Genomic DNA, 288,358 nt, shown 5'->3' with positions numbered 1-288,358 from the left:
CTACTCCGACGCACCTGTGATCGTACTGGGCGATTTAAACCAGTGCAAATTGGAGACTTTGTTGCCGGGATTTGAACAGTATGTAAAGACTCAAACAAGAAACAACAACATTCTGGATAAGTGCTTTGTAAATGTGTCCAAATGTATGCCACCAATCACCAATCATGTTGTGCACATGATTCCCGTGTACAGGACTAAACTTAAAAAAAGTAAACCAGAAACAAAAATGATCAGAATATGGTCGAATGAAAGTTTAGAACAACTGAAAGCCTGTTTTGATTGGACAAACTGGGACATTTTTGATGAAGGCTCACTGGACGAAAGAACTACAGTGTTAAATGACTATATCAGTTTCTGTGTGGAGCTGAACATACCTACTAAAGAGATTAAAGTCTTTCCAAATAATAAACCATATGTGACTAAAGATATTAAAGAAATGATAAATGTGAGGAAAGTAGCGTTCAAGGATAAAGATATTAAGGTATTTAAACAAACGGAAAGATAATTCAAAATTAAACTAAAGGAAACAAAAGAAGCTCATGAGAAGTGTCTGGAAAAAGCCTTCAAAACTAATAATACTAAAAAGGTTTGGGACATTATGAAAACTATGTCTGGATTGTCATCTTCAAAAAAATCAATTGTAACTGATGATGAACTTAGTTTTGGGAATGAATTAAACACCTTTTTTACCCGGTTTGAACTAATAGGCAAACAAGACAAATTCATAGAAACAACAGATGTAGTTCTAACATCATCAGAGACAATTGTCATTGAGGTTGAAGATGTAAGGAAAATGTTTCAATCAATACAAAAAAAGGCTGTGGGTCCTGATGGTTGTAGTGCAGGCCTTTTAAAAAATTTTGCTCATGAATTAGCACCTGTGTGGCAACCAATATTTCAATCTTCAGTCGACACACATGTTGTTCCTGTGATATGGAAGACTGCATACAAAAAAACAACTACCAAAAATATAATGTCCAAAAAAATTTAAAGACTACAGACCAATAGCTCTTACCTCTGTAATTGTGAAATGTCTAGAGAGACTGTTACTCCATCATTTGGTTATGGTAGTTAATTAGATCCCTGGCAGTTCGCCTATAAGAAAGGCTGTAGTACTGAAGATGCAGTTGCATCTTCTTTAGTGCACATTATCTCAAAAAATTTAGACAAACCCAAAACAATTGTAAGAACTTTGTTTTTGGATTTCTCTTCCGCCTTCAACACAATACAGATTGACAGACTGGTGTTAAAACTTGCACAGCTGGGGGTAAATCCTTATCTGATTTGGTGGTATAGATCATTTCTCACTGATAGAGTTCAGAGAGTCATGGTGAATAAAACCGTGTCGTCTGAAATCATTACAAATGTTGGAGTACCGCAAGGTTGCGTTAGCTCTGCTATAATTTTTACCTTATATACTGATGACTGTAGAACGGATATGTTTAATCAGTATATTCTGAAGTACTCTGATGACACTGTCCTAATATCTGTGTTGAATGACTCGGACAGTTCTGAGGTTCATCAACAAGGTGTAACTAAATTGATAGGGTGGTGTGACAATAATGCCCTTATCATTAATACAAGTAAAACTGAGGAGATTGTATTCGGGTCTACGGCGGATATAACTCCTGTTTCTATTCATAACGAGACAATTAGATTTGTTAAGACCTATAAATATTTGGGAGTAATTATAGACGACATGTTGTCCTGGAAAGATCACATTGATACTATATGTAAAAAAACAAAGCAGAGAATCTATTTTCTTCGCCGTCTTAGGTCATTTGGAGTAAGAAGGCAGATTATTTTGTTGTTCTATAGGTCTGTGATAATGAGCTTACTGCAATACTGCAACTCTATTTGGTATAAAAGTTTATCTGTTGCGCTAAAAAACAAGGTTTTTAATCAATTAAAAATCTGCTCAAAGATAGTAGGTCAGCCGCTTGAGAAGCTTTATGATTCATCCTATTATAAAAAGATGCTTAGGCTTGCTAACAATATAGTCTCGAATCCTACGCATATACTGCATAAAGACTTTGAATTATTACCATCACAACGGAGGTATAGAGTTCCCAAATTTAAGAAAGTGAAGCTGAAAAATAGGATTGCACTGAACAAAAACACCTAATCAGAGATCAAGAGTATTGAGACGGTGTTGCAGATGTATAAATGTTGTATGAAATGTATAATTGTACGTGCTAGAGTGAATGTCAATGTAGAATGTATGTTAAATGTTGTAAACATAAATACTGTTATGCAAGAAACATTTCAGACACAGTCTTACAATAAAGTATAAAGTAAGTAAGTAAAAAGTGGAAAACGTTGTTCAGAAACATACATTTACACAAACTGACCACCGACCGCAACTTTCAGATGCCATCTTTATTTTTTGGCTTAACTGTCACAGAATGGAACGCACAGGATTGTTGGATATCGAAGGCAGCGAAGGATACATCTATGTTGCCTTCAAAAACCGGCCAGATGAAGTCATCTCAGGAGACAGGAAATGAAGCTGACATTGATTTCGGACGTGCCTTGATGCCTTCCTACCTTGGAATGCAACCTCCGAAGTCAGCATTTTTCAGTTTTCGGATGCAGCCTGTGAGTTCCTGACAATCTGTCACAGTCTTCAGCTGGTGTGCCCTGGATGGCGACCAGATGACACTGTTTTTCTGTGAGCACATGGCTTGTGCCTTGTTTGTTTGGTGCCATGTGCTCTCCTGTCTATTGTCTGATCCCGCCCATCTTGTTATGTCATTATTGTTTTAGATGCCCCACCTGTGTCTCCCTCGTTAGGTTCCCTACTTATTCTCCTTGTGTCTGCAATCCTCTGCTGGTTCGTTAATTAATGTTGTGTTCACAGTATCGTTGGATGTTTGTATGTTTGCCTTGCCTGCTGTTTTTTCCCCGTTTTGTTTATATTTTATGATTAATAAATGCTCTTATCTTTCTGCTTTTGAGTCCTCATCTCATCCCTGCTCCCACCCATGACAGAACGAACCAGCCAACAGAGGACTCAGCGGAAGATGGCACACTCAATCTACCAGCCTCCACTATCTGCAGCCCCCTCTACCAACGCATGCTTAAGGTAGCAGCATTGAGTTCCCTCCATCAACAGGGAACTGACGTGAGGGAATTTGCGATGGAGTTCAGGAATGCTGTGGAAGGGCTGGACTACAACGATGCAGCTCTCAAGGACCTTCTGAATAATGCCCTTGATGAGCCTCTCAATTGGGGGAGGATGAAAGGGCTGGATCACCTGACGTTTGTGGGGTTCGTAGACTACCTAGCTCATCAGGGCCACCTTCCAGAATCTCGGCCCAGAATGGCCGCCAGTCCAGCGCCACGGCACAAGATGGCCGCCAGTCCAGAGCCACGGTACAAGATGGCTGTCAGCCCAGCGCCACGGCACAAGATGGCCACTAACCCAGCGCCAATGCCCAAGTTGCCCACCGGCCCAGCACCACAGCACAATATGGTCGCCAGCCCAGCACCACAGCACAAGATGGCCGCCTGTCGTGAGTCATGGCACAAGATGGCTGCTTGTCCAGCGCCGCTGCAAGGGATGGCAGTCACAGCTCACCCTCCGGAGTCGAGTCAGGTTTCAGTCGGCCCTCCGGAGTCGAGTCAGGTTTCAGTCGGCCCTCCGGAGTCGAGTCAGGTTTCAGTCGGCCCTCCGGAGTCGAGTCAGGTTTCAGTCGGCCCTCCAGAGTCGAGTCAGGTTTCAGTCGGCCCTCCAGAGTCGAGTCAGGTTTCAGTCGGCCCTCCAGAGTCGAGTCAGGTTTCAGTCGGCCCTCCAGAGTATAGTCAGGTGCTCATGGACCCTCCGGAGTCAGGGTTAGTCACCGGTGATCTTCAAGGACCGAGTCAAGTCACCGGTGATCTTCAAGGACCGAGTCAAGTCACCGGTGATCTTCAAGGACCGAGTCAAGTCACCGGTGATCTTCAAGGACCGAGTCAAGTCACCGGTGATCTTCAAGGACCGAGTCAAGTCACCGGTGATCTTCAAGGACCGAGTCAAGTCACCGGTGATCTTCAAGGACCGAGTCAAGTCACCGGTGATCTTCAAGGACCGAGTCAAGTCACCAGGGATCTTCATGAACAAATGCAAGTCACCAATAATCTTCATGAGCAGAGTCAAGTCAGCGCCGATCCTCTGGAATCCAGTATAAACGCCATGGGATTACCTGAGTTTTGTCCTCCCGTTGGTCTGACCACACAGCTGTGGTGGTCTTCTGCTCCGCCCTGGGGGGTTTCGGCCTCGACCACAAGGATGTGGTGGTCTTCTGCTCCACCCTGGGGGATTTCCGCCCTGACCACACGGTTGTGGTGGTCTTCTGCTCCGCCCTGGGGGGCTTCGGCCTCGACCACAAGGATATGGTGGTCTTCTGCTCCGCCCTGGGGGGTTTCGGCCTCGACCACAAGGATGTGGTGGTCTTCTGCTCCACCCTGGGGGATTTCCACCCTGACCACACGGTTATGGTGGTCTTCCTCCTATGGACCTGGCCCTCCATCCCTCCCCCTGATCCTCCGCCGGTCCACCTCCCTCCTGGGTTTCTAGTCTGTCTTTCATTCCGTTTCCCTCTGAGAACCTGGCCCTACGTCCCTCTCCCTGATCCACCTCTGTTCCACCTCCCACCGGGATTTCTTTTGTTGGAGCGTCTGGAATCCGCTCCTTAAGGGAGGGGTTATGTCACAGTCTTCAGCTGGTGTGCCCTGGATGGCGACCAGATGACACTGTTTTTCTGTGAGCACATGGCTTGTGCCTTGTTTGTTTGGTGCCATGTGCTCTCCTGTCTATTGTCTGATCCCACCCATCGTGTTATGTCATTATTGTTTTAGATGCCCCACCTGTGTCTCCCTCGTTAGGTTCCCTACTTATTCTCCTTGTGTCTGCAATCCTCTGCTGGTTCGTTAATTAATGTTGTGTTCACAGTATCATTGGATGCTTGTATGCTTGCCTTGTCTGCTTTTTTTTTTTCCCCCTTGGGGTAGTTTTTTGTTGTAGTTTTGTTTATATTTTATGATTAATAAATGCTCTTATCTTCCTGCTTTTGAGTCCTCACCTCATCCCTGCTCCCGACCATGACACAATCATTGCTACGAATGTTTAGACCATGTTTATTATTGCTCTGTTCACAAACAGATTAGTATAATGTGCTAAACACAAAAATGTTTTTTTTTTTTTTTTTTTTTTACAAAATTTTTTAACGATAGTATGAAAGTGTGAGTTTGACTACAAAATCTCTCTCTCTATATATAAATATATATATATATATACATACAGAGGCTCACAGTTTGTTTTTAGTCATCAGATACCTGCACCAGTGATGAATCTGCTGACTTTCACTTGAGTCTCTTCAAACTGTTGTCCTGTGAGAGCACTGTACCAACATCAGATGTTCAGCTACACTGGTATTCTATGGTAAAACAAGCTCCTTGACTGCTGATGATGTTTTTTTTTTCTTGAATCTATGGAAAGAAGCAGGAAACACTTAAGTATCAGGTATTATTTACTTGTTTCACTTGCTGAACAGAATCTGTTTTCAGGAATGACTCAAAGTCTGTTTACATTTCTGTGGTTAAATCTGTGTACAAAATTTGTCTTTGACATTCATTATGTATGTTATGTATATATTCATTTTTTTTATTCTTTTTTTTTTATTATGCAAACATGTATATAATTTTGCTCACATATTACTGAAAAAAAACATTGCCCAATAGTATGTTATAAGTAACTGAAATGTCAGGGCATGTCAAAACATCTCAAGGGCTCCAAAATCATCATAGACCCTAGAGGGTTAATACAGTTTCGGGCAACAGATTCAAATTCAGCATGACTGAACTAGAAGATGTGTAACAGAACTCACATGTGAATCCTGTGGCTGGTGTTGAGGCTATAGGAGCAGCAAACAGAGAGGACACTGGAGGCGTCAGGGACTGACTTTTATCACGCACTACATATAACATACTGTACCTATAGTTTTAAATCTGAAGTTAATAGAGTGGTGGAACTATGATGTCTCTTTGTAGGTGAAAATCCAGCAGAGGGTTAGCATTTTAGCATTTCCAGTTCCAACGTCCCAGGTTTTTTGAATGAGAGTTTGGTTAAATCACCTAAAATAAGTTCCTTGGTTCACCCAAGCTCAATATACTTTATCATTTTGTTCTACGACATAAAACACATCCGTTACACCCAACTCGTGATAAAAAAAAACAAAAAAAAAACATTATGTTTCCTAAAAAGCACGTTATATGGGTTTTTGAAAAATATATATTTTGCAGTTTATAATATAGTTATACTTAAATGAAAACAATCTGCAAAGTTGTTAATCAAAACATAATAAATTTAACATAACATAATAATAAAGTGCATAATAAATAACCTATAAGCCAGCACACCCCATTATGGGACTCACAGCTGAAAGTGCTCTACCTAACTTAAAATTGTAACAGTTCCTTACTTCATTGTATTACTGTAATGGGGAGTCAGAGATGTATGGATCTATTTGCACCACTTTATTTTCAAGAATGGTCAAACAGGCAGAGATCAGAGAACAGCGTCAGGTATGTCAAGGGATATCCAAAATCAGCAACAGAAAAAAGCAGAGATCGGGGCAGGCAGCAGAGAATCACAGTCGATATACACAATCTAAGATCAAACATGGAGTGAACAAACACAGGGAAGAGGCTCGGAAATGCCAGACAGAACTAAAAAAGACTTGGCAATCATTGGGAGTCCGAACACAGTAAATATAGGGGAGTGGTAATGGAAAACACCTGGTGGTAATTAGCCCTAAGCAGGGGATTATGGGAAATGGAGTTGGGAATGGAAATACAAGATGCCAGAGTCCTGAGTGGAGTGCCATCTACTGGAGTTCATGGACACTCCAGCTGACGATCATGACAGTTACACACATAATTTTGGTGTCTTTGGAAAGAAGACCCTTTGGGCTGTACTTTTCAACCAGAGTTGATAATGCTCAAAAATATTAAGTCAAAGTCAAAGTTACCTTTATTTATATAGCGCTTTAAACAAAATACAAGCAACTGAACAACATTCATTAGGAAAACAGTGTGTCAATAATGCAAAATGATAGTCAAAGGCAGTTCATCATTGAATTCAGTTATGTCATCTCTGTTCAGTTAAATAGTGTATGTGCATTTATTTGCAATCAAGTTAATGATATCGCTGTAGATGAAGTGACCCCAACTAAGCAAGCCAGAGGCGACAGCGGCAAGGAACCGAAACTCCATCGCTGACTGAATGGAGAAAAAAACCTTGGGAGAAACCAGGCTCAGTTGGGGGGCCAGTTCTCCTCTGACCAGATGTAACACTAATGAGCTGATGGTATTTCAGCCATCTGTTCCATATTAATGAATCCTGACTCTAACACATTCTGCACTCAAAGACCAGAACGTGAGTAAACAAGGACCTTCGTTTTACATCATCTTCTAACATAATTTTACCATTTGGGGCGCCGCGATCTCGGCAACATCCTGCCGTGGGTGACAGTTATTACACCTATTGAGACTGTCCAGGGATATCCGTGAGCAGCCTCAAAGGAGAAACGAAACACCCACATTCCTAAACACACACACACAAACTTTTCTTTACGCTCTGTTTGTAAGTCCTTAATAATATGTATTTTGAATAGGTTTGTGTATTGCATAAAAATGGTTAATCCTGTTATGCAAGGATTATAAATTGCTGACTTGTAAATGGGAAATGTTTTTGGAATGAATGTTCTCACATAGAATCATGAGTTTTAACGCTGCCCCCCTGACCAGATCATAAAACTTTATGATCCCACTGGGGAAACATTACAGGAAAGATAGCTCTTAGAAAAGAGAATAGTACCCTTTTATTTTCTCAATGTATTCTAAATGTATTGAGTATTACTTTTTGGTGCATTAGATGTTTTCCATAATCAAAAATTGGAGTATCTACAATTTTATTGTGTGTTAATCAAACTTTAAATGTGTTTAATTCTGCATTTGAATGTAACTTCATGTTTCTATCAGTTATATATGTTATTTTTTGGTATCTTTTTAATCGGCATGCTTTGACGGACTCACTTATATAAAGGAAATTAATGAAAAATGTATTAATCTGGAATTACGAACTTCCTAGAATATCACTGCTGAAATCTGATAAGCCAGAACTTATTAGAGTGGGTGTTTCCCCAGAGACAAAGGAACTTTTTCCCGCTTCAGATCACGGACGTTCATTGGTTGAACCATTTCAAGTCATAAGAGTTGACGCAGGAAGTTCCTCGTGCTCTTTCTCTTTCTTAGTGCATCGAAGAACTGACAGAGCAACCATCAAGTCTTAGTGTTCTAGGTTATTACAAGCAGAGTTTTTAGGTCCTATAATTAACACCTCTGTTTTTTCCTGAATTTAGCAGTAAGAAATTATTCGTCATCCAGTTTTTTATTTTGACTATGCATTCCATTAGTTTTTCAAATTGGTGTGTTTCACCGGGCCGCGAAGAAATATAGAGCTGAGTATCATCAGCATAACAGTGAAAGCTAACATCATGTTTCCTGATGATATCTCCCAAGGGTAACATATAAAGCGTGAAGAGTAGCGTCCCTAGTACTGAACCTTGAGGTACTCCATACTGCACTTGTGATCGATATGATACATCTTCATTCACTGCTACGAAATGATGGCAGTCATATAAGTACGATTTAAACCATGCTAATGCACTTCCACTGATGCCAACAAAGTGTTCAAGTCTATGCAAAAGAATGTTGTGGTCAATTGTGTCAAACGCAGCACTAAGATCCAATAACACTAATAGAGAGATACACCCACGATCAGATGATAAGAGCAGATCATTTGTAACTCTAAGGAGAGCAGTCTCAGTACTATGATACGGTCTAAATCCTGACTGGAAATCCTCACATATACCATTTTTCTCTAAGAATGAATATAATTGTGAGGATTCCACCTTTTCTAGTATCTTGGACAGAAAAGGGAGATTCAAGATTGGTCTATAATTAACTAGTTCTTTGGGGTCAAGTTGTGGTTTTTTGATGAGAGGCTTAATAACAGCCAGTTTGAAGGTTTTGGGGACATGTCCTAATAACAATGAGGAATTAATAATAGTCAGAAGAGGACCTATGACTTCTGGAAGCACCTCTTTTAAGAGCTTAGATGGTATAGGGTCTATCATACATGTTGTTGGTTTAGATGATTTAACAATTTATACAATTCTTACTCTCCTATAGTAGAGAATGAGTGGAACTGTTCCTCAGGGGGTCTATAGTGCACTGACTTTGATACTGTAGCTGGCGGCTGAATGATTGCAATTTTATCTCTAATAGTATCGATTTTAGAAGTAAAGTAGTTCATAAAGTGATTACTGCTGTGGTGTTGGGAAATGTCAACACTTGTTGAGGCTTTATTTTTCATTAATTTAGCCACTGTATTGAATAAATACCTGGGGTTATGTTTTTTTCTTCTAAAAGAGAGGAAAAGTAATCAGATCTAGCAGTTTTTAATACTTTTCTGTAGGATATGTTACTTTCCCGCCAAGCAATACCTAATACCTCTAGTTTTGTTTTCCTCCAGCTGTGCTCCATTTTTCGGGCTGCTCTCTTTAGGGTGCAAGTATGCTCATTATACTATGGTGTCAAACTGTTTTCCTTAACCTTCCTTAAGCGTAAAGGAGCAACTGTATTTAAAGTGCTAGAAAAGAGAGAGTCCATAGTTTCTGTTACATCATCAAGTTGTTCTGAGGTTTTGGATATGCTAGGGAATTTGGATACATCAGGAAGATAACTTAAAAAGCTGTATTTTGTGGTAGAAGTGATGGTTCTTCCATACTTGTAACAAGAAGTAGAATTTACAATTTTGGCTATATGAAGTTTGCACAGAACTTAATGATCTGAGATATAATCACTTGGCTGAATAATTTCAACACTATCAACACCAATTCCATGTGACAGTATTGAATCTAGAGTATGGTTTCGATTTCATTATCGACATGGATATAAAAATCACCAACTATTAAAACTTTATCTGCAGCCAGAACTAACTCGGATGTAAAAGAGAGCATCAAGTTAAACCCCCCTGGGGTACAGAACAGAACCATTATCTGCATGCATTATTACAATTCACAATTACATGTGTTGTAACAAACATGGTAGAGAAGCTTCCGATGAAGTAACTGTAAAGAAGAACGAGGTCAGATTGAATACAGATTAGTTGGTGGAGTTGGGGTTGGAGGAGGGAGTTAGTTGAAAGCAGCGATGCGATGGAAGAGGCGCAGAATGGGAATTTAAATAGACCGCTTGTGATAGGTGTTGAGACCGGATTGGAACACGTCAGGAACAGCTGACTGTCAGCTGATGCAAGCGTGACTAACGTAACCTGACTTCGGTCAAGTATATATTTATTACAGTAATACTTCATACAGTTAGGGCCCTATTTTAACGATCTGAAACGCAAGTGTCAAAGCGCGAAGCGCAAGTAACTTTGTGGGCGGGTCTCGGCGCTGTTGCTATTTTCCCGGCAGGATAAATGGCTCTTGCACCCGGCGCAAATCTAAAATGGGTTGGTCTGAAGTAGCTTCATTATTCATAGGTGTGGTTTGGGCGTAACGTGAAATAAACCAATCAGAGCATCATACAACATTCCCTTTAAAAGCAGGTGCGCAAGTTCCATTATGGATTGCTATTATTATGGCGTATTTACCAGGCGCACGCCAGGAGCGGTTCACAGCCTAGGAGACTGATGTTCTTGTAAGAGCAGTGATTTCCGTCATCTGATGTGTTGATCTTTTTTTAGTGCAACAATTTATGATTTGCAAAAATAACTGTTGCATCTGTGTAGATTACATAAGCAAAGTGTATGCGCGTTGTGCACGCTATACATTATGGTCAAGCATGCGCCCCTAAAATAGCATAATGAACAACGCGCAACGCGCCACTGACTTTAGACTAGGTTTTTTCTGGTCAGTGGCGCAATTGTTTAATGGAACAGCAAAATAGCACCAGGGATTGTCTGCGCCGGAACAGCCTCCTTTCTTGCGCTGAACCGCCCAGGGAGCGCAAGTTCATTCACTAGTTTAGCAACATGCTTCTGTGGAGGGAAAAGCGTGCTTTGCCCGGGTGCAAAATAGGAATGACACATGTGTCGGTGTACAAAGTCAATTGCGCTGGGTGCAAGATAGGGCCCTTAGTGTTGGCGGTATGGTTATGTTCTGGGGCAACAATCCATACCTCTGTCCATGCAGCCAGAGCAAGTTAAACCATATGCCAAACTCCCCAACACAACTGATGCAATGTGAATGGCCGGCAATGGAAATGTTGCTTAATACTGTATTTATGGGGGAAGCGTCACCCCGACTCAAAAAAGAGCATACAAAGGATTGCTTAAGCTGCTTATGCAAATATTAGATGTAAAGGGGGAAGCATACACCCCTAACAGCAGCATTAGTCTAATACGATGGCAGTTTGTATTTATCTAATTAAGTGTATAACATGCTCTAAATTACAATAAGGGGGAAGCGTACACCCCTAGCAACAGCAGCAACAGTCTAGTATGACGGCAGTAAACACGTTGAGGGGGAAGCATCACCCCGAGTTGAGCAGGTATCACAAATACTTAAAGAAGAGCGTGATTTGTAAAGGAGGAATCATACGACGGCTTTAAACTTAATGTAGAATTGGGTGGCAGTCTGGCAGGGGAAGCATACACCCTGCGGGAATACTTCAAATGACTGTCGCAATAGTATTCAGAAAAGGTATGACAAGAAATATACTCCAACAATTAGAAGAGAGGAGAAAAAAACAAAATACAACATTTCGTATCGAAGAGAACCTTATTAGATTAAGACCGATGCCATGGATTTTTGAGCATCTAAAATGTCTTTAAGTCCAGGACGTACATAACGTTTGTATGCGGAAGAAGATCATCTTCCGATCACTTTAATGGTGTTGATCGCTGTGACAGAAGCCGCTGATGTAGCTGCTCCGATGCGAAAGGAGTGGGTGGTGTAGTGCTCTGGTGAGAGGCCGCATGCATGGCAGACCAGATGGAGACGAGCGGCAAACCAGGATCTGGACATAGCTTTTTTCTCCTCCGTGGCGAATAAAGGTTCGTCATGATGAGCATGGGGGCGAAAGCTCATATACCGGGACATAGAATGAAAAGGGCAAAAAAGCGTGTTAGTACGAGCAACAACAACTGAAATACCTTTAGATTCCAGGTCAGACTTGTAATGCTTAAGGAAAATGTAAAAATATAAATCATCAAAAGTGATACCAGACACCGTGAGATCATAAGAGGGATCGAAATTATTATTGCGTGTAGTGAATTCACCAATTCTCAGAAAACCATGAAAAGCACACAGAAAAACAGCTTCTAGAAGAGAATCCAGGTAAGGACTAAAGCACCCTTGTCTCAGTTTACCAACCAGTTTTTTTAAAAGATGGAAGATGAGAGGAAGGCGTTTATCTTTGGTTTTTGGCGCTTCTTTTTTAATGCCATCTAGGAGCATAGAATGGATGGATGCCCCATACAGACTGCAGGCGGAGGGATCCAAGCATCTTAGATGAAACTGAATCCATGAGACCTGACTTTTAATGGAGGAGGGCTGCAATTTTTGTGTCAAATAACAATGCATTATATATGAACATACCGTAGCAATGTTAACAGGTAAGACAGGAACTGAGAAGGTGGAGCAAAAGGAGGAAAATCGAATCCAAGCAGAGTCGTACACTTTTAATGTAGACTTGGCTAGACTTGATCTCATGAACATGGAAGCTGCGGAGATATAAAACTGCAGAGCGGCGTTTAGTTGAGAACAGTCAGGGCGAATGCTGGGCAAGGCAGGCTCGAAGGAGTGGCATCTGGGCAAATGGTCTTGAACTCCTGAAATTTGAAACGAGACAGGCAATCAGCTATTTTGTTATCGAGACCAGGTAAGTGGGCAGCGCGGATCATAAAAAACTACTGGTAATGCATATCCACATAAGACCGCTCAAAAATGTATTAATAAATGGAACGGAGGAGCGCCCTTTTTTGATAATGTGGTATCGTTTCCGCATTATCGCAGAAAACTAGAATTTGTTTTCTGGACCACTGATTGCCCGCGTCGACAATTCTTTAGGCCAAGCACTAGCGAACCAGTGATTATTAAAAAACCCTCCGAATCCGATAGAAGGAGCGGCATCAGTAAAGAATTTGAGGTCAACAGAAGTCTCTATTAAATCGTTATAAAAAAAGACATTCCGTTCCACCCTTCACATAGAAGAGAACAAAAATGCAGCTCGGATTTGCAGCCTGGATCTAATTTGATAGACTCTTGCAATTTCTCTACTGTTTTTGGTACATCAATTAGTCTGGAAACGAAAGAACGACCTTGTGGAATGATGTGCATCGCGAAATTTAAATGCCCTAATAAGGAGAGAAGTTATTTCTTAGTGATGGAATCTCTTTTCAAAACATCTATCAAAGCTTCCCTGATACGATCAAGTTTATCAAGAGGTAAGGAAGCTTGCATGAGATTGCTGTCTAGAGTAATACCGAGGAATTTGATTATATTTAATAGCCCTGCAGTCTTTTCTTCTGAGAGAGGTATGCCTAGTTGGTTAAAGGTTTCTTTTAGAATATTAATACATCGGTCAGGTTTAGAGTTTGGAAAGTCCATGACCAAAAAGTCATCTAACAAATGAAGCACGAAGGGCAGCTTGCGATCGTTTAAGAGAATCCAACAGAGTGCTTCCGATAAGGTATCGAAAATACGAGGGCTGCTGCGACAGCTGAACGTAAGGCTAACAGAGAAAAAAAAAAAAGAAAAAAAATTTTTCAACAATGTCGGCTTTGCCCAGCCAAGCGCCCTTACCAGCTGTTTTAATAAACTGAATAGCATTATCAACTGAAGCATAAAACAAAGAAGAATTAGGGAGAGGAATCAATCTGTTGATACTTGGTACAAGAACACTGTCATGGGGGGCTGACAGATCTATTATTAAACGTTTCTTACCTGAATATTTCCTTGTGGCTACGCCTAAGGGGTTAATACGAAAAATAGGAAAAGGGGGGATATGGAAGGGACCAATCAAATATCCTGTCTCTGACGCTCTTGCCAAAAGAATATATACTACTTCAGGCTCTTTTAGAGCTGACTGGAGATTACTGCAAATGAAAGATGTTTTGGGAGGAGCGTTAAACCTGCGAAGAATCCTTGAATAAGTCCAGTAATTAAATAATGCACAAAACAGCGGTTTGGATGCATTTTCAAAGCTTTGTCAAGTTCTGGAACATTGACAGGTGTAGAAGGCTTTATTTTCTCTTTTTTGACATTCTTCGAGGACACACGGACTTGGGATGTCCGTCTCCGTAATAAATGCAAGCATGGATGAATTTACAATTAGGAAACCTGCACACATTTTCGTTAAAGTTATAACACATGGGAGTATGAATCGCTGGGGTAACCTTTTCTGCAATTTCGTCTTTACGAATGAAAGCACAAGCAGCTGGGGGAAAAAAGGGGGATTAGTGGAACGGGAGCAGTGCCTATGTTTGGCAGTGGCTTTCCTGGGACATGATGAGTTGAAGTTGAAGGGGTCGCGGGTGTTTTTGAGCAGGTTTCCAGGAAGAATTGGAAGAGTTCTTCGTGGTTGATTCCTAGAGGTGGCTGGATGTTATGACTGTACAGCATCATGATGATTTTTTCAGCATGCCATTCTGCTATAAGCGGAAGAGGTGATTTATTGGCCAGTCGCGAACTCCTGCGTACAGTTGGAGGATTATCTGTATCAAAATTTTCGCTGACATTTTTTAGTAAAAGCAGAATGAGAATTTAAATAGACCGCTTGTGATAGGTGTTGAGACCAGATTGGAACATGTCAGGAACAGCTGACTGTCAGCTGATGCAAGCGTGACTAACGTAACCTGACTGAACTAGCGCGATGCTCGATTTTCGTAGAAAAGGATCTGATGTTCAGTAAGCCAAGCTTTATCAATTGTTTATCCATACTGCATTTGTTTTTTATTTGGTGAACCTCAATTAAATTGTTAACCTTTAACTTGGTTTGGACGTTTTTTTGTATTTTCTAGTTCAGGGAACAGTCTCTATAGTGTGATATCTAGGTGAAAGAGTCTCTATGTGCTGAGAATTAACTGACCTCTGTGACGGGAGGCAGCTAGCAGACGGTCGGTTTAGCCAGTCTGTCTGCTTCCTGACCTGGGCCCCAGTTAGTCAAGTATAAACACTAAGACTATGTGCTATATTTCTAGACAGAAGAGCAGCACCACCCCAGGAGGGATAAAGACCATCTCTTTTAAACAGGTCAGGTCTGCCCCAAAAGCTCGTCCAATTGTCTATGAAACCTATGTTATTCTCATTAAAATGTATAGACACAGAAGTGCCTTTTTAATTGTTTTTATTTGATATAAAAATACATGAAATCAGTCCTGGAACAATCTAGAAAAGAAATTGGTTGAAAGTCAAATGTCTCATGAGTTTATATTTCAAATGGAGATACAATGAATGTTCTACAAACTATTTCAGTCATTAAACGTACAACTGCATAGTTTTTTTTTTAATTATAAAACACTAGACAGAAACTTAGACATCATATAAGTGATTTATTTGAGCACTAGAAAAATACAATAAGAATAATTTGAGTAAGAAAAAAAGGTTTGTATTCCAATTACAGAACATCCTGAGACACATATATAAAACTGTTGAAAAATAAAACAAAAAAGAAAAAGGTGGTCGCTAAGTTCCGCCTCCATCAGATGACAGGTGCATCAGAGCGTGCATCATGAGCCATAATTAGAGAGAGTTAGAATTCAAATAAATAATCTTCTGTCACAATATCTGGTCTCTGTTTCCCTGGGTCTCCACTAGTGGTCTCACTTCCCCATAGGCACCTCACCACAGGCACTACAATTGCCACAAAGCCTTGTCCCTTCATCACAGTAATTGCACTCCTGTTAATTGCACGCAGGTGTCTTCACTTGATAGTCATTATGCCTATATTAATTGGTCTGTTTGTTTTCATGAAGTCCTTACTTTCTGTCACCCAGTTTCCTCGCGTTCCTAGTTTCTAGTTTCTATTACTGTTCCTGTTCCTATCCCTGTTTGTTTGTTTTTGATTGATTTTTGGTTTTGACCCCCTGCTTGTTGGATTCTGATTTGGATTACCCATTAAAATCTCACTGCTTTTGGATCTCTCGTCTCCTGTGTTCCTGTGTTCCCGATCGTAACATCTTCAGCCTTTCTTTCACTTTTTTTTGGTGGATCCTCTCATTCTGTTTGTGACACTGTGCACTACAAACCAAGTAAATACAAAAATGCAGTCTGCACACTGAAAAATACTGCTCCATACAAAAGTGTATTTAATTATTTACAAGGCAACGTTTCGACCCTCAGGTCTTCATCAGGCACAATCTCAATAAGTGAGGAACACCTTTAAATACATAACAGGTGCTCACCTTAATTAGACTTCCTCACTTAGAAGTCATGTGACAGAAACAAATCATGTGACCGAAACAAATCATATGAGAAACACTCAAAAAACAACATCAAGTAACTTGAAAATCATATAACAAACACTCAAAATGCAGCATCAAATAACTTGGGGAAAAAAAAAAAAAACATATGAAAATATTTATAGAAATGGCTTGATATCAAAATCCAAAAAATAGAAAAGGTAACTAAACCATCAAGAGGTGGAGACTATGAGAAGAAATTATTACAGAGAGAATGTTTTTGGATTTATTCTCTAAATACTTTGTCACCATTAGGGTTGAATGAGGATTTTGATATCAAGCCATTTCTATAAATATTTTCATGTTTTTTTTTTTTTTCCCAAGTTATTTGATGCTGCATTTTGAGTGTTTGTTATATGATTTTCAAGTTACTTGATGTTGTTTTTTGAGTGTTTCTCATATGATTTGTTTCGGTCACATGATTTGTTTCTGTCACATGACTTCTAAGTGAGGAAGTCTAATTAAGGTGAGCACCTGTTATGTATTTAAAGGTGTTCCTCACTTATTGAGATTGTGCCTGATGAAGACCTGAGGGTCGAAACGTTGCCTTGTAAATAATTAAATACACTTTTGTATGGAGCAGTATTTTTCAGTGTGCAGACTGCATTTTTGTATTTATTGATTGCATATCCAGTTGTCTTGCACCTGGCCCAAATTTGGGTTCATGTGATGTGCACACCACTTCTGTGTGTTCTGACACTACAAACCAAGTCACAGTTTCTGAGTGTGAATTATTCCATAACAGACACAAACAATACTGTCCCTGAAGAACTGAAACGTAAACAAAGGAATTATCATCCATATTACAAAGTTATTGCTGCGTTGGACTAAATGTGCTCCATGAGATTTCATTCAGTGGACCAATACCTTCCTAACTAAACTGGGATTTACAGGTGTGGATATGTTTATGACACATTATTACGACATATAGTATGTACTACATTTTCATTCTTCATGTTTTGATGTGTACTGCTTATACTAATGTAAATACATTCTTTATAAGCTTTCCATTGAAAAACAGTGATCTGTCGTCGATGCTTGAGGCTTAGACCTTTATAGTGATATATAGTTTGTCAAGATTAAATTTGTCCCATTTCATTTAATCTATTCATAAATATTTACACGTGTGAACACGGGGTGTTGGGGATGCCCGCATCAGGGTACAGGCTAAGAGGTTAACCCGGCCCCTCTCAGCGTCCTTAGGACAGCCCATAGCTGTGCCATATGACACTGCCAATCCAGACTGTAAATGATGATGTCCTCTACATAGGCAGTGGCTTAGGCAGTTTTCAGGCGGTGGATTTTGTCCATGAGCTGCTGAAAAATGTCCGGGGGCCCCAAACAACCCGAAAGTAAGGGTAACAAATTGGTGTTATCCAAACAGCATTACAAAGGCTTTTTTTTTTCATGGGATAAGGGTGATAAGGGGATCTGCCAATATCGTTTGGTTAAGTCCAGAGTCGAATAAAAACGAGCTGTCCCCAGCCGATCAAGCAATTTGTCAACCCGTGGCATTGGACAGGCATCGAATTTTGACACTGCATTAACTTTGCATTAACTTTTTCGATATTCCACACAGAATCGAACAGAGCTGTCCATTTTAGGAACCAAAACTATCAGGCTTACCCAATCACTGTGGAATTCTTCTACTACCCGCACCTCTAACATCACCCCTAATTCAGCCTGAACCACTTTCTTTTGTGTTCAGGCAACTGATACAGCTGGCTACGTATAACCATGTCCAGCTCAATCTCAATATGTCGATGAGATCCATCAGACCGGGCAGGGGCGAGAATACTTCCGCAAACTCGGCTTGCAATTTTGCTACATTGGTGAGCTGGGAGGCTGAGAGGTGATATTCCCCTGGTGCCATAGTGAGGTATTGGATTTTAGTGTTCACCTCTGATCTGAGATCTTCCTCTTCACTTACTGCCGTCGCCAGCATCACCAGTTCCACCTCGCTCCATTTTTTAAGTAGGTTCAGAGGGGGGTTTTGATGTGCCCCACTCCGGTCAGATCGAATTACCTCATAATTGAAATCTTCCACCCGCCGTGTGTCCTCAAAGGGTCTTTGCCACTTGGCGAGTAATTTTGAGCTAGAGGTTGGGAACAATACAAGTACTTTATCTCCCAGTGTAAAATCACGTAATCTGGTTACCCCGATTATACAGCCAGCTCTGCTTGTCCTGGGCCTGTAACAAATTCTCCATAGAGAGCTGCCCCAAAGTGAGGAGTTTTGTTCTCAGGTCCAGCACATGCTGAATTTTATTTATGCTATGCAAAGTTCCCTCCTTCCAAGCCTCTCTCAGGACGCCCCATGGGGCTGGTGACAGTAAAGTAGCTCAGAAGGGGAAAACCCCGTGGGAGAATAACCTGTGGAGGCTTGCGGGACCTCGCACACAGCGAATAAGAGGGTTTCCAGCCATTTATCCAAATTTTGGGCGTCTTCATGAATTAACTTTTGAATCATGGTCTTTAATGAGCAATTAAATCGTTCCACCTGTCCGTTTGTTTGTGGGGGATAGATGTTGGTGCGGGCTGATTTAAAGCCCAATCATTCATAAAGTTTGCGTATTGTACATGACAAAAATGCGTGCCTTGATCAGTGAGAATCTCTTTCGGTATATTGTTTTGTCTGAGCGTCATGGGTCACACGATGCAACATATCTTTTACAAAAGCAAAATTAAATTAAATTAAATTAAATTAAATTTATGCCTTTAGCAGACGCTTTTATCCAAAGCGACTTGCAGTGCATTCAGGCTATCAATTTTTACATATCATGTGTTCCCGGGGAATCGAACCCCCAACCTTGCGCTTGCTTGCTTGCTAGCGCAGTGCTCTACCAGTTGAGCTACAGGAACACTAAAATTGGGATACAAAGGGGGCCGTGCAGGCCATCAATGGAGCAGACTTGTTCAAACGCGTTTTTGAGCTTCTCATTGCGAGACTGCTCCAGGGGAATATCATCACGCTCCTTGAGGATTAGCTTCTCGGCAGTGCTCGGTTCCTCTGGCACAGAATCGTTCAGTTACAGTTCTGCCTCTTCCGGCTGCACGGACACCTCCCCTCCCTGCTTTTCTTTTCTCATAGAGACATCCACACAAAAATACATCAATAAATGACTAAAAGCTGGCCAACTGGTCCCCAAAATTAGTGGATGCCTGAGGTGTGGGCTAACTGCAACCACCACTTTATGCTTCTGCCGCCAAAACTGGATAGCTAGGAGCATCAAAGGATACACAACATCCTCGTGTACTCTCCACACCAAAACCACACAGCTATTATCCAATGCGTCCGGCTGAACAAGGATTTGATGGATCGAGTTTTGGTTACATCCACCAGATCCCAATACGTACTCCCCTTAATACTCAGAGGTATTTGGTACATACCAATTACAAACATTTGAGGAAATACAATTTCAGAATTCAGACTCATGGCTCACTCGCCCACACCATAGAACGACTGGTTCACATTTTTTCCATATAAGCATTTATCCGTCACACAGGAGGTTTCTCCATTTCGCCTACCAGGGCACATGTTACGAATTCACAGTTCTGCCGTTTGGGCTCAGTCTTAGCTCCCAGTGTTTCTGTCTGTGTGCGGAGGCGGGCTTAGCACCCATGAGAATGTCAGGTCTGAGGATTCTGACATACATAGACGATTGGCTCATCATAGCCGAATCGAAGGAGAAAGTGTTGCAGGACACCTGCCGTGTGCTCATGCACATCACATCTCTTGGGTTCAGAGTGAATGTGAGCAAGAGCAATTTTACACCCAGTCAGAATGTCATTTTCCTGGGTTTCGAGTTGAACTCTGTCTCAATGCGAGCACGTCTCTCTCAAGAGAGACAAAATATTCAGTGAGGGGGAGAAAGTACAATATCGCACATGCCTCAGGCTGCAGGGTCTTATGGCTTCTTATGACTCCTGAGAATGAGGGCGTTCATGAAATGGGTTTTGTTACTACATTTCAGCCCGACGCGCAATCTTTGCCGCTCTGTAATAGTGATGCGCGCCTGCTCGGCAACCATTGCGCCACTGGGAGAGCTCAGACTTTTATTAACAGGGAACCCCTCTGGGGATGGTTATGATGTTGGAAGTTGTGACGACAGCTGCATCCTTAACAGGCTGGGGCACCACCCAGGAGGGCAGAGCGGTGAACGGTCTGTGGCGGAGCAGACCACGTTCAGCGCACATAAATTATTTAGAGCTTATGGCAGTATGGAAAGCTCTGAATCATTTTCTGCCTCGCCTGCAGGGACATCATATGCTCGTATGCTGCAAAATCAGGGCGGCATGCGCTCGTTGAAACTTCACGCTTTAGCTTACAAGCTTTTGGTGTGGAGCAGACAGGTTTTCCTCTTGTTACGCGCGACTAATGTTCCGGGCCTTCTAAACAGAGGCGCGGATCTTCTATTGAGGGGAAACACATCTACGGAGATTGATGCCTTCACCCGCTGATAGTGGACATGTTATGGATGTGATATGGACAGGCAACCGTAGATCTATTTGCCTCGCGTGAAAACTACCATTGTCCTATGTTCTTCTCGCTAAAGGACGTGTATGTGCCCCTTGGGGTAGATGCACTGGCCCACCCCTGGTCCAGAGTGCTGTTGTATGCCTTTCCTCCCCTGTGCCTGATAATTCCAACACTGGCCAGGGTGAGAGAGCAGGGCCTGTCTATCATTCTGATAGCACCCAGGTGGCCCAAAGCACCATGACTGGTGGAGATAATCCCTCTCTATATGCCGAGCCGTGGCACCTCCCCCCTACACGGACCTATTGTCCCAAGGGAAGGGGGAGATTTTTCTTTGGGCTTGGCCCGTGAGAGGACGAACCTAAGCGCACTGGGGCTTTCAACGCATGTGATTGCTACTATACAGAATGCCAGGGTGGTTTCTACACAATCTTTGTATGGCAGTAAGTGGCAAGTGTTCGAAGGGTGGTGCGATGAGCATGGTCTCACATCTTATCAATGCTCAGTGCCTGATATTTTGTGTTATTCACCCAAGACCTCTTGGAAAAAGGTAGGTCTTTTTCCACAATTAAAGTCTACTTCGCTGTTCGTGCTTTACGGACACACATGAACAGGACCAGTGCTTCCCGGAAGAGTGACCAGTTCTTTATTTCATGGGCACCCCCTCATGGAGGGATTCCTATTTCTAAGCAACGTCTCTCACATTGGTTTGTGAATGCTATAGCTTTGACTTATGAATCAAAGGGAATGCAGCCACCAGGGGACATCAGAGCTCATTCCACGAGGGACATTGCCACCTCTTGGGCTTTGTTTAAGGGAGTGTCATTGCAGGACATGTGCTCCGCTGCCAGTTGGGCTTCTCCTCATACTTTTGTGTGTTATTACTGGCTGGATGTCACCAGTACCTCGGTAGCACATTCGGTTTTAGGGGTGGGGTCCTCTTAGCCCTTCCCTGCAACCCAGTTGGAAGTGATGAATGAGTGAATGGGCCGGCTGGCCATGCACATTCCTGTCACTAAGCATGTTTTTCCATTCCTTTTCTGGATGTATCTATATGCACAATGGTTATCATGTGTGTTTTGCTAACATGTTTCATGTGCTGCATGTGCACAGCAGTCATGTGTGTGCATCAGTATTGCAGGTTCATGAGTATGGGACATGTCAGGCACCGCCTCCCTGGGGCGGTCCATGTCTCTCCCATAGGCGGATCTCGAACATGAGATGATGAAAGAGAACAATAGGTTACTGTTGAGAGATCCACCAGCTTTGCCCCGCTTGCCGCATGAGAAGCGATTATACTTACTGGAAAATAGCAGCACTGCAGCCGTTATATATCCCTAGGTACAAGGGCGGGGCCTTACCTGGCATTGGCTGCGCGCTTCTGTCTATCTTCCCAGACTTGGTGCATTTGGATGCTTCTGCAGAGGTCAGGTACGGATGCCCTTCCCATAGGTGGACCTCTCCACTCGATTGTTTCAGAGAACCAGGGTTATGACAGTAACCTATTGGTAACTCTTTAAACATGTTTTATAAATAGAAACTATTGCAAATCATTTTATATTCCTTCATCCCGCACACACACTAGTCTCTTTCCACTCACACTCACCTATCAAGAGTTTTCCCGCTCCACAGCCTGTTGCGTTGGGTCCTTTAAAAAATGTATACTTTTATTCAGCAATAAAGATGCATTCAATGGATCAAAATATAAGTTTCAACAAAAATATGAATGCTGTTTCTTTTGACACAAAATTATTCTTGAATGCAAACCAGATATTAGAATGATTTCTGAAGAATCATGTGACACTGAAGACTGGATTAATGATGCATTGAAATGACAACATTTGAAAATATTACACTAGAAAATTTTTATTTTAAATTGTAATAATATTTAAAATACAATATGTAAAACTTTAGATTGGGGAAGATATATTCAATATTAAGGTCCTTTCGAATGGGAACTCACTCTACATTTGAGCTAGACACTTTAGGGTAATGCCTCCTATTATGTTGCCGACTCAGGACTATAGATAAACACTTTTATCTATTACATATAGAGCAAAACGCACATGTTGTTTTCTTGGTTCACTGCTTCTTCAACTGCTTTATTCAATACAGACATCAACCAATAATAGAACACTGATGCCCCCTAATGGTTCAGTCTTTATATAACAACATTTAGCTGCATACATAACACCTCCAGCATGACTGATGCCTGAAGCACATGTTAAAACACAACAATATTATAACCTTTCTTTTCCACGCACCATTTCACTTTCTGAGCTGTTTGGCACATCCATTGAGAGAGACAGTGGTGAAAGACATTCCATGTCAGTCCAAATCCAAACCCTCTGAGGGTCTGAGGACTGGGGACAGAGCCAGAAGGTGAGTGTCACCACTCAAGCTCTTCCCTCAACAAGAAGTATGTTTCAGAAGAGACACGATGCGAAAAGAGAGGAGAAAGATCTTAGGGAAGTGATTCAGGATTAGTTAGCTAATCAGTCTAGAACTGCTCAGGAGGAACAACATCTCTCCTCCAGGTTTCTGAAATTATACCACCTGAAGATGGCAATATCAAGTGATAGCAGCTAGCACTCATATGCAAGACTTTAAGGATTGAGTCTGTGTCTTATCTTTGGACTGCCTGGTAATTTTTTTGTCAGACAAAAGAGGAAGACGTATTGTTTCATACTCTTTCATACTCACAGTCACGCTGGTAGTGAGGTCATGTACTCGTTAGCCAATAAAATTGTTGTATTTTGACATGCTTCAGACACCAGTCACATACTGTCTCATTCCTATTCTCAGAGAACTGTGTTTACACTTGTAACCTGGGATATTTCCCTCAATAAACTCCTTATTTGCAGTTTATCGATTGTAAGGCAGTTGTTGTAGTATTAATGTTGAGGTACTGGGTAGGTTTAAGGCATCAATAATATGGTAATGCATTAATTTGTGCTTCATAAGTATATAGTTCATAAGTAACAGCCAATATGCCAGTAATATGCATGCTAATAAGCAACTGCGCAATAGTGAAGTGTTCCCTAAAGTTTTACCATATAATATTATTTTTTCCAATATTTTATTTTTCCAAAATAAATCAGACCTAACTGTCTTTTATTAAAATGTTTAACCATACACACACATTTTGGATTTCATGAGAGCTACACTTTCCAAAAAAGTTGAGACAGGTAGGCTGGAAAAGTTAAATGTACATATAAGGAACAGTTGGAGGACCAATTTGCAACTTATTAGGTCAATTGGCAACATGATTGGGTATAAAAAGAGCCTCTCAGAGTGGCAGTGTCTATCAGAAGTCAAGATGGGCAGAGGATCACCAATTCCCTCAAGGCTGCAGCGACAAATAGTGGAGCAATATCAGAAAGGTGTTACTCAGAGAAAAATTTATGAAGTTTTCATCATCTACAGTGCATAATATCATCCAAAGATTCAGAGAATCTGGAACAATCTCTGTGTGTAAGGGTCAAGGCCGGAAAACCATACTGGATGCTTGTGATCTTTGGACTCTTAGACAGCACTGCATCACATACAGGAATGCTACTGTAATGGAAATCACAACATGGGCTCAGGAATACTTCCAGAAAACATTGTCGGTGAACACAATCCACCATGCAATTTGCTGTTGCCGGCTAAAACTCTATAAGTCAAAAAAGAAGCCTTATCTAAATATAATCCAGAAGCCCAGGGGTTTTTTTCTGGGCCATAGCTCATTTAAAATGGACCGTGGAAAAGTTATTTTGGGAAAACTGGGACGCCAGTTGTTATCAGTGCTCAGTTCAGAAGCCTGCATCTCTGATGGTATGGGGTTGCATGAGTGCGTGTGGCATGGGCAGCTTACACATCTGGAAAGGCACCATTAATGCTGAAAGGTATATCCAAGTTCTAGAACAACATATGCTCCCATCCAGACGTTGTCTCTTTCATTGAATACCTTGCATTTTCCAACATGACAATGCCAGACCACATACTGCATCAATTTCAACATCATAGAAAACATTTGGATCGTAAAGAGGAAGATGTGACAAAGAAGACCTAAGACAGTTGAGCAACTAGAAGCCTGTAGAAAAGAATGGGACAACATTCCTATTCCTAACTTGAGAAACTTGTCTCCTCAGTCCCCAGACGTTTGCAGACTGTTATAAAAAGAAGAGGGGATGCCACACAGTGGTAAACATGGCCTTCTCCCAACTTTAATAAAAATAAAGTATACTCAGTTCGCTATTATAAACATACCATTAAAATGATCAATGTCTGTAATTTGCACTAATCAGATTTCAGGTATTTGCTTAGTAAACTAGTAAATTGTTTCATTTGCCACCATTAAAGCTTTGGGCAGCACAAAACACCATTCATGGAGAAAGAAATTAAAGAGAAAAGAAGACATGCTGAAGCTGAAATACTAAGCAAAGTTGTATTTTCTGTTTTATTTGTATGATGTTTTCCAGTTTCATTCCCAGCAACACAGTCCCTTATCATCAACCAATGGTAACAGGTGTGACACTGACCAAACATGATGACCTTCCTCTGCGTCAGGTTTATTTGTAATCTTCGTATTGAACAAACAGTTTGGAATGGTTAATGCTTAAAGCTTTAAAAGGCATTTTCTGAGGAGTGTATTCTTTTAAATACAAAAACATAGATCATGCATAGTTCATTCTGTTCAGATGTCTCTTGTACGTAGAAAAGAGTATACATATACATAAGACAAATAGTACACTGAGATTTAACTACGGAATGTTTCTGGTTAATTTTATAACATAAAATGTGAGGAGAATAAGCGGTCCAACTCAATGATTCAAACACAATCATCAATCTGCACAGATGCAATACTGCATCTAGTAAGGCCAGTCGTGACTCTAAATGTCCAAAGCTGTCAAACTGTTGAAACTACACCTATCACTCATACATACAGTACATCCTTTATCAATTAAGTAAATAGAGTATTGCAAAGCTACGTCTGACATGGTTTTGATCCAGACATGGGCAGAGAAGATTCAGTCATTATGCATTATTCAAAGATATAATTTGGTATTAATTTGTCCCTTTTTTCAGATGGAATCGTAATTGGTTTGGTCTAATAGAACCAACCCTTCCTTTCCTAAAACTTCAAGCCCATTAAACATTGTAGCCCTGCCAAACTTAAACATGATTCTTTAACATCTGTTGGCAATTTATTTTACTGTGGTTGAAATAAATTTACTGAACCAGAAGCCTTTCAACCAGCAAAATGGCTTTTGGGTAGGACATCGGCGTCTGATTGACCTCAGGGGCCCGTTTTACGCCCTCTTCATCCCTCTGCCCATTAGACATGCAAACACGGTCATCACCATCTTGGGTTTGACCTCCACTAGATCGTCAGGCAGGGCATACACACGAGCGCCGATCTTCCTGGCCATGGATACAGCGTACCTGCAAGAGACAGACAGAAATAAGCTTGCTATAACAGGAAATATTACAAAGACTTTAGAAATTCTCTCTTCAGTGATTCTGAAAATTTCTGGATTTTTTTCTGAACTTTGTGCACTATAAACATATTCTGCTTGCTGCTTAATAACACACACAGCATTAAGTAAGTATCTAAACTTGCATAAAGTTTCATGCATGAAGTTAATACAAACGCAATCATGGGATATGCAGGATTTAATTGCACAAATCATGCACTAATCTTAATGCTTTATACGTTATAGAATGAACACTCTATTGAAATCTTACTTTGCATTGTCCAGTTTTTCTTCGTCGCTAAGGCTTCCTGTCTTCACGAGGTCGTAGTTGACGCAGCCGGGCTGGATGGCATCAATCAGGTCCAACACCGCCAGACTGGAGCTGATCTCTTTGTCCTGCAGTCCAGAACATTACACTTACTTCTGATATCCACCCAACACATACAGCTACATCAATACAGGGCTGCTGTAGGAATATATAATATGTTTGCGTGTGTGTGGAAGCAGATAAATGAAGGCTGGTGCACCTTGAAACTGGATATTTTGGTTGGTTTTCCTGCTCCTGACAAAGTCTTATTAACCCAGCTGACGATGGTGTCATCGTTGACCTTCTGTCCGTCGCCCAGGCCCTCGAGTACATTTAGAGTATATCTGGAGAAACACAGCACCAAGACTCATCAGAATCAGTTTACTAAAAGATAAACTCTTCAAGCTTTATGTTCATATGAGAACAAATTTAATACAAATAAATTAACTAATAAACTGGACTTAAATGTTGTTGTTTTTTAATTGATAATTTGAATTCTGGTACGTCTGCATTTAAATCACATGTGAATTTGACAGTATTTGCGTTAAAAGACTTACAATAAGGTTCATTTCTTTAACACTGGTTAATAGATTTTAATGGATCAAATGGTTTGAATGATAGTGTATGCAGACTGTTGTACCTCCTCATGAGCTGCCAGACCAGGGCGAGAGTGAGCGTTGGGTTCCCATCATTCAAGTCTTGCCCCCCGATGCCCACCAGTGAGAAATTAGCTTTGGTCTTGCCCATTTCCACAGCGTAGTTACAGTTCTCCAGCTGGACACACAGAAACACACACATACTTGCTTTATCCAATCAGAAAACTAGCTGATTAGAAGTGCTCTGTCTGTCAATCATTCTGCATATTTGTGTCCACCGAGAGCAGGGTTTGGAGAAAGGACAATGGCTACCTTTTTCATGTTGGCCCCTAGTTTAGGATATGGAGGCTTGTTGACTTTGTTCCAGTCGACAGGAACCTTGATCTTCTCATAAAGCTGCAGGATGACCAGAGCATCCTGAAGATCACTGGAAAGAGCCGAAACATTCATTGACATTGACATCTCATTTCATTTACAGTTACAGTGTTACACTTGACATGCATTTGATTTAACTATCAGCCTGATTAGGGCTTCATCGAACAGATAAAGACAGGAAGGTATGAAAGTGTGTGATTTACGCGTATAAGTGATTGACACGAGGATTGACACCCAGAGAATTCATCCAGTTTCTGAAAGTCCTCTCCTCTCTGGTCTCTCCTGCAGAAAACAAGTGAAGCAGGAGTTAATCGCTGTCCACCAACACAGGACTTACACCACAGAGAACACATCGGCCGTGACACATAAGTTACTGAAACTCCTTCAGGGCCTCATTCATCTGCTAGTGATCTGTTACGAAACAAAACAGCTCTTCATGTTTTGTTCATGTCAGCTCAGATCCATTAAATAATAAAGAAAACGGATACTACATTGATTTTAATAATGCATTAGAAAGTGTTGAAATTAACATTAACTAAATATGAAATGTTTTAGGAGTGTTTATAATTGTTGTAAACTGGCATTAGCAAATAGAAACGTATCGTTATCTGTTACCAGCATTTCTTGACGATCTTAAGTGACAGATTGAAATTAAACATTTGATTACTTTATTTATACCCACTGAGAGAGACAATACACATATCACAATGCACAATACATAACCTTCATGATATATAATAAAGAAGAAAATGACATCACATGATCCTGTTCATGTGGTTTAAAAGAAAATTACATTTAAACTCAATTTTTCTAAACAAATCAGATTGTAGAAATACATTTAACACTGACAATCTCAAATTTAACATTATTTTATTCCTAGCCCTAACCCTAACTCAAGAAGTGGACATTGCAAAAACTGTTAATTTCAGGGAAATACAGGCAATGTGAAGTAAACGGAAAAACAGGCAGCCCAAAATATGTGTGTGACATTATTTTATGTGTTCTCTTAATGGGTTAAATATGATATTTAGGAAGACAATTGTTAAAACAACTACAACCCCGAATGACCCGATTGCCATCTATATAAACGAGGGTTAGGTCTGACGGCTTGTTTTTGTGTTTCGTATCACAAGAGGGCACAACCTTCACCAAAAGGACGTAAACTGTTCAGCCCTCAGGAAATGAGAATCTCTTTCTGATGACATGCTTCACCAGTTTCCATAAATCCTTTAGGTCTCTTCTGTGATGCCATCCGGTATATTTTTTAGAAGTAAGTGTTTGGAAGAAATGCCACCCATTTTCATTACGTGTCATTACGTGGCACATGTAATTAGCAAATGCTAAAATGGGGAGATGAGACAGGAAAGAACAACAATGATGAGCAATCACCCACCCTCCAGAAGTCCCCAGTTGATGTCCTGATTCTCGGGTCTGGTCAGCGCTGGGTACTTGTTGAGGAGATTGGCCACAAAGGCCATGTTGAGTTTGGGGTTTCCAGACAAGACATCATTAGACGTGACGAACTGTCTGCATCCCAGCCTGTCAGCCTGCAGCAGCATACACTCGGCTCTCTTCAGGTCATCTTCCTCCTGCAGAACACACACCAGCGCCAGATAAAACACACTGCATTCAGCTGTTGGCAAATAACTAATATCCCCCTCTCTGCTTCAGTGAGACAGATTTGCTTAAGCCACAGATGCAAATCATTCTCCTTTTCTGTCCCATGGGTCAGTGAGAAAACAAGAGACAGCACAAATCAAATATAAACACTACTATGAGAAATTACACATACAATAAAAGTACTTGAACATAACTTCAGTCAGATTCATTTGGTAGCTACACGACCTTCAGAATCAGTTACACGTGTAATAGTGCAGAACCCTTATCAAAATGATGTCATGTACATTACGGCCTTGTGCCAAACCCTAGTGAGCTGCCTACCTAGGCTGCATTTTTAGGACTTCTAAATTAAGCAATTACAAGAAGACAAGCTATAAAAGCTGTGACGCCTCCCTAAAAAAAAAAACACTTTTCCCTGCATTGTTTGTTGCTTTAAATAAATATTTTGGAAAGGATGTGTTCCTTGAAAAAAAAACTGTTAAAAAGTTTGGGGTCAGTTTTTTTTTAATATAAATTAATGCATGCAGTTCTTTTAAAAATGTCTATTTATCAAAGAATCCCTGAAAATTATGCATCACCGTGTATCCAAAAATATGAAGCAGTCATAAGTGTTTTTCAACACCGATAATAATCCGCATATTAGAAAGATTTCCAAAGGATCACGTTACACCAAAGACTAGAGTAATGATGCTAAAACTTAACAGGAACAAATTAGATTTTAATATATATATAAATATATATATATATATATATATATATATAAAGTAAAAGTTCCTTTAAATTGTAATAATATTTCATTAAAAAATATTGTATTTTTTATCAAATAAATGCAAAAAAAATCTATTTTTAAAGAAATCTAAAAGAGATTTCTTTAAAAAAAAAGATTAATAAACCTTACCAACCCTAATCGGTTGAATGCTAGTGTACAGGTATATACATGTCAACATTGTATACTGTCAAAAGAATTATATTATATTATATATATATATATATATATATATATATATATATATATATATATATATATATATTTTTTTTTTTTTTTTTTTTTTTTTTTTTTGGTGAAGTAGAGAACAAAATGAGATGGTTCACTAGTTTGAAACAGAATGTAAGAACAGGGGTTCTGCACACACTAACTCAACACGACGGCGGCAGAGAGCTGAAACAGTGGGTGATGTTGATGATGAAATGACCCTGACTGTGTCCCAGCGCTACAGCAGCTGCTCTTCTCATTCAGCACACAGTCAATACCAGCTGCTCCAGTCAGCGCGTGGGGTTAAATACACTCACATGAGTCTCCCAGCACTCACACATCAGTCCTCTGTCTGTTTACACACTCCTATTGTCCACAATTAAACCAGTGAAAGACTTGAATCATGGCATACTGGGGGTGGAATGTGGCATCCGCAGTATTGTGACTGCCACAGGACACAGACTCGAACACAGTGTGCAATAAACAGTGGCTTTCTACTGGAATTCACTGTCGTCAAAACATATTCTGCTTAGAACTGATAGTTTTTTTATGAGATTATGAGAATCAATCCCAGGTTTTCATACACTTTCATCCTCTCATGCCAAGTTTAGACCCTCAGAGAAACACTTGTATTGAACTGCTGGTACTTGACAGCTGCCCTCCAGAAAGCAGGAAGCTCCCAGTCAGAGGCTTTCTCATCACACATCTGACTTACAATGAGCTGCTACAGTGACTGAAGCTTTGATATTCTGATACAAACCTTCCTCCTCCACTGAGAGCAGCTCACGAATGCCTTATAAGATCATTATGTTTTTGGGCTGGTTTATGACAGAAACGTATGGAGAACTATGTGCATTTTAAAAGTGCATAATGTGAACTCACGTTGAAGCCTGACATGTCAATGTCAATACGATCTTCTCCCTCCTTCAGACCCTTCGGTGCGATCTGGTTGAGCAGGTGGAAATAAGCCCTCGAGTCCTGCAAGAGCGGGAAGAGAAGAAAAAAAATCTTTCAATGAGCGTATTGTAATGCTGCCTTCAAGTCCTGTCTGTAGGATTGTATTTAGGAGCAGAAAGCACATGAAAATGTAGTGCCATAATTACTAGAGACTATGCTACCGCAATCAACAGAATGTTTACAATGTTTACTTATTTTTGTGTTAAAAGCTGAAATTAAACATTTATTGACTGTCAAAGACTTCAAAATCATCAAGTTTGTCATTTAAAAAATACTCTAAACACACACACACACACACAAACAAACAAACACAAACACACACACGCACACACACACACACACACACACACACACACACACACACACACACAATGTGTGTTCATCCCATAGGTGTAATGGTTTTTATAATGTACAAACTGTATATTATATTGCCCTACCCCAACCCTACACCTAACCCTAACCCTCACAGGAAACATTTTTACTTTCTCAAAAAAAAAAAAAAAAACTCATTCTGTATGATTAATAAGCGTTTTGAAAAATGGAGAAATGGGTTATGTCCTCATAAGTCACCCTCTCCTTGTAATACCGGTTTCATACCCATGTCATTATACAGTGTGTCCTGATATGTCACAAAAACAAGAGCACACACACACACACACATGCGCACACACACAAACACACACATGCGCACACACACAATCACACACACACACACACACACACACACAGAGCAGTGGGCATCATTTATGCTCTCAAAAATAAGGTTTGCATATGTGCCTTTTGTTAAGCATCACATTAGATACACAAATTTATAGCTCATTTGCAGTGATAATATTGAGCTCACACACACGGAGGAATATTATCCCTTTCATTTTAGACCCAGACGGATCATCTGTAAAACAGTATAGCAGGCTACTTATATAAAATGCATAAAAACATGAGCTGTCACGGTTTATGACAGAAAGCATGTAGTAGATTGTGTGCCACCGGTTTTTCAGCTAAGTTTTGATCATGTTGATCATTTAGAGGCATTAGATATTTATAAGCAGGTTTTATGGGGTAAAATAATCATTTCATTAAGTGATATTAAACATATTTAGGTTTTCATTGTGAAAATTACAATTCTAAAAATTTCTGAACCGTTGTTGACGAATAATGCAAACAATTCTATGAGGCAACAGGCTTTTGCAAATACAGCACTGTAACAGTCCAATGCATCCATTTTATCTTCATCAAAATAACAAAGGACTTGAAGGCAGCAGAATAGATTTACACTGTGCGTTATTTTTAGATGAGACACAATCCAGAAGATTGTGTAAAAAAAATCAGAAACAAACAATCATGCAAGAATTCCTAATAACATGAATTTGGTAGATTTGAATGAACAATCAAACGACAACAAAAATGTATACTGTAACCGATCTACACTACATTTGGAAAAGTACCTTTACACAGTTACACAAAAATCTGTTAACTGCAGCGTAGAGGGAGATAGAGACAGATATTAGTTAAATCATTCAGTAGAGATCAGAGTTCAGTAGAGTCTTTTATCACCGGATGAGTTAAGAGGGCAATCACGTAACAGCACAGGTCACATATCTTTTATTAGATACTAAATGACCCCTCGCATGTTCTTCAAAATTCATGGTATGCCAGAGCATTTGAAAGTCAAAGTAATTGCCCTTTCACTCTGGCTTTCACCTTTATGAAACAGAAAATGGAGTTAGCTGTTATGCAAATTCTAATTTGGATAAATTTGGCAACATGACTCCATTCATTTGAGGCTGAGAATCATTTCACCTTTAAAGGAAAGCTAAAGTAAATCTCATCTAACCATTAGATCTTCAAGAGATTTAAAAAGTGCAAAACGTCTGCATAATCCTTTCTATTTTCCATTTTGTTCTTTTTTGCAGGCATATGTAATTTAATATACTGTAGTAGTACAATATATTTAATTTAAAGTCTCTCTTAAACTTTCAAAAAGACAATTCACAATGCTAGGGTGTTGATATGCTGATGTTGTGGTGTTCTGAAGTCAAAAGAGTCCACCAACTCTCTATATATAACTGAATTTGAATAGGAAAATAATAGAATGGCTCTTCTCAATAAGCCAAGCCTCTCTTTGTGGCTGCGTCTGAAAGCCTGAGGACTCGCTGCCTTATCAGGCAATAACTTTGGAGGCTGCGTTTGTGCACGAACGTAGCTACCTCATGAAACTGATTTCAGAAGGGCGTCTGAGGACGTGTAACAGTTTAATGATCTACAACCAAATTACTGCAATACTAATTTCTTGATAGAAATTACATCAAAAGTGGATAAAGTTTATAAAAAAGCTACATTTACACAAACTGACCAACACAGTATCACAGAATCGAACACACAGGATTATGGGATTTGAAAAAAAGCAGCAAAAATCGATCAGATAAAGACATCTCCCGAGATAGGAAGTGAAACGAACAGTAGATTAGGGTGTGCCTTAATACCTTTCTACCTCGCAATGCATCTTTAAAGGCAGCATTTTTCAGCTTTCAGACACAATCCATATGTGTCCCTCTTTAAACACGACTGGTTCAGATCATGAACCATTCAAGGAACCATGAGTCCCCATGAGATCAACTAGGACCAGAATTAAGTACTACTGCTGTTTAATACAAATTTAATTATGAGCAACACTCATAATGATTGTCTTAATGAACAACACTAGAAACTACTTTATCTGGGACTGTTTAACCACTATTGCACTTATTGGCAAATACTATTCAAAACAACAGGACTGTAACAGAAATATTAACTAAAATTTGACCATGAAAGTGATTTGTGTTGTCAGGAGCTCCATTTTCAGTTACATGTGCTTTCAACAGAAACATTATGAACATTATCATCCATACATGACAATAATGCATCTGTACAGAATAATATGTTATTTCAATAAGCAGGAAATCAATTGTATATCAATTATCATGATAAAAGAATAAAAGCCGTCATATGGGAGTGGTCCTATGCCTTTAAAACTTCACTGTAGGATCTCAGATCAACAGTTTTTGTTTCTTACAACTAAATTAATATAAAAAGATATACTGGACTACCACTACAAATCTCATGGTTGATACCCTCATGACAACAGTAGTAGAGACAGAGATCTGATACTTTATTAGCATACAAACACACAATTAGAGCACAGTAAACGGACACATCAAGACTGACCTTTATATCATGGCTGAAGTTGTTGATCTTGCTCCAGCCGGCATTCTCCAGATGGAAGTTGACCCAGCGAAGCAACAGTTCCTCTGGAGACAGTTTCATCAGATCCTCTAGTGTCTCTCCATCCATCAACAATGCTGCCAGAGCTGAAAAAAGACCATGTATATCAGTTAACCAGAATGCTGTGAAGCAAATGATTTAAAGGTGTATTAACTTTTGCCAAACAGTTACATACAGGATTTAGGAATTCCCTGAACTCTGATCTTTTCTCAATTCCTGTTGTGTTTCAGAAAGCCAATTCACTTAATTTCAAACTGACCAGGATCTTTCCAAAACCTCAAAATGCACCACAACTCATCAGCTCTTTTAAACATCTCTGTCAGAATTGTATCGTTTGTTTACTGTAGTGTTAATACCTATCACATTCATGTAAGTAAACCCATGACTTAAAACTCACTACATTAGCAGAAAATTAAAGGCCATCTTAAATTTTCTTGTTCATGTTTTTTTTTTCTTTCACAGATCAAACATTGGAGTACCTCAAGGTTCGGTGTTGGGTCCCTTTCCTTTTTATCATTTACACAATGTTTCTGGTACCAACCGTCCAGTCACATGGATTTTCCTGCTACTGCTACACTAAGGTTATAAAGATCTACCAGGTTCTTGCATGTATCTCAGCTTGGCTGGCAAACTTTGGCCTGGATGAAGGAACACCCCCTAGCTATTCACTAATCACTGTTTAGCAAGGCCAATTAATAACAACACAATTTTAGACTAGATTACTGCTATGTTCTTCTAGCTATTCTCCCTGCTTACACACACACACACACACCTCTACAAATGATTCAGAACATATTTTTGTATTTTTAACCCAATGAGAACCCAGAAGACAGTGCATTTTTCCCACTTTTACTGACGGTTTATGCCTGCAGTTCAAGGCACTGATGCTTGTGTACAGAAATATTACTGGATCAAAAAATGTTAAGCGAAGGCAATTATATTATTTGTTTATAAACTGTCATCCCAGTCCTGCTTTTTGACTAATAATTTTTGTCAGTGTGTCGGATGAAAAGCAATTTGATGTAATAATATAAATATCTCTAGACAACTCTCTCTCCAGGACTGTAAACTCCCTTAATTTCAATTTGGGAGAAAACAGTCCAGTAATGAGGTCAGATATAAGAGGTCAAGTCTGCCATGACCATCAATTCATTCATTTGGGTTAATATTTAACTTCTTTAAAAGAGACTGTTTATCTGTTTGTCAGAATTCCTGGATGTTGTCATCAGCCATGACAATGCAAGCTTTATTTGGACAAGATGTGCAACCGTGTTTGTGCAACAGAGGCACATACCCTCATTTCTGCTGAGCTCAATGTCAGCAAATAGACCAATTTTGATGATCTGCCACAGCAGGCCCAAAACCAGATGAGGTTTGCCTTCTCGAAGGTCCAGAGCCCCGATGTTGACCACATGACAGCCAATGGCAGAGGCCGAGTTAAGAGCCAGGTTAAGATTCTCCTGCGAGACAGAAGCAATGATCTCTGTTGGGCTCAAACCTCTCTCCAACATATATTTGATTTAATACATTTGAGGAATAAAGTATTAAAATCATGGAAATGTTCCAGAGTCATATTTTAAAAATAAATACATAAATAAATAAACTTAACAAAACCAAACCTGTGTTGTGAATGGTGTTAGTTTCTTCTTGTTGATGGTCCTCTCATCAATAGTATCAGTTACTGACAGGTTGATCATTTTACTAAAAAAAAAAGCAAAGGAACATGCATTTAGGTGGTTTCTTAAACAATATAAAATAATAAAAGGAGTGTGTCTGACTTACCACAGCACAATACCATCACCGACAGCCTTGAAGAGATCCTCTGTATTGGGATTTATGGGCAACACATGTTGACAGTCAGGGTCTTGTTCCAGTGCTTTGTTGATCCAGTTCACGAAAGCAAACCTCTCCTCCTCTGGACAAGGACACAGAGAACAAGATCACATCACAAACAAAACCAAAAACAAAAGGACAGTGAGATTTTAGACCTGGTATTACCATATAATTGTTTGAAGTACCTTGCAGTAGCATGTAGATTTCAAGACACAAATATGTCAAATCCACACAAGGACACATTATTACCATCTGAAACCATTACTTTATCTTGTACACTCCAAGCCAGTGGGAAGTGTGGTGCAATGTAATCATATCGAAAGGAAGCAGTGTTTAGTTTGTTCCAGTGAAAGCGAGGTGTTTTACCTGAGAAGGAGTGCTGTGTGCCTGCACTGGAGAGCTCAGACGTGCCGCCGATGGCCAAGATCCCCTCCTTCCTGTTGATGGCCTTCCGGAAGCTCTTTGCGATGTCACTGCTCTTCAGCTCTTGAAAGATCTGTGCAGACACAAGGGACCATGATATTAATGATAAAATAATTCTCAAATGCTCAGACACATGATCCAGTAACTGTACAGCACCAAAAGATGCAACTATTATCTACGACTTGGAACTACTTGCTTGATAAAACAACAAAAAATTATATAAAATGTTCTCCTTGATATCTTTAATAAGATACACTTTATTTGGATGGTCCAGTTTAGACATTCAGCCAAGTATCTTTGCAACATCTTTATGTTTCAACTAACTCTCATTAGAGTACTAGTTGACTGTTAGGTTAGGCATGTATTTGCAAAGCCATTTATGGTCAGAATAGTGTCTGTTGTGGGGCCATCAAAAAAAAGAAAAAAAAGAAACAATAATAAATTAAACCTTTTATTATGTCAAATCTGTTCATTGACGCCATACTATATTGTGAATATAGTCACTGCACAATGTGTCTGATAGCATCTTTTAGCATGGGACTTTAGTCTTGTGTACCTTGTAGCTTAAAAACTATCAACTAAAAAATACACTAATGCACATGTGATCAAACACACACAAGGCCTTTGAAACTAAACAGATGCACATATTTTCTGACATGTGGCATGTGTGGGTAGTTAAAGCATGAGTGTCAGTGCCAAGAGGAACATCTAGTGAACGGAGGACGCTAGCAGCTGCTCATAACCTCCTTGCAGCAGCGCAAACAAACCCAGGGTCGTTCAACATGACACTCTATTTACAGGAAGCATCAACAGTCTCTGGTTATCAACAATTACTGACTGCAAAAGTGCTATAAACCTGAATCTATGTACATTGTTGGTCAAAAGGAATTTGGTTTGGAATAATTAAGATTTTTTTAATTGATTTTAAAACAAGTCTCTTGTGCTCACCAAGACTGTAATCATCCTAATATGACGATTGGCTGCTCAATAAATATTTTTAAAATTAAAAGATGTAAAAAACAAAAAAAAATATTTTTTTTTACAATAATAATAAATGTATACTTTCATTCAGGAAAGGACAGTAAAGACATTTATAATGCTACAAAAAGATTTTCTACTTCAAGTAAATGCTTTGTTCACTAAAAAAATCTTGAAAAAAAAAACGTATTAATAATAATAATAAATGTTTATGCATGAGAGATTTTGGTAATATTTCAGTAGGCTATAGGGACCTATTCTCACTATTAACTAGTTGTTTATTGGCATGCATATTATTAAAATATTGGCTGTTTATTTGTACTTATAAAGCACATATTCATATTCTACATCCCTAATCCTACTCAGTACCTAAACTTAACAACTACTGTAACTATTAATAAGCAGAACATTTGGAGTTTATTGAAGCAAAAGTCATAGTTAATGGTTTGTCAATACTGAGAATTGGTCCTTAAAATTAAATGTGACCAATATTTATATAAAAAAACAAATCATAGTTATTCCAAATTGTTGACCATTAGCTTTAGATTTAGGGGATTTCTGAACTTTTGTATGATCTGATCATTTAGAAAATTTGTAGCACAAGTTCTGTTCAACTTACTTACACATGTTGAAGCATCATGTCTGTGGCACGTGAGTTCCAAAATTTTAATAAAAAGTATTATTATTTTTATTTTCAGCATTCTTTGAGTAACTTTAATTACTAAAAATGATGCAATGGCAAAATGCCATCTGGAATCAGCACTGAAACTCTAATCTCAATGTACAATGTATTGTCTACTTATGCTGAAAGATAATGCTGATTATGCAAATCAGGGATTTAAAGATGACATGGAGCTTTCTGAAGAATTCGTTGATTTTCAAATTCAGATTCAACTAAACAACCTCAAATACCACCTCTTGGCTTTAATCCTTCAACTTTTGAATGATTGTTTCGAACCTTTTCTAAAAGATGTAACTTGCATTCACCCATTAAAGTCTCACACGTGTACAGCACAATATCTGAACAGTACTGTATATGTGATCAAGTAAATGTTTTTTCCTTTTTTTTTCTATCTTACAACGATGAAATTTGATTTGCAAATTAAAATTGTCAAAGTGTTGACTCACTGGGCTACATTTTATTATCCAAAGTATTACAAGGAAAATTTGGAGGAAAGAAAAAGTGATTTATGTGTGTAGCAAGTATTTCGTACACTGTAAAATATTTCCTGTAGAAATTACAGTAACTTACTGGCAGCAGTTTGCCAGTAACTTACTGTAAATTAAACTTACAGTAAAAATACTGTATTCATATTTACAGTACCATTTAACTTGCTGTAAATGTATTTGCAGTAATATATTTTTTTACTGTAAAACACAATTATGTTTTTTTCTCCTTTTATATATTTTAATACAATAAAATATTACTTTACACTGTGAAATTTACTGTAATTGGTTCACTTTTATGTATTGTAAAACTTTACAAATTATTGTATTTCAACAGGTCTCATGTCTCAGTAGTAAAAACTATAAAAAGAAACAAAAGACTGTTTAACTTCTTTTATTGGTTTAACAGTTAAATTGTAATACTTGAAATAACATTTTAATATTCTTGCAGATTGTACTTTCAGTTTTCCAAAAACTTGAATACATTTCATTTATACATAAAAGTTTCATATTAAGAGCATTTTAAAACAACAGACATGAACAGATTCAGTCATAAGAACAATCTTAAAAATTTACAAATTCAGAAAACTCCTGTGTAGAATGTATTTGCTCTTAGTAGCTTATAGTTTTGCCAGCTGAAATCCAGAAACTCCTTAAAGGGATAGTTCACCCAAAAATCTGAATTAGGTCATTAATAACTTACCCTCATGTCGTTCCAAACCCGTGAGACTTCCGTTTATCTTCAGAACACAGTTTAAGATATTTTAGATTTAGTCCGAGAGCTCTCAGAGTTCCATCATCAAAGTAGTCCATGTGGCATCACAGGGTCGGTTAGAATTTTTTGAAGCGTCGAAAATACATTTTGGTCCAAAAATAGCAAAAACTACGACTTTATTCAGCATTGTCTTCTCTTCCGGGTCTGTTGTGAGAGAGAGTTCAAAACAAAGCAGTTTGTGATATCTGGTTCATGAATCATTCGATGTAACCGGATCTTTTTGAACCAGTTCACCAAATCAAATTGAATCGTTTTATACTGTTCGCGTCTCCAATACGCATTAATTCACAAATTACTTAAGCTGTTAACTTTTTTAATGTGGCTGACTCGTGAACGAGTCAGTATTTTGTTCGTTATCTGGCTCAGCTCGGTGTTCATCTTCAGTTCTCTCCTCACAGCAGTTCAGTCAGTGTACTTTTTGAGTAAATGAATTACTCCGGGATATTGGTTTGTTTGAACTCAGAAGTGTCAGCCACATTAAAAAAAGTTAACAGTTTAAGTAATTTGTGGATTAATGCGTATTGGAGATGCGAACCGTTTAAAATGATTCAGTTCGATTTGGTGAACTGGTTCAAAAGGATCCAATTACATGGAGTGATTCGTTCGCGAACCAGATATCACAAACTGCTTTGTTTTGAACTCTCTCTCACAACAGACACGGAAGAGAAGACAATGCTGAATAAAGTCGTAGTCTTTGCTATTTTTGGACCAAAACGTATTTTCGATGCTTCAAAAAATTCTAACTGACCCTCTGATGTCACATGGACTACTTTGATGATGTGTTTCTTACCTTTCTGGACATGGACAGCAGACCGAACACACAGCTTCAATGGAGGGACAGAGGAGATAAATGGAGGTCTCACGGGTTTGGAACGACATGAGGGTGAGTTATTAATGGGTGAATAAATTTTTTGGGTGAACTATCCCTTTAATGAAGGAGGATACATGAGGGTTCAGACCAGAGTTCTTCCTTTGCACCATCTTCCCACTTCTTCTGATGACGTGGAACTTTGAGGAGCACTTGCTGTTGTCAGGGTTAACATTTAACCTTTACATAACAGAAAAAAAAGTTAGATCATTTGATGTGAAAAATGTCTAACAAAACAACCAAATACTTACAACACAACCAAATACAGAAATGCACTGCAAATGGCACAGAACACAACGGAAATATTTCCAGGGGACCCAATATGTGACGAACCCGGATGGAGCATGTTTAGTACTCAACGTCTACTTTTATTTTCTTGCAAAAAATACAGAGATTACATATTTATGACATACAACTTTATATACAATATAAAAAATGTAAAAAGAACATGAGGGTGAGATATTAATCTATACATTAGTAACATTGTAAAAAAAATTGTAATGTTATGTTTAAATAAGTTTCATAGGTAAGAAATGTAAGGTAATGTAGGATCCAAAGATGAAACAGCTACTTTTAAAGTTGAGACACACACAGATAAATAAAGCATATTACGAAAACTTTTTTTGTATAAAATGTATTTATTTGCAACAGTTATGTTAACAGCAAAAATAAGACATTTATGTCCTAAGTACAGCTATTAAGCTGATAGACATGCTGCTTTGTCACGAGAACATCCCAGGTTAAAATAATGAGGAAATTACGTTGCCTAAATCCGAAATCGCCCCCTTAACACTCATTCACTCATTTCTACATTAGTCCACTAATACGGTTCACTTGAAGCTGTGAATGAAAACGAGTGAGTATATTCGGACAGCCGTTGATCGCGCATTGGATGTACACAGTCGGGTTTGTCACTTACTGGGGTCCCCTGAAAACATTTCCATTATGTTCTGTGCCATTTGCGGCGCATTTTCGCGAACGAGATTATGTTATTCTCCCGATGCTGATGTACAGAACAAATGTTACATTTGAAGTAGACATATTTTTCTCTTGGTTGTTTAGTTTCCTTAACTTTATGTGTTTGCGGTAACGTTAAATGTGAGACTGAGGGGCGGAGAGGCTTTGAAAAGTGTATGAGCATTCAGGAACTGCACACGAAAACCTTAAATTCGCCGTGTTTTTATGCCCTTTGGCATGATTAATAGACGCCAGTGTTTGCACACGCACGAACATTGCGGGTTTTACTCTAGCACTACAAGCATGACGTGCATTTATATGGGGTAATCAGTTAACAGCAAGCGATAATAGCGGGAAAAAATCCGACTGACTTTAAGCTAAATCCACGAAAGCTTTGTTGTTCGGCTAACAGTTCACATGAACACTCACCAGCTCCTGGAGTGGGGTCAAACCCAAGGCAGAGACCCGTTAATGTCCATATTTTGACGGTGAAACGTTCAGAAAAGGGAAAGAAAGGAAAGAAATATGAATGTTTGCACAGTGTCACCACAACTCTCTCTAGCTCTCTTCACAGCATATTGAGCATAAATGTGAGGTGACTGCGCGCCGTTCAGTGGCAGCGTTTTTTTATTTATATTTTTGTTTTAGTTAAACCAAAGATATAATATATTTAAAGTAAAAGAAGTAATATTTGTACCCACCTTTGCATCTGACTGGTTCTTTTCGCATCTGTGTGTCTTGTTTTCTTCTTTCTCCAAGTGGGAAATTAAACTTGATCTGTGATTGGTCAGGTTTCGCGCTCATTTTTTCTTTACTGTATTTAGATTTACAGTAAATTAAAAATACTGTAATTTAGTGTCGCCAAGAGGGTATTCCCCAAAATGTAACTTTAAAATACAGTAATATGCTGTATAACTGTCCTACAGTAAAATACAGTTCATTTTACAGTTAAATACTGTTGAATTTACAGACATTTCTAACAGTGTACAGTTTGGATGTTTATGTAGATATACATCCTGTATGTAGAAGGCACATATATAATTGCTTTTGGATATTAATAATGTACATGTCCCGCATCACAGAACGGTTTGCAGAGACTTACAGACACAAACTCATCGAAGCTGATCTTCTTGTCCTTGTCTTTGTCCCCCTCGTCCATCAGTTTCTGGATGATCTCTCGGACTTTGTACCCAGGCAGGGGCAGATTGGCCTCTTTGAACAGGTCGTGGAGCTCATGGTCACAGATGAAGCCATTGCCGTTCAAATCTATGGAGAAAAGTGGAAATTATTTGTTTAGTGTCAACATCTTGCATCTTTCCAACAAGCACAAAACATTTTGGTTGCAAATTTGGCTTACGTTGCAGTTCAACAGATTAAACATTTTAAGAAACCTCTACTACAAAGAAAAAAAATCAATTTAAATGGTACATGAGTAAAAATGATCAGCAACAAACTCTGAGAAAACCTGTAATTTGCTGTATATATGCATGCAAAATAAAACATTAAGGAAATGTGAAAATAATGAGCAATATATCATTTTAATACAAAAACAAATTAATATATACACTTGAAACACTGCAAAAATAATATGTTTTGTTCATAATTTATGCTTATGAATAAAACACAGGCCACATTTTAATGAGTGATGGTTCAAGTGGAACACATTTACATTGAACATTACTGAGCTTTAAGCAATGCATTCTGGTATTATTCACAAAAGAGACCAAACACGGCCTCAGATTCTGGCCAGAACAAGGTATCTTGTTATTTGTTAAGTATGTGGAAGCACAGAAAGCCTGTTTTGCCAAAAGCTGGTGGCAGGGGGCAGGCCACTTGGTTTGAAACAGAGCTGTTCAGGATGCATTTAACAAATGCTATCTGCAATACTTAAACTGATTGAACAACAGTAAAATAATCATCAGGAACTGTGAGCCACTGGGGTTTCTCTAGGATGTGCATTATAACATTATGACATTGGCAACAGTTTAGGCCTCAATTTTCTCCCCAGTCTGCCTAAGAAATCAAATAAATGGCGAAATGCTGTCTGAAGCACATTCTTGTCAAGGATACTGAAAAACATCCAAATTCCACAAACTTTAAAACCCAGATATTTAAGATCAAAAACCGCACTATACTCTTAAATCCACTGGTTTCTGTGAATCTACTGACACATCATTTTAATTCTGTATGGATACGCTATACAACAGGCCTACTCAGTGGCTAATATTGATATTCCAGGCATTTAGAAACAACATTAACACAATTCACTTCTGAAGTACAAGAAAAGCTCATGTGATGTTCATGAGCATCAGCCAGCATTGAATAGATACACTGTCATGCTTGGATGAAAGAACAATTTAAAGACACTTGATACCGTAATATCGCTTATTTTGCCATCTCATTAAGCATAATATGAAAAATACTCATAGTACTTGCACATTCATTGCTAATGAATAAATGAAAACAATTACTTGTTAAAAACAATAACTTGTTAAAAGACACCTTAATGGGCAGCATGCCCAGTAGTGATTAGAATGGACAAAACTGAATACTCACCGACTCTCACAAAGGCATCCTGCAACTCCTCCAGCTCTTCTTTGGATATCTTTCCTGCCATCTCCTAAACACCTGAAGCTCAAAGTCGAATAAAGTGTGTCCTTCTGTAGAGAAAGGGACAAAAACTTTATTGTCTGAACCTCCGAGCTGTAGGAAATGAATGCTGGCGACTGTCTTCTGAGAGAGAAACCTGGAAGAGGGATTTCACAGTAAGAAGATAAGACATGCAAATGACATGCAAACGTCTATCAGGCAGGCTACAGAGTAGACTATATTTGGGCAAAATGTATGTTTGAGAGGGCGTGCCAAGGCTGGTCCTTTTGAGAGCAACCTCACCATAATGCACGTAACGCAGTGACGTGATTCTTTGCCATGACAAAGATTGAAAGACAACTACATCTATTTAAAGTCCTCTTTGTGTTTAGTCAGCTGTAGAGATGACTGCGAACCGAGGCTAGTAAAAGCCTGGCAGAGAGTAACAAATCCAGCTATTGCACAGTGAAAATTGTAGAAGAGAAGCTGAAATAGATCAACTAAAAGAAAGAGACTAATCCACAGCCTGCATGTGTTTTTCTTTGAAAGATCAAAGTGTTTCTTTTATCATGAGATATGAAGATGCCGTGCGACCTGAAATGTCCTACAGTCAGTCTCCTTTTGTTTAATTGTGAAATTGACAACTACACTGTTAAAAAATAAAGCTTCCGAACAAGATTTTTTGCAACAAAGTCATAGAAGGACAATTTAGGTTCAGATAAGTACCTTTCAGTAACCAATTCCTAAAATAAAATAAAAAACATTTTAAACTTACGTTTGAGCTATACAGAACCTTTTGTGCAATGGATAAGATTTTGTGTATTTTTTTTATAGTATAGCATAAATTGTATCACTCCAACACACAATGAGCATACAATAAACACTACACACTAAAACCAAGGTAAATATTTGTACAGGATATCTCAATATTTAATAGAGTCCATTTAATTGCAGTATTATGGCACTGGCCCAACATGTCAGTGAGTGGAAATGAACCCATTATGGTGAAAAACGTTTGAATCAAGGCCACAATAAAATCAAAACTGTTGAGCGGAGTCCAGCGACAGCCACTGAACCGAGAAGAGATGCAGCGACTCAGTCATGCACCGCTAAACAAACTGACCTAAGATCTGCTCTTACATGCAGCAAACACAGCACTGCAGCACTAGAAGCTGCCCAAGATGCATCTTCCTGTTCCTTACAAGTCGTCATGATGAATCAGGACACACCTGTGATGCATGTCTACATCTTCATTCCCAAAGTTGCCACTCCAGCTTGTTTAAAAAAAAAAAACTTTGTCATTAATGGGTCAATCCTTCCCACCACACCCCATGGGACAGCATGTAATGGACTTCTAAAAATACTCCAAAATAAGGTGATGCCAACGTTACATAATGTTTAAACTGTTTATTGTGTAAATAACCCTCAAAGAAAGCACCAGACTAAGGCTATTGTCTGAACATCTACATTTGATGTTATCCTTCAGTCATTCACAAAAGCCAACATGAAAACTTCACTGGAATTTTTTTGAAAATGACAAAAACAAACGGGGCCAATTCTACACCCTTGTGGCATCCCTTTCCTTGAGACATACATTCAATGAATCATCAGTTGAAATAAATTCTTCCACAATTCATGCTTTAATAAGTTTCTACACAATTCAAGTATAGATGTAGTCTAATTTGACTAAGCTTTGTTTACTGACCTCACGGGACTGAATCATGCACAAATCTAAGCAACCAGAGAATCCTGTCTAGTCACTAGTTTTCAGTGTCTCTAAGGACTGCAAACACTGCATGATGGATTAAAGTCAAAACCATTATGCAGTGTTAAATAACAAAGCAAAAGAAAACCGCCAAACTGCTTTCTCTGGGTTTAAATTCAAAAAAAGAAACCTGCCCATGTGCGTTAACACACAAAATGGATTTACCAGTCTGATGAGATGCAAAAAAAACACTTTAAACACTTAAAACAACCGCCCCTTTACCCATAAGCTGCTTTTTTTTTTACTCCAAACTGGAAACTGATGCTACAAATCTGAACCCTAACAAGAGAGAGCTTTTACAGATGCTGTGCCATTAGCAGTGCAGCTGGGAAAGAGACAGACACAGAGATAATGAGAAAAAAGAGAAACATAGAGACAAACCGTCCCGACGTGAGCTGAGAATGGAGCTGTGGGCACCAGCGGTCGCAGCAGTCCTCTCTCCTCACCCTTCAAGGCTAATCTGAAACTCCAGCATTCCTGTCTGTCTCACAAAGACCTACGGCAGCAAGTCATAACACTTCCTGACGGGCTATGGGAGTAGCGGTCGATATGTGAGGGAGGCAGGCACAGACGGAGAAAGAGGGGGAGGGAAAGCGTGCATGCTTTTCTTTTTTCTTTACTACCAACACTTACATCCCAGATGTACTGAGTAAACAAAATAAAGTCGCAAGAGAAAAGGGGTGGGGAAAAGCTCAATGCATCTCTTTAAATTGGCATACCATCACTCGTCTTCAAACATCCTATTGCTTTAAAAAGTCGCTACTGGAGAGGAAAAATAACACATTGGACAGACATATGCTGAATCAAATGAAACTCCACTGAATCACTGGGAAACACATGCTGAACATGTGATATATTTGCATGTTCAAGCAGAAAGAAAGTTCAAATAAACAGATGTGCTTTTACATAGTTAAAAATACACAGTGTCAGCGCAAAAACTGCCACCGTTAGGCTACAAAAATAAATCTTACATTCTTTAATATCCTCCATATCTAAACTAATTTAAAGGCCGTCTGAGCTGGTATATGTAACAAAGACTCAGAAATGGGCCACATGACAAATAACAGCACATTCCCAAAGACGGCCCTTAAATGAGGGCATGAAGACCTCAAAACACATACATACTGCTTCAGTATCAAATCAAATCAAATTTGGTGTCCGCGTCATAATTTTATTTCTTCACCTAAAGCACAAGATGTTGGCAAACTGCAAATTGGTTACAAAAGGCTCAGGGTTTTAACACACTGCCACCCAAGTTAAAAGAGCCGACCTTCACATTTTTTGGGCACTAGATATGACTCCTTTTTGCCCATTTCCTGTAATCTAAACTCTTTAAGAAAAGCAATGGCACAACTCTCATAACCTGGATTTTGGCAAGTTGCATGACAACACAAACGGAAGTTGATTAACATATGAATGATCACATTTAAATATTAGTGTTCAGCAGAAACTTGGCCACACCTTGATGAACTATACTGTGTTTCATATGCAATGAGGTTAGCCAATCTCATTTACATATAATGATCGATACAATACACTCACTGTTAGGCATGCAATCTACATTTTTGCAAAACTCCAGAAACATATCTATACAAACAACTGACTTCAGTCTCCAGCTGAAATGAATACTAGTGGCAGTAAAAACTTCCCAACAACTTTGATTCTGAAGCTTAGTTTATCATAGTGCATGATTTGTAAAATAATAAAGAATTGCATCTGCTTCACATATCTAGCTCTGTAAGTATGTTTTTTCTGAAGTAAACTTGCTCAGTAACTCTTACCTAGTATATTGCTGCGGTCCATGAAACACGAGTCATGATAAAAGAGCTCAAATACTTGTCATAGCAAACTAAAATGTCATCACTGCATCTGCATGTGTTTTCTCACTTTTACCTTTGTGAACACTATTGGTTAGGTCTAGGGTCGGGTTTAGTGTAAGTGGCAAGTAAGTAGCATCAACCTTTTAGCACATTCACCGGATACTTACAACACCCAGTGTAATAAAACACCAGCAAACTGTCAAACTAAATCATCATGTTTGTAATGTTGTTTAATAACAATGGTTGCACATAAATTGCACAATTAACCCAAAGTATTTTTTGGTGCAAGAATACTTGATTAATACGGTTTAAAAAATGAAAGGTCTTACAGGAGCTTTGCACACATTGCATACATTACAAACATTTCTAGATAGAAGTGAAAGGTTGTTTTCATTCGGTCTAAATGTGTTACCAGACCACTGAAGAATTTTATGAGATTTGGACATTCCTGAAGTTTTCAGGTTGCAGCACAACACAACACATCACCTGTTAAACAAGTCAGATCTTGAACATCAGGAACATTCGATTTTAAGAGGCAGAATTACAGTGGAGAAATACACTTCAACGTGATCCGCAGAGATCACAGTTTGGTCGCTTCTTTAAACTCCACAACTGCAAAATTGGCAAACCAGATGTAAAAGCACTCTCATCTCTGTTGTTCACAAAAATAGCTGAAACTGAGCATCTTGATGCCTGAGGAAAACCATGTGGAGTGTGAACGAGCTGAACAAAGCCTACTTCAGTGAAGACAGGTGTTCACTTACAGGTCCTTTTGTAAACTCAATCTGAACTGCACACTGGACATTAACTGAGAAGAGAGAGATATGATTTTATATTCTGTATGGAAACCAAGGAATAACAGGAATAACTTGAAACAAGGCTCAGCTGTCAAGAACATGTCCGGTTCATATTTTAACCAAAAAGAAAGAAAGGACAAATTTAAGCCATTTATTAAAATAAATTTAGTAAGCATAAAATAATAATATTTACATTAAGTATTAATTCAAAATTCGTATTTGAATTAATTTGTTTGTAGTTGTATTTATTCCATACCTAACCTAATTATTTTTGTAATTTTCTGTAATGATTTTAAAAAGGAAAAAATAAGATTCATAAGAAAATAATGACAACTACTAATTATTACTGATAAAAACAAGTGAATCCATTGTGTAAATTTTCTTTTTTCTTGGGGTGAAATATGACCTGGACATTTTCCATGAAGCAGCAATATAAACAACTTAAGCAGGAACTCATCTCAGATAAAATCAGTACAAGTGGAGGAACTGAAAATGGCACAGTAAACCGGACACTACAAGCAAACATGTTCAATCCTAATGGCTCTGTGTAACACAATTTTTCAACCAGACCCATTCAAAATATCACATTTTTTATAAGTGATGAAATCAACCAACAGAGTGATATGAAGTTTACTGTTTCTAAACTTGATGAAGAACCTTGATAAACTCTGGCCCTCTGCAGTACCTTTAGAGCAATCCAAATGGGATTCAGAGTCGGACAATACATTTGGAGAAGGAATAGCTGTAGATTGTTGATATGACCCTTTCCCACCATTCAGTTAAAAAAAATAACCGAAACAATGAGGAAAATATAGGAACATGAGGTCCAGCCAAGAGAAGAGCAACAATATTCACAACGTTCAGATTCAAAAAAAAAGGCCATTTGAGGTGAATGTAGGTTTGAATGGTCAGATTCAAACCAGGAGTGTTTAGTCTACAGCCTCCACTGGTTTATCACAGATCATAAAGCATGAATAAACCAATGAAGTGCTACAAAACCACATGAAAAAGACCAACTACCCATCTGAAAATGTTGTCATATCATACCATTAACCTTTGTGACTGTCTTCTATGGAACACAATTTTATCAAAGATGTTTGACAGAATGTTCAAGCTGCTGTGAATGGACTTTCCAAGCACAAAATATGACTAAAAGCATCATTCTTCTTTGAGGTCTATTCTAACAGTAACTTCGATCTACAGCAGAATCTGCTACAACTGGTTTTCAATGGATCGATCAGAGTTTGTTTTAAAGAGATCTTGCTCTTACTCAACTGATTTCTGACAGAATAAACAGGCAGCTCTGTGAGACGCAACCAACTAAAGTACAGTATTGAAGCAAGCAGTCTTTATTTCATATGGAGTCATTTGTTTCTACAGGCAGCTGCATTAACATCATTCTGATACTGAGGGCTGTGCAGATAATGAACGGCACACTCAGGCTATTAACAAAGTTTTTCTGCAGTTCTCATTCTACACTAACACTTTCACAATGTGCAAATTTCTACTGGCCAGGGGTCCCGTCCACACCAGGTAGCAGAGCGCGTTGAGGTTGACCGCCCTTCCACGCCCACTTTGTCAGGCAGCCGGCGTGCAGAACCCATCTAACATTGAAGAGTTGGTTGAGGCCATCAAGCTGGCAGAGGCCGCCAGACAGCGGGAGGCCTTTTCAGCCTGTTAGCCCCGCCGGGAACTGCCCAAAATGGAGGACAACCAAGAAGCCCTGATGGCACCCCGTGTTGCTTGCTTCAGACAGCCCCAAGGATGGGGAGTCACCCCCTGAGATTTAACTTCTACTTGGATCTCTACCAGCAGGTGACTGGGGCTGGGGCCTTCGCCAAGGAGCCACACGAGGACGACTGCTTAAAACACTGCTGGGCTCAAGTGAGAGTCGCGGAAGGGAAGGCACTCCAGCCAGCACCCCACCCAACTCCTCACTTTGTGGTGAAAAATGGCCTGCTTTACTGTGTCGCACAGTGTAGGGGGGAGGAAAATACCCTGTTGGATGTCCCACGCACCAAGACGGAAGCGGTGATGGAGTTAGCCCACGCACGCCCTATGGCAAGCCACCTGGGGGCCCAGAACACAATCCAGCGCTTCTGCGACCATTTCCAATGGCTGGGCCTGGAGGCTGAAGTCAAGCGTTTCTGTCTGGCCTGCCCAACCTGCCAATTGACGTCACCGTGCTCCCCTCCCCCCAGCTTGCTGATACCACTGCCCATCATTAAGTTGCCCTTCGAGCGGATCAGGGTGGATCTGGTAGGGATAGGATCTGCTGTATAGCTGTATATTGGCATCCCTTCCTAGATACTGACTGACCAGGTCACCCCATTTATGTCCCGGATAATGGCTGACCTTTGCAAGCTCCTGAAGGTCCAACAGCTCCGCACCACGGTGTACAACCCCCAGGCCGATGGGCTGGTAGAGCAGTTCAATCAAACCCTCAAACAAATGTTACATCGAGTGGCTGCCGAAGACAAGTGGAACTGGGACAAGATGGTGCCCTATGTACTCTTCAGTATCCGGGAGGTCCCTCAAGCATCCACTGGCTTCACCACGTTTGAACTCATCCTAGCCCGACAGCCCCGCGGCCTGCTTTACATTGCCAGAGAGGCCTAAGAGCAACAACCGGCAGAACACCAAACCACAGTAGAACATGTGCAGGAGATGCAAGAGCACGTGAGTTCCAGCGAGAAGACCACGTTATGGTCCTAGTCCCCATGGCTGCCTGCAAATTTCTGGACACCTGGCATGGGTCATACACCATCACGGAGAAGGTCGGCCCCATCACATACCGTGTGCGGCAGCCAGGAAGAAGAAAAGAGGACCAGCTGTATTATGTGAATCTCCTGAAGCGCTGAATTGGGACTGGGCCCGAGCTCTCTGCCTTCGCCAACTCACCTCCTGTGGTTGTCGACATGGACCCTCAACTCTTGGCCACCCAAAAGTCGGAGCTGCAACACCTGGTCAGTCAGTTTTCTGATGTGTTCTCCCCCCCAGCCTGGGTGAACCCACGTTCTGAAGCACGACATTCGCACACCACCTGGGGTCATCGTCCGACGGTGGCCTTATCGTGTCCCGGAGGTTTGGCGACACGCCACCGGGGAAGAGGTACAGTATATGTTGGGGTTAAGGGTCATCGAACCATCATGCAGCCTATGTTCAAGCCCCATTGTCATGGTTCCAAAGCCCAACGGCAACTTTCGCTTGTGTAACGACTTCCGCTGCCTAAATGAAGTCTCCAAGTTCGACGGCTACCAGATGCCCCAGGTCGACGAGCTGCTGGATCGCCTGAGAAGGGCTCATTTCATCTTGACCCTAGGCCTCACCAAGGGTTACTGGCAGGTCTCCCTAACCAAGGACGGCCTTCTCAACCCCAAGTGGCCATTGGGAGTACCGGGTCCTTCCCTTCGGCCTGCACGGGGCCCCAGCCACCTTCCAGCGCCTAATGGACACCTCCTGCGGCCGCACCAGGGTCCATTTGCCGCCCTCCCCCAATCTCCCTGCTTCTCCACAGGAACAGGACGATGCTTGGGGGGGATTGACACGTGTCCCGAGCTCTCATCAGCGTTGCCCTGGAAAATGAGCAGTCACACCTGCTGATCACGGGGTGAGCGGCCATACCTGCGTCCCATCAGGCACTGGCTTTATAAACCTGGCAAACGAACACAGAGGCGAGAGATGTCTCCAAAAGACTCGGCTAACCCTAACTTCTATTGTTTCCCACAGAGAGCAGTGTGTGACCACCAGCCTCTCCACGAAGGGACTCATACAGCACAGTGCGCAAAACGAGAGGAGAGAGAGAAAGAAGCCGAGTACCAAAACGCCTCACATTACCCCTTTTCCCCCAACACCTCACTGTCACAGTGGCCTTCTTTGGATGGCAACAACAATTTACATTGTCACTAGAACATTTAATAACGATTTTATTCTATTTTTCAAAGTGTAATACAGGTCTCTTATGCATTGTAAGAATGCACAAAAACAGAAAAAGACAATGGTCATTTTCTGACAAAAAATGAAGTGACATTCAGCCAACTATAATGATCCATACTTAGAATTCGTGCTCTGCATTTAACCCATCCAAAGTGCACACACACTGTGAACACACACTCAGAGCAGTGGGCAGCCATTTATGCTGCGGCGCCCGGGGGGCAGTTGGGGGTTCGATGCCTTGCTCAAGGACACCTAAGTCGTGGTATTGAATTGTGTTGAATTACTTTAACCCTTCAACACAGAAAATGTAATTTTATCACAGCACACAGAGTCCTATTTTTGGCAGTGCAGTTGCATGTCAAGGCTAAAAGTTTGTTGACTTTTATGAGGGAAAATGTGGCAGAACTGGGGTGGAACCATCTGGACTTCCCAAAAGTCATAACACTGAGCCCAGGAGATAATGACAGAGGACAATTAAATAGTGTTTTCATAATAATTTAGGACTATGAGTTATAGGAGCAGTAGAGGAGACAGTACAGCAGTAATTGTTTCCTGTAATAGATGACAATCACTCAAAATAAGCAAGTTTCATCCAGTGTAATCTAGTCAAATGCTTGGAGGTCATGAGCAAACAGCCTCCCACAGACATTGTTGAGGTGTTTTGTCCTGACATCACTTTAACCTCAACATTGACATCGAAAAACCAGGAACTGCTTGAAACCGATAACATGCTCTTGTAAACAGGCTATAAGTGACACTTCCAGCTGAATAATGAAGGAAGAATGTGAGCACAGCATGAACAGCACTTCAAGGACAGAGTCAGAAAACACTGGCTTAGTTATGATCAGGAATGCAGACAGATTCACCTTCCTGGACGAATAAAACAATGAAAGAGATTCTCTGGGATGGCCACACATCAACCCCAGCAATGCTTCGGTTAAGGACTCACAACTACAAATCACATACATCTTTACTTCAGCACAGACTGGCGGTGTGTTCCTTAACATTCATATAATGCACATTAAATGAAAGTATGGCCATTTTTATTACATTAATTTACAGTGGTACATTATCATCAGATTAATCTGATCTTACTAGTGCGTTCAAATCATGTTAGGAAGATTGTATGTAATGTCATTCACAAAGTCATAAATACAGGTGAATCTAAACTTTCTTGAAGCCTTGAGTTTTTGAGTTAGCGATGTGTCAGTGTGTGAAAACGGACACAATTAGATAAAATTAATTACTTTTTTCCCCCTATTTAAAATAGACTAGATAAGCTTGTTCAAAGTAAGGTTGCAAAGGGACAGAGAATTTCCAGAAACTTTCAAGAATTAATAAAAAATAGCACTGTACAGTTATGACAGAATATATAATACCACCTTAAATCTTTCATTCCTAAACTGAATAAAAATGTATAAACACCCCTGATGCACATTCTTTAGTCATCAATCTTGCAAAAATTTTGACACACTGAATACACATCAATGTGAACTTCCAAGAATGGTTTAAGCAAACAATACACGTGACTCTCTATATGCATAGGGATGCATTATTCAAAGTGTGTGCAGAATGCAAATTTTCTACACTAATAAGAATGAAAGTAAAAAATCCATCCATCAAAGTATGCAGTAATTGTTAGAGTTAAGTGTGGAAATGCAATGTGTTCAATATGACGTTTGAACATCAATTATATTATTAAATTGGACAAAACTGTGAAAGTTTTAAATAAATTACATACTGCACAGTATCACACTGTATACTTAGAAGTATGCAGTATATACATAAACACATTTTATATGCATTTTCCTTCAAAATTGCAGTGGTTCAATTAAATAAGCCATTAAGTAAATATGAATACTACAATTGATATCAGAGGGCAACCCTCAACAATTAGGGTACAGCCAATACAGCTTTCCCAGCATGTACTGCGTGTGCTGCATACTGTTCTGTACCACAAGTAGTATTCTACTCAAAAAAAAAAAAAAAAAAAAAAAAAAAAAAAAAAAAAAACAACGATACATAAGTTCACAAGTTCACATAAAATAAAAGCATTCATACATGTTTCCGACTGCAAATAATCCAAAGTCCAGCGTCTCTCTCAAAACTCAAAACTCAACTCAAAAAAAAAAACCTGATGAGTTTTTACTCAACCAAAATATCAGGATATCTAAATGCAAATGTAAACTAACACTTCTTAATGCAGTGATGGAATAAATCATTGTCAACTTCTAATCACACTGGGGAGGATGTTTGTTACTCCTTATGTATAAATGTTCGACATAATTAAAATATAAATTAGAACCAAACGCCTCATTGTTTGTATACAGACAATTTGGAAAGCCAAAAGTCCTTTGTATAGTTGAATAACTTACTGTTGTGTGTCCGTGTTTGTTGCCCTGCTGGCGTTTCTCCCTCAGTAGTGTGTCACTGTGTCACTGCTCCCGCTCTAGACAGCGAGATCTGCAGCAGACCGAGCACTGCTGGAAAGTAACTAGATACATGTGACTCAATTACACAGTTTAATTCAAAATTATTTTAATTGTAATCAGTTACAGTTACTGAGAGAAAAAATAATATTGTGAAAATGTTAATGATTACAAATGACGTTATCGCACACATACTACAGATTTAATTGATTTCTTTCCCAAATTGCATTGACTGCTATAAAATATGATAGCTACACCAGTGTTAGGAGTTAAGGACACAGAATGCTTATTTCATAACTGTTTTATTTTCGGTTTGGGTAATGCAATTTGTTTTTAAGATTAACTATGCAAATATTTGATAAAAAAAAAAATAGTCATATGCATTTAAAAGCTTGGTTTGATTATTGACAGATGAGGGTAAACATTAGCAACAAGCAATAGTTAAAAAAAAAAAAAATAAATAAATAAATAAAAGGACCTCCTAAATGCATCACATACAATCTAATCACAAAAATCTTAACACTGAGAGCATAAATCACTGTTTCATGATGCAGGAAAATTAAAACCATTCTAAATATTTTAAACATTCATTGAAGTTGAAACTGAAAAATAAAAACAAATTAATAAAAAATTTATCATATTTTATTTCAGCTAGTAACCAAGGCAACATTTCCAATTTTGCTTTAGTTTAAATTGAAGTAATAAAACGACTAAAGCTAAAGCCTTCCTAGGGTATATTGTCTCATCCGAGGGAATACGTATGGATCCTGACAAACTTAAGGCTCTGATAGATTGGCCATCTCCAGATTCCCGTAAGGCCCTACAGCGGTTTCTGGGGTTTTCAATTTTTTATGACGTTTCATTCGTAATTTCAGCCAACTAGTCTCACCTCTGACGGCCTAGACCTCCCCCAGTACTCCGTTTAGGTGGTCAGATGCAGCCGAGACTGCATTTACCAAACTCAAGAGCGGCTTTGTTTCGACTCCCATCCTTTTAGCCCCTGATCCCACACGGCAGTTCGTGGTGGAGGTCGACGCATCAGAGGTGGGGGTAGGAGCAGTTCTTTCCCAACATGCTGCCTCGGACGATAAGCTGCATCCCTGCCCGTTTTTCTCTCATCGTTTATCTCCTGCTGAACGCAATTATGACATTGGTAACAGAGAATTCTTGGCTGTCAAATTAGCTTTAGAGGAGTGGCATCACTGGTTGGAAGGGTCAGGGGTACCTTTCATTGTTTGGACTGATCACAAGAATTTAGAGTACATTAGAACTGCCAAAAGACTCAATTCCAGGCAGGCTCGGTGGGAACTTTTTTCGCTCGTTTTGATTTTACTCTGTCGTACCGCCCGGATTCCAAAAATGTCAAACCCGATTCTTTATCACATCTTTTTGATCCTTCCGCCTGCCTGGTGACTCCTGAGGGTATTTTACCTGAGAAAATAGTCGTCACAGCACTCGTATGCACTGCTCTAACGTTGCTTGTCATCCAGAGATAAGCCGAACCAAGGGTTTAGTTAAACAACGATTCTGGTGGCCACTTATGGCTCGAGACGTCCACGATTTTGTTTTGGCTTGCTCAGTTTGCGCAAGTGGTAAGTCGTCTAACTGGCCTCCTGATGGGCTTCTTCAACCGCTGTCTGTCCCTTCGAGACCCTGGTCACATATCGCACTAGATTTTGTTACCGCCATCTAATAGCATGACAGTCGTTTTGACCATAGTGGACCGGTTCTCAAAGGCGGCACATTTCATTCCCTTGCCCAAATTACCTACAGCCAAGGAGACAGCGGTCACTGTCCTAAATCACGTCTTTCAGTTACATGGCCTCCCAGTAGACGTGGTTTCTGACAGGGGATCCCAATTCATATCCAAATTTCGGAAAGAATTTTGTAAATTGCTAGGAGCAACGGTTAGTCTGTCTTCGGGTTATCATCCCCAGAGTAACGGGCAGTCTGAGCGAGCCAACCAAGATTTAAAGAGAACATTGCAATGTTTGGTCTCCAAGAATCCTTCTTCTTGGAGCCAACAACTCTCTATGGTGGAGTACGCTTACAATTCATTTCCAGTGTCAGCCACGGGCCTCTCTCCATTTCAGTGCAGCTTAGGTTACCAGCCACCAGCTTTTCCAAGTCTGGAATCTGAAGTTGTGGTCCCCTCCGCTCACACATTTATCCAGAGGTGCCAACACACCTGGACCAGAGCCCGCGAGACTCTACTCCGGATGAGGGAGCGCACTAAGGCCAAGGCCGATCGCCACCGATCAAAGCCTCCCGTTTACGTCGTGGATAAAAAGTGTGGCTTTCTACTAAAAATATTCCTCTCCATTCCGTTTCTAACATATTAGCTCCCAAATTTATTGGCCCATTTACTGTCACCAAGATCATTAGTCTGGTGCCAGTCCGCCTCATAACTACCTCCAGCGTACAGGAGAATACATCCCGCCTTCCATGTGTCCAAAATTAAACCTGTGTTTTATTTACGTATTAATCCACCTACCCCGGTTCCCCCGCCGCCGTGTCTCGTAGATGGGGAACCGACTTATTCGGTTAATCGTATTCTGGACTCGAGACAGAGGGGACAAGGATTCCAGTACTTGGTGGACTGAGAAGGTTACAATCCAGAGGAGAGGAGTTGGATACCTACTAGGGACATACTGGATCACTCCCTTATTGGTGATTACAATCAGCAGGTAGGCCTTTCTGGGAACTCCAGGAGGCGTTCTTAGATGGGGGGGGGTGTTCTGTCACTGATCTCTGGGTGTCAGCACTGATTAGTTTGTGGGCATCTCCATTAATAGTCATCAGCAACAGCTGTCACTCATTACTCATCCCTATATATTGGCCTGTCTAGCATCTTGTGTTTGTGAGAGCGTTGTTTCATGTTTCTGACCTATGCCTTGCTTTCTTGTGTGTTTCTGCGTTGGATGTTTGTGTCTCCCCGGAAACCCATCCACTCTACGCAACCAACCACCAAGCAACACCACTTACCTTCGGCTCGCTTCCCTGCAGTACCTGTGTCACCCTCTCCTGCTGCCAACTCTCCTCCGCCTTTCCGGATTCGTCACTCATCGCCACCATCTTGGGCTGTGCATTCCTCCCAGCGTCATTTGTGTATCAGTTTTGTATTGTATCCTTGTCTTCATTAAATTACATTAATCTTGCACTTGCTTCCTGCCACTCCTTCACCCAGTCGTTACAGTTTTTACCCTGTCCTTGTTCCTGAGTTTCCTTTACGGTCATTTTCCTGTTCTTGTTGATTTGATTGATTATTCTATGCACCTGTTTTGTTTTTTGTCCTGTTTATATGAGTTCCTGTTTGTTCCCTCATTCCTTGTCTGGTCAGCTTGGTTACTCATTGTTTGGTTTTTCTCCTGAGTTGTTCTCAGCCCAGAAATGCCAGGCTCTTAAAAGTCAGCATTTAAGCTGGCCGGCCGTTTCTCACTAATGTTAATGGGCAGCTCAGCAGACAAGCCCTCCAGCCCCACCACTGTCAAGTCCACCGGTCGTGGCTCCCACAAGCCCTCTGTATGATCCAAAGTCAAGCCAGCCGGATACTCCTGAGTCAAGCCCATCGGCCGTTCTTAAGTAGGCCCATAGGCTGCCCAAGAGCTCACTCCAGTGTCGGCTCCTGATCTCCGTTGAGCCCAGGGAGGGCTTCTGATTCTCTATTAATGTTAATGTCAGTGTTGTGGACTTGTTTTTCTGTGTTTTACCCGTCCTTGTTCCAAAGTTTACTTTTATGGTGATTCCTTGTCTGGTCAACTCTGTTACTCGTTGTTTGATTTTTCTCCTGAGTTGTATGTACCCTGTGTTTTCAGTATTAAACTCTATTCTAGTGAATTTTAAGACTCCTGCATTCTCCCTTGCCACAACATATGCAGAGCATTTCCTTGTGGAACTCTATGAATGGCATCATGTGGTTGTTGCTTTGAAAAGCATGAAGAAAAAAAAAAACATAACCAAATAAGCTGGGTGAGAAACCATCGAGTTGCTGAGCATATGAAGGGCATGGACACAAGTTTTGGCATTGACATAAATTTTTGTTTTGCAAAGTTTGCTGCTTTGGTATTTATAGATAATTTTTCCATATGTTTCTATGGTATACTAAAAAACAGTTATAAAGGTTTTAAAGGATTTTATTGGCATAATAAGTATTTACAGTGTTGACTCTTCTCCTATATAACCCCTGCAGTCGGCTCTGGTATTCTGGATTAGTTTCTGGGCAAAACCCTGACCGATGCCGATCCATTCTTGCCTTATTCTCAGAGCTGATCACAATTTGTGGGCTTATGATTTTCCACTCGCCTTTTTAGGACTGACCACAGGTTCTCTATGGGATTGAGAGAAGCATGGCCACAGATCCAAAATTTCAATTTAATGATAATGATTCTTTATCACTTGGATCATCAACAATTGCTCATGGATCTTTAGAATAAGTTGGTCTTTCAGAACGTTTTGCATCTCAGTATGCTTCACTGTTGACACATCACAGGACTCATGGTAGCGTTCACATTTTCTTTTCTGAACAATTGATTTCCCAGATGTCTCAAACATTCGGAAGGAAACTTCATCAGAGAAAATAACTTTGGACCAGTCTTCTGCAGACCAATCCTTGTACTTCCTTCAAAAACCTTGACGTTTTTCTTGGAAAGAAGTAGCTTCTTTGGTTCCCTTCTTGACACCAGGCTGTTGTCCAGAAGTCCTGGCTTCACTGTGCCTGCAAATGCTCTCCACCAACCTGCTGCCGTTCCTGAGCAAGTGGGCGTCCTGAAGACTTCTTCATTGCAGTCAAACCTCTCTCCTTAAAGTTCTTGATGATCTGGTAAATGGTCCTTTCAGGTGCAATATTCTTTGTAGCAATTTTCCTGCATGTGAGGCCATTTTGATGCAGTCATGGGGGCTGCACGTGTTTCTTTGGAGGTTACCATTGCTAACAAGAACACAGTAATTGGAAGCCCCTTTTCCCACCTTTTATCGCAATCAGTCTGCACTCACAGTCTAATTAGTATGATAGTGATTTTACTTGATTAGTACTCATTCACACTTTCTCATGTGTTGCTGATATGATTAGTCAGTTAATTTTAATCCAATGTTTAACACTCTGTCAAATGTTGCCAGTGAAATCATCCACAATGTCGACTTTTTATCATAGCAGCGTGTGTGGCTGTTAGTCAGCTGTGGCTGTTTTCATGAAATGAGTGACAGAGAATAGCAGATGTACCAGACGCCAAAAGGAAGAATAAATTGAGACACCTGACCTGTGAGTAAACTTTTAATAAACTTTCCTTTACAAAGTTTTTCTAGTGCATAGTGTGCTCATATATATTGTATATATTAGGGCTGTAAGTTTAAAATGTTAACTTAATTATTTAGTTATGAAAAAATAACACAATTAAAATGTCATATCATGTATAATGTTGGTCAAAAACACATACACAAAGGTCTACATTTCAGTCCCTCTATATATTAAAATGGTTATATGTAATTAATGTAATCTTACACTGTAGTACATGAACAGTGTTGATCCGGGATGTTGTCATTGCGTTGTAATGACCGTTAGATTGCCACGGTCTGTCACAGAAAAGTTTGGAAAGCATAAAAGATCCAAATGCGGTTTATAAGTCCCTAAATAAAGATGAAAAACAAATAATAATAAAAAAATAAAAAACAGAGCATAAACACTGGCAAGAAGAATTTCACAAACATACAATCAATACAAACAAAGAAACAGAAGCAATACCGCAGCAACAACAGACTAGGTGAGCATGGTATATACAGGTGTTGGTCATATAATTAGAATATCATCAAAAAGTTGTTTTATTTCACTAATTCCATTCAAAAAGTGAAACTTGTTTATTATATTCATTCATTACACACAGACAGACTGATTCAGTATCTCAGAAAATTAGAATATTGTAAAAAGGTTCAATATTGAAGACACTTGGTGCCACACTCTAATCAGCTAATTAACTCAAAACACCTGCAAAGTCTTTAAATGGTCTCTCAGTCTAGTTTTGTAGGCTACACAATCATGGGGAAGACTGCTGATTTGACAGTTGTCCATAAGACGACCATTGACACCTTGCACAAATAGGGCAAGACACAAAAGGTCATTGCAAAAGAGGCTGGCTGTTCACAGAGCTCTGTGTCCAAGCACATTAATAGAGAGGCGAAGGGAAGGAAAAGATGTGGTTGAAAAAAAAGTGTATAAGCAATAGGGATAACAGCAACCCAGAGAGGATTGTGAAACAAAACCCATTCTAAAATGTGGGGGAGATTCACAAAGAGTGGACTGCAGCTGGAGTCAGTGCTTCAAGAACCACTACACACAGACGTATGCAAGACATGGGTTTCAGCTTCGCATTCCTTGTGTCAAGCCACTCTTGAACAACAGACAGCGTCAGAAGCGTCTCGCCTCAAAAAGGACTGGACTTCTGCTGAGTGGTCCACAGTTATGTTCTCTGATGAAAGTAAATTTTGCATTTCCTTTGGAAATCAAGGTCCCAAAGTCTGGAGGAAGAGAGGAGAGGCACACAATCCACGTTGCTTGAGGTCCAGTGTAAAGTTTCCACAGTTCGTGATGGTTTGGTCTGCCATGTCATCTGCTGGTGTTGGTCTACTGTGTTTTCTGAGGTCCAAGGTCAATGCAGCCATATGGTATCCCTGTTCTTAATTGGCCAGCAAACTCGTCTGACGACCTTAACCCCATAAAAAATCTATGGGGTATTGTGAAGAGGAAGATGCGATATGCCAGACCCAAGAATGCAGAAGAGCTGAAGGCCACTATCAGAGAAACCTGGGCTCTCATAACACCTGAGCAGTGCCACAGACTGATCGACTCCATGCCACGCCGCATAGCTGCGGTAATTCAGGCAAAAGGAGCCCCAACTAAGTATTGAGAGCTGTACATGCTTATACTTTTCATTTTTATACTTTTCAGTTGGCCAAGATTTCTAAAAATCCATTGATTCATTGATTCATTCATTGATTCACCATTGATTCAAAGGCTCATTCATAAAGAGAGCCATTTACTTAATTCCTGAATGAATCAGCGGTTTAAACTGAATGAATGAATGACTCATAAAGACATTTACCAACACCTGCCACCAGTTTTTGTTTCTTATTTAGAGTATAATTTAATTACAAAATAATAAAAACAAAAACGTTCACCCCCCCACAAATACAATAAAATGTATTTTTACATTCAAATTTATTTTGCGATTAATTCATTTAAAACATAATGTAATTAATCACTCTATCACATACCTTGTCAGTGTCATGTGCTTGCATAGCTCTTTGTTGTGATAATCAGTAAAGTGTGTTCAAGTGCTAGCAAAAGACAGACTGACTTGCTGCCTTAGGCAATGACTTTGCAGGCAGCGTTTTTGCATGAAGGCACATCAGGAAATTGATTTTGGACAGGCTTCTGAGGCAGCGTAACTGTTTAATGATTTACAACAAAAAGAGAAAATTACTATAATACAAATTTCTCACTAGAAATAACATTGTCATAAATATATATTTAAACACAAACTGACCACCTAACTTAACTTTCAAATCAAATTTTTTTTTAGCTCAACCGTCATGGAATTGAACGCACAGGGTGGTGGGATATCAAAGGCAGCGAAGGATACATCTATGCTGCTTTCAAAATTTTATTAGAAGAAGGTACCTCTGGAGACAGGAAGTAAAGCAGCATTTGGATTCGGATGTGCCTTGCAGCCTTCCTGCCTTGGAATGCTACCTCCAAAGGCAGCATTTTAGAGCTTTTGGACATAGCCAGTGTAATGAAATACTCTTTGAGAGAAGCAGTCAATCAGTGGAAGTTAAGCAGATCATAAGTGTATTTATTTCTTGTCTCATTAGAGTCTACCGCAGTTGTCATTGTTGGGAAACACTTGTTTTGTTTACCATGTTGAGACGTGCTGAAGTTGTGTTTGGTCTTGTACTCTATCACATATAATACCTTGTCAGCGTCGAGTGCATTAAAGTGTGTTCAGCTGAATTTAATTTCTGTTTTGTCAAACGTGCATAAAAAAGGCTAGCATACTGTGGCAGTGGACGCAGCAGCCCTCATGTGAAGACCAAATAGTTTAAAGATCATCGATTCTACTGTGTGACTCCACTGTGCAAGGGACATAAGAATTGCTTTTGATTTGTCCTCTTTTCTACACATTGCTTCACTTCTGTTTCAGTTTTAATGACCAACTCTTACTATGTGTCAACCCCAAGGACCACAAGATAACTTCTTGGATGAATTAGATGTGCTGCTCTCAACCTTACCTGAGAATGGTACTCACCTAGCTATGCTTGAATACTTCAAAATCGACCTAGTTAAACTTCAGTCTGCAGACTTCCACACTCTGCTTGCTTCTTTTGTTCACAAGTGAGTTTTAACTTGGTATACTCACAAATCAGGCAACCAACTGGACCTTAATTACACAAGACACTTCTCCACTGATCATGTTCTGGTTACTCCGCTGCACACCTCAGATCACTTCCTTCTCACTCTTAACCTCAACATGGTCCCTGACACATCACTTACCCGTCCACATGTCATCTTTTGACACTCACTCTCATCCTCTCGGCTATCATCTATGGTTTCATCTTTGCTTCCTCCCCCTAAACAATTGGCATTATCTTGATGTTAACAGTTCCACTGATACATTCTGCTCCACTCTTACATCCTTTTTAGACACAGTCTGCCCCTTGTCTTCCAGGCCAGCTATACCACCCCCTTGTCAACAACATTGCTCTAAGCTCACGGCTGCTGAAAGGGTGTGGCGCAAAAAAAAAAAAAAATATCCTACTGACCTTAATATGTATCAGTCACTCCTCTGTTCCTTCTCTGCTTATGTTTCCACTAAGTCCTAAGACTGGTAAGAGCAGATTGCAAATCTTCAATACTTATCTTGCTGTATCTGTCTACTGCTTTTGACATGGTTAACCACCATATCCTCCTGTCAACCCTATTGACAAAGGACATCGCAGGAACCGCACTCCAATTGTCTCAGAAAGTTCCTTCAATGAATCTTGGAGAGGTGAAGTGTCCAAGTCACAATATCTAATTACTGGGGGGCTCAGTTCTTGGCCCACTTGTCTTCTCTGTCTACGTGAAATCACTAGGTTCTGTCATTCAGAAACATGGCTTTTCATATAACTACTATGCGGATGGCCCTCAACTCTATCTTTCATTCCATCCTGATGATCCGACGGTAGCTATTTGCATCTCAGTTTGTCTAACAGACATTTCTTTGCTGAATGAAGGACCATCACTTTCAACTCAACCTTGCCAAGACAGAACTGCTTGTGGTTCCATCAAACCAATCGTTTAATCATAATTTCAACATCAAGTTAGGCACATCAACCATAACTCCTTCAAAAACAGACAGAAGCCTTGGAGTTATGATGATTGATGATCAGCTGACTTCCTCAGACCACATTGCTAAAACTGTCCGATCCTGCAGATTTGCTTTATTTAACATCAAGAAGATCAAGCCCTTTCTTTCAGAACATGCTGCACAACTCCTTGTTCAAGCTCTTGTTCCGTCCAGGCTGGACTATTGCAATGCTCTCTTGGCAGGTCTTCCAGTCAGTTCTATCAAACTTCACAATTAATCCAGAACCCAGCAGCAAGATAAATTTTTTATGATCCGAAAGGAATGCATGTCACACCTCTGTTTATCAATTTGCACTGGCTACTAATAGCTGCTCGCATAAAATTCAAGGCATTAATGTTTGGCTACAAAACCACCACTGGCTCTGCACCCCTTTACCTAAAGTCATTACTTCAGACTTATGTGCCCCCTAGAAGCTTTCGTTCTGCAAGTGAATATTGCTTTATTGTGCCATCCCCAAGAAGCACAAAATCACTTTTACAGACTTTTAAATTAAATGTCCCCTCCTGGTGGAATGACCTGTCCAACTCAAACCTCAAGTCCTCAGCCATCTTCAAGAATCGGCTTAAAACACATCTCTTCCATCTTTATTTGACCCTCTAACTCTAGCACTCTCTTTCTAATTCTATTAAAACAAACAAATAAACAAACAAACATCTGCACTCTATTCATTTACTGCTTGTTTTCAAACCCTAATCTTTTTGTATTCTATCCATTTGTTCTCTTTTTGTTTATTATACAATTAACAAAAGCAACAAAAAAGGGCATCTAACACTAGCTTGTTCTATTGTTTTTTCTATTGTGTTTTCTTTTTATTTATTATATGATTTATAAAAACCTTGCTACACGTACTGGGTTAAGCTAATTGAGGCTTGTTATAGCATTTGCATATTATTGCTCTTTTGTTGGTTTTGATTGCTTCCATTGTCCTCATTTGTAAGTCGGTTTGGATAAAAATGTCTGCTAAATGATTAAATGTAAATTAGATTACAAATTTTAATCGACTAACAGCCCTAATACACATTTAAGAGGTTGAATTGGCCCTTACAAAACCCATAAAACTATTGCTGGAACTACTTGCAATGGAAGGAATATGCTGGAACACTGAAAATGAAAGACTGGCCCACTCAAAGTCCGGACTTCAACCCTTTCGAACAAATTTAGGGGTTTTTGAAGAATAAAATGGACAGATCTATTGTACATTCAAAGGAAAGCCTTTGGCTTGAGTTGCAGAAGGCATGGGATAACATTAGTGTTGAAGTTATCAATATTGACACTATGTCAGAGAGATGTGCTGCTAAAATTGATGTAAAAGGTGGACATACAGAAAAAAATTTCAATTAAAAGTGGATAAAAACAGTACAGACTCACTTAATTTGTTGTGCTCAGAGCAACCATTCATATTTCATGAATATTATGAAATTAAATCATATTTTGGAGGCAAAACAAGTCAATGTTTTCAAATCTGTCAGGTGTTCTAACAATTTTGGCCACCACTGTATATAAAATATTTATTTTATGTAATGTTTCCTTTTCCCCCCTTTTTATTTGCAATTTACAAAAAATACCAAAATGCGATATTGCCTAATTGTCAGTGAACTATGGCTCTGTGTATTGAATGCCACTCAATCTGAAAGCAGGTGATGGTGATTTACTACTAATCACAGGACCAGCTTTACTGATGAGATGTGCATGACAATCGTATGCGATTAATTGCACAGCTCTAGTTTATGATGTTGCTGCAAGACTAACGAGAACCCTGAAGCTGATCTAGACAGGTGGTGCTGGGGAGGAGGAGGGCTGTAGACAGAGCGCAGACTGGAAAATTGCTTATAACTTACATAAAAAAATAATGGTATTTAACTGTTTTTAAAGAACATGATATGTATGTCTTAAAGGGATAGTTCATCTAAAAATGAATATTCTGTCATTAATTACTAATTAATTACCCTCATATCGGTCCAAACCCTTAAGACCTTTGGTCATCTTCGGAACACAAATTAAGATTTGCCCGAGTTACCATCTTCCACCATTAACGAGTACCACGACGCAAATTAAAAATCAAATATATCTTCAATTATGTTCTGTGGAATGGGTTTCAAAATGGAACATACACACTGGTAAAACAAATAAATAAATAAATTGTTTAGTCTGAACGCACTATAAGCCACTTTTGATAAAAGGGTCTGCTTAATGCATAAATGGAAATGGAATGACATGAGGGTGAGTAATCAATGACAGAAGTTTGGGGGGAACTATCCCTTTAACTTGTAAACTGTTTGTGGAAAGTGACAATAAGTGAATGGTTTCCAAAAGCTGGAAGTTTTCAGCTTTTCATTTGTTTTAAATGGGTTAATGTGGTTTGAAGATGACGTAATATCTTGTAAAAGTATATAAAAACATGTTCAAACAGCTCAAAATGTTATAAACAGCTTTGGAAAACAGTTGTTGAAATCACAGAAATTCCTGATCCTGTTGTATTAAATAAAATGTATTTTTTGAAATATGGAATTGAGGTGTAAATTATCAACCTTTATTGGCATGATCATATTTTTGTGTGACGGGGCACATAGTGCCATAAACTATTAGTGACAGGTTTTATAGTTTAAGCTCTCAAGTGCATCAAGAACTTCATGAGAAACTATGACTGAGCCTGCAATCATAACTCACAAATGACAGTAAATTTTACATGCAATTCTCCCACTTTAAAGAATTTACTAGACAAAGAAGCATAATTTAAATATGACTGCCACATTTGCAATACCATCTTCCTCCAGGAGAGGATTCTTGACATGCTGAGATATTTGTTTATTCAATGCACTAGATGATGGTCTTTCTCTTTAAGATATGACACATAATCAAGTGATGTGTTCCCACTCTAATGGCTCCAAATAGTGTTAGGAATCTCTGTTAAAGTTCACTTCACAAAAATATCCCCTTTTTGGTGGACATGACTATAAGTAACAACTAGCAGTAATTATAGTATTAGTAGAAACCCCACCTGAGGTGAATTAAGTACATGTTTAAATGTTTATTGTATTAAACATTTGTGAAGTACTTAGGTCTGGTGCAGTGACTGGTGGACAAATGTTCCTCTTCACTTCCTGTGAAGAGAGATACTGATGCACACTAGGCCATTATTATCTTTAGTAGTGTTATTGTATGTAAATGAGCTGGTATTATTCTGTTTTGTGTGTGATGATTTTGATCTTTTACATTTTAGGTTGCATTTTTTAAAATCTGGAAAAGGTCAACAGATGAAAATTAGCCAATAAGGCTAACTCTGGTTTATTTATGGTATCTGTCTGTTGATTAATGAGCATAGGTCTTGGTGTAATAGATCTGCTACGCTGCTGTGGAAAAGCAAGTACTGAGACATCCACAGACATGCTGCTGTGCATATAACATGAAATAACCCCCATAGATAGCGTACCTGAAACTACCCCATAGTAGATCTATACAGGTGGAGCTGGGGAAGGTGGAGCACTTCTAAAGCGTACTGCGACTGCTACCGCAAGCACTAGCCAAGCATTTGAATGCTTTGCAGCAAGCTCATTGGCCGCATATGTGAAAAGAAACCAACTGCACCGTGTGACTTATAAAGTGATTATATAAGATTTAAAATCAGCAAAAACATCAAACAACAATCATACTCTAGCATTCATTATGCTTTCAACTAAAATCAGACCAAACAGCTGTGTTTTTAGATTGTCAGACTTCATTGAAAAATAGATTGTTGTGAGTGGTGCTTATCTTTAATGGTATAAAAACAGTATATTGACACCATTATTAGATATACTTTCTTGATTAATCCGAATTTCATTTGCCTCGAGTTGGTAGCCCTAATTATATTATCGAATGCACTGATATTAACAAATTTTCTTATTTTTACACAAATAGTAATTTTCCTTCCAGAAGAAAGACTAAAACCCATACAAGTCAAAGTTGAGCTTTCATCTCAGCCCTAGCAAGAGGCTTCTTACAGGAGAGATGTATTCTTTCTTTGAGGAAAGGCAGACTTGACTGGCATCTTACTACAAAGCTGACATGCCCAATCAGGGTGTAGTTCCTTATTCAGTCAAATCTCATTTACTTTGACTCTCAAAATGGGTAACATGAAGCGGATCTAACAAGAACTGGATCAAAAGTGGCTGATTTGGTTTTGTGGTCTTCGCAGAGACTTATAAACTGTGGTGAGCTGTTATGTCTTTTGACCCATGCACCAGTTAAACCGTGGATCATCAAAAACAGAAAAGTCTCTAGTCAGCCACATAACTAAAAAGTGTATTGAGGCACATGGTTTTTACAACAATATGTATGGTGGGATGCCTGTAGACAACACAAAACAGAGACAGGGAGGCGAGGGTGTGACGCTGCGTTTCATTCAAACTGAGCAGGATCTGTTTTTATCTTTAAATCATGCTTCTTTTATACCCAGTGTCCTGTGTGCCTCCTCCCTCATTCGACAGGTGTCCTAAAGGGAGAGTTTACAGCAAGACCTGATTTTCAGGATATCAAATGCCTTTAATCACGCTGGAGTTGTGTGAGTATGTTATTTCATTTGTGCGGTTTGTGTGGGTCATCTGTTGTACAGTTGGATTGATGAATTCTCCTGCTAGTGGTTTGACTCCAGTGTTGTAAACAGATCTGCTAAAAGCGTTTGCAGCATATTTCCCTCCTCACAAATGTCCTGACACGATTCTCTGCCTTCCGAACAAACACCAAACAAGACATTTCATTTGTGGCTAAAGGAAAGGCTGGAAGAGATTATGTCATACAGGAAGAGTTCTCATAAAATGTTACCTTAAAAAGAGTTTTTGCTGCACAACTCAACAATGAGTTTTAACGCCGCCCCAAACCCTGAGGGCTTGTTTCACACAACAGGAGAGAGCTGGACAGCCTCGGACTCAGACACCTGAGAGACTCTCTATACAGTATATCTTGTCTTTAACATTGAGTTTATTGTTTGAATTTTTTTTTTACCTATTAGATTAGAAAAGACTTTATTTATATTCCGTATGTAATAAACAACAGGAAGTGCATTGTGTCAAAGTTTTCTTTAAGCTGTGGTTTAAATTTAATGAAAAGCTAATGATTGATAACTTCACAGAAAATGTCAAATTAAAATAATTAAAAAACATCCAAATTAAATAGAACATTTACTAAATTAAATATCTGTTTACCTGCATGACAAGTCACCAGCATCAGAGAACCATGAGCAGGCAAATGAGATACTTAATTATTAAAATATTTAAAGTCTCATAGGTACTTAAGGTGCTACAGAGGTACTTGGGAGTGCCTGCAGTTCCCGGAAATACAAAAGTCATAGTAACGCATTATTAAATAACCCACTGCATGAATGATAATTAAATTTGCAATGTTGAAACACTTCTTAAAACTGAGATGATTTTAGATGCAGTGGTCAAATGCTGTTTAGCCTTTTAATTTTCTGTGTAATTATATCCACTTGACTAGTGACTGATCTCTGTGTGAAAGTCCACAAAACTGGGCGACTTTCTGAGTGCATACAAGGAACATTTAACAGATGAAAAAGAGGAATAAAGGAGAATCAATAAATTATTGATAATTTATTGTTACTGTATGATTAATATGTCATCACTGTCATCCATAAAAAGTAACTGTAGTCTGATTATAAAATGCTATATTTAATCTAATTTCAAGTACTTAATTTTTGGAGTCGGATTACATGATCCAGATTACATGTTATCAGTTACTACCCAGCTCTGCTCATGATCGAGACTGGTTTTCGGCTTCAAAATCATATATGTGACAATCTACTTCTGTATAGGTATATAAATAATAATAATAAACAATAATGAAATACAAAGATACTAATAATGAATGCATGGACTCTCTGGACCCGGCCAGCATCCCTGTGAGGAACAATGTGTGCCCTCAGCACGGGAAACACCCGCTGCTCACTACCTAGAGCACTCAAGGTTGTCCTTATATGGAGTTAAAGTCAACGTCTCGCCTGATTGGCTCTTTGACATCTAAGAACATGTAGATTTGCAGCAGCAAATTACCTGAGCGCATCTGTTAAAACATGTAAATCAAAGAGGACAACACAATGAGAGAGCATTGTTCTAGTTGTGTAATCTTACAGTAACCAGCTCTGATAGATGACAAGACAAAAACAAGGAAAGATTGGGGATGGCTAAGAATGTAAGCAATCAAACAATAAAAAATGCATTGATTGCTAAATAAAACGTAAGTTGCTTGGTTGAATCAAGAAGTGTGGTTGGGGAAAGCGGAAAATTAAATAAATAGATAAATAAATCAGAAAGGTAATTTGCTGTTTTATGACTCATCGTTTCTTAAGTGTCAGTCAATATAGTGATGTTCAGAGACACAGTGCTGCCCCTTACTGGACAGACTATGAAAACGCCATAAAAACATTTATATTGGATGCACTTTTGCAAATCCAGAGAGACTTGCAAAAATGAGGTAGAATCACATGAGACGATCAGAAGATGTGCTAGAAATGAAGTGCTACTGCGATGTGAAACAGTAAACACTACATAATATACTACAGAAGAACACACATACAAATTGTAATGTGTTACATGTTACATGCAAATAGATCAGTCTTCCATTCTGCTCCTGTCTGCTGAAACGGGAAGCCACGCCCTCAGGACGAGCCGATGCTGCTCGGACCAATCAGATGCTCTACTACAGGACTGTTTTGATCACGTGGACTGGGACGTGTTCCGCGAAGCGTCTGGTGACGACATAATAGATATGGGATTATTTTTTTTTTTTTTTTTTTTTTTTTTTTTTTTATTCAGTTCCATCACACAAATGATTAACGTGAACAGAAAAACATTGCACATCTCAAAGCATGCAAAATAACTGCGGCAACAACAAAAATTACAATTGAATACAAACGTACATATAAACAAAGACCAATTAAAATAAGAATACAAAAAAAGATACAAATTAAATAAATAAAAAATAAAAACTGCATTAGGGCAATTACATAAATTTGAAAAGCTTTAGAATTTGTATTGTTTTTAAAAGCTTCTTGTTTTGTGATCTTATATTAGAAAGGGTTTCAAAATATATTTTAAGATCAGTGTTACAAAATGTAATATATGATGGTTTCTTTTGAAATACTTTTGACTTATGAATATAAAACTTTGCTAAGATAATTAACAGATTAATAATATACATATGTTTATCAGAAATAGATGGGTTTTGATAACAAAGTAAAATATCGTGAGGTTCTAAATTAAGGACTTTGTTTATTTTTATTTTTTTTTGTTATGTCTATTTTAAAGTCAACCCAAAAAGAAATAGACCAAGGGCAATAGAAGAATAAATGTTCAATATCCTCAACAGATGCATTACAAAAGGTACACTTATCACAAACACTATGAATATATCTGCTAACAACTGCATTTACAGGATAACATTTGTGAATAATTTTACTTTATTAGAAATTACATATTTATATGGCAGCATCCAAATGTTGCGCCAAGATATACAGTGAGGTTTAAGCCATTTTGATTTACATGGAGGACTGGATCCAACATTAAGGGAGTTTCTTATAAAACTATTATTAAAACGCTTGTCAAAAATAGAGAGACCATTTACAAAAAGTTGGAGATTTTGTTGGCTTGTATTATTGATATTAACATCAGAGGATTTGGTTAAAATTAGTATGCCATTAGCAATAGCCTTGATTACTTTGTTAAATTCTTTTTCACTTACAAAAAAGCCATTGTGGCGAGTGGGGCGGGGCCGAGAGGCGTGGGAACGAGGAGTGAGGCCGGGTGTATTGATAGGAGATGAGCTACACCTGCGCCCCACCGCCGGTATCGAGTCCCACGTAGGAGATGGAAGGATATAAAACTGGAGCAACTATAGTGAAGGACGAGAGAGGACCAGGCCTGGGACATTATTTTATGTGTTTGCTTTTTATTTATGCTGTTTTGTATTTATTTTTGAATTATTAAAGTGTTATTGATTGTGCGCCGGTTCCCGCCTCCTTCTTCCCAATGTATATGGAGTTTTAATATCATGACAGCCATATCTTGTAATAAAATTAGGATAAGTGTAAAAGTGCCCATTATTGTCAATAAGCTGGTTTACAATTAATATGTTATGTCGAACCCAATTCTCCATATATAATGACTTGTTACTATGAGTGATATTACCATTGTTCCATATAAAACACCTACTAGGAGAAAAATGATGTTTGTACAAAAGTGACCAGTAAAGCAATGCTTGTTTGTGATAATTGGCCAAGGCAATGGGGAGTTTACCAGTTATATAAGGGCACTGCAGCAAAAAATTTAAACCCCCAAGTTTTTCAAATAAATAATATGGGACAATGTTGAAAATACTTGTCTGATTTTTTAAAAAGTTTTTAAGCCAGTTAATTTTGGTTGAAAATTGTAAAATTAAGAACATTTAACCCACCATCAGATAGTTTATTATTAAGGACACTTTTTTTTTACTTTATGAGGCTTGTTTCTCCAGATGAAATTAAAGAGAATTTTATCCATTTGTGAGCATATAACCTTTGGGGCATTAAGTGAAGACAGGAGGTATGCTGCTCTCGAAAGACCTTCTGCTTTACTTAATACAATTCTTCCCTGAATAGAAAGATCTCTTGCCAACCATGAATTATACCTCTTTTGCATTTTTTCGATAACGGGTATAAAGATTGAGTTGACCATTGCATAAGTATTTAAAGAGATTTTGATACCCAAATAGTTTACCATGCTCTTAACAGGAATATTACATACAGTGGATAAGTTGTTATTTTTGAGCTGTAGGATCTCACATTTAGATAGATTTAAATTCAATCCAGAGAATTTTGAAAAATTATCAATGATATTCAAAGCCAGAGGTACCTCAGAACTGTCACTAAGAAAAACTGTTGTGTCATCAGCAAGTTGCGATATTTTGATTTGTCTTTCATTAACTGTAATACCTTTGAAGGGATGTTGATTTATCATATTACTAGCTACAAGCAAGAAAAGGAATGCAGAAATGGGACAACCCTGTCGGATACCTCGGTTTATTTCAAATCTAGGAGATGTTCCATTGGCAAGTTTAATAGAACTATTGCTACCACAGTACATAGTTCTTACACTTTTTATGAAATATTGTCCAAAACCAAAGAATTTTAACGAATCAAAAATAAATGTATGGCTTACAGTATCAAAAGCTTTTCTAAAATCGAGAAAAAGTATTAAAGGGTCTCCATTTAATAAATTACTATAATGCACTAAATCAATAACTAAACGAATATTAGAGGAAATGTGACGACCTTTCATGAATCCACACTGAGTTTCATCAATAATCTCATTTAATGAATTTTTCATACGTTTTGCAAAAATGGATGCCATTATCTTATAATCATTGTTTAATAATGAGATAGGACGCCAATTTTCTAATAAAAGGATATCTTTTTGATGCTTAGGGATCAAGGTGATAACACCTTGTTTAAGTGATGTAGTTAAGGATTCCTTGTCGATGGCCTCTTCATATACTGCTAACAGGAATTTAGATATATCATTTATAAAAACTTTATAAAATTCTGATGTAAGCCCATCATTTCCAGGGGATTTGTTGTTTTTAAGAGCTTTTATACAAAATTCTATTTCATTTAGAGAAAGGTCTTGAGAACACTCGGTTTTACTTTCTAAAGACAATGTTTTTGGACTTATAATTGTTTTAAAAAGAATTGCATTGTCTTGATCCTCTCCTAAAGAATAAATATCTGTGTAATATTTAGAGACAAATTCAGAAATCATGCCTTGGTCCTCAGTAACAGTACTGTTAATTTTTAATTTTTTTTAAGTTTATTTCTGCATTCCTTTTCTCAAGACTAAACAAGTATTTGCTGTTTCTTTCACCTTCTTCCATCCATTTCCTTCTAGATCTTACAAAGGCGCCTCTGGCTTTTTCTTGATAAATAGAGTCTAATTCTTTCTGTAAATTTTCTAAATCATCAATATTTGATGGGTGGGTAGGTGACTGAGTTAAATTTGAAATCTCTTTTATTATGTCTTGAATACGTGTTCTTTTTTTCATGGCCAACTTTTTCCCAAATTGAATGCTAAATTTTCTTATTTCAAACTTTAGCAGTTCGCAAACTGTGCCATATTCCTTTCTGATTTGTGCCTGTGTCCAGTATTTATTTATTAATGTTTGGATATGCTCCACATAATCTTGATGGTGCAAAAAGGAATTATTTAATTTCCAATAGCCTGCATTTCTACAATTACTTTGGACAACTTCAAATTTAATGTTTAAAGTTAAGACTCTGTGATCAGTGAGAATAGCAGGGGATATTTTAGTTTGCAAAACATTTTGTTCTAATTCTGAGGAAATTAGCCAAAAGTCAATTCTCGATTGCTGAGTCATTTGCTCATTGCTCCATGTAAATTGTCTAACAAAGGGATTTCTATATCTCCATATGTCTATGAGAGCTAAATTATTGCAAAAATTCTGGAGGTTGTTATTTTTATTAAAGACTCTTGGGGGGAATCTATCTAGAGCATTGTCATGAACCACATTAAAATCTCCACCAATAATTACCTTTGCCTTTGGAAATTTAGTTGAGAGAATATTTACATTTTCTTCTATAGTGTCCAACAGATTTTGATTCAGAACACAAGAATTATATCCAAATATGTTGCATAATATAAACATATTACTGCCAATTTCAATAACTAAAATTACCCAATGACCTTTGACATCACACTGGTTATAAAGAATTGCCCCTCTAAATTTGCCTTTCAAAGTGATCACACCAGCTGAATGGTTAGTTCCATGTGTTAACCAGAGCTCATCACCCCACTGGTTCTTCCAAAACAAAACGTCTTCTGCACTTGAGTGGGATTCTTGTAAAAAAATAAAATCTGCTTTCATTTCTTTGCAAAACAAAAATATCGCTTTTCTTTTTACAATATCTCAGATATGGGATTATTTTCCCACCAAATGTATTGCAGTCACAGATCGAAAATAATGCGCATAAATAAAATATTTAAAAACACGTGTAAAATAATAACGCACAAAACTGAAAAACAAATGCAATTTTTTAAAATAACACACAGTGCAGTCATGGATTACACAAATCTGAAACATGAATTCAACATTTTCCAAATCGCAAACAAAATCAGGTTTCCTGCTCATATGTAATTTTTTTGTGTGCTTGTGGTCTTTTCCCCTTTGCTGTTGTTTCCACGTTCTGCACTTGCATTTCTAAAAGTTGCAGTTTGAGTTTCATGTAAATCAGGGCAGGCCTCAGCGTCACCATTGGCCGCAAATTCTAGATTGACAGCTGCGCCTCTAGCCAATCAGTTCAAAGGGGACATGAAGTCACTCCAATGCGACTCTTGGCTGCTGTGGCAGGTGTGTGAAGATGGATAACCAGCGTCAGCAGACAAATCCCAGATGATCTCAGGTAATAAGCCATAATATTTTGTTAGTGGGTGACAGAAACATTCCCTTTGTGTATTATGTTATTTTCTGCAAGCACTGTGTAGTCCGATATCTAGCCTGTTGTCTTGTTAGTTTGGTTTATTTACCAATACTTTATATTTTAGGCAGTTGGGCTGCACGATAAATCACACGCGATATTTAATTTATCTTGTCAGTAAAGCTGGTTATGTAATCAGCAGTAAATCTCCATCACCCGCGCGCTTTCACAAGGAGCAGCACTGGTGTTTGACTTGAAGCAGCTGCACAGAATGATCACTGTATGACATTAAAGTACAGCACGAGTGATCCGAATGCATTGGATCCGTGTGCTCTCTTATTAATCTCTCTCGCGATACTTTGATGTCCTACAGTAATAATTCTGTGCAGCTGCTTCAAGTTGAACATTAATGCTGCTCCTTTTGAAAGTGCGCAGGTGATTGAGATTTACCGCTGTTTACACAACCAGCTTTACTGACACAATGCGCATTAAATATCACATAAAGGGAATGTTTCTGTCACCCTAACAAAATATTTAAAGGGGGTGAAATGCTATTTCATGCATACTGAGTTTTTTACACCGTTAAAGAGTTGGATTCCCATGCTAAACATGGACAAAGTTTCAAAAATTAAGTTCTACGTTTGAAGGTGTATTTTTGTTTTCTTCCGGTTTGTCACAAGTTTCGGAAAGTTTTTTTCGAGTATGGCTCTGTGTGACGTTAGATGGAGCGGAATTTCCTTATATGGGTCCTGAGGCACCTCTGCCGGAAGAGCGCGCGCTCCCGTATAGCACAGCACTGAGAGCACAACAGACTTCACTGATCAGAGCGAGAGCGTCGCCAAATGTCACAAAAGAAGTGTGTTTTTGGTTGCCAGGGCAAGAAAACCCTGTACAGATTACCAAAAGAGAAACAGCATTAAGGGACCAGTGGATGGAGTTTATTTTTACAGAGCATCAACGGAGTTGTGCAAGTGTTTGTGTTTGTTCCCTGCATTTCGAAGATGCTTGTTTTACAAACAAGGCCCAGTTTGACGCCGGATTTGCACATCGTTTATTTCTTAAGGATAAATATGTGCTGACCAACTGGCCCCCATCTTCACACAGATCTTCAACATATCATTGGAGCTGTGTGAAGTTCCCTGCTGCTTCAAATCCTCTACCATCATTCCGGTTCCCAAAAATCCCAAAATCACTGGGCTTAGCAACTACAGTCCTGCCACTCTCACATCTGTGGTCATGAAGTCACTTGAGAGACTGCTCTTGGCCTACCTGAAGTACATCACTGGAATCTTGCTGGATCCTCTACAGTTTGCCTACAGATAAAACAGGTCTGTGCATTACATCCTGCAACAACTTGGCAGATCTGGGAACTACGCAAGGATGCTATTTGTGGACTTCAGTTCAGCCTTTAATACCATCATGCCTGACCTTCTCTCAGGCAAACTCATAGAGCTCTCCGTGCCCACCTCCATCTGTCAGTGGATCACCAGCTTCCTGACAGACAGCCAGAAGCTAGTGAGGCTGGGCAAACACACATTCAGGACCATCACCATCACTGGCACACCCCAGGGATGTGTTCTCTCTCCAGTGCTCTTCAAAGGACCCCTCTGTAAAGCTCCTGAAGTTCACAGATGACACTACAGTTATCGGCCTCATTAAGGACAGAGATGAGTCTGCTAACAGACAGAAGGTTGAGCAGCAGTGTGGTGTGGTCTTAACAACCTGGAGCTGAACATGCTGTGGAGATGATAGTGGACATCAGGAGAAACCCCCCTGCACTCCCCCCACTCACCAACATGAACAGCACTGTGACTGCAGTAATTCAGGTTCCTGGGCACCACCATTTCTCAGAACCTGAAGTGGGACAATCACATAGACTCCATTGCAAAAAAGGCCCAGCAGAGGTTGAACTTCCTTTGCCAGCTGAGGAAATTCAACTGCTGAAACAGTTCTACTCTGCCATCAGTCTGTCCTGTGTTCATTTATAACTGTATGGTTTGGTTCAGTTACCCAATCAGATATCAAGAGACTACAGCAGACAGTCAGGACTGCTTAAAGGATTACTGGTGCCCCTCTGCCCAGCCTCCAACTTCTTTACATCTCCAGAGTGAGGAAAAGGGCTAAAAAATAACTTTGGACCCCTCACACCCAGCCAACTATCTCTTCAAACTGCTGCCTTCTGGTAGGCACTTCACAGTACTGCCCACCAGAACAACCAGGCACGAAAACTTTGGATGATATTATGCACTGTAGATGATGAAAACTTCATAAATTTTTCTCTGAGTAACACCTTTCTGATATTGCTCCACTATTTTTCGCCGCAGCATTGGGGGAATTGGTGATCCTCTGCCCATCTTGACTTCTGATAGACACTGCCACTCTGAGAGGCTCTTTTTATACCCAATCATGTTCCCAACTGACCTAATAAGTTGCAAATTGGTCTTCCAGCTGTTCCTTATATGTACATTTAACTTTTCCAGCCTCTTATTGTTACCTGTCCCAACTTTTTTTGGAATGTGTAGCTCTCATGAAACCCAAAATGAGCCAATATTTGTCATGACATTTCAAAATGTCTCACTTTCAAAATTTGATGTTATCTATATTCTATTGTGAATAAAATACATTAGATTTGTTTATTAGTTTATTAGATTTGTAAATTATTCCATTCCTTTTTTTACTCACAAATACAGTTTCCCAACTTTTTTGGATTCGAGTTTGTACCTGTACTTTTATCTAAACAATACAATTATTTTCCTATACTTCAATTTCTGTATATATAGTACATCATTTAATGTTTTGTTTTGTTTTTTATGTGTTGTACTTTCTTTTACACTGGAAGCTAATTGTCAAGTCAAATTTCTTGTGTGTGAAAACATACCTGGTAATAAATATCTTCTTCTGAAGTTGAGACTATGGCATTGTGGGATACAGCTCCCTCTCGAGTTTTCACAAGACATCACAGAGACATTTCTCCATTATGGGAACGCCTTCCCTTCCAACCTTTCCTGAAGTCGTATTGGCTCACGCCAGTCCAAATGAACGGCCAATTGTCACAAAGTCTGCAAATACTGATGCATTCGAGAGATGGTATAAAATGCTGTGCATGTGACAATTACATCAGAATCTCCACCTTCACTTTGCTGAACAACCTAAGAATATGGCTAATAAACTATTTACAGTGCCTTGCAGATGTATTTATAACCCTTAATTTTTTCACATTTTGTTTTGTTGCTGCCTTATGTTAAACTGCTTTAAATTAGTTTTTCCCCACATTAATCTACACAGTCGTTAACGCCCTATGAAATGATGTTCTACTATGTCATATAGCCATTCACAGTCTGTAGTGACAGGTGCAGATGCCGCCACCCACATACCCTGTGGTATTTTCTGACATAGTAAACTTGCTCAGTGTTTAAAACCAGGCCAAAGCTATGAGCCATGTAATGCCGAGTAGCTCTTTGCACCAGAAGACCACAAGATCAAGGTCTTCTTTGGCGCACGGCTCATTGCAGTGCAGGGACACCAGGCTCCCAGCTGCTACACGACCACTGCTGTACCTCGCCAGGAGCCATATATGTGGAGGGAAGTGTAAAGGGACCTGGGAAGAGGTGCCACAGCAAGTGGAGGAGCCAGTGCTGTGACTCCCACCCACCGTCAGCTGCCAAGGCATCTTCCTGACAGCCCGGAGAGGAGGGTAGAGTGCACGATCGGCCCAGCTCCAAAGAACTGCAAGCGGTCTCAAAAGTTTTGAAATTTATGTTTGATGAGAGCGTGAAAATTCAAAAATTCATACATTTGCACAAAAGAGCTCTTTCCTCCTCACTCACTCACTGTAGTGCTGCTTGCCCCCACCTGCTTGCCCCGTCACAAAGGTTATGACCGCGTATCACTCACCAGTGCATCCAAAGACCGAGCCCCTATGTCAGTTCCTGAGCCCATGCAAAACTATTCTGGGAATTTCGTGCTGGTTACTCATTGTGATAGAATTTGGGTACCCCTTTCAAATCAGACGCAGACCACCCTGCTTCAACAGCATGGTGTAGTCTCTAACATTTCCTTGAAATGCCCTGGTTCTGAGACAAAAGAGACTGCTCGAAAAAGGATCAATAGAATGAGTCTATGAGCAGGTTTTACAGTCGCCATATTGTGTTGCCTAAGAGAGATGGAGGACTCCACCTGATTCTAGATCCCAGGCCCATCAACATAGCGCACTGCAAGTGTATGTTCAGGATGATAACACTCAAACAGACCCTGGCACCAATTCAGACCATGGACTGGTTGTGTCCATTAATTTAAAAGATGCATACTTTTATCGCAGACGCTTTCAAGGGCACAACATACTAGTACTCTGTTCTCCCATTTGGGCTGGCTTTGGCCTCGCACACTTTCTCAAAGTGCATAGATGCAGCTCTTGCCACTGGGATGCGCATTCTCAATTATTTCTATGACTGGCGGATCTTAGCTCAGTCATGGGACAAACTATACCCAGCCATATAGACAAACTGCTTCTTAGTTTTTGGGGCTATATGTAAATGTGCATAAGAGCATTCTTGCCCCCAGTCAGGCTATGAAGAATTGTGTGCTTTGACTCATTGGAAATGTGCGCTTGGCGGCCATTGCATTTTGTCTTCCCTGCACCATTTCAGATTGGGCAGCTCTGTTCTCTTTAAGGAATTTCAGAGGCTGCTGAGACTCATGGCAGTGTATGTAATCTGAGTTTACTACACATGCGCCTGCTACAGTTATGGCTGAAATCTTGAGTCACTTGTTGGACGACGTGCATCGAAGTCTCCAGGCAGCTGCATAGAAGCTCTGAGAAAGATCTCTTAAGCCATAACTTTACCCTGGGCTTGGTGACATCATGTGTAGTGGTCACAATGGACGCATTGCACTGGCCAGCAGCCACGATGTATGTTTTCCTCCGATCAAGATAACACAGCTGGTATTATGCAAGATAAGGGAGGATAAGCTGATAAGGATACACTTAATGCCCCGAACTGGCCGAACCAGCCTTGATTCCCGGACCAGACAAAGCTGGTGGCGCTTCCTAGGCAACATCAGGAAAGACCTACTGTCTCAAGTGAGCGGCCTGATGTAGCACCCCAACCCGGAGTGATGGAGCCTTCATGTGTGGCTGCTTCAGGGATATCAGAGGAGCTGACCACCCTGCATTCTCATGTGCTTGAAATGCTCTCAGAGGCACGAGTGCCCTCCATTAAACATTGTATGCTCTACAATGGGGAGTGTTCGTGTTCATGTCGACCCAGCTGCTTGCTCCCTGTCGGATGTACTGCATTTTCTACAGTACAGGCTGGATAGTGGATGTCTACCATCAGCACTAAAAAAAAAGATCTTTGTGGCTGCTTTTGCCTTGTTTTGTTCCCCTTGGCCGGGCAATCAATCGGTAGGCACACCCTGGTGGTGAGTTTACCCATCACCTCATAACTCCAGTTCCCTTAGAGCGGGAACGAGACATCACAGAGGTCGCAGTGTTCAATGCTCAACCAGCTAAGTGGCGTTCAGGATCAGATTCTGACTTGATTGTCACGTGCACAATATTTTATTCTGCCTCTCGAGCAGAAGTATTTATATAGGAATATTTGCATGCGATTTGAATACTTCTTCGAAAATTGGCCAGTCATCAGTCATCATTTGCCAGACTGTCATGAGCAAACAGGACTTCAGTGAAGGTTGGAACAGAAGGATAACTCCCCAAAATGGAGAAATGTCTCCGTGATGTCTCGTTCCTGCTCTCAGGGAACCAAGGTTACAATAGCAACCGGAGACGTTTTCTACTGGGATGTTGTGGCATGTACCAGCTCTCAGAGATTGTGCACAATAAACTTAAGAAAGAATTGTATAGTAGATATAGCAATGCTGCTAAATCACTAGTTAGCATTATACAATGCTCCAAACAAAGCCATGAACCAACGATTACTTTGTGCACCTAATATTATTAAGCTGTTTCACTTTGGAGAATCCAGCTGACAGAATGAAAAGACTGACTGAAAGAGCAGTCAAAAGAAATACAATGCAGCAAGGAATCAAGGCACTTTTAATGGCAGAAATCATCACCTGAGGCAGTGCAAACACCCCACATTCACCTGAGCTTTCCTTCCATTTCCTACTGAACCTCATACTCATACCTCAGAAGCTACACCGGCTTCGATTTGACTTTGGACACTTGATATGCATATTTATGAGGTAGAATTAAAAACACCTTGCTTGCTTTTGTTCATCTTCCAAATCCATGCATTTTACTGAACCAAATTCAATATAAAACTGATGAGCTAAAAAACAATTTGCAAGTGATGCCATACAGTGTATCCGCTTCAGTTTATCTTCTGTCCACCTTTCCTTGCACTAAAGCAGTGGTTCTCAATCCTGTCCTGGAGTATCCCCAGCCCTGCACATTTTGTATGTCATCTATCACACTCGACTCAACTCATAAGCTCATTAGTGGATACTGCGAGACCAGAAGTGGGTGTGTCAGATAGAGGGAGACATACTGGGGTACTTAATGGATCTGTTTGAAAACCACTGCACTAGACCACTCAGGGAGAGAAATCCAACAAACTAACATTTTCATTAAAACCTTTAAAATGTAATCTATAATATATAAAAGAAAACGAGCAAAAAGGCACATACAGGCTCAAGCAGAACTTTACCAAATCAATCTCTCATTTTAAACATTTAGGCACTTTGTGCATTAATATTTGCCACGGTTCCTCCGAGGGTCTTCGTTTAACCGAACAGGAAGCTGCACAAAAAGAAAAGGCAATGTCAGTATAACCATCATATGGATATGAATAAATCCTTAAATTAACATTCATAAATGTGCAAACACACACACGTTTGTTTTTGTGTAAAGTGTGTTCATCCCATAGGTGTAATGGTTTTTATAATGTACAAACTGTATATTCTATGGCCCTTCACCAACCCTACACCTAACCCTCACAGGAAACTTTGTGCATTTTTACTTTCTCAAAAAAACTCATTCTGTATGATTTATAAGTGTTTTGAAAAATGGGGACATGGGTTATGTCCTCATAAGTCTCCCTCTCCTTGTAATACCTGTGTCATACCCATGTCATTATACAGAGTTGTGTCCTGATATGTCACAAAAACAAGAGCACACACACACACACACACATGCACACATGCACGCACGCAAACACACACACACACACACACACACAGAGAGCCATTCGAATGTTTATGATTTTGTTAAGATTTGTAATGTTTTTTTTAAAGATGTTTCTTATGCTCATTCAGGCTGCTTTTATTTAAACAAAAGCATATTTGTGAAATATAACTGCAATTTAAAATCATGACTTCAGTGTCACGCGATCCTTCGGAAATCATTCTAATAAGATTAAAAGCAAATACCAAGAGATTCTCAAATGAATTTTACTCGTTATATAAGCTGTACTTTGCATACAAATGCATTACAGAAGCATTTTCATTAGTGCTCTCAGACTTTTTGACCTTTGCATTCATATTTCTGTCCATTTATTAGACCTCACCTGTAAGGATATCCATGATATTTGGCCCTAAAGATGGAGAGCAGCCAACTGAAGAAGAGCACCACCAGCCCGATTCCTGCTACACACATGACTGCAGAGAAACAAGACACAATCAACCCTGTTCTGATCCCTCAAGCGTTCATAAAGAGCACAGGCTGATGACAGCATACTTTTCCTCTTCCCGATGTCCAGGTCAGAGGTCGCGGCTTCGTGAAGCAGCACCATTCCTAAAGTTACCGCAGCATCTGAAGCAGAGCTCAGGAACACATGAACTAGACTAAAACCACAGCATGTAACTGCAATCACGCAGTGCAACTGATCTGAGTGCAACGAAGGATACTGAAGAGAAGAACAATGTGAGTCTCTGCCACAAACTGAGCCTGACTGCTGCCGTGGATGTAACTCTGAAATCAGAAAACACATGTTTCTGTGGGCTGAACAAATGAAAACGTACAATCGAGGCAATGCAGTGGCATTATTCAATCAAAACAGTGGTCGTTTATTGACAAGTCTTGAAGGAGACATAACACCAAAACCGAGCATTTTTCTGAATGAGAGTGGGAAGTGCAGATGTTTGACAGCAAAAACATTAACATTACTGGTTAAACTCAAGGAACATGAAAAGAAGAAAAAGGCATGTTGCATGGCATGCAATATCGCGAAAAAAAAAAAAAAAGTTGCCTGGCAAAATGGCTGAAAATGTTGCCCCATGTATGATTAGCGTCTGGGTCTAACTCACCACTTGGCCAGTGTTTGGGTTCTTGTGAGCGTATGGAGGTCCTCTGATGTGGTTCCACATTTGACCCGAAGTCATGATCAAAACAAAACTCTAGATCCAGAGAGACAGACAGAGAAAGGTGTTCATGTTAACCAGATCTGTTCTGAAGAAATGCCTGCCCATGCTAACTTCTCTATGTTAGTAGGGAGAATGAGAATGGTTGTGAATGCACTGATATGCATGTGTTCATTTGTTATGAAGACAATGGTAGGTGTGAATAAGGAACAATGATCAAGGACTCTAGAAATGAATTGGGTTTCTATTGTATTGTCATTTTCATCTGGCAAAAATTTTTCATTTCCATTTTATTCGAATATGCTAAATATTTTTTGCATCATGTTTGTCAGTTTAAATGCATGCCAGCTTTTGTGGCTATCTCTATAACCAAAGCCATTCTGGAGTTATTATTTATCCTAAACACTCAAAGCTAAATTTGTCCTCGCTTGATTAAAAACTGGTAACACTTTGATGAGCAGTTCTCACGATTAACTAGTTATTTATAAGCATGCATATTACTATCTTATTGGCTGTTTATTAGCACATATACAGCACATACGAATGCATTATTTTGCATGACCATATTCTAGATCCCAAACCTAAACTTAATAACTACCTTAACACCTATTAATAATAATAGAGCTGTGCAATTAATCGCATGTGATTGTCATTCGCATCCATTCAGTAAAGAACCGGCTTTCCTGACGAGATGCAAATCACAATCGCTTGCCATTAATTGCACAGCTCTAATTAATAAGCAGCAAATTAGGAGTTTATGGCAATACAAGTTATTATTTAAAACTGTGAATATGTCCCCAAATTAAAATGCGACCTTAAAACCTTTACAAGGGCGTCAACAGAAGAAGGAACTCATGTTTGTGTTATAAAACACAGATGCCCACCAGTGCAGAGAAGGCCCAGACGTTCTTGTTGAACAGGAACTCCAGGTTGTTTCGTCGTAAGTAAGCCAGACTGCCGATGAAGGCCAGCAGCAGACCCAGCAGCAGCGGCCCGGCGTAGTTCGGAGGCCTGATGACCCGGATCTGAAGGACACACACAGACAGACAGCACGTTAAAGACTGGAGTGAGCGTTCAGCTCAGATCCTCAGTGTGTCTGCACTGGACTCACATGAACATCTGTCCGGTCGGCCACCCATCGAGCCAGCTGTTCGGCCGCAAACCCCCGCACCTGCAGCTCGTATGTGTCCGCTGTCTTCGGTTTGCCTTTGGCCGGGAAGTTGATGAACGTCGGAGCCGAGTTCATGTTAAGCTGAAGAAGGCATGCGCAAAATGAAGTTACTGGACTTAATAATGTAATAACATGCTTTGCTTACCAAACAACTTGACATTACATAATTGCAGACTATTGAATATTTTTATCAGCTCCTTTCAGATATGGATATGACCAGTGTTGTGGAAAGTTACATTTAAAAGTCATGCATTACAATATTGCGTTACTCCCCAAAAAAAGTAACTTATTGCATAAATTTGTTACTTTTTATATTCCACATCTGGGTCGTGCTTGCTTGTTCGTTTTTAATTTAAAAAAAAAAAAAACTATATTTTCTGCAAATGTTATATTTTTCTTTTACATAAAAAGTTGTTTATAATGTTTTACTTTGAATTATAATCACATTGTGGAAATAAAAAGGGTTGCACATACTGGTTCATGTTTTAATTTGTACATGAAACAACATTTGCAACCCTTTTTGGAGCCAAGTACAAAGGGAAAATAGATTTCAGTAGTTACCATCTGAAATACATCTGAGCCTTCATCAAAATCCACCGTTGCAAAGAAGATCCTGTTAGTAAACGCACTCGAATAACGCCAGGAGTTGGCAAGGATCTGGTACTCTTCATCTGCCTGTCTGAACACAACAGTAAACGACACTAAATTTGTGTTATATACCAACGCGGATGAAATGTCAAGTATATTTAACACCATTGATTCAGTGCAGAAATTATGACTAATTTTAGTTCCCCAAACATTCTCCTCATCTGCAAAAAACTCCATCCTGAAGTCACTCCTTGAGTCAATGTCTCGGTCTCAAAAGCCAGATTTTATGCACAGTTAAAGTCTTGTAGGCTTCCAACAACAGCAATGTGCATGCACTTCACCTCCAGATTATCGTACAGTGTCTTTTTCGGTTTGTAAAGTGTGTTTGTGATCTTACAGTCGATACTTGACCTCTACACCACGTCTGTCCTGTTCAGATCCAAGATTTTGTCTAAATTCTATGTATTTATTTATTTATTCACTCTTTAATGCCATTCCAGCATCAATGCTATTTTCATGATGATCTCTGAATAAATTATACAAGGTTTACACTTAACAAAAGGTTCTGAAAGATAAGACTAAAACTCTAAAATACATTCTGGTGATACATTTCTAAATAAACCAGATAAAACCATTGTCTATTTACCATTAATAACAGTACATGCTAAAAAAAAAAACATGTTTCACATGTTATTGTAGTTCAGCGAGGATGGTGTTCACTAGGTTTGGTTAATAACGAGAGTGAGCGTGTTCTCTCTCACTTGCAGACTGCACACTGTCTCTGAGGCTGCAGTGCTGTGAACATGATGATGACCGAGTAGTTTCGTGGAGGGGCTCGGACCAGCCTCCTGAACTTCTCTCCGTTCAGCCGGATCACTGCACGCATACTGGTCCACTCCATCATCTGACTGACCTTCTCTGACAGCAGGGTCTGCGCGCACACACACACACACACACACACACACACACACACGCACACACACACATATATAAACACAGGCCAAGTGTGTCAGATCAGAATACACTGAGAAAAACCCAAATCAATCATTAATTTTAAGTGATTTATAGATGGAACACAGGGTTTTAAACATGCAAAAAATAATACGTAATTTAACTGTTAATCCCTTGTTGTTGTGAGACAGAGCGAAGCTATCATAAGCTGTAGGATGATTTGAGTAAACAGTGAACTCTGTGTGTATGAGGGAGGAAAACAATTCAGATCCACTGACCTCTTTCTTTTTCTGTCCATCTGATGGCGTGCCGTATAAACTAACAGCGAGGAAAGCTATTATTAAAAGTTTGTAATACATGTCTGAAGCAGCCGCTGCGCCCACGACAGAATGAACTCCTGTCCGTTTCCTATTGGTGGTGCGATGCGATACGGAAGAGCAGGTAAAATAAAAGTCTCAAGCCATAAAACAAAAGCAGTTCGTATTTACAAAATAAAAGCCCTATGCTGGCACTGACTATTATATAAGCTCATCCATTCAGCTTTCACATGTAATTTCTTTGTGTTTTTTTTTTCAAAAAAAAAAAGTGACCTTTATGACTGGTTTCGTGATCCGGGGTCACAAATGTATTTTATTTATTTGTGAACTCTTCTCCCTTAAAGACGATTATGTGTTTTCCTGCTGGGTGCGAATAACGATTCACCGTGTTTAATGTTTCATTAAACATGATAATAATTTACAGTTAATGCTCGCGGATACAACTCTGTCTGTACAATCAACAGACACAACTGAAATATGAAAACAATGCATATCGTCATTTCAGAATTTATAAATTTTTTTTTGGGGGGGGGGGGTCAATAGCTTAACAATTAATGACATGGAGACGTTAAATGAATTGGAAATGAAATTAAATGAAGAGACTTATTACATTAAATTAAAAAACTCCTGCATCCCGAGATGCACTGACGCGCGTGTGCGCGCGAGCTTTTGTGCTAAACATCCGGTGAGTGAATGTGCGCGAGGAGGAAGATGGCGACGCTGATCCTCCCGTCTGACTGGATAAAAAACTGGGACAAATATGGCAAAAATGAGCTGTGAGTAAGAGTTTGGTAATCAGGTGGCAAGTGGAGATGAAAATAAAGATATATCTGTTTTATTTGGGCTGTATCACCGCGGGTGATCGTTCTCCTCATTGTGAATGTCCTCAGCTAACGTCAGTGCGCGTTAAAGACTCGTTACTCAAAGTTCAATAAAATAACCAACACATCTACATATATCACTAACCATATAAAGAATATAAAGTCTGTATTTTCTGTTCCTGAATGTGTAAGACACTTTATCCGATACTTAAGTACTATTCATGAATATAATGTCAGTGTGCTAATAGTTAGCAATGTTAGCATTAGCATGTGTCTACTTATCAGTGTGTAACATAGTGTTTAATTTGTGTTTCATGCTGATAAATGTGATCTGATACACCCTGAGCAGAGCTGGAGTCAGTATTATGGGGTGTTATGAGGTTGTGTGTAGTGTAAGGTGTAGATGTAACGTCAGTTGTGCTAAAGAGTTCACTTTTATAAGCGCCCTTCAGATTTCATGAGATCTCGCTCGAGTCTGAAACGAACTGATCTGCCCTGACGTTACCCAGAGAGCGCTTCTGAATACTACAGTCTCGGAGCACACGGGGCGGTCTGATTATGGACTGATAGCAAGCTGCCTGTCCGCTCGAGCAGACCGCATTTTGAACAGGTGTGATGAAGCGGATGCCAGTGCATGCTACACCTAGTGGTTTTCTAGACGAGGCATCTTGTTTCAACACTGCTTTTGCATGCAGCATTCTTAAAATCCAGGGAGCTGTCACGTGCAGGTCTGTCTTGTTAGGCAGCTTACTAGAGATTTGAGCATTGCCTGATTGATATTCACCTGCACCTGTCTTTAACAGGTAGTTTGACTTTGACCCATGCAGGTTTTCATGAAACTGATGAGATGTTTGCAGGATATTCAGCTGATAATGAAGTGTTAATAATAACCTGTGTCATAAGGAGTGTGTTAAAGTTGTTCAGCATCATCATACTGAGGTGATTGTGGTGCTGGATTAGACAAACAAACAAACTTTAAATGTGTAGTGAGTAATAAGCTATACATTTTTGATCTGTCATGCCCAAAAACTATTAGACCTCATTCACTGTTAATCCAATGCAAATCAAACTTTACTGTTTTTGATTACGTGCTTATTGATAACTGGAATTCTCTTTCTAGCCGTTGACTTGTTTGTCTTTTCTGTTTCCAGTTTCCAGTTTTTCCAGGACCTCGCAGGGAAACCCAGCAATCCTCAGGTTGTTAAAGGTGAGCTCACGTCATCACTTTTAATCTTCTGGGGCTTGTGATGGTGTTTGTAGATAGGGATGCTCCGAAATGAAAATTATTGGCTGAAACAGAAAATGCCTTTTTAATGAGCTCAATTTTAATGTGACTTAATAAAAAAAAAAAACCTCTACAAACACCTTCTCTTTACTGAAAGTAACACAATATAATAGGACAGAATTTATATTAACATTAGTAACACATTTAAAAAAGGTTTATAAGTTAAATACTTTAGTTAACATGATGTTAATTTACTATTAAAATCATCATTTGTGCTTGTTAACAGTTCATGCATTCAGAATTAACATAAACTAATAACTGTAGTCTCATTGACTAACATTAGGAAAGATGAATAAATACTGTAATAAATGTATTGTTCATGGTAGTTAATAAGCTACATTAACTAGTCTATTATAAAGTGTTACCTTAATATTAAATAGCAATATATTATGTTTATGCTGAAAACCAAAAATGCCATTTTCGGCAGCCAAGATTTCAGTGCATCCTTAGTTGTATACATGAATGCTATTTGTGCAGATTATAAATTATAATGCACAAAATTATGCTTTTCATGTAAATCAGAATTTAAAAGTACATTAAGATGTAAGCAATAGCACATCCTTGTTCATGTAAACCATAGAAATGACAGGAAATCTCAGAAGTAAGCCAGCAGTGATGCATGTTTCTGTGAGTCTGTCCGTCCTGTCTAATATTTTCATCTCTTCTCTTGATAATCCAAAGCGACTGACACTGGTTGTAAAGGGTCAGAAGAAGAACAAGTTTTTAATATTCCACATGAGCAATATTTACAACATTTATGTTTGTATTTTTAGTGTTAGCAATAAATGCCAACTGTGCTGTAATTACTGTACTGCTCATAAGATTGGCTTTTTATTCAAGATGTTAGTATTATCTATTTATTGACATTCTTCTTAGATTTTTTCACTTGTTTCCTGCCGTGATTGATAATTTCACGGTAGCTGGAATAGCCCTAATTTATAAACGGTTAACCAATCATCCATTATCCTTTGTGTGTTGTAGATCTGCAGACAGGCCTGTACGAGCTCTGCTGGCATGTAATCCAGGGCAGTCTGAAGGTGGATGTGGCTGCCAGTGTCCTGACTGATGTAATGGTGAGTGCTGACCCCGTCTCATAACGTTAGCCCACCCCCCTGCTCTGAGACCACTAGGATCGACTGTCTGGGTTTGTGTCACACGTGATGTGACGGAGACTGTTCTCTGTGTTACTCGCATGGTTTACTCCTCTTAATAGTTAATACAAATACTGTCATCGTTTACATGTTATCATACTTCATATTAATCCTGTGTGATTCACTTAACCATAAACTCATTCTGGACGCTTTTCACTGTGATAAAGTGAATGTGGATGGAGACACTCAAGCTCCAAAATCATCAAGTCTATTAATCTAGTCAAACAAACCCAAGCTGCTTTTTGAGGGAACATTAGTTAATGGAAAGCCACCGGCTTCTAACCCTAACATCTCCTCTGATTCACCTAACACATGATCTAAACAGAAACGTCTCTGCATTACTGATTTCTGTGAAGTCCGATTATTGACTCCGACTCTGACTGGTTGAGTTTCTTTGCTCTTGAGTCTGCTGTCACACGAGTGCTTCTGATGGGTCAGAAGTGTCCCAGCGCCTCACACACTAATGCAAACACCTTGTGAAGTTCTGCCAGGGCTCTCCTGTCCCAGCACCCTCAGGAAGTCTGTGGAGTTTGCAGTCCCGTGTGTATCTCCGTTAACGTTCGAATCAGACGTCACGCGTGTTCTCTGGTTTGATCTACGCAGCGTGGACACAGATTGCTTTGCTGCTGCCGCTGGGACATCTCATCCAGCCGAAGTGTACCGGTGATTGATCACCAGCTTCTGCTTCTGTGTACTGTCCACCGTCCTCCAGTGAACTGGAAAAGAGACCATCAAATTCGGTGGAATTGAAATGCTGTAGAAGTTTGTGCAATGTGCCATTAAAAGCAATTGTGTTTGTCTTTCAGGAGCTGCGGGACGATATGGCTTCTGTTTTAGCTGATGTGTTCTGTATATTAGGTAAGCCCTGCCGTATGTTTACTCATGCTCACGCTGATGAAGGAGAGCCTGATGTGTTACCTGCATGAGTGAACCTGCTTATTAAACTGAAAAATGGCCGTCTGACAGATGTTTGCTGCTGAATTTAGTCTTACTGAACTCTGCTCTTCATTAGTCAGACACCGTGTGATTGATTTAAATGTTCATGTAATGTCACATGGAGATAGCACAGCTCTTGAAACCTACAGAAAACACACGGGAGTTTGTTACCGATAAATGAATTGTGAGGACCAGATGAAATGAGGATAATCAAATCATCGTTGGTTTAGAAATTATGTTTTACATTTCTTTTATAAACTCTTTGCATTATCATAAATCTTCTTTTAAAAGTGCAACTATTTAAATGTCATTTTCTTCCAAATGATCTTAATGATTTTTTTCATGCAAACACGCAGTTTTGATGTTTTTGTTCATTCTGACGGCACCCATTCGCCACAGTCACTACTACTGAAAATATCCTTTACAATGATAAAATCCACTTACAGCTAACCACCAACTAGTGTGAAGTTGATATTGCTGGCCTTTAAAAAAAAATAAAATAAAAATAAAGATCAACAGGAGTTATGTAAAAAATAAAAAAACATTTATTCTGATCTTTTGATGTTCCTTTTCCACTGTGCTTTCTCTCACTGTATCTTTGCATTTATTTTAAAGTGCAGTTGTATTATAATAACGTTTCTTTCTTAATAATTTTAGTAACAATGATGATGATACTTCTATTATTATATTAATAAATGTATTATTATATAAAACGACTAATGGGCCTAAGGAGTCCCAGACAAAAGAGTTTTGACTAAAAAAGAAAAAAAGACAGCTTTCTTGTAGCCCTCATAAACACTGCAGAGAAACCCCACCGAACAGGTTTGTTGGGTTTTGTTGGATCAGTGTGTTCCCAGTGTGTCTTCACCCAACTGAACCTCATTCAGCGGTTGTGTGTGTGTGTGTGTGTTCAGTGTGAACATGAGTGAACATGAGTTACTTTCATAATCTTCTAAATCCAACTATACCCGACTCGTGTGTGTGTGTGTCTTTACAAAAAACCTTCAGTAGACAAAAACAATTTGTGAGCGTTGAAGATGCCATGTGATCTGAAACCTTTATGCATCCGCATGCCGTTGTGAAGACTAAGACCATCCCTCACATCCTCGGTGACATCTGTGTGAAATTGAAGAAGGCATCTACCCTGACGAAGAGCAATTGGATTCATTTCTCCTTACAAAGCTTATTTAACGGCCTGTCTACAAGAACAGTGTGTGCTTTCAAATAATTGCTGTAACCATTCATTAAAATGGCAGTAGATGTACGTAACACCTCAAGAATTGATTTCTACGTTATGTATGTCTGACTTCATGTGTAATTGATGATCTTGCAGATATCGAGACGGGCTGTTTGGAGGAGAAACACAAGCGAGATCATTTCACCCAGCTGGTCGGAGCCTGTTTGGTGAGTAGAGCAGCGTGACCACTGTGTGGCAGTGATGCACTTCCAGACGCGTCTCTCCTGCTACAGCACACACTGCAGATGACCAAATGGGTGGTTTTTGCGAGCACACAGAAGTGGGTGGCCGTTCCCCTGACTCTGAAGATTAGCAGCGTTAGAGTATTGAGTGGCCCAAATTCTGTCCTCCAGTGAAAAATGAAATTGTAGCCACAAAGGGCCGCTCACCTCCCCTGATCGAACCTCCAGCGAGGTGCTGGAATTAAACAAGACCCTTTCACTTCGGCTGTGGGTTTTTGAGCTAGGCCTCAAACCGGAGCACGATTCGCATCTTCGTCGTGGCAGAACACGAGGTGTTTGTGATGGCAGTCGAGGTGACTCATGAAGACCTGCAGTGCTCCTGCTCTCCTCTTTTCATCTAAACCACTGTACGGCTGATTCGTATGCAAATACACACTTGTTATACAGTGTTATTAGTGTCTTATGTAAGTGTAGCTGAAGGCCATTGAGGTCGGATGTGGGCAGTGCTTCGCTGATGGATGCTGAGATGATATTCAAGCATTTTGATGATTATAATTCTGGTTTTAAGCCCCTGATAGATGTAGCTCAAACTGCAGTGATGGGGAAGAGTGTCTAATTAAAGGCGTTGTTTTCAGGTCTGTGTTCCTGACGGTATGCTGAAGGAGAGATTGGATCCAGAAACGCTGGAGTCTCTGGGGCTGATCAAACAGGCTCAGCAGTTCAACCAGAAGATTGTCAAAATCAAGACCAAACTATTGTAAGTCACATTTCCACCTTAAATTGGATCGATTGCATCTTTCCCTGTGAATACATACAGATCTTGCCTACCTGGACAGCATTCTCTCTTAAACCAGTGTGTGGTTTACAGTCAGTCGAGGTGTTTGTAGGTATCAGAGCACCGTGTAATCAATCCACGGTACTTGCTTGGTTAAAACCGTTTTCCAGCATTATTTCAGTATTTAACAGTGGAGTTCCTGGTGAAAAACTACATTACCCATAATTCAGCAAAGAAATATCCTCCAATTATGGAATCAGATTAAGCAAATCACACCAGAAGAACTCTTTCGCACTGCAAATGAGATCATAAAGCTCTCAAGCTTCATCAGTGTTTGTGCTGTGAATCTTCATTTGCCTCAAGATTCGATTATGATTCAGTGGTTAATGAACTGATTATAAAACAATTATATTGTCCTCCAATATATTTATTTAGTATTCTGTCATTTAAAAAAGGTGAATGACCAACAGTGGATTAACAACAAGAAGAAATCACTGACTAACGTATTAATTACATGAAGATAGATTCTTATTAAAGCTGCTTAAGTTATTCAGTCAGTAGCAGTGAATTGGGCAGGTTGAATGGGTTTCTTGGTCTTCTGTTGTTGGGGTTAATATTAATTACATAGACAGCAGCAGGTTTATTAGATTATACCCTAATGCATGGACCCTATGATGCACATCTGGTTTACGTTCACTTTAGACATAACTGACTACACTTAGGGGATCTCTTGGCACGACAGATATTTTGATATAACTGCATGTGTATTTGACTGTTCGAGTGAACTGAATTCAGGATCTCGTGTTTTCTGAGAGACTCTTTCTGTGCGAGGCTTTAGTCAGCACCGGTGTCCCACTGACTTCCTCTTTTCCCATCACTCACGGCCCACACCTTTTCTCTTTCATGCATCTTTTCGTAAAAAATGAAATGTGCTCAAATATCTGTTTTTAATGACGTTCGATACATTCTGAAGCACCGGCTGCTTCTCTCCTCCTGCCATGTTTCTCTCTGTGAACATCAGATACAAGTGCTGAGCTTCCAAAGGACATGTGTAATTCTTTATTAATGTTTCATAAAAGTACTGTTTCAAATAAAACCGTGTTAAAGCAGGAGCTGCTGCACTCTATAGCCAGTCTTGTCTTTTCAGCAAATCATACTATTTAAGAACTATAAAATCCTATAAAATGTTATGAAATGTTTTACTGTTAACAGAAGAATGAAGTTTCTAACCTCAGTGCAGGACCTTGACAAATATCAATATTTGATAACATAAAGATACAAATGGCACAGTGTTTTGGTTGATTTGATCAGTATCTAATGTAATTCACTTTTGAACAAAGTATTTTCTCCTCAACTGAAACCCTGTTGGAGACTGCTCAGAGCTATAATTGGGATTGAATAATAACAGAAGTAATGCTATTGTAATAGAAATATAAACATCTGTCCACAAAGATGTTGAAAATGATGTGCATGTGAGTCATTGTGAAAGTTCACTGGACTCTATACTTCAATAAAACAGAAACGAGACGGTGAGAAACACTGTATATCGGAGGAAAATGAGTATTGAAACAGTTTCAATTATTCTGAATCAATGTAAAATGGATATTTGAGGTCACTAATATCTAAACGTGAGGGAGAACAGCATGGCTATTTTTAATGGCAAACTGACTTGTGACTTCTTTAGTGTGCGATCATTTGCATCTGAAGCGCAGAGGTTGACCTCGCTGGGTATAAAACACCTCGAGTTCATTGTTTTTCTCTTTCAGACACGGGTCGCTGCTTTCTGCACGTTCAGAGATTGTTGTGAATCTATAAGATGTCCCCAGCCTCATTTAGCTGTAAATGAAAAGCATAGCACTGAACTCCCATGATGAGGATTAATTTCACGCCTTCGTGTAGGTCTTTCTTAATGAGTTTGATCAAGATTACAGAGCAGTATGGCCTGAAAGCCCCTGTTACGTGCCACCCAGCAGTCCTTTCATTAACATGAGGTGTTCGTACTCGACCAGCAGACCTCAGCTCTCATGATGTACTGCATTAGTTTCAGATGACTGCATGAAGTTATTTTCTGCTGTAACCTTCCGTCTTTCACTCTGTAGTTACAAACAGCAGAAGTTCAATTTGTTGCGCGAGGAGAATGAAGGCTACGCTAAGCTGATCACGGAGCTTGGGCAGGATCTGTCGGGGAATCTCAGCAGCCACCTCGTCCTGGAGAACATCAAGTCATTAATCGGTACAGTACGCACTGCATCACCCGTCCTAATGACTCGTGAGCTCAGATACATCTAATATTGCTGTTCAGTTCCAGACGTGATATGATGAATAGTGGGAGGATGATTAGTAACAGTAGATGAGTGTACACATATATATATATATATATATATATATATATATATATATATATATATATATATATATATATATATATATATATATATATATATATATATATACATACATACATACATAAATATTCTAACTTAAAGGGTAAGTTCACCCAATAATCAGAATTATGTCATTAATGACTATGATATATGGAAACAGTGGTATCTAGCCACCCCTAATAAAGAACATATGTGTAATAAATGATATAGTGTGATACAGTGAGCCAAATACAGCACTTTATGATCACTTGAGTGAGCTCGAACCAGCTGCCGTGTGAGAGACCATCACTGAGATCATGAGCTGATGCAGTCCATGTTCTGTCCTCAGGATGCTTCAATCTGGACCCAAACCGTGTGCTGGACATCATCTTGGAGGTGTACGAGTGTCGCTCTGAACACGATGAGTTCTTCATCCCTCTTATCAAGTCCTACATGTGCGAGCACCAGACCCTCTGCCACATGCTGGGCTTCAAGTTCAAGTTTCACCAGGTACGCTCCATCGAATAGCATTGTGTATGGTTCCTACATGCAGATCCACACTATGAAAGACACCGTAGTGTTGCACGATATACTGGTACTGAAAAAGTATAACGATACCCTGCTTCTAAAAAGGGTATGATTCTGCATTTTACTAGTAATCGTACTTTAAGAACGCACTTTCAGAGCTGTAAAACACACGGAGGAATAGAAAAGTAGACGTGTCTGATTAATATGTTTAATGTAACCCTTAAAATACAATCTAGTAAGATGGAATTTGAAAATGGAAAATAGAATATGGGGAAAAATAAACCAGATTTCAATCATATAAACACATTTCAATTTCACAAAGAAATATGAAATAATGCCTGAGAAATAATAAAAGGACAGCTTGAATCAAAATTTTGTATTTTTTTTAATTAGAAAATCGTATTGTGAATCAGAATCATGAATCGGATCGCACCATGTGTTGAGTGAATTGTTACATCCCTAGTACTGAGCATTAACAAACAATCGCACACGTTTCTGTGAAGTTTTGTCTTTCATAGTTTCATTAATGTAACCAATGTGAAGTCTGAAAGGTGCCATATAATGCACAAATACAATATTTTAAATTGTTCTTTGAGTGTGTACGCAAAGTTTTATCAAAAAATACCCCAAAGAAAATTTTTTGTATTACTTTCTTGAAATTGCACTTTTAGGGCATAAGCCAAAACGCTCTGTTTATGTGTATGTCCCCTTTAAATATAAATGAGGTGTTGCTTCCGTCTCCCTTCCAGTGTTGCAAAGACTTGGGTGTTACTTTAACACTGTTTCCGCGGCTTGCTTTTCATGTCCGCGGGAGGGTTTTTGTTGTGAAATTGTTGTGTGTTGTGATGCTTACTTAGTCAGTAGTCTGGATGTTTGCGCACATAGCATTCAATCCATCTTTCAGAAGCAATCTTTGCACAATTCCAGCGCTGAACTGACTCTTGTATGTGAGGTAGTTGATCTGGTGTAAAATGTTAGCACAAAGTATAGGACTTTTTCCTTTTTTTCTGGCCATTTCCTTCGAAAATGAAATGTAACCACTGTGTCCTCAGAGTCTCTATGGAGACTCCCATGTTTGTTTGTGCATCCCAACACACAACTCTTTTAATGGCTCTTTGGCACTGACATTGTACCTCCAGCAGCTACAGCAAGAGAACAGTAATGATGGACCGCTGCTGCTCATTCAGGGCTGTGTATATGCTAATAGAACAGACAGCGTCACAAATGGGCGGGGCTTTCACCAACTATGTCATCAGAGTCATGTGGAGAGATGTTTTTATGTGTTTATGATGTTTTGGAATTATTAGATAATGAGTGAGTGGATTTTTGCCATTCTATGCTTGTTGTTTCCACACACTGCAGTCACACAACTGTGTTTAAGCGCCTTATAAAAGTGATTTTTGCATTCTGTGGCACCTTTAATTTTCTTATGCATAAAAATCAATAAAATAATTCATAAATGGTTGTGTAAAATGACAGTAATGGTTTTTGTAATATTGCAGCCTTACCCTTTAAAGACTTAAAAATAATTTTAGATAAATGATACATTTGTGCATTAATGTTGTTGTGTAATTTTAGAGTAATTAAACATGCCAGCTTATGTTCCACCTTTGCAGTGTACAGATGGCTAACATTTTATTGGTATCAGTCTGCAGTATTCTGATTGAAGTAATTGGCTAATTTGGAGTATTTTATAAGAAGACAACACTGATACATTTAACACCGTCATTATCCAAAAAAAAAATAAATAAAAAAACTGGAAATCACTCCAGGGGACAAATATTACCTCTTTTTGAAATTGAATTTCCGACCCTCACGTATACTGTAAATGTTGAGTTTCAGGTTAGGCATGTTCGGTTTTACAACACAGCCAGTGCTGGGCAAAATTTCAGAAATATCTCCAGTCATTGTTTCTGAACATTTGTCATTGCAGTGAAGAGTACATCAGTTGGCATGGCAACTGTTCTGATAACTCTCTTTAGTTTTAGTTTATGTTATTGTGCAGTAATATTCACTGACTCATACAAGATGACTGCTGTCAAGCATCTTTTTCTGTCATAACTTTTTTTTTCCCCCGATGAACAAAAGTATTAGGAATCTGCTGCGGTCAAATGCTCAAAAGGAATAGGACAGGAATCGTTTGCACATAGTGAACATTACATTGTGCAGCTGGGTTTGTTCGTTCGTTGTCTGTAATCATGTTCATCTGGTGTTTTCTCTTTTTCTCACAGGAGCCTAATGGAGAAACGCCATCATCTCTGTACCACATCGCTGCAGCTCTTCTTCAACACAACCTCATCGCTCTTGAAGATCTCTACGTTCATGTAAGTGGAAGAGTCATGTCTGGAGCAGTAGTGTACCGAACCATGCAGTGTCAACCCCGTTACCTTTCTTAAACAGTTACATTTAATATAATCACTATATACAAGTCAAATCCCTTCAAAGTGTACAATATTTTGATTTTGTGAACTTGACTATTACCTAGCATTTAGCTATTTGTTTAAAGTTGTTTTGACTTGTGGGTAACAGGGGTGACAGATTAGGTTTGACCCTGTTTTTAAAGTTTGTCTGTTTAAAGTTCAAACATTTTAAAGGTTGCCCTTGGTATACCATTATTGAGCTAATGCCTATATCATTCAGTGGCGTATGAGTTTTAATTAAACTATATTATTTATCTAGTAACGCTTGTGTCAGTAACAGGGTTGACAAAAATAACAAAACATGAGTTCGAAAAATAGTTATAAAATAATGAATTAGATGGCCTGAGGTGGCAAAATACAATTTGTTGTCATTTTAAGATTATATATATAAAAAATAATAATAATAATTGATTGAACTTGTTTGGAAAAGGCACTGATTTCATTATGAATCCTTTCCTTAAAACAAAACACTAAAAAGGTTAAGAGAGTGTCGTCAGCTTCCTGGACTATTGCAGGAGTTTTCCAAAGTGCAGGATGTTGTTTGCCTGCTTTAACTCTCACAATTTGAATAAGTTCAATTTTTCATGCTGCTAAGCTGGCCAAGGGCAACACATACACTGTAACAGCAGTGGGAGTCATAACTGCATTCAAATGCTCGAGTAAATTACCGTCTGGTGATGATTGACAGTGATGACCATAGCAACAGACAGAACAAAAAGTCTTAATAGAACTTAGATTTAAAGGAATAGTTCATCCATAAAGTAACATTTGTAGTTTATCCAATATGTAGGTGACGCTTATTCTTCAGCAGAGGAGGATCTTGAGCTGAAACTGTTGTTAATTATAATGTAGTTATTATAATTTTAACCTCTTCAGCATAACTAATATGTGACTTAGTTTAAATTTACAAAACCTAGACTAAACATTAAAGAATAACTAAATAGACCAACACAGCACAGGTCAGACTGACTAAATCATGTGTCTGTACACAGCTCCTCCCGTTAGATTCCAGCATCGTGGAAGAGCACAAGAGAGAGATCCTGGAGGCCAAACAGATCGCCCGTAAACTCACCATGGTGCTCGTGCCCTCCGAAAAGACAGAGGACAAGGAGAAGGAAAAGGAGAAGGAAGAGGAAAAGAATGAGAAGGTAACTTATTTTTGCTGTAGCGTGTTCATTAAATGAAAACTGAAGCACCAGAAAGAAATGTTAAAAATTACTGTTCGTTGGTGCTATTAAAGGAATAGTTCACCCACAAATAATCATGTTATTCTGAACTAGATACCGACTGATATGTTTTTTTTTGGGGCCAATACTGATATTAAGGAGTAAAAAAAAAAAAAAAGCAGATACCGATATATCGGCCGATATTCTTTGTGTATATTATAGTACAGTGCCAGTCAAAAGTTTGGACACTTTCCCATTCATGTGTCTAAACATTTGACTGGTACTATATACACTCACCTAAAGGATTATTAGGAACACCTGTTCAACTTCTCATTAATGCAATTATCTAATCAACCAATCACATGGCAGTTGCTTCAATGCATTTAGGAGTGTGGTCCTGGTCAAGACAATCTCCTGAACTCCAAACTGAATGTCAGAATGGGAAAGAAAGGTGATTTAAGCAATTTTGAGCGTGGAATGGTTGTTGGTGCCAGACGGGCCGGTCTGAGTATTTCACAATCTGCTCAGTTACTGGGATTTTCACGCACAACCATTTCTAGGGTTTACAAAGAATGGTGTGAAAAGGGAAAAACATCCAGTATGCAGCAGTCCTGTGTAGGGCTGTCACTTTTGTGAAAAAAGGATTTTCGATTTTTTAGACATAAGTGTTCATTGAATCGATTGTAAATAATGTTATTAAAATTCAAATCGGAGGCATAGTCGGAGGCATAATGTTCTCAGTTTACAAAACTTACACTTGCAGAAGAGCATAGAATAGTTTTATGATGTAATAGTATAAATGCATGTAAATGTCAGGGTTACATATATGGCTTTTGCTGGGCTGATCAGATGCTTGATTACAGCAGAGCATGTAAAGACACTTAGCATTGCACTGCGTCTGACATCGTCTGATTCACAAAATGCACTTCCATATGCAGAGATAAGCTGCAGTTTAGCCACGCTGTTTACTAAGTTGATGGTTTAAATTAAACCATCAGTGCACACTTGAAGAATTTGCATACAGAATGCACACAGGGCTTGAAAATCCTGAGGAATAGCAGCTGTAGACATTAATTTTAATTAAAATCAATCTTACTTCAGTTAATTATTAGTAAGTACTTTACACGCTTAAATGCAACCTTATTGAACATAAAACTTTTCAAAACTCTTCGTCTTTCAGTGTACAGTCTCAATAAATAATTATGAATATGTGAGGCTGGATGACATCTAGTTGTCACACTGAAGCATTTTTAATTCTGTATGGTCTGGAATATCAGAAGTACCAGTACAAAGTTTATATTAAATATACATGCAAATGATAGCCGTCTGTTGAGCAATGACTGCTTTTGATTGTGTGCATCTCTATACATCTTCCAGTGTAGATGCAGCCAACAGACTTTTCTTTAAACCAAACGGCAGTGTTAATAACAAAGATACACTTTCTTTTTTAATGTCGGTTTACTTTACATAAAACAGACCATTGTTTAATTGAATCTTACCGTTTCGCTAATAAAGGAGTGTGTCCAATAGTCATGTCAAGTCACCTTTATTTATGTAGCGCTTTTAACAATATAGATTGTAAACGTTCAACTAAACAGCATTAAATAGGAAGAAAGTGTGTCAATAAAGCAAAAAGGCAGATCATCATTGAATTCAGTGATGTCATCATCCAGCTAAGTTCAGTTAAATAGTGTCTGTGCATTTATTTGCAATCAAGTCAACGATATCGCTGTAGATGAAGTGACCCCAACTAAGCAAGCCAGAGGAGACAGCGGCAAGGAACCGAAACTCCATCGGTGACAGAATGGAGAAAAAAACCTTGGGAGAAACCAGGCTCAGTTGGGGGGCCAGGTCTCCTCTGACCAGACGAAACCAGTAGTTCAATTCCAGGCTGCAGCAAAGTCAGATTGTGCAGAAGAATCATCTGTTTCCTGTGGTCTTGTCCTGGTGCTCCTCTGAGACAAGGTCTCTACAGGGGATCTGTATCTGGGGCTCTAGTTGTCCTGGTCTCCATCCAATAGCTTATTGCTGTGTTACTGAATAAAGGCAAATTGAAATAAAAATGACTAAGTATATATTTATTCCTAATGAATCCGAGGACTGTCCCCTTGTGTCTTAATGTACCTAAATAAAACTGTTTAGACCAAAACATGGCATTTTGTGTCAGGGACATCACTTTAGCAGAGATTACAAGAAAGACAAGTTTCAAACCAGGATTATAATAAAGGCAAAGAACGCATTGTGCATATAGTTTCATGTAGTGTCATGCTTTGACGGATAGATTTTACTGTGTATCGTGGTTCAATGAGCGACTCACGTATGACATAAAATGTCAGATTAAGAAAAACAAAATCACAAATTCATCAAAATAGTTGTTGCAGCCAAGTTTAAAGTTTTTTACCTCTGACTGAATACATGAAAATCCAGATTTTAGAGCTGTTGTTGTGGCTTTGTATTAGTGTGACTTGTAAGCTGTATAAAACACAGATGGTGTGTGTGTGTGTGTGTGTGTGTGTGTCATCTGTCTCTGAAGATAAGAATCCCCTCAGACTCCTCACAGGAAGAGATAATGAACAGAGGAGCGTGTAATGATGGCGTATGTGGAGGTGTGTCCTCCGCTCCTCTAATCTGTCTCTCCTCTCATGTCAGCCTCCTGATAACCAGAAGCTGGGGCTGCTGGAGGCGCTGCTGAGGATCGGTGACTGGCAGCACGCTCAGAGCATCATGGATCAGATGCCAGCTTTCTACGCCACCTCCCACAAGGCCATCGCCGTGGCACTGTGCCAGCTGCTGCACCTGATCGTGGAGCCGCTCTACCGCAGGTACACCATTCAGACGCACACGCTCCTTGGCCTATAACTGAGCTTGGTGCTGGTTTACGTACGTTCACGCTCAGTGAATCGGTTCTCAGAACAATGCACACCTGACTCACTCACTGAATCGCTGATTTTTTTATTTTTTATGTTGGATTAGAAATGAACAGGGGATCATTAAAGGTGCTGTATATAGGATTGACACCGAGTGGTTGAACTAGGTTTTGCAGTCCAAATTCAAAATATTGGAGCAGCTTTTTTTTTTTTTTTTTCCACCTGGCCCCTCTTCCTCTGAAAATGTGCATTCAAGGCCAGAATATCTAAGGAGATTTTTACATAAACATAACATGTTTCTTAAATATAGTTGCAATCAAAATAACTCAACCCCTCAGAGACTGCAGTACTTTACAAATACAAGCTTTTCTGAAGATCCAGGATAAAAGTTTTTATCTATAACAGTTCACCGGCATATTAATATATACCTAATGTAATGTTTTTGAGTTATAAGACTTTTTAATAATACTGCTATGTCATAATTATTCAACCCCTATTCAACATTGCTGTTTTTAAATCACTTATTTGCATGGTGGGGAATAAAACAGTCTCAAAACACAATTAAGCCTTTAGAAACTCTATTAAAAACAGTATTAGATTGAGCCGTTACACATACAGTTAGCCCATGCATGTGTTGAAGTTGAGTAGCAAAAATGTCAACAGAAATCTCACAAAAGCTAAAGAGAATAAATATTGTATTACTTTAGAAAGACTAAGGCTATATGAAGATTTCCAAGGCATTGAAAGTTCCTAGAGACACCGTTCTCAGTCTTATTTCTTAGCTTAAAGTGTGTTTTACCAGAAAATCTTTGAGGTTGTGGAAGAAAAAGCACAATATCATAAAATGTTTAATCAGAGCAACTGAGAAAAATTCTCAAATGTACAGCCAAAGACTTGCAAGATGACCCGATGAAAGGAGGAAAACCATTTCAAAGCAGTGTGTAAGAAGAACGCTAGACAAGTATTGCCTTTATGTTGAGACATCTTGCAGAATACCACTCTTGATCAAGAAGAACTAGATCAAATTCATTTGTGAAGACTTGTGGAGCTCTGGAGGAATGTTTCCTGAAGTGATGTGACCAAACTGGAACTTCTTGGACCCATGGATCAGCGATCTTTAAAGTGTCAGGCCATTTTGACAAGAATTGTGATTCCTTTGGTGAAAGACTGAAGCTGATGATCAGCCCCAGGCTTAATTCTCATTGCAAATATCTGGTTGAATTTGAAGAGAGCAGTGGCAATGTGAAAACAGTGATCCAGAAGCTCTTTCAGGCGAGGAATGGGCCAAAACTGTAGTAGAGAAGTGACCGAAGCTTCTAAACACTTACAGACAGCGTTTATTGGTGATTTTAAAGAATAAAAGATTCTGCACATAGGGGGTTGAAAAATTTTGAACATGAATGTTTAGAGCCAATTCGAATTTCATCATGATTCATCAATGTTCCATTCTCAGAATCACTCAAAAGTGTATTAAACTTTCTCTGATACTTTACTGATGCCTTTGTTGAACTGGTAAACTTCATAAAATGTTGTTCTCAGCAACAAAATGTCTTGCAGGTCAAGGGGGTTGAATAATTTTGATTGCAACTGTATCTGCAAACATGTTATGGTATTTGTATTCTTAAATAGTCAAAAACTTACATACAGCACCTTAAAGGGCCCTATAAACACAGTATTGAAAATGCGTACCAATGGATTGTCAAGAAGTTAATGTGCATTTCAAAACTTTAAACAATTAGGATATCAAGTATTTTCTCTGAATATTAATCTAATTATATATAACAAAAATTGACATCCCTAATCACCACCCCTTAATCTGCAAGTTTCCACCCACATGCCACCATTGTGTTTTTGCCACAACGGTGTACCAACGCCATAGTGAAAGTCCAAGCAAATCATGCTAACTGTTCTGTCTTTAGCTGCACAGACGAGAGTCCCAGCCTCAGAGGAGACGAGAGCAGTGGATTTATTGATTCATTTACTGCTGCCGACACACAGATCTAATATAAACGTGATTTCTTTCCCAGCTGTTTTTCTAACTTGTGTGTGTATTTGACAGTTTAAGGGCAATAAGACATGAAAGAAACCCTAGTTTAGTACTCATACCTTTGATAGTTGCTGTCTGTGTGTGCTCAGAAAACCCTATATCAGAAGTTTAGACTAAAATGGTTTAAAACGCATGATTTCAGCATGTTAGACATGATGATAAAAACAAGCTGTAAAAGCACTGCACTAGTCCAGAAAAGGGGTTGGGGAACAGCAGCTCATTTGCATGTAAAGAGACATGCACAAAAACAGCTGTGTAGAACACCGACACCTTCTGAGGACATTATATTAAAAGAGCATAGTTGGTCTCCTTTAAATAGTGGTTTTTAAAATCATTTTACTGTTTAATAGCTTACCATGAGCATTTCTCTTTTCTCTCATACGTTATTTTTTTTCTTCATTAATGTACACACAGCACCCCATACTGACAGAAAAACACAGAATTATTGACATTTTTGCACATTTACTAAATACGGCAAATAATAAAAGTCGATCAGGACACCGTCTGCATGAGACGTGCCTTGAGCTGTTACTAGATCCAGCGCTGGGACAGAAGACACGAGAGAAATTCAGACAACAGAGCGGTGTGTCCTGTGTTTTTAGGGCTGCAGTCCCCAAAGGTGCCAAAGGAAGTTTGACGATGCCTCTGTGGAGCAAACATGCACTGCGTCCAGCCGAAAGCTTTGGCGATCTCTCCAGGGGCGTCTTCACCATGCTGTGCTACCTGGGCCCTCACCTGTCCCACGACCCCGTCCTGTTTGCCAAGGTCGTGCGACTGGGCAAGAGTTTCATGAAAGAGGTGAGGACTGACACGAGAGTTGGCTATTATATATCTGAGCAAACCCTTAAGAGCTAGCCTAATAGAAGCCATGATACAACAAGCTAGCTAATAACGCTGTACAGGACAAGCAGTCTGGAGGATGTTTTCAACTCTGTAAGACGGAGAGCTGATTCAGCACTTCAGGCTGCTGGAGATTCTGCCTTCATAACCAGATCCAGTGTATTACAGTATTGTCCTTGTGTATTTTTGGGGAGGCAGAGAATGTAAGTGTGAGTCAGAGGAAGATGAGGTGTTTATATCAGGGCTGTATTAGCTCTTTGGTTCATTTTAATGTATTCTGTGTGTGTTCTTATTGTTGGTTAGCCTTCTTTCATCAATGTGTGTGTGTCTCTCTTTCAGTACCAAAGTGAAAGCAGGCAAGACACCAAGGACAAAATGGTGAGTCACGGAAAGCCCTGAGTGGGAGTGTAGAGTTGTAAGAACAGGTTTCTGGCTTTTTTTTTTTTGTATTTGACATGTTTCTCACCCAATTAAACAGTTAATTTAAATCTAAAAGCTTCTTCCAAACAAACAATCCGTTAACCTTTTTAACATGGAGCAGCTACTAGCTTTATTCAGAGTAATTGTATTTGAGTATATGATTTAAAGCTATAGATCTTTCCCAGCGAGTGGAGATATGTGTATCTAGACGACTCTGGCAGTGCAGCTGTGTTCGTCTGGATGTGTATGATGTTATCTGTGTCTCCGCAGGACTCTCTGCTGAGCTGTTTTCTCAGTATTGCTGATCAGGTGTTGTTGCCGTCTCTCTCGCTCATGGAGTGTAACGCCTGCATGTCTGAGGAGCTCTGGGGCTTCTTCAAACTCTTCCCCTACCAGCACAGGTACCGTCAGCTCCTCTCTTTCTCTTAACATATAGTTCTTTCTGCTTTTACATGAGCAAAAATAAATGATGCAGATCTTATGTAGCTCCGCCCCTTTTCAGCACGGCTTGTCTTCTGGTTTGTATTATTATTATTATTCTTGTGCTAAGGCTGTTTTTTTAAAGTCAAAGTATTTTTTATGGGTTCCATATTGATTAGGCGGCCTCGGCCTGTGATTGAAGCATGCATTTACTGCACAGAAGATATTATGAAGAAAGTGGACAACCAAACAGTTTTGTCCCCATTGATTTCCTTTAGTTCTTAGGCATAGTGCATTTTGTTTGGTTGCACACATTCTTCAAAATATCTTTCGTGTTCTGCAGAAGAAAGAGACTCGTACATCTGTACTCCATAATTGTGAGCTGTTTCTTTAAGAGCTGCTGGTGTGGGTTTGTACTTCAAGGCTAGTGTACAAAAAAAAAATCATAACCTTGTACAAGAATTTAAAACGTGGACACAATATTTCTGGACTGGTTTATGTTTGAATGAAGTCAAAGGAGGCTTTCAGCACTGTTGTATCTGTTGGTAACTGTGATTGGGGATGTGTGACATTATCACGGGAATCATTATCTCAAATGATTGTTGTGTGTGATCATGTACCAGCTGAAGAATATGAGGCTGTTTTTACTGTCTAAGTCTATTCCCTCATGATATTCCCCCGTATACATATCTAAACGCTGTCAGGATGCCCTGATGAACGTGATGTATGTTTTCATCACCTCTCTCGTGGTCTGTGTGTTGTGTGATTAGGTATCGCCTCTATGGGCAGTGGAAGAATGAGACGTACGGCCATCATCCACTCCTGGTGAAGATCAAGGCTCAGACGGTAGACCGAGCCAAATACATCATGAAGTAAGTTTACTTCAGTTTTTAGTGGACTGTCATGATTAATCAGTCTTCATCAAATAAAAGGCAACGGTAAAGCTGGGTTTCTGTAGTTTTTCATTCACCTACAGGACTGATTATTTTCGTTTTTAAGAAAGAAATGGTATGTTTTTGTACATATAAATACACACACACAACAAAAAAACAAATAAACACTGTTCTTTTGAACTTCATCAGTAAAAATCCTGACAATAGTTTTTTTTTTTATCAGCTGCAGTCCGTAATTTGTTCCTCTTTGTCGCCACCTCTGTTTGAAAACCTGGAATTGCAGTTCCTTGCAGAATTATATTGCATGCGTGGGTTGTGATCCCGCGCGGATGAATCTGTTGTGAGGTGAATGTGTGTCAGTCACTGTATTTAGTAATCTCAGACTCCCGTCTACGTATTAATGGCCGTTCACACCGAGAACGATAACTATGAAGATAACTGTATTGGCGTCCACCCCAGCAAACGATATTGTCTGTTTATTGTAAGAGCAGGTGTGTCCGCCGCTTTAAATTCTCAAGCTCATTACCGCAGGATTGATTCTGATTGGCTGTCAATGTTTTTATCATTCGTGATTAGAACGATGTAGTTTCTCTGTGTCTTTATCGTTACAGCTGTGGTGTGGACTGTGCTATTCTCTAATATTGAGAACGATTTTTAGAACAAGATCTTTATCGTTATCTTTATAGTTATGGTGCTTGGTGTGAACGGGGCTTTAGAATATATGACCCAGATAAGATTTTCACCTTATTCTGTCATCCACGCTCTGCCACGCTTTGTTCTGACCGACTGAGGAAAAAAGCATTACAATAAACCGTGCCACAAATAGTGACTTAATCTAACGATCGATTACCTCATATCGCACAAAAACCCTGAAAATTATTATTATTGTTATAATTTATTCTCAAATTATTCATGTTAACGACATCATCATCGCATGACTATGAGTATAGTGTGTATTAGCGTGTAGATTTCAGTTTCTGTACAGTTTAATCTCTAATTGTCACATCATTCGAACCCCATATTAAGAAATTATTTTAACCTCAATGCTCAATTATTGATTTTGACTTTTATATTGACTTTTCAACCCAAAATTTTTGCACGGCAGCTTTAATGATCAGAAATGCTTTATTTCTTTATTTTTGGCAGCACATCAGCTTATTAGAATGATTTGTGGAAGATCATGTGACACTGAAGTCACTGAAGTGTAATATTTCAGATTAATACTCTTTTGACTGAATGCGCCTGTGTGAGCGGTGAACTGTAGTTTAGGTGCTGTTCCATTTATTTCCTCCATATTGCATTGTATTATGAGGAGCTGAACCAAAGCAGTGTTTTAGTGTAAAAGGTGTTTAGTTTAGAAGTAAACAGTCAAAGGTACAAGACTCGTACCCTGTAACCCATTCCTTCAAGCACTGCAAATGTGATTGTTACTAGTAAACTAGTTATTTTTTTAATGCATTTTCTTATTTCTCTAAAGCCCCGATCACACCAAGAACAATAACTATAAAGATAACTCTGCACAAAAAATGTCTGCTGCTTTATCAGAAAGAAATGATGAAAAAGCCCCATGAAGTAGTCCAGAATAACTCATGGGCTGTACTTTAAGTTTTATGATGACTTGGTGCGATTACTGAAACTCTTGCCCCTTCAGCTGTCCATTATATTAAAACTAGCACCAGTTTCTCCTTTTGTGTTCGAAACTAGAAAATCATACAGGTTTATAAGGTGAGGAACTAACTCACTGAGGAAAGTGCTGAAAACCCTGTTTCTATGGTAGCAGCTCTTATTGGTGGTGGTTCTCCTCAAAGAATTATGGGTAGTGTAGTTTAATTTCTTCAGATAAAGATAGCTTTAATGTTTTAATTCTAGCTATGAAATCTGATATGTTTTTGATTTTTTGACAGGAACATACGCATCCACTTAAATGATCCATTTTTATAATTGCAGTTTGTTAAATTGAGTGTTTTTAACTCCAGCACTTAGGCATGGTGCAGATTTGGGATGTTAGATCAGTGCAAGTTTAAAGGCAGTTCTCCTTGAAGCAGGTTTGTGTTGCCCTGTGCCTGTGTGCATATAGATGAGCTCTTTGAAAGGGCTTGCAGAATTGCTGCATCAGATTCTTTGCTTTCTTTTCAAGCGTGTTGAATAAATGATGATATTTTGGCAGATAATTGGATGGAGAGGGAGCGAGTTGAGGCTAAAGCCGTCAGAAGTGTTCAGGGAGAGCGAGGGAAGCTCTAGGTCGCCTGTCAGACGGCTCGAGTCGAGTCCTCGTGTGTGTCAGACTGCTCTCTAACGTTTCGTCTCTCTCTCTGGATGCTGTTTGTAGCTTTGTGCTTTCCAAGTGGTGAATTTCTAGATGAATATGACCCGACTAAGGTTACAACATTTCAATCTGTTTTTCTTTACACATATATGTGTCCCTGGAGCACAGAAGCAGTGTTGAGTCTCCGGGGTGTATTTGTAGAAATAGCCCAACATACATTGTATGGGTCAAAATAATCAATTTTTCTTTTAAGCCAAAAATCATTAGGATATTAAGTAAAGATCACGTTCCATCAATATATTTAGTAAACTTCCTACTGCAAATATATCAAAACTTAATTATTTGATTAATAATATGCATTAAGAACCTCATTTGGATAACTTTAAAGATGATTTTACCAATATATAATTTATTTTGCATTTATTTTTTTTCAAATAGTTGTATCTTGGCCAAATATTGTGCGATCTTAATAAAGCATTCATCAATGGAAAGCATATTTATTCAGTTTTCAGATGATGTGTAAATCTCCATTTTGAAAAAAATGAAACTTTTATGCTCCAAGGTTAAAAATATTTAATTTTATCCAACATGCTAGTTTGCTTTTCATCACGCTTTTTTTTTTTTATGGTTTGTCTTAATTTTTCCTGGTTGGTTTGCTGTTAATGGGTGTTGTAGCCAGAGGCTGCAGAAATCTGAAGGACATCACGTCGAGGGCAGAGTCGTGTGAAGGAAATGAGTATTTGTTGAGCTCGTGTGAGGATGCAGCCTTGAATGTGAACAAAAGAGGCTCTATCTGGTCAGATTTAGAAACACAACTGTGCCATGTTTATCCAAAACATGTTTTTAACAATGTCAAACATCTGATGTCGTAATAAATGTTGAAGTTTAAATCCATTTATTATCCTCATTTAATTTAATTTATATTGAATTTTTTTAAATAATTTAAATATTAAAAGAAAATCTTTATTAAACTACAAAACATTTTTAAGCATGAACCTTGAATGTATTAAATGAAAGCATTAATTTTGAAATTGAAATGCTTTAAGCAGTCTTTTACTCCGTTTGACCCATTGGAAGCCATTATTTGCATGCATTATTTTGCGGTCGGTGGCCTTATGTGACTGTGTGTGTGCTGTGAGGCGAGCTGTCAGACATCGGCGGAGGCGCAGGTGGTGTGTTCGACTGCAGTGCTGCTGCGGAGGCAGAAACACGGAGGAGTAGCGCTTCATTCAGCATCAGCAGGACGAGCGGAGGAGCTGGAGAGAGCTCTTCTTCTGAGCATCTCTGCCGTTTGATTATCACTGATGACACACTAATGCACAGATGCGTTTTGACATTTCAGATGTCCTGTCTGCTTAATCCTTTAAGACATGACTGACTTTTAGATGAATATCATTCACATAACCACTGCATATACGTACAGCCTCATGCCACGAGTGCCCTTTCAGAGTGAACACACAAAGTGCACATGAGCAGTTGAAAGCAGTTTTGCATATCTAATAATAATAATCTAATTGCATTCCAGAAAGCATTAATGATGTCTTCATAGAACATTTGGAAAAGAAAAGGCTGATATAATAGTAAAATCGCACACTGGAACATTGAGCAAATTAAGCCTGTGATTGTCCTTGTAATTTGCCTCAATATTTTCGAACTTAATGTAATATTAGATTCTTGTTCAAGCGTTTTGTGTAATTGGCAGCAACTATATTACTGCTTCCTTTAGTGCATAAAAGTTTTCATAAATTCTGAGCTTAGTTTTTACTGCATTCGCAGAATCATTTAAGAGAGAATTGAGTTGCCTCAAACCTTTTTTTTTCACCCTTTTTTCATGACTTCAATTGGTGTGCCAAAAGTGTGTTTAAAAAAAAAAAACAATTTAGGGATTGCTAGTGTCCCATTGTTCATGTGAGCTTTATAAGGCTTCTGGGTATCAGACTATGTCATTAGAGCTTGCCCATTGTGCTCTGAAGGTTAAGCAAACCAATTAGACCACCTGATGTGACGTGGGGAATGCTCAGGATCACACACACACACACACACACATGCAGTTCCCTTATTAAGAGCAATGACGCTGTCATGGCTCAGCAGTCAGTAGCTCCTGTCGGCTCACCAGCTCGAATGGAAACTCCACAATGCCAGCGCTGGCTCTGTGCCCTCCTGCAGTGTGTGTGTGTGTATGTGTGTGTTTCCCCAGCTACTTTATTAATTGACTTTTTAATTGGCCCTTTTGTGCCACACTTCAGACAAAGCAGCTCTGCTAGTCTGTGAGAAAACACGGCCCCCCGTGCTCACAATTAATGGCGTTACAAAGAACTGCCCGAGAGGCGCTGCGCTTCACATGACAGTCCATCATGCGCCTGCTGGCATGTGTGATAAGAAATCAGTGCAGAGGCATGAAGACTCATAAAACACCAGCGAGACGGGACATAGACAGCTGTCCATTCTCACAGATCGAGGAGACACCTCATGCTGCGGTCCTTGGGAGGCCATGTTAACATGTAGTCGACAGTGAGTTTGTCATTGGATATTTGATATTTAAAACCATTTGAACAATGTTTCCAGCAAAAAAAAAAAAAAAAAAATGGCATGATCATGTGACTTCAGCATCACCACCATTACAATTACAATTACATATTGTATTTTTGTTTTATGTACGTAATCATTAAAGGGGTCATCGGATGCCCATTTTCCACAAGTTGATATGATTCTTAGGGATCTTAATAGAAAGTCTATAACATAGGTTGGTTAAAAATTTTGCAATGGCAGTGTAAAACAACACCCTCTTTACCCTGTCAAAAACAGCTCTGTTTACAGTGAACCATTTCGTGCTTGGCCATTTAAATGCTAATTAGCTCTACTGACCCCACCCCTCTCTTCTGTGGGGTGATTTTAAAATGTGGATGTAAAAAACAAAAAACACTGGGTGGATTTTTGTCATTAGTGGGTGGATGTACTACAATTGGTGTTTACAACACTGCCGACACACATTTCAGTTCGAACAACGTTAAACTGAATTTATTTCATCTGATGTCTGCTTTAAAAATTAAAAAAACTGAACACCTCAGATCTGAGATCAGTTAAAACACACTCAACGGTCAACCATTGCAATTTTGAAATGATCCAGAAACCAAAGTTCAAAGCAGTATGACCAAACTACGCATTGTTTGCTGAAATCACGTGACTTGGCAAGTTTGCGCCGAACCACAGATTCGAAACAAAAATTCATAAAGCTTTCAAAGCTTCATGCTCTGACATTTTTGCTCTTTTAGCACCTACACACTTTTTTTGTACCAGTGGCCATGATTATTGGCATATTTCAGCCAAACATTGTCTGTAGTAGTAAGTATAGCCAATTCACAAGCCCGTTTTAGTCACTGCTGAGTGTAAGTGTTATTAATTGTAGGCTTTGGTGCGTCTGTTTTCACCATCTCTCTGGCTGTTTTTTCCCCAGGCGACTGACTAAGGAGAACGTGAAGCCCTCAGGAAGGCAGATTGGAAAGTTGAGCCACAGTAACCCCACCATTCTCTTTGATTATGTGAGTATTTTATTGCTTGTGACGGCCATAATGGTCCGCTAGACTAATGACATGCTTTTACAGGGCTACTTTATAATCTGCAGTGTGCCATCAATTTTCATTGCTCCAGAGATTAAAAAGCACATATATAAACTCAGACCAGTGGCCTAATGCCCAACATCAGAACGAGAGCATGAACACAAGGCTAAATTTAGGCTTTATTAGTCAGCGGGCTAACGGTAATCACATTCATCTCCATCGAATGTAAGAAATTCATGACTGGGCCGACCGAGGCGGATAGATATTCATGGTTGCCAGAATGTTTTCATCAGGATGCTGTGTTCGTTCTGAAGAAGTGGTGCTGTCACCGTTCATGCTGTGCATGTCTTCAGCAAGGAGAGACTCCACGGGTTTTGCTCTCGTGTACAGAGAAGAAAAGACTTGGAAGTGGCTGACGTTGGCAAGGCTTTGAATTCATTAGCATTTCTGAAAAATTCAGAAGATTCAGTCGTGAAGTAAAAGACGGAGATGCGCTATGATGAAGGCTGTGTTATTCAGGTGCTGGCACTTTTCTTAGAGAGAGAGAGCGAGGGAGAGAGAGAGAGAGAGAGAGAGAGAGAGAGGGAGGGAGGGAGGGAGGGAGAGGGAGAGGGAGAGGGGGAGAGAGAGAGAGAGAGAGGCCACTGACTGATGCTGCTGCCTCTGAACTGACAAACACTCGCCACAGTACATCATCAAATCAAAATTGATTGTTTGCTAGAATGAAGTCCCTGGTCTAATTGAGCAATGTATTATTCTACATGACCAGGGAAATAGAATTAGTGGTGTTTGCAAGACAAGTTTAGCGATTGATTGATATTGACCAGTATTGATCGCAGTAGCGATATTATATTTTTAGATAATTTTTCTGTTGGCTTTTGCATTATTTGGCCTATAGTGTACAGTTTATGACTCTCACATTTTCTTGTTCATGACAGTTTCTTTAAATCTTGAAGCCTAAAGCCAAGCATCAGATGTAAAAAGCTAAACATAGGCTACAGGGATCTACAGTGCTCACCTTTCATTCGCATTTGTCTTTGGGACATCAGAATAAAAAATAAAATAAAAAAAATACTAATTTGTGTCTGGGTTTTTCAAAGAATGTATCTCTGAGAACTTTTTTTTTGCATGTACAGTCAATTCTTGAATATAAATTACACAGCATAGGTTTTCTTTCTCTCATTGGATCCAATATTACAAAATTTATTTCCAATTAAGAAAAAAAAATGCTTTAATTGTGGTAAAACTGATCATACTATTATACACAAATAGTAGCAATCACAATCAGGTCCATTGCTGCAAACAAATAAAATCACGTCTTGCTCCGTTTGCAATTTCTCTTGATGCATTACCAACATTTCGTTTGACGTCTTTTAAAGCACAAAATGGACTGGAATAACACATGTGGAATAAAAATAAAAGTGTACGTCCCGTGTTGCTCGGTTAATGAATCTACTCTTTTCTTTCAGATCCTGTCTCAGATCCAGTGGTACGATAACCTCATAACTCCAGTGGTGGACTCTCTCAAATACCTCACGTCCCTCAACTATGATGTGCTGGCCTGTATCCTTTCAGACGGCTGTTATAATTACACTCCCACTGTATAATAATCTTCCCCCTCCGCTAATAACAGCTCTCCCGGGAACTTGCTGATCTCCTCCAAACTTCCGTAATGTGTGCGTGATTAAAATAGCATGTAATCGCTCACCTTGACTTCATCATCATCGTGAAACTGACAGCTGTGTGTGTTTAAAATGAGGGAGAAAAGTGTGCATTTCTGCAGTTTGGGAAGCAGTGGAGGAAAATGGACTATTCATTTTCTTTTGAACATGCCAAAACAATGTCTGGCCGTATGAGTAATAGTCTGAAGAGCGTCTGCGTGTGTGTTATCTTTAAAGAGCGAGACGTGGTGCGTTTGAGCCCTTGACCGTGTGGGCAGATTGCATTATTGAAGCTTTAGCCAACCCAGAGAAAGAGAAGATGAAGCACGATGACACCACCATTTCATCATGGCTGCAGAGTGAGTGCCACGTTTCCTCTAAAACGCCGAGATGCCGAATAAATTGAACTTCTGCCTGAACGTTAAATGTCATTTGTTGAAATGGTTTGACCCTGCTGCTAGAGTGTGTCCGGAAAGCAATTTGGAGCACAAATGCGTGACATTCTTGACTTGCCCTCGTACGAATACTAATGTTCGTTCTTATGATAATGTTTTGCTTTTGTCATCACGTCTTTCTCTAGGTCTCGCTAGTTTGTGTGGATCGGTTTTCAGGAAATATCCCATCGAGTTAGCTGGTCTTCTGCAGTATGTGACCAACCAGCTGAAAGCTGGAAAGAGGTACGCTTACATGTTTGCTGTGCTTCGGCCCTGGTCTGCTCTTCAAAGAGACTCTGCGCTTTATTAAAACTGCTATTACTATACAAAATCATCTGCTTAAAACATGAACAGCCATCGCAAAAACAGATCATCCAAGTAAAGATGCACAGTATCAAGCATATGCAAACTTTGGAATGAGGTCCTGCATTTTTTCATACTTATATATTGTCTAAAAAAGCCCAAAGTGTCGTGATGTAATATATTACGCACCCCTACTCTCCATTCTCCTGGCTGTTTGTGTTGTTTTGAACTTGTTGCGATATACTCATGCAGACCTATCTATATTTAAAAGATTGTTAACAAAAAACCTTGCAAAACATGCTTTTGCCAATTAATTAGAGTATAATAGTTTCAGTGGAGTAGATTAGTGTAAATTCAATGGCGTATGACCTGTGCTCTAAAAGAAAAGTGACATTTCCAAACCCAAGTTAATTTGAACATTATTTTTAATGCTGCTGCTGTTTTTCAAAACACACTTAAAGTACGGGAAGGCGTTCAGGACTTCGTTTTTTAAAGGACTTCTACAATATTTTGAACATTTAAGTATTTAACTCCTTCATTCCAAGTGTTCAGTACCCTGGACACATTCATTTTTTGATTTTCTTAACAAATGCCGAATATACTGAAAGTTAAGATTAGCATTTTATAAAGCAGTGTTGAAATGTGCTGTATTTGCAACACTTGGTTCCCAATGCCCAGTATATTTAATATACAGTAATTAACAATTAAAATGATGCATTTCTCTGGAATGAAGAGGTTAATCCCAGCGCTTGTCTGAGAGAGCGGTGTATTTCTCTACACGGCTGTATGTGTTAATAAGGTGTGGGTTATCCTTCAGCACTCCAGAGAGACGTGTGTAGGCAGGCAGTGAAAGCCCTCGCTGACAGACGGAGAGTCGACTAGCACTTACTCAGAGATCTGGATTGAGCTTCATACACGTACAGGTTTACAGGCCGTGGATGCATGTTCGAGAATGGATCAGACAATGATGTTTCCAGTGGGGGGTTGATTTCTCATTAAGTACCTCATTTTCTCTGAATGTAAAAAAATAAAACCAGGAAGTTTAATTGTTCAAAATTAGCAAAGCAAAGTAGTGTCAATTTTGGTAGCTTCTGAACCAAAAAAAAGGCTACTGTCATGCATCACGGACCAAAATATACCCGGATCCAATGTCTTCACACTAGAGCTGGATCCACCGGTCCATATTTGAGGAGGTTCGCTAACATAAAGGAAGCACAGCTCTGTTCAGTTTCCTTTATCCAGTGTCACGGAGCGTGCAGAACTCCCCAAGAGCAGCTTTGGTTTTTATCAAGGTCTTTAATCATTCATGTGTTTGATGATGTGCCAGTTTTGACCTGCTGATCCTGAAGGAGGTGGTGCAGAAGATGGCAGGGATCGAGATCACGGATGAAATGACTGTGGAGCAGCTGGAGGCCATGACGGGTGGAGAGCAGCTCAAAGCAGAGGTACATAGCCATCGATTAGCAAACACAGCGTTCGTTTACACGCTTGAGCCATGTTTGGGAACGTGTAGATGTCACCGCAACAGATTTGGGCTGCGGCAGCGTTTCAGATGTCGAATCCTAGAAGTGTGCTTGTGCTGCTATTACAAATGGATTTGATGTTTTATCCAAGGTAGAACCATGATTATTTTGGTCAGTATTGTAATCATGATTATGAGTGCGCCATATGAACAAAATGTATATTTTCTGTTAATAAGTTTGCCATGAAAAATGGCACAATTCTCAACACAACACCACAGCAGAGCACATGGGTAACTAATATCAGTAAAAAGTCCTCTAAATTATTGAAAATAATTGAACTGTCAGTATTAAAAAAAAAGCAAAGTACAGATGCAAAAGAATACAGATTAAACAAACTGCTGTGGCTGCATTGTCTTCACTAGAAGAATGAAATGGCTTCAGAATTCTGTTTTCTTCAGTGAACTTGTGTTTGTTTTCTTTTTTGGAGGGGTTTGTGATGCATAAATCAAGGCCCCTGTAATGAGAGCGAGCTAGAGTTCATGTGTTACACTATTAATCTGCACACCAGCACTACTTAGCAGGTCAAACATGTACCAAGATGCATTGCAGATGGTGTTTGCCTCCACAGTGCTTCCTTCAAAACGCCAAGGCAATTAAAGTGCGACCTCATGGGACAGTAGGTGTTCATAATGAATCAAGTCAGCAGTTTCTTGTGCGTAAGTGAAGAAACTCCTGAGTCCAGTCTGCGCAGCTGGGCATGACTTCTGACTTGAGAACGTTCCTCTCATCTTGTGCACATTACCTCAGTGTAAAGAGACATGTTTGATTGGGAGTGTTTCTGTTCATTTCTGATTGTTTGTGTGTGTAGGGTGGCTACTTTGGACAGATCAGGAACACTAAGAAGTCGTCTCAGCGCCTGAAGGACGCTCTTCTGGACCACGAGCTGGCGTTACCGCTGTGTCTCCTGATGGCCCAGCAGAGGAACGGGGTGGTCTTCTCTGAGGGGGGAGAGAAGCACCTTAAACTCGTGGGGAAGCTGTACGATCAGGTATAACCAACTGAAACCAAGATGACTGCGATCCATGCGTTTCTAAAAAGAGTAGAAGTGCTAATTAAACACGACAAGCAGCGGAGCTCATGCAGTGGAGCCGAGAATACATTTCTTCAAGTTTGATGCTTGCTGCTTTTCAGTCTAGTTAAACTGATGCCATGATAGAGACAGACAGTCAGACTTTAGGGTTCCTGGAGGGGATGTTCAGGAAGAAACGGCATATACAATTGCACATTTCAAAAAGGTAAAGGCTGCCAATTAGGAAAGATCCGCCTTTTAGATGAGAAAATGTGTTAATGATGTTAATGACTCACACATCATGGAGTAGAAGTTCTTCAACACCGCATAACCCCTCATCAGTGTCTTTCTCTCATCAATGCCATTCGACAGCCTGCTGAAGTCACAGACTGTTAACCCTTAAGTGCATGCATGTTTCAGCTATCATTATTGTGTATTCCTGGATCTATCTAACACGAGTGGATTTCTAACTGCTACAACTCTCCTAATAACAATTACAAAATAATCAAAGATGGCATAATTCCTCAGTACATCCGGCATCTGGCTCATATTCATGATCTCAACCATATTCTCAAAACAAGTGTTTTCAACATCTTCAAAATGTAATATTTTGATTGGAATTGGCCATGAAGAGCACTGGGAGAAATTCTGCTGATTTAGTGATCGTTTTGGCCAGCTGCCTCACTCATTTCCATTCATTTATTCACTTATTACTTTATATTATTGCCTGACTGGTGCACCAAAGTGATTTCTCAATTCAGCAATTCAATATTAAATTGATAAATCATGAAATTAGTTTTGCTGTGAAACCATTTTGGACATGGAGACTCATATGTAATGTTATACACAAGTTACTTTGCAATTCTGAGAGAAATTGCAAATTTGTGAGAGAGAAAAGGCTGTGATTAGCTTTATTTTGTTTATAATTTTCTTGATTTTTATTATTCTGTGGCAGATACAGGCTTCCATACCTTTGCATCATTATTGACATCAAACTTGGAGCAACATGTCCCAATTGGCATATTTGGTAATCAATCAGTGAATATACATTTACATTTTTGTATTTTCTGTGCAAAAAGACTGCCGTTTCCCAACGCAAACCAAACTGAATGATTGAGTTTTAGAAACTTTTCACGGTTGTCAGTATCGCAGTTGGGAGTGAAAGTGGCCCGTATCAGCCATGGAAAGACTCACGTCGAGAGTTGTACAGAACTTCTGTGATTTTCAGCCGCCCACATGCACTGGCAGTTTGCTTTTCATGTTCAGCAGCTGCGCAGCTCAATTACTCACTGGGTAATCCAATTGACTGTTTCCTCTCTCCCCCCATGTTCTCTAGACATGTCGCAATTCACAGCAGATGGTGCTAAAAACTAACATCATCAGCTCCATTCTGTGTGGGACTGCGAAATGATGCCGCCGGTCGATCCTTTTTGCTTTTTATTTTTTTTCATCTTTTTCCTCTCAATGTCTCAAATTAGAGCCTTTAGCAAATAATTCCCTCTCATGATGCCAAATTGTCTAAATAATTGCTCATGGTGTGAAAGAGAAACACGCTTTTTCCTGACATCAGTGGGGAAGCTTTTAATTATTAATTTTGGCTTTTTTTTTTTTTAAGTCACTTTGCAGGAAGTTGTGCAGTGCTCATTACAATCAGCAGAAATGTGTGGGGCTCCTGTGCCCGGCTATCACCGCCTCTGATGCACCACAGAGATTGATTGACTCATCTCACAGACTAAATATGCATTCAGCATGATTGCATGATTTATGCATAAGCACCCTGAAAAATATTAGAATAACTTAATAATTTGTATAAATTTGCCTTATTTTGCATGTTTAATACATTTTTTGCCATACTTGACACTTAATGTATCCTAGTGTTTTATGTTTACAGTGATTTGAACAAACTCCAGATCCCGAAACTCAAAGGGATAGTTCACCCCCCAAAAATGTGATGTTTATCTGCTCACCCCCAGGGTATCCCAGATGTAGGTGACTGTTTCTTCAGTAGAAAACAAAGATGTTTAACTCGAACCGTTAGAGTCTGTCAGTCATATAATAGAAGTGAATGGTAATAACAGATTTGAGAGTCAACAAAACATCATCATCTTGGTTTATGGTGGATGGCAGACTTATAAGTGCACTACCTAGCTCTCAAATGGACCATTGACACTCTATCTACAGTCTCAATTAGGAATGGTCCATTTGAGAGATAGCTAGTGCACTTATAAGTCTGCAATCCACCGTAAAGCAACAAGACGACTCATGCGCTGGCTGTTGAGAATGTGCTCAGGACAGTTCGGACATTGCAGTGAATCAGAAGTAAAGAAACGAGATAAATACTCTTGTGTTTCTTCTACAGACCTATCGTTTTGAGTCTTTATTCATCAGTGTATCATCACGAACCACAGGGTTTGATTTGGTTTTGTGTATTTGACTCTCAATGCTGTGATTCCCATTTACTTCCATTATGTGTCTGACAGACTGCAATGGTTTGAGTTAAAAATCTTTGTGTTATTCTGAAAAACAAAAAAAACAAAGTCTCCTACTGTCTTGAATGCCCGAGGGGTAAGCAGATAAACATAACATTTTCATTTTTGGGTGAATTATCCCTTTAAATTGTCCTGCATCATTTTTGCTATGGACATGAATGGTTCCTCAAGTCAAGTGGCTTGCTGAAGAGAGGTGATCAGACTTCTCACCTAACCGAGGACTCAGAATATCTTAGTCTTGTAGGGTTGGGAATCGAAGATTTGCTAATTATCCCAATTTCAGATGCTGTGATTTACATGGCCTCTGATGTATTCTCCAGACAATGGGTCTTTGCTCTCATTGGGCAATATTTTGTGTCCTACCAGTTGTTTTTGTAGAGAACTGTCCAAAATCTTTGACTATAGATGATGTGTGTGTGGCTTTCCTGCGGTCTGAGTTGATGTCAAAAGCAGTAGTCGTATGTGCTCTAGCTAGATAATGCAAATACAATTTAAGTGAAGATGATTTCTTTTGGGAGAATATGTGTCACTACATTTCCCCACCACATAAACAAACTTCTAAAGATGCTGGGACAGCTAATTTTCTTTCTCCTACTAACTATGACTCAAAGCAACTCATGCATTTCATTAATTTTGTCTCAGAATGAGAGGTGGAAATGTTGTGAGTGTGACATGTGACAGCGAGTCCCCCAGGCGGTGTTTTGGCAATCTGAGCTGATTCGAGTCTTGAAAATTAGCCAAACCAATCTCATCTTCCTTTGGTGTCCAGTTTTGTTGTTAGCACACTCTGGACACAGTATTTTTTGCACAGGTTTAGAGAGGTACCATCTCTTCCAGTCTGTTGGATCTGTTTATGAGAATGCACTGCTAGATTGTTGTTATCCTTGCACGCCTAGATTTAGGAGTTGAGACAAAGTGTACAGCATGTTCTGATCACCCATTTAGGTCACTGATCACTCATTTTTTCCCCATAATAATTGGTCAGAGGTTGTCTTAATGAGGTGCTTTTGGTCAGATTAAAAACATACTCTGTAACGGTGCATGTCTGGTTAGGAAACAATCCGACTCGGGCTGACTGACCAAGCTGTATCATAATTCATAATGGGAAATGTGTTGTGTAAAAAGCAGCAGTGGCTGAGCACATTAGTATCAGTTGAAAACCAAAGAGCGCCTAGAAATGCCATTAATCTTCTCTGAGATGCGGTCCTGCCTTGCAGGGAAGCTAGTGCACAAAGCTAACTTGTTAATTCATCTTGATGGATGGCACTGTGAGCGTAATCCTGGAACATAAACCGGTGCTCTCTGATCAATGAGAGGACAGTTTACTTATATGTGACTTGCATAAATACATTTTGCAACTGTTTAAACAGCAGTTTCTAAACGGCACAAATGATCTGCAGGTCTGAAAATATACTTAGACAGGAAGAGGCTGATGGCATGTAAAAAAGTTAACCTTGGTTAAGGGCTGGGTGTACAGATTGACTTAATGAATCTTGATAATGATTCTTAAAAGCCCAAGATTGATAGTGTGTTTTTTTTTTTTTTTTTTTTTTTTTTTTTTTTTTTTTCACCGAATGAAAATTAAATGGAGTTCGGCTGAAAATAGAAACAAGCTCTTTCGGTGTTTGGCTGAATAAGTGAAAACAGAATAAATTGTACCGAACGATGACGTGACGTGATCAAATAGCAACCAGTGCAGAGTGAGAGAACACTCTTTATATTGCAGAATGTCAGCACAGCACTGTGAAAGCATTTAAAGCTGTCAGAGAAAGACGCAAGAATCATTACAAGCACTGACAGCAAGAGACTGTTTAGCACTGCATCACATGTCTTCGATGAGAAGAGGAAGGGGTGATTGTTGCTGTATGATGATTGAAATCCTGAAAAGGCCTTAAACAGTTAGTAAGTGTGATGCGATCTGGGAAAACCTGTTGGATGTCGCCCCGGGACATTTTCAGGAAATTCTGAAAATTGGTTGTATGTAAAAACAAATTCAAAATTAGGCTTTCATGAAATTATTATTCTAACTTATTGTAATAAGTTATATAAAACTATGCCCTCACACACAGGCAGTAGTCTGCTGGAGGAATCTAAGGGAACACTAGAGAGCGGTGAGATGGTTTCCCAGGGTTAGCCATGCTAGTCTGCAAACCTCGCTGGCGTCTCCTTCCATCTGGCTTGCGGGTCTCTTTGGTGGATGATGATGTTGTAATAGTAAAGCTGGGGTTGATGTTGGAGGCACCGGGTTGGTTGTTGCAGTGGGAGGAGAGATGGTGTCTTCTGGATCTTTCGTTTGCTCCGGCTTCTTTCTCGATTTTCGCCTCTTAAAACAGGAAATGGCCTCTCTCTAGTTTTGCCATGGCTTTCTTGATAGATTCCTCCACTTTTTCAAATTTAAAATCCAAAACACTTCACAGTTAAGATTACTTTGAACAGAGTCTTTAAAATCCTTATCCAATTTCAAAACAATGTTTTTAAGAGCAACCATGTCAGCATGAAGCTGTAGACTTTCTTCTCAACACAGCGTTAAAATCTTTAAACATTCCCCGTGTGGGCCACCGTATGTAAAGATCAGCCTTTTTGGAAGATGTTAACTTCTGTTAAAAAGTGGTCAGATCATACTTCGTGAGAGCTTTGAGTGTTTATAAGATGAGACGTGCAACAATGTTAAAAGTGAAAATCATTATGTATTTACAATATTCACAAGAGAATTAAAAGAGAGCAACGACTGTGTTTGTTTGACATTCTGCCTCCTTTATGATGTCCATTTCCTATTTCCTAGTGTCACATAGTAAAGACTGTCTTTCTCTCATGTTAAGAACAGTTAACCTATCAAAATAAAGCACGTAACGCATGTAGTAAAGGTGGATCAATGCATATTTCCCGCCAGTCCTGTATAAACTACGAAATGCAATTTTTTATTTTTTTTTATTCGTCTCAGCCTGCTCAATCTTGATGTCAGTGCCCTAATTTTTTTTTATAATGGACTATTTCACATCCAGAGATGAAGGATCAGATGATGTTACTAAAGAAGGGCAGTCCAATGACAATCTGTTAACGCAAAGGTGCGCTGCGACGCTTTTCACGTTTATGGACAAAAATGATCATGGACACAAATAAACTGCAGAAAGTAATGCTTTCTAATACACTCATGCATTGCATGTTTTCTGACAGCGCTGTGAGCTCGCGACGGATCTGCTTTGTTAACCAGGTTAAAAGTCCAAAGAGTGGGGAAAATCTGCACTGAACCAGTGTTACTTATCAGTTGGGCAGTCACATTTTTATGATTTTTTTGCAATGCATGTTACAATGCACTACGTGCAACAGATTTGTAATGAGACTCATTTATAAATCTGCTGTTGTCAACATAAAGAAGCATTGAGGCCTTCCTGGGCGTTTCAGCCAAAATAAGAGTTGAGAAAAAGAAAGAACTCCATCAACATTCATAAACGTTACTAGTGTAATTGTACTGTTGTTCTGTAAAATAAAATAAAAAGAAAATACTAATGATGATAATTACAACAGCTCCAGTAATCCATTTATTATAACATTCAAACACAGTGTTAAGATTGGGATCTGTAATATTTTCTAATGTTTTAAAAGAACCATATTCGGCTTTCGGCCCAGTGTTTAATTCCTATTTATTTCCTGCTCTATTTGACTCTGACATATTGTGCACTCTCCAGTCTGAAACTCAGACAATATTGTTGTTCATTAGGTGTCTTTAACGTTGTCTGGTAGTAAAGCAGCTGTCCGGGAACATTAGTGGAGTTGACCCAGTGGTCCGGCCGTACTTCTTTCCCCTCCACCAGTCTCCTCTGGAATCTCTCCCCAGTGTCTCGCTCCCACTAAATTGCTTTACTGTGCATCCCATCGATTCTGATGGAGAGCCTGTGATGAATGGCTTTAATAAAGCGAGGTGCAGTTCCCCAAATAAATGTGCGACATGAGGATTTATTAAGAGCATCTGCATTTGGCTGGGACAGAAGCGTGGACCAGAGGGAGAGACTTTTAATGATGAATGTGTCTCTTTCTGCTTCCTCCCCAAAGTGTCACGACACTCTCGTACAGTTTGGTGGCTTCTTGGCGTCTAACCTCAGCACAGAAGACTACATCAAAAGGGTGCCGTCAATCGATGTCCTCTGCAACCAGTTCCACACGCCACACGATGCTGCTTTCTTCCTCTCTCGGCCCATGTATGCCCATCAGATTCTGGTGAGTGTTCACAACGAACTCTTTCACACCCTATTGCAGCAGTTCATATGTACCAACACAAATGTTCGGCACCAAAATTTCAGTTTCCAGTCCAGTTTGCATTTAAATGTGGTCCAGTTTTGCTAATGCAAAAAAATAAAATAATAAAAATACAAATGTGTACGAGCTGAAATGACAATGCAGAATCACTCTGATAATAGGGGGCCATATAGAAAACCACTAATACCCCAGTGACATATTTTCATTTCTGACACCCGAAAAGAAAGTCAGACAGTATGTATTTTCTTTTTAGATTTGTTTTATTTGATCTATTGTTTAGAGCGTACGAGAGGGCCAGTTCCAGGTTATTCCTCTGCTGTTCACTGATGCATAACAGAATAGTTCATTTGTAAGCACCAGTTGTAATTTATGTAATAGCGGTGGCTATGACCATGTTAACAAAAACTTCAAAGAAATCTAAGAGAGTGGAGTAAATGTTTTTCAAATTGATGGCGTGTGAATGTTTTCAGTCTGAACCGATGCATTCATAGCTGTTCATTCAAATTAAAGGCCTAATGTCACCTAGTGGAATTCTTTTTAAACAACCTTTGCAAACACACATTACATTACGGCTTACACCTTTAAGATCGCTTTTATTGTTGCAATGTCTTACAATCTCAGTTGAAACCCAATCATTCCATTCAAATCTACAGACTTGCCAGTTTTCACCCTTGTTTCACCCCCTTGTCTGTCTCTGCGTATTTTGGCAAGTCTTCACATTTTGGCTTGTACTTATGTAACGGAAATCTTCACACCAAGCATTTGTGTTGGTGGGAACAGGGCTTAACACTTGCGTTGAATCTGAAAGTTTGATGTTAGCATGTTTGATAAGCTGATGGTTTAATAATTCAAGCACAGGAGTACCTTGAACAAAATCATGCATGACCTTGGATGAGTTTTGACAGTGCATTTTGGGATTGTTTTATTTGCAAATGGACTGCAGTACTGACTTAAAACTATCCGAACTGAACAGATCTAAAAAGCTTGATTAGTGCAAAAAAAAATAACATTTAAAGCAGTAATAGTATTTAATAGTGGTTGAAATTGTGAAGCATCCAGTAATGCAATATTACCACATTGCTTTAATAAAATTCTTGCATTACTGTGAACTTTGATTTATTTGTTGTATTTGGCGGTATTATAACCTCTATATGATACTGCTTGCCTAATGAATATTTCATACAGAGCTCATTGTGTTCCCCTCAACACTAGACCCCTGCTTCCAGCTCTCCAGGGCATCTCTCTCTTCACCTCCGCCTCTAGTTCTCTTGCAGGCCTCTGCGTACGCTCTTCTTCAGGCTGTTTGTTGTGCTTGAGTGAGTTATAAAGCTTGCCTGCTGTCTCTGTCTTCCCATCAGTCCAAGTACGACGAGTTGAAGAAGGCAGAGAAGGGCAACCGGCAGCAGCAGAAGGTCCATAAGTACATCGCGGCCTGCGAGCAGATCATGGCCCCGGTGCACGAGGCTGTCGTGTCTCTTCACTTGCCCAAAGTGTGGGATGACCTTCGACCTCAGTTCTACGCCACCTTCTGGTCCCTCACCATGTACGACCTGGCGGTGCCGCACAACGCCTACGACCGCGAGGTCAACAAGCTGAAGATGCAGATCAAGGCCATCGATGAAAACACAGAGATGGTGAGAAAACTCAGTCGGTGTATATTGTTGGTCAAAATGAATCAAGCAGTCGTATTTAGAGTCCATTTCTCACTATTAACTAGTTTATTAGCATGTCTATTATTAACATATTGGCTGTTTATCACTACTTTATTATGCATGACAATATTTTACATCCCTAATCCTACTCAATACCTAAACTGCCTTACTATTAATAAGCAGCAAATTAGGAGTTTGGGCCGAAGTCGTAGTTAATGCTTTGGTAATAGCGAGAAATAGACCTTAAAATAAAGTGCGAAACGGTTTCAAATACTTGAAGCCTGCTTGCATTTGATTTTTAAACTGTGTTCAGTAGCACATTTGACTAATATTAAATCAGCCTCTGAAAGGTTATAATTGTAGTGGCAGTTTATATTTGCTGGAATAATGATTCTGCTGTGAAGCTCAAGTTTGTCATAATTAACAGCCCATGAAAGCATCTGCTCTCTGTGTAAAGTATTGCAGTCACATGACCCCATGCTCTGCTAGAGTACATTTAGTTGCACATCATAATAATAGTTTTAAAGCCTCTCTTCATGGACAGTGCTGCCAGCCGCATATCAGAGGTTTTAGCTCCATATCCTAACCATGGGGAATTTGATCATGTTTCATCCCTAGCACATATCAACTTTCACTTTCAGCACTGACCTCGATCTCGAAGCTCATCCATAATATAAACTTGATTTTTCATGAGGCTGTTGGTTTTACAGATGTCACTGCTAAATACTCATGCGGGAATCATTGCAGTCACACAGACTCTTCTGCAGTTGTTCATGAAATGCTCTTCTCTATTGCAGCCTCTGAACAAAAAGAAGAAAGAGAAGGAGCGCTGCACAGCGCTGCAGGACAAGCTGCAGGAAGAGGAGAAGAAGCAGCTGGAGCATGTTCAGAGAGTCCTGCACCGTCTCAAACTGGAGAAAGACAACTGGCTGCTCGCCAGTGAGTCCTCCGATCACTCTCTCACAGTCTCTCCGCTGCGCCTCTCTCACAGTCTCTCCGCTGCGCCTCTCTCACTCTCTCACAGTCTCTCCGCTGCGCCTCTCTCACTCTCTCACAGTCTCTCCGCTGCGCCTCTCTCACTCTCTCACACTCTCTCCGCTGCACCTCTCTCACTCTCTCACAGTCTCTCCGCTGCGCCTCTCTCACTCTCTCACAGTCTCTCCGCTGCGCCTCTCTCACTCTCTCACAGTCTCTCCGCTGCGCCTCTCTCACTCTCTCACAGTCTCTCCGCTGCGCCTCTCTCACTCTCTCACACTCTCTCCGCTGCGCCTCTCTCACTCTCTCACAGTCTCTCCGCTGCGCCTCTCTCACTCTCTCACAGTCTCTCCGCTGCGCCTCTCTCACTCTCTCACACTCTCTCCGCTGCGCCTCTCTCACTCTCTCACAGTCTCTCCGCTGCGCCTCTCTCACTCTCTCACAGTCTCTCCGCTGCGCCTCTCTCACTCTCTCACAGTCTCTCCGCTGCGCCTCTCTCACTCTCTCACAGTCTCTCCGCTGCGCCTCTCTCACTCTCTCACAGTCTCTCCGCTGCGCCTCTCTCACTCTCTCACAGTCTCTCCGCTGCGCCTCTCACTCTCTCACAGTCTCTCCGCTGCGCCTCTCTCACTCTCTCACAGTCTCTCCGCTGCACCTCTCTCACTCTCTCACAGTCTCTCCGCTGCGCCTCTCTCACTCTCTCACAGTCTCTCCGCTGCGCCTCTCTCACTCTCTCACAGTCTCTCCGCTGCACCTCTCTCACTCTCTCACAGTCTCTCCGCTGCGCCTCTCTCACTCTCTCACAGTCTCTCCGCTGCGCCTCTCACTCTCTCACACTCTCTCTGCTGCGTCTCTCTCACTCTCTCACAGTCTCTCCGCTGCGCCTCTCTCACTCTCTCACAGTCTCTCCGCTGCGCCTCTCTCACTCTCTCACAGTCTCTCCGCTGCGCCTCTCTCACTCTCTCACAGTCTCTCCGCTGCACCTCTCTCACTCTCTCACAGTCTCTCCGCTGCGCCTCTCTCACTCTCTCACAGTCTCTCCGCTGCGCCTCTCTCACTCTCTCACAGTCTCTCCGCTGCGCCTCTCTCACTCTCTCACAGTCTCTCCGCTGCGCCTCTCTCACTCTCTCACAGTCTCTCCGCTGCACCTCTCTCACTCTCTCACAGTCTCTCCGCTGCACCTCTCTCACTCTCTCACAGTCTCTCCGCTGCGCCTCTCTCACTCTCTCACAGTCTCTCCGCTGCGCCTCTCTCACTCTCTCACAGTCTCTCCGCTGCGCCTCTCTCACTCTCTCACAGTCTCTCCGCTGCGCCTCTCACTCTCTCACACTCTCTCTGCTGCGTCTCTCTCACTCTCTCACAGTCTCTCCGCTGCGCCTCTCTCACTCTCTCACAGTCTCTCCGCTGCGCCTCTCACAGTCTCTCCGCTGCGCCTCTCTCACTCTCTCACAGTCTCTCCGCTGCGCCTCTCTCACGCTCGTATTCCCTCTCTTCACAGAATCCACTAAGAATGAAACCATCACCAAGTTCCTGCAGCTCTGTATCTTCCCCCGCTGCGTCTTCTCAGCCATCGATGCCGTTTACTGCGCTCGCTTCGTGGAGCTGGTGCACCAGCAGAAGACGCCCAACTTCTGCACCCTGCTCTGCTACGACCGAGTGAGTCCACTGCACCATGACAGACACGCTCAACAAACGGGCTCTCCCTTGAGAACCATCATCCCATGTTCCTTTCAGTGTGAAGTGAAATACATACAAATTAACTGGTGTAAATTAGATGCTTTCTACAGTGTAAGAACACAAAATGAATTCAAGTCCATTTTCTAAATTTTACACATTTGATATTTGATTGCAAGCAAAAATATCAACCGTTCAACCCTGTTACCCAAATTAGTTCTGTTACCTCAAATGTATATTTAAATGTAAAATTTGGTTGTAAATAATTATAAAAAACATATTACAGATTATTTAGTCGCTGTTGGGTGGCAGCATAATTTAGGCTCAAATTATGTAAAAATGAGGTATTTTAATTTGTTTGGAAGCTTTATTCAATTTGTTCATAATGATAATTAATAAAAAAAAGAAAAATAAATAATTGTGCTCCGATGATGTCCCAGATCTCATTGAAAGTAAAAAGTAGCACAAAGACATTTAGTTGGGCCTCCTGACAGCTGATATTAAACTAACCCTTTGTTGATGTGATTTGATGAAGGAGTTTTAGTCTCTCTGCTGGAGAGTGTTATGGCAGGTCTGTTAATGGGTGGTTTGCCTTTGGCTCCAGTCAGAGAGCTCCACGCTTCTCTAGGGCTCTGTGTGTTAATGTGTTGCTCTCTTCTGCTTGTATCTGAATGTTTGAAGTGGGGTCTGTGTTTAACGGCAGCACGACTCGTCCTCTCTCCGCGCTCATCTAGGTGTTCTCTGATATCATCTACACGGTGGCGAGCTGCACAGAGAACGAGTCGCGCCGCTACGGCCGCTTCCTGTGCTGCATGCTGGAGACGGTGACGCGGTGGCACAGCGACAGAGCCGTCTATGAGAAGGTACGCTGTAGACTGGTTCACTTCCTGTCACTGCTGTCTCTAGCGTGTCCTAGTCACCACTAGATTGGTATCTGTGAAAACCAGTTGGCAGCGCGTCCCTTCCCTGAAGGATCAGAGTGTTTAAATGTTCGTCAGGAGTGAACTGATCCTCAACGCTTATTCTTTTTTTTGTACAATAGACTTTTATTAGATAACCAGATAAAATCGTTTCTGTCTGTATATTTTGGGGTTTTGGGTTAAACGTGCTGGTGTGATCTGTTTTCTTGTCTGTTTCTGGGTCCCTCACTAGGAATGTGGCAATTATCCTGGGTTCCTGACTATTTTCCGAGCCAGTGGTTTTGACGGAGGGAACAAAGCCGATCAGCTGGACTATGAGAATTTCCGGCATGTTGCCCACAAGTGGCATTACAAGTTGACTAAAGTTAGTACTGTGCTCTTCAGACAATTCAAACATGTATCATGTTGTAGAGCTGATTGATTAAAAATTATTAAAAATCTGAAGATTTCCTGATAATTAAAAGAGATATTACCTCCCAAATGATCATTTATGACGTTGAGAACTTACAAAAAAGAACTTTTCGAAATAAATATTTAACTTAAACTTTGCATACTTAATGTGTGTATTAATGTGTTTAAAGAAAAAAAAAGATTAAGAAATGTAATTAATACTCTTAACAACTGTGAATAGGTGGTGGTCTCAATGAGAGAGATACTCAGTCATTCATTCAAATAAACCGCAGTGGATTTGCCTGCAGTTCTTTGAATGAGTCACTGAATCATTGGCTAACCGAGGATCCGCTCAGTAATGAAACAATGCTGTGTTGCTTGCAGATGCTCCACAGACAAACTGTTCTCTTTTGTGAAATTGAGCAAATAATTGATAATTATTGTCTAAAATTCAGCATTATATTCTCTCAATTCTTTGATGCAATTGCTCAATTATAAAGATCACATTCCCAATTGTGGAGATATTCTATAATAGTCGTTGTCCTGCATCATGTTCATCTGCGTACAGTGGGGTCTGTTACAATGACATCACTTCCTCCAAATCAGAGCAACTAAGCAGCCAAAGTTGTTTAATGCATTTACAAATTGTAACTAAATCTGAATTCAACATGTTAAGGCGTGTTTTTGACAAATTTCTTTATTTTTGCATCATTTTTTAAATGATAATGTTTAAGCGTTCTAGCCATGGCTTAGCGGTTTGCTTTGTGCCTTGATTTTTAGAGTCATATGTGGAATACATGTGCGCTACTACACAATCTCTGAGCCTCATTTAATCTGATTAGTTAACAATATTCCTGGCGTTTTTGATCGCTTATGTAAGGCTTTGTGTTTGGTATAATCACCCACAGAAGAATCTCCTCTTCTCCCCTCAGGCGTCGGTTCACTGTCTGGAGACGGGCGAGTACACCCACATCCGTAACATCCTGATCGTGCTCACCAAGATCCTGCCCTGGTACCCCAAGGTGCTGAACCTGGGCCAGGCTCTGGAGTGCCGCGTTCACAAGATCTGCCAGGAGGAGAAAGAGAAGAGGCCCGATCTCTATGCGTTAGCCATGGGGTAAACTGAGCCGAGAGCCGGCTGGCCTCAGCATTTCAAGTGCTTTCACCACACTGGGTCAGAGGGTCACTGTCAGGAGACTGGCTGGTGGTAGTGTAGTGCTTGCTTTCTCTTCAGATGTAGGGAATTTTCACTGGCTGCATTTCTGAAGGTGTGTTGTTATATCTGCTGGCGTTATGAGGATGAACTATATGCCACAAGGTTAGGAAATGTTGCCAACAACTCGTTTCTGAATCACGGTTTGGTTCAAACCTTGGCCAATTGTTTTACTCAACAGCAAATAAAAGTAGCAATTTTATTAGATCCTCCCCAAATTTGTGATGTTTAATCAGTTGGTTTGCCAAACTATTTACTTGTGACTCATCTAAATTAGATCAAACCCAAATTTGTGATGGTTGATCATCTTTGCAAGGCTTTTATGTAAAAGAACTGAAATGCGCTTCAATTATTTCTTGCGACCCAGCTACTCATAGGGAGTTTGGTCACTTACAGTCCAGTCATTTGTTTAACTCTGTTTTCAAGCAAGACCTTGAGGAAGTTGCTGGTGAATTCTTGAATCTTGGCACAAAAGAGAAAATATATCATACACACATTTTTGGCACATCATAGAGCTGGGTCTACATGAAGAATCACGGGTTCTGCTTCTATGACTTTATTAATTGTCTGCAATATTTGCCCGGTGGATATTTATCCTGAAAGCATTTTAATTTAAGCCTCCACAAGCTTTTATGTGTGCGGTTGCCAGATGTCAAGAGTTTAAATCTCCCCCAATCAGAGCTTTTCTCTTAAATCGATACAATTTCTGCCGAGTGCTTCACTTAATCTTCCCATTCCCATTCCTCTCTTACACAACAGAAGCTGAAACACCTGCATTTAGCCGCTTCTATTGGGATATTCTGCTCAAATGAAAGTGTAATTCTTTCACAGGGTTGTTTACACTGTTTGCACCAACTAAATCTGCAATTAAATCATGCAAGTTGACATTCTCTCGGTTTGTGCTTCTGTGAAAGTGCAGTAAATCCCGAGAAATGAAGAAAAATTAAATGAAATGAGAATAATCGTGAATATTTTTGAGCAGAATAATCATAATGGACAGTCCAACCATTGTCATGCAGCCCATGTGTGATTTGGTTACTCTCTTCATATATTTACTCGGCCTTAAAGTGCTTTTCCTGAATGTACCAGTAGGGGTGCTGTGACCAAATAAATCCACTCTGCCTTACAATGTGCATGTGTAAGTAGGCTTAAAACATTACAGAATAATTACAGAAATAAATCATGAATGAGGGAAGTCCCCCTCCGCCAACCATCAGCTGTTCCTTAACCGTCAGTTGGCAGAGGTTAGCCACATTAAGGCAGATTTATTCGTTGCTCTTTTCTGCCGTGGGATCGATGAAATTTGCCGGACGGGTGCTGTTGAAGACGGTCAGCAGTGGCTGGTCATCTCAGGCGCATGTGAAGGGTTGTGAGAGTTTGTTGTGAGGTTGTTTGTGGAGGAGACTTGAAGACGTGATTCAGTGCAGTCATTCCATCCGAGACGTCAAGAGTAGGTTTGGCCTCTTAAAGAGCCTCTTCATTGCTGCTTGATGAACACATTCCATTCAGCTACTGGTCTTTGCCGGCTGGAAGGCTTCTGTTGTGTCCTGATAAGGTGATCTTATCAGTTTTGCTTCATTAGTGACGAGGACTCGATCATGCCCCACTGATTCCCAAGAGCAGCCGCCGCTCTCCTGAATGACACAGCAGATCTGAGACCAAACCTGAACATCTCTAGACATGGCTACGTTTAAGGCAGTTTCCTAAAATAGAAGGGACTCGTTTCAAATTCAGCAGGACACGCATTCTCATATGAAACACACTTGACTGTCAACTGATTCTAGTACAGTTTGCGGATAGCTTTTTGCTAAGCTAATGGCATGAAACCTTTAAAGATTTCTTTTATTAACCTTTAGTAATCCACATTTACTGTCTGCATCTTTAAATGAGATTGTTAGAAGCTTACTGCTTATCTTTTGGACTAGACATCACATTGAGATATACTGCTGTTCATAGTTTTGGCCAGTAAGCTTTTATTATGTTATTAATACTTTTAGTAATGACACATTGTGTTGATCACGTGTTACGGTAGATATTTGAACATTTGTTCCATAACAAAAGAAATCTGTTCTCAAGAAGAACCAAAAAGAAAAGCACTTTTTGCACAAAAATATCGGACACCACAGCTGTTTTAACATTGATAATAATAATCAGGAATGTTTCTTGATCATGTGACACTGAAAATTAAGATTTGATCACTGGAATCAGATGCATCTTAAAATGTACAGTATTGTTCAAAATAATAGCAGTACAATGTGACTAACCAGAATAATCAAGGTTTTTCGTATATTTTTTTATTGCTACGTGGCAAACAAGTTACCAGTAGGTTTAGTAGATTCTCAGAAAACAAATGAGACCCAGCATTCATGATATGCACGCTCTTAAGGCTGTGCAATTGGGCAATTAGTTGAATTAGTTGAAAGGGATGTGTTCAAAAAAATAGCAGTGTGGCATTCAATCACTGAGGTCATCAATTTTGTGAAGAAACAGGTGTGAATCAGGTGGCCCCTATTTAAGGATGAAGCCAACACTTGTTGAACATGCATTTGAAAGCTGAGGAAAATGGGTCGTTCAAGACATTGTTCAGAAGAACAGCGTACTTTGATTAAAAAGTTGATTAGAGAGGGGAAAACCTATAAAGAGGTGCAAAAAAATGATAGGCTGTTCAGCTAAAATGATCTCCAATGCCTTAAAATGGAGAGCAAAACCAGAGAGACGTGGAAGAAAACGGAAGACAACCATCAAAATGGATAGAAGAATAACCAGAATGGCAAAGGCTCAGCCAATGATCACCTCCAGGATGATCAAAGACAGTCTGGAGTTACCTGTAAGTACTGTGACAGTTAGAAGACGTCTGTGTGAAGCTAATCTATTTTCAAGAATCCCCCGCAAAGTCCCTCTGTTAAAAAAAAGGCATGTGCAGAAGAGGTTACAATTTGCCAAAGAACACATCAACTGGCCTAAAGAGAAATGGAGGAACATTTTGTGGACTGATGAGAGTAAAATTGTTCTTTTTGGGTCCAAGGGCCACAGGCAGTTTGTGAGACGACCCCCAAACTCTGAATTCAAGCCACAGTACACAGTGAAGACAGTGAAGCATGGAGGTGCAAGAATCATGATATGGGCATGTTTCTCCTACTATGGTGTTGGGCCTATTTATCGCATACCAGGGATCATGGATCAGTTTGCATATGTTAAAATACTTGAAGAGGTCATGTTGCCCTATGCTAAAGAGGACATGCCCTTGAAATGGTTGTTTCAACAAGACAATGACCCAAAACACACTAGTAAACGTGCAAAGTCTTGGTTCCAAACCAACAAAATGAATGTTATGGAGTGGCCAGCCCAATCTCCAGACCTTAATCCAATTGAGAACTTGTGGGGTGATACCAAAAATGCTGTTTCTGAAGCAAAACCAAGAAATGTGAATGAATTGTGGAATGTTGTTAAAGAATCATGGAGTGGAATAACAGCTGAGAGGTGCCGCAAGTTGGTTGACTCCATGCCACACAGATGTCAAGCAGTTTTAAAAAAATGTGGTCATACAACTAAATATTAGTTTAGTGATTCACAGGATTGCTAAATCCCCCCCAAAAAAATGTTTGTACAAAATAGTTTTGAGTTTGTACAGTCAAAGGTAGACACTGCTATTTTTTTGAACACACCCCTTTCAACTAATTGCCCAATTGCACAGCCTTAAGAGCGTGCATATCATGAATGCTGGGTCTTGTTTGTTTTCTGAGAATCTACTGAACCTACTGGTAACTTGTTTGCCACGTAGCAATAAAAAATATACTAAAAACCTTGATTATTCTGGTTAGTCACATTGTACTGCTATTATTTTGAACAATACTGTATTTGAATGAAAGTTATTTATAGTTGTAAAAAAAGAAAAATAATAATGCTCAGAACTTTTTTTTTTTTTTTTTAAATACAATGTTGTTGAGCATAAGTCTTTTCAAAAACTAAAACTTACTGACCACAAACTTTTGAGCAGAAGTGTATTTTGGATTAAAATAATGTTTAGTTTTAGTTCGAGCAGCTCGAGTGGTTTAGAGACAATCTGCATGTCATGGGCTTGTAAATGGATTGGATGTCCAATCATAATGAGGAACGGATTTCTTTCTAAATTGGCGTCTTCTGTTGCAGAATTGGTAATAACTGTTGACGTGTAATTGTTGCGTTCATGCCACCAGTGGGATTTCTCAGCACACCTCGGGTTATTAGGCAGACGTGGGCCCTGTTCTTTGTGTTTCTCTGTAGACTCTTGGAATCAACAAGAAATGAGAGAGAGAAATCAGACCTTGTGTTCAGCCTCTCAAAAGCATACCGATCTAGTTACGTTATTATTGTGGCCTCGGCGAACACAACCCCTCTCGAGGATTTCTTGTTGAATCCATCCTTTCCTGAGTGATTTTAAGCATTGCTCTTTGTGTTACCATCTGCCGTGATTTTAACCGTGTGTGTGACTTGCAGCTACTCTGGCCAATTGAAAGGCAGGAAAGTGCACATGGTGCCAGAAAATGAGTTCCACCATAAGGAGCAGCCAGTGCGCAGCGCCACGCCTGGCACTCTGCAGAACGGACCGGGCAACACGGGCAAGCCTGCGGTCACCGCCAACACCAGCGCTGGCAAAGCCGAGGAGGGCGCCGTCGAGGACTCAGGTGACGCTATTTGAATAATTGTCCTGTTTTCCTCTGCGAAGCTTCAGGAATTGATTTGGTAGCATCTGGACTTGTTTATCCATTTATTGAGAGCATCTTGACAATCATTTAAAATTAAAAATGAAATGACGCTATAGAGTACAACACCCTGAGGGAGTTAATTGCAATTACTGTGTGAATTGGGGTAAAACTACAGAGGGCATTAGAACAGAAAAGGCTCGCACAGAACAAGTACACCAGCAGGATTGATCAGAAGAGCTGTGCAGGACATGTGACTCCAGACTCCTCAGGATGGACTCGGTCCGCTCCACAACGAGGCCTTCGCTTACCTCACGGGATTGCACTAAAAATGTTCATTTCGAGTCTACTGAATTTCAGTGACTTGATTGCATCATGAATATCACAGAATGAGCTGTCACACATATACAACGAGTGTCCTCGTGACCAAGCTTATGCTTGCAGAACTTGGAGTTTAAGTTGTTTGGAAAAGGGAAAAAATCACACTACTGTTCAGAATTATTGTTGTGCTTAACACGACTGGATTGATTTGGTCAAAAATAGTCACAACCTTAATCTCAATAATAATATTATTAATAATAAGAAAAGTTACCAATGTAAAGTGTTTTTTTCGGTAACACTTTAGTATAGGGAGCATTTGTCACCATTAAATAGTTGCTTATTAGCATGCATGTTATTAACATATTAGCTGTTTATTGGCACTTACAAAGCACATATTATACATCTCTAATCCTAGCCAACACCTAAACTTAACTATTAATAAGCAGTAGGAGTTTGAGGCAGAAGTTGTAGTTAATGGTGAGAATTGGACTTTAAAGTATGACCATGTTTTCTACATGAATCTGTTCAAATGTAATTGATTTCTGTGATGTGCAGCTGAATCTTTAGCATCATTACTCCAGTCTTCAGTGTCACATGATCCTTCAAAAGTCATTCTAATGTGCTGATTTGCTGCTCAAGAAACATTTTTGATTATCATCAATGTTGAAAACTTGCTGCTGCTTCGTATTTTTGGAACTGTGACACTTTATTTTTCTGGTATTTTTGAATAAAAAGTTCAAAAGAACAGCATTTACAGTATATAAAAACCTCGTAACATTAGAAATGTATTTTCTTCCATTTTTGATCGGTTAAAAGAAAAAGCATCCTGGCTCAAACGTTTGAACACTTTTAGGAAAGGCTTGAGTTAAGTCACACCTGGATTTGTTGGAAGCAGTGTAACAACCTTTTAGAAGGGAAACCACTGTGTTTGCACTGAAATGGGAATCCACATACAGCTCAATACCCAAGTGACAGCACCTCGATTGTGAAACATGGTGTTGCTAAGAGTTCTTGATGCATTTCAGCAGCTGCTCGCTGCAAGATACTGTGAAGAGGTCGAATCCCCATCATCAGTTCAGTTCTGCCTCCTATTAGAAGCTGTGATGTGAATTTACTAAAGTACTAACAAAGTGCTGTTTAAAAATACAAAAGTCTTATCTTTTGAAGTGAAACCGTTTCCAATCGAATGAGCTAATATGTTAGCACGAGACTTTAGATGCGACTATTGTGCCACTTCTTTTTTTTTTTAAGCCCCCCCAAATCTCATCTCGTTTTTCCGGTGTGTTTTAAATAATTCACTTTCTGTGAAACACAATCTGTGTTTCATTCACTTTTAATGAGCTTTCAATGGCACATGAAGGATGCTTGCAAATTCCCAGCATGCTTAATAGCTTTATATATTTAAATCAAGAGCAAATGTCATAACTCCTTCACTGCGGCACTGAACAGAGGAGCTTTGGCTTTATTCCACTTTATCAGGACGTTCTGTCATGCTACAGTTTGTCTCGTTTGGTAGGTATGGACACAGTATTTGTGTGACGTCCGTGTCGGCTTGGTCTATTTGCAGATAAATCCAAGGACAAATCTCAGGCGGTTCAGAAAACTGCCAGCAAAAACAGCACCACAGCCAATAAAGTGAACAGCAGCAACGGAAGCAGCACGCCAAACAGGTACTGCACCCGCACACGCTCAGAATGATGTACTGCTCTCATCTCTTATATAATCTCATTAAAAGTTGAAGCCCCGGGGTGAGAAAGTTTAGCAGGGGCTTATTATTTCAAACTACTCGCCAAATAAATCAATCCTTTATCAAAGTCTACCTTCCTTATGAACTGTGTAATCAAATTGAACAGTGTTCCAGGCAAGAATCCTCTTACAATTCTATTAAACTGAGCAATTGCAGAGAGAAATGTCTTGAAAGGAACCATCTCTGAAAGGCATGGCTGTTACAACACACAATTGCACGATGGCCCATCAAATTGGCTGTGTAAAACATAATTTGGAAAGAAATACTTCAATGGGAGACTGGCAAAGAAAGGTCCCCATTAATTTCCATTCAGGAATTGTGAATGGAATGAGATTGTAATGGATTTCTATGGGTTTTAACGTGGTTTGGTGGGGTCAGGGAAAGTGGCGTAGTCAGGAATATGTAATTCACCTGAGATGAGAGGACAGAGGGGTCACGATGTGCTCTGTTTTAATAATGAATGACACAGTCAGGAGAATTCAGCCTGAGAAAACAGAGACGAATATAAATGCTTTTTGGTTTGAACGATCATATTAGCTTTCAGAAGTTTACATGCTTTCCTTTCACCTCATTTTTGCATGTGTGCAGTAGCCTGGTTTCATTTTGACTAGGTGATATGGTTTGAGCGAACTGTAAGGCATAAAAATGTTTTTTTTTTCTTTTTAGTAAAGGATCAGAATAAGGAGGTGATTAATCTTAAGAAAATGCTACTAGTCAAGCTCAGTTCGTCAAATATTTCATTAGCTCTTGATTTTTAATTCTTCATATATTCTTATCTGTAGATGTTCAGTGTTTTTTACAGCCCAAATTAGAATATAAACCATACAATTTGTGTGATTTTCTACTAGCAAAAGTTAACAACATAAATCTATTTGAATAAATAACACATTTTAGGGGAAATTTTGGTGTGTTTGATAAATTTGTTTCCCTTAAAATTAAATTAAAGAAAAGTACTTGATTGTTTCCCAAAATAGTTTGGTTTGTACGTTGTGTTAAAATGGAGAAATCTAAATGATTAATCTGTCTTCCTGATATGAATTTAAAGAAATATACTAAATATTAATTTAATTAATTCAAAAGTCAATTTTTCCAAAAAAATAAATGAATAAATAAGCTCTTTCTTTACTTTAGTATTTTAATAGACAGAAAACAGAGAAATAATTAAATCAAACTTATCATATTGTGTTTTTAATGCATATAAGACTAAGGTGAAACAGGCCAAACTCAATTTGGGAAGTCTTGTATGCAGATATTTTGCCCTAAAGCTACTGAATACATTTCACTCCATTAATTTTACATTAGATAAGCGTTTATCTAACATAACTCTCTCCCCAAAGAACGCCTCGACTTTAAGCATTTGTAGCTTTAAAATAAAAAGTCAACAGAGACCAATCTGTACTATCCGTGATGTTTTATGAGATCTGAAATGGTGTTATAATACATTTTATCAGTGGTGTCAATCCAGAACGTCTCCAACTTATCAAAGCTATTCTGTATCTCCGAATAAAAGCCAAAAATCACATTTCAGCAGACTTCATTTGATCCCTGATCTCTCAACAGCACTAAAGGGAGTAAAGAGAAGGAAGATAAAGAGAAGACCACAAAAGAGAAAAAGGAGAAGAAAGACAAGAACCCAGGAAGCACTCCAGAGGCCAAGGCAGGAGGGAAGGACAAACAGAAGGAGGAGAAGCCCACTGACAGCAAGGAGAAGACGCCCAAGGCTGACAAGGACAAGAGGAAGGATGACAAGAAGGAAGAGAAGAGCAAGATCGATGGGAAATCCGCCGAAAAAGAGTGGTCCAAGGAGCGCGATGTGTCCAACGACAGCAAGACTAAGGAAGGCAGCAAAGTGGAGAAGAGCGCTGGGACGGGAAGCATGAAGTCCCTCGTGCCCAGATCCGAAGGAGTCGAGTCTGAACGGGGTAAGATGGGCCTGGTGCTGTTCCCTTAAATATGCTTCACTGCACTTCTTTGATGTTGTTTGGACTTTAAGAACAGTGCATAAAAGAATGTATTAATGCTAAAAGGAAAGTTCAGAGCATAGAATCCACTAGACATGTTGTTTTTCAATGAAAGGTTTCTTGGATTTAGTTAACCTGCAAATTAAAGGGATACTCCACCCCGAAATGAAAATGTTGTCATTAATCACTTATACCCGTGTCGTTCCAAACCCGCAAAAGCTTGGTTTGTCTTCGGAACACAATTTAAGATATTTTGGATGAAAACAGGGAGGCTTGTGACTGTCCCATAAACTGGCAAGTAAAATAACACTTTCAAGTACCAGAAAAGAATGAAAAAAATCATCGGAATAGTCCATATGCCATCAGTAGTTCTATCGTAACGTTGTGAAGCGACAATACTTATTGTACGAAAAAAATGTCTTTTAAACCAATTTGTTTCCTCTGTGTCACTCCACATCAGCGTAGCGCCATTTTGGAGAATCTGAGCAGTACTCAAGCAGCTTGTGTGCCACAAGGATACTTTTTCTACATATATTCACACTGTGGTTTGAAAGAAAACAGCACATCCTGTGTCGTGGTTGACACAGAAGAGCGTATGCTACCTGCATTTTGGGGTGGAATATCCTTTTAAAGTTACTCACCGTATTTCTGCAAACACAATATCAAAAGCATTTCTTGTAGCTAATCCTCATATTTCTTCTCTCAGCAGAGCAAAAAAGACGAAAACTTGATACACACTCGTCACCATCGCACTCCTCTGCAGTTAAGGTTAGTATGGCCTGAGGAGAGCTGTGCACTTCTTTCCTGTTGTCCCCACCTGTCGGAGATCACGTGTTTCCCAAACCTTCCTCGTCCCTCCGCGACACCCGTTGGAGTTTGAGAGGAGGCCTCTGGAGCCCAGCCGTTGTAGGAGAGCAGTGGGGGGAATTTGGCATCTAATGGACTATTTTTGGGAGAAATATTTTTCAATAGATGTCAAATTTTTTAAAATGTGTTTCCAAGGACTTGCCAAAAATGGCATTCAGTGCTAGCACATGCTTTGTTTTTGCTCACTTTTACACGATAAGAGAATCTACCCAAGTGCCTCACAAGTTTTGTTCCTTTTCGTATGCTGTACTTTTTGTAAGATTGTAAACCTAGATATTTATTTTTGTAAATCCCCCTGCCCTTTTTTCGAATCATAACACATTACATTCTGAGAAAGCAAAAAGTAAGAAGTTAATACGTTTTTGTTTTTTAAACTAAACATCGAGACAAGAGAATGTTTCTGCCGGAAAAAAAATCCTGAAGAAGTCAGATCTGTGACTCCTGGAGGAGCTGGAATATTTCTGCTTGTTTTCCTGCATCACCGTTCGGGGATCCCAGACAAGAATATGCTCGACTTTTTTCATCTATCCTGTTTTTTTCCGCTGTGGAAGGGGAGAGTTTCCCAGACATCCCTGCGACTAGCAGACGGCTCCATCAGCATCCAGAGAAACCCGCGTCACCAGCAATTACGACATAAAGAGAAAGGCAACCAGGGAAAGCGTGTGGGCATGGCCTTCCCAGAGGGATCTGTCTGTCCGTGACCAGGAATCTTGTTGCAATTGTCTATAAGCGAGACCTCATGCCAAAGTGTACATGACCTCTTCATTAATGAATCCTAGATGAGTTTAGCTTGTTTTATCATCTTCATGAACTCCCTTAGTGCTTTTACAGTATGTTTGCTTTATCTTAGACCAAAGATACGAGTTAAGACAGAGCAGTGACGTTCTCCAGGCACATGTAGGTTGAGAGAATCTAGTGCAGACTAATGTTAGGCTCCGATAGACCAGTCTCTTCGTCTCTAACCATGTGAAAGTTCTAGTCTTTGAAGGTCTTTATGGGGATGTGTTGATTGACGGCCAGCCTCCCCCAGCCTTTCTCCTGCTGTGTGCCATCCTCTCCAGCTCATCTGTCATCTCCATTCATTCCTACAGGACAATCTCAACGACTTCAAGGACTCTGCATCAAAGGTTTGGACCTTTTTCAATCCTTAACTCTGATGGTGTCTCCAAACCTAGTGAACTGCCCACCTAGACCATTCAAACAGTCATTACAAATGCCCTGTTTGCCTCTAGAGCCGTGTTTCCACCGAAATTACCTCAAACAATTGTACCAGGAACTATTTTCCCAATACAAAGTACGCCGTAAAGTTTCAGACTTGCATACTCTTTGCGAGTGTGAGCTCCTGCGGATGGACGACACAAGTCTGTTAGTTCGTCAAACAGCAGCGTACTTGATAGTCAATCAGCTCGCCTTGGCTACTGCAATTTTCTGCACTGTATTTTTCAATGAAACGAAATACTATATCAAACAGTATTTTCATTTTAACATATTAATAGATTAATTGAATAAAGACCAAAGATTTCCTGTCAGATGTACCCAAAACTAATTATATTTTGTTTAAAGGGGGGTGAAATGCTATTTAATGCATACTGAGTTTTTTACACTGTTAAAAGAGTTGGATTCCCATGCTAAACATGGACAAAGTAAAAAAAAATTAAGTTGTACGGTTTGTCACAAGTTTCGGAAAGTTTTTTTCAAGTATGGCTCTGTGTGACGTTAGATGGAGCGGAATTTCCTTATATGGGTCCTGAGGCACTTCTGCCGGAAGAGCGCGCGCTCCCGTATAGCAGAGCAGAGAGAGCAGAGACATTCACTGATCAGAGCGAGAGCGTCGCGAAATGTCACAAAAGAAGTGTGTTTTTGGTTGCCAAGGCAAGACAACCCTGCACAGATTACCAAAAGAGAAACAGCATTAAGGGACCAGTGGATGGAGTTTATTTTTACAGAGCATCAACGGAGTTGTGCAAGTGTTTGTGTTTGTTCCCTGCATTTCGAAGATCTGATTCTGGATCATAAATATATGGCTGAATCTGACTGTAAGCCATGCTGTTTTGGATGTGTTTTTCCTCACGGTAATGTAACAGCTTCCAAACGCTCTCAACGCAAAAGCCTACTCGCGCTCGTGATTCTTTAGCTCCGCCCACACATCACGCCGCCAGTCACTCGGGTTTTTCCGGGAAAAATCGGTACAGACTATCTTTCTCTTATGAATATGATAAAACTAAAGACTTTTTGGAGTTATGAAGGATGCAGTACTACTCTATAGGTACTCAAGATTAACAGAATATTGAGTGAAAACGAGCATTTCACCCCCCCCCTTTAACCACTAAAGAGACATCCGAGCCAGCGGCAAAATTCAGAAGGACGATCTGAGTTGAGACTGCCCTCGTCGGTAAAGCACTGAGCTCCAGCTGATCATGTGGAGCTGATTGTCTCTGAAATCAATGAAACACATTTTTAAATACACACTCTTTATAAATAAACCTACATAAACTACATTCTCTCCTGAAATAATTTAAAAACTACACTTCATGACACAGTAACCGTAATATTTAGAAAATTATCCGAATTGTGGTTGAAATCACAATCCTGTGTAAATTCAACCAATCAGAATGCTCAGCGCTCAGGTACCACCCCCAAAAGTTCTGTACCTTTGTAAAAATACCAACTCGCCAGGAGGGACTTTCAGAGGGGAAATTTTTTACCCAGAACTTTATTTGGATACTGGTTCCTGCGGTGGAAACGCAGCGAGTCCCAGCCCAAAGTCCCTAGTTCCTGGGTAAAGTTCCAGCGGTGGAAACATGGCTTAGGTAAGCAGAATTGGTTCCAACCAATGCCTAAAAATGTCCATGTAGGTAGTGTTTGTCCAAAATGCATCTATGATGGCCGAATATGCAGTATAGTTGGATATCTCGAGTTTGAACATTTTAAACCATAATATGAGAGTCACAAATGCAATGGGCTGCATTTGTTTGAACTCCCCAAGCACCCTTGATGGTGCACTAATGGGGTCCTATGATATCTGTGAAATGGATTTTACTGTATATCAGAATTTGGCAAAATGTGTTAATCAAATTGGGATATATACTAGTGTCTGAATGTTAAAGCACAAAAATACTGCTTTTGAAATATGAAATCTGCTTGTTCTCTGCAGTTTAGTTTTTTATTCATACTCAAGCACACATGAAACTTGTGGTGTCATCACTATATGAGAATATAAACTTCGAGCATCTCTGAGAATCAGTTCTCTAGCATTTCATTTGATGAAACAATCATCAGATTTACACGGAAAGAAAATTCAAATTGGACTTTTATTGTTAATATTTGAATAAATCAAATTGTTTTATTAATCCAGTTGATTAGTTATTATTGTGATTTATTATCATTGAGTATCAACTGTAACTGATCCATTATTAGCAAACTCATAATTAGGTAAAAAATCTAATATAATTTGGGGGGATAAAACTGATTCACTAAGTTGTTGTCTTAGTAGGCAGTATACTTTCTTACGTTCCAAGTGATCACAGAAATGCCATCTAAGTAGGCAGCAATTGCTTGGGCGTTCCAAACCCACTCGTGATGCCCAAGAATACTGTCTATGTAGGCAGCATTCCTTCAAACGGATGCCCAGTAATGCTGCGTGGGTAGGCAGCTCACTAGCCTTTGAGATACTCCCAATATTTATCTTGTCTCATTGCAGAAACTTTCTTCACGCTGTATGTCATGAAGGCATCTGTAGACTATAAAGCACATTTTGCACCTCATTCCAGGTGTGGAGTCTTTAAAAAGTCCCCTTTCCCTTCAAAAGATGGCAGAATATCCCTGAAACAAGCATCCCTCTCCTCCTCTGCCAGGACATTTCATATTCTGCTAATGTAATTTCAACCCAACAATATCCTCCATTCTTCATGTGGCTATACTCTACTTGGGCTCCTCGCTGTCTGATTGGACTCTGGTCCTCTATTCACCACTCCCAGTCTCTTTTAAAACTGGCAGGGAGATAAGTGTTTTGCAGTTTGGTCACTGAAGGATGTTTGAAAATATGCTGATGGTGCCACCTGAAAAAAGCAATACAGCTGAATTTTGAGCAGCCTGTTATTTTCTTCTCTCCGTCTCTCTCTGAAGGCCTGCTGTCAGAGTATTCCCTCACATTAACTGCAGCATCATCCAGAGACCTCATAGATGCATCTAGCATCAGTTTTTCTTGAACCAGCAGGGTTTGGTCTAGCTGGAGTTGGTTGGGTCTTGTAGGATATTGTGTCAGCTGTGTTGAGTTCTTGTAATTCAGCTGTTCTGTTGTTGAAGTGGTTTTGGACATGCAATTAATTCTGCTGTCTTTCATTCTCAGAGAGTTTGTTGTTGGAATACATGCCCAATTCCCTGGTTTACCAATTTAAAACAGTGCTTTATGAGGTTGTGACAGCAAGTGTCTTCAACACATCAGAGTCATGGGGTTGGCACCAAAACCTATAGTCAATAGCAATACCAGTGGGATTTTACAAGTATTCTAGTGGTCGACCGATATATTTCCATGGCCGATATATCGGCTGATATTTGGTATATTTCAAATGTCTGCATTGACCAGTAAGTGTTTCTGCTTGGCTGATGTGTTGGTGGCGGGACTTTTATTTTGACTGAGCGGCAGTGCCTGAGCACACACTGCTCACACTCTTAGACCTGCTGACCTGTACACATTTTAACCTCAAATTACGCTGGTACGATTTCTCACTATAAAGTACGGAAACATCTCCTGTCCACGCGCAGTATTCAAAACAAGCAACAAAAAAAAGATGAAGAGGTCAACCAACCAGTTTTTTTTTTTTTTTTTTGACATTATAAATAATTTCTGCATTTTATTTCTCTCCTAATCCAACCAGTAGGTGTTCTTTTAAAATGTACTTATATTATTTATGGTTAAGGTCCGTTTTGTGGTTGTCGCTTGAGATGGAAATATGCATAATTCATTTGACTCATACTATGCATGGCTATGGATTCACTTTTTTTTTTGTTAAGGATGGTTAACTTAATCCATAACCTAATTAAACAACGAATCGGCGGGACAAAATGTTCTTATGTGTGCCCATCCCCCAAGCCCAGTGACCTTTTTATGCTTATAACCATAAAGTTAGAAATATGCAATTAATGTAGACCTGCCAAATGCTTTTTGTGTAGCAGTTACAGTACGCATTTTGACCTCAAAGTACGTTGGTATGATTTGTCACTTTAAACGAAGCAAAAATCTAGTGACGCCTCTGTCCCAGTATTAAAAAAAAACAACAGAAAAAGATAAGAGTTCAACCAATCAGAGCGTTTTTTGTTTGTTTTGCATTTAAATAATTTCTGCGATTTATTTCTCTCCTAGTAGTTTATGGTTTCAGTTTAAAGCGGCTCGCACTCGCCCCGTCAGAAGCTCTGACAGAAAGGCACGTGTAAGCCTAACAGAGACGCACTGTTTAACATGTTTGAGATGTGCTTTTATCTTTAATGCATAACTTACATTTCACAGGTATAAACTCCATCTGTAAATATTAAAACAGACATGGAATTATTTCCATTTTGCCGTCTGCTTTGCGATTCTCCGCTAAAATCCACAGACTTCATTTAGAACGATTTAATGAAATAGGAGCGCAATAACTGAAATATTTGTAGTTGCACAATAAATGTGACGTGTAGAATTTTAAACCTGCAAGTGCATTTGTATGGTAGCACTAACTGTAAAGTGTAATGGGGTAATCCAAATAGCCTTTTTACTCAATCAGTCATCATATCATTTTCATTTTTAGTTTAGTAACTTCTACTTTAAAAGGATTCTTTTTGTTTTTAGTGTGCAATGTTACATTGTTAGAATAAAATGTGATTTTTAACCCTCTTTTTCGCATAATAAATGCCTACATGCTTACATTCGCTTCATTTAATTCAAATACAAAATACAGAGATGTATAGGATACCGTATACTCGGATTAGCCAAAATATACAGGGATATTAATTTTTGCTCTTATCATCCAGCCTTATAGAGAAGTGTGCTGTATTTTTCTGTCTAATAATCAGAACGTTTCATTATTAAATATTTGTGAAAAATACTTTGTCATTTAAAGTGCAAGTATGTTTATTTTACACACTTATTATTTTTTTTTTATCCATTGTCAAATGATTTCAAATTTCTTCATTAAAAATAAATAATAATAATAGATTATATCAGCTATCGACCACCCTGCTTTACAAGATATCGGCATCGGCTGTCAAATAAAAAAGCAATACCGGCGACCACTAAAGTATTCATACCAGTTTTGGCTTTTAAACATAAGACTTCAGTAATTGCAATAATTGTAATCAGTCAATACATTAAAGAAGGAAAGAAGGATTGGAACAAATAATTAATAACAGAACCAAATACAGATGGCATATGCTGCTGGAAGTTTCAAGTCAAGTGATCTATCAGAAGTTGAAAATAAAGTGCTTTTATTATCTGGTTCACAAACCAATTTATTCACAAATCAGACTGAATCCGTAAGATCTGAAAAATCACTACTCAATCTTTGAAGGAGGTTTAGAGGCTTCAATGAACTGGTGAAGAGCAGCTGAGCAGACTTGAAGTGAACGCTCGGGTCATTTGAAGAACAATCGTTGACTGCTTCTGCTCATTTCTCCACCAGTATTTCTTGCTCTGTTGGATCTCTCCCACGTTTATCAGCAGAGCATCTTTGGATCAGTAGGAGAGTCTGAAATGGCAGCTTTCCAAACAACACCAACCACATGCCATTCTGCTGTTATACACCACACAAGAATCATATTTATTCTTGTGCTCTTTCTATATATCTATATATATACCTTTTTATAGTGTGCTTTTATGCACATATTGTCACTTCGTGTACAGTACTTTTTTTATTGACTTGAAGTTACTTTATTCTGTATGTGTCAGTTCCAGCTGGAACATGAATGTGTAGCTAATGATCAAACAGCTTTAACATTTTCCTGCAGTGCTATTTTTATTTATTTTAAATGAACCTCTTCAGTGAGCATGAGTTGTGCAGTGCTGAACATGATGTGGGCAGTTCATTTACTGTGTCCCATGTGTCTAAGATAAAATTAGACCGTGTATATACCTGGTTCCACCTGAAAATACATCTTCATTAATTTGCACAGAAAATCTTTTTGACAGGCAGTTTTTTTATGTATTATTATTTTTAATAATCTTGTTGCTGCTGTCTTATCCCATGAAGAAATTTTGGGCATAGTACACAATGCCTACAAGTAAGGATTAGTTTGATAAGTAATCTATTGATTATTAAAACATACATTTTTATTTTAAAATTTTTATGTAGCATATTAATTAAATTTAAATTTCATTATTTTAATGTCAGTTTAATTTATTTATTAATGTAAACACTTTTTGTGAAGACGCGCTCCCTCTTTTTGAAGATTCCCGAGAACGCTTTGCTCATCAGTAGCTCACATTCGTTCTGGTCATTTTCTCTCTGGGACATGGATGTTATCAGTTTATCTTGCTTGCATAAGCTTCATTCTCTTGTGATTCAAACACTTTCCACATGTTGTTCTCCGAAAGAATGGCTTAGCTTTGCAAAAGAAAGGTGTCATCCTTTTTCTGAAGATTTAGCATTGTGCTGTTTTGTAAGAGTATTGCTCAGAGCTTGTTTGAAGAGGTCAGCTGTTTGTTGGTTGATTGTGAATCACGGCCCTTAAGGGTTTTTCATATGAAGCGTATCAGTGTTTCCCAATGCACTGAAGCATTACTCTGATGCCACATTACATACATAGGAGCTGCGCAATGAATCGTATTGTAATCATGATCACCATTTCTGCATCCCTCGATTTATTAAGCATAATCGCTGATTACACGCAATATTTGTTTTTTAAATCCTAAAAATTTTTGTTTAATTTGGCATTATAAGATTGTACGTACATTGGTAAAAAACAAGGTTTAATGGTTTCAGTTTCCACGTTTCAAGAGTTTAAATTCCCCAATCAGAGCTTTTTTTCTGCCCAGTGGTTTACTTAATCTTCCCAAACTGGCACCCATCTGCCTTGCTCTCTCTAGTTTAGCGATCTCTGTTCAGATATTCTGCTCAAATAAAAGTATAGAGCAGTCAGTCTGTCTGCAGTTTGCTGTGACTAAATCTGTGCTTATCAACCCAGTGAAGTCGCTCTTTTGTAACACTTCACCTGGAGGTTTGACGCTTGTTTGGAGGTGCGTTGAAGCCCCGGTGCGAGGCACATGAAGGGCTGCAGATACGAGTTCAGCAGGAGCCTTGAGCTTTTAATAGAGCGCTTGGACTTCCTGTGGGTGTGTCTGATAGCATCGTGAGGTGTGAAGGCTCATGGGAAGGCGAGTGCGACTCTAATGGGGCGTGCTAATGAAGTGGCAGCGGGCTGCTCTCATCCTGTGAGGCGTTAACCCTCTCTCATCTCTCCATCCAATCCTCAGCACCATCCTAACCACAGCACAGTCCTGTCCAAGAGCAAAGAGAAGGACGACGAGAAGAAAGAGTCTGACAAATCCAGGGACCGCTCCAAAGAGAGGGAGAAGAAGGAAGAGCGGAAGGACCGGAAACGAGTAAGTGGCTGCGTTCGTGTTTAGAAAAGGAATTGGGCATTGGGTGAAACTCTTGAATGCCTGCTGAAAGGTGAAAAGTCAAGGCATCTTGCGTCATGTTGATTCCCGCCGTTTCTTCATCTAGGACTACTTGAACAGTGAGCGCGAGATGAGCCAGGAAGCCAAGCGCCGCAAAGATGAAAATGGAATGAGTGAGTCGATAATGCCTATCTTTTAAATTTGTTTTGCCCGCTGCCGAGAGCGGGAGAGGCGAGCCAGCCAAGTAGAAAGCTCTCTTTCTCTGCGGCGGAGGCAATCAGAAAGCCCTCCCCGCGGCGCCACGGCTCTGGTGTTATCTGCCTCACATGACTGCGCTCGCTCTCTCCACACAGACTCCTCCAGACACAGCAAGAGCTCCAGCCCCTCCGAATCACCACACTCCAACGACAAGGACAAGGACAGCAGCAAGCGCTCCAAGGACAAGAGCGATCCGGCCAAACCTGAGAAGACCTCTGGAGGCAAAAAGGTTACACCTCCGTCACTCATTCCTTAGTTTAGATGACAAACAAACTCTAGCCTTCAGCTGGACCTGTGTTAGACGTGAATCTAAAATGTGAATATTCATATTGAATGTATGAAATCTCAACTTTAATAACACCGCTCATAAGTATCTCCGATTTCAAGGACAGATTCTTGTTTTATTCTATTTAAATCCATTTTGTTTGAAACTTTGAAAGTAAATGTGTGTATATAATGGATGTATTTTCCGTTTGTCGTTTTGGACATCAATTAAAATGTACTCAACAAAAAAATGAACTACAGAAACCAAACTAAACTCTTAAAACAGCCACCGCACCAATTAAACGGTAAGTGTGGATCCAGCGTGACACCAGTGCTCTTGTGTTTCAGGAATCCAGGCACGACAAAGAGAAATCAGAAAAGAAGAGAGACAGCACTGGCGCTAAAGAAGAGAAGAAACAATATCCTTTGAGGTCTTAAACACCAACGGCTGCGTGTAGAGAAATCAGCTTTACACAAACTCTGCTCACTGCTGCAGCAAATCAACACAGTTTTTTTCTTAACATTCATCACCCATAAATCAGAGAAACACAGATAGTGCATGCTGACACTCAAGGTGAGCGTTAATGCAGAGGAAGTGCTTGAAAGACTCATTTTTGTTTATTACTCCTTTCTTAAGACTCAAGAAATGGGTCAGTGAATTTGAGAGAGCGTTTAATTGAGTGTAATTGATTTGCAATGTGCTTTTGGCTAATGCAGGAGTTTCCTCTTCTGCTGCAGGACTCTTCATCCCAGCTCTCTCAAGCGTGTCCTCGTCTTCATCCCTTCTCCTGTCACCGTCTGGAGAGACGACTCCCTCGCACACCCGCATCCAAACTTCTGTTGTTTTGCCTGCTTGTATTTTAATCTGCCATTTTTATTGTGATATTTTCAGTACTTCACTGAAAGTTTGTTTCCTTTAAATATTTAGCACAATGTGCTTCTCGCATCACAAACAGATTCAGGTTAAATTGGTGTCGCTCTCCAATGCTTGCGTTTTTATGACCTCGCTTATTACCTTCTTTTCCGTTTTCTTCGTTTCTTTACTTTACACAATAAGAAAACTCTAGTTTCCTGAATACTAGCTTAGTTTTTTTTTTTTTTTTAATTGACACGTGATATTTCGACTAGGTGTTTGAAGCCGTATAAATGCTCTAATTTGTATATTATGTATACAGAAATAAAATGGTTCAATGTAATAAGACATTTCCTGTTACTTTCATTTCAAATGTACGCCTCCGGGTTTCCTTAGTGTGTTCAATCACGTTTTTAAATGATTTGTATAAAGAATGGCAAGCTGGGTTTCTCCGTAAATAAGTGGACTGAAAAGGAAACAATTCATGACTTTCTAAAGTGCTTCATGGAGTTTTTATCTGGCAGAATCTACAAAGTGTATGCTTTTTTCTAAATAAAATAGTTTTCTTAGTGTACCACGTCTCTTGTGTTGGTTTTTATTTGAAGCTTTGGGATTTTGCATAACCGAGTACCAGAATTTATTGCACCACTTTGCAAAGGTTCCTCTCGAGTTATCACTGGTGAAGATAGATATCAGTGCTCCTCTGAGCAAATATTTTATCAGATGCAGAAGACACATTTATCAGATCGACATTTACAGAAAACATGAAAAGTATTTGGACACGGGTCTCTGCGTGCCATTGTGTCAGGTACAAAATATGAATCTGCTTGCACCTGCAACAAATGATGCTAGAGCTTTCGGAGCATTTATAACTAGACATTTGTCAAGTTTGAATTTAGAATGAATGATATTGACATTTATGTAGAGTAGTTCAGTTTTATCTAAATGTCAGGTGTATCTGAAGTAGTCTGCATGATTATGACCAGTGATCAGGAAAGGGAACACTACTTATTTACCATGGTAAATTAATATGTATTTGGCATTGTATCTGTATATAATCTATATCTGTAGATCACCATTGTGTCCCGTCAGCTGTAGTTATCTAAAGTCCATAATATTAAATGATTATGCTGAAATTTAGCATGGCTCAATTGTCTAAATGTATATGGAAACATTTTAAAGAGACCAGGTCAATTTTGTTAAAATACAAATATCTGTATTATCTAACACCATTTTGAATTAAAAACAAAATCATTTAAGAAACAAAAATGAAGCTGTTCTTTTCTGAGGGAAGTCACTGCTAAATGCCGTGGATTTAATCGTGAGTTCAAACTCTTTTCCAGGTCTATTACGAAGATTGTCATAATTACGCTCTATTATCTAGAGACTATTATCCAACATGAAATGAGCTTGTTTTAACACATCAGAGATGGCACAGGCTCTTCGTGACTTTGATCTGACTGCGGAATTTTTAATTCATTCCAGAAAAAAAAAAAGTTTAATTCAATAACCAGAAGACAACATTTCCTTCATGAAAAAAAAAAAAAAAAAAAAAAAACTTGTTGTTTTTCTCAGTTTGTACATGTGGTGTTGACTCCATTTATCAATATATTACAATGTTTCCCCAAAGGAGAAGCTCCTCTGTTGACTCTGTCAGGACTGTGTTGGTACAGAGTGTCATTCTTTAAGAAGCAGATGCTTTCTTTGTGTTCCACCTCATCTCCGCACTAATGCATTGGTGGTTTGAGGATCACTGATTGATAGTGTGCATTAAAAAAAAAGCCCCCACACATGCTTCAATACATTTTTTTTGTTTGTTTTTATTTACAAAATGTATTAAAATTCTTTGTACAAGGCCTCGCTATGGGGGCTCGGGGAACGACAGCCGCGCATGCACCTCTTACATCACGTCCTCTGGGCTGAAGTGCAGTTTTACAGGTCGAGATACGAAAGCTGAAACCCACTTTCTACCGACCTTCTAGAAACTAATGGAAGTCGCAGGGCTTTACTTGGCAATCACAAGTTTTCGCATGCAGATAGAAAATTTGGGAATTCAGTCACTCGCTTGGGAATTCTTCACTAGAAATGTACACATCTGTTTTCCACTTTTGGAGTCTTTTAAAAGCTTTTCGTTATAAAACTATCTGTCCATGGTCACGGGATGGGCCGCATCCTCGGTCCCGTGGAGTCACAGTTGGTTTTCCTTCTCTCCAACACAAAAATGTCACAGCAAATGTAAATGTGCTAGCTTCCCGTTAGCTCCTTTTATAAATCTATTGTAAATGTTATTAATCCTAGACTCGTTTGCTAAATAATTCACCAAACACTAATAATGCTTGTCAAATAAAACTAAACCTCAAAGCTCGACTTGTGCGAATTATATTCGGAAAACCGTGAGGTAATCAAATACTACATCGTAAAAGCCATGTCCTTTTGTGAGTTGCGGTTTATCTACAATAATGTGATTGATTTATAGCTTCAGTTTCTTGTACAGTATGCTGTGATAACTACAAAATCTTGGAAGTTTGTCTGTAAGTACGTGTGTAAGAGTGTGAGTGAATTAATCAAACCGTGTGGCGGTTTTTGGTTTCTTGAAGCTCACGCACGAGACGTGAAACACCATTATTGAAGGTCAAATGGGGTTTATAGCTTCTGAACTTCTGAGAAATATAGATCAGACAAAAGAAAAGCACACGATATACTGACAAGATCCTGATCTGGAATTGAAACGATCCATAATCTGATAAATGAATACACCGATTGAACGAGTGTGAAAGCAAATTTACAGTATTACAAGCGTTCGCTCGACCACCGGGTCCAACAAAGTCCAGAGAAGACGTCTCGAGTCAGATCGGCTCAATCGGTGTGCTAAGATCGCAAGTGATGGCTTTATTTCTCACTGTCCATGGAGTTCTTATTTCACAGATATGATGATGATGATGATGGTGATGATGGCATTCCGTGGGTTTTATGTGATTGGAGCGATGCGATGCTTCTGCCGTGAGTTTGCATCAGTGTGATACTCTGAATATTCCATAAGGCACTGAAGAAATCGATTCCAATTCTGGCGGCGGTCCGTGCGGGCCGTGGTCTTGTGTGAGCGTGCCGTGTCGGCTGGAGATGATGTGTATGGAGAGAGTGGGCGACCCCTGCTGAAGATCCAGCCGTGTCTGTGAGGTGTCACACCACGCTGCCTGTCTGCCGCTCTGCACACACACACACACACACACACACACACACACACACACACACTCATCAGAGAGTACCGAGCAGTGGGAAAACTGTTTGTTTCTACCTTGTGTTATCATCTATCCTCTGATCTGTTCAGCTGCTGTGATAAATCATTAAACATTTTAAATGCAACATGTTTAGAGGAACATTCAGCAATAGTGTAAGTGAAAAATCGATAATGCATTTGTTTTATATATTACAACACATCCGAAAACACATCCTGGTCATATTTCACACCAGAATCTAAAGAGAGAAATGTTCTGCATAGAAGAAATGGAAGAAAGCACCTCACACAATTCTCATTACTTTGAGCTGAAAATATTAAAGTATACAATACTGTTATGAATTCCGGGATCAGTTAATTATTATTATATATATTTTTAGATACTTTTATTCAGTAGAAATACACTGTTAAAACATGACAATAATGACTTCCATAAATGTTGTTCTTTTGAATTTCTATTCATCAAAGAAAAAACTGTATCATGGTTTCTACAAAGTACAACTGTTTTCAAAAGTGATAATAAAAGGGAAAAAGGTGTTAACTGAGCACCAAAATCAACAAATTGGAAATATGAAGTAGTATTTGAATAATGGCTGCTGAAAATGTTTACTTTGCTTCACAGGAATAAATGGCATTTTAAAATGCATTCAAATAATAATAATAATAATAAAACAGTTCATTGTAATATTGTAATATGTTATCAACTTTTTTTTTCTTCTGTATATTTGATCAAATAAATGTAGCATTTGTAAGTATAAGATACTTTGACTAGTATGCATTCACATTTATTTCAAGCATTTTATTCCCCCTGGATTTATAAATATAAAACAAAACCAATCATTTTGTCTGGACAAGATGAATTCAAGTGCTTCTGAAAATAATGGCACAATACAAAACACATTAGTAGCTCTGAAATCTGCTTTGCATTCCAAATACAGTTTGTCTTTCTCTTGGTTTAAGAGTGAAATATGACCAAGATTTGTTTCACAGAGATGAATGTGAAGAAAAAAAGTGTCCAAATAATTCAATACTTTAGAGGACAGTGATAACATGCCTGTTTCTGTCCCATCTCTCATATCATTTTTTTTCCCAAATGATACACATGTAATACATGGATATCTCAGAGTATTTTCTGCCAAAGTACAAATATTAACAGAAAGTGTTTCGTAGCGCAGTCTAACTGATGCAACCATCTGAAAACAAGCCAACGTTTGGAAAAAAAAAATCAGCCGGAACGCTGCTGCACTTCTCCATTGATTCGATTATCTGGAATTAATGACAAACACAATCTCCGGCTTTGATTCACACACACACACACACACACACAAACACACACAGAGAGTCAGTGTAGAGGCATTACCGTTAGATCTTAACGCTCTCTGTTCCGTACACGTTGTATCCTTCTCGATACGTGGCAAAGTTTTGGGTGTTGGCTGGTGGGGCTGGCTTAAAGTTTTGGGCGTTCTTTTCGAGTTTCAACCGTTTGGCTTCTGCACGTGACTTGTAACAGAACTCTATCAAAGCCACCATCATGGCCAGCCCTAGTCCACCAACCAGAATATAGAAGACGCCAGCAACATTGCTCAGGCTCAGTGCACTTGTCTTGTCCTAAGAGAAGCGAGGGACATAGTTAGTATATCTTGCAGTGGCAATCCTGACACAAAACACACTATCCTGTACAACTCCTCACATGTTCTATCAAGCAGGACTACTGGCTATAAATGACATTTCTACCGCTAGCAGAGGAATCTAGATTCCACTGGAGAGAAAATATCCATCTATGTCTACAGTTCTAGCTCAATGTCATTTAAAGACAAATGAGTCAATTAGGACCATAACTGGTGAATGTAGATGGTTTCTCTAACCTGATCTTCTCATTGGCTTCTTCATGTATCTGAGGAAGCTGGTCAGTTACATACAGGTCAGACCTCTAACTTAATAACCTTACTGCCTTTCCATCCTTTAACCTTCAAATTCATATTTTGACATATTTTCTACACCAGAGTACTGAATTTAAGAACCATTCTGCTGCAGTTTACCCCCCAAACTTGTCCATTAAAAATTTGTCCATTAGTATTACACTATTTGCCGCTTATATGGAGCTCGTTTTACACAGCCAGGGTTTAACTGTTGCAGTTTTACTCTTCAGTGCTGTCTATTGCTACAAATTAACCATCGCCTTTGCGTTATAAACAAGATTAGTCAACCTCTGCTCGTCTAATGAAACTTGCGCTGAAACGGTTTGTCACGATGAGAAAAGACTTTTGCGGTTAACATCACAGAAGGTTCGATAAATGAACGGTCCTTTTTTGTTACGTCAAAGACAAATAAGTAACAACACTAATACATCAAATTTTAAATTGGAAGTTTGGTGAGTAAGAACTGTAGCATAATGGTTATTGAGTCAAGTGAAAATAAGCAAGAAAGACAATTGGTATACAAATAAGAATCTAAGTCTTTATCAATTTGCACGTTAAACTAATTCCCCATTCGATTTATCATTACGGTTTTATTTGAGGGCATTCATTGGAAGAACTACAAGAATAAACAACAACAGAAAGATATGTCTCAAAAGTGATCATTGGGAACGATGGGGAATCGTGCAAAACTCTAGGCCACGCGTCCTTATTGTTTCCTTATGTGTGGCCGCAAGTTATTAATTCTACTATAATACATGAGTTAAATCAAGATATGGACTATTGGTCTGTTCCTTGCATATGAACAATATGTCAAAATGCACTTTTTGGAATCAGTACAAAAGACCTGCAGCGACTGACCTTACTTCCCGAGTCCTTGGTTCCACATTCACCCTTATCGTACCACCATTTGTTTTTCAGCTTGGCTAAGATGCCTTGTTCACTGAGTTTCAATACTGCAAGGTTTACAGGAGTTCTTCACGTGGGAAATAACATAAATAACATTATATTATGTTATTTTATGTTATTCAAGTCTTAACTACTTCATACTTTACAAAGCGATAAAGCAGGGCTCCTGGCCATAATCAACACACATGTGGCAGGCATTCTGACTAGTACCTTCCATTCACCATGGCTAAGCTAGTGTGCCAGGACCTACCCGTATCGCTTTGAGTAATCGGCATACACTGTTAAGAGAAGAACAGGCAGGTTTCTGCGTAGCTATAAAAGCAGAGAAGCGTCTTGGTTAATTTGAGCATCTGAGAATGTGGATGTCCACTGGAACCCTCGACTGACTGACAGACCAACGAAAATTACCAGTAGTATTTTGCTCAGGCTGAGGAGAGCTGGTGTTAGGACTCAGGCGGAGAGTACAAAGAAACCAAACAGGCAAACACACATAAACAAGACCGTACACAGATGAGTCAAAGCATTTGGTAAGTAAAACACTGTTACCTGGGTGCTGGAGTTAACTGAACCGGTGACTAGTCGCGCTATGTAAAAGGGTAGTGTCGCTAAACGGTAGCTAAATGACGTTAGCATTAGCGGCTAATAAAACAGTGACTCTGCTGTGATCTACTTGTGATCAACGATTGATGTGGTGGCCATTTTGAGTAATACTCTTCAATTATATACAGTTAATGCAATGTTATTCATTAAAGTCAACATGAAATTAACATATTTTCATAATATACATGCATGCCTTATTGCTCAAGACTCTTCAAAAGAAGCAATACTGCACAATACTCCAAAGAAAAATATAATCTGTTCAATTCAAAATTGCACTGCTGACTGCTGTTTTCTTTACTAGCAACTGCTATGCAATCAGTTCTTGTTAACACAAATAGTCGAAGAATGAAGAATATTACATTTACCTGCAAGTCAAATGGGTTGTGATTATCATTCCATGTTGACGTTAAGTCTTTTGCTAGAAAACGCAATTTTTCTAAAATGCAATGTAAACCTCTAAAATTGAATTTTGTTTTGTTTTTACTATAATAGAAAGCCGTGCCATCACTCGTCTAGACATAATTAGTCGCGTAAATGTTCTTTACATTTCTCATGGCTGCTGCTGATTTAGCTATGTGGTCCTAACATTTCTTTTAGCTTGGGGAGAGACATTGATTAACAATGTAATTATCCTCGGAGCGTTTGGAGCGACTGAAGTGGGAAACCTATCAGCAGCGAGGATGGCAGCAGGCTGCCAGGGGCCGAGAGGAGAACGGGTTGTGTGACTCATGATGTCTGTTTGTCGCAGGTGGCTTAATGTGGATTTCTGTCCTGTTTTTCTCTCCTTTTGTTGTGTTTTTCCACAGCTGGCTGGGTCCTCGCTGCATTAGATCATTAGAGCTAGCCCATCCACTGCATGTCGACTAATGGGGGCTTCAAATCACTGCAAACTGCAAAAACAGAGAGCTGGAACAAAGAAGGTGATTATGAAAGCTCACATAACCTTTCACCTTCATCCGCAGGCAGGGGGCACAATGCTTTTGTTTGTCCTGAAAAACCCGCTCCCTAACAACTAGTACAGATGTTATTAGAGAGGCCCCATTTTCAGGAAATATGAAACTATGTAAAAAACAAAACAATTAAAGTCAACATGAAATCAAAACTGGCCTTATGTTCTGGCTGAATACACATTTGTTGTTCGTTAGTGTATGGTATTCTTAAAAAAAGGTCATCTTTGATCAAAATATAATGACTTGCTCCTCCTCAGAAACAGCTTTTGCTTTTGAGTTGTCACCAAGGCTATACTAGCTATGTGGAAATTTTTATGCCTTTTTCAAACCCAGGCTCATTGGGAAAATATACTTTGGCAACTTTTTATGATTACATTGCTTCTTGCAGTTCTGCGACACTTTAAAACATGTTCAGTTTTATCCAAAACAGATGAGCATGAGTCTAGCAATGCTTACGGCTGATGTAAGTATCAGAAATGAAATGTCTGCTGAATGGCGCGAAACGATTAAAGTTCATTCGCGTTTGTGATTAATGAAGCACTTACACTAAACCTGAACCTAAACCTAACCAATAGTCTTAACTGATACTGAATTAGTTTATGACTTACACACTTTTTTTCCACCGATGTCATAACTTAGTATTGTACATGAAAATAAGTCTCCCCCATGATAATAATTTGTGTGAAAATGAATAAAAGTTGGTGTTATATTGCTAGTTTTAATTTCAGCTGGAAACCGCAGTGAACTGTATGTATAGGTACATTTTTAGGAGCATGTCTTTTTAATATGCTTGGATTGTCTTTTTCTGTTCTGGGTGATGTAACATTTCTAAAATCTTAGTACGGATTAGTCTATGCTGTAATCTAATATAAAAATTATAATAGCAAAAATTGCGAATACTTTCCATCAGTGTTTTCTAATCGATCATTCAACAACAATCCTTACAAAATTACAGAACATTTCGGAATGCCATTTCATGTTGACTTTAAATCGAATGAAAAATCTTCTCCAAAAACTAGATTAAACAACCTAAAATCTAGTTTATTTTAAGTGGAGAAAAAGCTAGCATTTACAATCCTAAATGTTATGCAAATGCAGACTGAAGTATTATGGTGGAGTGCGAGAAATGTCAGTTAAATTGAAATGCTTTTAGTGGTTTCATAAATCCTTTCCCATGTCGAGAAAACGGATGCTCTGTATTGCATTTATTATACAAACTACATCTGTGCTCTACTTTGGAAAATTTTAAGGTCCTGAAAATGAGGCTTTTAACACTGTAGACTTTTAAGTCTGGGACACACATGAAAAAGCACAGTTAGCCCCATCAGTTGTTGTCCCCATTTTAGCTATTATTCTCAAAACAAACAACAAGAACAGTTCCATATAAAAAAAAGTGATTTTGCCCTTCTGTATGATGTGAATTGACCTGGAAAGTCTAAGGATAGCACATCAGTTAATCTTCACTTCCACATGAGTACAAAATAAGGGCTGGACTGGGCCCAGCACGTCCCACATATGCCCTGCTGTGTGGGTTAACATCAGACAAATAGGCAGGATCAAATGAAGTGAAGGATTTCTGATCCTGTGCTCAGATTGGTGTGGAGATGGGAAGGCTCATGTATGTTGACTATTCTTAGCCACTCGAGCTTCAGATCATATCAGAGTTAGTGTCAGTGTTTTACCAGTCTGTTATCGGACATTTTACCAGTCTGTTATTGGACTCTGGTCTGATTGGCGGGACTTCACACGCTTCTACTTTAACTTCAGGAATAAATGGTGGAAAGTTGTTGCTATTCTATCAGAGGAAAGGAAAACTAACTAGGAAGACTGGGTGATTGCCCGTGGACAGCTGCCTAGCAGAAGCAAAGCGAGAAGGCAATCTCGAATCTCTCTTTACTGTCTGCCAGGCGGATGCTTTCTCCTATTCCTAAAACACGAACACTTTACCAGTCTCAGAGCTAATATCGCTAATGAACTAACGTAGCTCCAGCTGCTAACCAAAAAGCATCGCTAATGTGTGTGAATGCTACGCTAAAGTGAAGAGTGTTAAAAACAAAACAGTCTTCTCCTCAGTAGGACAAAATCATACTGGTCATTTTCTCTCCTCCGTTAGCCAAGTCAGGGTTCTGGTTTAGCTCTCAGATAATGTGGGGTCACTGAAAGGATGCATGATTTTTTTGTAGGTTGTTTTTGGCTCGGTTCAGGGATAACAGGCTTGCCGATTACTCTGCACTATGGTACCCGATTTCGGTGACATTGAGGCTGACCTTGGAGTCACCTCCCCCGCTGCCGCACTCTCCCTTGTCGTACCACCATTTGTTTTTCAATTTGTCCAACAGGCCTTGCTCATTCAGTTTTAAAACTGCCAGGTTAACAGCATTTCTTGAAACAATAAAACATAACTTGTAAGAAAATGCACAAGTCTGTGAGCAATCTACTGCATTAGCATAGTAGTAGTAATGGTAACGTTACTTAATATGGTGAGCTACTACTACTGAGAGTCAATTATAGCAGTAATCAGAATGGTTGAAAGAGCACAATTTGGTTAAGAATTTCACGAATATGAAGGTAAGAGACGCTCAGAGCAAAGAAAGTGTTAAATATTCAAGGTGGCATGGAGGGTTACGCTGTTTCAAACTGAAGTGTGCGGGATGGGGACATTGTCATTGAGAAGAAAAGTAACAACAACAAACATCATGCAATTAACATTCGTCACAAGTGACAGCGCAGCTTTTACAGGCTAAATTGAAAAACCGTTGAACTGTTAAATTAAAAGTGACAACACGACAGTCAGGAAGGACAGTCACACGAGACATGAGAGAAAGATCGAAGGACAAAAAAGACAGCAGAGAGATGGGAAGAGACGCAGACGCACACTCACACACACGCACACGCACACGCACACACACACGCATACACACATGTGAAATGGTTTCTTAAATTAGCCACAGATAAGTCTCGAAATGATACAAATCTGGAAAAGAAGACAAACATTTAAAGAAGAGAGAATTGATCAGAAGCATCATTGTGAATCAAATAACATTCATAATGCATTATACCTTTACCTCTTTGTCAGAATGGGGGATTGGGGGAGGGAGAGGGGGGGGGTGTAAATGACAACACAGGACATCAGGGTAGGTGGAATACTATAACAACATGGAGAATATTGTTATATTATTCCACCCACCTTAATGCTGAGCCTTTGGGGGTGGCCACACCATAGCCCTTAGAGTCCAGATTGCCGCCCACTTTCATGGTGTCGCAGGGCTTCCTCTGCTCAATGTATTCGTTCATGGTGGATTCGAGAAGAAAGGCGAATTTGCCCTTCGACTTTCGTACCCGTGCCACCCCGTCGGGCGTGGTCTTGGCGAAGACGGAAGGCTCGGCCGATTTCATGTACGACCACATTTTTTCATACACTGCTATTTTTGAACGCTGTGCAAAGGAGACAAGAAAACAGACAAACAGCCGTATATAGTTATTCATGAATTCACAAAGATTGCATTTACACATCACGTCTTATGTAACTTAAAGGGGTCATCGAATTCTCATTTTCCACAAGATGATATCATTCTTTAGGGTAAATGACAACTGCTATGTTCATTATTACATCCTACAACAGAACACCTTAGTCACTTAGTAGTCATTCTTGTCTTCATCTGCTCCAGTGGTGAAACAATGGTGGACTGATGACAGTCACTCAGGGGGCGGGTCTAAGGTAAGAAGCCAGTCCAGTCTGTACTGAAACACCAGTCAATCAAACTATCGTGGGAGCCACTGCACTGGCTCCCTATCAAACATTGTATAGATTTTAAAATCTAGCTTATTACTTACAAAGCCCAGAATGGTTTAGCACCTCAGTATTTGAATGAGGTCTTGTTACATAATAATCATCTACGTCCACTATGTTCTCAAAACTCAGCCAATTTGATAATACCTAGAATATCAAAATCAACTGCGGGGGGCAGATCCTTTTCCTATTTGGCGCCTAAACTCTGGAATAACCTACCTAACATTGTTCGGGAGGCATACACACTCTTGCAGTTTAAATCTAGATTAAAGACCCATCTCTTTAACCTGGCATACACATAACATACTAATATGCTTTTAATATCCAAATCCGTTAAATGATTGTTAGGCTGCATTAATTAGGTAAACCGGAACCAGGAACACTTCTCATAACACTCGATGTATTTGCTACATCATTAGAAGAAAGGCATCTACGCTAATATTAGTCTGTTTCTCTCTTATTCTGAGGTCACTGTAGCCACGAGATCCAGTCTGTATCCAGATCAGAGGGTCACTGCAGTCGTCCGGATCCAGTACGTATCCAGACCAGATGGTGGATCAGCACCTAGAAAGGACCTCTACAGCCCTGAAAGACAGCGGAGACCAGGACAACTAGAGCCCAGATACAGATCCCCTGTAAATACCTTGTCTCAGAGGAGCACCAGGACAAGACCACAGGAAACAGATGATTCTTCTGCACAATCTGACTTTGCTGCAGCCTGGAATTGAACTACTGGTTTCGTCTGGTCAGAGGAGAACTGGCCCCAACTGAGCCTGGTTTCTCCCAAGGTTTTTTCTCCATTCTGTCACCGATGGAGTTTCGGTTCCTTGCCGCTGTCGCCTCTGGCTTGCTTAGTTGGGGTCACTTCATCTACAGCGATATCATTGACTTGATTGCAAATAAATGCACAGACACTATTTAACTGAACAGAGATGACATCACTGAATTCAATGATGAACTGCCTTTAACTATCATTTTGCATTATTGACACACTGTTTTCCTAATGAATGTTATTCCGTTGCTTTGACGCAATGTATTTTGTTTAAAGCACCATATAAATAAAGGTGACTTCACTTGACTTAAAAAAAAAAAAAAAAAAAAAAAAAAAACACTGGTTGGATTTTTATCATTACAGGGAGGTTGTGTACACACACTGCCAACACACATTTCAGTTCAAACTGCTTGTAAAAGTGAATTTGCATCCGATGACCGCTTTAAACATAGATAATAAGCACCAAAATGATACAGAATTACAGAAATCGTGTATTTAGTTCACAATTAGACTGAAGAGTATGCAAAACACAGAGCAGTAGATTATTTCTACCACTGTTCAATGCTTTATTCACCAGGGTTGGGAAAGTTAATTTTAACTAGCTAGAATCCATGACACCATTCTCCAAATGACTCATGGAGACGACAAGCATCATGCATTACTTTTAAAATTAATACATTACAATATTGCACTATTTAACAATAATAATAAAAAAAAAAGTTAAATGAGTGGGTATTTAACTATAGTTCTCTAATGTGAAAACAGGTGGGTGTCTATGTACTACATCCAGCAAAAAAAAATAAAAAAAATAAAAAAATATAATAATAATAATACAAAAAACAAATAAAAATATTAAAATCACTGACCAAATGTCTCCCTGAGGCTTACAGAAACATATGTTTGTTTTATATTTGATATTTCCTAACTAACACTCTCTGCCAGCCATAACTGATTATGCTCACTTACTAGTCCACTCTTTTTTTTCTGAAACAAACTGTCAGTTATATTTAAATAAAAAATTAAAAAGTAGTTTAATTTGGAGGCAAAAACCTCCTGGGCAGTGCTCTGATATACAGTACAGCTGCCGATTCCATTCCTGATCTCTGGGCTATGTGTTCCCATCCAGTGAAGACATAAAGAGTCAAAAATATAACTTAAAAATAGCTTAGTAGCAATCAAACAGAGGTGTCTGTTTTCAAAGTAGTAGAGTTTCAAATAGTCAGTGCTGAACTGAAGGTACACAAACTGCAGAATTATTTAATGTATCAAGGGGAACATGAATAATGACAACATATGTCAACTGCATCAGCAAAAGTCACAGTGGTTTGCTTCCAGAACACCAAGATGAACAGATGGACACTTTATAGGATTGTTGCTAAATGACACAATAATAGAGCCTTAAAGATCACCTAAGAACCAAAGAAGTTTATGGCAGGGCTGTTATTCAGAAAGCACTTGTGTTCAGACATGAGGAAACACACATCTGGTGAATGGAGAAGCAAATCTGGCAGCTGAAAGAAAATTGTCCAATGGCACTTCTTACATCTGGACTGGTTTATGTTTGAATGAAGTCAAAGGAGGCTTTCAGCACTGTTGTATCTGTTGGTAACTGTCAAATGTGATTGGGGATGTGTGAAATTATCACTATCATTATATCAAATGATTTTTGTGTGTGATCATATACCAGCTGAAGAATATGAAGCTGTTTTTACTGCTGCGCTGTATATTACATGTCTATTCCCTCATGATATTCCCATATTCCCCCAAACACACTACACTATATAATAAAGGCTACAATGGCCTTCTTCATCATTAGGTATAATCACTGAACTCTTATGTCACAGGGCTGCATGGCTGACGAATGCATTCAACACTACCATTTTAGAAAGGGTAGAAAAGATCCAAACTAGGGAGTCAAATTTACGGGACGCTCAAATTTACAGACACTAATTTGTAATCAAGCATCTTCAGTTATTTGTATTTGTTCTGTACAAAATAGACTATTTTGAATTCAGTTTGAGTCAAATTCAGGTCATAGCCGGGAACTCCAATGACATGAAAATATACTGGGTTTTTGTTATACAAGTGCTGTTAACTGTGAATCACGATGACAACTAAACACAAAGCCCACGGCGTCCAGATTACTGTTTCTATTAATAATGGATACATCACTATCCGTAATTAAAGTGCTATCAAGTGAAACTGCATGAAAAGCGGTTTTACTGCATCAAGGTCGATAAACAACTCCATTAACATTAACATACTTCGAAAAATGTTATATACGGTGCTACTGACAGAGAATAGCTGACCACTCGGTATTTAGATCACTAATAACACATTTTACTATTAACACAATAAATACTGTATGAGTAGGATATCAATAGTGGTCATCTATGAAACATTAATGAAGACCATACTTCACTCATTGCAAGTTCAAAGTCAAGTCAAAGATGATTTTAACATTAATGCGTGACAAAACTATTGCTGCATCCCAACCATCTATTCTAACAGTATTCAAGATGATAATTATTGCTCCTTAAATCATAGTACACTGAAAATAGTGTGTCAAAGGTGCGGGATGTGTCCCAGAAGTATATACCGTCCCATGGGTGTTATCTAAGCTGAATATAGTATATTATCTTTTTTTGTTATTTATTTATTTTTATATATATTTACCACAGAAGTACCACTGTATTCATTGATGTCCCTTGAGTACACCTCAGTATATATATATATTTAAGAGTACTTATTATGAAAATAATGTACTGTATACTGTACTTGTGCAAACCAAATGTAGTGTTTTGAGACACTTGCATGTCATTTGAAATTAAATGAAAATGTATTATAGTTTAAATTGATATGAAATTAAATTAGTTGAACTGAAGAGCACTACAAAGGTTTTAAGTAAACCTTTACATATAATTTCATTATTCTGTTGTCTTTGAAATATGGTTAATGTGTACTGAAAAGCATTTATGGTAAAAACATTTATTACAAAAACTTGACATATGTATTGTATTAAAATATATTTTCTATTATTACACATTTGTTTACACATATTTGTAATTACACACAGCAACATATATATATATATATATATATATATATATATATATATATATATATATATATATATATATATATATATATATATAGTATATTTTCATAGAAATAATATATTTAAATATATATTTATGTTAAATGTAATATGAAATAACACTAGAGTTCAATTTAAACTCAAGTACATGTGAAAAAAAAATGCTTCACAGGATACAAACTCACATGGTCAAGCCCAAACTCTACTACCTCAACTATAATGGGAAGCATTTAAGCCTCCCTTCGAGGCGAGACAATCCTACAATACCAATTTGGGTCAAAAGAGAGTTGTTGCTCTGAAAGCGTCTTCATTCTACTTCAATATGTCACTTCAGCTATTGAAGATGTGAGAATAACAACTGAGATAAAGGAGTAGAGACAGGACGACTTCACAAGTGACGTGAAGTGGAAAGCTGAACCGTTCTCTCTTCCCTTCAGTTTTGTCAAGCATTACCGGAGCCTACATTGTGCTGAGCTAGGGGTCATATCATTCAGCTCGCAAAATGAAAGAGTCACTGCACCGCAGACATGCAGCCTGGCAAATAAACTTCACATTAGAGTAGCTTCGAATGGAAAAGAAAGTGTTTACCGCTGCTCTTGCTCTACGAGGCCATGAGAGGTGAGGAGCAATGCTTCTGAAGACTGTTAGCTCACGATCGAGAAGACAGGTAGATTTTAGAGAGCAGAATTAAACAGCTCTCAGCATGACGGCACAAGCTGCTGCTAGAGTCTGTCACACATGCCACTGATGGGAGAAGATGCTCAACAGTTTGAGGATCTTTTTTAGTACTTCAAAAAGCTTGAAGCCTTTCGGCTCTATAAGGTTCTTGGGTTGGTTATACTGTAATTGTATGCTTCTGTAGATCAGTGGTTCTCTGCCATGTTCAGTATAAATGGCTGCCCACTGCTCCAGGTGTGTGTTCACAGTGTGTGTGTGTGTTCACTGCTGTGTGTGTGCACTTTAGATGGGTTAAATGCAGAGCACGAATTTCGAGTATGGGTCACCATACTTGGCTGTATATCACAACACTTTAACCTTCACCATCGGCTACAAGATACTTTCATATAAATGCATTGTACTCTTTAATTTGCGCCATAATTTGGGTTTCATATAGCTCAGTTGGTAGAGCGTTGGGTTATACGACGATCATGTGATCATGGGTTTGACCCCAGAGAACGCAAGAGGTCATAAAATGTACATGCATTGTAAATCACGTGTTTGCATGATGTCTGTGAGGTTAGGTTTAGGGACGGAGTTAGGGGTGGTCATTCATACGAATTGCTGTGAGATCGGGTTGGAACATGTAAAAAGTCAATAAAAATTAGATGTAAATAAACACGCATTTTGATTGGTAATGACAGTCATTCGTCATTTCATGACGACAGAATCAATACAACACTGTCATTATTTTTGCGCTTGATAGAGGGCACTAAACTTTAAAACCTAAATATAGGTTGAAATAAGGTGCTTGAACAAATGACCCATAGGGTGGTTATTTGTTGGAGGACAGTCTGCTTTAATCAGTGCATTAATCGATATACAGTATAGCTGTACAGTCCTGAGTAAACATTTTCCACACATTGCAGGCTGCTTTCATCATCCCCGTCTCTCAGTCTGTCCTCATATCTCTGTCCTCGCCACAGAGCTTATTATGGTGCTGTTCACATCCACCTCCTATCAACCGCACCATCTCACTCTCCACTAAAGCTTTACCTCTGAATCATTCGCTCTCCAGACAGAACATATCTCTCCTCACTGCCCGTTGCTTTTCTGCAGTAGCCTATACTGCTCGAGTTGTTACTCTCCGGCAAGCTTTACTCCAAAAAGTATGTGTGAATGTCATTGCATTAGATAACAATCTATCAAAAAACATCTGCTTGGAGTTATTTTATTCAATAACTCACAACTGTAAGACATATGTGCTTCCCTAGAGTTTTTGCCCGGAGGTCCTGAAGGTTGCTTTTCATTTCCCAGCCAGGCATACTGTTCTGTATAATGTATAAGGTTTAGTGTCCTGTGAAAATGTTTTCATGCTTTGGGGAAACATGCTGGATTCAGCTTGAAGAGTTATGCATGATATATAGGTTTGGATTAGAAATAGTGTATGTGCTGTGAGACTTTCAATATTCATTTAGCATTCAATTGTTGTAATATGTATAAAAGTTTAAAGCATTTGAAAGGAAACATTGCATGACTAACCGCGCTCTGGAACGGACAGACCACACGGAAAGGTCAAGCTACAGACTGCTGTATTTTTTAATGAGCGGTTTTAAACTCACTAGCTCAGGCAAACACACGAACAAATCTGAGCAAGCCAGCTCTGACCAGACTCAACCTGATAATAACTCATGCCCGATTAAAATGAAGCGGCAGAGGTGAAAATGAGAAATATAAGCAGAGGCAGATGCAGAAACAGAGATGGTGTTGACAAAACACCATTATATGCAATATTGCACATCCTAAAGGAATGCTACAGAGATTGTGCTTGCTGCTGACAGCATGTAAAACATAAATCATTTATGTATGAACAATGTATTAGTTAATATTTTAGAAAGACTTTCTGTTACTACAGTTAATGTTTAATAAAGCTAGGGTTAAAGCACTTAATTAATGGCAATATAATACTCTTTGTGACTAGTAACTAGTTATTCTTAAAAATGATGTACATCTCCTTTACTAATGATATACAGTAAATTATGTAACTTAACTGAAAGCATGTACATAACTTTTTACATGTGAGCTAATTTAACAATAATGCATTGATTACAGATAATCAATAAAGGTCTGACTTTTTGTTTATAGTCTATTAAAGGAGCAGCTCACTTCCAGAATAAACATTTCCCAAAAATGTACTCACCCTATCTCTTTCTTTCTTCAGTTGAAAAGAAATCCAAGTTTTTTGAGGAAATCATTCCAGGATTTTCCACAAATGCTCGTCTTGCACTAGCTCTGCGATGAACATACATGTCTTCACGTATTTCGTTATCACATTAGAAAGGTAACAAGTGGTTAGTTCTTCATCTGTGCATTTTGGTTCAAAACGGTACAGTAGAGAAAAAAATTGTTTTATCTTTTATTTTTTGTAAAGAGTGTTAGACTTTCTTTGCTAGTTCGCTCTGTAAACACTGGATCGATACATCCGTCAAAGTCACGTATGCGTAATTACGTAATGTTTAATGTTGAGCATCTGTGGTTAAAGTATATACATTTGTATTTTCCTTAGATAATGACCATTCATCTCTCTTCATAAGAGCCTTATTCCTTGGCTGGGAATGTGTAGAGCTCTTTGAAGTTGCACTGAAACTTCAATTTATACCTTCAACCCGCTGAGCACCATTGAAGTCCACTTCAATCTTGGGATGATTTCTTTTCCACTGAAGAAAAGAAAGACATGAACATCTTGGATGACATGAGGGTGAATTTTTCATTCTGGAATTGAACTACTTTAATATATTAGCAACTACGACTGATAAACTGTATCATAAAGTGCTACCAAGTCTCAACCGTAATACAACGGAGCCAAAAATGTCTCGGCAGTATACTTCTTTGTCGGTATGTCCTTAGAAAATCAATGATCTAAATACCTAAATTAATAGCATGTGACAAAGAATCATCTCTTTCACACAGTTTGTTCAACAGATGAAACCAGAGTGGAACAGTAGCAGTATTGCAGCTGTATTTCACAAGTATAAAACTACTGTAGTCAACTAAAGCTGTAGTTGTGTGCATATGAACGCCTGCAGTGTTTAATGGAGCGAGTGAGAGAATCAGCTGCTGTTCTTTACCTGAGAAACAGATGTGAGCACCTTGAGGAGATATTGATCAAGGATTACCTGTTATCCACCTTCACATAACACCGCCTGCACTCTTTCAATAAAACTGTTTGAGTTTCAGAGGAGAACAAATATATATCAATGTCAGACAAATCATCTCCATTGTCAGTAGGACAGATCGAATGGCACTGGGCTGTTTGAGATTTTAACAAACTCTCCTTTGCTCTGAAACCTGTCAGTGAAGAATAGCATGATTGTTCAGTGCAGGAATAACCTGAGCCAACTCTCGCAGTCATTACAGATTCCTCAGGGCCAGAGGAACAGTGATAGTTTTAAATATATATAAAGATTTTATGCAGCAAATCTCCTTTTTAATAAATGCAATATTCCATCTTTTCAAGTAGACAGTTCTCTGTTAAATTTGACCTGACTGTCCTTTTTTCCCATAAGATAAACCTGTAAAAGTTTAACCTAACCCTAACCCTAAACCTAACCCTAACAAACAAATCATTTCATTGATTCAAATGTACTAAGACAGATAACATTATATATTACATAAACATACAAAATTTTACATATTATCACAGGTGAAGAATTTCATTTATTTTATTATTATTCTTATTATTATAAGGTAGCATTTTAAGGACTAATTTTCACTGACTATTTTGCCTCAACAAACTAATTTGGTAAATTAATATGTTAGTGGTTTGGTTTAGATATGAGGTGGGATTAAATGATCATGCAGAGTAAGGCATTAATATGTGCTGCAGAATTACTTATAAACAGTTAATATGCTAGTAATATGCATTTTAATAAGAAACTAGTTAATAGTGAGAACTGCTAAATACTGACACAATGTGCAGTTGGTTCTCTGAGTACAAAGCCAAACACATTATACAAATACATTATAGACTAACAACTTTTAATATTTATTTCTAAATGTTACGTAAACTAAGCAAATAAATTAAGTAAATATATGCATATATGGGAAGGAAATAATAAACTTGGGGTTTGTGTCAAAGATGATGACATATGTCTTGTTCCATGTTGTGGATGATTTGAAACATCCAGCTGTTTTCTGCCATATGGCTCTAATTAAACTGGAATGTGTTTCCTGAAAACAGATCTAAAATAGAGCTTGAATCTCCATTAATCAGGATTTTCCCCCCTGTCAAACCTCAAGGCTTTTAATTAATAGCAGTTCACACATGTCATTGGAAATCTGAAAGCTGTAGAGTGTAACTAGGACACTCATTATATGGAATATCTGAGATCCCCAAACCCCTCGCTTGTCGACTTGCAAACCTTTAATGACATCAAACGCATGCCGCCATGCAAACCTGCAGCTGACAGGGCAATAAACATACCTCCTAACGGATGTGTGTGTAGAGCGAGCACTTTTTTAAGTATTACAGAAACATGCAGATAGCTCATTTCAGCCCTAATTGCGATGTCCGCCTCGATGTGCTCATGTAATGTATTGCTTGCTTTATTCTAAATATCTTTCAAGTGCACTATTTGACCCTCTGGGCCGCTTTTCATTACGCATAATTTGCAAACCCAGGTAAAGCAACTAATTAAGATTTTTTTTGAGCCGACCTCTATGGCCATATGTGGGATTTGGTTGGGCTACAGAGACTTTGCCTCCCTTCGCTCTGACAGCTCAGGCTAACTAACTCGAGGTTGTTCACAGCACCTACAGCAATCATCTCCATCGACTTAATGACTGCTTCATCAAAAAGGGCTGTATAGCGCAGACACGAATGACTGTTTCAGCTAAAAGAAAGGCATTTCTCTAACAAGCAGGTGTGGGAATGGAGCGAGTGCAGCTCTTGGCAGAGCTAATGTTTCTTTTTGTTTGTTCTCCAACAACAAGCTCCAAGTGTACCCTGATGTAATGAATTCCCATGCTGATCCAGGCTTAACTGGTGAAGGTGGTTGGCTAAAGTAGTACTGCAAGCTACTCTAGCAAAGAAACTTAGAAATCAAAGCACCAGCATGCAAAATGGAACATGGATGAACATCAGTTAATCAAATAAGCATTTTACAGTTATGAAGATGATTTTACAACCCAGATTCACTAAAAAACATGCTTCTGGTGAAATTTCTGCACATTTTGTGACACTTTCAAGTCAAGTCACCTATATTTATATAGCAAACACTGTACAGCTTTACTTGAATAAAAAAATCATCCAAAACAGAACAATGTTAATGGTAGCACTTTATTTTACAGTCCTGTTCCCCATGTACATACTATGTACTTATTACAGTAATTACAATAACTATGTAATAACTAGGTACTAACCCTGAACCTACCCCTAAACCTAACCGTACCCCATGTAGCTACCTTGTATTACCAGAACTTTCTTAGATAAATACACTGTAAATATACTATAAGTACATGTTAGTACACGTACTGTAAAATAAAGTGCAACCATGTTAATGTTAGAAAGCAATGCTAACAAAAGTGAGAAAGAAGCACATTTCCTGCAGCAGCTTTAAACTTTAGATTGTTTCTGCATTGCTTTTTAGTAGTAATTCATTTAGTGCCATTGACAAACACTACATTTCTCCGGCATTATGTCAACAATTATATTTTATGTAGAACTTTTTCATATGTAGAAATTAGTTCACTCTCGCTGATTAGTTTGAAGTGGTTTTTCACAGCATAAAATAGTAACAAGACCCAAATGAGTGTTGGGTGAAGTAGATACTGACCCGCAATCAACTAAAACAAAGCCTGCAAATCTATCCCCATCTCTCGGCAATGAAGAAGGTCTTTAAGTTCAACACCAACATGTTCAACTTGTTTATGAATCTTCAATTGAACTCTTGAACTTGTGGATCATATTTTCCAACAGAAAGCACACACAGCACATAAAGTCCCCATTATATATATATATATACACACACATATATATAGGTTATTAGTATCAATGTTAGTCTTAAAGTAAGCTAGTGTGCACTAAAACAATGACAAAATTCACATTTGTAAGCTATATGTATAATGTACAGTCTATCTACCACCAATGTTGATGATTTCATTCTGCACATCAGATTTTACGTCCAATCAAATGCTCTCTAGAATCTGAAGCATCCTACCCCATACACTGTGAAAGACACTACAGCTGCAGATGAAATTGGTTACTTCTTTGCATATTTCTTATATGTTATAATGCAAATGGCACACGGTGCACTATGTAGGGGATAGGGAGCGATTTGGACATTTAAACACTTTCCTTGGGGGTGAATGAAGTCTGATTTCACAGTGAGCTCCAGAATCATGTCAACGCTGAATAACGAGGCACCTCAGTCGCACTACAAATAAATCTTTTGTTTGTAAATTGTACTTACGCTATGTGTCTTTGAATAGTTGTCATTTGAATTATTTCATCGAATGCTATGACATTTAGAAATGTTAAATGCGGACTAAGTGGACTAAGGGCCACTGCAAAACAAACGCATAAATAATAATTAAATGAAATAAATGTTTGATAAAGACCGAGGCACTACAAACAGCCGTGTGAACCTTTCTTCTCCGAGTTCTTTGTGATTACTGAAAATGAAAAACGCAACAAGTTTAACTAAAGGACCGATTCTGACTTGAAAGCGTGAACACCCATTGAAGCTTGATGCATTTGATTTCAGCTGATTTCAACTGAAGATCAATGCAGAAATGTTACTCTCTCAAGCGCTAGGAGACTCACCCTAAAGAACTCTTTGGTTGATCCTGAGTCCAAGGTCCCGTATGCGATCTCTGTTTGTTTGGCTAGATCTTCAGCGCTCTCTATGGGAGAGACCATCCTCTCTACGGTGAGGAAAGCAGCCAGGTTAGCCGTGTAGGACGAGATTATGATGAGGGTGAAGAACCACCAGACGCCTCCCACTATTCTGCCCGATAAGGACCTGATGCACAAATACACAAATACTGCCATTCAGGCTTGAAAACATTAAATCTGCTGTATCAAATAATCAGGCACTGCTTTTTTTTTTTTTGTTTACCCACTTGAACACATGACTTGCATCCTGAGCTTCCATTTAGCCACATAGACAAGCAATTTTCGGCAATATTCACACACATATATATTGAGTTAGTGTCTAATTTCTGATCTCGCAGAAGTTTGAGTCACATTAGCTCAAAGCTTATTTTCCAGCTGCGCATTTATTGACTGTTGCCTAGACAATATATTAGCATAATCAAATAACATATGGGATCAATGATTGTATTCTGTCCTCTAAAGTGTTTTTGCCTTGGGCTGAATGTAAGGCGGTTTGCCCTTCTGTACACTACGTGCTCTGTCAACCATGCGGCTTTGTGAAATATATGTACAGAGTGCAAATAACAAGTAGAAACTCTTATGGACTTAAGAAATATAATGATTACATTTTAGATTAACATGGGTTTTTAATAACATGGACCCATTTGAAATATATCCAATCCACAGTGTACCAGGCCAAATGCTATTTATAATTTTTCCATATGTGGGTTTAAATTGTTCAGTCATTTTCAATATGGCCTCAGACTAGATTGCTATATGATAAACTGATGAACATTACTGGTAACACTTTACTTAAAGCCTTTATATATAATGCATTATAAAAGCTAGTTTTAATGCATTAATTATGCCTTGTAGTAAACCTCATAATCACTGTGTGATGTCATTAATAACTGTAACCACAATTGTAATATATTATACTACTTCACTGTCACACCTTTAGAAAGATCAATGCATTAAAACACATGACAAACAAACATTCAAATAATGTCATGCATTTTAATTTTCCTTTTATTAAAATATATAATGCATTACAATTATGCATAATACATTCTAAACAAAGACTTTAAGTAAAAAGTTACCAAAGTATTTATGGATATATGATAAATTGATATATGTTATGATAAATGAACATTTAATCCTTTCATTTTATTGTATTATTTGTGTTATTTTTTTTTTAATGCACAATTGTCAGCCAGCACAGGGGAATATGAGAGATTAATATTGCAAAAATGATCTATGACAGCGAGCTGCACAATGAAGTCATTATTAATCAACTTCCAGCTGTTAAATGGAGGAACAATGTGAACAATCCTACATCTCCATCACAGATGCCCAGGAAGTGCTGCAGCAGGACTTCTCAAACAATAACTGAATCAGGTAAATGAGAAATACATAAAGAGAGTGAAATGAGAATATGTTGATCAGCTAATCCTTTACAAAAGAGCAAATTAAAACTAGAGCTGTGTCGGCATTATCTTTCTTACGTGAAAAACTGGCATTACCATCCAGACTAGAGCTGTGATGTATTTAATGTGCTTGTCAGCAGCGCTGGGGAGATTTACTTACAAAAACTGTAGTTAGTAACGTAATCCATTACATTACAGATTGCAGGTAATATAATTGGACTACTTTTTGATTACTTTTAGATTTATTTTAACCTAACCATTTTATCAAATTGATTGAAATATGATAATCTAACCATACTGAGATAAAAATAATATTACAATTAAAATAATATTTTAAAAAAAAAATTTCAACAATCAAAACAAATCACTTAATAAAAATCATAGAATATTATACCTATTTATCTGTGTCATGTGACCATGTGAATAATATGTTAATATGAATATATATTTTACTGTAGTCTGATTACAATTGTTTTAAATTGCAATATAATCTAAATAAGTACTTAATTTTTGGATCCTGATTATATAATACAGATTACATGTAATCAATTTCATTACGACCCAGCACTGCTTGACTGTAACGTTACATTTAAAAAATGTAAAATGAATGACTAATGAATTCCCCCCTTTTTTCCCCCAAATTTTTACAGTGTTTTTATTTTTTATTTTTATTGATGGACAAGAAATTCATAGATTATACTCTGATCTGAGGCCATATTGAAAATCTGAAATGGTTTCCAGTTATACAGGTATCTGCTCTAAGGAACACAGTGTATCTAAACCAGTGATAAATTGTCATCTACTGTATGCATGCAAACCCACATATGGACTCTTTATGGCCATAAAGTGACCCAGCGACGAGGCACCAACCTTGGTGAGATATCACAGCCCTGCTGCATGAAGGCCCCTAGAGAGAACCACAGGCTGTTAAAAATCCCAAAGTCATTAGGCGGGTCTGGAGGGGTCTGGGGGTCTTTGGCTTCATCAGTCTCATCCAGGTGCCACTCGTAGGGACTGAAGCGGCTCACGAGGAACAGCACCACGCTGACGCCGATGTAGGCGAAAACGATACACATCCAGATCTCATATGCCAGAGGGTCCAGGAAGGAGAACACACCCGGCTTGGACTTCTGAGGTTTCTTGATCATAATGGAGATGCCCAAACTCATGAAGGGCTTGGAAAAGTCAATGACTTCCTCTCGCACTAGCGTGATTGTTAATGGTGCGACGGCTATATCTGCTCTCTGGAAACAGGGACATGAACCAAACGTGTTAGTGCTGAACAAGCACCAGTACAATAAACATGCACTGCTAAATGACTGACAGATGTTAGCAAGGCATTTGTTCATCACAAAGAAGTTTTGGCACGTTTAGATGCACGTTTACTTTAAGCTCTCAGCGTCTTTTAGGTAACATTTTTTGAACATTGAACTTTATTACACCTGAAATCATGAATCAGGATGGTTTGAAACATTGTTTTTGTAAAGCTTGCTATATGAACAAAATAATAATAATCATAATAATAATACAAAAAATTGACATAATTGAAAAGGACTAATGGTCTTGCAGTCAGAAATGACTACCATAGTAAATGCATGAAAAAAGTAACTATGCCTGAAAATACTCTCTGTATAAATAGGGCTAATAGTGCCCTAGTAACATTGTAATATTTTCTTTTTTTTTTATCTCCAATCAGATGGCACTAGTCTACCTTCCATGCATTGGACTTTAAATACAAATTTGTACAAATGATTTCGACTCTAAATTATTTTTTGTAGGTAATCAGATGTTTTCCATGAAGCATTTTGAACCTGGAACTTTCCATTCCCATTTGGACGAATCAATCAGATCAATTCGTCACAGAGAATTACATCTAGAGCTCAAAGAGGGTCATTTAGTGTTTTCTCAGGCCTCGGTGTCAGTGTTAATTTCGTTGACGAAGACTATGACGAAAAATATTCGTCAACTAACCTTTTTCACGGACGAAAACTAAATAAAAACTAAATAAAAAGTCAGATATGATGACGAAAAACGTGACGAAATATAACTGACACTTTAGTCAACGAATAAAAATGAGACGAAAATATATGGGAGGGACGAATGGAGAAGAGATCCAATCAGAGTGAATCTTTGAGGGTAGGTTGATCTATGCAGAAGCTGACGAGCCATTTTAAAAAGCCGCGGCAAATGCAAGCGCAACAGCTAAACAAAGCAGCAGTTACACAGAAAAGAGAACAAAGATGAGTTTGCAGAAATTCGCACAGTTTCGAGGACGTTTTTATAACAGTTTAGTTGTTTACACAGGGAACTACACTGCAACCTTTTGAAATGCCTTTGCGACCCAAATTTTTATGGGGTCGTAAATGTATCACTGATTATTTTTGTACCTACTTATGTGTAATGCTATGTTTTAATATGAGCATTTATTAAAACAGAAATGTGTATTTTAAGAATACGTTTTATAACATGCTCCGAGCATTCAACACACACTGAATCGAGCTCTCCTTCAGGACGTTTGCGTCCTCCTGCACCTGAATGAACAAATACAAATCGCATTTTAAATAAACATAAGAAAAAGAGCGAAAAGTGAAAGAGCTCAATTCAGCAGCGCTGTGTTCTGCTGTTCAGGGAGCAAGCAGAGACGCGTCTCAAAGTCTTCTTGCACCGACAACAAATACATACTAAATATGTCGAAATAGCCGTCTTGGAAAGTGTGTTCGAAAAAGTCTGTAGTTATGTCTTCAGTGAAAGTAAAGAGTTGGAAAGAAATCGGATGCCTATCTTTATAATGGATGCATTTGTCTCTTAAAGTGACCGCGCCTAATTTACTAGCTCTGCTGTCAGTGTCTTTACTGTATGAAAATGAAAGTAAATCACTCACTGCTCTTGATTGAATTACTTTGTAGTTTTAACAAGAATTTATCCAAAGTCAATCCAAAAATCAGATAGAATAGATTATATTGTTTTACTAGTGACTAAAAAAAAAAAAAAAACATTATTAGGGACCTGAGCATGTTTTGCTTAAGTGTTTCTTTCTTTAATTGCTAATGCAACCTTTTCACACCACAGACTGAACCAAATTAACCATTGCGTCAGACATTATCAAGATGAATTTGTTGTTCTGACACAGTTTAACCCTGAGTTATTGTCATATTTTATTACCAATTTCTAAACTACAGCAAATAAACTGTGATATTGTAAGAAACGTTGAAGGTGTCTGAATACATTTTGGTTTGATTGTGTATTTTATTTTACAGTGAAGACTATGCAGTGCTATTTTAAATGAACAAAAACAAACTTTAAAAAAATGTAAACTTTGTGTAAATAGCACAAATAAAGAAATAGAATGAACATACAAATATAATATAGGTGGTTGTCTATTTCAATAATACTGTACTTCATCTTGAAAGAATGTCATATGCATTGCATATCATTCAGGACGAATGCATATCTTTTTCAGAGAGCATGTATATTTTTCATTGAGAGCAGGCCTTATGTTTATTTTATAAATAAAATTCCATAACAGACTGATGGAAACATTTAGTCAAGTCAACTAAGTTGACTTTGTTATACTAAAAAAAAAACTAGACTAAGACTAAAAGACTAAAGACTAGACTAAGACTAAAACTCTTATGATATTTAGTCGACTAAAACTAGACTAAGACTAAAACATTTCAGATGACTAAAATGTGACTAAAACTAAATGGTGTGTTATTCAAAAGACTAAGACTAAGACTAAATCCGAATTTGCTGTCAAAATTAACACTGCTCGGTGTGGGGAAGGAAGCTAGAAAGAGGACATTCACAGAGGCAGAACTTTCTCTGCCTCAGAGAAGCACATGCGAGGCGTAACAGAAAAGGCTTTTTGGCTGTGTAGCACAGAAGTGACAGCTGAGCGTTCGCTTGACTAGATTGCAGGAGTCTTGCTAATTCCTGTGACCCCTACGCCGCTGCATCAGCCGACAAACAGAGTGTAATCGCAACGAGCAGGAGACTTTGTTGGAAAATGTTTTTTAAATGCTTCCCTTCTCATGCTTCACATAGTGTTGCTGTGGGAGCTGCAGATATGAGGCACAGCTGCTTCCCACTTCCCATAATCCTCAGAGGCACTCTAGCATGAGTGTATAGTAAAGAGGCAGTGAAAGATTTTATCTCACATGTGTCCTCAGCCAGGAGGACATTAGTTATGCAATCAGGAAGTGTAAGGTCATGGCAACTCTGCAGGTGAACGCTGGTTATAAAAGCCTGTACAAATATAAATATCCTTTTATCTCGTGGTTGTAGTGAATGGAACTTCGGTGTACTGTCTCAATAAATCATATAATCATTTGCATATAAATAGCTAATTAAGAGTCTACCAGAAGTGATTTATCAGCCAGGAAGAAATACGCCTCAAAACTCTCAGCGTCTCCTGCGTGCTGGATAAATACTTGCATGTGATCTTTTTAAGCTCTGAAATTATCTACGTACTGCACAAATGCGCTCAGGTAAAATCCAATTGATAAGAAATGTGGTTGATAAACTGTGAAAGGAAAAAAAAAGTGAGATTAAATAACATTGCCACTTAGATGTCATTTAGACAATTCCAGAGGAATCACATTTATGTTTTTATCTGCTTCTGGCTAGTAGCGAAAAAACTAATCTATGAAAACCTTAGCGTTATAAAAGCAGAGAAACTCACTCATTGTTTAGACAGAGCTGTCACTACTGTCTGTAAACTTCAACAGATGACATAGGTGGATAATATGATTATAATAGTATTACATGATTACAGTATCAATCAGTGTTATTCTGAAAGTTTAGCTTCCTAAGATACAAGCTACTCATAATTTAAAGTCAAGATGTACTTTTGAATATGGTATTAAGAAAATGCTACATTGGTGCTATTCAAGAGTGCATTTGTAAAAAATAATAATAATAATATATTTTTTATATACAGTACAGACCAAAAGTTTGGAAACATTACTATTTTCAATGTTTTTGAAAGAAGTTTCTTCTGCTCATCAAGCCTGCATTTATTTGATCAAAAATACAGAAAAAAATGAAATATTGTAATATATTATTACAATTTAAAATAATTGTTTTTAAATGTATACTTTTAAATGATCATTTATTTCTGTGATGCAAAGCTGAATTTTTAGGATCATTATCACATGATCCTTTAGAAATCATTTTAATATGATGATTCATTATCAAAGTTGGAAACAGTTCTGACGCTTAATATTTTTTCTGAACATGTGATACTTTTTTAGGATACTTTGATGAATACAAAGTAAAGAAAAAAAAGCTATGTTTTTAAAATATAAATATTTAGTAATAACAATATACTCTACTGGTCAGTCATTTGGGGTCAGTAATTTTTTTCTTTCTTATTTTTAAATAAAATCAATACTTTTATTCAGCAAGGATGTGTTAAATTGATAAAAAGTGTTATTAAAATATATATTATTATAATTTGTATTTTATTTTGAATAAATGCAGTTCTTTTTAACCTTTTATTGATCAAGTATATTAGACAGCAGAACTGTTTCCAACACTCATAATAAATCAGAATATTAGAATGATTTCTAAATGATCATGTGATCGACTGATGTTACATGTGACACTGAAGGCTGGAGGAATGATGCTGAAAATTCAGCTTTGCATCACAGGAATAAATTATTTTTTAAAAGTATATTCAAATAGAAAACTATTATTTTAAGCTGTGATAATATTTCACAATATTACTGTTTTTCAGTATTTTTGATCAAATAAATGATGAGCAGAAGAAACTTCTTTCAAAAACATTAAAAATAGTAATGTTTCCAAACTTTTGGTCTGTACTATAACTATCAGATTCAATCTTTTTCCATTGAGAGAAATCTTTGCCAGAATTACTGAGGATCTCAGATAGGCTGAGTGTTAAATTTCAACTCAAAATTAGTAATAAAAACATGCTATATAATGAAGAACAGCATTTAACTAAATATAACTATAACTAACTATGACTATAAACAAGGCGACTTAAATTGTTGTAACGACTTATTTTAAACAATCAAAATAAAAAATATATGTATTTATCAGAAGGTCAAACGTGGCTCATGTTTGTCCTTACTGTCTGACCACTATTATTTTCAATGGTTCAATGATGGTGAGTTTTTTTCTTCCTCTTTTTATCTCCACATGCATTATTCCACCCCCACCCCCAATTTTGAGAATAATCTGAGTATCATTCCCAACGTTAGCACATCAAAATCAGCCAATCTATCTGGCTGATGGTAAGGAAATTGAACAGATGAGGTAGCCTAACCCTCATGCATTTTGTATATGGTCCTTCTTCTTGAATGTCGGCTCAGGGAATTGGAAGTGATTTCACTGGGTTTTCCTCCATTTATAGCAGGGGAGCGCTTTGACAAATGCAAAAATGGCGGGTTGCCTGGGCGCACTGTGAAAAGTGCCTTTGAGATCCAACAGCATAGTGATGAATTAAAGCAGTGCATGCTGGGAAGGAGCATGTTTAAAACACAGTCTTGCCACCAGCACTGTCTGGCTGCAGTTATAGTTGAACGACACCCAGACATTTCCAGTCAATTTCCCCACGCTCTTTCCCATGAACAAAAGACATAAAGGCAATTCACGTCTTCCAAACCCTCATTTGACAGCAATTTCTCTTTATATAGTTTATGCAAGGTTCATGAATAAAACAGACTACTGCAGAAGGAAAGGTTAGAGTTTCTCTGGAAGAGTTTGAAACGAATCCAATACTCACCCCATAGACTAGTTCACCCACCATCCCATTCCAAGTCTTGGTTTCAGGGTCACGGGCGCCATATTTTCCGTCCATGACTATGGACAGTCTGTACTTAATCCCAACATGTTTGGCAATCTCAGAAGCTAAATCGACACAGTAGCCTTCATACTTGTCATTGCCTTCCAGATGCATGTGGTTTTTCTTGAACATCACATATGGTGCTTCCTGTTAATCAAACACATGCTCATTTATTACCATCTTTGCTCATTGCTTTCATTGTCCGGTGTCACAGGCACCAGAGCCCACCGACAGTTTATCAGTCACAGACATGCAGGCATGCTGGGATATCATGACTGTGCATTCACACCCACCCATTCTCTCACACACATAATCCACCAAACTGGAACACACACAAGAGGAACAACTGAAGCAGCAGACGGGGGATTGCAGGACATTGATCCACATGTGGCCACAGTCAGACCAAACTGGTAATTTCTAAGACCCTCTTTACACCTAACATTACCATCAATCTCAGGTGATCCAATCACAGGTTGCCAACTGAGACAAATTGTTGTCGACACCTGAAGTACAGTCTGACAGTTAAAGTCTGGATCTCATGCTCTTGGTCTTGAGACCTCAAGATATCACATGATATCACATTCTTTCATGTCTTAAGCTCAAGACACACAATTTTCGGCTGTCCCAGATGAACGATTGGCACTGTGTAACAATCGTGGCAGTTTCTGTGATCATGGCTCTTAAATGGTCATCCTTTGTCGTACAGTGAAAGAGGTTCAAAGATGTCCATTGTCACGGTCTTGCGACCAAATATTTCCTGCGATCATTTTATCAGAAATTCAGTATGCTCATTGCACAGTGTGTTTGCAGCCTCATTACTGGCCAGTAAAAAAGTGATGAAATAAATGCGACATGGCGCTAAAACATTAAACTGCTTAACTCAATTTCTTAAGTGCTTTAAATGGTTAGAAAGGCATTATATAAATGCAAGTAACTATTATTATTCATTACTATGCATTCCTCTTTGGCTCCCCTCAGTTTTTTTTTATATACATAAATAATATAATTGCTAAAATGTGATTCATCATGCTTTTTGTTTACCACTAGCACATGCTGATGATATTTTTTTTCTTCTTTAGTAGCATGCATCGTAGTCTACGAGTCAATAGGTGGTAATCATCATACAGTCTAAGCATGTCATACCCAAGTTTATAATGCTGCAATAAATTCATTATTGGTTCTTGGTGTGGCTATGGGCCACTGTCCTGAAAAGCTCCATCCCAAAATCAGAATTGTAGCTGAAAGATCTAACCCAGAAGTGGACAATCCTGTTCCTAGAGATCTGCCTTTCTGCGGAGCTCATTTCCAGCCCTGCTTCAGCACACCATGTCATAATTATCAAGTGTTCCTGATTATAATAATAATGTAGTAATAATAATAAGCTGGTTCAGGTGTGTTTGATCAGGAAGGTAGATCTCAAGGAAGAGGAGTGGACACCCTTGATCTAACCTATGTCTTCAGCATTACCTGGAAATTGCAGCCAGGCAGGTTTGATCAGGGATGGCATTAAACTCTGCAGGACAGTGACCATCAAGGTGTGCGTTTCCCTGGTCAACGTTGTTACCAATAGAGTATAGTGGAACTAATGACCATAGTTATCTAACGATAAATTTGAGAAACACACCCCAGGATAATTGTTTTGGGTCTGGGTCTTGGATCTTGGTCTAGATCTGGGCTCTGGTATTAGTCTGGATCAAGGTTTTGAAGGGCCTTGGAATTAACGAGCTTCTTAAGTAACCACGTGTGATTCATCACAAACATCACTGTAGCACTGTGAGTGGCTGCCATATGCATTTCCCATTAGCACCTCTGATGACTGCGTCATCTCTGGACTCTGTTTGCCTATATTTAGCACTATCCTCTTGGGATCATAACACTGGAGATGGATGATATCAGGTGTAAACAGGGAATGAGATCATTAAGCAACATTGGAGACTATGTAGGTAGACAAAGTAGGTTTGATTCTGCTTCTCTTTCTCTCTCTCTCTCTCTCTCTCTCTCTCACACACACACCCACCCACACACACACACACACGGCCGTGGTGCAATATCCCAGGGGTCTGAAATGCACTGGCAGTTGAGGGTGAGAGGTGAGGTAGGCAAGAACGTATGAAGTGAGAAGGAATCCGATTCATGAAGTAAATGGCAGTGACTGCAGGAGAATCAATGTGTTGATTCTGTTCAGACACATTCAAGCACGTTGCATCTATTTGCGACAGAAGCCTTCATCATTCCAACAGAAAGAACACTGAACATACTGTAGCCTTGCTAAAAAGACCAGCTTATACCAGCATACATTTTGGTCTGGTTTATGCTGGGTTTTGATGGATAGGTGTCTACTGCTGTTTTGGTCTAGCTGTTGGACCATCACAGGTCAACTAGCATGACCGTTTTAGTGAAATTGGCTGATTTACAGGTTTAGGGAACACCAGTAGCATACCAGCGTGCCATGCTGGGGACCAGCATCCAAAAACGCAATATATGGTCTTTTCAGTAGGGAAAAAAAACAAAGCAAAACATTAAAAAAATAAAATAAACAAAAACCCATTTTTAGGATCCAAACTCAAAAGCACTTTGTCGACAAACAGAATTGAACTTTGCGCAAGCTGGTTTTATCCTCCCTTTCGCCCCCCCTATTTCAAACATTGCAGCAGAGGCTTGCTTTTTTAAGCACATCATTATTACCAAACAATATGGCTTCTCACAGAGAGAATGCATCCCATTAGAGTCAGAGACAATTAGGGTGCCAGTGGGTTAGCAATGGTTTGTTTGTTCTGTGCTGAATGTATCCTCTCACCTCATCCTTTTGTGCAATTGTTTTCCTCCTGAATCCCTCTGATAGAATAACGGACAGCTGCTGGTTTAATTGCTCACATTCAAGTCATTTGAAAGACTGACCTTGGTTTTTGGTGAAACAAAACAATTACGAGCGATTGCTGTTTTACACGGGATGATGTCGTGAGCATTGATTTGAATTCCTCAGAGATGCGTGTTGGCTTTGCCAGTTGGAGGCGGATGCTAAAGCTAATGTCATTAACGGCAGGAGATGAAGTGATATGTTAGCACTGAACAGTCCTCCGGTCAATGTAAAGTGGATCTGTGCAGGGGCCTCATACCTGGCCTCGCTCAAATACACTTTAACTTTGCTGGGGACAAACCATCGAACCCTTTGTTGTTGTGGTAAGCGTTAGCTTGCTGTTGTAGCTCATGTGTCATTGACCATTTACTTGATGAGTGGAAACAAGTCTTACCTACATATGCATTGTATGTCTACTTTGATGATGTCAATGTAAAACCATCATACCTAATGCCGTTATTGTGATGTCACTGCTACGACAGGCCACTGATATATGGAAAATCAAAATGCTTTGACACCCACACGGATACAGTTGAAACACTCATGCGTCACGTTTCCTCGTGTTCGACTGTTTCAACGTGTAATGAGTGGATGGAAAGCAACACAAAAGAAATGTACTTCTACCCGCCCAGGACAGAATGTATCAATCTAGGAGTCAACACCATGACCCTGATGGGCAGAATATGCGACACGTTTAAAATGTCATGGAGCGTGTACCATAATAGTAGTGACCACAATTGTTCGGTTTTCCACTGAGGAATCGTTGGTGTACTGCTGATCCATTATATTAACAAAGCGCTCAAACTCGTTCCAGTATCCGATCTGCAAAGGAAAAATATTTGCATTATTATCAAACAGCAGACATTTTTACTGCATTAACGCTAACTAACCCCCCCCCCCCCATCCCTTCTGTTCGGCTAAGGAGGCTGTTGTGGATGTGTACTCTCATAAGACTGTGTTCATTAAAAAAGTATTAGGTCTCCGTGCTTCGGCTGTTATTGCCTGGAGTTAAACAAAAAAGGCAAATTCTTGGCTGACATTTGTTAATATATATATATATATATATATATATATATATATATATATATATATATATATATATATATATATATATATATATATATATATATATATATATATATAAATGCTTATGGTGGAATTTTCAGGCATGCAAAAGCTGAAAGTTACTCTTGGATGTAATTCTGCTCAACAAAAACTAAACTTGGTTAGGTTTTAATGATTTACTACATTCTGTTTTCACAAGAGTGCGCTGTATGTTTCCTCCTTGCTATATGTTGGAGTTGTTTAGCGGCTGAGTGACATGTGTCAGAACAGTTAGCAATAGCACTAGCCACTAGGGAATCATTGAGGTGACATTGCAGAGAGGTCCAACACAGTCTTGTACATCACTTCTGACAGCCACTGTCAATGCACTTCTCCTTACCGACACTGACCCCATCTAACCTTAGGCTAATCTACTCTCATCCGTGGCGATTGTTGCTGGAATGCTATGTTACAAAGGGCAGTTTCTATTAGCTCACAAGAAGACTGATGCATACTGGTTATGTTCATTCAAGCTGCTGTAAGTGGTAGGTAGTAAACTTTTTTAAACGGGGATGGCGGTTTTAAAGATGAATACAGTTTGATGAGCACAGTTTTATTTTCTGTGATATATTTCTTATTGAAATTAGAAGTTAAGACATATTAAAGGTCTTGTCCAGCTACTACTTTTTGCGACCAATTAAGGCAAGATCCTATTCAAACATTGCACTATTGTGAATTCTTCCTTCCTTCCTTCCTTCATCCCTTCCTCCCTATCTATCACCATCTCTTCAGTAACACTTACATACAGCAGACTTCGCAGTTTTCATTTCTATCTATATTCTGAAGGTTTTTACAGATGGTTTGCTCATATATCATTTGCTTGATTTATATAACATTTTATTGCTATGGTGAAAATGTTTTTATTTTTCTGGCTGTTGTCAGTGTTATTTTGATTTATGGAGTGATAAAAATAGATCCAAAATCCTCTCTTTAAATACATTTAGCATACACATCATACACGGTAAGTACACAAAATGAAATAAGAATTCTGAGCCATGTATGCATACTAGTGCATTTTTAAGTAGATAATGCTTAATTTACATTACTTCTAAACAAAATGTACATTTGATAATTAAATGGGGAGGTTTTTATTCAATTTACCTGTGATTTCTTGACTTAATTGTTGCTACAGCAAGTCAATTGCAAGATTAGTCACCAATATTGTTGGTCTATTTTCTCTATTGAGAATAACTATACATTTTAAATGTGTGTGTACAGTATGTGTTTTTTTTTTTACCCCTTCAGACTTAGGTAGAATACCATATACATATTGAAATTTATCCTGGTTTGGGTTCATACACTGAATTTACAAAGCTCACCCAAAAAAATGGACAAATTTACTGACGACTTACTTTTCTTGGGCCCCCTGTTTTCATTTCATAAACATCAATAGTGTAGTTTGATCTGCGGCCAAAGCTGTCAAACTGGATATTGCCAGTCATCCCTTGCACCTGGACCTGCCAGAAACAAAGAAACCAGCAAAATAACAATGATGTATGGCATTTAAGAATACACTCGGATGTGTCAGAGTAGAGCATATGAATCATACGGAGGCATAAATCATTTCAAAGTGCTCACTCTGACAATCTGAATCACACATTGAGAGATTACAAATGGTTATTGTCATTTTCATACAAGCTTAAGCACTCAGAATCTTGCATGAGCAAAAGAAAAGATAGATGTTTTACCATTTTGAGAGCTCGTTCAATGTCGATGCCTTGGCTCCAAGGGACCGCAGGGTTAGCCAGGCAATCGCCTGCACTGCCTCGCCTGGACACGTCTACTCGCTGGCGTCGCAGGTATCGAAAAGCCTCCGCAATGACCAGGATAGCATCATAAGACAGTGCTGAAGTGTACTGTGCACAACAACCATTAAGCACCTCACATTAACAGTTATTTGTTAGAGCAGTTTAAAATAAGCAAACACATTATCTGTAAGTAAACATTTCGAAGAGGGTTAAAATAAGCTGCCCTCTTCCAGGTCTACAAGCGCATGTTGATGTACATAATGAAGGATAATTGTGATGCATTACTGCATGTAATCATAGCTGGCAAATGCAACAAAAGACGACACACTTCAGGGATGTAGCCTGTGCATTGTTTCTTGCTATGTAAAGAGTGTTAACAAGGTTTGTAATTACAGAGATATGTAAAATGTTTAGTTTATGTGAGACTCTACAGGGTTTTGCTGCTATTGTTGTTCATGGGTGTAACCTGTAATTACATCCCATTTCAACCAAGAAAAGAGAATGAGCTGGCATCTGCTAATTTGCCATGAGATGCGCTATTGTATTGTTTTGTATTTCTTCAAACGACTGTACTGAGGAATGTAGCGACTAAAATATAACAAAGGTAACATCAAAGGAGATATTGTGCATTTACATTCTCAATTCAAAATGCCTTTTGATGCCTTCATTAAAAAAGACTTGGACAATGTGTCTGGCTGCAAGTGCAAAATTAATGAAAAATAAAATGTTGTCTTTTAAAATAAGGAGTCTATTGTGTGAAATATACTTAATTTTTATAGAAACAATGTCACAGTGCAAAATATGTACTGGGCTTCTAAAAGCAAAATATAATTAAAATGTTCCCTTGATTTTTTTGGACATTTTACAACATTCGGGTGTTTTTAAACCTGCTTGCCTGTTCAATGAGAGTGTGGTAATTTCTTACCCACCCATCCACTAACTAAAAGCTTAATTAAAACAGCATTTAAAATCTATTCATCTCATGATCATTGTTTAATTAGATGTCAGTTAAGCCCCAGTTTTAATAGCACCTTGGACTGAATGTCAGTATATCGACCGTTGCAAGGAAGGATAATAGAGAAAATGGGCAAAGAAGAAAATGTCAAAGATCAGAAGAGGAAGAAGAGACACCAAAGATGGATGGATGTTTATAAGTAGTTTCAGACCTTCAGCGGAGTGTTTCTAGCTTCAGGAAACTCTCTTTCATCTAGACGGTCCCATCTCTGGAGAAACTGTTGAACAACTGTGTTTTCAGGATTGATAATCTGGAAGCCACTAATGTTTGCTCCGCCCAGAAAGACCTTGTCCAAGCTGATGTTGGTAAAGCCCTGAGGAAAGAGATCATGGAAAAGAAGCAAGCTTAGCATCCATGAGATGTTGAAAACATAACAACCACCATGTGAAAATGGATTCAAAACAATGTTTGTGCTTCAAAACCTAAAAGGGGAAAATCACCTTGTGGTATATTGAAATTAGTATTGTATAAGGTTGTTAAATTGGTAGAACCATGATAAAACCAATATTTTAAATTCAAATATATTACTTTAGGATTAAAAAAATGACACTTGTGTATCAATAGTGTGTAGAAATATATAAAAGTATTTGTTACTACATTTTATTACATTTTGTTGAACATCATATAAAAATGACCAAAAACAGTCATGTATACATATATTACACTTTGTTGCATGTTTTGTAGTGGATGAGTATCTTTTAATCTTCTTGAACATTGTTATTTGTCTTTGAATTGCCTTTATTTCTGAAAATGTCTCTCATTTAGTTAAGAGTACAGAGGTGCTGAAACTTACCAGATTGGCAATAACATAATGGTAGCCCCGACTGTTCTTTCCGAGTGCCACAACCTACAGGAAAGAGAATCAATAACAGTTTACAATCCATGTAAGAAGAGCGCAGGGGCCTTATAACCTCCCTCAGGTGAGCTTCTCTCTCCATTTACACTGTCTTAACTGACAAAGGCGCTCAACGCTGATGGATGTTTCCACATGCAGCGGCTGACAGTCTTTGATGTGGCTTGCTACTGTACGCTGGCCAACAGGAATACACATAGACAAACCTCTACATGTCTCTGACTTCCTACGCATGCACAAAGGGTGTCGCTGCTGGGTGCCGGTGTCTGACCCGATCTGACCCTGCAACCTTCACCTCAGACCCCTTTCAACCGTGGCCATAAGTGAAGCGTACAAACAATGTTCACTTCATGGTCATAATTTTGCTGTTTATGATCCTGGGTGATGTGTCCTCATGATTCATTTTGAACCCCAAGGTAAGTTCTAACATGAGACACATGTTTTGTGCAGGGTGAACACATATGCACTTAAAAGACAGATTTTTAAGTGATAGTAATGCTCACTTCCAAATGAATGTTATTCTATGTCACTATCGATGAAAATATCATTAGAGTATAAGTATATTGTTGGGTTAGGGTACTCTAAATAGGGTACTAATACTCTATTGGCTGCTAGCTGACATGAAATGACTTATACTCTAGGTAGTAGAATGTCCATGGAACCATGCAAATAATGTGTTAACAAAAAGCCCTTTTTACAAATGTTTCTCATTCATTCTGTATTAGTAAGATATGGCAACTTTTGTACAAATTAAAAAATAATAACAATAATTTTGCCACCTTTTTCCATCTATTAAAAATGTTGCTCAGGGGAAGAATGACTGCTTGTGAATGCTGGTCAGTGTTGACAGCAACAATACTGCAAATTCATATCATGCTATGAAATGGATGTAATATAATAGTGTACCTGAAGTGAAGATCATGAAGGAAAGTGCATGGAGAAAGCAGTAATGAGCAATGAGCAATAAGTTGAGCGATTGCACCATTCTAGACAGTGTCATGATTCTGCCCTCGTGTCCTTGATTTTTCCTAGTCTTGAGGCAGGATCATGACAGACCCGTGTTTTGTGTACAAGCGCATGGCCTTGTCTTTGGGCCATGTGCTTGTGTTGTCTCGTTCCCTTGCCCCGCCCCCCTTGTTATCCTAGTCGTGTCGTGATTGTCCTATCTGTAACACCTGTCGTGTCTTAATTGTTCCCCCTATTTAGATCTCCTAGTGTGCTCTGTCCTGCGTCGGTTCATTGTGTTTCTCAGATGTGTTCTACTTATGTGATCGTGTGTGAGATTGTGCTGTACCCTCTGAAGTCCTTGTATTACCGTGAGTGTTTGTAGTTAGTGTCAAGAGTTTGTTTGTCTTATCAATCCTGCCCTGTTAAGTTGTTTAGTTCCTGCCCTAGCTGTTGTTTCCCCCTCGTGGGTTTTGTTTTCCCCTTTTTGTAATAAACCCTTTGTTTGAGAATCCCTGTCTGCACCTGAGTTCCTCCCTTGCCAAAACCGTGACAGACAGAACACATGCTTACCAAAAATTGACCTCTTGTCACACCATTTACTAAACCCTCATTTCTTCCTAAAGGAGTAGACAGTGACTAGGCACTGTCAAGTCCAAAAGACAACAAAAAGCACCATGAACAGAACAAATATTTATTTAACAGTCTAGGGTTATACATTTTTTTGATAGTCCACATTAAAGATTTGACTAACTATAAGTAACAGCAACTACATACCAACAAGTAGACATTAAAATGTTATTATTAGTATACTGTCTGCTTAATATCCGCTCACAGTTTATTTTGATGCTCCGCCAACACACGTTCAACTGACTAAGCATCTCTGAAAGTACTGTATGTCAATTTATTTTACCAACCCTAACCCTAAGGGTCTACTGATACTCTAATGAGAGTTGCAAATGTATTACAGTTCAGTAGTGATTTGCTCATTCAGGACATTCAGTTAGTTGACATGTACAGGTAGTTGCAGAGTTATAGTTAATAGAATGTTTAAAGTGGAATAGAAATAATGTGTTACCCAGTGATAAATGGATTACAGCTCACTCATTTGGAATACTTGCAGTACTTTTAGAGAACCTTTTTTGTTCGTTCCAGTAAATTATTTCTGATATGAACATTTTACAGTATATCATCCATGTCCTTTCTTATTCCACAGAAAAGACAACCTCCGATCCAACATAAGGGTGAGATGATAATGACAGTGTTTTTCATTTTTGGCCAACCTTTAACACTTCCCCCAAAAACATGAAAGACTGTAATCTAATGATATCTTATCTTCTCTGATGCTCTTTTGCCATAATGCCCTTGACTTTTGGATCCACCGAAGGCTTTCGGAGCCAGTGAGGTTATCAGTCCTGTCCCACAAACAAATACTGCTACAGGCTCCTCACACCTGAGCGAGAACGGGCGAAGAACAGAGATCACGACTGAACTTCACAGCCTGCGGGCCAGCAGGACCACTCTACAACCTTGATGTGGACACAGCCAGGGTCTAATGACACGATTTCATTCACAGGGTCCAGGCCGAGACCTGACGCACACATGGCACAGAACACTAGCACTAACAGAAGACATGATAGAATTTACATTTGAAGTGAATCAGTCCTTGAAATTTTCTAAAAAAAATTTTTGAGAAAAACAAACAAACATACAAACAAAAAAACAGCATAAGCTGGTCAAGTACGTTTTGAAGCATGCCAACTGGTCCTGATCTGGTTAAAAATTGATCATTAGCTCACCAACAGTTGGGTATGTTGAGAAGATGTTGTTTTTTTGTTTTTGTTTTTTCACTGCAAGGGCAAAAAACATTGTATGGACATACTATAGAGATGCCATAGTTATTGTTTACAGCTGCTCGTGAAGCCTCAGGAGATAAAACCTGATTATGGTAATAGCCAAACATTTCAAACACACACTTTATACGTCTGACCAATCACAACAGACTGGGCTGGAGCAGACAGAGTTGGGTGTTTATAGAGACAGGAGCTAAAACAAGAGTGTTACAGGCAGGGGTTGAAAAGACATGCTGCTGCAGTGTATAGAATTATAAAAATAAAGTCCTTTCTGATCTGTAAATCATCTAAATGTATTCTAGCCCAGAAATAAAATTATGAACTTGTAATTAAACATAATATGGGCACTTTAAATGACAATATTCAACAACTCCACTATGAAACAAAAATATATTGCAGTATATTGGAAAATATCATGTAATATATTAGGCATATATTCTTATATATGGGATTTAATATATATATATTTTTCAATATATTGCAATATATTGAAAGCTGCAAACATTTGTATATTTTGCAATATATTATATAATATATGTATCATCAATATATTATTAAATGTATTCAAATATATAATATATTAGAAAATAAAAAGGGAAAATAATATATTACAATATATCACAATATATTTTAAGAAATATATTGGTAAATATATTTTCCTTTCGTAAGGGCTGTAACATTTGACAGCAGCAGATAACTGAAATCCCAGCATCTAACATAGACAGATGAAGGTGGGCTGATTTCTGAGAGGCATTATGGGGCTGGATTACAGTTAATGTGAAGTAAATACCCGAGGATTCCTGTGTTCATTTTGTAATCTTCCGACCCCCGCTGGCACATTGATCCCACCTCGAGCTCTGTCACCTTTGTGTTGGCCAGCCAGAAAGAGATTTGGTGTCCTTGAGGGTAGTTTTCACCCCGTTGTGACGGGCAAAGACAGACCAGAGTGACCCTGTGCTCGCCCACAGACATAACCTATTCACACGGGTCTGACAGAGAGAGCCCAGCACATGAGCCCAAGTGAAAGCAATCGCAAAGCATTCAATCCAGAGGTTCAATAAAACCAGACATCAGACTGCTGGGTCATTACAGCTCAGGCGTGACCTTTAGCTAAAACACGCAGAGCTGGGATTTGGACTTGAGCGCAATAACTGCAAAATCCTTTTGATTGTTTTAGGAAAATGATGTTTAATGGCATAGCAGGGACTATATAATTGCTCTTCCTTGCAGTGAGCAGTTAGGGTTTCATTTCTTGGGGGCTGATGAAGAAAATGATATTGGATAGTACCATAGAAGTAAACAAAACTGAATAATAAATAATAATAATAATAAGAATAATTAAAACTAGATTTGCATTTTCCAGAGGAAATATCTGTGCCTGCAAGGCAGCAAAAGAGTGTTCAAATGTTAGGTAAAATATAGTGTTCGAGAGAGAAATGGAGAGAGGCTGATAGTAACATGCTAAATTAATAACTAAAGAATGTAAGAAAGAAAATATAAATCACAATAATTCAATATGTAAATCAATTTAAAAAAGGAAGACCAAAAGTCAGGTCAAGCCACCTTTATTTATATAGTGCTACTGTATATAAAGAACTGAAGAACACCAATTAGGAAAACTGTGTTAATAATACAAAATAACAGTTAAAGGCAGTTCATCATTGAATTCAGTGATGTCATCATGCAGCTCAGTTAGCTCATCTAGTTGTCCTGGTCTCCTCTAATTAAAAATTATTACGTATCCAGACCAGATGGTGGATCAGCACCTAGAAAGGACCTCTTCCAGTACTGTAGAGGTCCTTTCTAGGTGCTGATCCAGAAAAAGAGAGCAACAGACTAATATTAGCGTAGATGCCATTCTTCTAATGATGTAGCAAATACATCAGGTGTTATGGGAACTGTCCCCGGTTCCGGTTTACCTTATTAATGCAGCCTAAAAAATGATAACAGATTTGGATATAAGAAGTGTATTAGTGTGTTATGTGTAAGCCAGGTTAAAGAGATGGGTCTTTAATCTAGATTTGAACTTCAAGAGTGTGTCTGCCTCCCGAACAATGTTAGGTAGGATATTCCAGAATTTAGGCGCCAAATAGGAAAAGGATCTGCCGCCCACGGTTGACTTCGATATTCTAGGTATTATCAAGTTGCCAGAGTTTTGAGAATGCAACAGAAATGGGGGATTATAATGTAGCAAGAGCTTGTTCTTTGCAAATACTACATATGACATCATCAGTGTTTATTAGAATTTGAATGCTCCACATTCTATACAGCATGTAATGTAATTTTAGAGAGATTTACAAACTTTATAGGAAACATTTTTTTTTGTTATTATTTTGTATTACACTTATCATTTAGTAGCAATATTTTGCTGTACTTTAGTATATCAAAACTAGTGACTTTTTTAATTTAATTGTAAAATTTGAATGATTTCTCAAAAAAAAAAAAAAAAAAGATTCTATAATTTTGATTCCAGGTGTGTCTTGTTCTTCCCTAATTATCTTGTGTTTAAAAGCATCAGTCATTTCAGTTTCGTCCCCTTGGAATTATAAGGTTCTCAAAACATTTACATTATGTGATAGATTTTTTTTTAAATGTTGTATACGTTGTGGGATTTTAATTTAAAAAACAATAAGGTTCTATCTACACAGTCGAATGGAATGCAAAAACTTTGATGCTCAATATCTCAAAACTACTTGGAATGCAGATAGAACCTTATAATTCCAAGGGCACAATTTGTGTTTGTCATTTCTGAACATCTTTCCATGAGTTCCTTTATCTCCTGCGTTCCCCTTGTTATTGGATTATTAAAGACTGTGATATTCAAGAACTCATCGTTTCCTCGTGCCATGCTGTATTAAGTGAATTGTGACACAAGAACTGACCTAAATACAGTTTATTGCGTTTCCCCTCTGTTTTGTTTTAGTTTTCTCTGAGTCACCTTTGTGGAGTGGATACTGGTGAGAAATGGATCTCCGTTCCACGGGCTGATCGCCAGTGCCACTCCTAAACCAGAGCTCAGCACCCCATGTCCCCACGGAATGGAGCATACCGATGATGGAGAGCCATTTCATACAGCGATCCGTGAGCCAGAACAAAGCCAAGCGACTGAGCAGAGGATCGCCCCAGAAGTTGAGCCCAACCCATCAGCCCGGATGCAAGACCCGGCTACAGAGCCCACCATGAGGAAGAAAGCTGCGGATGGTTTGAGCAGTGTGAGTGTTGTCTCTGCTGGTCCCGTCCAGCCCTCCTTCATCCTTGGTTCCCTCGTTCAGCCATGAGGGGTCTTCCGATCCTTCAGTGCCCACTCCTCAAAAGTGCCCTCCAGTGCCTTTGAAAATGCCCGGCCTCCCACCCGCCAGCCCACCATCATCAGGACTTTCCTCTACCAGTGTCGATGGGGTCGGAGGATCCCTCACCTCCACCTCCAGCCTCCGAGGCCTGGACTCTGCCTCGGCTCGTAGACCCAGTGGCTCCACGTTGGCCCCTAGCTCACTAACCTCCACCGTCACCTGTCAATCCACCAACTCCACCGGGCTCGGGCGTCAACCCAATAATGCCACTGGACTCCTCTCCTCTGGCTGTGCCACATCACTCCATATCACCGGCTCCGTTGGGCTCCTTCCTCCTGCTAGATCCACCTTGGTCCTCGTTTGCTCTGGCTCCGTAGCGCCTTGGGCTCCCCCTCCACCTGCTCCGCCACCATTGGTCAGCCCCCTGGAGTCTGCAGCCATCCCTCCTGCATGGCTCCTCCCACCATGGGCTCCAACGTGGGCCACTGTTATGGCTGTGGCCTGGGTCCTGCTGTCCTTCTCCTGCTCCAGGTCCCTCCTGTCGCCTCCCTGGCTCCTCCCTCATTTGTCACCCCCTGGTCTCTGTCTGCCGGCCTCCTCCTTGGTGTCCATTCTCCTCCTGAGCCTCCTTCCTAGTTCCCACCCATTCCCCTCCCCATGTTTTTTCTACTGTGCGAGGACACACCTTTAGGACGAGGAGTTATGTCAGGGATATGGACCTCCCTGTGTGTGTTTTTGCTCCCTGTGACCAAGTTTCTTCCTCATATTTATTGTGTTTGGGTTAGGGTTAGGTATTTGATTCCAGGTGTGTCCCAATAATCCTATGTTTATAAGCCCCAAAGACTGTGATATTCAAAAACTCCTTGGTTCCTTGTGCCTTGCCGTCCTAAGTGAATTGTAGCAATGCCTATATCTGAAGAAGAAAAAATAAATAAAAATAAATGATGACATACCTAAGGCTACAAAACAAAGTTTGAATGAAGTCTGTATATTATGCAGTTGAAGCTAAATTAATTATGGAACATTGTGGAGAAGAATAATAAAATAGAGAACATTCACTGCAGTGTTGAGCTGTAACTAAACAACTAGCAATGCATAGGAAAAAAATATAACTATGTATAAGAACAATTAAAATATATGATTCTGAATGCAAAGTGGGTTTAAACTGTCATGTGCAGGCCTTATCTTCACTCACAGCATGAGTGCAGCTCGGGTAACAAAAAAGCTGCAGCATCATCAATTCCTCCTCCAACACTTACCTCATGGCACGACCAATCAATAAGCGTTCTTCAAAACTCATTGAGGGCTGAGGCTGGGGGAGGACAAATTGCCCCAAACGCTTTCCAAAAGCTCTCTAGAACACTCAGTTATCTTCATTTTTGCTCCCTCAGGCTAGCTTTTATGTGGGCAGGCCAGAAGCTCGAGAGATCCCGGGGGGATACATTCTAATTAACTGGCAGAGGCATCTGTACCTCTCCTGTCCTCTCAGCTGCTTTGAATTCAGACCTCTGTGAGCTGAGCAGGTCTGGCTCTTTTCCAAAAGACAAACTAAATACACTAGCCTATGCAATTGGATTTGAATTCATGTATAACTTGTCTGAAACATTAGACACCTTTAATATTGTTTTTTACTCAAATCACCATTGGAACATCGGACTGATCCAATGGAAAGCATAATCCTAAATACATTTAAGTGGTTTACTAAAAAGCCACATGTACAGTAAAACCTCCCAAATCATAATGATTTAAATCCATTATACCATCAATAAAATGAATATGCATACACTACTATCCCAGTAAGCATCTCATAGAAATGCATGAAGTTTGAATGATCTAAATAACATTTTTCTTTTTTCTAGGGCCGGGACTCGATTAAAAAAATTTATCTAATTAATTAGAGGCTTTGTAATTAATTAATCAAAATTAATCGCATTTTAATCACATATAAATATTTGATCTGAGAACAGTGCGAAGTAATTTTTTTTCACATGGATTTATAGTATACCATTGAATAATGACTGAATACATAAGCTTAAGCAACAAAATATTGTTTATTTTTGTTCAACCAAGTCTAGCAGACCAGTGCAATTTTTGCCATGAAGTGTAGCAATAGCATATTTAGAAACAATTTAGAAATAGTACATTTCAAAAATTCAGGAAGCTTATAGGTGCTGGAACCTTCTGTAAAGTGTTTTTTAAGTAAAACACAATACTGTCAATCACATTCAGAACATTGGAAACCCTGACTATTAGAAAACATCTCTCTGTTGCTTCAGAGGCCATAAAATACTAAGTCCAACTCTCAATAACCTTGGCCAAAACAATAAAGAGTTCAACATAAACTGTTGCACCAACAAAATAATACATAGTTCAACATAAAGTGTAAAGTCCACGCAAGCTGCTATATGTTTTGCGTTGAGGTGATACTTGAGGTTCGATCATGTGCTGCGGTGATATGCGAACGCTAGCTGGTGCTTCAGTATAATCGGTCCGCCGAAACTCATCCAGTGAGAAACGTTCCGCAGTGCAAAAATAAGTTATTAAAAATGTGGCAAATTTAATTTTAATCTAAGAAAGTGAAATGATGTTGACCTGAAGTATTTGATGGGAGCAAAAAAGAAGGAGTTGACACGATGAGAGGCAGAACTATTGATAGCGGTTACCAACCACCACTGTTTACATAGTAGAAAGCCCTCTGTCTGAGGTAATAATTGTTGATAGTAAAAAAAGAAAAAAAAAATATATATATATATATTTATATACAGTATATATATATATATATATATATATATATATATATATATATATATATATATATATATATATATATATATATAAAAAGAAGAGCAGTCTTAAAAGTGGACCATTAGCACTAATAGCTGCCTTTTCAATACCAATCTGGCTTTTCATCTAAGACATATGCTTCAAAATCCACCCAAAACAACTGTGACCCATCTAAAATCATAAAGTTTGCATTTTAACAATCTCTCCATATCCACTTTTTCCTCCTACAAGTTTGTAGAGTGAGATCTTGAGCTGAAAAATCAATCCTGCTTTGGGGTCTCTGATCATTGCCCACCCCCAGTTGACCTGAAAGATGCCCGAGCCAATGGATTCTGTTTTTTTTTTGTTAAACTCAGCAACATCACTATGGTGGCCATCTGTCTGATTTTATGTTGCACAAAAAATGTGTTCATCTACTAAAACAGCCTTGAGCCAGATGCCCATTTGTCCTGTCACTCTTTTATATTTTAACCAAACTTATATCATTAATAAATAAGTGCATGCATTTTAAATAGGGTGACCATATGCGCCTTCATACGGGACACGTCCCAGCCAGGATTTTAATAATGCCTAAAACATCCAGAGCAGTTTGACCAATAACATGCAGGTATTGTACATAATCGACCAATCGTGGGGCTGTGTGTTAGAAGATGAGATCTAGAATGAACAATAGAAGCGGTGCAAATATGCGCTGTGCACAAATCCCAAAAAAACAAAGTGTGCCACAATGCTTCAAGTCAAACGAACGAACAGACACGAGAAAGCGATTCAAAGCATAAGGAGCCGTCTGCTCTGCTCTTTATAGCTATCATGAATGTGACACAACGATCAACCTGCATAGTGCAAATAACCAAAACCTGGATATTTTAGGCAATATTAAAATCCTGACTGGGACGTGTCCCCTATGAATGGCCCATATGGTCACCCTAATTTTAAAATATGCTACATTTAAAGTAATATTAAGTGACTTACATTTGGACAAATTTTCAGTATGATTGTTTAGAAAAATTCAGTGACCTATTATGTTTTTTTCTACAATTATTAATGAGATTTTTTTTAATTTTTTTTTTATTTTTAGTCTTGTATGGAAGCATATGGGTAGCATTATTCAATTTGGGATGTAATATGCAAAATGACAATGCAATATGTAAAATGGCAATGCATTTCTGTATTTACATTTACATTTTCCAATACATTTGTGCAACGTTTGGTGCAAAATGAAAATGAAAATTAAATTACATAATTTTCATTTGCCATTTACTACACCAGTTTTAAAATGTAAAATGAATATTAATTTTAACGCTTTATAAGTTGCAAAATTAAAATGAAAATGTATTACAGAAATGATTAGATATGTCTAACATGTTAAAGCAAAAACTGTGGCAAAATGATCATTTAAATGCTATTTTTCTTAATTGCATTAACACTCACAGTCAAGACACTTACGATTGCATTTTCATTCGGTGTCCCGCAATGAATGTAGCAAAACTCAATGTGCACATTGAAAATGCATTCCGAGCCGATCACGTGTCCCCGCCCTCGCGCCACGTCAATCATTGTGTGAACAAGGCGGGGCTTACAGACGGTCAGAGACTCAAGTCTCAAGAAGAGGATTCAATCAAGTGAGACAACATGGACAAGACAGTTGGTCCGTGTATGTTTTGATCATTTCGGTTTATGGCTTCAATATTTCATTCGGACTTGTGGGCGGAGCTGAAACGCTGCTTTCATCTGATTGGTAGAATCGGATCGGTTTTCATCTGACAGCCTTCAGCTGAAATGTCTGAAACTACACTCACTGTTAATTAGCATAATATTTGAATCAGATATAGCTGGGCACATAATTCGTGCTGCTGAGACCTGCAAATTATTTCTAGGTTGTAGTATTGTATGAATATTGTCCCACTGATAAAAACAGTGCAAATAGTTCTGTCCCTTTGGATAACAGTAAAGTGGAAATAAATATAGTTAAATTTATGAAATAAAATTAAATAGGATTTTTTGGGAAGGTAAGTCTGGCCAGTTATACAAGCAACACGAGTCGGACGAGTCTAAAGATATGAGCTGAATTGGGTGAAACATTAAAGTTCTAGTCTGTGTCAATTACTCTCATAATAAATAATAATAATAATGTTAACTGTGTTTTTCGGTATAAGTTGCATCAGTCCAAAAATACGTCATGACGAGGAAAAAAACATATATAAGTCGCACTGGACTATATGTCACATTTATTCAAGACCAAGAGAAAACATTACCGACTACAGCCGCGAGAGGGCGCTCTGGGGTAGGCTACAGGAGCACTGAGCAGCATTGAGCTAATTTTACTATTTTTATTTAGAAATGTAACTATATTCATTTTTACAATTATTTATTAATGTCACACACACACACATACCTAGTGCCTTATGACTTAAAAGATGAGAGTGGTAAATGTTACAGACATGGAACTGTTCAGTCTATTATTGATTTTAATTTCCACTTCACTGTTATCCAAAGGGACAGAACTATTTGCACTGTATTTATCAGTGGGACAATATTCATACAATACTACAACCTAGAACTAATTTGCAGGTCTCAGCAGCACGAATTATGTGCCCAGCTACATCTGATTCAAATATTATGCTAATTAACAGTGAGCGTAGTTTCAGACATTTCAGTGCTTCACTCGCACTGACTCTTATTCTGTCTGAAAGAATGAAAAGACAGAGCTGAAGGCTGTCAGATGAAAACCGATCCGATTCGACCAATCAGATGAAAGCAGCATTTCAGCTCCGCCCACAAGTGCGAATGAAATATTGAAGCCATAAACCGAAATGATCAAAACATACACGGACCAACTGTCTTGTCCATGTTGTCTCACTTGATTGAATCCTCTTCTTGAGATTTGAGTCTCTGACCTTCTGTAAGCCCCGCCTTGTTCACACAATGATTGACGTGGCGCGAGGGCGGGGACACGTGATCGGCTCGGAATGCATTTTCAATGTGCACATTGAGTTTTGCTACATTCATTGCGGGACACCGAATGAAAATGCAATCGTAAGTGTCTTGACTGTGAGTGTTAATGCAATTAAGAAAAATAGCATTTAAATGATCATTTTGCCACAGTTTTTGCTTTAACATGTTAGACATATCTAATCATTTCTGTAATACATTTTAATTTTGCAACTTATAAAGCGTTAAAATTAATATTCATTTTACATATTAAAACTGGTGTAGTAAATGGCAAATGAAAATTATGTAATTTAATTTTCATTTTCATTTTGCACCAAACGTTGCACAAATGTATTGGAAAATGTAAATGTAAATACAGAAATGCATTGCCATTTTACATATTGCATTGTCATTTTGCATATTACATCCCAAATTGAATAATGCTACCCATATGCTTCCATAGGTCTTGTACGTTTTTGATGAGAAATGACAATGGCCATGTTTTTATTACTTTGGTACAGGTAGGTATTGTGGCAGTTCAGACTTCAAATGCCCAATGAGTGTCACTAAAATGTCAATACTTTGTTGTTTTGAAAATAACAATACCCCCTACACCAAACCCAACCCTAAACCTACCCATAAGTGCTTACGATAGAAGCTTACAAATCAAATATGTTATATGTTAACATATTTGATTTGTAAAAAAATATGGTTAAAATGTATTTGCTTGTGCAACCGTGTTTTTTTAACATGAGTTTGAGCTGTTTTGTTGAACAGTAGTTTCAAGTCATAAACATGCACTTTCAATGAGCCTTGGGAGGCAAAAGTCTAATAATATTTTCATCTAAAGAAAATATAGACTTCATGATGCTACAGGGTCATTCCTTTCTTAATGTTTATACAGTTGTTCTTCGTCATGTCTAAGCTCAATGTACATGATGTTCTGTGTTATATTTGTTCTTCCCATATTCATGTCTCTGTGGTTGAAGAAAGAATTACAGCTGGTTAATTCAGCAGCTGCAACTTGAGCGTATTTGACTATCAAAACTAGAAAAAGGAGTGTGTGGATTACTGTTAGTGTATTTTTAATTAGGATTTCGGATTACCCTCTTTACTATGTTGACTGCTGGATGTTCCTGAATCCTGTTTCATTCCGTCTCACTCTGTTTGCCTCTTGCGGTACAACTCGAACCCCCTAATCCCATTAGATTGTTAAAGTGACACGTTAAACGCTCTCCAGAGCCTCTGAGCTTTTAAGAGATTTTAAGGCCACAGTCTTTAGGATTTACCTCAGATGACTCCAGCATTGTTTTATTTTGAGTCATACTTTTTTCAGCTTGCTTCTGTTTGCACGGCTAAAGGGATTGCTCTCTTATAAATGAATTCTATCATACCATGAGGGTGAGAAAATTATTTTGCATGAACTTTCCCTTTAAGTTTGATATTAGCCATTATAAACTGACCTTCATGCAACATTCAACCCTGAAACGTCTTTTTGAAACAAGGTTGGCACAAAACCATTTCTTAATGAGTCATGTATGATGATGATTTTCTTTACATTTTAATGTGTGATTTATTATAAGTCAGACCAAACAAGTCAGCCACTGCATAGATTTTGCATGCATGATTTTGTTATTTATACAGTGTGTATATATATATATATATATATATATATATATATATATATATATATATATATATATATATATATATATATATATATATATATGTCTTCTTTTTTTTTTCAATGTTGTAAATAAATATTGGAGTATATTTTACTAGAAAATACTTCCTTAGCTTCTTCTAAAATTACATTTTTCAGCCCATTGTTTATTCATTCAATTTTTTACCAGATAAAGCTTTTCATTTGAAATTTGTTTCATTGACTGTATCAAAGATTATAGGACATTCACGAATAATAAAAAAATTAAATAAAATTAAATTAAATTAATAAAAATGAGGTCAATGAGTGGGAATAAGTGACAGACTAATGTATTTACTAAACCATTTACTTGAATACTGGACAATTCCAGCTCATTGCTGATAACCGTTCCCCATTGATCAAATATCAGAGTTTATGACGGCTAAGCTACAGATAATGCTTAGATATTTTAATTGAACAATTTTGTTGAATGAACCTTTTCTATCAATTTAGAAATATAGTTGTATTTTATTTTATGTACTTTAAGGATTTTTTTTTTATTATATCTATTTTATTATGATTTTGTATCTATATTTCCCATTTGGCCCTTTATTGTATATGGATTTTTGCCAGACATATCACCTCATTGCACAGACTGAATGAATTCAAAGGTACATCTCCATCTCTGAAGGGACCTGTTCTTTATGCTTCATGGTGGCAGATCTAGCAAGGCTTCAGTGAAGAACAGGCTCTCAACGCATTTTAATATTTTTCCTCCTACACTCCAGACACATCCTGGCTCTCTAGTGCTGCACATTGTATCTCAGAGGTAGTCCCAGATGTCATTTAGTCATCCCATCATATCCCCTAAATTAAGATGGACAGGTTGATGTCTTTAACTTCAGCGCAGAAAGCCCAGGTTGAACCAATGCCCCAACAAAAACACTCATCGAACAATATGCACATCCATATGCATTCATTACAGAGACACATCCGAATCCTCTTGGCGACTGCATCAAATCCTTCATAAAGCAGATATTGGCATTTTGTACCATTTTGCTGCGCTATTTACCATATTCACACATGACACTTGAAATGTCACTCTGCTTCTGACAGGCCGTCATGCTCTCACAGAGTAATATGACATCTCGAGTGTTAAACCCCAGATCACAAGCTAGTTTTCCTCTTGAAAAGGCACAAACCCCTCTGCACTCCCAATGCAAGGGCACTTGCTTATAAATTATTGCGATGGGTTGACATACTCAGTATAGCAGGGCAGTAAAAGCTGTCACCATTGCTCTTCGTGAAGCTTAACTCAGCTGTTGAAACCCTCTGGAGGCCGGCTCCCATTCGCAGTTTGTGCTGGAGATCACAAAATGCAGATGGATTATGGTGAGCAGAACTCTATAGCGCGGTTCTGCTGTCTTGCTGCAGGTCTCTGAAGGGCCACAGTCCAGAAACTTATCTCGGCTATCAGTGTCAGCAGGGCCGGGGAGATTAGTTCAGTTAGATCCAGTTTAGCCAATACATGATGAGGTCGGAAAAGGGATTAAAACATGTGTTCCCAAGGGCAATAACATAAGATTTCTGCTGTAATTTTCTTAATTCCTCTCCTGCCTGCTCGTTTTCACCCTTAAACTGCTGTACCATTTAGTAAAGTTACAGCCAGAGGCAAAGGCAAGGTACAAATATTTCACTGACTTATTGAAAAGACATAGATTTAAGTTTAAGGGCCAAATTGTGAATAAATGCACATTACACTGTAGAGGGTTGTTTAATTGATTTTTGTAGGCCAAAATCAAGCAATGAGCATTTTAGCACTGAAATCGAGTCAAGGTCTGTAGTGAACACAAGCTCAAGATATTTTCATGTTTTAATCGACATGGCAATTTATGTAAGAAAGTTTGGTCACAATTTAGTTTGGGAACCAGTTCTTACTATTAACTATTAACTAATTACGAATACTGATACTAATATCTGCTTTATAAGCACTAGTAAACAGCCGACATGCTAGTAATATTCATACTAATAAACAACAAGTGAGAACTGGTACTTAAATGAAAGTGTGCTTGTTTTTTATGAATCAGGACCAGTGAGATTTAATTTTGTAAAACAAAACAAAAAACAAAAACAAACAAAATCTCATTTGATCATTTACTCACTTTCAAGTTGTTCCAATTTTATGGAAGTCAATAGGGACTAGCAACAGTTTGGTTACTCACATTTTTCTAAATATCTTCTCATATTTAATTTTAGCACTTTTTAAAATACTATTTTGCAATACACTTTTACACTAGCATCAATACAAGCATATGCTGTAAAGTTATGATTCATCTCAAAGCTGGCTGTTGTGGTTTGAGGCTTAGAGCTCTATTGAAAGATTTTACTGAAATCACTATGGAGAAAATGAATGGGGAAATAATCTCAAGAACCCAGGCTGCAGAAAAAATCTGGTAGTTACTGTTGCACTCTATTGATTTGTAGCAGTCTTTAAAAATAAAATTACAGCAATGACAACATCATTTGCCAGAGTACTGCTGGCCGTGATAAATTAATGCTTAATATATATTATGGATCAAAATAAAATTAAACGTAGAACAGATTAAAAAAATCAAGCAGAACAAAAGATTCAATGAGGAGGTATTGTGCTACTGGAGCTAATACATTTAAATTAGTGCTAACGAGCACATTCCAGTTCAGGGGCTGATTACCCTTCACAGACAGACATCAAAGAGCCGCGGCAATCTATTAGAGACCAGAGAGAAGAGGACAGTAGTGCTCCAATATCTGCTCACACATTCAGTTTAATTGTACGCTCAGAGAACCCATCTACAGCTCTGTCAGGTCATCCATGTGGAAACGACACGGTAGACTGATGGACTTCAGGAATATGAATAAATCAGGGACTGGATTCTCGCTAAACGAACAAGTCTTCAGATGCAGGGCATTATGGGTAGGGAAGAGACATCAAACCAGCCAGACTGCCAGAAAAGCTAAAAAACAGGCAGGGGGTAAATGCAGACTTTACCTGCTCCAAGATGACATTGATTCTGTCCACTTCACAGTCGATGAGGTAGCGCTTCTCCTGTCTCCTGTCCATTTCTTCAATGATGCGCCGGAACTCCTGGGGGTCCGTGATGCTGCCCACCGACCGCGCTGTAACTTGCCAGTTATTTGCCACCGCAGCCTCCATAATGGCTTGAAGAATGGAAAATCCTGACAGGAAAACAATCATTTTTGCGTTAGCTCACACTCCAGAGCTTCATAGGTGTTGACATGCTGTCACATAAAATATATTCAGCGTGCGTCTTCAATTTCCCACAAATGAAGTATTATGTATATGCACAAAGAGTATTAATGTGACTTTGTCATTTTGGATTAGATCTCTAGGTTGAAAAACAACTGTGCCAAGTAAAACATATCTGCAATGCAACTTGAGGTGAATATAAAATGATTGAATCATCCCAGATGCTGATTGGTCGATACAGAATTCCGGCCATGTTGAAATGTTCATACAGTAACATCTATGAAATTAAAACTAAAAAGAGTAACATCAAATTTTTTTGGTTTAAAAAATGTCCTGAAAAAAATGCTGAAGTATATATACTGTAATACATTCATTCATACAAACAAAACAAATATTTATAAGTTAGATTAGGAAGAAGTAGCTCATTAATTGCATTATAAACATCATATATATAGAGGAAATTACTGATTAGTTTGTTTACAAATAAAAAATAAAAAATTTAAAATGTGTCCTTAAATAATAAATGAATAAAATAGTTGTATTAAATGTTGTTTGTATTTTTAATATGCATAATTATTACAATTTAAAAACATCATTCAGATATGAAAGATCATGTATAATAGCTCCCCTGGGTTTTTAAATAAATCATATTCAGATTTCCTCCATAATGAGCAGTGAGTTGATAGACTGAAAGTTCTAATTTGGTTTGCACGTGGTTTGCTAAAAGGATTAACTTGGTTCCTGTATAATGACCAGAAATTATATCTATCTATTATATCTATCTATCTATCTATCTATCTATCTATCTATCTATCTATCTATCTATCTATCTATATATATATATATATATATATATATATATATATATATATATATATATATATACATACATATATATGTTTATATATGTTTATATATGTTTTGCAAAGACCCACTGTACTTTGGAGTAGAACATTCTGACAGTGTTTTTTCCAGATATAAACATGCATTTAAAAAATGCAGATTTTTAAAGGTGATAACCAGAGTAATTCACTGCGGATTATGCAAATGCATTCATTCAGGGCCGAGATCACGTGACACCGCCCCTCGAAAGCCTTATCACAGGCGGTGAACACAGACACGAATGCAACAAAGTCAACATTTTTGGGCAACTCTTCTGTACTGCAGATTGCTTGAACTTCTCTTTGCACTTCCTCTATTCAGGCTTTGCACGGCTCAATTGCTCTGCCCGGCCCAGGTGGCATGAAAAGCCTTGTGTCTGCTCTCCCAGCATGCAGCTGCCATCACACTGCTCCCCACCGCATTAAATGACTTTTCTGAAAAACGCTGCGCAAATGGTTTAAACATTTTTTTTAAATAAAATCTGCACTATACGACCCGTCTACACCAGAAGAGCGTGCCGTGTCAGCCATCACAGGATGGCTCCGAATGAATGGATGTGATGTTCAGCACGTCTGGCTTCCTCATCCGCACAATGTGTCCAGTTCATAATATATGAGGCGCTGTATGCATGTTTGCTCAGAGCAATCTCCAGATAGAGCTACTTTTTCTGTGAATTGATGTTGAATTAAAAAATAAGAATTATGGTTTGTGATGCACAATATTTGCATGCACTCCCTAGCTCTCTGACGGGAGAATGAACTTGAGAAATGGGTTCTCAGCATGTTTTTTTTTTAACCTGTACACTATGGTAGGGAGTACTCAGTTCAGTTTAATTCATTTACAGTCAACATGATGTATGTCTATGGAAGAGACTTTAATATAAACTAAAATGGCTGTGTTTTATCCTGATTTTTTCATTCAGTCTTAAAGCCATGAGTATTCTGCTATCCAGAATATTCTAGACAGATATTTCAAGCCATGGACCATAACATAATGCTCCTATATATATGTTAGCATTTTCATTTAAAAAATGTATTAATACCATTTATTGTAATTTATTTCTTGATATTATTTACTGGTAAAATCTATGGCAGTCAATTGGATAAAATAATTGTGATTGATATCCCGTATATGGAGAGCAAAATGAAACAGTAATACTATTAATAACGAGTTAAAAACTATTTATATATTATATATTTCCATCTGCTGAATGTAGACTTTTCCATTTTCCATGTGTATGCAAAACCTTTACAATTATGAAAGTAAATCAAGGAATTATTGAATTGTTGGACTTCAAATCATTAGGGGTTGAGGCATCAAAAGTAACCAAGCAACTAGCTGTTTATATATATATAGAGTGTTCCTGTAGCTCAACTGGTAGAGCACTGAGCTAGCAAGCACAAGGTTGGGGGTTTGATTCCCCGGGAACACATGATATGTAAAAATTGATAGCTTGAATGCACTGTAAGTCGCTTTGGATAAAAGTGTCTGCTAAATGCATAAATTTAATTATATATATAGAGAGAGAGAACGAGAGTACTTCTTTTGAGCCACTTAAAGCACTGCTCTGGATCACAAAAGCAGTCATAAGTAGAACAGGTATATTTTTAGCAAAAGCCAAAAATACATAGTACAATCAAATTTATACATTTTTCTTTTATGCCAAAAATCATTAGGGTATTACATAAAGTTCATGTTTCATAAAGACATTTAGTAAATTTCATTACCTATATTGTCAAAACTTATTTTTTTTATTAGTAATGTGCATTGCTAAGAACTTAATTTGGACAAAGTTATAAGCCATTTTCTCAGTATTTAGAGTTTTTTTTTTTTTTTTTTGCACACTCAGATTCCAGATTTTCCAATAGTTGTCTCTCGGCCAAATAATGTCCTATCCTAACAAACCATAAGTCAATGGAGAGCTTATTTATTCAGATGAAAATAAATCTCAATTTTGAAAATAATAAATCTGGTTTTGTGCTACAGGGTCACAAAAAAGACACTGAAAAGCAAAAAATCAACAAAACATTTCCTACATTTCTTGATTTGAGAAACTATACAGGACCATCAACAAACACAACATACATTTTAAACGGGTTACACAGAGGACAAACACAGAGTACCATCATCCATGCAGTTCTGCGATGAGGAGAAGTGTGAGCGCATGTCACAACACAGAGGGACAGAGCCCTGCGGACAAAACACAGAAGTGCATCTGCATCTAAAGGACAAGGAGCACGCGCTCAAGGACAGTCAAATGAAGATTTTAGACAGTGAGCACAGAGCGTCTCAGAGAGAAGTTAAGGAGGCCATTAATGCTTCTCACTATACAGTACCTATGATAATCTCTCAGTTAATCTCATGATTCCAGCATTAATAAGCTGCTATTTATTATCTTCACATGACTTTTGCTAGATGAGGTCCCTAAATATGAAGAGATCACCGATCATCAGATCCCAGCTGATGAAGCCACTTAGTGAGTAGTGAAGGTCCATGTATGTAAGTTACACCACACTTACTCTATGAAATAATTGTTAAAAATCAGATATTCATGAAATATTATATTATATAACTTTGATTATTATTATATTTTATTATTGTATTTATTTAAAGTTGTCAGCATAATGTTTTTGCATTACTCCAATCTCACATGATCCTTAGAAATCATTCTAATATGCTGAGACTTGCTGCTCAAGAAACATTTCGGATTGTTTTTAATTTTGGTTGAAAATGATTGTGTTGCTTAATTAAGTATGGAAGTGATTTCTTTTCTTTAGTAATCCTTGATAAACTGAGTTTATTGAGAAAAACAGCATTTATTTGGAATAGAAACTTTATATGAGTACAAAATATTTTAAATGGCTGTACTGTCACTTTTGATCAGTTTAACGTTCTTGATGAATAAAGTATCTATTTATAAAAAATAAAAATAAAAAATACTGATATCACAGACATTTTGAGCACTATTGTATATAAAGAAGTATGCTTCACTGCTTGTTATTCATTTAAAATAAACAATAAATGTAAATATATATATTAATATTATATATATATATATATATATATATATATATATATATATATATATATATATGTATATATTTTTTTTAGGCATGGAGTTTACCTGACCTGCAAACAACTGGTCACCTGTTATTTCTATTCAAGTGCAACATGGTCAGATCAAGTGAGATTTCAGAAAACTCCTGAAGAGTTGTTAAAGCTCACTAGACTGCACAGAGTTACAGGATGATTTCAAAAATGTCCGATTACAAGGGAATTAAATTCTACTGTTATTCCTCTGAGGAGATCTCCAACGATCAGTGCTGGAATAACATTAAATCCCCAAAGAAACAACAAATGACCCTTGGGAATTTTTTTTTACATTTTTTATTTATTTATTTGATTGATGATGTCTTTGTTAATGTGTTACTATGAGTGCTGTTCATAGGTTTAGACAACAAAGGTTAAAAAATAAATATAAGTATATATATAAATATTTATATATAATATAATTATATTCAATTACATCAAATGTAAGCTTTTTAGTGTATAAAGGTAAAATACTGTTAATATTAATCCCAGTATACTGTAAGAAAAAAAAATAATGCTAACTTTATGGATTATTTTAATCCTAAAACACTATACAAAACAAATCAATAGAGAAAATGCCTTCACAAGTATACAGTACACTGGCCCCTCTTTACATTTTAGTGTACATGTGATATTTTATATGTTTAATGAATAGGACTTCCTTGCTAGTTTGACAGTCAAATGAAAGTCAGATTATAAATTAGGTACTGCAGCATTCCTACTGAAAACCAGACAACTGTCACAGCACTATACATCATTTATTGTGAACAGCATGATTAATCGAGGTGCTATCTCTCATTGGCCGCCAGACAGAATTCGAATGGGTGCAACAGAATTCATTGAAGATTCATCAAAAGATCCCATGCCCGTCTGGATCCGCATTTGTATGGAAATTAAGAGATTAAATCTGACTAAACATTCTCCAAAGAATTAGACAAGTTTTACATCCACTTCTTCAAAGTCAGCACAAAAGTTTTCCACAGACATCAAAACCCAAGACGGACAAACTGTGGAAGAAGCGCAGAACTCTGACAAGCCTGACAAAGCTGTCTGCACCCATAAACAGACACCCGGCTGAGCTATCTGTGCCACTTATCAATACACATAATGGCTTTCTCACTCTTTTAGCTGTTTTTGACAGTTAATTAGAGTGGCAAAGTTAATTGACTTTGAGACTGAATTGGAATGATTCTATGACTTGCCTGCTGCATTTGCATATGCATCCTGTAGTGAGTCATTGCCAAAAAAAAAAAAGAAAAAAAAAAGCCCTGTCTCTGCCAACGGTAATTTACAGCAGACGGGCCCTCTAACCTTGCCAGTCACCATCTAGGACATTAGCGGACCAGAAAAACCCTGCATCTGCTTGAGCGTAACAGGCTGTGCTGATATCCTTGGCACAGCCATTGTGTTTTATTGATATCTCCGTGACCCCTGTGTGGACCCCCATAAATTGCATTCGCTTCTTTAGGTAAATAAGCCACAGCTGGGTGGGATTGCAGCTAAAGTCATACTGGATGGAACATAAATTCTGACGACAAGATTTCTGTATTGTGATTATAAATTTTTGCTTGCTGAAATGTGGGCGGTGTGGGTCATTTCTGATTGCACTGCTAAGTGCTAATCATCACTTTGAGCCTGCTGAATTTGAACATGCTGTAAAACCCTGAGCACTGGTGAGCGTACGGTCCTACAGATGCCTGCCTGATTATTTGCAGGCTGTGAGGACTGAAATGTCTCTATTTGAGGCACTCTGTCAGGGGCTCGTCTGCTTTCTCTCCAAACATTCACTCAGGGGTTGGCATCACATTTTGATAATGTGGTTCCCCTCATTCATATATTGAACTCAAAACTACTCTGACACTCATGTCCAACAAGCATGAGCAGGTTTCTAATGAAATGGAAAACAATCTAGGAGATCTGTCATTGGTGTCTGATGGACCTTCAAGATCTCAAGGATGTCTCAAACTGCCCTGATTTTTCAAGATACCAAATCATTTAAATGTAAAAATGATTTCTTATTATGTACTTCCAAGAAAAAAAAAGAAAAGAAAAAAAAGTGAAATATGACATTCATCTTACAAAACAATAAATCCTGAATGATTATTATTATTAATAATATTTGCAACTGTCTTTCTAATGTGTGATTAATGATACAGATTGTAGGACCTGCCACTAGAGGGCGCACTACCAAAACAATAACAATCGCGTGGTTTGATGACGCTAAGAAGGAGCTTGGAATGATGGGATTTGTTGTCTTTGCTGACGGCCATCAATGAGACGGAAAGATAAATCATGGATTTAACGCAAGTTCAACGATTTGCGCGAGTAGATTACATACAAAGTCAATACAAAGACGCGATCAGACTATGGATCAGATGTGCCCTCGCGCAGGTCTAGAGACGCGATGCCCGGTGTTCGGCGTGTATGCCCCATAATACTAATCTTGTCAAACGTTATAATAGCATACGTTTTCTGTAAAGATATGAATCAAAACAACTCACCTGTCGAGTAAAACACAAGTGAGATTGTTATCTCTTTCTAGTTGAAGTTTGACACAAAGCTATTTCCGCATTTTTACAAACACTGTTGTCATGTGGTTTCTAAGTCAGTAAAGGCGGTAATAAAGGGTAACTAACGTCATTGACAGGCGACTACACTGCCCAATGTCACTGTTTAGAATGGTATTTTCTCATGATTTACAAGTAGTTGAAAACATTAGAGATATTGTCAGTAATAAGCTGGACAAAATATATAACACTAGCCTAGTGGTTTTTGGATATTTTACTGCAAATATCTGCAAAATTGTAACTTTAACGTGTAATGTGTGTTATTTTTAGCAATAAACATCGAATACACATTTAAAAAAATACAATTACATGGGGAACAGGGTTGGAATTTGTATTAAAGTTTGCAGTTTGTATTAAGTTGTCACTCAGGGGCTTACAAGCTTGGGGCCAAATAATGGTTTTACAATCTTGCTTGATAATCTTATTATGGGTTTAGGAAAAATAGTAACAGTGAATAACAGACAGATAGACTGAAAGACAGACAGATCTCTAATCCAACCCAATACGTGTACTTAACAACTACCTTACTAACTATTATTTAGCAGCAAACTAGGATTTTGAGGCTAGAGCCATAATTAATGGTTTGTTAATAGCATAAAGCATGTTTTTTCCATTTTTTCAATAGTGTAGTGTTGCTTGTAACTACAGAGTTTCCACAGTCAAATGTAGCCATTTCTAGTCATTTACCAGGCAATTAAACAATTAAAAGCACTTTAAAAGCAATTTGTAAATGTCAGAATTCAGTTCAGTCTATGTAAGAATTATTTACATTCATTTTATTTATTATTATTATTTTATGAGAAAATTTTACTGAAAATCATGAATAAAGCTTTTCCAAGTAAGCAACTGTAACCAAAGGTAGAAGAGTTTTGCGAAGGGTTAATTGTCTAATTTTTAATTTCTCCCCAGAAGACAAATCTGAAACAAAGTTGAACCTTAAACCACATTTGAGAGCTCCATTGTGTCTTGTGAGCTGTGAGTTTTCCTTTCTTGGTTTGTTGGTTTGATGTCTTCTATGCTTATTGACTGGAATCTCTGGCTGTGTAATGTTGTCTCACTTTAGGATGGATGCAGTTCACTCAGACGCAGAAATCCGAGTGCAGGAATCATGCAGCAAGTAAGCGTCCTTTCGGCTGTACTCTTAACCAGATCTTAACAGGATGAAGTTTGAAGCATTACACATGGAGGCTTAGCTGTAATTGAATTTAGCTGTTTCTAATCTCCTCTCTGCTCCTGTGCTCCTCACGGTGGCTAATTGAAACGCCACGGCCAGTTTGGGCCGCGTTTGGGATGCGAGCTGTGACGGCTGTGCCACCTCCGGAGCGCCATTTGAGCAGGGTTGCTAAGCATCCTCTCTGTGACGGGGTTAGAGCTCCGAGACAACTGAGAGATCTCACTCCCTGCTCTGAAAGAATGATGATGAAGTCAATAATTGCTCCAGGCTAAAGATATGACTGAACTCATAGGCTATGGTGATGAAAGAGCTAGTTTTAATGATCTCATTTCCTGTTTGGTCAAACTTGCATACTACAGATTAAAATTTTGAATAAAATAAATGATAACAAAAGACCCTTAGACTTAAGGTCCATTCACAATCATAATGTACATTTAAAAATGAAATGACAACATCATTTTTTAAAGTGCATTTTTTTTATGCTTGTCCAGTCAAAAATCATGGTTAATGCACTTCTCACAGTAAAAAAGAAACATAAAAAAATAAAAATAAAAATACATATCAAGGAGAATTATATTTGGTAATATATAACAAAAGTATTTCACTATATATACAGTATAACACCTGCAAAGGCCTTTAAATGGTCTCTCAGTCTAGTTCTGTAGGCTACACAATCATGGCGAAGACTGCTGACTAAACAGTTGTCCAAAAGATGACCATTGACACCTTTCACAAAGAGGGCAAGACACAAAACGTCATCGCAAATAAGGCTGGCTGTTCACAGAGCTCTGTGTCCAAGCACATTAATAGAGAGGAGAAAGGGACGGTAGAAAAGATGTGGTAGAAAAAAGTGTACAAGCAATAGAGATAACCACACCCTGGAGAGGATTGTGAAACAAAACCCGTTCAAAAATGTGGGGGAGATTCACAAAGAGTGGACTGCAGCTGGAGTCAGTGCTTCAAGAACCACTACACACAGACGTATGCAAGACATGGGTTTCAGCTTCGCATTCCTTGTGTCAAGCCACTCTTGAACAACAGACAGCGTCAGAAGCGTCTAAAGACAAAAAGGACTGGACTGCTGCCGAGTGGTCCAAAGTTATGTTCTCTGATGAAAGTAAATTTTGCATTTCCTTTGGAAATCAGGGTCCAAGAGTCTGGAGGAAGAGAGGAGAGGCACACAATCCATGTTGCTTGAGCTCCAGTGTAAAGTTTCCACAGTCAGTGATGGTTTGGAGTGCCATGTCATCTGCTGGTGTTGGTCCACTGTGTTTTCTGAGGTCCAAGGTCAATGCAGCCGTATATCAGGAAGTGTTAGAGCACTTCATGCTTCCTGCTGCTAACCAACTTTATGGAGATGCAGATTTCATTTTCCAACAGGACTTGGCACCTGCAAGTTATAGTTATGTTGTGGACTTATTAGTGGTGCAGAAATGACAGCTAATAGGAATAATTCAACCTTAATTGTTTGTGTTTTTTTAATTATTATTATTAATTTTGTTTAATTTTGTCATTAAACATTAATCATTTAATGTTGCTCTGAATAAAAGCATCTGTGAATTTATATATGTTAACATCTACCATTGTCTGCAGCTGAATCACCTCTGAAATGAAGAGAATCCACCATGATAAGAGCACTGCAGATGAGCGCTGGACTTTATATTGCAACACTATGGAAAATTCCTGAATTTTCCCCAGAAATCTCATCAGACTCGTGAGAGAGATCATTTGGAAACATCAAAGCGAGTTTCGTTTCTGTTCAACTGCACCACGCAAACACCGGAGGAACAGGAAAAGGAACAGACAATGTCATTGACTTTCGGTTAGTTTACTCATACTTCATGTTTCATTAGCCAGATATTGCTTTCTCCTGAGAAAAGTCGCTCCCTGGGCTGTAGCTGGGAATGAGCGCACATTAATGAGCGACGTCTTCTTGGATACTTAATCTTCATAGTCCTCTGCCACAGCCAAAATAAATACCATCTTATCGTTTGATGAGTGTTTGCTTCTGCTCACCTCACACTAAGAGCAGACGAGCTCATCTTTAATAATGCACAGCTACCGGCACACACGGTTGGACCAAATTCCCCACCTCTCAGTGCATGCGCTTGTTGTATTGTGTAATAAAGAAGATAGATTGGAAGTGTCCTAAGTGTGTTTTGCTGAAGCCGTTGAGGAGGGAGAGAATCTTTGATGTGGTGTGTTTATTTTAATTAAAACCATCTCGAGCCAAGTACAGTTCTAATCGGCCAGACAGCCGATGTGAAAATCAAAATGCAAAGCAGCATGTCAAGCATATCTATAAAAGAGCATGCATGCAGCGGGGTGTAGGGGCTCTCAGCACTGTTTTTCATTTGCACAGCCTACAGACTGCTGGAGCCAGCGAGTACACACACACACACATACACACACATGCACAGGACAGTAAACACCTCCGCAAAAAACACATAGCCCACACTTGTGGATGGATGCTATTCAATTATCTGTTACATCAGCCATATGACTCATAAAATGATGTGAGGACACTTTTATTCCAGGCAAGAAAAATATCAAGTAAATCTCAACATCTAATCTACCTTAGTATACCTTTCGCTCCCCCGAAAAACATTAAATCAAAGGTTTAAAAATACAACGGATGAGGGAGTTTCATGCTCCCTCGCAGCAACTGGAGCAAGATAATGCTTTTAATTTTTGATTTACATGATTCCTGGAGTGTAATGTTTCAAAAGGGTAATGGTGAAATGTTCCATTAGGAAGGAACAAACATGACAAAATACACAAAACCAGCCTGAGCTCAACAAAATGTTAGTCTCATGCTGTGTTATCATTACCATTGCAGTTCAGTAAGAAAAACCCATTAAGGGGGAATAACTTACAAATGATGGCCTTATTTCCATTTATCCAAGGCTTAGCTGATCTAGCTTCACTTCAAACCGAGATCCGCGCATGTCTTCCAGTGTAGACATATACACCATGTATGAAGACAAACAGGTGTCTCAGCAAAAGGGAGATGTCTACAGATGTCTGTTTGATTTGAAATAAACGTGACTTGCTCTGATATTTTGTGGTCTAATACCATGACATTCATACGTGTTAAGTGTGACTTTTTTTGGGACCGCTGATCCTGGAGCTATTATTAGCCAGTCAGAGCCTTATGATACCATCAACTTTCATCTAATTCCCTAAAAACAAATAAACAAAGTATTAATTTCATATCCTTTTACATGATTGTACTCTTTTTCTGATCATTAGCCTCGGCACATATTCATTGACTGAGTGATCGATTGATTGATATTTTGCATTTTTTTTCATTCTTTTTCAGTTTTATGTTGCATGCATACTGTGAGTGTACAAAGTTCAGTATTTGTGTTCAAACACATAGCAGATTGATACATGTCTCCTCATACTGATGTCATATTAAGCTCCTCATAATTTCATTGCTTTATAATCTTCTCTGTGTGTTGCAACTTTGCTCACACACATTACATGTTTGCTTGATATATACGGCAACATTACAGTAATCATGTGCTAGCTGGCTGTTTGAAGCAAAGAACAGGTCATTTTGTCTTGTATAACATTTCTAATATATATATAAGTGCCCCTAGCAGTAATTCCATGGTTGCCGGAGCTGTTGGTAGGTAGGTGAGTGAACGGCCTTATTCCAGGTTCAGTTAGCAGTGGACGTAATAAAGCAATCTGCTTCTTTTTGTATAGTTACCACTATATGTCCCTAAACATGCTTCTGACAAAAGACACATGCGCTCACCTTGGAATTGCTCTGAGCTGCTTTTCCACATGGAAAGTAGAGAATTAGCTCTTTGTCCTCTGAGGCGACATAACACATTACTGCATTCAGTTTATCAGGACCACTCTGGTGTCGCAGAGTAAAATAAAGAGCCTGTTTTTGTTCAGTCCTTTTTAAAAATAACCTTCATGTCCTTAGATCTTGTCTCAAGTGTCCTGAGCTGTCATTGTGTCACAGCTGATTAAATCCACCTCATGCATAATTTAGCCTCTGATGCAGCGGCACATGAGATGCTTGTGTGAAAGATCTACTGTACAGCTGATCATTTTTGGACTGTCACATCAGTGGACTTAAAAATCAATAATAGTCTTGGTCTTTAAACACATCCATTTGGTGAGACAGAGAACCCTCTGTGCTATACCTGTCACTGTTCAACCTGGTTACCACTTCCGATTTTCCAAATATACTAAATATAGATAAATTAATTTGCAACCCATTTATGTATGTACTGTATGTAAAGTATGTATGTATTTATTAATTAATTAATTATGTCTTTTAAAAAATATATGTTTATTTTGTGTTTCTTGCTAGAAAATATCATAATCATACAAATTATGTACATTTGTACTGTATTTAGACATGAATTTAACAGGGTTGCAAATAATATTTACTCATTCATTTATTTATTTATATAATGTCTAAATAAGGTAATCTACTGTCTAAACGGCACATTATTTTTATTTTAAAATCTGTTATTCACTGTTCAACCCTGTTATCCTGTTAATAACTACAGACAGTCATGTGGCATAGTAGCCCAACTTTATACAAACTAAATCTGCAACCATGTTACCCATTCGGGTATTTATATATGTATGTCTTTACTTAATTGTATTAATTTAAATGGTATCTCTATTCGATTTTTTCTTATTATAAAACAAACACAAATCAATGTTTGACCATTGTAAACTGTATTCAAAAGTGACATTAACAGGGTTGAAAATAATAATTTATTTTTAAGTCCAAGAGGTTTCAAGTCCAATTTTGTACCCTTTTATTTGGACAGAATCCAGTCTATATTATTTTCTACATCAAAACTGTCTGTTATTTTAATTTGTTTAAATTTGTTCCACCTTGTTACCATTTTGATAACTTTATGAGAAAATCATCAGTAACTACAAACCATCATTTGGTCTCGAACTAATGAACTGATAATTGACAGCTTTATGCAAACTTGCAATCTTGATTTGAATATGATTCACTGTTCAACCTTGTTACTATTTTTTTCCTAAGATTACCAATATCTGCAAACCATTATTTGGCAATCATTTGGCTTCTAAGCCCCTAAGCGACCAGCATAATACTAATGGCAACCTTTTATACAAATCCAACCCTGTTACCCATTTGACTGTATTAATTTATAATTTCTAGTTTCTTGCTAGAAAATATCAATCACACATTTGAAAGACAGTAGCAGGGTTGCAAATAATAACAATAATAATAAAAAACATAAAAGTTTCAACCCTTATTTTGTACCCTTTTGGAAACCCTTTTTAGAATATTTGTTCTATAAGAGCAAAGGCATCAGGAAGAAAAATGACAATTAATTCAGAGGGTACCAGAGAAATCCAGAGTGTATATATGAACAGGGATGGTAAAAATAGATGGAAGGGCAAGAGTAAAAACGGCCGTCCCATTCAAAACTGTTCATCGATGGGTGTGAACATGATATGGCCATTTCCTCTTCCTGAGGTTGACTAATGAATTAGAGCAATGATCTTACTAAGTGTGGTCATCTAATCATCCCATTCACAGGCGCCTTGGCCCCTGCACCGCCCATCTCTGCCAACTGTGCCAGGCAGCATTCATCCCCTGCGTTAAACTGAAAGCCGCTAAACAGGCTCATTATTGTGAATTATGGGAGTTTAATGCAGAGCCAATGGCCTTTCATTTAGAGCATCCTTTTGAGATTCTTCAATGAGCTGCAGGGAAGGTCTCTGTGTCTCAACATTAAACCCATTCAAGGGCTTCCTTCCATTCACAGCATTCACAGGCAAGTTTTATCATTCCACATTGTGCCTTTCCATTGATTTTGTCTGACACTAGCCACACTATGAAGTGCATGAAGTGACTCAAGGGTACTACGGCAGCATAACTTACATCAATGTAGGCCATAAAATATGTATTTTTATATGTAGTTCATGTGGGGGATGTCTGACCTATCTCCACGGCAGGGCGCTAAACTTAGCAGACCTCCAGAATATTTCATTCAGAAGCATCAGAAACTGTCAGTACAAATGCAAATGAACAATGTTACCGTTACAATTGCTGACAATCATTTACTACAACATTATCTGCCATTAAATAGAGATCATTGGAGTGTGCACTAAATCGGAGGTGTGTGAATGAGTAATCAAGATGTGTGCAAAAAAAATAAAAAAACACTTCTAAAAAATGGATAATGGGGAATTGCAATGCAAAGGGATCAGCTAACCAGGGATGTTATCAACTAAAACTATCTAAGACATTGTTAATTGGAATAAAGCTAAAACTATGTACAGTATATACAGTGTGTGTTTGCGTGTGTGTATACACACACACACACACACTTGGTCAGGTCTTTGACACTCGAGGTAACCACACTATGAAGTGACGGGTTGGTCTCCCAACCCGTCACATATTGATGCTTGTTTGGGGCATTTTTCGACATTGCTTTAAATAAGGAAACTTTGACGTCAATATGTCAATGCCAAAGTCATTTGGAATTGAATAATTATGATTAAATTATACTGTATGTTGGGTAATAATATTGTCATTATTGCATATATGTTTTTTGTTTGATTTTTCAGTGTAAACAGTCATAAACTATTTACACATTTATGAGCACTTAAACCAACATCGGGCCCTAAAGCAACCATTTTTCCGATTGTGTCATGCTAAATGTCACGTGGAGGTTAGGGATGAACTCAAGCACAGAAAGGATGCACAACACACAGGGTTTATTGATGACAAAAAGGGGAAAACAAAACCCACGAGGGGGAAAACAACGACTAGGGCAAAGACAAGCAACTTAACAAGACTAGAAACAAACAATAAACAAAATACTCTTCACTCTGGAACTCTTACGACAGAAAAACAAATCACAGGACTCACAACGTCTCTTCAAAGTGTAACAATGAACCGCCCAGGACAGTGAACACAAGGGGATAGAAATAGGGAGACTAATCATAACATAACAGGTGACACAGGTAAAGCATTAATGACAAAACTAGGATAACAAGGGGGCGGGGCAAGGAAACGAGACGACACAAGCACACGGCCCAAAGACAAGGCCATGTGCTTGTACACAAAACACGGGCCTGTCATGATCCTGCATCAAAACTAGAGGAAAATCAAGGACACAAGGGCAGAATAATGACAGAACCCCTACCTTAAGGAGCGGCTTCCAGACGCTCCTCAAGGGGACATCAAACGCGGGACATGACTGACATGACTGACTGAGACACAGACACAAACCAACAAGACATGACAAATAACAATAAAGGTAAACAAGAATACACTATGACAGGGTTAGGGTGGCAAATCAGAAAAAACAAACAAGGAAGGGGTGGAGGCGGGACAACAAAGTTCATGGGGGGGGGGGGGGGGGGTCCAGGGCGGGGTGGTGGTGCAGGAGTCTTGGGTGGACGGGACGAAGGTTGACAACGAGGGGTCCGGGCAGGTCTGGGTGGTGTGTGGTGGGGAGTGGTCTCTGGACACTTGACAACATCTGTGGACATGACAGGAGTGATGGCTGGACACTTGACAACATCTGTGGACATGACAGGAGTGACCTCTGGACACTCAACAACATCTGTGGACATGACAGGCGTGACCTCTGGACACTCGACAACATCTGTGGACATGACAGGCGTGACCTCTGGACACTTGACAACATCTGTGGACATGACAGGCGTGACCTCTGGACATTTGACAACATCTTCTGGACATGACAACATCTGTGGACATGACAGGAGTGATCTGTGGCCACTTGACAACATCTTCTGGACACTTGACAACATCTGTGGACATGACAGGAGTGACCTCTGGACGCTCAACAACATCTTCTGGAAACTGCATCAGCGTGGACAGAAACTGGCTCTGGATCAGCGCTCACTGCGGCTGGCTCGGGATCGGCGCTCACTGCGGCTGGCTCGGGATCGGCGCTCACTGCGGCTGGCTCGGGATCGGCGCTCACTGCGGCTGGCTCGGGATCGGCGCTCACTGCGGCTCTAGGAACGGGGTCTGGGGACAAGACAGGTCTGGCAGGGACTTCTAGGATCAGGATTAGGCGTGACAAATATTCTGACAGGGTCTTGGCAGCAATGACAACTGGCATCTCTTGACGAGCCGAAACAGACTGCAACACCGCTTCAGCAGCAGAGTCGGCCGCGGCTCTCTCCTCAGCACTCACAACTGCTGACTCAGACACAGTTCTCTCTGTTGCTGGTTCAGGATCCTCCTTTACTGAAGTAATCTCAGGAACAGTCTTCAGAACAGCCTCCTCTGCAGCAACCTCAGGAACGGCACTCTCAGGAACAGTAGCGGGTTGGAGAGGCATCACGGATTCAGGAGGAGACAGGGACGGAGAACCAGAAGAACCCTTCTTCCTTCTCTTTCTCGAGAACCATCTCCCTCGCTTCTTGTGGAGACTGATGGGTGTGGGAGGTGGCTCAGGATTCGGGGAGGGATGTGCCTGATCCCCCTGTGTTGTAACAGCCAGGAGACGACCTCAGAGATCACAGGCAGCTTGGTAGAAGGGGAGGTTCTCGAGGGGGAAACCTGCGGCTCTTCCCGGGAGAAACTCTCCCATAGCCGGGCATAGTTCTGCAGGATCCAACTACCCTGGGACGAGACTGGGAGGGTGACCCTCTTCTTGTCAGTAGGGGATGACAACCAGCATTGCCTATGGGACTCCAGTTGTCGCTGATGTTCAGAGGGCATCCTGTCTGCTGAGTTCTTTGTTCGGCGGTTCATTCTGTCACGTGGAGGTTAGGGATAAACTCAAGCGCAGACAGGATGCACAACACACAGGGTTTATTGATGACAAAAAGGGGAAACCAAAACCCACGAGGGGGAAAACAACGACTAGGGCAAAGACAAGCAACTTAACAAGACTAGAAACAAACAATAAACAAAAGACTCTGGAACTCTTACGACAGAAGAACAATCACAGGACTCACAACGTCTCTTCAAAGTGTAACAATGTCTAACAATGAACCGCCCAGGACAGTGAACACAAGGGGATAGAAATAGGGAGACTAATCATAACATAACAGGTGACACGGGTAAAGCATTAATGACAAAACTAGGATAACAAGGGGGCGGGGCAAGGAAACGAGACGACACAAGCACACGACCCAAAGACAAGGCCATGTGCTTGTACACAAAACACGGGCCTGTCATGATCCTGCCTCAAGACTAGAGAAAAATCAAGGACACGAGGGCAGAATCATGACACTAAGGTCCTGTCCATACGAACGCTGGTATTTCCAAAACTGTAGCTTTTGCTATGCAGTTCGTCCACATGCAAATGCAGCACCAGGTCACTGAAACCGATCATTTTTGACGTCGGAGCATGTGCTGTTATCGCCGCATACTGGAAACTATTTCAGGCTTCTGACTGGCCAACATGGCTTTACGGTTGAGATTATATTGCCACCTGTTGGCTAGGCATGCTCTTGACTGTGCTTCACAGTATGCTTTCGCTTTTTCATGTGGACTGAGATTTTTTTTTAAATGTAAGAAGCAAAAACTGGGTTTATAAAAATACCTGTGTATGTGTGGACATGGCATAACGTACTTGAGTATCTTTTTGAATGAGATGTGAGCACATTAATAAAGAGATATCATTTTCGGTGATTAAAATATAATATTTTACTCTCTTCTTTGCTTAGAGGTATTGTATGGCTTCCGAAGACTTGCAATGCAACCTTCTCGAAAGTGCTCTGCTCACAGTCTTGATGGTTTCCCACCTTTGCATTGATTGTGTTACTCAATGAGTCTCGTGATCTTCCGTGATGTCCGCTAGGGCTTGGAACCTGTTTTTAAGCTGAAGGACAAAGGAATTCTTTGCTGTGGGGTCTTGAAGTCTGACAGTGTTGAACTGTCGAGAAACTAGATGATTGTGTCCTGTGTTCCTGAGTTTCATTCTTCGGCTTGTTTGTAATACTTTTATACTGCTTTTTATGGTCAGTTTTTGCAATACATACCTGTGACTGTACTATTATTTGCCTTTTATATTGTTCAGAAATGGGTAGGTTTAGGGTAGGGGTGGGGGTGGGTTAAGGTGCTCCAGTGAAAATACATTTATATAAAATTATTTCTATTTTTACAAAAGCATGCAAACCATTAAATTAAGGTAATCAACTAAAAACGATAGCGGGCCCTGCACAATGAAAAGTGATGCTAAAAGGGAACCCTAAGTGTTAATAAATGATGCTAAAGGGTTACCTCAACTGTCAAAAAGACCTGACCAAGTGTCAATATGTGTTAGGAGTGAGAACATGTTGAAAAGAACTCAAGTCAATGTCCAAATCATTGAGAATGGTGAAAATTGCTTAAACTTCCAAATACCTGCAGTACTGTGTCTCTCTGACACAAGAAATGCAAAGTCTGCTTAGACCCTGACATGACGCTAAGCACTTATCCACATCAAAGGCCATTTTTATACATATACTGTAAATGTTGGTGTGATTTTTAGCACAGCATACATTTTATAAATGAAGCCCCAGACCTCAGAAAATGTCATTTTGGGGGAGGGGACGTGCAGCAATTTACCAAACCCTCCCCCCAAAATCTCTTAATAATAACCACTGCAGGTCAGCTCTGACACTGTTGTTGTTCCTCATGTGAATGAATAAAGCTCTGCTATTGTCAGATCATTGATTACACTGGCTCAGGCATCACATGCGTATTGATTTGTGACATGTTAAATGTTCACCGGTGGTTGGGTCATTTGAAGGACACTCGCCAATTTGGGGGCAATTGGGCTTTAATTACTATGCACATATAGAATGCATCAGATGCTGTTAAATAGCTTGTACCATGAGAGTGTGAGAGTTCCATGCCCCTGGTAATAACACAAATGAATTCAAGAATACTGCCAGTGGGTCAAAACCGAAGGAAAATTGTCTGCTTGATGTACTTCTCCTCTGTGCGTCCTAAATGTTTTTTATTCAAAATAATGATTTGTTGTTCAACATTTGTTATGTTTTTCTTCACCAACTGTGAAATATAGATTTTAATTGTGCTGCAGTGGGACAAAAAGCTCTCATGGTGGGAGTACTTGGCTTCTCTGTTTTATTTACCCTAATGAAAAGCTTTTAGTCAATAAAGGAAGGATATTGCTGGATTTACCCTGAAACAAATCACAAACCGTCTTCACTTACAAGTCCTGCCATGCAATATTGAGCGCTGTTGTCATGGGCTTGGTAACGGTTCATCGCATAAGGCTTCTGAGAAAAATGCTGGCCATTTTCTCTCTGCTTGACCAGAATTTACATTTAAATAGTGGTGTTAAAGACATAGTTCACAAAAAATTAAAATAAAAAAATAATTCAAGTTGTTACCATCATGTCGTTCCTAAACAAAACAGCTGAATTTTGTCAGAAGTTGAACATCCTGGCTACTTTTGACTGTATAAATCCATAATAATTCTGTAAGAAATGTGGTCTTTAAGACTTCCAGACATGATAGCTACAAGCTGTTGTGTTATGCCTGCAGTAAAAAATGTTTTCAGGATTTCTCAGCGGGCGGGCTTCAAGTATAACTTGTTTGAAGTAATGGTGCTTCATATAACATTGTCCAGAGAAACAAGTTTAAATGATAAAACCCCTGTGTTGTTTGTACTGGCTACTGTATACAGGCCACCAGGGCACCATACAAACTTTATTAAAGAATGTACTGAGTTTATATCCGAGTTAGTGCTGGCTGCAGGTAAAGTTTTAATTGTTGGTGATTTTAATATCCATGTTGACAATGAAAAGATGCATTGGGATCAGCATTCATAGACATTCTGAACTCTACTGGGGTTAGACAACACATCTCAGGACCTACTCATTGTCGAAATCATACTCTAGATTTAATACTGTCACATGGAATTGATGTCGATGGTATTGAAATTATGCAGCCAAGCATTTTCAAATCTAGCTTATTACTTATAAGCCCTGAATGGTTTAGCACCAAAGTATTAGAATGGTCTCTTGTTGTTTTTCACGTCCGCTGCATTCTCAAAACTCAGCCAATCTGATAATACCTAGAATATCAAAATCAACTGCAGGCGGCAGATCCTTTTCCTATTTAGCGCCTAAACTCTGGAATAACCTACCTAACATTATTCGGGAGGCAGACACACACTATCAGTTTAAATATAGATTAAAGACATATCTCTCTAAACTGGCTTGCACATAACACAATTATACACTTCTAATATCCAAATTCATTAAATTCATTTTTAGGCTGCATTAATAAGGTAAACCGGAACCAGGAACACTTCCTATAACTCCCGATGTACTTTCTACATCATTAGAAGAATGGCATCTACGCTAATATTAGTCTGTTTCTCTCTTATTCCAAGGTCACCGTAGCCACCAGATCCAGTCTGTGTCCAGATCAGAGGGTCACTGCAGTCACCCGGATCCAGTACGTATCCAGACCAGATGGTGGATCAGCACCTAGAAAGGACCTCTACAGCCCTGAAAGACAGCGGAGACCAGGACAACTAGAGCCCCAGATACAGATCCCCTGTAAAGACCTGGTCTCAGACGACCACCAGGAAAAGACCACGGGAAACCGATGACTTGACTTGCATTAGTTAACAGCGTAATTAAATGGCAACAACTTTAATTTTAGTTTGTGTCCTAGTCATTCAGACTACTATTATGCTATTTTTATCTTGCATTTGCATTTTTTGAGGCTTGAAAGCTCCAGTCTCCATTCATTGGAACTGCATGAGAAGAAGAGATGTCATCCAAAATTTCTCCTTTTATGTTCTACAGAAGAATGGAAGTCATACAGGTTTGAAAGAACAAAGATGAATAAACAATGAAAGGTTTACATTTCCAGTCAAACTATTCCTTTAAAACAAAACTCTCTTTGCTACATCAATTAATTTTTGAAAATGTTTCTGGTATGTTCTGAAATATTTAGTATGTAAACATTATAATTCATTCCATTCCAAGCAAACACAGATCCTGATCTCAGCTCAGAGAATTATCTGTTTATCAGGACATTTCACATTCGGTTCTGGCTGTATCATTCATTTGTTAAACAGTTAATCGGTGTCGGCACACTACTGCACGGGCAAGTGAAATCTTATTCCTCCATAGCTGCTGCAAATGAAAAATGATAAATTAGTTTTTTTATTGAACAAGCCTTGTATTGACAGTTGAGGCAGTGCTCAGTAGTTGTGTATGTGTGCATTATGCAGATTAGTTTTTTCTATTGCCCCCCCCCCCCCCACACACATTTAGTAATGGATTGCAGTCATTACACTGAAGATGTTCTCATGCCAGCTGTATCGCCCGCAAACACCACACAGCCTCATAACACAGACATTGCGGGAGTTGTTTATGTGAAGGGTAGTGTAAATTCATTACAAGTGAGAAAACAATCACATGAAATAATGACGGATGTTACACATCACCCAAATCTAGATTTTAAATGTATGCATATTTTTTACATTTACTATTACCAAGGGCAAAGCTACTCATTTATTGCACTGCAGATGCAAAAGATGCATCAAACCCATTTAAAATATATTACACTGCAGCATATTTTTTTTTTATGTTTTTATTATTATTTATTTTTATAATTCCTTATGCTCAAAAAAGGCTTAAACTAATGGTTATTTATTTAAAAGCATTTTTAAATTTAACACCATCATTATTCCAGAAACATTTAAGGTTAATACTAATGATTATTCTTTTTTAAAATATATATTTTATTATATTATAATGATGAGACACAGATTCAGACTATTGATTATGTTTAGTTGCATTTTATCATTTGTATTCACCATTGCATTTCCTTGCATTAGACCCCGTAAGAACTTTTGATAAGACTTACAGCCCAAAAAAACAAATTCATGTTAAATTTCATATGTTGCATACAGTATTTTGTGTGTCCATGACATGCTTTTGGTTGAAATTTTTGATTCAGTGTTTCAGGACTGAACCGTAGTCATGCCCAGATTATTCTGCATATATGACTGACTGGACTGTATGATATGCAGGCATTGATCAGAGCGCAGAGGCTGATGAAGGTGGACTACAGTCTTCTTTCTCACTCCACAGACACTAGTCATGCAGTAGATGGGGTCAAGAGAGCCAAGATCCTGCTCTGATGCTGCTCTGTACCCAAATAGATGGCTGGTGGGTCTCTTTGACTGAATGCCACTTTTCTTTCTTTTTCAAAATGCCAGTCACAAATGTCAAATGAAAGAAAAGTGCTTTCATAGTGTCACAGTGGCCCACTAGGATGGTTTTCTCCTCTAATGTTTCTAGAAGACAGTCTCTTTATGAAATTCACAGTTCGTGTGATGGAATTGAATTTGAATTAGTCATGCCTCACAGGGTAAAATGAGAGGAAGAGGAATTTATAGAATTAAATGTAAATTAATGTAACATTTTGAAAATGGAGGCATGGAACCTAATTTCATAGGTATTGCTCAAATTGTAGATTTGGTATAAATTTTGTTTGATGTGTACGCAAACATCACCATGAATGTCCATGAATTTCATTTCTGGAATTAAAAATTAATGTGCATGACCCTGTGTCCAGCAGACATGTTTGTACACATGCACCAGAGTATTGTAAGTGTAAGACAACACACAGCATACAAACCCAACATGAAACATGGAGATGGCGAGAGAAAGGAAAATATAGTGTACACACGAGATGGAAACAAGTAAGAATGCATATAAGAGAGGAAATTCAAGGAATATAGTGGCCATGGTGAAGCCTGAGTGAGGGAGAGAGCCACCAAACCCCATAAATCAAGTGGCAGTGAGTGTGCTGAATCAGGGACATGAGGTAAGGTTGATTGTGCCTGCGAGAGACAATAAACCCTGTAATCATCCGTCTCTGCAGCACAAGCCCGGCAATTATCTGCCCATACCTGACCGCCACTTCAGAAAGGGCAAAATCCATCTCACTTCTTCCCCACTGCTCCCACACACACAGCTTCTTCTCTTTTCCTTGCATGCATACAGTGTATAAATATATTCATACCTCAGCTAATGTCAAGGAGAAACTTAAAGTCTGCAGGAATAAAGAGGACTTCTGGTGCTGTTTGATTGGTTTCATCTGAAGGCCAAAACATAGTCTGCACAAGTAAGCAGATACAGGCGATGTTTACCCAAACACTCTTGTCATAAAGTCATATTATATATTATCCAAATCCTGGCAACTTAGTGACATGCAAAGCAACTTGTGAGTTTGTTTTGGTTTAATGAGCAAACTCGCACCCTAAAGAGAACAGCCCGGAAAATTGACTGTAGCTGGAGAAAAACAAAACTAGAAGTATTCCGTATTGCTTGGTGGGAAGGTACGGTATCCTACAGAAAAATAAATAAATAATAATAATCAGCTAGATCTGATTATTTTTCCATCTTGTTTAGAAGACAAACCCAGCATTAAATGTGGTTTTATTAACAAAGTTCAGGAGAAGCATGATCAGATAATCATCCAATTTGGCACAGGTGCATCTCATTTAGCTAATCATCTTAAATAACACACAAGCGTATATATATCCAGTCTTCCTACCTCCTGTCCCACGACAGTTTTTCGGCATCCACTCGTCTGCCAGATGTCGGAACTCAAATTTTTCCCTTCAGACAACGAGCTTGAAGCTCCCCACCAAGCCACCGGATCTAAAGCACCTTCCTCTGCTGGCCCCATGGCACCTCCATCTCAACCCGGATGGAGCGCCGAGCCCTAGGCCTCATCGCGCGGGCGAAGACGAACTAGGCCTGATACGCACACACCTAAGCCTCGAAGTCTCCGTTTACCTCCACCATCGAGACAGCCAACCCAATCACCATCAACATCACATGCATCAGCTTCGCCATCCATCCCACCCATTGGAAAATGGACCGTCGCAGGATTAAGACAAGCACTGTCAAATTCAGATGTTAGGTTTTCTCGTAACATGAGCAAAGCTCAACTCTATGAGCTTTATAGCACACTGGGAAATAATTCACCTACCTCCAAAAAGGTAACCAAAGCTCACAGGTCTAAACAACGTGTCTCACAAATGTCATCTTCTTCCAGCTCAAGTTCTGGCTCCCCCCAAGCGTCAGGACATAGCAGATCATCAGCAGGTCGGGGCCACGCCCCAAATTCGGCCGGTCCTCCCATCGCACTGCCTCCCTCTTCACAACCTATCTCTGCAGCTCCTTCAGCTGCCTCGCCGCATGCAACAGTGCCCACGGGCACAAATTTCCAACCTCCACTGCTTTCTACTTTACCTTCAGCTGCAAAAACTAGCACGAGGCTGCCTCCGCTAGCCGCTCAAGCTCAGCCTCCTTACTTTTACCCCTCCACTTTTTCTTTTCCCCAACAATGGCCAGCAGCCCCAGTTGCAGACACCCAAGCTGGGAAACCTAAGCTAGCAACACAAGCAGGCTGGCCTCCTTCCTCCTTTCCATCTTCCTCTTCCTCTCCTTACAGGCTTCCCCAAGCACTGGGGTTCAATCCATGCGTGAGGATGCCTCCGCAAACGGGTACAACCCCTCCCTCATTTCCGCCTTTCTCCCTCTATCCTTTTCCCTACAGGCCGACCCTAGCTCCAGGGGATAATCCGTGCGTGAGGATGCCTCCACAAACGGTTATGGCCCCTCCTCATCTTCCTTACAACTCCTCTTCCCAAGCTAAACCGCAGTATACTCTATTCATAGCGACCCCTCTACATACTCCACCGAATGCCACCGCTATGGAACCACCCCCCGTGCCTAGTTCCATCAAATCACAGATTCTCGCAGGTGCGGATGTTGATCTCTCCTCTCTCCTCTCTCTGCTACCTCCGGCTGATTCCTACCGACAAAGAGATTGCAGAGATTTCTCAGCAACTGTAAAAAATTAGACTCCCAGTTCATCCCGCCCCCTTTCTTTTTCCGAATTCACGATCGCATTTAGCTGCTATACGGAGGTAATCTGCTCTGCTTTTCCCTATAGACAGCGCAAACTCAATGACTATCTGGCTATAGTCATGGAACTCGCGCTGTCTTATGGCGGAACCCATTTTTACACATACCACAAGCTATTTTCAGCCAAATGTGCAGTACGTGTAGCCCAGTGGAATCAATGCCCCTATTGGGGCGCCCTGGATGCTGATCTTCACAGCCGCGTATTTTTTAGCTGTCGCAATATATCATGTGCAGTCTGCACGTCAGTAGCTCACTCGACCATCTCATGCCCTCAAATTAATCCAGCTATTATTCCCTGCCCAGAACCGACACAAATCAAGTCAACCAGCTACCACCCATCCAGCATCAAATCTTAGGAGAGAATCCTTCTCAGCCACGGGTAACCAACAGGTCTGCAGTAATTTCAACAGAGGAAATTGCGTGAGACAGCAATGCAAGTTTCTCCATGTCTGTAATTACTGTGGTGGAGCTCACGCTCGTACAGTATGCCCAGACATGAAAGCTACCAATAAAAAATCTAGAAACTATTAATAGACTTAATATTTCTCATCTTTCCTCTGAACTTTCACACCACCCAGACAAAAAAATTACCAATTTTCTTCTATCTGGCCTGAAACAGGGATTAAATCCCGGCACTGCATGCCCAATCTCACAGAACATTATTTGCAAAAATCTTCAATCAGCACTCGTAGAACCAGATACAGTAGATAAATTAATCAAAAAAGAAGTTGAGTCAGGCTTCATGATCGGGCCCTTCGATGCCCCCCCTTCAAAGAATTTCGAATCAGCCCTATCGGAGTGGCTACCAGGAAATTTTCTTTATGGATTATGGATCTCTCAGCCCCACGTAATTCCCCATTTCCCAGCATAAATAGCCTCATACCCCTCAAAGAATATTCTCTGCATTACCATGACAAAGATCAAGCGATCACCATGATAAAAAATGTAGGTCGCGGTGCATGACTGGCTAAAGTAGACATCACTTCTGCTTTCAAAGTGATGCCTATCCACCCAGATTCATGGCATATTTTCGGGATACGCTGACGTGGGAAGTTTTATTTCTCAGGACGCCTTACTTTCGGATGTAAAAGCAGCCCAAAATTTTTCGATATGTTATCAGAGGCAATCTGCTGGATTCTTTCTAATAACTATTCAATTCCTCACCTAATCCACCTGCTCGACGACTTTCTTATCGTATCTCCTCCCGATGCAATTCCAGCCGAAAATATCACAACTGTCCACAGGGTTTTCTCAGAGCTAGGAATCCCCATTGCGCACGAGAATTCTTTGGGACCAACCCATTTCATTGAATTCTTAGGTATTAACCTGGATTCAATCAAATTCCAGGCCTCTCTGCCAAAGGAAAAAAAAAATTGACAGAATAATTTTAGTGGCTTCTTCCTTGGCAGAGTGCCAAAGTTGTTCAAAGCGCGATCTCCTCTCTTTGCTCGGGCATCTTAACTTTGCAATGCGCATAATCCCGCAAGGCCACTCTTTCATCTTCTCACACTCGCATCCTCCGTGAATGCCTTAGATGATCAAATTATCATAAACCAGGCATGTCGCAATGAACTCAGTTTATGGATCACCTTCCTCAGACAATGGAACGGCTTCACTTTTTTCTACAGCGATCTGGTGTCTCTCCCCGATGACATCCAATTATTTACCGATTCAGCCCCATCCGTTGGTTTCGGGGGATTTTATCAAGGCCGTTGGTTCGCAACTCCGTGCCCCCCACCCCCCCCCCCCCCCCCAGATGCTCGAGTCTCCCCAATCCTCCGCGCTGTTCGAACTCTACCCCTTAGTCGTCACAGCCTTTCTATGGGGAAAAAAATTGGACGTCAAGGAGCATTTTAGTATACTGCGATAACGAAGCGACCGTGCATTGCTTAAATAAAGGCCGTTTCAATTCCCTCACTCTCATACCGCTACTAAGACGTCTAATATGTTTTTCAGCATGTGATCAATTTATCATAATTGCTAAACACATTCCCGGATCCAAAAATCAAATTGCTGATTCTCTCTCTCGTTTCATGTTTCAGAAATTCAGAACGCTGGCTCCGGAGGCAGACACGTCACCAACCCCAGTACCTCTCTATTCACAACTCATATTCCCATAACGCATCCCCTCAAACCCCTTCTCAACACATCCATCGACTATATCCTACATGCAGTTTCTCCCAGAACCATCCAGTCATATCTTACAGCGTGGAGATGTTTCAAAACTTTTCACCTCTCCTATCACTTGCCATTCCCCAATTTTTCTCTCCTCTCAATTACTTCATTTATTTCCTTCCTCAGTAATGCGAAGAACCTTCAGGCAGGTTATTTTAAAGGTTACTTAAGTGGCGTTCAATTTTTTCACAAACTAATCCATGGCTTCCCCTCCTCCGAGATAAATAATTCGCAAACTTCTCTTCTAATCAAAGGAATTCAGAGAGCTCGCCCATCAAACCCGGATTCCAGACAACCCATAACTCTGGACATCCTCACAAACTGCATCCAAAATCTCTGAACAGGGTATCATTCGATCCATACCGCTCGTACCCTAGATGCTATGTTCCTATTGGCTTTTTTCGGTTTTCTGAGATGCTCAGAAATTGCAATTACCTCGAAATTCAACCCCAAACTCCACCCGACAATCTCTGATTTGTGCATACTGGATAACGAAACCATCGCTTACTCCATTAAACATAGTAAGACGGACCAAGAAAGGAAAGGCCATTACATATACATTTTCAATCTCCCATCTCCAATTCAACCTTATCAGGCTCTCGTTTCTTATATCCAGTTCAGGAACGCCCAATCTAAATCTGCACTAGACCCTCTCTTTGTCGACGACTCCAACCATCCCGTTACACATTTTTGGTTCTAAAAACATTTAAAGCTCATCCTTACGCAATCAGGCTTTCACGCAGAAAATTTTTCCAGCCAAAATTAGATACAGGCTCTGGGTCGTTGGTCATCAGAAGCTTTCAAAAGTTACATCAGGTCCAATCAAAGCCACTTAAAGGCAGCCCATGCAGTCCTGATTAGCTGAAAAATAATTATTAGTATGTAATGTATGTTAATGCAAAAAAAATAAAATAAATAATAATAATTATTATATATATATATAAATAAATAAATAAATATATATATATATATATATATATATATATATATATATATATATATATATAACATATTTTATAATATATATATATATATATATATATATATATATATATATATATATATATTATAAAATATGTTATATAGATAAATAAATAAATAAATAATTATTTTAATATATATATATATATATATATATATATATATATATATATATATATATATATAAAAATATAATATAAATATATATATATATATATATATATATATATATATATATATATATATATATATATATATATATATATATATAAATAAATATACATTTATATTTTGAAGCCTCTCCTTCCCAATTATCGTTTATAGTCAATTATTGTTTCTTCAGCCAAAGTAAAGGCCTTCCAGCCGTCATTACAATCTCCTTGCCATTCAGCATCGGACAGGGCTCTCCCTTCCGGTGCAGCAGGGCAGTGGCTCCCTCCGGTCAGAGCGTGGGCCCTTTGTCTGTCATTGAGTTGCGTTGCGCGCTCAGTGGTGGATGGGGTTCTGCCTCCCGGTGCAGCAGAACCACATGCCCCTTTCGGTCATTGTGACAGCCCTCCATCCGATGCATCAAAGTCACGCCTCATACAAAGTCGCAAGGGGGACTCTCCCTTCCGGTGCAGCAGAGCCGCAGCTCTCTTCAGACGCAGCGAGAGTCCCTCCATCTGTCGCATCTTCTTGCCTACTCTGCATCGGACGGGGCTCCCCTACCGGTGCAGCAGACCCACGGCTCACTTTGGTCACAGGGTGAACCCCCCGTCTGAGTTATGTTGCATGTTCAACGGTGGACAGGGATCTCCCTCCCAGGGGAATAGAGCCACTGGCTCCCTTCGGTCGCAGCAGGAGCCCTCCATCCGATGCATCAAACCGTGCCTCGAATCTTCTTGCCTATTTTGCATCTGATGGGGCTCTCCCTTCCGGTGCAGCAGACCCACGGCTCCATACTGTCGTAGTGTGAACCCCCCTTCTGAGTTATGTTGCATGTTCAAGGGCAGACAGGATTCTCCCTCCCGGTGGAATAGAGCTGCTGGCTCCCTTCGGTCGCAGTGAGAGCCCTCCATCAGACGCATCAAACAATGCCTCGCATCGCAAGAGAGACTCGACTTTCCAGTGCAGCAGAGCTGCAGCTCCCTTCGGACGCAGCAAAAGTCCCTCCAACAGTCGTATTCCAGTTAGTGTCAATCAGGGCTCTCCCCTCCGGGGCAGCACTCCCGCTGTAGAGTTGCGAACCCCCCTACGGAGGCTGGGAGAACCCTCCGAGGCAAAAAAAGTGCCTCACATAAACCCGCAATGGGGAATCCCCCTTCCGGTGCAGCAGAGCCACAGGTCCCTTCAGATGCAGCGGGAGTCCCCCCATCAGTCGCATCTCTTTGCCTTCTCAGCATCGGACTAGGGCTCCTCTTCCGGTGCAGCAGACCCCCAGCTCCCTTCGGTCGCAGTGTGAACCCCACATCTGAGTTATGTTGCATGCTCAATGATGGCTAGGGATCACCCTCCCGATGGGGTACAGCCGCTGGCTCCCTTCGGTTGCATTAAGATCCCTTCATCCCACACACCAAACCGCGGCTCGAATCTCATTGCCTATTCAGCATCTGAGGGGCTCTCCCTTCTGGTGCAGCAGAACCCACGGCTCCCTTCGGTCGCAGTGTGAACCCCCCATCCGAGTTATGTTGCATATTCGATGGCAGCCAGGGATCTCCCTCCCGATGGGGTACAGCCGCTGGCTCCCTTCAGTCGCAGTGAGAGCCCTCCATCAGATGCAACAAGCCACGCCTCGTACTCAGCCGCAAGAGGGACTCTCCCTTCCGGTGCAGCAGAATCGCAGCTCCCTTCGGAGGCAGCAAGAGTCCCTCATTTCTTGATATCCGGCATCGTGCTCCTCTCATAAGCGGCATGGAGGGCTCGCCAATAAGACGTTGCGAGCCACAGCTCTCGTTGAACACTGCACGTGCTTTCCCGGTCGCTCTGCATTTTCTTCCCAACACGCATATTTTGAGGGGCAACTAAATTTTAGCTCTCTGGCTGCTGTCCTATGGCTTTAAGCTTCTTTTGGGGAGTTATTTGGGTTCGGGCTATGCTCCAGCCAGGACAGCACGCCAAAATATGCCTACTATTTGCCTTCAGATTAGATGTCAGGGTGAACTCGTGAAATGTGGTTTTATTAACAAAGTTCGGGAGAAGCATGATCAGATTATCATCCAATTTGGCACAGGTGCATCTCGTTTAGCTAATCATCTTAAATAGCACACAAGCATATATACAGTGGGGCTCGAAAGTTTGGGCACCCTTTGCAGAATCTGTGAAAATATGAGTCATTTTCAAAAAATAAGAGAGATCATACTAAATGCATGTTATATTTTATTTAGTACTGTCCTGAGTAAGATATTGTACATAAAAGATATTAACATTTAGTCCACAAGACAAAAAAAAAAAAAATGCTGAAATTATTAAAATAACCCCACTCAAAAGTTTGGGAATCCTTGGTTCTTACTGTGTTCTGTTACCTGATGATCCACAATGGTTTTTCTGTTTTGTGATGGTTGTGCATGAGTCCCTTGTTTGTTCTGAACAGTTAAACTGAGCAGCGTTCTTCAGAAAAATATTTAAGGTCCTGCAGATTCTTCAGTTTTCCAGCAATTTTGCATATTTGAACCCTTTCCAGCAGTGACTTTATGATTTTGAGACGCATCTTTTCAGACTAAGGACAACTGAGGTACTCCAACACAACTATTAAAAAAGATTCAAACATTCACTGATGCTCCAGAAGGAAACAAGATGCATTAAGAGCTGGGGGGTGAAAACTTTTGAACACAATGAAGAAGGCCAAATTTGTCTTATTTTGTCGAAATGTAATTTTTTTCCATTTAGTTCTGCCCTTCGTAAGCAACAGAAGATACTTGTATGTTTCCCGGTACACAAATTAAGTACAATTTACCTTGATCTTCAAATTCCAAAAGCTCTTAATGCATCTTGTTTCCTTCTGGAGCATCAGTGAATGTTTGAATCTTTTTAAATAGTTGTGTATGAGTCCCTCAAATGTCCTCAGTCTGAAAAGATGCGTCTCAAAATCATAAAGTCACTGCTGGAAAGGGTTCAAATATGCAAAGATGCTGGAAAACTGAAGAATCTGCAGGACCTTAAAGATTTTTCTGAAGAACGCTGCTCAGTTTAACTGTTCAGAACAAACAAGGGACTCATGCACAACCATCACAAAACAGAAAGACAGTCGAGGATCATCAGGTAACAGAACACAGTATTAAGAACCAAGGGTTCCCAAACTTTTGAGGGGGTTATTTTAATAATTTCAGCAATTTTTTTGTCTAAATGTTAATATCTTTTATGTACAATATCTTACTCAGGACAGTACTAAATAAAAAATAACATGCATTTAGTATGATCTCTCTTATTTTTTGAAAATTACTCATATTTTCACAGATTCTGCAAGGGGTGCCCAAACTTTCGAGCCCCACTGTATATCCAGTCTTCCTACCTCCTGTCCCACGACAGTTTTTCGGCATCCCTCCTCCACCCCAACTCCTCACTTCTGTAGCAGAAATGAGTCGAACCAGACAAATTAAGAGTTTATCAGAGCTGTGTGCATTGAAACGAGAGCCGAACTCCTCAGGAAGTCATAAATCAGTTCTAGTGCCACAAGAACCAAGCAAGATAACCAACCAACCAACTTGTTCACACACCAGCTTTCAACATTAACACCAATAGAACAATTATACTAAATTTTAATTCGAAGAAGAGATTGTCAAATTTATTGTTCGTGATTGAAATGCAACGTTGGACATCACATGTAAACCCAGGAGATCAAGTTAAATACTTGCATTGACTTCCCCCACCCAGCAGAACCAGACTGAAATTCCTAAGGGGGAAGGGCTTTAAACCTTTGTTTTCACAGAAAAGTCCCTTTGCCAGTGAATGGCAAAGAAACTGCTTTTTGTACATTATATATGGACCAGAATGAACTCAAAAAGACTTATAAATGAATCATTCCATTGTTTAACTCCATATTCATTTATGTGTAACCCACACATTTGACTATCATGTATAATCACTTATAGTATCCAGCACAGATTTGATGTTAAATGGCTAGTTCACTGAATCGCAGGGCGTCTCCGTGACCAGCCGTGAAACAGTGATTCTGTTCAAATTCCCTTTAAAATCTTAAATGATTCCCTTTGAGCTAAATTGACCTGTTTCCGTTACACTTCTAATCTATTTATCCCAAATTAGGGATAGGGGGAGTTATTTGGGTTCGGGCTATGCTCCGGGCCCGGACCCCTCCCCCAGGACAGCACGTCTAAATATGCCTACTATTTGCCTTCAGATTAGATGTAAGGGTGAACTCGTGAACCCAAGTATTTGTTCAATACAGTGGCTTTAAAGGGGGGGGTGAAATGCTATTTCATGCATACTGAGTTTTTTACACTGTGAAAGAGTTGGATTCCCATGCTAAACATGGACAAAGTTTCAAAAATTAAGTTGTACGTTTGAAGGAGTATTTTTGTTCCAAAAAAACCTCTTCCAGTTTGTCACAAGTTTCGGAAAGTTTTTTTTCGAGTATGGCTCTGTGTGACGTTAGATGGAGCGGAATTTCCTTATATGGGTCCTGAGGCACTTCTGCCGGAAGAGCGAGCGCTCCCGTATAGCAGCGCACTGAGAGGCTGAGCACTGATCAGAGCGAGAGCGTCGCAAAATGTCACAAAAGGAGTGTGTTTTTGGTTGCCAGGGCAAGACAACCCTGCACAGATTACCAAAAGAGAAACAGCATTAAGGGACCAGTGGATGGAGTTTATTTTTACAGAGCATCAACGGAGTTGTGCAAGTGTTTTTGTTTGTTCCCTGCATTTCGAAGATGCTTGTTTTACAAACAAGGCCCAGTTTGATGCCGGATTTGATGTACAGCTTAAAAAAAAAAAAAAAAAAGACGACATAAAGTGGAACTTAGTCATTTTCCAAAGCAAATATATACAGTTTCAGTACATACCACATAGAGACGCCTTTGCTGATGCTGCTCTTGTTAAATTTCAGCCTCTGGATCTGTGTCCCAGCCTAATCGCGCTCGTGATTCTTTAGCTCCACCCACATATCACGCCTCTAGGCGCTCGTGTTTTTCCAGGAAAAATTGGTACAGACTATTTTTCTCTTATAAATATAATAAGTTATGATGGAGTTATGAAGGATGCAGTACTACTCTATAGGTACACAAGATTAACAGAATATTGAGTGAAAACGAGCATTTCACCCCCTCTTTAACAAAAAAACAAAAGCATCAGAAGGTTTTAACATTTCCCAACAGCACAGCAGTAATGACTTTATGAACAACTTAACTTCCAAGATCGATACTATTAGAGATAAAATTTAAACCATGCATCTGTCAGCTACAGTATCACATCAGGTAGTGTTCTACAGATCCCCCGAAGACCAATTCCACTCATTCTCTACTATAGGAGAGGAAGAATTGCATAAACTTGTTAAATCATCTAAACCAACAAAATGTACAGTATGTTAGACCCTATTCCATCTAAGCTCCTAAAAGAGGTGCTTCCAGAAGTTATAGATCCTCTTCTAAGGATCAACAACAACACACACCTTGACCTAAAGGAACTAGTTAATTACGGACCTCTCTCGAATCTCCCTTTTCTGTCCAAGATAATAGAAAAGGTACTATCCTCACAATTAAATTGCTTCTTAGAATAAAATGGTATCTGTGAGGATTTCTAGTCAGGATTTAGATCATATTATAGTAGTGAGACTGCTCTCCTTAGAGTTAATATTACCTGCTCTTATCATCTGATCATGGTTGTAGCTTTCTATTAATGCTACTGGATCTTAGCGCTGTGTTCGACAGTACTGATCACAAAATTATTTTGCATAGACTAGAAAACTTTGTTTTCATTAGTGGAAGTGCATTAACATGGTTCAAATCATACATATCTGAATGCCATCAATTCATAGTAGTGAATGAAGAGGTATCATATTGATCACAAGTGCAGTATAAAGTTCCTCAAGGCTCAGTACTAGGGCCATTATTTTTCACGTATTAAATGTTACCCCAGGAAGACATCATCATGAAACAGTGTGATAACTTTCAATGTTATGCTGATGACACTCAGCTCTATATTACTTTGCAGACCGGCAAAACAAACCAATTTGAAAAACAGAATGCATCAGTGATCCTCAAATCTGGCTTGTGAGATCCACTTTCCTGCAAAGTTTAGCTCTAATGCTAATCTAACACACCCGAGCTTGCTAATCAGTGTCTTCAAGATTATTAAAAAAATCACAGGTAGGTTTGTTTGATTATGGTTGGAGCTAAACTCTGCAGGAAAGTGTAACTGAAAAAAAAAAACTGGATGATGAGTAATTTCTTACTGTTAAATTCTGAAAAAAAGATGAGTTGCTAATAATTGGACCGAAAACCTCCATATGAAATAACCTAGACCACTGTCTAAGACTCAATGGCTGCTTATTCAATTCTTTGTGATAATCAGTTAGGAACCTAGATGTGCTATTTAACAGCAATCTTTCCTTTGAAAGCCACGTTTCTAGCATTTGTAAAACTGATTTTTCCATCTCAAAAATATATCTAAATTATGACCTATGCTCCCAATGTCAAATGCAGAAACATTAATTAATGCGTTCATGACCTCAAGGTTAGATTTTTGTAATGCTTTATTGGGTGGTTGCTCTGCATGGTAAATAAACAAACTCCAGCTTTTCCAAAATGCAGCAGCAAGAGTTCTTACTAGAACCAGGAAGTATGACCACATTTGCCCAGTTCTTAGCCCAGTATACATATACAGTACATACAACAGCATTCTACTGTTCTTTGGATATTATATTATATTTATAGTCACTATCTTTTTGGATCATTAAATCAAATTGTCTGCAAATGCGCAAGTGATGCAGGTGTCATGATGATCGCAGACACAAAGGTGCAGCTTTAATTTAACTTGGCTATTTATTCGCTAAAAACAGATCACTTACAGATCATAATTTAAAATCATTTTAAGTTTAGTTTGAGCGAAAATGGTGATATCTGAGTGGGTGAGTTGTTAACTTTGTTATTAGTCTTTCCATTTCCATCAGTTTGACCCATTCAGAATTATTTGCAGACCAAGTGTGAGCATTGTTACAATGACAGGGCCAATGAACCAACATTACAGAGCCAAACATAGGCACTGCACTTCACACTACAAGTGCTCATCCTATCTAAACCTACATAGGCTTTTTGTAAATACGTGCCTCTACCTGCATTTCTGCAAAGCTCAAAAAAAAAAAAAAAAAAACAGTATGTGAGAATTACTGCAATTTCCAGTTGAAATGGACACAAGATGCGGTAAAATTCAGACAACTTTAAATCTTTTCACAAAAATTTTTATTTACAGGGCCGGAGTTTGACTAGGAAAGCCTAATTTTCTCCCAACGTTAGATCATGATTTAAAACAATTTTAACATGCTTTTGAACATTAGTGTCCCATATAAAGTTTCATATGAATGAGTTTTCCAACACAGATTGGCTCGGTAGCTCAGGCAATGTAGCAATTGTCAGGTTTTGCTTTTGTTAACAGTAATATTGCAATATCAGTGTTGCAGAAATGTCACCACAAGCACATATTTCCAATAAGCCTGAGTTGATCCGATATCATATTTTGTGATATACATGCTGTTTTGTTTTTGTACATCTTTTTAGGAGGCACTGCCTTCCTGCCTCTTCACAGAAAACATCTCAGGATGTATTCCTGGACCAACATCTTTTGTTATGTTCCTGTCAAGCAAACATAGTTCTAAATCTATCAAACATTCTGTCCCAATTCTAAACTAACACTGACAATCAGAGGAGTATGACAGGCCCCATCCTTGACCTTACCCTACTGATCCAGAAACACTGTTAGTTGATCTTGGACCAAAAACAATAAATAAAAAAATTGTACTTAAGACAGCAAATGAAAATCAATCCTTTGGATGGAATTAGATAGCGACCAATGCCAAAAACTAATAAACATCTTTGGCCAGCATCTCAGTGGTGTAGTCATCCATGTCACGTCAGGGTCATGTCATTTGATGTACGTCTCCATGTGACGTGCCAAGTGTCAACTTGACTCGAGGTTTCTGATGAAGTGTTTTAATAAACTCTCCTAATCTTCTCCTGGGGTTCCAGTAATAAGGATTACATTTCACTGCTGCCTTTAAGCGAGGGATGCTGGCTGGGCATGAGGCTTAGCTTAAATCTAAGCCAATAATCTGAGTGAGAAGTTATAGTGTTTTAATGCAACTTAATTGCAATATTATGAGTTATGAGATGCAGGTGCCGACTGTAATTAGTAATAATTTAGGTTATCATTATTACTCATTCATTTAGTTTTCATTATGAAGTTCATTATTTAAATTATAAATGCTTTAAAGCATGTCCCTGAACCCTATACAATTTAATTCAGAAGCCATTTGATACATCCAACCCTGAAGTAGGCCGTATTATTACCTAAACTTGACAAATGTCTGTCTACAAATTCAAAACTTTACTTTACTTGTTTCTCATAATAATGTAATTTCTTGTAATCTTGTAATCCCCCGCCCAAGAAAATAGTGTTACGTGAATAATTGCAATTGCTATTTTAAATTATACTGTATATCATTCTAGGGGTGTCGCAATATAATACACAGTATTTATCTGTAATTGCGGCTGCCCTGTGTGGGAGTTTTCTGGATTCTGTAAAAAGACAGGGTCTTGGATACCCCATTCTGCAGGAAGTAACGGTCAACAATAGTTGTTTTTATAAGCTTTTGTACAATTATGGCTACAAAATCTCTCTCTCACTGCTTCTAAACACTAAAAGAGTGTGTTCCACATACTTTTTAAAGCTCTTCCCTCTCTAATTTAGCTGTCTAATTGATTAGAATATAAGCCATTGATTGTATTGCATAAGACCCACTACTGGCAAACCCCTGCAATCAGTTGAACTGGAACCAGTGTAATCAGATTACTTTTTTTATAAGTAACTAGCAAAGTAACATATTACTTTTTAATTTACAATAAAATATCTGAATTACTTTTTCAAAAACGCCAGCAAGTCTCCTGTTCCCATACTGGGAGAAATCAGAAGTACAGAGGCGTTATGTGTGCTGTGTGAACATTATGTAGTTCTAAACTAAATTTGAATGTGCATTAACTCATCCCACTCACAAAAAAAAAAAAAAAAAAATTAGTATTCATCAAAATGAATTAAAAAAGTGAAATGCAACCTCAGAATATGATGCAAAACTGCTGTTAAATAACACGAATGTATCTAATCCCATTTTATTAACCACTGTCTTTGCTGCTGACCGTTGATGATGCAGTTCAACCATACTAATAAGCTTAAATTATTATTTTTATTCTATTTTATTTTTTTATTGCTGAAGTGTTGAACCACCTTCTGTGTTCTACTGTACAGACATGAATTTACTTTTCCTTCAGCCTGAGGTTTATTCATTACACTTTTTGGAGTGAAAGGGCTTTTACATTTGCTATAAATATAACTTCTTATATTAAAAACAACCAAGCCCTGCTCTTATTTAAAAAGTAACATGAAAGTAATGCAAAAGTAAAGTAAAGCATTTTCATAAAAAGGAACTAAGTAACATAATTAGTTACTTTTTTAGGGATTAACTCAATATAGTAATGCACTACTTTTAAAAGTAACTTTACCCAACACTGACTGGAATATCCTAAGCCCTTGATCACTTGGAATATGCTATGGAGGGGGATTCTTGTTTATGTTTTATCCCCCTCATGAATTTGTTTTAATCTGGTGTTGTGACAGCTATACATCATATCATGTACTGTATACTAATGCAATCTGATTAAAGTGCCAATAATTTTACATAATGTCCTTGGTTACATGTCCTGGAGTCTGAGAGATATGCTAAAACTGCTCTTTATATTGTCTTTTACTGAACCGAGAAGCTCCTTGGCAACTTACAGGAAATGACCTTTAAATCGCAGTGAAACAAATCCAGGCGGAAGTTGCTATGAAGGACACATTGGGATGGGAAAGAGGGGGGGATCATTGAGCTCTCTGAGCTAGCTCTGTGTCTCATCTAATTAGCGATGCATTTTGCGGAAAAACCATTGTGAACTCAACCGCAGGATGCTAGCGGGCTTTAATGGGACCTGAAATGCCAGTGTTACCGCCTCAAGCTTGTGTGCTGCCATGAGACACTTTGACTCATCGCAGATTTCCTCAACAGAAAGCACTTGAGTTTAATTAATTGCTCAATCCGTCTGAGATGAGCGACGGGAAATTCTGATTTCCTTGCGAGTGAATGAATGGTTAAATAGGACATGGTGCAGAAAGGCGAATGGTTGAACGAAACGAGGAAACCACAGCACAGATGTTGTGACTGCCGCAGAGGAGCTGACTGCAGTGCCATTTATAAAGAACGAGGAGAACAGAATCATTGGCCAGGTGTCTTCTGGGTCAAACGGAGATTGTGACCTCTTCATGATTAGTAAACACAAACCATGGCCTAAGAACAGGTGCGCTTGGGGAAGGCGGTGATGAGGCATCGGTGCCGTTATGGCCCTGAATTTTAATTTGGGAACAAAGACATTTTAGGATCCTATTGTTTTGCGGCCACTGCTTATATTGTCCATTTCCTTGCATGAAATTCAAACAATGTCATTATTTACTCACCCCAGCACTGTTTGAAACCCATTTGGATTTCTTTCTTCAGTGCAATACAAAAGGAGATGTTTGATGGGATATTACATTCACATTACTTTAATGCATTTAGCAGATGCTTTTATCCAAAGTGACTTAAAGTGCAATCAGGCTACATATTATTTTACCAGTATGTGTGTTCCCTGGGAATTGAACCCACAACCTTTTGCACTGCTAACAACAACGCTCTACCGCCGAGCCACAGGAAATGATACAAATAATGCTTTCATATGACTTTATGTTCTAACACTGTGTCCACACCAGATGTGATGCAGCACTCTGACTCAAGATTTGTTAATCAGAGTGTTTGCTTTAACCAGTCATGTAAGCGATACGTGACAAGAGTTTCTATTTCAGTGATGTCGTGGCTGACAGGTCAGGAAATTACTGAAAATGGTTTAATTTAAATGTATTATTATTATTATTATTATTATTATTATTATTATTATTATTATTATTATTTATCCATGATAGGTCATTTACCTCAGATCTTGAAAACAACATTGAATGGTCAAACTGTTAACTTTATTCAAACAAATAAGAATATTTTATGATAAGACTGTATCAGTCAATGAATAAGTATTTAGAAAATATTCTAATGGTTTAATTTGTATTAATTTATGTAAATGTCCAATTCACTGTGAGTGTGAGAAAGCAGTGTGCTTGCAGAGACAGCCCACCAACACACTCTTCTGATTGGCTGTCATTTGTGATTCACTGGAATCACATTGTGTCTTATTAGCACATAGTTTCAACAAAATGATATTTAAATTATTAGTCACTAATAATCTTGCTGTTTCTCTCAATTCTCAGTTACATTTCCAAACTGATGCAACATTCATTCCTTTTTGTTGAATAGTCAAATTGTAAAATAAACCAATTGTGTGCCTTCAGAAACCTTGGACCATACAGGGTACAAGCTGTTATTTTATCTTATCCATATATATATATTTTTTTTATTTTTTTTTATTTTTTGGCATTTGAACACAGGTCATTTTTCATTTTATGGGAAAGACCAACATGAACCTCCTCCAGATCATGTCTTTTTTTTTGTCTTCAATGAAGGAAAGATTGACTTGTGGGTGAGTAAATGAAGACACAGTTTTCTTATTTGGCAGAGACATTCCTTAAAAATAGCTACATGTGTTTTTATGATCTGTTTAAAATCAATATCCCTGTTCAGTTCTAATGCAGATAAACTGTATTAGGAAAGTACGGTGAGCTATTTAATAACTAAAGTATTTTAGGGCCCACAATTTCGTCTATGCCACTCAGAACTGGGGCACATCAGTTCTAAATTCATCATGTATCCAGAGATATCTGGACCTTTGCACCAGTACTGCAGGCACTCTCTCCAGACCCCAAGGACTCAAATGGGGCATCCATTCTCCATCACACCCTGCTCCTTATGTGCTACAAACCCAGCAAAAACAATTCAAATCAGCACTAACTTCAACTCATCTAGGCCGACCATTTCGCATGGTGTTCCATAGGTAGCTTAGAGGACTTACCTCTGTCTGTGTCATAGAGGTAGACAAACTTGTCCCACTTGTAGTGAGACAGTAGACTCAGGACGGCGCCCTTCAGTGGAGGGCGCATCTGGATGACAAACTGCACGTCTGAGTCGATGGGGTAGCTGGGTGTGACGAAGGAGGTGTGGAGGGCCCCGCAGAAGGAGGTCAGTGTGTTCATGGACTTCTTGTCATAGAAGCCGAAGATGGCATACACCCCTCTGGAGAACTGCGAACAAACTGTAATCAGAGCAAGACAAGTTTGCTTAGTTTGGTTATGACAGAGTAAACAGTAAAAAGTGTCCAAAAACAACTGCACAATTCCAAACCAGCCCTACCAAATGGAAACCAATGTTGGCATGTGAATAATTGCAACAATAGGGAAATGTGTACAAACATGGAAATTTGTTTTGACAACGTGAATATAAGCAGAGAGACAATTGCATTATTTCCAGCAGATGAAAGTGCTGTGTTGCATATGACAGTGAGAACCCATCAATACACTCTTGCCTTAAACGAAACACAAAACGTCACGTCTGATTGGCTGTTACTTATTGTCCCAAAACACTTGAAGCAAATGAAGCATAATTATGCACATCTCTATGAACCGATGACATCCTATTACTGACACAGAAATATAACAGTTTTCAGATAACCTCTGCTCATTTGAGTTATTACAGTATTTAGTCAGGGGCAACAACATGGCTAGTTGTGTATGCAAGACGTAATGCAAATTTGTATATTAATATAGATGCTAACTCTTAAAAATATTTAAAAATGCTCATTATAATCAGTGTTGTGCAAGTTACTTCCAAACTGTAATACATTATAGATTGCTTGTTACTGTGATTTAAAAGTAATTCCTTACATTACAATATTACTGTATCAGAACGGTAATGTGTTACAAGATTCCTGTATTACTTTTGAGTTACTTTCACCAAAATAACTACAGAAGTAGAAGTTAACATTCTATTATGTCAAAATGTACTGCAGAGCATTTTACATCCAGTAGAGCACGATATGGTGTAGCATAATGAATGTGGGCTATCCAGGCTACTAACAACATAGATATAATTGGCAAAGTGAACAATCAAGACAATGCAAGAAAGGATGACAAACGTTCCAAGTCTGTTAAAAGTATGGTAGAGGTAAAGTGATTATCTGGCAATATCTGTGAATTGTTTGGGTCTACTCTATTCATATTACACACAACAGGACTATATGTAAACTCTAATGCCATATGAAAAAAGGACAAGATGTGCATGCCATTTTCATCCATTAACCGCTTTTCCACTGGCCAGTGTGAGCCGGGGCTAACAGTAAACCGGGCAGAGCTAATAGCCTCGGACCTTGAGCACAGAGGCTGAAATCATGCCGCATCATGCCATTATCCTCGCTGGCATGATCCTCGCAAAGTTCCACCAGTGAGAGAGATGAATAAAAAAAATTAAAAAAATAGCTGAACAGATATATCAAAAGCTGTCGTTTAGTCTTTATTTCCAAACATGGACACCACACTCAGCTATTGACTGACCACGAACAGGAAATGTAAATGCATATTTGATTTGTTAATGTCTTGCAGTCTTGCTGTTTTTTTTTTTTTTTTTTTTCAATGTAAAATCTACATTTTGGGCTAAAAGTGTGTTGTGTTGCAAGCGTTACTGAACATGTACTGAGTAAAATATTACTGAAAATCTATTAGTAAAGCCTTACACTACTGGGTTACAGCAAAAAGTAAAATGTTACTGTAATGCATATCTGTGGCTAAATTAACAGAATGTGAGAAGAAGCATCCAAACTGGTTGATCAGCATTGTATTTTTATTTTATTTATTTTTGTATTATATATTTTTGCATTTCTATGTCCATAATTCACTACTGGCTTATGGAATTCTGTGAAATATCCTAGTTACCACATGTAGACATAAGTGGACTTCTACACAACATTAACACCTCTGCCATGCTTTACTTCAACAACAGTATGATTGGTAATGTTACAAAAGTACCTCTAAAAAGCCCATTTAACTCATTCCAAATATAGGTGTTTTAAACAATTCTAGCCCTTTTGCTGACTCCCACCAGACTGAATCTCTGAATTAGACCATTAATCCCCTCGACCACAACCTTTCTCTAAAGTCCCGCGCTTCATAGACATGTCAGCCAACCACAACGTGCAAAAATTATTCAGAGACAGAATGTTTATTTATTTATTTATTATTTGCTTTACTCTAGAGGGCCTGCTAATGTAGAAGAGAAGTTCATGTTGTTCCTGAAAAATAAAAAAGTAACATTAGCTACTCATTCTCTCATTTATGCCTATAATCAAAATATAACCAGGATGGTGATTCAAAATCCTTGTCTTCTCTATATTGCTCAACAGCTGGTCATCCATACAGCTGCATTACTCTTGCACATATGTGTGATAACAGGCCTGCAGTGGAGTGACAATTATACTGTGAAAGGGCTAGCTGAGCTGCCCATCTCCTCACTGGCTCTGTTGGTCTTCAACCTTTCCCACAGTTTACTCTTAATTTGGTCCAGTTCTGACACAGCATTTCTCCTGAGGGATAGGAGCTGGCTGCTTCCCTTCCATCAGTTGTCCTGGACTTATTAGGACAGGCTTTGAACAAACTCAGCCAAATACATAAATTATGTCAGATGCCTCTGCATGCAGTCGTCTCTCAACTCCAACTAAAGCCTGTTTGTGTTGGCCTGTCTACCCCAACCATCTGCGTGTTTTCCTAAGCTTACTTGTTTCAGGTCTGGCACCTTTCTTTTCCTGAATAACTCTCTCCTCAAACCACAACTCTCAGTATCACTTGATATACAGAATAAGTTTGGGTTTTCCAAAGAAAATATTTCCACAGAAATATTGTTGCTTATCCAAAATAATCATAATCTAAGTATTACATAAATTACACTACTTAACCCTCTGAGGTTTAAGAGTATTTTTGGGGCCTGGAGAAGTTTTGTCATGCCCTGACATTTGTGCTTTTTTTCAGTTGCTTATACAAATCTAAATGGCTAAAATCTAATATCACTATAATCAGCACAAACTGAGCTATAATAATAATTTGTGAGCAGCATATATGTACATGATTGTGTTTTTGAGAAGAAAAAAAAAAGCGTGGTTAGTGAAAAACTAAAAATGTTAAATCACTCGAATAAGGCCATAAAACACATACAGAACGTTGGTTTCCTGGACTTTTGAGAACTGGAGCTTGTGGTCTAGAATGTTTCTTTCTAAATGATGTGAAAATTATCTTGTTTACTCACTCACAGAAAACAATATATTGATTTAAATTTTCTAAGACACTTTTTGTTGGTAAGAGTCAACTATCATGAATATCATTGTGATTTACACCTGAGAAGACAAAGGCCTGCATAATGAGCTGCATAATGAGCCGTTCAGTCAGCTGTGTCACTTAGAGGGAGGAGTTACAAGAAAGAATCTGAGGACAAAATAAATGTATAGATTTTATGTTTGTAGTTTATTTAGAATATATTTAATTATCCCACAACATAATTTAATATTCACTTGCGAGTGCAGATAAACAGTTTATTTGGAACAATCAAAGCTGACTTTCAATTATTTGCATCATTACTCCAGTCACACAATCTTTCAGAAATCCTTTTAACAATCTTATTTTCTAAAAAAAAAAAAAAATATATTGTTATTATTATTATTATATTATTACTATTATTATTATTATTATTATTATTATTAGTATTAGTATTATTAGTATTATTATTAATGTTGAAAAGAGCTGAGAATATTTCCTGAGAAGGTTTTAAGGGGATAAATCGAAAGAACAGCATTGTTTGTTACATTTGTTACAATTACATTTATTTGTTAAATTTATATTATTTACATCAAGCTTTTGAATGGTATAGGAGTATATATTGTTATTGAAAATTCATAATGTTTCACTTGATAATACATTTAGTCAGGAATTATAGTTTGGAAAAAGTCTAACTAGTAAAATGTTTACACATTATGTGAAAACTAGTACAAGTATATAAATACATAAAAAGAGACTCACTCATGTTTATGATCTCTGCTGAATAAAGCACTTCATTCTTTTTTCTGAGGAAATCCAAATCTGAAATCCTGATGTAATCCACATCACATCTTTTTGGGGTGAATTATGTCTTATTCCTCTCATCGCGAAGCAAACAGTAAAAAAAAACTGTGAACTGTCTAGCTGCTTTGTTTTCTATTGTGTGGGCGTATCAGTGAAACATTATAATCTCAAAAGCACGTTCAGTGCGAGGCCGTGGTCGGTCACATTAAGCAGCCTTGAACTACTCTTAAGACCATTCATTGCAATTTGATTAGTGAAAAGGACAAAATAACAAGTTGGACAATATTGCACAATATGTTTTTGAAAAAGGGCTACACTAATGCAACTGGTTTTCTTCAAGACAGCCACACACTATAAAAAACAACAACAAAAAAAAAACTTGAATGTCCCGATCAAAAACACAGGAAAGGAACACACAGAAATTAGCAATATCATATCTAAGTATTTGCATTTGAAAATTAATGCAATCATCAACAATAAATCAAATATAAATGAAAACTGCATAATGAGTGAAATGTCGACCCAGGAAGTGGACTGTGAAGCTTTGAGGGTGCTGATGGAAGCAACTACTGCATCTTTGCTTTGATCATGGTAAAGAATATGTTCCAGATGGAGCATATTAGTTCTGGAATAGCACATTAGTCAAGCTCACATCATCTAACACTCAGATGATCCAAGTCTACCTAAAGGAATACGATGGCAATCATAATTCCCTTTATAAGATCCTTTTAGTGATTATTCAGCAGCTACCGCTTTGCTCAGGAGCTAATCACCCACCTCCATCCCCAACTCCTCCTCTCGTCCAGTAAAGACTCGGCATTGGATATTTCGCATTGAGACCACAGACCACTGAATCATGTTGTTATGTAAAATAATAACTTAGAACATTACTGATAGCTGCTAAATTAATCATTAATGTTGGTTCTGTTCTGTTTACCCTAGGGGGACAATTTACAGTATGTTCTCCCTGCTCCTATCCATGTTAACATAAGATAGGAACAGAACCATAACCTCAACCTAAAATGTATTCTAATTGTAAGTTATCTTTGATTAAATTGGTCCTGACAGAAATGTAGCATTTGATAAAAAATTATTTTTTTTCAACATTTTGCACAAAATGTTGCAATATATAAAAACTTACCTGCATTCAAGTGTTAAAAGTGATAAAAGATCAAATAAAAAAAAGTATTGGAGATAGATTAAAACTGATTTATTTTATTCATTTAAACATAGATATTTTTTTTCTTTATTTTGATATATTGTTCAGATATTCAAACGGTAAAAAAATGCTGGCCGTAGCTGGCAACTTTTTTCAAGAATGCTGGCAGGGAAAGAGCTATGAAACATTTTCCGAACCAGTCAGACGAATTGCATAGCAAAATCAAGGCCTGTCCAAAAAGATTTTAGCTAGGATCACGTGACCGGAGCAGCTTCTGTTGCACAAAAAGATTAGAGTGGTGATGCTTTTTCGAAAAACCAGTGTAAACAAACATCGAAGAAGAGTTTCCAGGAGAAGAGAAGAGAGTGGATGCTGAGTTCTTGTTAATGTTGCTATATGATAACAAATTTATTCTCATGTTTTAATACAGAATAACATTTCTATTAATTATCCATTGAATTAAGTATTCACAGTAGAGCACCATCCGTTTTCTTCCTGTGCGCGAGTTTTATGAGTCAAAGCACGTTAACTATTTTTCCACACATGAAATATAAAAAAGCAAATAGATATGATTATGACGATATATTTTTTTGTATGTGCTTTGTAATGCAGCTCATGGTATTTTAATAGCAATAAAGGATATTTATGACAAAAATTATTAGTGTAGCATTATTTATCATACAAAGAGTGCTTGTGTCTGCTTATTAATAAAAATCTACTACAGATCACAGTCGGAAGTTATTTGAAGCACTCAATGATGGTTTAAAGTACAAACCCGATTCCCAAAAACTTGGAACACTGTACAAATTGTGAGTAAAAAAGGAATGGAGTAATTTACAAATCTCATAAACTTATATTTTATTCACAATAGAACACAGACAACATATTAATGTTGAAAGTGAGACATTTTGAAATGTCATGCCAAATATTGGCTAATTTTTGATTTCATGAGAGCTATACATTCCAAAAAAGTTGGGACAGGTAACAATAAGAGGCTTGAAAAGTTAAATGTACATATAAGGAACAGCTAGAGGACCAATTTGCAACTTATTAGGTCAATTGGCAACATGATTGGGTATAAAAAGAGCTTTTCAGTGTGGCAGTGTCTATCAGAAGTTAAGATGGGCAGAGGATCACCAATTCCCTCAAGGCTTCAGCGACAAATAGCGGAGCAATATCAGAAAGGAGTTTCTCAGAAAAACAATTGCAAAGAGTTTGAAGTTATCATCATCTACAGTGCATAATATTATCAAAAGATTCAGAGAATCTGGAACAATCTCTGTGTGTAAGGGTCAAGGACGGAAAACCATACTGGATGCCTGTGATCTTCAGGCCCTTAGACGGCACTGCATCACATACAGGAATGCTACTGTGATGGAAATCACAACATGGGCTCAGGAATACTTCCAGAAAACATTGTCGGTGAACACAATCCAGCGTGCCATCCACAGTTTCCAGCTAAAACGCTATAGATTTTAATCCATATCCATATTATATACATGATCCAGAAGTGCAGGCGTTTTCTCTAGGCCAAGGCTCATTTAAAATGAAAAAAAAAAAAAAAGTGGAAAACTGTTAAAGTGGATAACCGTGCTGTGGTCAGACGAAACAAAATTTGAAGTTGTTTTTGGAAAACTGAGATGGCATGTCGTTCGGACTAAAGAGGACAAGGACAACCCAAATTGTTATCAGCTTTATTTATTTTTTTTTACTTTTTGAAACTACATTGTTTTGGGTGTATTACACTTCAATTGATGCAAAGAAATTTATTGGGTTTTATTAAAAATCCTAATTTGTGTTTTGTAACTGAGCAAAAGTCTTATGGGATTGAGAATTTGAATGCAGAAATTTTAAGTGAACTAACTCTTTAAAATTATTCAGAGAGCATGGTTTGTAATATTATTGGGACCGCCGGCATGAATACCCCAAAGCCTTTCTTGAAGATTTCATGTTTTTTTTTTTTTTTTTTTTTTTTTTTTTTTTTAATCAGTGTGAAGTACAGTGTTTATACTCTGGTCTTGCTTTATACCTTAAAGTAATTCCACAAGATTGAGTCAAATCTTAGTGCTTGGAGTAACTATGTGCCCTGTTTTGAAACACAAGCATTGCCTCATTGCTTTTCATTACACAGAGAGTCCTAGCACGTCACGTCACGTCACATTTTGATAACGTGTTTACTCAGGTGGGTGTGGGGCATGCAGCTGGGCTCATTGCAGCTCAGGGAACAGGGCTGAGCAATGTTAAAGGATCTCTGAATAGCTCAAGGATCCTTCCTCAGCCCCTCCATCTTTACCTTCTTGCCCCCAAGCTGCTAGCGCTCTCATTTCCGTGCACTCGTCAAAAGACTCAGCAGCTTCACACTGCTAATCAGGATGCTCTCTGCACTGCAGCAGGAACAATGCATTTACACATGCCTGACTGCTCCAAATGACCACGAGGCCACTGGTGATAAAGAGCATTAGAAAAGGCTCCATCCCAACGGCTGTGTTTGGGACTGAAATAATGTAATCGCAGTGTCATGCACTTGAAGCCATCTTTCACCACCATGATTGTACATGGCCCAGAGACCTAAAGCACATCGCAGCAAATGTCAGAGTCGATCATCCAGCTTTCGGTATTCACTGTCCTCTTCTGTCCTTATTCTTCTCTTCTCTTCTCTTCTCTTCTCTTCTCTTCTCTTCTCTTCTCTTCTCTTCTCTTCTCTTCTCTTCTCTTCTCTTCTCTTCTCTTCTCTTCTCTTCTGTCATTCCACCTCTACAAACACCCCCTCCACCAAACACAACACTCTCACAGAAAGATAGTCCTCTGGGGATTTGAGCAAGTAATTGTATCTGCTCTTGTGAGGAGACATGTGAAGTCCTTCAAACTGTATAGTCAAAATCCCAGCTGAAAAGAAAGAATCCCTGTCCTCATAATGATGTGTTCAGATGTGACTTTGCAAGGCAAATGCATTCAGATTCTGCATCGTCTTGCATGCACACGTATATTTTCAACTGGCCACAAAACTAATGTCCACATTTAATAATGTATCCTTTGGTGGTTTTGCTGTTTATGGTTACAAACTGGCTCAAAAGAACAGATGAATTTGCATTCTGAGTAAAGTGGAGCCCAATACTTGACTTTTTTGTATGGACACTCACTCACAGGATACTAGGCCTACATAGTATTTTTCAGCATACAGCTGAATTCAAATTTAGTGTTTAGACATTGAAATACATAATAATACAAAAAAAATCACTGCATTATGAACTAGATTTATCCATAACGAATACATGTCTAAATATATAAAAATATATAATTTACATTTAATTGTTAACACCAGCCTGTTAACAGAGCTGTCTTTGTTATGTAGCTCAATAAGGCTTAGAATAGAGTCGTCGTGCCTTGCTCCTCTGTCCAAGGGTCATGATTCACAGCACCAATTCCACCCCCCCAAACCCACACACAATGAACCATAAGTCTTCTCTTGGCCCTTCAACATCATGTGACATCAGCAGTTGGTATAGTCCATGACTAATCAGTTAATCAATCAATATCGTGGTTATGTGTCCTGCTCTTTGTAGAGCATCTTACACTGGCACCTATGAAAATGTTAATGGGCAACATAGATTTACACTGAAATTTTCATAACCCTAAGCAATGCTTGTGCACAGAAAACAGAGTATGATGCTCTTATGTACATAACTTTTGATATTGTTAGCAAATCTCTGTTGTACATTCCCCAAAATAATGAGCTTTTTATATGTTAATATTTGCAATCCTATATACTGTATGTGTGTATGTTTCCAATTGCAGAATTTAACACAAAATCAAGCAAGGTCTGCATTATTTTTGGCATCTTGCATTTCTGTCATATTTCAGCAATATTAGCAAAGCAAAATCCATAATTTAGAGCCCAAGCTAAATTATTCAATGTGTTTGACTGTATGTAGCCACTGTATTGCTGTATAGAGATCTCTCCAAATCTCTCATTCATGACCTACATTGTCTTTTCTTAATCACTGCCTGAAGAAAAGAAAAAAATAAGTCTTTGCCTGGGGTTAATGCATTAACTGATTAGCCTATATTGATTTGTATCTTGTTTCACAATGTTCTGGGAATCATGGCTTTGTTATCATTAGAAATATTTAAATATGTCCAGGCTTGTATGCCTAGGAGAAAGAGAAAGGTATTTTTTCCAAAATAATAGCAACACCACAAACTGTTATTTTTTTTTTATTTATTATTATTTATTTTTTTCTTATTCCCGTTTGTGGTGAAGTCATTACAAGCACTATTTCAGCAGGAGAGCAGGTGTTGGATAATTTTACAAGGCCAGTGTGACCAACTACACTGTATATTACACAAAGTAGCAGGGCATACACGAAGTATATAAAAATACATCTTCCACAGTGTATGTCACCATGCATTGTCAGTCCAAACTCAAATGGCTTTCTTCCATCAGTGAAACACAAAAAGAGACATTTTAAAGAATCACACATTTTTCAATGAAAGTGAATGGATATGTGGGGCTATCAAGCATAACAACTGCAAAACATCATAAAAGTACCAAACAGTTTTTTTTTTTTTTTTTTTTTTTTTGTGACAGCTAATTCATCTAGGTAAGAAATCTTAATCCAAATAGTAAAGGTGAAGTGTTTAATTTCACCCAAAACTCCTAGCATTGGTTAACTCAGCCACTCCAGCAAACAGAGCAATGCTTTAAAGGCACAGAGTCTGTGTCATAGTGTCTACTCTTTTAAATTAACCTACAAGTTAAATACTTACAGTTGTCTCTGCACATTAAACAAGAATAGGACAAAGTGTTCTAACATACAAAGACTGTACACATAACCTTTAAATGTTATATTTCCTTGTTAAAGTAAAACAGTCTCTGCACAGAAGAAGTAATGACCACCAATTACAACAAATAGGGAATGTGAACATGCTGTTAATTCACTTAAACATTTGTTGCAATCCACTGTTGTAGCTTTTCACCATTCCTGTTGGAATATCCAACACATCATGCATTCTCCACAGAGGAAATGAATTACAAGGGCAATGGTTGCAACAATCTCCTTCTACTTCTTCCCCCTTGGGGGTTTATGACTGGGGTTGATGCATGTACAGCTATGATATTCTGTAATTGGATTTTCAGGAAGCTGTTGACAAAGTCTTCCACAACTGCCTAATCCCCAATCAGCAGTGCAGCGCTGTGAATGTTCCTATAGCTGGGTAGAGAGCAATGGAAACATTGTAATATCAAATGGCATGAGGGGGTGCTGTGGATTTACTGTAGAATTTGGTATGCAATAAACACAGTTAATCTCAAGGAAGAACTAGGGAGACCATGATTTTATAATCTAACACATATATACTAGATGCATCTAGTAATACAGCCAGTGATAGTCCACTGACATTGAAACCAATTACTCTTTCCCAGAGACTGATGATAGTTATCAGTGTAATACTTACAAAAATAGTACCATGGTGTTAGATGGTAATACCATGATACTGAATGCTTATTTTCACATCCCATTGTCTTTATATGGCAATCCAAAATACTTATGTGGTACTAAAAGTACCCTAATTCTCGAAAAAGCATGGTATTATCACTGTGCAGTTTCAAAAACATGGTAGGTGACATGTCCAAAAGTGACAAATCCACTGTAATGCCATGGTGCATTTTTTTTTTACTGTCTTTTTAGTGTAAACATTAGTTTTCCACATTTTTATCTTATAATAATTTATAATCAAACTAAAGTTAAGCTACCATCTTGTTACAGTAGTAGTTGTAAGTAGCTATATAACAAACAATGTGCTAATTTAATCAGCAGAATCTAAAACTGTTATAAAAAGCTGTTGTTGTTTTTTTTTTTTGCAACAAAAAATAAATAAATAATGTTTTAAATGCTGTGTGGCATTTACATTTCGGTAAGCAAGTACGTCCTTAATGACCAGAAGCTGTCTGAAAGCACTGAATGAAGTTGCTCACACTTGCAAGATTTCAGGGTGGTTTGCTGTATGGAAAACTTTAATGCAATTTCTGTCACATACACAAAAAGCAGAGACTTGGACAAAGTGTTTCTAGCAGCTAACCTCAGCATATCATGCTAGTCGCCCCCGTAGCAGGAGCTGGAGTGGGCAGTGAGCCTCGATGAGGAGAGAGCTCAGGGGAAGTAGTCAAGGAGGCCATTTGCAAATCGCCTCTTCCTCTGGGTAACTTGCAGTTTCCAAGAGAGGCCATTTTCAAAGGGGAGAGACGAGAACTGTGGGTGGTATGTGTTTCAACTGAATTGTTTGCAAAGCAGGATGAAAAAATGGAAGCTCAGATGCACCATTCAGTCTTTCTCCTTCTGTGCTTTTCTCTTTTTACTCAGCCTCTCTGAATTCTTAGAGGCAACTCACTCATATCACCCACATATCTATCCATTGCTTTCTCGTCCAGATCACCGATGCTAACCTGCAAACCACTGACCGGCTCTTGTAATATAGCTTTCACAGTAGAGGTGCTCTCAAATAATATGTAGGAATTCATGACAAGCAGTGCCTGATAAAAACCCAATCCTGGCAAGAAAGGGATTTGCATTGTTTGCTTGATTACAGGCATGAATTTTAAAGCAAGTCTCCCAAGGCGCTCTCTTTTCAGCTCTGGTGTTACTGTCCAGAATAACTAAACAGGCCACGGGTGGGAGGGGAGAGGACTCTTTAACCTTGAAGCTATCATGTAAAGAATGCTCTCGGCTCTCCTCTACCTCACTCTCGAGCCTATTTTCGGTCTTTAAGAGTAAAGAATCCACTTCCCTATCTCGGGTTTCAGGAGTCCTTGCCGAGGTTGTAATGCTAGAGCAAAGAGGGACTCCTGCCCCTTCTTCATTACAGGCTGAGCCTCAGAATCCCTTTATTTCAGAGCTTGGCAGTATGAATATATCTCTGCATTTCTTATGCCTTGCCTGCAGGCAGCCTGCAGATGTGTCTTCTAGGAGTAGCTCAGTGATTTGAGGTAAAAAAAAAAAAAAAAAAAGTACCAAACAGCATGAAAGGAATGTAGGCTGCTTCTCATTTTGCATGTCTACCACACACACACCAATGTACATTTCTGATCATGGGAAAGTCCCTACCCACTAACTACCCTTAAAGAAAAATGCCACCGTTTTTCCATATACCACTATGTTCTTTCCTCAGCTTAGATGAGTTGATACGTTCCTCTCCCATCTCAGTGCGTGCACTCAATTGCTGTAGTGCACAGTGCCACTATGCTAGCGTGTAGCTTAGCACCACTCATTCCTTTGGATCCAAACAGGTATAAATTTAGGAGCCACCAAACACTTCGATGTTTTCCTTATGGTGGAAGAGCACTTCACAGCACTTCGACCTCGGCGCAGTAATATCATCACTCCCCGTCTCCCTATAACTTCAGTCAATACAACCAACGTGAGGAGTTTTCAGGAGTGATGATACTACTGCACCGAGGTCGAAGTGCTGTGAAGTGCTCTTCCGCCCTACATTATATTTATCATTTTTTATCTGCTTAGAAAATCGCCACGTTTTATTTTGCGTCACCATACTTACTTGTGTAACTACTCTTTAAATAGGGAAAACATGGAAGTGTTTGGTGGCTTCTAAATTCATCCCTATCTGGATCCTAAGGAATTAATGGTGCTAAGCTAAACGCTAGCATAATGGCTGCGGGCTACAGTGATTGAGTGCACTGAGACGGGAGAGGTACGTATCAACTCGTTTAAGTTGAGGAAAGAACATAGTGGAATATGGAAAAATGGTGGCATTTTCTTTTAAAATCAGAGACCCAACTCCAGCCCCAAACCAACCCCCCAGCGATGTCCTACTTGGAGAAAACCACTCCAAGGACAGTGGTAAAGACATTTCCCCTATCCAATCCTCTACCTCCTCCATATATATAGTACTGATAGTATGCAAATTGGGTAGCAACCAAAGTCATCATGGGGTGAGGATGCAGTCGGCGGCGCTCAGAATCCTCTCATCACTGACTCTAGCCTTCATTAACACCATCTTTATTTGGCTCACACATCCAGCAGATCCTTGAGTCTGTGATACCAGTGGGCTGCACAGGGAGGATGAGAGCAATAGAAAGACAGTAATAGAGATAGAGGAGGCGGTGTGTTCACAAGAAGCTGCAGTCCAGCGTGAACAGCATTGGAGATGTGAGGGATGAGGAAAGAAAGACACGGTGCCTATGAGAGGCCCAGCTATTACCCAAGAGGCCATCGGGTTAACACAGAGCCCGGGTCATGGCCACAAAAGGGAACTCACAGGTGATGGAAGTGGCAGTCACTAGAGCGCTGAGACAACCAGAGTTTCAGAGCAGCTGACTTGAACAGAAAGGAAAGAATCGCTGCTTATTTTGCACAACCAAGTTCCCAGGTCACCCAAGCCAGCATAAAAGCACAATGAAAGGCTTAGGAGCCATTGTCCCTTTTCAGATGTCTTTAAACAGCGCTTCACTTCTGACAGATCACATTTCTCCCCCTTTCTTTTGCTTTTCCAAAAAGAGGGCATCTGAGCCAAGCCCACCATCAGGAAGTTCAAGCATGGAATCGCTCCAGTTTGTCTTTTCAGTTTGCAGCTGGACGGGATTAGCGATCATTTCCGCCTGGGGTGAACTTTCTGATCCACATGAAAGCTTAACAAGAAAACAATCCAGCTGAGGAACTTTGGGGGAAAGCAGTGAGAGCCCACACAAGGAAAGAGGGAGAGAGTTATAAATAGGAGCCATGTGTCAGGCCTTGCATTTGCAGATTGACTTGAGAGTGACTTAATATTTCATTGCCTGCCACACAAACACAGCCACGGACACATAACGGCAAGCTGAGAAGTCTTCCTACGGAATGTACCCACAGTTTTTGCTTGCTGATGCGTGGGGTGGCAAGAACAACTGCTTGAATAAACCATTTCAAAAAGAACATGGGGAGAACATTGGTCATCACGATTTATTTTTAACTCAATGTCTTGGTTAGGGTCAATGCAATGCTAAAATTTCAGTAAACCACAAACTCCAACAAGCAGTAAGAAAATGATAGTGCACAGTCAGCAAGACATTATCCCAGACTACACTTAGTAAAGTAGCACCTGTTTCAATCACCTGAATGAGAATCTGATACACAGTGTTGCCAGCTTTGACAATTGTGACTATTAGGAAATATCTGACAACTGAAATCCGCAGCTCACCAACCAGAATAAAAAATTCCCCTCAAAATACCCATTATTTCCTCATACATGTTCTCAAACACAGACCTACATCACTTAGACTACATGTTTTTCTTTACTTGAATTCAGCTAGTCAGCTGGTTACAATGCAACACAGATGTAAACAGTATCATTCCACTCCATTTCATCAACTGACACAGAGGAATCAATAGAAATTGTATAAAAATTACAACACAGTTGGGTTGGGGGTTCTATAATTGTGAAAATGTCAATGAAAAGCTAGAATGTCAAAGATGTTGGACGATATTGATGTGCACAGTGGTTCTGCATTCTTCTTTTGTGAAAGCAGTCTTTAGCTTATGAATCTTGATCAATTTGACCAGTCTATCTGACACGTCAGTTAAAGATCAGTGGTAAATGATGATAAGCCTACACTTGGATGACACTGCTCTGTCTATCCTTATTTTGTGTCAAGCTCATGCAAGCTGCATTAACTTGTGGTATTCGGCTTGCTCATATCTTAAACCATTTTATGGTTTGCTCCTTGCACTGTAACAGAGAACAGAGGGGGCAATGCATCTTAAAGCAAGATTTCAGAGCATGCTGGGTATCTTTAGCATCAAAATTTGAATTAAAGAAAATTACTTTGCATAACCTTGAGTTATTTTAGCATTGACAGGGTTCTGAATATACATCAAAAGCTTGGAATGATAAGAATATACATTAAATATTTTATTTGTAGCTGATGGAAGACTGCATTCTATGGATAGGTCATGAATTATAGTACATCACATTAAATATTCACATATTTAGCTATTTCTGGCCTATATATGTACAATCTTGGCGAGTGTTGGTGCAGACACAGAAAATGTTCTAATCGTGTCCGTTTCAGCACATTATAACCTTGGGAAGCTAGATTTATATGGCAAAGCTAGACCAAATGTTCACTTCCTTCCTAATGATGTCATCTTCCCTGCAGGGCAATGGTTTAAAAGCTCTCAGTGGCCGTGGAATCGGTAGGATCAGCTCTCAATCCGGGGATCTCCATTAATCTTGACTGGGTCTGGAGACGTATGTGTGTTCTCTAAACAGAGACTACTGAGAGCTTGCCAAAATCATATTCCATAATAAACTTTAGATGGGGACCATCTAAAAGCCACACTCCATTCAAACGGGACTTTTGTCATGTTTTGTGCCTTTCCTATGCCTCATAAAAGCATATTCCACAAAGGCAGAGCGAGGAACAATAGAGGGGCCTGGTGCACCAGAGTAGATTATAGAAAAAGTTTTCCATTATTCCCTGTGAAAGGCTGAAGCCCACGGAGTGTTAAATGTGGTTGAAGACGTCACTCTGACCTTCAGAAGCACAACAGAGCTAAAACACAGACCTAACATGCTGGTGGCAGAGAAAAATATAGAACAGGCTGAGAAAAAAATCAGAAAATGCAACTGGAAATAAAATGACATACCAGATTTTAATTTTCAACCTCAAAATTGGGATTGTCCTTAAATCCATTAAATTTTTATCGATTTTACAAATTGCCTCAGGAGCATTGTGCTCATGTATGATAATGATGCTCCTGCAGCTCATTTAGAAATGGTTAAACTGATTGAACACTCTTTTTGGTCTCTTGTTTGTTATTATGGACTGAGTGATAAACAGTCCATAATAACAAGTCATTTTCATTTGTGTGATTGTGCAAACCAGGAGCGTGACATAAGGTTTGCCATAAACCATCTGCAGCTTTGCACTGCAGATAAATGTTTTCAAAGCATAAATGAGATTTTATGAGGCTGTGGGAATAGTTACTCTTATACTTATTTCCTCCTTCTGTTTACTGGGTATTTTTATGGTCAGCTGTGCATTCTTGTCATATAATCATTCTGATATCATCTTCAATAACAGTGAGGGCACACAGTGATTTCTGCATCAAAGTGATTTAGGAGAAAATAACTTTTCGAAACATGGTCCCACAAAAACAACAGGTAGATAAGAGCAGCGCTCCATCTAATAAGAGCTGCCAGACCGACGCTACCATTGCAACGCTGTCAAAATGTCCCCTTGTTTTTGAAAACGGTACAAGCGCTACTTCGACTGGTTGGATGGAGTATGCAGCACCTCAAACAACTAGAGACTTGAAAGCCGCTGTTATATCAAACAACATCTGCGAGCACCAGTGATACCAGGATAAATAAGACACCGCTACTACACTCCTCAGGTTTCCTTTGATATTGGCATTAAAAATTCATTGTGTTTTATTTGCCTTCAAGTGAGTGAAGTGTTTGTTGCCCTCTGTCTTCCCAAAGCTATCTCTTAGGATCTCTCCAGAGCTCGATTCTGGGAACAGATAGCGGTGATGAGTTTTATAATGCTCTTCAAGAAATAAAGCCTTAATTATAGCGGATTTCATAACACTGCCTCACTCCACAGGATGACGTCATTGTTCTCATGTAATGGCCAGGCCTGTGAGATCTTGACGCTTTGGCAAGGGCAGTCCTTCAGGACCAAGGACAGCGGCATCACAAACAATACAAAAATCTACTGGTGGAGGGACAGGGCATGAAGTTATGGAAGGCTTGACTGCTGGGCACTACGCTGTGCCCTTTACTGACAAACGTCTTACCATGTGACTGCTTTGCTGCCACTTTGGGACCTCGAATCTTAACCTGCCTGCATAGCATGGAAACACCACAGCATCCCACAACAAATTCACTGACGGACCACATCCCCTGATGACCGTGAACAATGACTGTCTCTATGGGACCTTTCCAGCATACTGCTCTGCATACATCTGCATATATTTCCTGCCACATGGTGCCAGCATATTGCTTCGTTTTTAATTTATATATTTATTTATATTTTTATGTTTGCTGACTTTTCTTTAAACATGAAAAAAAATTAAATTAGTTATTTACAGTATTTTCTTAAGAAATGTGAATGGCACCTGCCCAAATACAACTTCCGAGTCATGTGAGCTGTAGTGTGATATTATTCTGTCCACCTAAAATGAATAGTAGGTAGAAAAATATTTAAAACAAGAATATAATGTTCAAATTATAATTTAGTGATTTTCTTTGGCTGTATAAGGACAATATAAAGACATTAGAAGATATACATAATTGGCTTCTGGATCAATTAATATCTCAATTAACATTGAATTAGTCATTATAAAATCATACAGATTTTAGATGTATTTAAATGGGTCTTTATAATTAAACTTACAGCTGCCTTTATACTTGAGAAGGGGGTCCCTTGCAATGGGATCATGATATTTGGGTAAGTGTGGGAGTTTTGAGCTGAATACCAAGTATGAGGGGCAGTAATATTAATGCAATCATTTAATAATTAGTAGATATGATCAGCAGTAGTATTTTATTTAGCAGTTTCATAATGTGCCTTCAGTCATCATATATAGCTTTCAGCGAGTTATATTTGCTTATTTATTTTTATTATCTGTTTATTTCCTCTTTTACATCCCCTTTCAGCACATTATTTGTGCCCTTGACCGTTCTCTGTCGAAGCTATCATTCCTCTTAAAGTATACAAATGAATTGCCAATCGTTCTGGGCCCTTGATCCTTCCTGGTTTCTTTCAGCTGAATATCAAATGCACTTGTCTGCAAAGCCTACTTTCAAATCTCTTCAAGCACATCCATGGAGAAGAGGACAGATGAAGGTCCTTCCTATCATCTCCTAATGGCCATGATTTGATCAGCACATGTAAGATTGAATAAAGCCTCCATACACAGGTAAGCAAGTGTGGTGTGATAGTAGCGGGCAAATGCTAAATGGTTAATAACGCTGAATGGTATACACACTTGCTATGTTTATCAGATCTAAAAAGATTAGTTTATTGCCACCAATAACAATCAATTAGTAATTCATAGACCTCATGTCTCTCTGGAGATAGTTTTCAATAGTGTGGTGAATTAAAGTGAGGAATCTATGTTATTAGCGTTGTTTTGAAAAAAAAAAATGCCATTAACGTTCATATTTCATATTTAGTATACAGTATAGTACATAATAGTACAGATGATTGTGAATCTTCCAATGTTTCAATATTGCATGTTGTACATACCTGGTGAGTGTTGCTCAAGGTTTATGGTCACCCGACACTAAACCCAACTGACAGAGTTAACAAAAGCAAATGTTATTTGTTGTTGTAAAAACAAATGTGAGATAAAAACACCTTTTAGCCAAAGTCCCTTTAAAGGAAAGTGTTCACTCACCAGCCATGTTTGCAATGCCTCAGGGCAGCTCAAACAAGACCAAGTCCATCTAAATGAATGGGATTCTCACTGAACTCACAAATAAATTAAATATTTCAAGTTAGCAACAAAATCTAAAATGAACTGCCCCATGAAAGTTGTTCATTACGCTCAAATAGCATTTAAAAAGCTATTTTTCAGGTAAGACCAGCCAAAGCGCATGTGCAGTCGTGATGTGCTTAAAAACGCATTGGCCAGTCTAGCCTCAGGTTTCTATGGGAACTGGAGCTTCTAACGGCCGATACAGTGATGCAATGACTTTACCAATCAGCACCTGGCTCTTTAGAAGACAGCTCTTTCATTTAGAAGACTATTCTGCCATACTGTGCAGTTTCTCCTATTCATAAGTATTGGAGTGAACCAACCATCTATGTATTTCTGTAGTTTTTGTATTAGATTATAGATCAGAAAAGTCATACATCTGAAGCTGAATATGTGAGGCAAAAGTCAAAATGTATATGTTTACCAATCACGGACTATGGTAAAATAATTTTAACAGTATACTGAAGGAACCATGTGGAAATAAATCGCTATTAACCGATAATCTGCCACATAATCATGATTTGTGAAGAAAGGAATAAAAGTCATTAGTGGTTTACTGCCACTAGTGTTCATTTCATTATGAAATCACAGTGAAATATAGGTTTAGGTAAATTTTTGGAGTTTTGCTAAATGATATGCTTTGGTCACACTTTATTTTAAGAACTAATTCTCACTATTAACTATGGCTTTTGCCTTTAATAAACTCCTAATTTGCTGCTAATAGTTATTAAGGTATTTGTTAAGTGTAGGTATGGGTTAGGATTAAGGGATCTGGAATATTGTTTTGCAGATGCTTTAATATGTGCTTTATAAGTACTAATAAACAGACAATATGCCAGTGATAGAGAGAATTGGTCCTTAAAATAAGAAAAAGTATCAACATTTTTTTCTTTTTTTTTTTTTTGGGCAAAAAGGCAACCCTCCCAGTGATAATACTAGAAACACCCTAGAAACAATCCAGAAAACCCTAGAAACTTCATTATAATGCCTTAACAATCACTCACAGTGCTCTAGTAAGTACACTGACAATGCACACTCATGTTTGCTTTTAGGAAATACAAGTTTTAAGGAAGAAGCCAGAATGAACAATGTAAAGTACGCAGTTACTGTGTATATGTTTGCCGTGTATTCATTCTCTGTCCATTCACAGTTGATCCATGGTGGGACAGCAACTGTCCACTCGCCCTGAGGACATCTTCCCTCTCATTTGACAGATCTCCCCCGATTGCTGGACACCATGATTCTGACTGGAGACCCAGGCATAAGTTGCTTTTTTTGGCTTTAGATTGCGAGGGGGAGAGTGACCTGACAAAACACCTCCAGTGGACCAACGCTCTGGCTAATGAGAACAGCTCTGGGCCAAGATACCATAGACTGTCAAGGGCATCTGTGAGAGAACGTCATACATGACTTCACAATTTCATGTTAAAATAAAAGCGAGAGACCGTTAGGAAGAAAGAGGCAGAACAAGTCGAGTCTTTCATCTTTCAACCTGTCATTACATATGCTCTTTGGAGCTGAGAGTTTGATCGTAGTACAAGCTGTGCTGTCCTGCTGACTGACAGTCAAGAGAAACCTTGCCACTCACTAGAGATTACGAGTTTGTCAAACATTCGTAAAAATCACCCCTTTGCACCACAAATAATGTGTGTTCCTGTAGCACTAGCGGCAGAGCGTGACACTGCCAGTGTTACGGGTTTGAGTCGGTCAAGGCTGGGCTTGCTTAGATTTGCACCTCCTGTTAGATACTGTAACCAGACTTTATGGTTTCAAAAAGCAGATTTGTCTCATTCCGGGATGGTTTGAAGCAGGGAATGGAAAGCCTGCAGTGAAGCTGGAACTGAGCGATTGCAGAATGTTTCGAGTGAGGAGGGGAAATGGCCGTCTATCCACTCCACTCACATACTCGGCTTTCAGGCTATGATTACACTAGTGTGTTTTTGTATTAAAAGCCCATAGCTTTTGTTACAGTTACGCCTGGCATGCACACTACTCTAGAGTTTTCGACCCTTTGAAAACCGAGACTTTAGGAAATGCAGAAGATGGGTCTATTATTTTTACTATGTTTACAGCTCCATTATTATTTGAGCCACAATCAATCACAACAATTTATATACAAATACAAATGATTCAGCATATAAATCGTTAGTTTGTTATTTTACACACATGCACACAGACATTATTTCACACATGACACAGTAGTGAGATGCATAAGAAATCGTTAGATGCGCCCATATTTTCTGATAAGAAGAGAAAACGCGAGCATTTTTGGCAATCGTTTCTGTCCAGTCCACTTGTTTTATGGCATTTAGCCACAGCTGTCATAATTGTTTATTGTATTTTTGTCTGGCAGTGGCAGCAGGTATGCGATAAAATTTCAAATTGGAGCCTCTAGCACATTGATTCTGGCACCCAACATCAAAACAAGATGATATTTTAAGCTTCTTATGTAGCCGAATCTGCACTGGTTTGAATTGGCCGCCTCCAGTTTTCTGTTTGTTTTGCGTAGTATATTATATAGCATGATACTACAGCGCACATGCATTTTCAGTTAAGTAGTGTGGATGGAGATCGTTTAGCTATCGTCTAGCATTTGTCAGATGAAAACAACAAAATGTGAACTAACCGCTTTACTAACCTTTTTATTGTCTACAACATCTGCGATATTCAGTAGAAATACACTCATGCTCATATTGCTTCATTAATTCCACAGTTCTGTGTGCTGCCACTAGTCACATTCCCTACTAGTCAAGCAAATGTGAATAACATAAAATCAATCTTTGTTGTAGCTCTTTCTGAAAAGTAAAAGAGCAGACTGCAGACGTGTCCAAATAACCATCTGCTAGCCGGGTGTGTAAGAAACCGGCGGGTCCCATAAAAAAGGGGGTAGGCACATGTAAAATCTTGGCAGAGGAGATGCACACCATTAGCCTAATGACAGAATGAAAGATGGACGACTTTGTGCGGACGGAGACATACGATTAAAAGGCCTAGGAATGCAAATTTGTTTTTTTTACAAAAACAAGAAAAGTAAGCTCACAAAGAGAACAAAAAAACTGCAGCGGTCTCAGTGTTCGTGTTGCTAGGAGGAAGACACAGTCAGCTTTAATTCAGCTGTGGCCATCAGAAAAGAAACGCTGCACCCACAGTCTTTTCATGTTGCTTCTTTGCCTTTGAACTGCTTGTTTAAATGTACCTGCGACTTCAAGCCTTGAATGGCATAATGGGAAAACAGAAGTAATTAGGGAGCTACCGCCGTCCCCTTTCCCTTTCACCTCTTGTCTACCGTACTTCAAAGTAGCACATCTGTCTTAGTCTTGGGCAAGAAAATGTATAGAACATCCAAAGCCCTGCCTGGAGGATTAGCACGTTCAAATATTGTTTAGCTAGTGTCACTAATTAATTTAACAAAGCAGCTTTAAAATCACTTTAACATGCAACGTTGTAAGTCACAGAAATGTTGGGAGAAGGAATAAACTTCTAAAGACTAATGTTCTGAAATTAAAGTCACAGAGAACTGAAGCTGATTTGTTTGTGCATTAATTTAAATTCTAACTATTTGTAACATTTTAGATTAAGGAATGCTATTCACCATTACTTGTTAGAATGTGTGCTACTACCATACTGGCTGTTTATGAATAGTTATAAAACATATATCAATTATTCTGCAAGACCATATTCTAGATCCCATAATCCCCCAATACCTAAATATAACTACTACAATAACTGCTGGTCACACTTTAGTTTAAGGTCCAATTTTCACTATTAACAAACCATTAATTATGACTTTTGCCTCAGTAAACTCCAAATGTGCTGCTTATTAATGTAGAATATGTGCATTGTAAGTACTAATAAACAGCCAATATGTTAATAATAGGCATGCTAATAAGCAACTCCTTTATAGTGAGAATTGGTCCCTAATACTAAAGTGTTACCTACAGTAACTGTCTTACTATCAATAAGCAGTAACTAGGAGTTTATTGAGGGAAAACAACAGTGCATATGTGTTCTATTATCTGACGTGTTAACGTTTTCAAACTAAACAATTTTTAGATAGGATCCTAAACACAACCTCATTCTCATTCCCTGCATCAAACTCATGGCACTGGATGCACACACAGAAACACAGTGTTTACAGTTTTATGGAAATACCTGTAGTTGCAATATGAAATGTAAGCTGCAATCAAGTTTATTGTCAAAATGTTAAATACCTCTTATCAGAAAAAAGTTGGACATTATTTTATTTTATTCCATCATTTTTTTAAATTGGGATAAGTGTTGCATGCAGGAACTGTGACATCAGTAGAGTTATGACAGTTTATAACGTTTTGATTATGTGAAAATATGGTCAGTTTTGATGTCATGCTGACTTTAGGATGGTATACGGATATTTTATTACACTACAGCTTTAATAACTTTGACTTACACAGAAAAGCAACAAAAATGCCTATTCCCCCCCCCCTGCAAAATACAATAAGCTCAGTCAGGATAATTGACTGAACAAAATTCTAATGGACTTTGACATGGTCAAATATACTTGAGGCTATTTGCTCTGTCTTATCAGGAGTAGTATGGCTCAGACGTGACAAGCAAAAACATTTTTTTTTTTTTTTTTTTTTTTTTTTTTTTTTTTTTTTTGTGAAACAGCAAAAGCACATCTCATAAAACTTCAATCTCAGGGAGCCTGTGCTTATTTGCTTAGAGAAGCACAAGGCAAAACAATGCACAGCAGTTTGATTCCAATTTGGCTATATTGATCCCATCAGACAAGAGCAATTTTATAAGCATTGGTAGGTCAACTTGTTTCATATTCCAATCAAGAGAATGGATTCCACCTCATGATTTAGGTACATTTGTAATTTCAAGCTGAATGAGATTTGCAGAAGCTATCCGAGGCAGTTCATCTGTTAACAATGCCCTGGCACACAATAAGAAATTGAAATCTCGGTGAAACAGCATTCAGTTTGTTTTGAATTCTCACAAACATCACAGACAATTTCCTCGTTTTTGGAGGGTAAATATCTAGTTTTATCTACTTGGTAAAAGCATTGTTTAAAATGCTTTGTGCTTAACACACTCCAGAGATTGGTTAAGAAAACCGCAGTCAAAACCCAAAAGCGGCACACAAAAAAACTACAATGAGCAACAGAAGCAAAACCCCGTCCCAAACACAAATCAGCACGCAGGGAGGAAAATCCATGCGTCTTGGCAGATACATCCGCCGTGAGTAGCAAAAAAACAAAGCAAAGTGTTCAAAAGTGAATTTTTTTTTTCTTCCAAAGTTTCACTGCAAAACTGGGATTTGCTTAAGACTCGATTTGGCAGCAAACAAATGCAGGATTACCTTCACCGTAGCGAAACAAACACAGACTTGTGACTGGACAGAACACAAATAGATCAAATCTTCTCAAGGAGACTGAGATAAAACGTCAATATTTGCCATCGCAACAGATGTGCTCTATTGAGTGCAGCATGTTCAAATCTGAAAAATGCTGCGTTCTGCAAATACAAAGACGTCCCTCTCTCCCAGATATAATGTATGCTGTCTTGGAAGATTCATATCTCATTAAAGTGAGGAGTGACAGAATGCAAAATGTACTTGGGTACTGAATTAATGTAAACAAAACATGTTTAAATGTGCTGTTTGCTTTGCCGTCACTGTTGCCATATTGCGCATACTGTCTTCACAGTACACATCACAGCTGATTCCCTATGGCAAAGACGGCCCTTATCTCGGGACTTTGTTGTGCTCAACATACTTCAGTGACTCAGAAAACTGTCTCAGTCAGTAGGCAGTAGAGGTGAAATGTCATTTTGAGGCTATTTCTTCTATTATTTTGGTGAGGCCTGCATTTCTCCCAGAACATTTTGCAGTGGATGGCCATTTCATTGTGCTTGTGTGGCAGACAGATTTGACAGAGCTGTCTTTGGTGTACAAGCAAACATCACCATTACGTAGCTCGTTCAAGCATTTATTTTTCTGTTCTTCAACAGCTTTTGATAGGAACAAAATTTGCCATTTTTAAAGTGTAAAAAATGAAAGACTAAATAAGATGCAAGAAAACATTGACTGCCGGCCTCTTTCCCCGGCGATCCATTTGAGATGTCAGGGGGAATCTCACAAAACCTGTCAAGAAATGTTCAGGTTTCACTACAAAATTCAATAAAACTGTATACTGTGTGTGTAGACACAAACACACACTAGTGCATTTGTATTTTTTTTTTTTTTTTTTACATTTAACTGTTTGTAACGTCTACATTTATAAAGTTTAAAGCTTTTATAAATGTATACATGTATGATGATATAAACTTAATACATATAATTAAACAGCTATATAAGTAGTATATGTTGTACTATATTTATGATGACACACATTAATGATTTACACAACAGTTAAAGAAACCAATGAGAATCACCTTTGATAATTGGAGAGAGAGAGACAAAATATTATATGATAAATGATTATGCGAAAACTGGCATAATGTCAATGGCATATATATATATATATATATTCTTTTTTTATGTAGAATGATTTTATTTCTTTTGGTTTGGGGTAATACGTGACCCATCACAGAATGTTGTTTCTTACGAAATGCAGAAACCTGATCAAAATGTCCCCAGACTCCATAACTCCAACATCATTAGAAACAACTATACAGCCAAAAATGTAATCTCAGAGTATAATTGACTAGAACCGTTTGAGAAGCAGTCTCATTATTTTGCTCAGTCATTCATAAACATTGGTTTGCTTCATTGTCACATTGTAAACAGCAATTACCTAAATTATTAATTGATAACCTGACAGCAAATCAGTTGAACAACAAAAGCATTTATGATTGTGAGAAGCAAAGCATGCATCCATTTTCTGGCTTTTCAATGCAAGTTGGTCCTCATATCAAACAGACAATAAATAAAATAATAAATACAATTAAAAACAACTTGCAAAGGCACTTATTCTCCAACATTCATCTTCTCTGTTGACCGTCCAAGTGAATATAAACTGATGCTCTTCGGGGCTGACATTTGAGCCACCACACAGTCAGTTCTTTGGCAGAAAGACACAGCTAGGGTCTTGTTTCCTTGAACACAAGCTAGTAACTAGGAAAGAACGAATGTCTTTGTTTGCGTTTTGTTTCAGGCCTGCTGTGTGAATGTGGGCTGCTGGGCTCTGTTCTTAATGAAGGTTTACAGGGAGAGACGTGTGACGTCGCTTCAGCCTTGAAGGAACATCGCTTCCCTTAAATAGAATCACCTTAGAAGACATCAGCTCCCATGTGACCAAATTAAATTAATATGCACTGATTTTATATAGAGCAACCAGCATGAAAAGCAAGGCGAAACATGTTTCATGGAGTTTAAAGTAATTTTACATAGATTTGCTATTCATAAAACATTAGATCTCACTTGGAATCTTTATTATGCATATTTCCAATCTGGTATCGCATTAAAGACAAGTGAACCAAGAAATTGTATTGGGAACCTATTATGCATGCTTAAAGGTAAGGCAGTTTTTGAGGAGAATACATTGTTCTTATTTTGTGATAGATAGTGAATATACTGTGTACTACACATCTTCATGTTAAGGTATAAGCAAATTAATTTACACTGATAATTAGTTACAGCAAGCATCACTGTTATTACTGCTCATACTTATAAGGGCCTGAAAGAATATGGAAAATGAATCTAGTTTTTTATGCACTAATCTAATATCCTTTCTGAATTTTTGCTGTTAAACAAATCTCAGGTTTTTTCTGCCACACGGATAAAAGGAAAGTACCTCGAAATGAATGTGATGGGTTTTGCACATGTCATCGTCTAAACAAACTCGAAGATGTTATCCAGGAAGCTTCAGATCTTTTATGCTGCTTTTGAAACGTGAAATGAAAAGTGTAGCTGTCACGTTTGAGGAGTAATGGAAAACACTTCTTTACCGTAGGGTTTTTTTTTTTACAGTTTCTCTGTGGATGCAGAAAAAAAAGAAAAAAAGAATCTTCCATAGGAAATGTCATGGATTACTGTAATTAAGTGTGCTGACATTTACAAGAATATAATTTACTTAACTTAGCTACAGGCTTTTGTATGAAGCTAATTATCATTAACCAACAAAATCAGTGATTATCCAATAGGTTGACTGTTCACAAGAATTTTTAACTTTCTATGATAAAATACTTTTCTATGTAAAAATACTGTAAAATATATTCCAGTGAATTTTCAACACCATGCTGATTTGCTGATTATCAAATTATAATCAATGTTGAAAACATCTGTGCTGCTTCATATTTTTGTTGAAAACTGTGATAGAGTTTTAATTTTAATATTTAAATTTACATTTTTAGATTACATTTATTAGGATTCTTTGATAAATGGAAAGTTCAAAAGAACATTTTTTTTAATAACATTATAAGTGTATTTACTGTTACTTTTGATCAATTTAATGCATCATTGATCATTGCCAAAAATATTTGAATGTATTTTTTTTTATTCTTACCCAAGACTTTTGAATGGTAGTATATCATGGTTTCCAAAAAATATGTAGCAGCACAACAACAACAACAACAAGAAATGATTCCTGAGCAGCAAATCAGAATATGAGAATGATTTCTTAAAGATGAAGACTGGAGTAATAATTCGGCAAATTCAGCTTTTCATCACAGGAATAAATTACATTTTACAAAACATTCACAAGAATATGTTTACTTTAACAACATTTCACATTTGTAACTGTATTTTTGATCAAACAAATGCATCCTTGGTAAGCAAGAAGAGACTTTCAAAAACGTAAAAAAAAAATCATGCCATTCCCAAACCGTGTAGCGTAGGCCTTGTAGGTAACAGTCACAGGCTACAACTTTTTAGAACTTAAAATGTGTAATCAAAAATTGGTTAACATTATTGTTAACAAGTTAACAAATAAATAAAGTGTTAGCCAATAGTCATAACTAGTTTAAGAAAATCCACTAATTCCGAGTATGGGTCACCATACTTGGCCATGTCTCATGTCACTTTCACCTTTTTTTTCCCCGATACCCTGTTTAATGTAAGATTGTCATGCCAGCTAACAGCTTGTAGCTGATTTAAACATGACACTGGCATTAAAAAGTGATAATGAATCAGATGTTATAGACAGACAGTCTTGAGTCATTTTCTCAATGTTTGCAAGGAGGCTCTCAGGACAGCTGCGCTCCTTTAATTATTTTCTATTGCTAAATTACAGCTTCCTTTTCCCCAGCCATGTGCTCCTCAATGCAGGGACATGTACTGTTGTAGAAAAATGCACCTATTATTTATTCACTCATTTTCTTCACACCTATGCTCTTCTAAGTGCAGACACCTCATTAGTATGTGATCGCCAACATAACATGGAGATCTGCACCTCCTTTACCACAGTCCCACCCCCACCGTGACACTTCCAGTCTGATTGGCTGTCTGTGTGTAGGTTTTTATTCATTTTTTTTGTTCAATGACAGTCAGTGCAGTGAAGCAATAAGAGGTTTACAAATCCACACGGGTGCTGAGGATGAGATCAGCACAAAAGTGTGTGAATGAGTTACAGCATCTGGCGGAGAGCTTCACTGAATGTGCTAAATAAGTGAAAATATTCTATAATATAATATTTCTGGACATCACGGTCAGATATCAGATAGCAAAAGAAAGCTACTGCAACATACTTAATATGCTTATATAATAATGCATATTACTGTAAAGCAATGACTGGTATACTTTTGGTTTATCTGACATTTATAGGCCTTGCCTGTTAACAAAAATCCTAGAAAATTTTTGTTTTGTGTGTGTATATTGGCCTGGTCGATAAATCTGATAATATATGGATATTTCTAAATGCAATTGAACCGAATTAATAGAAAGTTTTTTTTTTTTCACCTTAGGGTGGAAAGGTTAGTAAAACAATGCATTGAAATACTCTCACACACATATGCCTATAATACAGTGAGACCTCTTCGTAAAGTCACTTCCTTTGGCCCTGAATGAATGAGCTGTTTTGGATGAATCAGTTGAATGAATGAATCAATGACTCACTCATTTAGACAATGACTTGCCACCATCTACTGGCATTTCACTATCTTATTTAGTGTATTTTCTCTTACAACACTTCATATTTCTAATATTGTAATCACTTCACAATGTAAATGCACTCATGGCATGTCTGAGTTGCATTAAACAGTCTATGTAAATACATATAAATGCCACTTCATATATTGCTTCTGTGCTACTTCTGCAGTAGTAGTTTGTTGTTGTTGTTGTTGTTGTTGTTTTTTACATGAAAGAGTTACAACAAAGTTTTCATTCATTTAAAAAGAAAGTTACAAAAATGTACCTATAAATGCCATAGAACATCAAAATAAGGGGACAGATATTTGACCTTATTGGAAGAGTTGCTTACAGGTTTGGGATTATTTTTCAGTTGTTATTTTAGTCTCACTGAATCATACAAACCTTCCTCCTTTTTTTTTTTTTTTTTTTTTTTTACAAAACCTAGTAGGTAATATTCAGTTCCTAAAACCAAAATATTTAGTTTGTGTTCCTCCAATAATTCCATGACAAACTCAGGTTGTGTAATTATTTATGCTATCTTCCTCACACCTATCTGTACCTCTACAGTGCTGGGGTTATTCTGTGTTATGAAGGGAATCTGCTTTTGAATTCAAAGTGATTTTGACTCAGAAATACCGACAGACTGACTGTGCCCACAAAGCACTTCTATCGCTGAATGCTCATACTCTTATTGAAACACTTTCACTTGCATATATCAGACTGGACAAGCATGGGTGCCACAAAAGAACTGTCATAATTACAAAGGGATTCAATCACAGAAACATCAAAGCAGAAATACAAAACGACTTGTCATGTACTTAGCAAGCGTAACACTAAAGCAAACCACAAAGACTGACATTTTCAAAAGCAAGAATTCTGATGAATATCAGAAGTTTTACAGAGAAGAAAACATGAAAATAGCCTGAAACTATAAAATCTTCTGCCAGTCCCTCTGTGACCTCTCTACCCTGTCCGAACTCGAAACTCATCTGAAAACACATATCTTTGTGTCATGATACTCTGGCTTCTAAATTCAGCTGTATCTGTTCTTTCCTTGTATTTTTTTACTCATATTTTTTTTCACTGTATGCCTTGCTTTCGTTAAGATTTGTGCTACTGTTAGCCATATTATAATCATTAATATCAATCTATTTAATATGAATACATTTAATCTGAAGTCCACAATGTGGCTTGATGTTAATAGGTGGTGCACAACTAAAAGTAGCAACCGGATCATTACAAGATTTAGGGATAATATATGGGGTAATAGAAACTCATCACTGCAGAACAGCCAGCTTCAGTGTTTCTCCACTTTTTGCATTGCTGAATTAAGCTGAAATCTATCAAAGTATTAACTGGTTTGTTACTGATGGATAAAGATGATGAGTATCGCAGTTTTCAGAAATGTTTGCACAGATTTCCAGCAATTATTCTCGTTCAGTCAGTGTGATTTGAAGCAGCATCGAGGTAAAAGCTCATGGTACTCACATGCATGAGTGACAGAGAAACTGTTGGAGGACTCCAGGTTATCTACGTTGTAATTGAGATGGAAGGGTTTCTCAGTCGTGTTCTGATTGGTGTTGTAGAGCTGCACAGCGAATCTGAAAGCGCTGTGTTCTTGCACGGTGGAACGCATGAAGAGCCCACCTTTATGAAGACCAAACAGCAGTGAATCAGAGAGGATGCACAGATTTCAAGCTATTTAAAACAGTATGAATATTAAATACTTGGCTTAAACGTCATTTAGACACATTTATGAATGTGTTCCAACATAGTTTATACACAGACTCAATTCGATTCGCCTCCATTCGTAGAAAGGAACTTTCCCTTAAGTTTATGAAAAGCGATTGATATCTGATATGCCTGCAAAGCGGAAAACCAAGACGTTTTATTGATTTATTTGTATTTTGCATAGATATAATCATAATCGTTGTATTATGTATGACAATTCTGTTTGGTAGGCGCTGATTCCTTAGATTGCATTAGTGCAGTTATGATACCGCGGGCAATAATACCGTCTTCATATATCACCTAAACATGCATCTAAACCTCGACATACAAAGCCAAAAGAAGTCAGGCATATCCGGACGGACTCACCGATATTGATTTGATTGGGGAAGGCAGCGAGAGATGTGCCGAATAGCCATAATAAAAAAAGCAGCGCGCTTTGAGCCATTTTCTCTCCTGCCTCAAAAATCAAGCCTTAGAAAACGAGCTGTTGGAGGAGAATCATAAACGCACAAATCCAGCCGTGAGTGAAGAGGAGCGACTCATGGAGAACAATTCTTCTGCATGTGAGGAGAGAGACAGACTGAGAGAGAGAGAGAGAGAGAGAGAGAAGATGGTCGAGGCGACTGAGAGCATCACATTCAGACTGAGTGCGAGCGGATCCTCCAATTGGACCAGCAGGGCGATACTGATCAAACTTGAACTGACGTTGAAGAAGAAGGAGATTTGGTAACACTTTCTATGAAGTCTGTAGATTTAGTGCATGCGCTGTAGAGGTTTTTCATAATGCATTATAGTACAGTGGTTAGATTTGTTCACGAATTAACGGAGTCACATTATAACACTTAAATAGTAATGTAATGAAGGTAATGTTTTTTTTAATACACACTATAAACAGTTAAATCTGCCGATAAAACGTTACAATGCATTATAATATAAATAAATATACTGTATATTGCAAGCAAATACAATTTATCTGTTGTATTATAGACCTAATATATTCAAATAATTACCGTCATTCATAGTGCACATTGCAAAGCAGACGTTTTTCTTAAATTATTTTGAGTACGTTTAATAGAGCTATTATAAGCTACGGCAGACATCGTCTATTCACTGACTGATGTGTACACTTTTAAATAATATAAAGCACTTTAACATGATGTAACGCAATGCTGGTCTTGAGTTGCAAAACCTAGACATGTTATTGGCCTAATGTAATAGCATTCTACCTGAGGTTATTCTCACTATCACGAGAACATGCATCTGGTTGAGACGTCATGAACGAATCAAAATTCATTGAGAAGTACAGTAGTTCTAGTAGAAGTGGAAACCCACCGGCTTATATATCATATTAAATGACCTCAGTTCCTTAGCAGCACCATGTCAAGGGTCCAAATCATGCAATTGTCTTAAAACGCAACATTTGATATGTGACGTGTTTAGGCGAGTGCAATGCATTTATTTATTATCACGCAACCTACTCTATGTGGCCATCAGTGACCGACGCGACAGACCAAACGCTGTCACAATGATAGGCTACTGGATCTGCTGGCATTAGCGTTCGGTACAGATGGGGTCACGTGGAGACCGTATGATATTGTTTAGGAAGGCGCTGACGCGTAACCTGAAGCTCTTTAAATTGAGCACCATTGATCGTTTGTTAGGAATCGTTCACCGTAGCGTCGTACGTTGAAGCGATAGATTAACAACCGCGTGGAGTAAAGCAGTCATGTTACAGTTCGGGTTTAAAGAGAGCAAACGGCTTTAAACAAAGGGTTTTTAAAGGTGTTTAAGTGGGTGTCTAAACAACACAGGGACCAACAGTACGGTGGTCTGTCATGCGTGCACAGATCGCCAGTTGTCACAAAATCGTTTTTTATGCAACACAATGAAACATTGTCGATGTGCCTTTCAAAAAGTTCGTCACACGTCACATTAAAACGCAAGGCGTCAAAAAAAAAAAAAAAAAAAAAAAAAAAAAAGAGAAGCGACGCGATGACCAAAGACGCCCATTATGTTGCACGTGGACTGACAATTAATAACATGGCAGACGGAATGCAATAATGAGCACTGTGTCAACGCCACAAAACACAATACAGTCTTTCACACAGACTGCTGAATAGTGTTAATGAATTAAGTGAGTAATAAATGTGGACACATCAAAGAGACCTAGTTGTGTTTTGTTGCGATGAGCCTTTTCTATACCAGCTATTATTGAGCCTGGCTGCTGTCCATGGTGCTGAACACATTCGACACCAGATATGTAATTTCGTTTATTGTAGATTGATGATCTGGAAAGATTGCCCTGGAGTGTACTTTATATTACAGTGTTCAATACTGTGTATTTACATAAGTGAGTACTGTGAAAGTCTGTGTACTGTTTAACTGCATGCAACTTTTCCCTATCCCAACAAACCAATACATGATAATATATATATATATATATATATATATATATATATATATATATATATATATATATATATATATATAGAGAGAGAGAGAGAGAGAGAGAGAGAGAGAGAGAGAGAGAGAGAGAGAGAGAGAGAGAGAGCACACCATTCCAATGCAGTTCAACATCTGTTATAACATTATTTTATGAAAATAAGGAACTCATAGCCTTGCATTGTCTATCCTCTGTGGTTCGAACTGCGTCCTCTAGGGGTCGCTATGGGGAACACCTGGTAGAGACCCGTGTCTTAAGCATACATAAAAAAAAACACCAACGAGTTGGATGGCGACAGCCCCTGACGTCACTACTGGCGCAGCTATGGATAAATAGGCACCGGGAGAACATGTCATTCTCTTCTTAGTTTTCACTGACTGTTCTGTTTGAAACATGCATCTGAAAGAACTGGTAAGAGCGAGTTTCTCAAGTCTCACATGGCGACTACTAGCAAGCATTTAGACAGTGTGTGCATCCGTGTGTGCATTATTTGACACCCGATGACAAACACAATCTTTGCATCATTTGTTTGGGTGAAGAGCACTCACACGATGTCTTTGAGAAGGCAATCTGCGTGCATTGTGAGGGTTTTTTTTTTTTCAAAAGCTCCACACTCGTTCGTCTCTCTTTCCGAGGAAAAAAGAAAAAAAGGGCAGCCATCTGCTTCCAGCGGTTCAGGACCCAGGACTGCTGAGGCACGGAGGAGAATGAGCTCGTGATTTAGATTTCGTGAGTTTAGAGAGGGACTTTCCCTTTCGCGCTCGTTGGGCGGCGGACGAGAGAGCCTTGTGAGAATGATGTAATATCTTTAACACTTTCCAATACTGATGTTAGTGCCCTGCTGGGTTCTACCCAGGAAGAGCAGGAGATGTATTAGGATGGCGAAGAAGCTGAGGCTGAGCCTTCTCAATCCTCCTGCCCTGCATATGTAGAGCTATTGGAGGTTGTGGTTCGTGCCACGGCAAAGTTGGACTTGCCATGGAAGTGCGCTAGCAAAGTAACACCACAAGGTCGCCTCGACGAGCGTTATCTTTCTGACCATAGCCTTTCAGCTCAGGTGAGTCTTCCATTTCTGCCTGATCTCCTTGCAGAGATTGAAAAGGAATGGAAGAGGCCATATTCTTCTCACGTCCATCGGTTTCAGCATAAGAGTAATGCTGACATAGAGGCGATGCGCAAAAGCGGCTATGAGATGATGCCACCCTGTAGAAAGAGCTTTCTTTCTGTGGAGGAGACGTCCTCTCTTAATCTCCCTCCTTGCCATCTAAACCCCTTAAGGATACATCTTGCTTAAATGGCAAGGCATATGCAGCAACAGGTCAGGCTGTTGCTTCATTACACACATGGCAGAGTTTCAAGCATATCAGGCTGATCTGCTAAAGGACCTGGATAAAGCCGAGGGCCTTTCTCCTGATCAGGAAGCCAAGCTGCGCCACACCAAAGATCCCTTTCTCCATGCTACCAAGCAGGCCACCTCCACCATGGTGGTAATGGAGAGACATCTGTGGGTGAACCTGTTAGACATCGGGAAGAAAGAAAAGGCTTTCTTCTCGATGCTCAGGTTTAGCCTTCCGAACTTTACCGTACCTCCATTGAGATTGTAATCGAGAGGAAAAGGCACGCTGAGCTGCTTTCAGATCCTTCGTTCCACAAAGGTCCAGGTCTGAGCCCGAACAACATAGGGGTCCTGGTACATCTCAATCTGAGGATCAGAGACGGGCAGAGAAGGCTAGTGTCGTGACTCACACTCCTCCCCCACCTGGGGTAAAAAGAATCGTGGGTCACCGGTAGGTAGGCAAGACCTAGGGGATGTGATCCAGATGAGGCATCAGCGTTCTTGTCCGAATCACAGTGATACTTAGTAACTACTCGTTCTCTTTGGGGATTTTTACATGTGCCCTTATCCTCCCCTTCCTAATTCCCCTGTAACCACCAGCTCTCTACCTGACCAAGGTTAGGTGGGAACTTCTTGCATAACAGTCTCCCATGCTGGACCTATGATGTTTTGGTTGGTTCTTTGTTCATAGTAACCAACTTACTGATGGTCCGGACTAAAGCTTTACCCTGGGCCGAGTCACTAACGAGTAAGGTGGGTATGTAGCCTAGCCCTTTGGCCGTAAGGGGTAAGGTCACCAACAGTCGTCTAACATCACAGGGGCAACTCCCATGGAAATGGTAGAGTTGGTACTTAGTGTTTACCATGATTCTGGCCTGCACTCCCCTCAGCATGGTGGTGTGGGTATACTGTTCCCCATAGCGACCCCTAGGGGACGCAGTTCAAAGTTCCCTTGAAAGGGAACGTCTCAGGTTACGATTGTAACCATGGTTCCCTGAGTAGGGAATGAGACTCTCGCTCCTTGCCATGCTTCGGAAGAAAGCTTCAGATGAATGACGTGTTCTCCCGTTGCCTATTTATTAGGGGTGTAACGGAACACAAAAATCACGGTTCGGTACGTACCTCAGTTTTAAAGTCAAGGTTTGGTTCGTTTTCGGTACAGTAAGGGAAAGAAATGCAAACATTAAACTGCAGGTTGTTCATTACTATAATTTTTTTTTTAACAATTTGTTTACACTTTTTTTAAACACTTTTTAATATATATATGTATATATATATATATATATATATATATATATATAACTTTTCCAAAGTGTAAAGTGCAGCATCAACACATTCAGTTTTTAGATCTGCTCAGATTTCATTATTGCGAATTAAGAGCAAAGGTCTGTTTAAATGCAGACGGGAGATGCATTTGAATTACGGTCGTTTTTTTCCTAGTTGTAGTGATGTTCACACTCGCGTGATTTTGCAATGTATGCTTCAGACACGGGTCACGACAAGGTGTTCTCCATAGCGACCCCTAGAGGATGCAGTGTCTTGTTCCCTACACAGGGAACCATGGTTACATGGTTACATTTGTAACCTGAGAAGTTTTTTGCTAATCGGAAGAACAATTCAAGGATGACAGTTCCATTTATCGTTTGCTGCAAAGCTCTACCAAAATTGAGTTTTTAATTGCATTGCAGACAAGGCTTTAGCTATTGATACTAAAATTGTCTTGTGCCCCCAGTGCGGCATGGCAAAGGAAAACATCACTAGCAATCACTAGCAATTCCTCACCAAAACGAGTAATAAAGAAGATGTACAGGTAGTAGTTATTTTCAAAGCATTCTGTTTGTGGTTTTGAGAGATTTTAATTTCCCACCTTATCCTAAAACCAAGTACAGTGTTTCAAATTGGTTAATGAAAACTTATAATAAACAAAATTACAAATAAGGCATACAGTATGCAGAGATTTGTTTTTGTTTTGTTTTTCTTCTGCATTAAAAAGGATTTATAAAATATTTGAAATGTCTTAAGTTCAGTTCAGTTTTTCAGATTCTGTAGGTTATTTATTCAATGTCATTCATATGACAGGTAAGACCAAATGTATATCTGTAGTCTTCTGTGGTTAGGCGACATTAGGTGTGTTTCGTGAAGGTGAGTGTCCACACAGCAACATACAGTACAATAATCTTCCCTACAATAATGTGTCAGAGAGGAGGAGCAAATCAGACCCTAGCATTGATTTTACTGAGACTGTCATCATTGTCATCTGCTCATGAGCTCTAAGGTCATTCACCTTACCATCATCATCATATAAAAACTGATCCCATAATCATTAAATGTCACAGTTTCATTGCTGCACCAAGGCAATAAAGGCAATTGATTAGATTTGAAGATATACATAAGCATGTTTTCAAAATGATTTACAGACTACAGAAATGATAGAACTGGACATCATAAAAACAAACAAACAAAACATTGTTCTGTCAATCAATGACAAACACCCATATTTCAGTCTTACAAGTGGGAAGTAAACATTAAGAATGTGACTAAGAATTCAAACACCTCAGATAAAGATAAACATAACTGAAAGGTAATCAAGTTCATTTTATTTGCATAGTGCCTTTCACAATACAGATTATTTTAAAGCAGCTTCACAGAAACAATGTTGTAGTGAATAATGGATAGTTTCTGACAAGTTGAGATTTTCTACAAGTCTTTAGAAATATGAATTGAGGTACAGGTGTATAGCAATACACAATAAAGCACTATAAAAGGCTCATTCATTCATTCATTCATCACTATGCCATTGTACACTGGTAAAGTTTTATAATGTATGAGTGTAATATTGTCAATTAAAGTATTATGCCGTTGCTCAAGAAAAGTAAATAAACTCAACAATCCCAATATTAGAACTTGAAACCACTATTGGAGTACATAATAAGATATAATGAGATTTTTTTTTTTTTTTTTTTTTTTTATTAACATTGTACAGTATGCTTAAAAGACACTATGTACCATAACTCTAATGTTCGGAGCCCAATGCTGTGTGACAATAATAACAGTATTTGTGAAATTCCTATTACTTTTAATATGTTCATCTTACCTGGTGAAAAACAAGCAAGCAAAAACTTGTAAAGTGCATTAAACAGCATCTTTCAGTTTGAACAAATGGACCAAAAGTGATGCTAATAAACATGAATAATAATAATAATAATAATAATAATAATAATAATAATAATAATAATAATAATAATAATAAAAATAATAATAATAATAAATAATAATAATAAAATTAAATTTAACAACGTAACAAGAACACACATATTTAGTAATGAACCTGTTTTACATTTCTGTATATTTAACATAATATACATATGATCATCTGCAGAGTCTACAGGGGTGCTCTGTTACCCCATTTGTAGAGTCATTAAAGGTGCGATTTCTGCACCACTGAATGTGTGTGCGTGTGTGTGGGAGGGGGCTGTGATATCACATTTTTCAATAAAGATGTGAACATTCATAAGCTTGTATTACATTTCTAACAACTTTTCACACATATTTTTAACCTGTTAATTGTCACGGGACGGGGTATATGTTTACTTCACTATATTACAATTAAATCCTAATCTAATCATGACAAACTGTATATCGTTAGAAAGGTCTAAGACTCCTGAATAGATATTTTACCAATGTTTTTATTTATTTATTTTTTTTTTGTTACAAAATTATGTATGAAAAGTAATAGATTAATTTATGGCAAGAGTGCACGTCAAAACCCTACATCATAACAGGAGTTCTGAAATTTGTTTGCCTTTTGCTCTATCACACTTTCGAAATCATCAGAAATAATATATCACTTGAAAACTTAAAATCTCAAAATTCATCCTTTTTTACCCCATTTTAAAATCAAACACTGCATTACCGTGAAAATGGTACATCTAAATCATTTTTCAGTAATGAATTATAAAAAAATTGTTTTAGATCATGCACTTTCAAGTCTATGTTCAAAAATGTGAGTGACAGTTAACAGGTTAAACAACATTATTGTTCCCTTATTTTTGGACCCCTTATTTTTTATTAACCTATTTATATAACCTAAACAATTTTATCCTATTCTACAATGTATGTTTATGGCAGTTATATCTCACACCGATGTGGTGGGGTTGGATGATACAAAGTAACAGCAATGTTTATGTTTCCTGGATCCTCTGTAAAGGTGAGACTTTTTAATCTTTGCTTGTCATGGTGATGGCCCAGATGTGTCACTACCATTCATTCACATTAGCCCACATCTTGATTTGAAAAACATGCTCTGGAAAACTGTGGGATGTAATGACAGGGGCAAAACGGCATCATTCAAAGAGACAGTTGGCTCAAGCCCCTCTACATCAGTGGAGGCCGGTGACATTTAAATGGGGAAAGGGCCAATTACTCTTCTTTTTTTTTCTCTCTCCTCAGACCGATAAGGTTGATGTCAAGTGCTCTGCTCCTTACGAAAGAGCTTGACTTTGTTTACCCATGCCTTCGAATGCCAGGCAATTGCAACTTCCTGAATTGAGTACTGAACTTCCTGCATGGTGTTGTCTCGTCTGCTGCATACAAAATGGCCTTATTGAGAAATACTGTGATTGAAATTATAGTTATTGAAATGTGTCATGGCACTAGAGTCGGTGTGACACACTTTCAGAAATAACCGCTTGGACAGTCTTTAAACACCACATCGAGGTCTGTCACAATGCTCCTCATGCGATTTGGTTTCTTAGTAAACGCTCTTTGCAGAAGTGTGACAGAGGCTTCTGTGTTATCAGCGGAGCAGACTGACACACTTACAGGTCCCCAGGGCCAAAACAGCCATGGTCATGTGACCACACTCCCCAGCGTGACCGCATGGATCTCAAGAACGGAGCAAAGAAACACGTGCAGAGCTCTGCGTTTCATACAAAGGAGAGGAAGTGACTGAAGTAAACATGAAACACCATTCATAACTCTTACCTCTGACGTATGTCACAGTGACATGGGATAAAACATGCTTGAAGTTATCCAGTGAACATGAAAGGGAGAGCACTGAAAATTAGAATAGAGTTAGAATTATTTTTATTCTATTATTTTTTAACAGCATATAATTTCATAAATGTTGTATAAAATTAATAGATGTGCTAAGCTCAGCTCTCCTTTTAAATAAAATACAAATGGCTGATATATCTGTCTGTCATCTCTCAACTTTACCAACAAATTGTCAATGATATACCAAGCAATTTCATTTGCATGGATTCAGCTTCAAAAAGGGGTCACGATTTGACTAGTCAGCTTGTTCTCTATGGCAGAGAGTTATTAAATAAATAAATAAATAAATAAATAAATAAATAAATAAATAAATAATAAAAGCAAATGCATACATACACATGCAAATATTGGATATTTCACCAGTGTTTTCCAGATTGAGTGTTTTCCTCTGTCCACTGTCACTGATGTCTCAGCTCATGCACTAGTCTGGAGCACAGAGACCTTCTCCCTCAGTACTGAAGGGTTTGGGACTGTGCTCATTCCTGTAGTGACATCAGCCAATCAGCATTATCATGACATAATTTCCCTGCGACTCTCTCTCATCTCTCATCTCGAGAGAGATGAATCACACGGCTTCGGCTCAAAACTGTTGCGTGCCAATCCATACTGCACACTTCCAGAGCTGAACGCACCAGCCAAACAACTACCTCTGAGATGAACAGAAACACTAACAAATAACTTTCTCAAAGTTTCACAGACCTCCCTGATTTAGACTGCATGACATTTATCTTTGAAAAAGACACAATCTTGTGCCGAAACCCTTTTAATTAAATCAACATGATTCATCAGACGCTTGTGCTCTCCAGTGTTTCACAATTCAAACAGACCCATCTGTGTAAAGCAGCAGTGCTCTGACCCGTCTCCTCTGTTCCCGACACTCTATTACAATCAATTATGCTCTGAGTCATCCCTTCAAAACAGATCAAGCCAGCCGCCATGCTTTAAGATTAATACTGTAAGCGTTACACCTCCATCTGATCACCATGGATATCACACCCACAGCTGTGGGTAGAGTCGAGCGCCTGGCGAGGTGACAAGCACTCATGTGCCCCTCGGCTCTGTCCGGTGAGGTGGGTATTGTTAGATACTGCGTGGCTAATTGAGGGGAAGAAAGAGGTTGTCACGGGTAATAAAAGAGGTGAGGTGGTATGTCATTTAGACGTCGCTTCTTTTCAGTCATCACTAGTTCACGTATGTTGTCAGGGGATGTAATCACTGCACTACAAGTACAGACGTCAGGGGACTCCTAAACTAAAGCACTGCGTTATTACCATTTGGAAAAAATACGACTCTAGTGGCATAGCTGTTTGCAAAACATAACATATTGGCATTACTTTGCAATTATAAAGGCCTAAATATGGTCAGATAGAGCGGATAGCAGATAGATGCAGCTCAGTGCCAGTTAGAAATTGTATTGTCTGTCCCTTTGGTCTGATTGAACAAACAGCACAACAGCACACATTTCCAACTCTAATAGCAAATCAGCTTTCCACAGACAGCCATAAAACAGCCACGCACATCTTGCAGTGGTAGTTAATGATATTGGATTCTTACATAAATAGAGTAAATGTGTGGCAAAGGTTGATATAATGCCTCTCTGTCGTGTTTAATAAAAAGAAAACACTGGCAACTACAGAACAGAAATAAGTTTCTTGTTGATTGTCCATTAGAAGATAGAAGGAGATGAGTTACACACTGAAAAAAGTGAAAATGTGCAGAGCTATTTTAATATTAAAATATTAAGTTGTTGGCCTTGATGATTCAGTATCACCAAAATTGTATTTATTTATTTCAGTTTTTTATGTCACACAATAACAATTTAATATAAAAAAGTAAGATTTGAACCAAACCATAAATATGATTTTAATATGATAAAAAGTGTAAGAAATTAGTTTTGTGTTTGTTGTTGTTGTTTTCCCTGCTGTACTTGTATGAATAAAAATGGGCCTAAAATCATACATAAATAAATAAATGCATACATGCATGCGTAAATAAATAAATAAATCTTTGATGATAATGAATTATCAAGGCCAACAATTTATTTTTGCCAATATTATAATTAGTTCTTATTAATACGAAGATCTTGTCATTTCAAGCAACAATGTGGAGTTGTGAAAAGATCAGCCCTCCTTTTTTAAGAGATCACATTGTATGAATTCAACCTTAGCTTGAGTGACTGAAGCCATTAATAAATTACTTTTTGGAAATAAACATGTTATGTGAGAAACAGCTGTTCGTGTTGTGTGCACAGTAGGTGTGGTTCCCACTGTCATCTCATAACTTATTCTAAAAGAATAAACAGAGTAATGCATCTGCCAACTGCTGTTTCTCCTCTGTGATAGTGACCCTGACCGTGTGCACTGGGGCTGATGGGAGACAAACACTGGCTGCTGAATCTGTAACAGGTT

At 38.8% G+C, this 288,358-nt stretch overlaps 4 protein-coding genes across 9 annotated transcripts; 1 reads left to right on the top strand and 3 right to left on the bottom strand.

Moving 5' to 3' along the window:
- Positions 1-25,405: 25,405 nt before the first annotated feature.
- Positions 25,406-54,929, bottom strand: LOC127970986 (plastin-3). 2 transcript variants are annotated; one of them, XM_052573718.1, is made up of 16 exons: positions 54,822-54,929; positions 44,096-44,199; positions 42,642-42,805; positions 36,738-36,867; positions 36,321-36,453; positions 36,158-36,239; positions 35,833-35,998; positions 34,482-34,624; positions 31,203-31,298; positions 29,121-29,316; positions 27,931-28,009; positions 27,665-27,779; positions 27,397-27,530; positions 26,977-27,100; positions 26,721-26,845; positions 25,406-26,417 (listed from the first exon to the last, which is right to left on the bottom strand). In XM_052573718.1, exons 2-16 carry the CDS (start codon positions 44,154-44,156, stop codon positions 26,285-26,287), a joined length of 1,881 nt encoding a protein of 626 aa, XP_052429678.1. In that variant the 5' UTR covers positions 44,157-44,199; positions 54,822-54,929; the 3' UTR covers positions 25,406-26,284. The 2 variants fall into 2 exon arrangements, with proteins under 2 accessions (XP_052429678.1, XP_052429677.1); XM_052573717.1 differs by lacking the exon at positions 54,822-54,929 and adding an exon at positions 46,275-46,439.
- Positions 54,930-81,766: 26,837 nt separating this feature from the next.
- LOC127970992 (magnesium transporter protein 1-like) lies at positions 81,767-87,203 on the bottom strand. The gene is made up of 10 exons (XM_052573730.1): positions 87,036-87,203; positions 86,568-86,737; positions 85,780-85,897; positions 85,159-85,299; positions 84,932-85,072; positions 83,994-84,083; positions 83,595-83,658; positions 83,425-83,499; positions 83,255-83,345; positions 81,767-82,488 (listed from the first exon to the last, which is right to left on the bottom strand). The coding sequence occupies exons 1-10, from the start codon at positions 87,114-87,116 to the stop codon at positions 82,473-82,475; spliced, it is 987 nt and encodes a 328-aa protein (XP_052429690.1). The 5' UTR covers positions 87,117-87,203; the 3' UTR covers positions 81,767-82,472.
- A 507-nt stretch (positions 87,204-87,710) lies between these two features.
- Positions 87,711-151,862, top strand: LOC127970977 (THO complex subunit 2). 3 transcript variants are annotated; one of them, XM_052573701.1, is made up of 39 exons: positions 87,711-87,850; positions 89,047-89,102; positions 90,162-90,253; positions 91,138-91,189; positions 92,601-92,671; positions 93,322-93,443; positions 95,561-95,694; positions 96,174-96,334; positions 98,584-98,676; positions 99,765-99,920; positions 102,588-102,760; positions 105,455-105,650; positions 106,032-106,070; positions 106,383-106,513; positions 107,303-107,404; positions 113,146-113,230; positions 114,718-114,811; positions 115,188-115,268; positions 115,490-115,586; positions 116,974-117,091; positions 117,978-118,157; positions 124,718-124,882; positions 126,280-126,555; positions 127,371-127,512; positions 129,047-129,204; positions 129,957-130,085; positions 130,375-130,506; positions 131,465-131,649; positions 136,222-136,409; positions 138,316-138,418; positions 140,056-140,417; positions 141,166-141,224; positions 142,415-142,450; positions 149,767-149,895; positions 150,020-150,086; positions 150,267-150,400; positions 150,784-150,854; positions 150,967-151,009; positions 151,174-151,862. In XM_052573701.1, exons 1-38 carry the CDS (start codon positions 87,768-87,770, stop codon positions 150,989-150,991), a joined length of 4,677 nt encoding a protein of 1,558 aa, XP_052429661.1. In that variant the 5' UTR covers positions 87,711-87,767; the 3' UTR covers positions 150,992-151,009; positions 151,174-151,862. The 3 variants fall into 3 exon arrangements, with proteins under 3 accessions (XP_052429661.1, XP_052429659.1, XP_052429660.1); XM_052573699.1 differs by having other exon boundaries at positions 141,163-141,224; XM_052573700.1 differs by having other exon boundaries at positions 141,163-141,224; positions 151,153-151,862.
- Positions 151,863-152,728: 866 nt separating this feature from the next.
- LOC127970980 (glutamate receptor 3) lies at positions 152,729-277,798 on the bottom strand. Of its 3 annotated transcripts, none has more exons than XM_052573705.1 (16): positions 277,483-277,791; positions 276,874-277,032; positions 246,617-246,856; positions 206,374-206,561; positions 189,841-189,894; positions 189,199-189,360; positions 187,973-188,140; positions 187,637-187,741; positions 185,898-186,002; positions 182,264-182,470; positions 176,386-176,759; positions 174,038-174,236; positions 162,086-162,333; positions 161,166-161,280; positions 155,884-156,131; positions 152,729-154,494 (listed from the first exon to the last, which is right to left on the bottom strand). In XM_052573705.1, exons 1-15 carry the CDS (start codon positions 277,559-277,561, stop codon positions 155,886-155,888), a joined length of 2,649 nt encoding a protein of 882 aa, XP_052429665.1. In that variant the 5' UTR covers positions 277,562-277,791; the 3' UTR covers positions 152,729-154,494; positions 155,884-155,885. The 3 variants fall into 3 exon arrangements, 2 of the variants coding, with proteins under 2 accessions (XP_052429665.1, XP_052429664.1); XM_052573704.1 differs by lacking the exon at positions 161,166-161,280 and adding an exon at positions 157,301-157,415 and having other exon boundaries at positions 277,483-277,789; XR_008156725.1 differs by lacking the exon at positions 152,729-154,494 and adding an exon at positions 157,301-157,415 and having other exon boundaries at positions 155,982-156,131; positions 277,483-277,798.
- Between the last annotated feature and the right edge of the window lie 10,560 nt (positions 277,799-288,358).

The sequence above is a fragment of the Carassius gibelio genome, chromosome B14 (genome assembly GCF_023724105.1).
Source record: "Carassius gibelio isolate Cgi1373 ecotype wild population from Czech Republic chromosome B14, carGib1.2-hapl.c, whole genome shotgun sequence".
NCBI lineage: Eukaryota > Metazoa > Chordata > Actinopteri > Cypriniformes > Cyprinidae > Carassius > Carassius gibelio.
This window is presented reverse-complemented; position numbering and strand designations above follow the sequence as displayed.

What these genes read in the sequence shown, in the direction of transcription:
- LOC127970980 (XM_052573705.1), bottom strand. Translation starts at nt 277,561, where the DNA reads ATGGCTCAAAGCGCGCTGCTTTTTTTATTATGGCTATTCGGCACATCT. An exon ending in CCTCTATGACACAGACAGAG is followed by an intron (nt 206,562 to 246,616) that starts GTAAGTCCTCTA and finishes TTTTCCTGTCAG; the next exon opens with GATTTTCCATTCTTCAAGCC. An exon ending in CAACCAAAGAGTTCTTTAGG is followed by an intron (nt 162,334 to 174,037) that starts GTGAGTCTCCTA and finishes TCCTTTGCACAG; the next exon opens with CGTTCAAAAATAGCAGTGTA.
- LOC127970986 (XM_052573718.1), bottom strand. Translation starts at nt 44,156, where the DNA reads ATGGCAGGAAAGATATCCAAAGAAGAGCTGGAGGAGTTGCAGGATGCC. An exon ending in GCTTCGATGAGTTTGTGTCT is followed by an intron (nt 36,868 to 42,641) that starts GTAAGTCTCTGC and finishes GTGTCTGCACAG; the next exon opens with ATCTTTCAAGAGCTGAAGAG. An exon ending in GTCTGGCAGCTCATGAGGAG is followed by an intron (nt 27,101 to 27,396) that starts GTACAACAGTCT and finishes GTGTTTCTCCAG; the next exon opens with ATATACTCTAAATGTACTCG.
- LOC127970977 (XM_052573699.1), top strand. Translation starts at nt 87,768, where the DNA reads ATGTGCGCGAGGAGGAAGATGGCGACGCTGATCCTCCCGTCTGACTGG. An exon ending in AAGACACCAAGGACAAAATG is followed by an intron (nt 106,071 to 106,382) that starts GTGAGTCACGGA and finishes GTGTCTCCGCAG; the next exon opens with GACTCTCTGCTGAGCTGTTT. An exon ending in CAACTATGATGTGCTGGCCT is followed by an intron (nt 114,812 to 115,187) that starts GTATCCTTTCAG and finishes CCGTGTGGGCAG; the next exon opens with ATTGCATTATTGAAGCTTTA.
- LOC127970992 (XM_052573730.1), bottom strand. Translation starts at nt 87,116, where the DNA reads ATGTATTACAAACTTTTAATAATAGCTTTCCTCGCTGTTAGTTTATAC. An exon ending in GCTCAGATGTATTTCAGATG is followed by an intron (nt 85,300 to 85,779) that starts GTAACTACTGAA and finishes TGCCTTCTTCAG; the next exon opens with CTTAACATGAACTCGGCTCC. An exon ending in ACCCAAACACTGGCCAAGTG is followed by an intron (nt 83,659 to 83,993) that starts GTGAGTTAGACC and finishes TTCTGATTTCAG; the next exon opens with AGTTACATCCACGGCAGCAG.